The 288,358-nt window shown below is 35.7% G+C and overlaps 6 protein-coding genes across 6 annotated transcripts in view; 3 read left to right on the top strand and 3 right to left on the bottom strand.

Annotated features, from left to right (window-relative positions):
- LOC134843989 (DNA-directed RNA polymerase III subunit RPC3-like) overlaps positions 1–7,473 on the top strand; it is a 93,143-nt gene extending 85,670 nt beyond the window's left edge. Inside the window, exon 7 of the mRNA XM_063860416.1 lies at positions 6,877–7,473. Within this exon, the coding sequence (XP_063716486.1) occupies positions 6,877–7,062 (186 nt within the window). The 3' untranslated portion in view covers positions 7,063–7,473. The remainder of the gene's footprint in view (positions 1–6,876) is intronic.
- An 11,225-nt stretch (positions 7,474–18,698) lies between these two features.
- Positions 18,699–19,794, top strand: LOC134844468 (large ribosomal subunit protein uL4m-like). The gene has a single exon (XM_063861165.1). It carries the CDS (start codon positions 18,731–18,733, stop codon positions 19,721–19,723), a length of 993 nt encoding a protein of 330 aa, XP_063717235.1. The 5' UTR covers positions 18,699–18,730; the 3' UTR covers positions 19,724–19,794.
- Positions 19,795–22,072: 2,278 nt separating this feature from the next.
- On the top strand, positions 22,073–155,727 carry LOC134844964 (piezo-type mechanosensitive ion channel component 1-like). Its single transcript, XM_063861791.1, has 61 exons — positions 22,073–23,667; positions 32,201–32,296; positions 42,523–42,642; positions 54,808–54,850; positions 55,018–55,201; positions 55,502–55,758; positions 56,111–56,267; positions 57,287–57,376; positions 57,605–57,949; positions 58,290–58,556; positions 68,192–68,488; positions 68,826–69,057; positions 71,545–71,610; positions 78,846–79,045; positions 82,297–82,595; positions 83,009–83,112; positions 83,509–83,738; positions 103,089–103,265; positions 103,525–103,719; positions 103,963–104,163; positions 104,918–105,095; positions 105,434–105,553; positions 105,944–106,094; positions 106,564–106,752; positions 107,081–107,241; positions 111,251–111,404; positions 111,743–111,933; positions 112,273–112,397; positions 113,058–113,142; positions 113,365–113,523; positions 113,732–113,998; positions 115,292–115,458; positions 119,282–119,433; positions 119,772–119,962; positions 120,302–120,426; positions 121,094–121,178; positions 121,401–121,559; positions 121,768–122,034; positions 123,328–123,494; positions 127,166–127,410; positions 127,743–127,998; positions 128,389–128,577; positions 128,907–129,225; positions 130,107–130,313; positions 130,576–130,776; positions 131,241–131,261; positions 136,026–136,308; positions 136,797–136,829; positions 140,219–140,366; positions 140,933–141,147; positions 141,400–141,558; positions 142,714–142,890; positions 144,331–144,487; positions 144,890–144,979; positions 145,574–145,746; positions 146,309–146,440; positions 149,021–149,094; positions 149,791–149,823; positions 154,131–154,151; positions 154,778–155,063; positions 155,313–155,727. Exons 1-61 carry the CDS (start codon positions 23,598–23,600, stop codon positions 155,563–155,565), a joined length of 10,395 nt encoding a protein of 3,464 aa, XP_063717861.1. The 5' UTR covers positions 22,073–23,597; the 3' UTR covers positions 155,566–155,727.
- Positions 155,728–155,763: 36 nt separating this feature from the next.
- Positions 155,764–167,486, bottom strand: LOC134844965 (transient receptor potential cation channel subfamily M member 8-like). The gene is made up of 7 exons (XM_063861792.1): positions 167,284–167,486; positions 162,154–163,188; positions 161,576–161,858; positions 161,302–161,328; positions 159,805–160,714; positions 158,996–159,450; positions 155,764–156,658 (listed from the first exon to the last, which is right to left on the bottom strand). Exons 1-7 carry the CDS (start codon positions 167,484–167,486, stop codon positions 155,771–155,773), a joined length of 3,801 nt encoding a protein of 1,266 aa, XP_063717862.1. The 3' UTR covers positions 155,764–155,770.
- Positions 167,487–198,710: 31,224 nt separating this feature from the next.
- LOC134844151 (palmitoyltransferase ZDHHC4-like) lies at positions 198,711–204,893 on the bottom strand. The gene is made up of 6 exons (XM_063860691.1): positions 204,563–204,893; positions 203,830–203,915; positions 203,166–203,371; positions 202,797–202,993; positions 200,728–200,964; positions 198,711–199,297 (listed from the first exon to the last, which is right to left on the bottom strand). The coding sequence occupies exons 1-6, from the start codon at positions 204,701–204,703 to the stop codon at positions 198,764–198,766; spliced, it is 1,401 nt and encodes a 466-aa protein (XP_063716761.1). The 5' UTR covers positions 204,704–204,893; the 3' UTR covers positions 198,711–198,763.
- Positions 204,894–208,243: 3,350 nt separating this feature from the next.
- The window catches only part of LOC134844966 (baculoviral IAP repeat-containing protein 6-like), a 116,384-nt gene continuing 36,269 nt past the window's right edge, over positions 208,244–288,358 (bottom strand). The window contains exons 11-62 of the mRNA XM_063861794.1: positions 288,245–288,358; positions 287,028–287,269; positions 286,963–286,985; positions 286,388–286,489; positions 286,019–286,270; positions 280,393–280,592; positions 279,176–279,417; positions 276,853–277,147; positions 276,500–276,635; positions 275,335–275,501; positions 272,376–272,778; positions 269,384–269,632; positions 268,499–268,703; positions 267,660–267,825; positions 267,135–267,208; positions 266,712–266,950; positions 266,318–266,506; positions 265,677–265,885; positions 264,697–264,988; positions 260,244–260,408; positions 259,988–260,163; positions 259,416–259,827; positions 259,050–259,226; positions 252,552–254,522; positions 251,999–252,178; positions 251,419–251,649; positions 250,808–251,093; positions 250,342–250,610; positions 249,899–250,136; positions 244,876–245,890; positions 244,438–244,732; positions 241,835–242,092; positions 240,562–240,670; positions 239,645–239,828; positions 234,403–234,547; positions 234,008–234,106; positions 233,667–233,783; positions 232,623–232,799; positions 232,223–232,403; positions 229,713–229,900; positions 229,052–229,191; positions 228,727–228,915; positions 228,066–228,319; positions 227,141–227,263; positions 226,715–226,897; positions 221,113–221,258; positions 220,636–220,831; positions 215,936–216,128; positions 213,579–213,656; positions 213,115–213,351; positions 212,031–212,229; positions 208,244–209,066 (exon numbers count right to left, since the gene is read on the bottom strand). The exon at positions 288,245–288,358 is cut by the window's right edge and continues 86 nt beyond it. Coding sequence (XP_063717864.1) covers positions 208,675–209,066; positions 212,031–212,229; positions 213,115–213,351; positions 213,579–213,656; positions 215,936–216,128; positions 220,636–220,831; positions 221,113–221,258; positions 226,715–226,897; positions 227,141–227,263; positions 228,066–228,319; positions 228,727–228,915; positions 229,052–229,191; positions 229,713–229,900; positions 232,223–232,403; positions 232,623–232,799; positions 233,667–233,783; positions 234,008–234,106; positions 234,403–234,547; positions 239,645–239,828; positions 240,562–240,670; positions 241,835–242,092; positions 244,438–244,732; positions 244,876–245,890; positions 249,899–250,136; positions 250,342–250,610; positions 250,808–251,093; positions 251,419–251,649; positions 251,999–252,178; positions 252,552–254,522; positions 259,050–259,226; positions 259,416–259,827; positions 259,988–260,163; positions 260,244–260,408; positions 264,697–264,988; positions 265,677–265,885; positions 266,318–266,506; positions 266,712–266,950; positions 267,135–267,208; positions 267,660–267,825; positions 268,499–268,703; positions 269,384–269,632; positions 272,376–272,778; positions 275,335–275,501; positions 276,500–276,635; positions 276,853–277,147; positions 279,176–279,417; positions 280,393–280,592; positions 286,019–286,270; positions 286,388–286,489; positions 286,963–286,985; positions 287,028–287,269; positions 288,245–288,358 — 13,002 coding nt within the window. The 3' untranslated portion in view covers positions 208,244–208,674. The remainder of the gene's footprint in view (positions 209,067–212,030; positions 212,230–213,114; positions 213,352–213,578; positions 213,657–215,935; positions 216,129–220,635; positions 220,832–221,112; positions 221,259–226,714; positions 226,898–227,140; positions 227,264–228,065; positions 228,320–228,726; positions 228,916–229,051; positions 229,192–229,712; positions 229,901–232,222; positions 232,404–232,622; positions 232,800–233,666; positions 233,784–234,007; positions 234,107–234,402; positions 234,548–239,644; positions 239,829–240,561; positions 240,671–241,834; positions 242,093–244,437; positions 244,733–244,875; positions 245,891–249,898; positions 250,137–250,341; positions 250,611–250,807; positions 251,094–251,418; positions 251,650–251,998; positions 252,179–252,551; positions 254,523–259,049; positions 259,227–259,415; positions 259,828–259,987; positions 260,164–260,243; positions 260,409–264,696; positions 264,989–265,676; positions 265,886–266,317; positions 266,507–266,711; positions 266,951–267,134; positions 267,209–267,659; positions 267,826–268,498; positions 268,704–269,383; positions 269,633–272,375; positions 272,779–275,334; positions 275,502–276,499; positions 276,636–276,852; positions 277,148–279,175; positions 279,418–280,392; positions 280,593–286,018; positions 286,271–286,387; positions 286,490–286,962; positions 286,986–287,027; positions 287,270–288,244) is intronic.

The raw sequence follows: 288,358 nt of genomic DNA on the forward strand, positions 1-288,358 counted from the left end.
CTATTAGAAGCGTGGCATCGTTGTGTTATCCATGTGTGAATTTCTCTGTTGTGAGTTATGTAGTCGATTGGAAATTGTTGGTTTTGCTTGATTGTGATGAATTATGCACCACTTTGACAAAAAAGATCACAACTACCGAAATGAATCTGATGATTTTCATTTTTTAATTTCAATTTAATTTTGCTGCTCATTTCGTATGATTTCAGAGTTATTGAATTTTATCACTGTCCAGTTTGTGTTCCAAACTATTAAGTTCGCTGTTATGGCTAAAGTACGAGGTGTTTTTTTTTCTGATTGTTGGTAACTGTGATGAGCATATGCACCACGTTGATTTGAGTGATAAAAACTACCTCTCTAACTGTTTTTAAGTTTTTGGTAAAATATCAATCAGATTAATTCGCTTTTCTTTGCCTCCGTGACTATAAGAAGCGTGGAATCGTTGGATTATCCTTGTGTGAATTTTCTTGTTGTGAGTTTTGTAGTCCATTGGAAATTGTTGCTTTTGCTGGATTGTGATGAATTATGCACCACTTTGACAAAAATGGTAACAACTACCGAAAAGAATCTGATGATTTTCATTTTTTAAATTTCAATTTAATTTTGCTGCTCATTTCGTATGATTTCAGAGTTATTGATTTTTATCACTGTCCAGTTTGTGTTCGAAAGATTCAAGTGGGGTGGTATGGCTAAAGTAAGATATCTGTTCTGATTGTTAGTTTCTGCGATGAGAAGATGCACCACAATGATTTGAGTGATAAAATAGCTATATGACTCTTTTAAGCTTTTTGTTAAAATACGAATGAGATTAATTTAATTTTTTGCCTCCGTTCTTTTGACTATTAGAAGCGTGGCATCGTTGTGTTATCCATGTGTGAATTTCTCTGTTGTGAGTTATGTAGTCGATTGGAAATTGTTGGTTTTGCTTGATTGTGATGAATTATGCACCACTTTGACAAAAAAGATCACAACTACCGAAATGAATCTGATGATTTTCATTTTTTAATTTCAATTTAATTTTGCTGCTCATTTCGTATGATTTCAGAGTTATTGAATTTTATCACTGTCCAGTTTGTGTTCCAAACTATTAAGTTCGCTGTTATGGCTAAAGTACGAGGTGTTTTTTTTTCTGATTGTTGGTAACTGTGATGAGCATATGCACCACGTTGATTTGAGTGATAAAAACTACCTCTCTGACTGTTTTTAATTTTTTGGTAAAATATCAATCAGATAAATGCGCTTTTTTTTGCCTCCGTTTTCGTGACTATAAGAAGCGTGGAATCGTTGGATTATCCTTGTGTGAATTTTCTTGTTGTGAGTTTTGTAGTCCATTGGAAATTGTTGCTTTTGCTGGATTGTGATGAATTATGCACCACTTTGACAAAAATGGTAACAACTACCGAAAAGAATCTGATGATTTTCATTTTTTAAATTTCAATTTAATTTTGCTGCTCATTTCGTATGATTTCAGAGTTATTGATTTTTATCACTGTCCAGTTTGTGTTCGAAAGATTCAAGTGGGGTGGTATGGCTAAAGTAAGATATCTGTTCTGATTGTTAGTTTCTGCGATGAGAAGATGCACCACAATGATTTGAGTGATAAAATAGCTATATGACTCTTTTAAGCTTTTTGTTAAAATACGAATGAGATTAATTTAATTTTTTGCCTCCGTTCTTTTGACTATTAGAAGCGTGGCATCGTTGTGTTATCCATGTGTGAATTTCTCTGTTGTGAGTTATGTAGTCGATTGGAAATTGTTGGTTTTGCTTGATTGTGATGAATTATGCACCACTTTGACAAAAAAGATCACAACTACCGAAATGAATCTGATGATTTTCATTTTTTAATTTCAATTTAATTTTGCTGCTCATTTCGTATGATTTCAGAGTTATTGAATTTTATCACTGTCCAGTTTGTGTTCCAAACTATTAAGTTCGCTGTTATGGCTAAAGTACGAGGTGTTTTTTTTTCTGATTGTTGGTAACTGTGATGAGCATATGCACCACGTTGATTTGAGTGATAAAAACTACCTCTCTAACAGTTTTTAAGTTTTTGGTAAAATATCAATCAGATTAATTCGCTTTTCTTTGCCTCCGTGACCATTAGAAGCGTGGAATCGTTGGATTATCCTTGTGTGAATTTTCTTGTTGTGAGTTTTGTAGTCGATTGGAAATTGTTGCTTTTGCTGGATTGTGATGAATTATGCACCACTTTGACAAGAATGGTAACAACTACCGAAAAGAATCTGATGATTTTCATTTTTTAAATTTCAATTTAATTTTGCTGCTCATTTCGTATGATTTCAGAGTTATTGATTTTTATCACTGTCCAGTTTGTGTTCGAAAGATTCAAGTGGGGTGGTATGGCTAAAGTAAGATATCTGTTCTGATTGTTAGTTTCTGCGATGAGAAGATGCACCACAATGATTTGAGTGATAAAATAGCTATATGACTCTTTTAAGCTTTTTGTTAAAATACGAATGAGATTAATTTGCTTTTTTGCCTCCGTTCTTTTGACTATTAGAAGCGTGGCATCGTTGTATTATCCATGTGTGAATTTCTCTGTTGTGAGTTATGTAGTCGATTGGAAATTGTTGGTTTTGCTTGATTGTGATGAATTATGCACCACTTTGACAAAAAAGATCACAACTACCGAAATGAATCTGATGATTTTCATTTTTTAATTTCAATTTAATTTTGCTGCTCATTTCGAATGATTTCAGAGTTATTGAATTTTATCACTGTCCAGTTTGTGTTCCAAACTATTAAGTTCGCTGTTATGGCTAAAGTACGAGGTATTTTTTTTCTGATTGTTAGTAACTGTGATGAGCACCACGTTGATTTGAGTGATAAAAACTACCTTTCTGACTGTTTTCAGTTTTTCGGTAAAATATCAATCAGAATAATTCGCTTTTCCTTGCCTCGGTTTTCGTGGACCATTAGAAGCGTGGAATCGTTGGATTGTCCATGTGTGTACTTGAAAACTTGGAGTTTGATTTTTTCTGTTGTGAGTTTTGTTGTCCATCAAAAATTGTTGCTTTTGCTTGATTGTGATGAATAAGCACCGCTTTGACGAAAATGATAACAACTACCGAATTGAATCTGATGAGTTATTGATTTATATCACTGTCCTATTTGTGGTCCAAACTTTCAAGTTAGCTGGTGTGGCTGACTTTTTTAAAGCTTTTTGTAAGAATATCAATCACGAAAACGGAGGCGGAGAAAAGCGAATTATTCTGATTGACTTTTTATCAAAAAAACTAAAAACAGTCAGAGAGGTAGTTTTTATCACTCAAATCAACGTGGTGCATATGCTCATCACAGTTACCAACAATCAGAAAAAAATACCTCGTACTTTAGCCACAACAGCCAACTTAAAAGTTCGGAACACAACCTGGACATTGATAAAAATCAATAGCTCAAAAATTATACGCAGCAAAACTAAATTGAAATTAAAAAAATGAAAATATCAGACTTATTTCAGTAGTTGTTATCATTTTTGTCAAAGTGGTGCATAATTCATCACAATCCAGCAAAAACAACAATTTCCAATCGACTACAAAACTCACAACGGGAAAATTCACACAAGGATAATCCAACGATTCCACACTTCTAATAGTCACGAAAACGGAGGCAAAGAAAAGCGAATTAATCTGATTGATATTTTACCAAAAAATTAAAAACTGTCAGAGAGGTAGTTTTTATCACTCAAATCAACGTGGTGCATATGCTCAGCACAGTAACTAACAATCAGATCAAATACCTCGTACTTAAGCCATTCCAGAGGACAGTGATAAAAATCAATAACTCTAAAATGCTAAGAAAAAACTAAAAATCATCAGATTCATTTCGGAACCTGTTATCATTACAGTCAAAGCGGTGCATGATTCATCACTATTAAGCTAAAGTAACACTATTAAGCTAAAGCATCACTATTAAGCTAAAGCAACAATTTCCAACAAATAAATCGCAAGTGTAAAAAAAGCATTGGAAACCTACTCAAGTCATTTTAAAAATTGGTGAAACCTTTGAAAACAATCTTGAAACATCAACAAAAAAATCTACAACATCATTTGTGATGTGTTAAGAATGTTTTCAAATGTTTCACCATTTTTTAACTTGACTTGAGTAGATTTCCAATGCTTTTTATTGACAATTGCAATTAATGATTTTGTTTCTTATTAACTGTGATTAACTTATGCACGGCGTTGATAACTACCAAACTGTTTCTTTTTTTAGTTTTTGAAGCTTCCATTTAGTTTGCTTTGCACCTACGGTGTTAATGATAGCACCTACGGAACTGGTTCTGATAATTGTGGTTGTGGAGTTTTCTTCTTTTGTCGAACAAGACTTTGCCTTAAGTATCTTATTTTTCATTTACCAGTTCAATTGTACCACCGTTTAATTTGCAATCCTTTTTTTAAACTGAACTGTTTAGTATTCCCCCTGCATTTGCGACTTTAAGATGGGGAACAACGTTGTCTTCAGGTGTACGGTTTATATACCATTTTTTCACAGAAATTCAGGTATCCTCGCAAATTCAGAACAAGAGGAGAGTTAGATTTGTTTAGCGGCGAAAAATTTGTTTTAGGATTATTTGTTTTTGAAACTTCAATTCCTCGGCATTTTTCAAACTTTCTTTTCAGTTTTCGTGGAAAATTATAGCAGATTGCCAGTTTTTTTGAGGCGGGAACCTTCCCTGCTTCTGACAACACAGCAACTGGCGTTACTTCTTCTTTATTTTTGTACACGAAAACTGTTTGTACACGAAAACTTCACGGATGATAAAAATCCTGAAAATCCCAGCAACAAACCGAACAATAAAAACGAATAATTTCTTAAAAACGGAACCAGATTGGATGTTTTCATCATCCGTGATGATTTTTTAAAGAAATTTGTTCGTTTTTTATGCATTTTGCGGTTTGTTGCTGGAATTTTCAAGTTTTTTGAAATGCACCCAGTTTAATTGGTTATTTGGCGATCCTTTTTTGGTAAGTTGTTCCTTTTTTGCATGTTAATTGGATATGCACAAACATTAAACTATTAATCCATTTCGCGTTTCATGAACACGGTTATCTTTTGCAGAAATTGCCACAATTATGTTGTTTGTAATTAGTTGCGATGAGTCGTTCCTAGGTTGATAATTATAATTAAGAACTCCCGAAATGACTTAGCGATGAATTTGTTCTTTTTGTACTTACATGTGATCATTTGTGTCTATGGGAAGAAGCAGAAACCCTAAAAGCAAGGGAAGCAGGGTCGTAGAAAAAGGATGAGAAGCTTGACAGGAGCGCCGATGAAGAGGGGTCGAATCGCGTTCGTGTTTTTTAACTAAGAGTCATGAACGAAGGTTTATTCCCGCAAATTTGATTTTTCGTGGTTTGACTTTTGGTTTGACTTTTGAGTTCGTTTCGTTTGTTACAATGAAAGCAAACTCCTTTATAGAACAGCAAAAGTGTAAAGGTCACGAAAACGTGATTGACTTCTAGTCTCGAAAGTGGAATTTAACTATGAATTTCCCAGCGGAACAAAAAGTTCATCTATTGATCCAGTTTTTTCAAATTGGGTTAATTTATCAAAAAAAGTGAACATCCTACATTGTCCTTGAAATTTGAAGAAGGATCCCCACGCATATTCTCACTCAAAGAACTCGCGATCCTTGACACCCAATCTTTTTTTACTCAATTCTTAGACAGAAGCCCAATTTAGCTTCTGCTAGACCAATACTCAAATCTGGCTGATATTTCGTTCACAGAACAGGGCAAAAGAAATGCAATCACGTCAAAGTAAATTGATAACAATACAAATTCGAAAAAAGGTAGGGACTTGAAATAGGAAGATGACGAAATCAGTTGATCTGCTTGAGGTCTACCATTGAACTTAGACTTTGGGATCTACTTAAAAATTGTCCCCCTTAAAGGCAGGCAATTGTTAAGTAGATTAAAATAACGCATTTTTGACTAATCAGGTGGTAGCAAAATTATAATTCTCAATGCAAAGCTCTAGTGCTAATTTAGTAGATACCAAAGGGGGGGGGGCGATTGTTAAGTAGATCCAATCTTTGTCTTAAAACAAGTGATTCAATTTAAAACAAGTAATTATTTTTTGTTTCCTGGTATCATGACTCTTTTTCAGCTGTTATTGTTATTATTGACTCTTTTTCAGCTGTTATTGTTATTATGATTATGATTAATATTATTTTTTTATTTTTATGATTATTATGATTATTATTATGATTGCGATTATGATTATTATCATTACTATTATTACACAAGCAAAGCTTGTGTGATATTACGAACTCTCTTTTTTTCCAACCTAAGTCGCAAATATTAGTGCTCGTTTTGAAAGTGCTCTTTTATTGCAGTATATGCATAAGGTCAATAACCAGCGATTAAGTACAGCCAATGTTAAGGATATTAACGCAGACTATTATATTACAAATAGCACTGCTATTGTGTCAGAATACTTGACTGGTACTGCTAATGGGTCATAATCGGCTTGCGTCTCCTAGCAATTATGTAGACTCATAATTGGCGTATGAAATTTTGTAGACTCAAAGTTTTTCCCATTCAGTTTTTCCCAGTAGCGTTGATTATTATTATTATTATTAGTATTATTATTCTTATGATTGTTCTTAACAACTAATTTTCAATGGCAGACCTCGAGCAGATCAACTGATTTCGTTATCTTTCTTTTTCAAGTCGCTACCTCTTTTTGGAATTTGTTTTGTTAGCAATTTACTTTGACGAAATATAAGCTAGATTTAAGTATTGGCCTTAAAGAACTTAAATTGCGCCTCTGTGTATCAATTGAGTGTGAAGAATCGCGAATGAAAAAGATGAAAAACTGTATGATGAACACCTAAAACTGTGTTTTAAGGGCTCTTCAGAGGAGGAGATTGAAGAAGTAGCAGATAGTTGGATGGGTTTGAAGGACAGAGAACAGTTAGAACAGTTTGCGGCGAGACTCTACAAACTGGACAATGCAGAGGCAGCTGTCGACCACTCCCTTTTCCTCCTTCGTCTATTTGTCAGAACACACCAGAAACTACCTCTATTCTCGTGACGTCATCGCGGTTTTACTTGCATATCCTTTGATGTTACGCGATTCTGATTTACGGGAACTGATATTAGCGCTAAAATACAACCAACTACCTCCTTCTCTCATTAGCTTCCATGGTTCGCATATGACACTGTCTCCAGAATAGTGTAATCAAAAAATCAGATAGGCAATTCTGTCTTGTTGGCGATTCTGTCTGATGTCATGACACGTTAATTGTTGACTTAGTTTGAAGATTCATTGTTGTGATGCGATGAAAATGATGGAGGGACAATACTTTGTCTTGAAATTTTGATTTTGAAAATTGAATAAGACTCATTATAGTTCAGTTATTTATTAATGCTAAATGCAATTTTTTTCTCTTTCCTGCGAAATTATATGGCTGAAATATACTGACAAGAATGATGCCTTGATAAAATATAATTGTTTTTGCCTGATTGCTCAAAGAAAAAGAAAGTAACGAATCGAAAGGTGAGATGAAGTTGGTTGCCCTACAAATTTTCGTGTGATCTTGATTTTGGCATGTACTTCATTTGATGTTCTGTCTTAGGGCAAATTTCCCTTTGTAGTTTTGCCTTATAACCTACCTAACGTTAGTAACGACATTGCCAGCTTTTTTGAACAACAATTTTTGATTGAAAACTGTATGGCATGATTTTCTCGATATCATGGAATAATTCAATGATAAAAGTAATTTGAACATTAGCAAGAAGGGCTTTAATATGATTTCATATCTTTTCCATTCTGCGCAGAATTTCTTTAAGAGTTTCTAAAATTGAGGAAAAGCGCCCACATTAAACTTATGACCGTCAGATATTCAATAGGAACATTAAGGAATGCTCTTTTCTTTTTTTGCAGATTCCTTATTGGTTGATAGGTTTGCACGCGTTGTGGTTAGTTTTGCTAGAGCTATTGTTCCGCATCTGGTACTTGAAAACTCGCCAGCCTGTTGAATTTGATGCAGAGAGAAATCCCTATCGTTGTCTTGTATTATTGTTGGATCAAGTATGCAATCTTCCCCCGTTTTAAGTTATGATTTGTTTTTTGGTCAGACAAGAACCACAAACATCACCACGCCCATTATATTATAAAAATGAAAAGAATACGCGAATTATGGGCAACGGTTACTTGAGAATTTTACCAACGCATGCGTTTAGTTAGAGACAATAGTCCCGAAAAAAAAGGTTTATTCAATTCCTTCTGGTATGTTTTAATGTCCGTTTTTGGAGCGGAGACGCCTTACTTTTTGAAGTGTGACGACCCTTGCATAGGTCGTGTTTATGCAATTTGCCTGAAAATGTCAAACTAATTTTAGCCTAAGTGAATGACAATCAGACGGGTCTGCTCTAGACACTGAACTCAATCTATCTATTATATATTTAAATCGAATATCGAATTAGGGGTTGCGAGAAGTTTCAAATACAAAATAATTTACAAAACTTGAAGTTCCCAACCCTGTAGTTGGTTGCTGTCAGAGTACTATCAAGGATTGCGAGTCTTGTCTCCAAATATGACTGCTCAAATCCATGTAGTTTTCGAGATATGACGTTTTTTGATTTTTTTTCAAAATTTTTCAGAAAACTTAAATTATTATTATTTTCAAAAATCTAATATTCGCAGCCCTGTAGTTGGGTACTGTCAGAGTACTATCAAGGATTGCGAGTCTTGCCTCCAAATATGACTGCTCAAATCCATGTAGTTTTCGAGATATGACGTTTTTTGTGATTTTTTCAAAACGTTTTCAGAAAAATTAAATTAATTTTTCTTCGCTAAATCTGAAATTCCCAACCCTGTAGTTGGGTCCTGTCAGAGTACTCTCAAAGATTGCGAATTTTGCCTCCAAGTATGACTGCTCATTTTTTTGTATTTTTCAAATACAAAATAATTTACAAAACTTGAAGTTCCCAACCCTGTAGTTAGTTGCTGTCAGAGTACTATCAAGGAGTGCGAGTTTTGTCTCCAAATATGACTACTCAAATCCTTGTAGTTTTCGAGATATGACGTTTTTTGTGATTTTTTCAAAACATTTTCAGAAAAATTAAAATAATTTTTTTTCGCTAAATCTGTAATTCCTAACCCTGTAGTTGGATCCTGTCAGAGTACTCTCAAAGATTGCGAATTTTGCCTCCAAGTATGACTGCTCATTTTTTTTTGTATTTTTCGAGATACGACGTTTTTTTTGTGATTTTTTTGAAATTCCCAATCCTGTACTTGGGTAGTGTCAGAGTATTCTAAGGAGTAACAAATCTTGCCTCCAAATATGATTGTTCAAATCCTTGTAGTTTTCGAGATATGACGTCTTTTGTGATTTTTTCAAAAATTTTCACAAAACTTAAATTTTTATGATTTTTTAAAAATCTGAAATTCCAACCCTGTAGTTAGGTGCTGTCAGAGTACTCTAAGGAGTTACAAATCTTGCCTCCAAATATGACTGTTCAAATTCTTGTAGTTTCCGAGAAAACACGTTTTTTTTTAATTTTTTTTTTTCGGTAAACTTAGTCTTAAAAAAATTCAAAAAATTTTGACTTCCTACAGTAGGGTGCTCTCAGGGACTCTCACTGGTTGCAAATCTGGCCTCCAAATTTCTCCAGAGGCCCATTAAGTTTTCGAGATGACGCTTTTAAAATGGGATTTTAAAAAAAATAAAAAGTTCGAAATTATCAACCATGTAATTTGGTGCAGTCAGAGTTCACTAAAAGTTTGCAGATGTTGTTTCCAATATATGCGGTTTTCATGAGTTGTCGAAAAAATTCGAAGCACCGGAGGTGCGTTAAACGCTAGTTTTCAATGAAATGAAATTTGTTTCAAGCAATAAGGTTTGTTAGCTCATTGCTTTTCGTCCAAAATTCTAGTTTACACAATTGACGTCTATATTCCAATTTATTGAAGCTGTTTTATTTGCGTGTCGTCTAATTTCCTAACCCCAGCCTAAATATACAATTTTCTGCCAAATTGCGTTCACTTTCTTCATTAACCGTCAAATGGCGTTCTCTTTTGTTTCACTCGTACTTCTCATTTAATTGAAAATTTAGTTCAGATTGAAACAAAAGAGAGCGCCATTTGAAGGTTAATGAAGAAAGTGAACGCAATTTGGCAGAATTTTATATATTTAGGCAGGGGTTAGAAAATTAGACGACAAGCAAATTAAACAGCTTCAATAAATTGGAATATAGACGTCAATTGTGTAAACTAGCATTTTGGACGAAAAGCAAAGGGCTAACAAACCTTATTGCTTGAAACAAGTTTCACAATTACAAAAATAGCATATAGTCTCTTTGCTTACTAAGAGCAATGAACTTAGTTAAGACTCTTATATAGGTTTCTTTTTAGTTTTTTCATGAAAAATTCTTAAAATATTGATGCCTTTATGTATATACGAACTTTGTGAGTTCAATTGAAATTCATCTGCTGAAAGTGAATTTAATAGTAGTTTCCAAATACGAACGTGGAAATGGCGCGGAAAAACGTGAACAATTTCTAGTTTTGCAAGTGGAATTTAATTATCAGTAAGTTTAACCTTGATGCATTTATGTATATATGAACTTTTTGAGTTCAATTGAAATTCATCTGATGAAAGTGACTTAAATAGCACTTTCCAAATACGAACGTGAAAATTGCGCAGAAAAACGTGAACAGTTTCTAGTTTCGAAAGTGGAATTTAATTAACGTTAAGCTTAACCTTTTGATCCAGTTTTTTCAAATTGGGTTAATGTTATCAAAAAAGCGAAAATCATAAATCGCAGAAATTCAAAGAGCTTAAAGGGCATCTATTTTTAAGTGTAATAAACGTAATGAGTACTCTTAGATAGGTCTTGCTGCTTTTTTTCAGGAAACATTCTTAAAGTTTGCTTACGCTCAATTTTAATTTTTCGCGGTTTGACTTGTGATTTTTTTTCAAGTTCAGTGCATTTCGATTGTTAAAAGGAGGGAAGGCAAACTCCACTATCGAACACAAAAGTGTAAAGGTCACGAAAAACGTGATCAACTTCTCATTTCGAAAATAGAAATTAATTATCAGATTGGGTTAATTTTAACAAAAAAATTGTTCTACAATTTAAAAGAGCTTTAAAACTATCTATTTTTTTCTTCGGAAATCGAAGTTGAAAGTTTTTGAGAAAACAAGTCAGTTTTTTCTCAGTTTTCTTTCGTTCATTACTCTTTTCCAACTGTCTGCTGGCTATGTTTTTCTTTGAAATTTGAAAGTGAAATTTGAAATTTTTTTAAAAACTGTTTTTTTAATTCAAAATTTATAAAACGTTAATCCGACAGTGAAAGTACATTGTAGTCAGCGAAATTTTATTATAGTTAGTTAACAAATTTCATATACGTTAACAATACAATTAAGTCTAACTTCCCATATTTTTAGTTTTGCATCGACGTCTTAGTTCAGTTTTTTTGGTCCTGTCTAGTTTGTTTTTCGTCTAATTTCCTAGGACCCATTTAGGCAGTCAACAAATCACATAAACAAGCTTGAATTAACTTCACCTAATTTACAATAAATTTCACTGTCTAGATAATACCCTCATAACTTATTTGGATTTTTTTCAGTAATTTGCGCCGTTATTCAAGCTATCAAAATCAATGTGAAATTTTAAGACTCGGATTTTTTGGATAGCCTGCAAACCAATATCTTTTGAATAGCTTTTGAAAGACTTCGTTTTGTAATCTATGAATCAATATACTATACTGTTTAGGTTAATTTTGTTTTCAAAAATATTGCGAGGCACAACGGTAGAACCTTCTTTTACTTGCCCGGGAACATCGATTTTCACTGTTTTATTATCCAAATAGCTAGCTCGAAAACACCGAAAATTTTTGCGTATACTCAACCTTTTCGAGTATTATCTGGAGTTAGCTTCGAACGCATGACCCTCGTGTTGAAAGATAACATCTCAAACTTTTTGTATTTGAAAACCGTGTTTGCAGAAGTTAATATCTGCTAGCCTCAGAACAACTTGAAAACTTTTAAATGGATCAATTTCATGAATGAATTATTTCAAAGTTTCATCCTTTAAATGGTGTGATTGAAAAGTTGCGAACAAATTGTTTTTGTTAAGAGTTTTTAAGCGTTGAGAATTTTTTGCTAACAAGGACAAAGCTGGGAAATCAAACTGTTGTTGCCTTTTCTGAACACTTTCATTTTTCGAACCGCTTGAAGCTATCAAAAGAACTTGTAATCTTTTTTCCTTCGAATAGTTTTGTGACAATTTTTTTTTTCGGTATCCGGATCAAGCTGTTTCAATCAACTTCAGATCTTTTTTGGAAATGCTTTTGGTTATGTAAAATATATCATTTGAATGGTTTTTTCACTGGTTCGCTCAGCGATTCAAGCTTTTTAATTCAAGATGTCGCTTGAAAAATGGCTTTTGAAAGTCTTTTATTAGCATACGATGTCGGTTGAAAATGGTTTTTGAAATCTTTGTTTTTTTTGAGATCATATCCTATCCTTCAACATCAACTTGAAACGCTTCATTGTTGCATATTTCGAGCAGCCTGCTTGAAAAGTTAACCAAGTTTAAAATAAGATAACTAATAGTCAAATGTTGTCAAAGTTTCCCCAGGGGTTGCCAATTAGACCTCCAATTATGAATACCTAAATCCTTTAAGCTTACGAGATACCACGATTTCTGTGGTTTCTTCAAAATTTTTCAGAAAACTCAAATTACAAAATAATTCACAATATTTGAAATTCCCAACCCTGCAATTGAGTGCTGTCAGAGTACTATCAAGGATTGCGATTTTTGCCTCAAAATATGACTGCTCAAAACTTTGTAGTTTTCGAGATATGACGTTTTTTGTGATTTTTTCAAAACGTTTTCAGAAAATTTAAATTAATTTTTCTTCGCTAAATCTGAAATTCCCAACCCTGTAGTTGGGACCTGTCAGAGTACTCTCAAAGATTGCGAATTTTGCCTCCAAGTATGACTGCTCATTTTTTTTGTATTTTTCGAGATACGACGTTTTTTTTGTGATTTTTTTTGAAAATTTTTTAGAAAAGTTAAATTAATGATTTTTTAAAATCTGAAATTCCCAATCCTGTACTTGGGTAGTGTCAGAGTATTCTAAGGAGTAACAAATCTTGCCTCCAAATATGATTGTTCAAATCCTTGTAGTTTTCGAGATATGACGTCTTTTGTGATTTTTTCAAAAATTTTCACAAAACTTAAATTTTTATGATTTTTTAAAAATCTGAAATTCCCAACCCTGTAGTTAGGTGCTGTCAGAGTACTCCAAGGAGTTACAAATCTTGCCTCCAAATATGACTGCTCAAATCCTTTTGGTTTCCGAGATGTAGTGTTTTATGTGATTTTTTCCAATTGTTTTCAGAAAACTTGGGAGTATAAAGTCTTAAGAGCTCGAAAGATTTGAAACTCCCAACCTTGTAGTTGGGTACTGTGATGGACCCTCAGGAGTCCCAAGCTGCAAATCTTGCGTCGGATTGCGACTGCTCAAACGCTCTTAGTTTCTGAGATTCGGAGAATTTGAGTTTCCCATCTATAAAGTGAGGCTCTGTCAGGATAGTCCCAGGAGTTGCGAAAACTGAAATTTATTTTTTCTTTCAAAGTTTGAACTTCCTAACTCTGTAGTTGGGCGCAGTCAGAGTATTTGCTGAGGTTGCGAAGCTTTTACGGTTTTAGAGAACTTAAATTTGAAGTTACACGCTGTAGAAATTCCCAACGCTGTAGTAAAGTACTATTAGAAGACATAAAGAATGCAGATCGTATTTCCAGTATATGCCGTATTTTTGTGTTTTTAAAAATTCGAAGCACCGGCGGTGCGACACGCTAGCTAGTAATAATAATAATCAGAATAAGCATAATTATCTTTTTTAATAGTAATCATAATAGTAATGATAGTAATCATATTAATGATCAAATCTGAAGTAGGAAAGCATTGTGGTAAAATTACACCTCAATGGTAAACCAATAATACATAGTTATAGATCTTCTGAAGTTTTTATTTACGATCAGTCAATAAACTGCATTCAATTAACATCCTCAATGAAAGTCAATTTTAAACCAATAATCCGTAAATTATGATCTTCTGAAATTTTGAAAGCATTTTATTGACTGATCGCATTAAAAATTTCTGAAAATCGTAATTTATGGGTTCTGGTTCACCATTGACTTTCATTGAGGATGTTAATCGAATTCAATTTATTGACTGATCGCATACGAGTGACATCTTCAATGAACTTCAATTTATTGCCTAAGAACCTCGGTCAGATGAGTCATCGTCAACTACCGGTGTTCGTCCACAAAGTAAAAAAAACACCTACACTTTGGGAAATTCCGAGCTCGTTGATTGTAGTTTTAATAATTGTTAAATTAACTCAGTTTTGGTTGCGGCTGATGATGCCAAATATGATTACGATGTCGGTTTAAAATTTTGAGGGCTTCAAATCCTCTTAGTTTTTGAAAAATTGCCAGTTTTTTTATGATCAAAGAAAATCTTGGCGAAAAATATCCAAACGTCATTTTTAAATATTATTTAAATAACAACAAAGTCAAGAAATAGTTTGTGTATTTGTTGGGGAAATATATTCTTTCTTTCTTTTTTTATCAAAATTTTCTTTCTTTCGTTATGAAAAATGAAGCATTTTAATTTTTCCTGTTTTGTAACACAATTTAGGAAAAATAAAGAGAAAAATCTGATTTGCAGATTTTTCACTACAAATGAAATATTTCCAAACTGTTTTTGGTTTCTTTAAGTTTTTTTCAATTTAGCTGCCTGATCTAGAGCCGTGTATAGTGTTGCAAGGATTAAACTTAAAATGCGAGACCTCCAAACTTTTCAGTATAGCTGCATTTTGTTGCAGGGTTGCACTTTCACATTTAAATTGACTTTCACAATTTTTAGTCTTTGAGATGGTGAAGAAAGGTGGCCAAGATTTCTAGAATTCAAATTTCTTAATCTGCTAAACTGGGAATTAGGAGATGACTTCCTCTCTCATCGTGTTTTGTCGTTTTCTTTTTAAGAGTCGATAAACGTAGTCGATTCCTGAAAAAAAAATCAGCGCGACCAATAGAAGTCTAAGAATTAGTCTCAAATTTAATTTTCCGCGGTTTGACTTTGATTTTTTTTAAGTTAAGTTTCTTTTCTTTGTTGAAAGGAAGGCAAACTCCTCTATCGAACAGCAAAAACGTACAGGTCACGAAAAACTTTGATCGAATTTTAGTTTCGAAAATGGAAATTAATTATCAGATTTCCCAGCGAAATAAAAATTCAACTTTTCGATCCAGTTTTCTCGAATTGGGCTACATTTATCAATATTTATCAATCATAAATTGTTCTAGAAAATCAAGGAGCTTGAAGGGCATCCAGTTTTTCCTTCGAAAATCTAAAGTTGGAGATTTTTTTCATAAAACAAGTCAGCATTTTTTCTGTTTACTTCCCTTCACTGGCTCTTTTCCAACCGTCTGATGACTGTTTTTTCTAATTGTTATTATAGCTCTTGTTTGCTGTTGTTTCGTTGTTGCTTGTGAAGTGAAGTTTAACGGTAGGGTTCATTTACTGTAATGTAGTTTGTTAGAAATCAAACTTATTGATACATTTCAACTTGTATATAGTTCTTATCGTTTTGTTGGATTTTCTTCTGATAGGAGGGGGGTTATTTTTGTTTTGATTACCAGACTTTTTTCCGTAAACAACTTTTCTTTCATAGTTTTTAACCTGCTATACTATTGGGTCTTAACAACTACCTTCCTTCACAGTTGGCATAGAGTAAATAGCGTCGCATTTTCATCCTAAGATGCGGGGTTTGAATCACGATCGGACCTTGTTTTTTCAGTATTTATGCAATTTAAAAAAATTATTCCGGTTTAAATTAATTTTTTGGGCTTTCATTTATCTGCTAAGTTCTGCCGGCTAAGTTGCACATCACGGATATTTCTTGTGTTGTAAAATAGTACTGGTATTAGTTTTTTGTAGTTTTAGGCGGGACTTGAAACTTATTAATGTTTTCGTATTTTTTTGAAGTTTGTTTTTTATTATGGTGTCGGCTCAAAGTGAAATTTTTTGAAATATTGGATCTTTGCCAAAGACATACCATTTGTCTTACAAAAAATCAAAGAATCGCCCCATCTTCAGGAAAAACTCTTGCATCTGGTTTTTCCAATTTCTAAAAAACGGTGGAGGTTCATAAATTTTTGAAATCCTTTTTTTTTCGGCAAACAGGTCGTGACCGCTTAACAAAAGAAATTTCCCGGAAAAGGTAATATCAAAAAGGATTTTTAGGCAGACATGCCAAGCAAAACATTTGAATAAGCAACGGAATAAAATCACGAAGCGGAAACGAAATTTTTTAATGTTTTTTTTTTCTAACGTTTTTTAATGTTTATTTTAATTCTGGCGTATGCGCAAAGTGGTCGGCTTTGTTTTCGCTTAGTGAGTTTTGTTCCGTTGCTAATTCAAATGTCTTGCTTGGCATGTCTGCCTAGAATTCTTTTTGATAATTATTTTCGGGATTTTTCTCTAGTTAAGTGGCCACGACCTTTTACCGTTATTTAGAAGTTTTGAATTTTCTTAAAAAGTAACGTTTTAAATATGAGACTAAAAATTCAATTGGAAAAACCAGATGCGACAGTTTTTCCTGCAGAAGGGCGATTCCTGGAGTTTTTGTACGAGAAATTGTATGTCTTTAGGAAAGTTTCAATATTTCAAAACTTTTCACTCTACCTATTTTAGTAGAAAAACAAATCAGGCTATTCTACCGATTTTCAAACAAAGTCTAACAATAGAACAAAAGAATACTCTCCTGTGTGTCTGCATACTGCCTTAGTCTTTTTTGACTTTACCCTTCTCTCTAGAGCTTTGAAAAAAGTAAGTCTGTAGGGAATATTTTACCCATTTTTTCCGTTTTCGCGAAAACAACCCTCTCAAATCTGAGATTTTGGTTTTAATGAATTGAATGGTTATAGGAAAGTTCACCTGCATAAGCAGCTACGCCAAAAAAAAATTTCACATTTTTACACAAAGTTTTCGCCCTCTGAAAAGTCACATGTTTTGTTTTTGATCGTTTTTCAAGTTCTTTAAATTTTTTCGAAAACTAACCTTGTATATTTGACACTTTGGGTTCAATCCAGAGAACGTGTTGTGGGTGTCTCATTTGCATACGCGACTACGCCCAAAAAATTTTATACAAAGTTTTGGCCCACGGAAAAGTTAAAAGTTTGATTTTTATACTGTTTTTTTTTTCAAGCTTCGAAATTTCTGAGAACTACTCTCTCAAAATTTGGCCCACGGAAAAGTTAAAAGTTTGATTTTTATACTGTTTTTTTTCAAGCTTCGAAATTTCTGAGAACTACTCTCTCAAAATTTGAGTTTTGGGCCTAATCGAAGATACAGGTTGCATGAAACTCTTTGCATGAGCGGCCAAATCCAATTTTTCATAGTTAAAAGCTGTAATTCTCAAAAACCTAAATTTTGAATTGTCAATTGTTTTGTTTTTGGCCGGTTTTTTTTTGAATTTTCTCGATAACTATCCTGCCGAAAGCTAATAACTATCTCTATAATTGGATACGCCCATTCTTTTCAAAAAAAAAATTTTGGCCTTCACAAACTTTGACCGTGTTTTGATAACTTTTTGAATTTACTCGATAATGCCGCCAATTCTTAGGTTAAGTGTTCAATCGTAAAAATCGGTTCCGGGATTATTCTCTGCTTTAGCGGCCACGACCTGTTTTTTGAAGTTAAACGTTATTTAATAGAATTTTTTTGAGTTCTCTTAAAAACTAACCTATCGAATCTGAGTTTCAATTGAAAGAGCCGGTTGCTACAATTTTTCTGCAGAAGGAAGACTCTTGTAGATGTTTTGTAGAAGAAATATTCCAATATTTCAAAAATTTTCACCTTAACCTATTTTAGTAGAGAAACAATTTTTTTTCCAAAGTTTTCACCCTTCCCCATTTTAGTAGGGAAGCAATTAAGGTTGTGGCAAAGTCCAATTTTTGAAATACCGCATTTCGTCCTGCATCAGTGTAACGATTTTAAAAGTTTCAAACCCGTAACTCTACCTTTACTTGGGTCTCTAGTTGTCTTTTATCGAAACTACGAAAATTTTGGTTCACATAATTTTTTTCAATATATTTTTTAAACTTTTTTCGCAAGTGGTGCGAAGCTCCTCTTCGATTCTGTGTTTTTAAATTTTCTTCTGGTTCTGATTTTTTTTTTCAAGTTCAATTCAAGTTCATATGCTAAAATGGAGGAAGTTACGCGCTTCAATAACGAAAGTGCAAATCGCCTTTTGGTTTGTTGTTTAATTTCTACTCCGATCAAGTCTCAGCAATATCTACAAAAATACTACTACCTTCAAAATAACATCACTCTCACAGCGTGTCCATTCTGCCATATGTCATTTCAATAGTCGACCATCTGGGCCCTAATTTGCACGAAAATTTTTATCCGACAGCTTGCTAACGAGCTGATGTATTTCAGTTAACGCTCACCGTCGTTACAGTGCTGAAGATTATCTTTGCGTATTGTTTTCATAAGAAGCGAAAGCATTCTATGTGCGTTAGAATGAATAATTTTTCATGTGCATTCTTGTATGAATATTTTTTCATGTGCATTCTTGTAGTGTCTAGAATGAAGAATTTGAGCGGCTTGGTCCTCAAAGGGGTATAATTTTTTCTTTCAGTTGTGTTATGTCGAAAATTTTTCTTTCAGTTGTGTAATGTCAAAAAGTTGGATAGCGCTGCGGCGTTCTAATTTTGTACTATCAAATAATTGCCTTCAATGTCACAGTTTAATGCGAACTTCGCCTGTTTCAAGCAGTCATCAGAATAAAAATGTTACCCCGCAGTTTCAACAATCGTCTTCGCAATCTCAAGTTGCTACTCATTCCTTGCTACAGTCTATAATCGGAACAGGTGACCCATTAGTTGTAAAGAGATGGGAGAACTTCAGACCTAGCTTACCCCAGCCCAAAACTGCCTGGATTGACCAACTGACGAATGTTGAATGGGGTTATCCAGTCGGTTTGGTGACACTACATCCAGATGTCTGGTACACACACCCAAGACTAGATCTTCTTAGAGAAGTGGTTGATTGGCAGGATAAGTACAAAAAAGTGGAGTGGGATTTTGTTCCAAATCGGGGAGAGTTGGTTGGTGGCGGACCTAAACCATGGCCTCAAAAGGGTACGGGCAAAGCACGACAAAGTAGTGTCAATGCACCGCATTGGAGAGGAGGAGCTGGTCCCTTTGGACCGCGAGGTCCCCACTCTTTTTACGTACCAATGGCACCTGAGAAGCGAGCACATGCGTTACGCATTGCGTTAACATGCAAATATTTACAAGATGACGTCAAATTTGTTACTGATTATTCCGATGTGTTTCCTACTGGTGACGAGTTTTTGTCCGAAGTACGAGAATCTAGAGGTTGGGGCTTCATGGCACTTTTTATTGGTTTGAAAGAAGTTGAAGATTTGCCAGAACACTTTCGAAGTTGTGTTGTCGGACAAAAAGATATTCACTACTTGCCTCTGGGAATGATAAGCGTTAAAACTTTGATGAAGTTTCCTACAATTGTAATGGATATGGCTACTTTAGATGAACTGGAAGCGAAACTTCTGTTCCAGATTCATAAATTTTCAGAAGCTTCAAAATACCCGGGAACTGAAGAAGTCATGAACTTCATGAAAAAATTGTCTTGTATTGAATCTTAAATTACTGCAAGCTTTGTCTGCTTTTATGAATCATGTTTTTGTTTAAATATGAAATTAATTTTTTTCTTTCATTGTTGTTATCATGGACCTCAGTGCATGTGCGTAGTATGAAAGTGTTCATTCTGCTGGATCTGTGAAAAATCGTGATTCAACATGATAATTTAATATAAACCTGAAAGGTAGGACATTATACATCTCGTTTTTCGACTTAATTGATGTCTCAGATAGATCTTCAAGGTTTTGTTCTGAGCCACATAGTGTAGCTGATTCAAATCATGGGCTGTTCCCTTTAGGGTTAGATATGTATTGAGCCTGAAACTGCTCGATTTTATTGGGACATTTGAGGCAGGGGCAAATTTGTGGGGCGGACGCTTCTCCCTCAGGGATTCGGCCCCTGCCGGCCCAAAGAGTCCCCCCTTTGAACTGTTTTAAGTTATCCATTTTTGGCCGACGAACCTTAAAATTTTCAAAAAGCGACTTCGGCGCCAGTATTCACTAATTTTAAGGGGTGATCGCCGGGTGATTTTTAGGCCTTTTTTGCCCGTTTTTTTTCAAAATTTTGCCTGCGGCGCAGAAATTTTGGCTAAAACAGGCAATTTTTAGTGCTTGAGGAGAGCTCGGAAAATCAATTTGGTGGAACTAAAAAAATACGACAAAATTTCGGAAAATTTATGAAAATCCGCCCACCCTCGAGAAAATCCTAGATCCGCCCCTGATATGAGGTCGTGGAGAAACTTGATAATAATAGTCATAATAATCATAATAATAATAATAATCATAATTTCCATAACAATCATGATAATAATGATAATAATCATCATAATAATAATTGTAATAAATAATAATAAACATAATAATCATATTAATAATCATAATAATCATAAAAATACTAATAATAATCATAGTAATGATAATCATAATAATAGTAATAATAATCATAATAGTAATAATCATAATACTAATCATAATAATCATATTACTATAATGACAACAACAACAATGATAATAAATTGTTTCCAATCTAGGAGAACCATAAATATGTCAGGGTTATTTATTACTCGGTTATAAAAATATGAATTGGGAGGACGCCATTAGGTTGCAAAAGTTTAATGTCAGGAAAAAGATAGGCTATTTTTTAAAAGTTGTCTCCTTACTTCAGCAAAAAAACAAATTTGAGTAAACGTTCTTAATCTTTTGTTTGGGTTCATGCATCCGTGTCACTAGAAGACAAATCAGTTGGATTTTTTTTTTGCAAAACAATGTCAACTGACCGTTTGTGAGTTAAAACACGTAGATGTGGGTGGAGTATATCTTGTGCTCAATTAACTCCTCTGGCAATTAGAGCAAACTACCACCCTCCATTGTGTGGCTAGCTGCAAAAACAAATCAAATTTAGAACGCTACGACAGATTTGCTTTCACAAATTAACAAATATTTCGCTCGTTTTTATCCACCTGGGAATTCAACTTGACATTGCGCGTTTGCTAGCGGTTAGTGCTCAACTAAGATAGGAAAAACTCGATCGATTTTGATTTATTTGGTTTCCAAGCCTCCCTGAAATCCTCGCAATGACTTTTTGCCGATGGAAACAAATGGTTTATAAATATTTATTGTTAAATGTAAAATTTTGCCTCTCTGACATCGTCTTGGTTGGATAAATCAGCCTCAGGCTCAGGCTCAATAATGGACTCATTTCTTTTGTGCTAGCTAGATGCATTAGCGAAGTGATATAGGTTCTCCTTCTTCACTTTTCCACTTCGGTTTGTTTTGATGGAGGGTTTCCACTTTAAGGCCGACTTATTAACAACCCCCACCCTTCAACTAGGTTATATTTCATTGCTCTTCATTGACTTCTCAATATAGAGTTTGAATGAGATTGAGATTAAGTTGAGCCACTTAATCGCCTTTTTTGCTCGTCCGTGAGATTGAGATTAAGTTGAGCCACTTAATCGCCTTTTTTGCTCGTCCGCCGAATTTGAAAACCTTCTAATTTCTGAGGTGATATCCACTTAGACTCGGGAGAGAAAAGGAAGTTTTTTCCTCTTTCCGTATTACAGGGATTTGTTTGATAAATACCTAACTGATCAGAATTAGGTGTAAATTCTTCAGATAAGCTCAGTGAATTGCTGAGTACTTCATTGGCTTGGTTGAAGGCGTGAAATATGCTTGGATACACTTGCGTTAAGTAATGAATAAAGCATTAGACACAATGGCCCGGAAACGCCGCGCTATGAAGTGGCGTTTCCTTTCCCTCGATTGGCTAATTTTATCAGGAAAGCAGTTAAGTTTTGAGCTGCAAAACTTAGCTATATTTAAATTGTGTTTTAGCCGGAGCATTCGGATTGATTGGTGAAAAATATGTGGAATAAAATATTGTTTATTATTTTGCTAACTTCTATTAAAAGTTTGAATAGTTTTTTTTTCGCATGCAAAATCTTATCTTTGGCCAAGCGGAATGGTTAATGGTGTCGAATCATTTTTTGGTATAGTTCTCTATCATCTTTGCCGCCGTGCAACTTTTGGTTGAATTATTTAACAAAGAGACGGATAACAATGCGAGGCAGCTTTTTCTTTTGATTCATTTCTGAAAAAAATCTGATTGGATCGTTTTTTGTTGCGGTAGTACTGTGCTGGTACATTGGAGAACATAAACGCTTTTGTCCCTTGGCAATTTCAATTTAGTCCCTTCAAAGTATGAAGCGGGTTATGAATGCTCTGCCTTATTCGCCTGTGCAGACCCTACAACTTCTGAAGTGAGACTACCTTAACCAACTATCCGCCCGCGGAGAGCACTGGTTATTATTACTAACTTTGTTTTGAAACATTTATCTCATTCCGTTTATTATCTTCTTTACTTTTACTCCCTCTATGTTATAACACCACTGATAAAGTTATCGCAATTGTCGCTTTTTTATAGGTCCTTCAAATGAATTCGAAAATCTTAACGGACCCTAAATGAAATTTTAGATGCTGCCATATTTTTTCTAGGCGAGCCAAGCTAATTTAAGCGTGTTGAATTTTCCTTGCTTTGGCGTTCATTACTTTTGCTTTCCCTGCAAATTAGTGTCAATCGATAGACGTAGTCTTGATACTTTTTCATTCATACTCAACCATACATACTATTCATCAAAATTGAATATTGTATATGTGGCATATTCGGTTACAACTTCCTCATAAATAACTTATCAATATTTTCATTCCGTGGGTAAAAACTATGTGGTGCCTCGGATAATACTAGATTACTACAAAATTAGTAATTTGCTACCAACTTCCTTGTGTTTAGACATTTATACATGTGAATGTACTTATTTTCGAACCTGATTTAGTTGAAAATTAGACTTGTTAGAGACCATCTTTGCAGTTTACCTCGAAACACGGTTGTGTCGTGTATTCGGTGTTTTAACATTGTTGAGGATAGAAATCCAACAGTTATTCGGGACGAAATTGGGATCCTTGTTTGTAGACATGTTTTGACTTACCAGAAAACAATGTTGGTAACAAATCTAGTGGTCCATAAAAAAGAATCCTCGCGGTCTAGGACGTGGTCAATAGACCTTTAAATATACATTGTCAACGATCTAAAGCGACGGTCTGACATGAAAAGGTATATCGGAAGCGAATTCTAGTTAAAGCTCTCTAGGATCAGTCAAGTCCTCAGCAGTTGTATTAAATTTGCCAGGCCGTTAACACCAACTGAACTTATGTACCTGTGCGCCTTTGAATTTGACTCAATTTGTTCAGATTTGAGAGCGGATTGGACATTATTTATGATTGGGTTTTTGCGTTTATGACAGCGCTTATTATTCCAATCTGCGGAAATTAGCTGTAGATTTAATACCCGAAGTTTTGGTGTTCTTATTTGCTACTCACTACGATGAAAATTGCCAAGCGATTAGTTACCAACGCAGTCTTCAGGATATCGTTTGGAGTGGCTTTGATAGCTAGTAAGTGAAGTAATCAAATATTTTTAATTCTTGTTTAAGAGAATTCTTAAAAGTAACTAGGTAATATAAATATCTTCATCAAAGAGGTTGAACAATCATTTTGAAAAATTGAACTGAAAAGGGACTTTGCGACTGGTTTCTCAAGTTGAACGGGTATTTTTACGATTTTTTGGAATTTAAGTAACTGTGGTATAGTGGCGGGAACAAATTTTGGGTTTGGTTTTTTCCCTTGAAGTTAGATACACGAAATGAAAATGTTACCGTATTTAGAATGAGTTATCATCTTAATGCACTTTCAGTCCTGATAATGATGCCAAAAAAAGTAAAAATTCCATTTTCATACCTTTGATATGTAGCAAAATGAAAAATCACTCCCATTTAAAGCAAAAAAATGATATATCATTCCGGCTGATTACTCTTGCTATTAGCAAGCGTTACCAAATGAAAATGACTTTTTTTGGGTTCTCTTTTAGTTTAACAGAATTACTTGGCTTAGTTTACACCTTGGTTCATGAAATCGAAAGGCGTTAGTTTGCTCTTGTGGCGTTGAGGTAACGCTCCTGCCTACAAAAAGAAAGTTCACGATTTCGAATAAATCAAAAGCAATAAAAACACTAAAAAAAAACTAAAATTTTAATGAGAAAGTGTTTTTATTGCTTTTGATTTATTCGCGAGGTAACTAATTCAAAAAATTGTTGACTTGGGTCGAATAATAAACAATAAGGAAGACTTTTCAAGCGCGAATCGAGCAATAAAAACACCTTCAAAAATATCTCGAAAAAAATAGTCTAATAATCACATTTCGAAATCCTTTTGCTCGCGAATACGATCAAAAAACTGTTATCAGGACTGTTTCTGAAAACTTATTTTTGTTGAAACAGTCCTCATTATGAATCAAACTAGTGAACACAACTTAGCTGAGGTTTGTTTAGTTTTTGATCAGAGTAGTCAAAAACCAGTTTTAATTTTTAAGGCAATCCAAAACATGAGTGTCAATAACCTCTTTAATGCAGAAAGTTTTATGAGAAAATTTATCCACAATAGAGCTGAAAGTTTTTGCGTTTGATTTGAACGTTGTCTAGTACCGCCACCGGCTGAACTCCAAAAACAAAAGACAAAAATTTGCGGGCCACTTTGATTACACCGAAGACTTTAGTCAAGGTGTTATGGTATCGTGTAACGGGTTTTTTTTTTAATGTTGTCTGTTGTCAAGTGTCGACAAATAACGTCCACAGTTATCAATTATCATGTGGGCTGGACTATATCGCGCTATGTCACGTGATTGTGTATGTTTGTTTCTTTATTTGTTCATCTTTATTTATTTAATTATCTGTTCTTCTATTTATTTAATTATGTTTAGTTTGCTTATATTAAACAGTGTATACATGTGTTATTACGATTTTTAGTTCTCGAACTGTTATTTCATGATCTTTGTCAATATATCAAAATTTTATTGTATACATGTGTTAGTGCCATTTTTAGTTCTCGAACTGTTATTCCATGATCTTTGTCAATATAGCAAAATTTTGGTGTATACATCTGTTAGTACGATTTTTAGCTCTAGAACTGTTATTCCATGATATTTGTCAATATAGCAAAAATTTGACGTATACATGTGTTAGTACGATTTTTAGCTCTCGAACTGTTATTTCATGATCTTTGCCAATATAGCAAAATTTTGGTGTATACATGTGTTCGTACGATTTTTAGCTCACGAACTGTTATTTCAGGCTCTTTGTCAATATATCAAAATTTTATTGTATACATGTGTTAGTACCATTTTTAGTTCTCGAACTGTTATTTCAGGCTCTTTGTCAATATAGTAAAATTTTGGTGTATACATGTGTTAGTACGATTTTTAGTTCTAGAAGTGTTATTTTATGATCTTCGTTGATATATCAAAAATTTAACCTATACATGTGTTAGTACGATTTTCAGTTCTAGAACTGTTATTTCAGGCTCTTTCTCGATATAGCAAAATTTTGGTGTATACATGTATTAGTACGATTTTTTGTTCTAGAACTGTTATTCTTCAATTATTAGTTGTTCAAGTTGCTTGGTTTTTGCTTCAGTTTCTATGCCTTCGGTGTATTGCGCGTAGGGCCTATGTTTCTAAACATCAAATGAAACCGGCTCGAAGGTTTTTTGATTATATTTGTTTTCGAGACATACAAACATTTTAGTCCACCTAAAATATTTCAACATAATTCTTGATTTTTTCGACTTTTCAGGTTTTTTAAGGTTTGTATGTATTGCAAGTGGGGTGAAGCTCCACTTTGCCTCTGTGAAAACAATTTAGTTGAATTTCTTATTTTGAATTCTCAAAAACTTTTAAATTTTTTTCTCAATTTATACCGTGCTTTAGCGTGCGTAGTGTTTTAATACGAGTAATAATGTTTTCCTACCTAATTTAAATTGGTGCTCAAGTTGGAGCTTTGACATTCAATTAGTAATCAGTAGAAAATTAGAAACTGCGCTTCATAAAATTTCCAACTCTATAATTGTCTTAGTTTTTTTTAAATGCTTGTTTTGGACATTATAAAAACGAAAGACATCAAATTAGGGGCCACATTGATTCTAGATGTCAAAAGAAACTGGTTCGAAGCTTTTGGGTTTAGTCAAATTCTGAGCGAATAAGACGAGCGAGCAATCTTTAAATATGCGGATAATTTTTAACTCAAGACTTGAAAACTTGGTTTTGCTACAATAATTTCTTGGATGGTTATTTGTTTTGTTGTTTAGTATGCCAAATTTACCATAAATACCGAAAATATTAAAGTTCCATGTTTCCGTTCAGATCCTCAAAACTCACCCTCAAAAAACACATTTTAATGAACAAATTGGAATTGTTTTTCGTTCTTGTTGTTTATTTAAAATTTGACTGACTACTTGCTCAGAAACCGGCTATACTTCGTTTCTATCTTGCGATTTTTAGTAATTTATTAAAGCAAGCGCATTCATTTTTGAAGACCGAGTCGAGCGTATTTACCCTTGCGATAAGAAAATAAGAAAGGGTTTTGCAATCGGTTGCTAGAGTTTTTTTCCCGTAAAATACAAATGGTAAATGATGGTTCAGTTTATAATAAATTCATTTTTTTCGCGTCTCCTGGGACGGCAAAGGTATTGGGTTCGTATCTAAGGGGCATACTTCTGTTCAAACGGGAAATATTCCGTTTCAATAAAAAGTGTGGGTTTTTTTTTGTGTGCTTATGTTTTGTCGGCTTAGTTGCCGCATCGTAAAATTGTTTTTTTGTTTACGCAAATAAATTGTAGTTAATTTTAGTGTTTTGATTTTTTCTGCAGTTCGTAACTTTACTAATCTTGGCTTCATATTTTTTTTTAAAAAAATTTTTATCGCTTCAAAAGTTTATTCTGCCCAAGTGATTTCGGCTTATTTTTTTTGGAGTAGTTTCAAGAAAAACATAATTTTTATGCTCCTCTCTGGATTGCACAAAATGCTGAAAATCTTAATAGAATCAGCTTAATGGTCGCCTCATATTGAGTCTTTCGACAAGCGAAAAACCTTTTTATGTGCGTGTTTCTGTGTTTTGAAGGTGGGGGGACTTAATATGTTTTTATTAGTCATAATGTATTTCGATTTATTTTCAGTTTCTTAAATTTTTTTGGCCTATTAGGTTTCGGCATATGTTATGTCGGTTTAGTGACCGCATAATGTTTCATTTGACGAGCAGATAAAATTTTATGTGCGTGTGTTTTGGGAGTGTGTGGGACTTGATAACTTTTTATAAGTCTTGTTTCTGCTAAAGTATTTTCGATTTTGTTATTGCTCGGTAAAATGTCTTCCCATAATGATTTCACATTCTGTTGTCGTGTCATGTTTTAGTTTCAAAACTAGACTGATTCATTTTGATAGATATAATTGACATTTTCCTTTTCTGTCGAATTAGCGGCTTTCCTTGTTTTGTATCGCAAGTGGTGCGAAGCTGGTGCTCAAGGAAACAAATGTTAAAGAAATTTTTGAGTTTGATCACGCATAAATGTAGTTTTTCGCGATTTGAAGTTTGATTGTTTTTAAACTCAATTCGATTCCATTTGCTACAAGAAAGGTAAATTCCTCTCTCGAATAACAAATGTTCAAATGTCGCAAAGAAGGTGAATTTTTTGTGATTGGATCTTCAGTAGTTTTTTTTTCGACTAACTAGAGTCATTCAGGTTTTTTGCGGCATTGGAACTTCTGTCATTCGAAAGCGAAATTGGCTGTCCTTTGACAAGTTACTTTGAATTGAACTTGAAAAGCAATCAAAAGTCAAACAGTGCAAAGTTTCAGTGTTTTTCTCTGATTTTCGAAACTGGACTTCCTCTTTGGCTTTTTTCCTACTGTATGTGCGTACAGTTTTTCAAGTAGATCTCGCACTAATCTTTGCCAAGATTCATTGCAAGCTTTCCGCGTGATTCAAGGGTCATGAGCTGCGACATCTGCCTAATTGAAATGTGTGTTCGTTGCTGCCTTTTTTGTTAGTTTTTATTCTTGGCCAACATCCGTGGCGGATTGGTTGATTTCCAAGGTTTGAGAGTCCCATTTACTCCATTGGATCCCTAACGATCATAGTGTTGTTTACGCTTGTTACATTTTTTTCTTTATGTTAGCGAACGCATCGTGTAAGTACAAATAAGCAAGTTGGAACCTATGAAGATTATTAAATTGCCTTGAAATTGATCAATGATATAGTGTGGTGAAGGTATTACTGTTTTTGTAACGACAGCTAGCGTGTGGTTTACTACGAGATTTTTCTCCAGTTAAGTACTTTTTGCATTCTTTTTCCCTGATAAGCTTTACTGTATTTTATGCATGTAAATAATGATAACGCACTGTCTCTGCTGCAGTAGTCTTTTCAAAAGCTTTTAATATGCGGTGTCTTCGCAATCTTGTGGAACTAGTTCATGACACCTGCTCCCAAAGGGACCAGTATGCTGACTCAGCAATTATTTGAAGGGATCAAGCCACCGCTTGCGTTCGAGAGTCATACGCCCATAGAATAGTTCAGTACAGAGTTCTATAGGGTTGGATACTATCACCCACTGTTTTTTACACCTGCAAGGTTGCGAAGTGTAGTGTATTAGTACGAGCGTTCTGTTTTTCTAACCTAATTTGCAAATAAATGTGTTCACTAAAAGTGATCACTTATTTATTGACACTTTTGATATAATCACGTACCATTGGAAAAATTAATGGCATTTGTTTTCTGCGTCATTTTGGCTAGTGTTTGTGATGGAATAAGCATCCGTGGCTGAGTGGTTGCTGCGTGAGACTCATAATCTATAAGTCGTAGATGAAATACGAAGCTTAGCCGATTTTGTTAATTCGAAGCTTATTCCTACTCTATTTTCTGCATTTTATAGAGCTGCTTTTTGTCGTAATCTCGCCACTGTTTGCGAAGCAAAACTTCCTTTGTTTAAGTTTCTACGTCCATGGCGCCTGTTCCCCACGAAAGGGGGTTCGCCTCGTCTCATATGCGGCCGACTTCCATCCCTTCCCTCGAGGCTCTGATATCGAGAAAGCATCTAATTCTGGCTACCTGAAGCATCTATACGACTTTTTCATTACTCGGAAACTAAGTTTTTGCATCTTGTGAAGGATCAGTGACATTTTTTTCATCTTAAAATACAAGACTTTTATACAAGGCATCAAGTGTAATTTTAATCAATGGGCCTCTCCCGCTTAGCAAAACAATCCTCTGACAAGGCCAGGAACAAGAAAGAGTCCTGAAAGTCTTAGCCAGTTCCACCTGGGGTCAAACCAAAGAAACTGTGATTCCAGCTTGCAAAGCCCTCATCAGACACATTCTAGGTTACGCCTCGCCTACCTGGTCATACGTTACTGGTCTTCTATTTAACTACTCGCACAACGAAAACCCTCCCGTAGATTATAATAACCGAGACAAAGTCTCCTCCATTGTTTATAAAATATTTTAAACCCATTTTAATTCTCAACCATGCAAAACAAGCAATCAATTTTCTTACCGACGTCCCACCCGCCAAGGTTTTTTGTATCCTACCACCCAAAGTTGACCTCTCAGAACAATCCTACGCCAGACATACCCGCTGTAAGCGCTCCCAACTCCGGTCCCGGTATAGCCGGCTTTCCAACATTTACCTTACCCGATTAGAGAGCTTTCTTTCTCCTCTATGCCGAACCTTCTACCTTGCATCGCACTATTTGCCTTTTTTCTACTGTCTCCAAGCATTTTCTACTTACCCTTGCAGGCCTGAGGCTTCGGCCGGTGGATGCTGCGAAGTTTCTTGACCTTGGGTCAGAACAACAACATACATGTAAATTAGCGCTAAGAGGGGCAAACACTGCTAGTTATGATTTTACACAACTAATAGTACAAGATAATAATTGAGATTTTGATAACATTTGAAGATATCAATGCTCTGACCTGAAAACTAAAAAATACTTTCCTAGCGATTTGTAAAACCCCGATATCTGCACGAAAAAAGCAGCTGAGTTGCATTTGTTTTATTTCACCTCAGAGCATGGATATCTTTCAGATGCTATCAAAATTCTGTGTAAAATTGCTAATTGTAAAACTGTAATTACTTTGAAGAAGAACCAACCCGATAACAATTTTTTCGTTCGTTTCCTGAAAATTGTACTAATTACAATAGCTTGATTTATCATTATATTCAGTATCGTTTTTTCTTTTCTAGCGCTATCTTACATATATTAGCACTTAACACAGAAATTAAATACAAAAATGTGGGGGTTTGACAATAGTTAATTTTGGCTAATTAAAACGTGTATAATTTTGTTTTTTAACGCGTAAACGGTGAATAAATTCGGCTCAGAAAACATTTTTAATTGTTAAAATATTTGAGCACACAAACAATCAGTTTCCTCTTGCGTTCTCTGGTGTTTTTGCTTGTGTATGTTAAGTGCAACTTCGTCTGTATTCCTATATCATAGTTGTTTTTTTTTTAATTGACTCATTGTTTTTGTGCCCAAGTGTGACCTAGTGTCTGTTTTTTTATGTAAAATGAATGTCATATGGGTCACGTGATATATCATTTTGAAGTCTCGCAAATTGATGCGAAATTGAAAATCAGTGTCAACAACAGCCTGAACTGAAAAAAAAATGTTCAAGTTTCGATCATGTCGCGCTGAACAAAAAACGGCCGAAAATTTATCAAAAGATGAATGATTAGATGTTCTCCATTTTAAATGCCAGAACAATTTTGCTTACCGACTTCAAGCTCTGGAAGTCAAATAGTATACTAATTCCTTTTTAAAAGTGGACAAATTTTTTTCGAGCGCTCCACCTCTTGAATACTCGGTAAGCGTGTTCCTTTTTTTATGTCTTTCTTCCTTCATTTCACTTGTACTTCAATAACCACAGAATAATGGTGTTTATTGCCAGTTTATGTTGTAAAGCGTGCAAATTTGTTCTCTCGGAAGCACTTTCAGGAAGTCTTAGATTGTAAACTTTAGTTATTAATGAGAACGTGCCAGAAATCTGAAGTACCATTATTCGTACCAAGGAAAAGATGCTAATGAAAACCATTAAATTTCACCCCTAAGAGGACATTGCACTCCTATCTTAACTTAGAACATTTTGCAATTGCAGTTAATGAACTGCGATTGGAGGTGGAGATTTCAGGGAGGTGTTGTTTTAGTTTTTTTTTAATTTATGAAAGCTGTAATTTTTGATATCTTCAAAAGTTCAATTTTAGCTCATCATATGGAGTCAAGTTTAGCCTACCAGCCGTTAATTTTTTTGCTGTGCGGCGATAGATTCTAGAATATATTCTAGAATATTCGAGATAGATCAAGAATAGATTTTTTAAAATGTTATTCGCAGTTTTTTAGAAATTAAATTAGTCGAATTATAAAATTTCGAAATAAATAAAGCACACTTTTAAAGTACCGCAATTATGAGGATCTTACAATTTCGCCATTAACGGGGATGATGAGCATCTTAATTGAAACCATACTCAACGGTACGAAAGTCAAAATTGTTGTCGGTACATAATTATATAACAAACAAGAGTAGTCCTTTGCTGTGCAAGTAGCGCACAATGTTCCGACGACAGTTATCATTGCAAAAAGAAAATGTTTAAGAAAGGGCGAAACCGAAACTGGTAGAATTGTGTGGGAGGAATAATTTCAAATTTCTTCCTTTCAGTTTTTAGTTTCGGTTTCTTCATGAAGTTTTATACGACGACAGATCTTGCCATGATATCATGCATCATATATCAGCGTTAAAGTTTCTCAAACAATTGTTGCGTGAACTAAGATTTACGATGAATGTCTTCATTTGTTAAATTATGAAAGTATTACTGGCGGGATGATATTTTATCTAATGAAATAGCAATTGGAGTTCAACTTCGAAGAATAAAGCAGCATTATACTTATGTAACAGTTCTATAGCAGTTACGAAAATCGTGCAAATTGCAATGCAGATGATGATGAAACTTTCGGGTGATCAATACTCTGCTAATTTGTTGTCGTAATTTGCGGTCGTAGTTTTGTTGACACTCGCTCTGTTTTTATGTGCTGTATTGTTGTGTTTAGGTGTGATGTTCCGGTTCAACCTGTTCTCCTTTATCTACCTCCTCTTCCTCCTCTGGCTGCCCCTCCTCTCCTCCCCCTCCGACAGGACCATGCGAGGTGAGTCACACTCCTCCAAATATATGAAGATTCAAACTTAATTACCAGTTTTATTGTATGTTGACATGCTCAGTTTTATAAAATTTCACATTAACTGCCAGTTGTTATTACGCTTGTGACTATCTATTTATTTTTCTTACATCACTGTTCCCTAAAAAAGCTAGAGAAGTCGTTCTCTTAATCGGGCTGAAATTGTTTCAAAAATGTTTCAGAATGGGAAAAACAGGCAATCGAATTTTAAAAAAGTTGAAAAGAATTAAGTTAAAAATAAAAATAAGAAAAATTGGCTTTCCTGCAACAGTCAAAAATTTGTACGTATTAAGAGTTTTTAAACCCGCCTCACATTTTGTTATGACAAGTCTGTTTTTGGATCAAAAGAGGCCCACCAAAGTGTTGTCGGCCTAGTTGACGACCAGTAAATTTTTTTTACTGCTCATTTGTCGACCAGTAAATTTTTCTTCATGCTTATTTTAGGCTGTCGATTGTTTTTTCTTCAATTTGAATAAATATCATTCGAGACAAACATATGAGTTTTTTGTTGATATAGTTTTTTCGAAATTAAAAATATCAACTTGGCTTTCGTCTTTTTGTCTTTTGTCTAGCTGTCATGCTAGATTTGTGTTGCATCGCAAATGTTGCCAATGGTGGCCAAATATCTAGGCACAAACTATCTATCATCTCGAAATAAAGAAAAATGAAATCCAAAATCGTTTGGAAGACGTTTTTTCTGGTTTTTTGATATGAAGTCTCTTTTGTAACGACATTTCGTGCAAAACACATTTTGATCAGATCAAATTCTGTTATTACGCTTGCCATTAGTAAGCGATATCAAACTGGAATATAGACTTTTTAACAGAATCACTTAAAACTTGTTTAACAGAATCACTTGATTCACTTGTATCTTGGTTCATAATGAATTCTAACTTCTATGCGAGTCCGGCACTTCGCCTGGAGGTAGAGAATAGACCTGGGACAAAAAAAGTATTTACACTTGCGAAGCTAGTGTATCAGTACGAACCTTCTTTTTTCGGCAGTTTGGTGCGGCACTTACGTGTGGCACCCAATAATGGTGGGGCAGCCGTACAGCTTTTTGATCGCATTTGCTTTGACATTCGAATACTAATATATTAACACAGTCGATGCATTTTTAATTCATCAAATGATCCGAAAAAAGCTATTTGTTTCAAACAATATCAGAATCATAAAAACTCGATTTTAGAAATTTTCCCACTCAATATAAATTGCATTTTTTTTACGAAATGCATATTGAATTGCATAATTTGTACATAATGTAGCTTTATGCTTTGCGATTTTTTACATGCAAAGTTAGTGTGGATGCCTTCAGTTTGTTATATTCCAAAAAAATAATTGTGAAATTAAGTCTATTTGTATTTTGTGCTGAATAGCATTGGTAATTTGTTAGCATATGAAGCTGCTTTTTTTCGTTACTAGTGTTTGTCGGTTGTTAAGCTTGAGTGGCTGAGGGGATAGTGCATGATACTCAAATTCTCTTGATTGCAGTAGGTCGCAGACTTTTTCGAGACTTATTTCTAATTTTTCTTATTTAACTTGATGGAGCTGTTTTTAGTCGTGTTCTCGCAAGTGCGTGCGAAGCACAGCCTCGCCTCTGTGTAAAATTTTTTAAAAAAGGATGTTAGTTTTCAAAAACGGATTTTCGAATAAAAGGATAATAATGTAAAGATCCTCTGCTCCCTTTTGTGCCTACGTACTCCCCTAGTCTCTTGTCTCTTACAGGCATTGTGAATCTCTTCTGTGTAAGCAGCTACGCTGAAGTTCTTTAACAAAAGAAGCTTTGATTCTAGAAAAAATCCATTTTTGTTTTTGTGGAATCAGATTTGTGGAATCAAGGGATGAATTGAGTGAACAGGGTATTAAAAGCACATTTATAAATAAATACACTTAACTTCTTTTAGAATAAAGTGATTGCTTTCTAATAAGTTTTGAAATCTTTACTGTTTTATGGACAATGTTCACAATGTTGGATTTTTTGCCAATTCTCAGGTTAAATGGCGATTCGAGAAATCCGGTTTTGGAAGTCTTCACTGCTGAAGTGGCATCGGCGTACTTTAAGCAGAAAAATAGTTGCTGATATCGAAATTGAAATTTTTGAACTTCTGACCATTTTTTCGAATCTTTTCGACAAAACTTTTTCACTTTTGTCTTAAAAACTACCCTGTCAAATCTGAGATGCAGGGTTCAACCGAATGAACTGGTTGCCATTATTTTCCTACCGAACCGGTAATTTTTTTTTTTGTAATATGAATGTGACTTCCTTGGGAAAATTCCAATATCTCAAAAAAATTTCACTCCTCTCACTTATTTTAGTAGAGAAACAACCAAGGTCTTGGGAACAGTCTTATTTTTGAAAATACCCATTTCATACCGCATCAGTAAAACAAATTCAAACAGTGTCAAACACGTGCCTACAGCTTTGCTGGCCCCTGTTATATTTTTTGATACTCGAAAATTTTGGTTCACCTAGTTTGTTTCGACTTGTGTGTTTTTATGTTTGTGTTGTATCGCAAATGGTACGAAGCTCCGCTTTGCCTTTTTGCATAATAACATAACTCATTTTTTGAACCGAAGGCAGTTTTTTCATTATGAATGTCATTGCTTTTTTGAATATTTAGTTTAAACTGTCTTTGTAAATGTCCAGTGATTTGACTTTTCTGCCAAGCGGCTAAATCATTTGTTGCTTAGTTGCTTAATATACAGTTTATATGACTGTCTCTCCTAATCAAGATAGTTCTGCAAAATGCGTGTGTTCTGCAATGTGTAAGGTCGTTTTTGATTTTCCTCAGTTAATTTCAGTTCAAAAGGGTTGGTGTCAGTTGCTAAAACTTGCTAATCTCGATAAGTGCTTAGAACCTAGAGAACCTAATCTGACAACAAGCAATAAATTTTAATGATTTCACTGGAGAACTTGTGGATAAAATTTCGTTTTTAATGGTCAAGGAAAAATCGGCTATGAATGGTAATTTTTATTCTTTTTTTCCCTTGTTTGATAATAATTATCATTGCGAATTGCGTCTTCACCTCTTTTTGATGTTTTAATTGTCGAAATTCAATTACTTGAATAGTTTTTTGCTTAAAAATAGTTAAACTTCTGCAACATTCAAAAAGTTTGTTGGTTTGTTTTGCACCATTTAATAATGGTTTTTCACATCATCATTTCCGTTTTTGTATCGGTATGTTTGTTTTTGTATTCATTTCTGGTTTGTTTGTTTTTTGTATTGATTTCTGTTTTTTTGTATTCATTATTGGTTTGTTTATTTTTGTTAGGAAGTTTGCGTTGTAGTTGAGTTATTGAATGGCGTGACTGATTTTTTCCATTTCAATTTTTCAATTGTTATCCTTGCTTGCTATTTTTGCATAGACTTTTTGATCTTGTTTTCATTTTTTCCGATGACGGCATAGGACACATGGTCACATATATTTTTGTCTAGACTGCCATTGCATCAAAAAGCTTAATAGCAATTTTATCATGTTGAATGGCAATCATGTGTAAACATGTCATTGATCAAATTGATGGAACCCAATTATCTGTCATTTTTAGAAATTGGGTTTTACAGATTCCAATTGCTATTCTCGTTTTGGTTTAAAAAATTAATGCACTTTTTACCCAACGGATAATTTTCCGTTGAATAATAGACTAATTTACGATGTTTTGTAGAAATTAATTCTTCTTTCTTTCTAATTTTCTTCGTAGACAGTTTTTTTCATTAAGGTGGTATTTCAAAATTCAAATAATTAATTGCGTCTGGTTTCCATATCCAGACTTTCATTTCCCGTCAAAAATCATACTGTCATTGGCTGAAAGACACTAAAATGTTAGGTATAACGTATGCGTAGGCTGCATCTATTATCTTTGACCGGCATTTGCGTTCTCTAAATTAAGAAAGAAATTTTATGTTTGTAATAATTAAACCGATACTACTCTGCTAAACAAGAAAGCGCTTTGCATATTGATTGATGAAAGTAGCCATACAGGTAGCCCCTAAATCAATAAAGGAAACGCGCCAATAAGGGTCTTTGAACTTGACCTAGTGCGAGCTGAAGTTGTGAAATTTGGTGCGGTGATCAAAGTGTTAATCACAGGAGACATTTATAGATATAGATCATATGCCTTAGCGGTATCTTTGTCACTTTTTCTCATTCAGAATCGCTTTTTATGCATAAATTTTTTGAATTTCCTTCATAACGCTGTGTTCGTTTGCTCATTTTTGAATGAAAATGTGACTGACATGCCCTAAGAATTTATATCCGTAAATAAAATCAGTTTAAATTTAAATTGAGTTTAGGTTCGATCCCCACTCATCAAATTTTTTGGAGAAGTTGGTCTGATGTAAAAAAAAAAGAACACTCCAATAATACAGACTTCTCACTTTCTTCGAATTGGGTTCCATTGATACATTCGTACAACCCAATGTAGGGAACGTCTGCAGACTTAGTTGTTAATATATTACAGCGCAAAAATGCAAAGTACACCCAACAGACATTGAAACATCATAAACGTATGGTGTTTTATATTTGACGACTACAGATATCCAGAATCACCCTTATTATATACTGGATACTGAATACGTGATACTAGATGTTGTATAAACTGATGATGTTAAACTGTTGCCTATTTTTTCAGCTTTGCATGTTGATTGATAAATCAATATGCAATTGGTTCACAAACATGCTGAAGTACTATTCTTTAGTTAAGATCCTCTCATCACACCACAGACAAAAATTGACACAATTTGAAAAAAAAATTTTTTTTTTATTGAGTTCGGTACTTTTTGTTGGTACTTTGCGCAGACAGCAACTGGCTATCCCTGTTATTATTTTGTTCTGCAAAACATGTCTATTAGTCCTTCGGATTAGTGTGATGTTTACTCTTAGATTTGACAGCCTGCTGTTTCTTGCTCAAAAAAGTTGATTTAAAAACATCAAGATAAAAGGTTCAATTCAGACCCATTTTGTTGCAATAGTTATGAATCAAATGTATAGCTTTTAACAAATTCATCGGACAACGTCTTAAATTTCTGAGAAAGTTCTGACTTTGGACAGTATTGAAATAGAATTGAAATTTGAGCTGTCAAAAGATTTTGAAACTGCTGTCATTTGAAACTGCATTTGAGCTGTCAAAAGATTGAACCAAATGATTGCGTTTTTTGAGAGGCCAGTTTTTTTAATACAAAATTAAGCCATTTACTTCAAAACAAATTTTATTCAGCAACGATCTGACATGCAATTTGTTAATAGAAGCGAACTCATAAAACGCAGACAAATAGTTCTAATAAGTTTCATTTTGAAGTTCAGAATTATTGTTCCGACTTTCGATACGAATGTAACGGAATATTTGTGCTCAGATATTTTACCTCTGATCATTTTTCGTAAAGTTACGGGGGTTTAAAGATTGGCATTTTGGCCAATTTGGGACAATTAACGCGCGATATATTTCGCGCTATTAACGAGTAAGCGGAGAGTTAATCCGTGATAAAAATCGTTCCAAATTAGTTGAAAATAGCTTATTTGCCATAATTGATTCTACAAGGAGCCAGATCTATCCTTTTGTACTTTATATAGCATGTGAGGGATGATTTGCATAAAAAATTGCAAATTTTAGGAATTTTTTTTTTCATTTGTTTTATTTCATTTAATTTTTCCATGTTATTACTGCTCCATAGACCTTAAGAGGCAGTCGGAACATTCAGGGCCTCGCCCTGATAAGAGCAGTCTTGTTATTTTTTTTAAAATTTAGGATGTTGTCCGATAAATTTGTTAAAAGCTATATAATTCAGAAGCGTCCACCTCAAAAAATTCCAAAAATAAAACGATTATCAAAAAAAGATACGAGAAATAAATTAAAAGAAAAATTGATGATCCAACTTCAGACAGGTCTTGGTCTTGAGCAATCGGTTATTGTGAAGCTCTTAGATTAACCGACACATAAAATTCGATCTCTACAAAATGAAGTTCTTGCTCCGCGGCGCTTTTACTTGGCATGAGAGTAGTAGTGCGCGTGAATATGTGTTTGCCGCGTTATCTACTATGACGATTTGTCGTTTGTTACCAATATTCGCCTCACGGATTTTTCGAGCTCTGCCAAGTTTCCAATGAAGCACCATTTTATCTAAAAAAATCTGCGCAGTTAGAAAACTTGTGAAAAAACTTGACAAAAATTCCGTACTAGGCTCTTTTTTGTAGCTTGAAAGCTTTCCTAACGTAAATTTGATCAAAAAGGTGAAACTTTAACTCAAGTTGAAGTGAAAAACTGGAAGCATTGAAAATTAATTTCTACTTGAGAATATCAGGATTTATTGCGCAGCAGGCATTGTTCATGCAAAAACAATTGATTCAGTTTGTTTGTTACACTTGCGAGTTTTAGTGAGCGTAGTGTATTATCTCGATTGTTATTTTCAAATCTAATTCGCAAATATTGGTGACACTTTTGGTGGCATCCTTACGGCTTTTTGATAGAATGTGTTTTGTCATTCGATTAGTAATAAATTAGCACAGTTGATGCTTTTTGAATTTATCAATTGAACCGAAAAAAAGCTATTTGTTTCGAACAACATTGCGAGATATATTGAGTTGGAAAATTTTTTCAACAAGTTTATTTTATTGTAATGTTGTTCGAAACAAATAGCTTTTTTTCGGTTCATTTGATAAATTCAAAAAGCAATCCAACTCAATATATATCGCAATTTTTGTGAAATGTATAATTTATACATTATTTGGCCTTATTTGCTCTAAATTTTTCCGTGTAAAATTAGTGTGGAGGCCTCCAGTTTTTAATATTTGAAAGTATTACATGCAAAGTTGTGTCCATTTGTATTTGGTGCCACTTTTGCTGCATCGCGGTGGTAATTTTGAAGCCTTTCTTAGCAATTTTGTTTGAGACTAGTCTTTCGCGAAAGTTAAGGACGAGAGGGCAGCTCGTGAGACTCCAAATCTCGAGGTCGTAGGTTTGCATCCGATACGTAGCGAAGTTTTACTAGTTCAAGGCTCATTTATCTTTTTTTTTTAGTTTTCGTTGTAAGGCTGTTTTTTGTCGTGTTATCGCTAGTGTTTTTGAAGCGCAGCTTTACCTCTGTGTCAAAAATGTATAAACGAGGAAGTGTGCGAATGCAACTTTGATAGGTTCAATTTCAATAGAACTTCTAAAAATGTTTGTTGTAGAAATACTCGTTTCAATTCAGACTAATATGTTTGTCGTATAGAAACACTGGATTGAATTCCTATTCCAAAAAAAAACAGTCATTAAGAGGTAATACGAGAGATTAATACAAAAAATGATGATCCAACTGAGATAAAAGGTTTTTGTGCTGTTTTTAGATTATTCGAAGTTCAAATAAAATTCTGTCTCTATGGACAAATTGATTGTTTCGAATTATCTGACTTGTAAAGTATTCTGATATGTTAGTGTTTACTGTTCTGATTACGTATTTGGGGCTCAGGTATGATTTTTTAACATTAAGTCGGTGATAGCATCTATCACATAAAAAGATTAGATGCGGTCGATTGATTTGACATAAAAACCTGCTTCAGACGCGATTTCAACTGCCAATGAAAAACTTTTTGCAGAGTCAAGAAAAAGTTTATTTGAAAACTTCGCCCACCAAAAATGATTAGAACAGATATTAAATTCGTGAAGTGCAGCAATCGCCGTTCTCTAAAGATCATACTCCCACCGCTGCCGACTATTCTTTTTTTTTCGTTTTTAGGTTCGCAATTTCCACTCAGTCCTTTGCGGCTCTATTTGAATTTCATTTGTTGATACTATGATCTGGAATTTTTTGCTACAGTTATTAAATGACTTTAATGAAAAGAACATAAATTTTCTGTAATATCAAACAGGCGCTTCCGATTTACGTGAGTTCAAAATGTTCGATTTAATTTGAGCAAAGTAATTAGTCATATGAAGTCAGTGCTTGTGCAGAGTTAGGAACATTATAAAATTTCAATTCAATATGAGTGATATAATAAATGCAAGCCCTGCACATTAGGGTTATATCTTGGATTTCAACGAGGAGTGGGCAAGGAGCGTGAAATTAATAAAACTTTTGAAAAACCATTTGATTTTTTGGGTAGGGTGACAATTTGGAACAAGCGAAAGATCGCAACAATCCATTGAAAAGTAGCGATCAGCTTTCACTCGGTATGAGAGTAGTAGTGCGTGTGAATGTGTGTTCGCCTGCTGATCTACTGTTGCGAATTGTCGCTTGTTATGAAAAGTCGCCTCACGGATTTTCCGAGCTCTGTCAACACTTCAACAAAACACCATTTGTCCAAAAAATTCTGCGCTGCCTGGTAAAAACATGAAACAAACTCCGTACTAGTCTCTTTTTAGTAAATTGAAAGCTTTCCTATTGTAAATTGATCAAAAAAGTGAAGCTTCAAGTCAAGATCAGGGGAAAAATGCAAAGCAATGAAAATTAGTTTCTACTTGAGAACATAAAAAATTATTCGCGCAGCAGTCATTGCTGAAAAAAAAACATTTGCTTCAATTTTGTTTGATTTATTTGCGAGCTTGAGTGATTACAATTGATTTATTTTTTTTGTCTAAAATTTACGAATGAGGAAGTTTGGTAATGCAATTTTGATAAGCACAATTTCAATAGAACTTGAAAAAATATATTTGACGTGAGCGAGATACTTGTTTCAAAAAATAATACGTAATTTTTAATTCAAATTTATTGTCGTATCAGCTTTTGATTGCCTTCAAGTGGATAAAATATTGTTCGATAGGTTTTAGTTTTATTTTGATTTTAAATGTCATGAAAGAATTGTTTGTTTTCGTCATAAGCCTTAAAGCTGCCTTCGCTCATTGACCTCTAGCTTTATCTACCACAGTCTGACCAAAATTGACTTCAATAAAAGTTATAACGCCTGACATATTCAGACCCAAATAACAGCCTTGAAGTGTCTCAAAAATTTACAGGCTTTGCTCAATCTTTAGGCAGGCTTTTCCTTGAATTCTCTGCAAATTGCAGAATTAAAATCAAATTCTTATTTAATAACTCACTAGAATCCTGGCTCTGGGAACAAAAATAGTAAAATTGTTTTTCGATCAATTTTGGTCTAGGTTCTTATTTTACTTTTACTGGACATGACTACTTAAGTAAATTTTACCAAACTTTTTTTTCAGGTTAAGTTGTTAGCCAAATTTTTATATGTTGGTTTTGAATTTTCAATGAGTCAATTTTGAGCCAGAAAGTGTGGGCGTCGGAAGCTTCTTTACAACGCTTAATGTGCGTATTAGTCTATTCACAATTAGATAATCCCTTTTCTCTGAAGGTGAATTTGGGAGGCTGGATTTTGATTTCCGATCCTCCAAATCCGCGCCTCCGGCACAACACATTGAATTATTGATCTACTTGTCCATTACTAACACCATAAACAGGGTAGCGGACCGCGCTCAGTTCGATTGCAACCCTCTTTCATGTGATCTTAGATTGCTTTTCTTTTCAGCTCTGACGTCCTAAATTGTCGATAAAAATCAAGTTCATAGACTTTGAACTGCCGTGTTCACGCACGGTGACCAGTGATAAATGAATGACAAATCACCTGAATGAAAGAATGACGTCAATTAAATTTTATTTAAATTAGTTTCACGCTAATAATTCACTGAAACTTTGATAGGGATTTCTATTGTTTACGTATGGTGTACAGCTCATAAAGAGTTCTAGATTTCTTTCACTAATTCACTTGTAATACGTTTTTTTTAATTCAGAAACAATCATTGAGCAGGAGTTGCAATGGGTAGGAGCGGATATGATGCGGTAGTTTGGGCGATATGTATCCTTGTTCCTTGAAATAGTAATAATTTAGATGCAATGAGCACCGAGTCCGAGAGAGGCAGGCGCGTATGTTGTTTAGGGAGTTTTTTGAAAAGTCAAATCTCACAATTTTGAAAACTTCGAATGTTGTTTGCTGGAACTTTATCTTTTTTGGAAAAAGATTTTAAAAAATGCTTGTTCCTTTTTGATTTGTGTCTTTCTTTCTCTCTTTCTCATTTCGAAGGTCTAAGGAGTTATTAAAAATGCCCTGTTTGGGAAAAAATCAAGCCAATACATGTTTGCTAAGTAACTCCTTGTACAAATGGAATTGCTTCATGCTAGTCCAGTTTATACCAGCCATTAGTCCAGTTTATCTGCTCTTACAATGGTCTATATGTGTATGTAATTTAACTCATTGAATTTCTATTTTAGGACTGACTGGCACCTATATGAAGATAGTAGTGTGTACTTCCTCGACTATCTGTGTTGCCCAGCTGGTGTTTCTCCTAATGATGATGGCAGATGCAGATTCAGTGGCTGACCTCACCTTCTGTGAGTGAACAAATCTGCCCTGCCCAAATCGACACTCCCACTGGTTGAATTCTTCTAAATGTTGTTTGTTAGATATAAAACAGGCTCTGCAGAAACGCTCATATCTGCCGTTCCAATGCCTTCTCCCATTATTTTTAGCAAAAAAAAAATCAATAAATGAGCAAATATGCAAGTATGGTTGAGAGGCTTGGTGGTCTCGAGTCATCGTATTTTTTGTTTCGGAGAAGCCAGTTTTCATGATGATAAAAGTTAAGTGCAGACCATACACAACCTCAAGTCTGAGGCTAGTCAACCTAATACTTTATCTACAAAAGTGTCAATGGTAAGGCCAGCATTTGTAATGTTGTATAAGTTCAGCTTAACCTTCACATTTCCTTGATTGTGTGCAATTTAGAAAAGCTTGTTCTGTTAATCAGAATGGCTTGCTTGATTTCCGCCAGAATCCTTGTTTGAAGTTTTTGGAACTCAACATAAATCTAATGTTTTGGATCAAGTGAGTGAGTGATTGATAAAATAATCAAAGGTTGTTTATTGAAGCCATGTCAGCGTATCTTTTTTCAGATTTCCTCTCAGTTTTCCAAGGTTTCAATTCGTACCAATCTTTGTGACGATTGTTGCGATGAAGTGATTAGGCTTAGTTAGGTTACAAAATGAATGAAGTCTTATCAAATTCAACTAAAAGTCTAACTTTTTAACCCCAAAAAAGACTCCACCATGTTCATACCTTGCGTAGACTGCAGTCTTAATGGGTCCTTTGAGACCTCATTATTTAGTGTAATATGAATTCTGATCTGAGTCTTGTGCACTTAATACCAATATGCTTGATGATATCTCTTCACTTTCTTCGCTAATACTTGATTTTAATATTTTTTGGTACTCGATGTAATATTGCAAATTAACTCGTTGAGATTTTGCAAATTGGAATTCGATAAAATTTTAGTTTAAGCTCAGAGACCAAATTAAGTTATTGGAAAGGAAGCAATGACAGCATGATATTGTTTAGCATTCATTAGCAGGAGTATTTTGTTTTGTTCTAAAATCCTAAAAATATCCTCAAAAAGGTTTAGTTAGATTCGGGAGCTGTTAGTTTAGAATTTTGATAATTTTTCTTTGTCACTACCCCCTCATTTTTCAGTATTTAATTATTTTCAAATTGTTTTACGCTTTATATTGGCTGAATCCATGATGTGATGTTACAATGCAAAAATATATATGTTCGGCACACTAGCACTGAGCCCAACAAAATGAGAACTCATGAATTTAGAAAAACCAATTTTTTTTTCATGAAGTTTATAAGAACCCAAAAACAAACAAAGTCCAAAAGCAAACAAGTTCAGCGGCAAGCAAGACTGCTCGTATATCAGGGCAAAACCCTGAAGGTTCCGACTGCCTTTAATCCATATCGAATAGTTTTTGGGAAAAAGTATCGAATAACTTTAAATTTTGGACAATATCAAAAATCAAGTGTGAAAATTCAAATCGTGCGAAGTTAATGTGACCAATTTGCTAGCCTCAATTAAATTTTGTGTGATTTTGTTGTACAGGATAATTTGCCACGCAGAAATAGTTCACTTTACGCTGTCAACATTATGAATAAAATCTTCTAAGCGCATAAATTAGCTCACAGCTTGGCCAAATTGGCAACTTTCAAACTCCTAGAAATGATTGAAAGTAAAATTATTTTTAAAAATAAACAAGACTGCTCGTATCAGGGCGAAGCCCTGAATGTTCCGACTGCCTTTTAAGGTCTATGGAGCATTAATAACTTGAAAAATTTCAATGTAATAGAAAAAAATTTTGAAAAAATTTGAGATTTTATGTAAAAACATCCCCCCACACGTCATATTAAGTACAAAGTGATAGATTTTGCGCCTATTAACAAATCGATTATGGCATAAAAGCATCCTTGAACCAATTTAGAACGATTTCCAAGACGGATTAAATCTCGTTTACGCGTTAATAGAGCGAAATTTATCGCGCGTTAATTGTCCCAATTGGCCAAAATGGCAGTCTTTAAACCCCCATAACTTTATGAAAAATGATCACAGGTAAAATATCTTTTCAAATTTAAGCTCAGGACAACAATAGTTTTCGAATGATATAAAAAAATTCCGTCAAAAATGGCTAGTTAAAAAGTCGAAATTTGTCTGAAGAAAAAAAAACCCACCCCGAGCACAAATATTCCGTTAAATTCGTATCGAAAGTCGGAACAAAAACTGAAAAATAACTTGATAAAAAAAACAGCACTAAGTTTTTATAATCCGTTTTCTTCGAAAGTCAGAAAAACAAATTTCTCGTATATCAAGGCAAAACCCTGAATAATTCGACTGCCCGTTAATTGTTCTAGGTAATAGCACATCAGAAAAATTATAACCTAAAATCGTAAATGTCAATGAACAACTTTGAGTGCGGTATAGTTTCATTCGTGTTACTTTTTCAGCATTATAGATTGAGCCTTCAGAAATTAAACGAGCAGCTAAGACAGGTTTAGATGAGTGTGTAGCACACCAGAGTGGAAACATACAGAGTTTTTGTTCAACCTTTCAAAATTGGTCTGAATAAAAAAACCACCACAAGCGTGAACATTATTCTTCGAAAGTCTAACATTAATCAGCCGCAATACAAAGAACGTTTCCTATCAATTCTGTTCCGCAATACAAAGAACGTTTCCTATCAATTCTGTTCAGTTCTGGAAGCAATCAAGAGCCAGCATTTAGTTTTAGTTAATTGTTGTAAAAATTATTAAGGAGTCATTCGTGCCATCAACTAAACATATATAGTTCAGGAAGCAAAAATTTGGTTTAAAACTCAGTTTTACAAGACCTTAGGAAAATTTAAGCAATATACGCTAAACTGAAGTCAAGGAAAACTGTTTGTTTTGATTGATACAGATGGCGTTTAGATTGGCTTCTTTCTTTGACTTCACTTTAGCGTTAAACGAGTTTTTTTTCTTGAACAAAAAATGGTAACTCCTGAACAAACGATTTTTTTAAGTTTAATAAATTTATAGGAAAAGAAAGCTCAAAGCAAATATCAAATGCTCCAGGGCATCGGAAAATTTTAAAGTAATAAATTACGCCAAAAAAGATGTTTCGAGGTTTTCCGTAATACTGAAAAAAAAACGCCCAAAGAACTTATTAATTTGGAAATATGCAAAATGTTTCCCAAAATTGTCTTTCTTGTTCTTTGGCGCGCTCTAGAACGCCCCTATTTTGCGTTGGAGCCCCTATTGATTTCTTTTAACCATTGTTTTGATATTACTCAAGGAGAGGAAAAATCGACGAAGATGGTTTATTTATGAACTTCAAAAGTCTTTTTAATGGAAAAAAGTCTAGACAGTTGAAAAGCCATCGGTATATTCAGGGCGTGGCTTTGATAGAAAAAATAATGTTGAAAGAGATACTTTCTGTTTCGTAAACTGTGGGCAGCTTTGCTCCTCCTTTGTATTTACTGTAAGCAAATAACAACACAAAACTAATAGTTGTTTTTTTTTTACTAAACTTAAGACTCAAATTACTGTTTGCGTAAAATGAACATCCCTCGTTTCAAAAAATAAGTATCCTTTTTTAAATTTTTTCCTTTTAGTAACCAGCCAGAGCAAATACGATATTAAAAAAATGAGCAAATCGAAAACGTATTTTGTGATCGAAGTAGCATCAAGAGTGTTATGCGTGTTATGCTGTTGTTTCGCTTTATTCTGATCCAGAACTAATGAAAAAAAATTTTTCTTTTGGCTCGCAGAATTTGCATGAAATTGCGTGTACGGTGCATTATGTTGCTCTACAGTAAAAAAAAAAACAATTTAAATGAAAAACAATGAATTTGATGTATCTGAAAAAAAAATCGCTGATAGCGCCTCAATTTTTTTATTTTCTTCACCTAATTTCTGTGTGTGTGTTTCTTCCCCTTTTCGACCCGGATAAACAAAGAATATGTCACTCATGTTTTATTTCTAATTTAAAGTAATGTTCTGCAAATTATATGGCTTGTAATGTTTCGCCATTTTCAAACTACGGATAAAAAAGCGTCTTAATGAATGTTTTATGAGCCGACTGTTTTTTTTTATTGTCAATTGTTCCGAAATTCTGTCTGAACAAAAATAACTGCGTCATGAAAAATTAATAAATAGCCATCTTCTGAGAACTCATTTTGCTGGTTTATGCGTTTAGATTAGCTCTCTAAGCACCGTGGTATTTAAAAAAAGAGCAGTATAAGATAGAGTACTATGGTGTCTTATTGATTGATAATTTTTCCTGCTTGGTGTGAAATCGTACTATAAATATAGCTAAAGTGATTAGAAAGGGGCGGTTCTAAAATAATGTAACTCCAGACTACTCTGATACCAGAGCTGATTAATTGTTCAATCATTGATTAAATATGAAAAAAGTATGAAAAGAATATGAAAACTGCAAAACGGTTGGAAGTGACTTGTTCATGTTTCAGTTTGATGTTGTTTTCTTGTTTTCTCTGAATTGAAAAAATAAAATACCAAACAATTTTTTTGAGAGGGTTTGCACTGAATTTTTAAAGAACCCTCTATAGTGTTTTTGTTATTTTTTAAATGGAAGAGTTGAAACTTGGCCGGGTCTTTTTTTACCTGGCTTGGTCTGTGGTTTTTATTTCCTAATTGAGCGAAAAAATTTGTTGCTGTGCAATTTACGCATAATTTTCCAACCACATTAATCTAAGTAAAGCAATTATAAAATAAGCAAAATTAGACATTTTCCTCCGTTTTGTAGTCGAGAGATAAAAATCCGCTAAATTAATACATTTTATCTTAAATGTCACGTTAAAATGCAGTATATTTAAATAGCAAGCCCTTTTTCCCAATCATTTGGGTAACCCACAGTCTAACTTTTAGTAAATTAGAAAAACGCAGAACAGTTTTTCTTTCTCTCGACACTTGAAATTTTTTGGAATCTGAATCACGTACAGCTGAAAGGTCTTTAATATGATACCTTGCTTGACCCGGTTACGACCTTTGCTTGAGGTAATCAAAATCTGTCGGAAAAATAACTTTCACCAAAGAGGAGTGGTGGTGAAGTGGTTACGTCTCCGCCTCTCAATCGAAATGTCGGATGTTCGAGGCCCACTTTGATCCATGCTCGTTGCTTGAGGGTGAAGCAACATTGCCCAGCCCAAAAAAATAGCAAAAAAATTTCAGGTAGTTCTTAAATAGGGGCATAACAGCGGTTCGCCGTGATGAGCTGTACAGCTCGTATGTTGGTCCTGTCCCTCGTGGATAAATGGTCTTAATTCGGAAGTGGTTGTAACAGTAGATGTTTCGAGCAATCCAGTGAAGTATGCAGGGGCCTCAGGGTTTCGACCCCTCTTCAACCAAAGGGCTGCCCCTTTGGTATTATTCAATGACATCCATTTAGGGCCGACCAACCATTAATTTTTTTAAAAGCTAACATATACTAATTTTGAAGCGAATTGCGCGCCAAACAAACGCGTTTTTTTTATGGTCAAAATTTCCCAAAAGGACCCAAACACTGCATTTTTAACCTTCTTTTTGAATTTTTCAAATGATCAAATTAAGGTCTTTAAAATGAAGTGCTCTTGGAAAACTTGGCAAGTCAATTTGGGCGACCTAAAGTTTTTTTATCAATGCGCCCCCGGTATAGATAATTGTAGATCCGACGCTGGATGTATGGCATTTAAACTTTTGAGCTTTTGAATTGTGAACTAGACTTTGCCAAAGACCCCAAGTTTTGTTAAAAGCCATCTTGGCTCGAGCGATCATAATGATATAATGGTTACTAATTGCATTTCAGCACTAAATGAAACATTTTTTTTAAATGTCCCTGTTTTTTGCCTAGTGAGGCAGATAATCAATCAAAACGGTATCAGACATTTTCTTTACTGATTTGGCGACAGGAACAGAAGCTTCACTGTTTTATTGCCCCAAGCTTTTAGAAAATTTGCGCCAAGCGCGGTACTTTGCAGACACAATTAAGAGAAAACTATGGAAATACACCTCTCATTACCCAACGTTAAATCAAAAGGCATTTCAAAACTAGTAAAACTTCCTGATAATTGGCACAAAACTTTTAGTTTTGTTTTGTAAATTGATAAACGTTGATAAAAATTCAATGTTTTTTAATGTCTGAATTATTATTTATTGACATGTCTTATAATTTTATTTGTTCATATTTTTCTTAAGTTTAGCAATCAGCTTAGTGTATTACTATGAACCTTCTATTTTTTCTTCTGTTCTCTGCTTTATTTTTGGCTAGTGTTTAGTACGTACTAAGCTTCCGTGACTGAGTGGTCAGTGTGTGAGATTTTTGAATCTCTAGATCGCAGGTTCGAATCTCGGGTATGGCCAAAATTTTGCTAATCTGAGGCTTATTTCTGCTTTTTCTTATTGATCTTATAGTTTATAGAGCTGCTTTTTATCGTGTTCTGGCTAGTGTTTGCGAAGCGAAGCTTCGCCTCTGTGTAATAAATTTTGTTTTAGTTAAGATATTTTATCCACGAGGGATAGGACCAACATACGAGCTGTACAGCTCATCTCGGCGAACCGCTGTTGTGCCCCTGCTTAAGTGTTAAGTGTTTATCGGACGTTTCGTAAATATCCTAAGTTGTAGTTGAGTGTCGAGGGGGAGGGGGTTTGACAAGCTATAATTGGGAATCAGGCGAGTTCGCTTCTTGAAATTTTTTGACCAAAGACAAACTTGCATTTCAAGCCCAACATCTGGTTCTACTAAAAACAGTAAGAAAAATGTACGCAACCTACGGTGTGTGACATAACGAAAAGTTATTTTGAAGCTCACTGAAAACCATTTTCTGAATTCATCTTTTGAATTTGAATTCTGAAAAGTTTTTTCTTTAAATAGAAACCACTGAAAAACCAGTTCTGAACTAAATTAGAAACCTAACGCACACGTAAGATAGTTTGTGCGACCTCTGCCGCTTTCATTGGGCGTTCATATGTGTATGATAAGCTCCTCATTTGGTCTAGTGTTTGGCTTATGACATTTCATGACACGGGCACATTGCTACTCTGTTCATTTCTGTGCTCCCAATTTAATTGATCGGTGGTAGATTTGAGGCGAGGTGAGGTTCACTTAGTCTTCGCTATTTGATCTATCAATGCTTAGCTTCCACTTCAGCGTACTATAGTACTAAGTGGTGTTCTGAATGTGTCTGATAATCGTGCATTGTGGGTAGGGGACCTAGACGACCCTGATGCGTGACAGCACAATTCATTGCTCCTCCATCCCTCTTTTTAATGACTGATTCCATTTCAATGCTATCTTTACAACCGGTCTGACATTTTATCTCATAGCATTCTTCATGCTTCTAAATTTTGCGAATGTAATAAAGGTAAAAACTAGATGGTCGCGAACATTTTTTCTAAACGAGGAGAGTGGATAGTCATTATAGTCTGTGTTGGATTGGAATTGACTCTATATTGAAAACATGCTGGAACCATTATTCATGGTCATTTTAATCGTTTTATCTTGACCAGGTACTGATTTTTCTGTAGGTTATCAGTAATAGGTCAATTCAATGCATTTCAATTTCTAAACGTATATTTTTGGTTTCACAATGACTATTTTTGATTGAGGCCTTCAATTTGTTTTTAGCTCCTACGTCTTTCTAGCCATAAGTCTATTTTGATATGCTTGATCGAATCCAAGACTAGGTTGAGTTATTTTGATTAGTTGCATGCCCAAGAGCCATTGTTGATGTTTTCAAAATGACCGCTTTGAAAGCCAGATAAATCGAAATTAGACCGATTTATTTTAGATATGAACAGTCCTAGGGGACGTCATTTTGTGGTTACAGACCATGCAATTTGTTCAGCCAACCTCAACTTATTACGATTTGAAACGGAACTGTGATTTTGATGAATACCGTTTATAGTCCCAAAACTCGCTGTCTTGTTGAAACTTAATACCTAACTGTTAATGCAAGGCTGTTGGCTTTCAATATTTGAAGAACAAAATTCATATTGCAGGTGTTGCAATCTTAGGTAGATTTACAATACCTTGAAATATGCCGGTATTGAGCTGTTTTTGCGTTAGCTGAATGTTTTTGTTTTTGGTTTGCGAGCTGCAGAGTTTGAAGGTTGTTCAAATTATTCATACGTCACAATTTAACTGTTGACATAGAGAGTGGTCACTGGAAACTAGGGTCGTTAAAAGTTTCAGTGTTTAAAGTTTCAGATTGGATTACTGTCGTAGTTAATCCGGTGACGGATAGTTGAAACTCTGCAAAATCATGATTGGAGAATTTTTTGTTATTTTTGCCAGCTGTTTTTGTAGCCTATAAAGCTTGAGCATCGTCCAGTTTGAGGAATCGATATTAATCTGATTGTTTGAACCTGTTATAAAAAAAATTGTTTGGGTAGTACGTCGAAATTTTGGTTAGGTTTTGCTCTGACTACTAATATTATGAGAGAATCTGTTCTTAAATATTTCGATTTTTTTTTGTTTAAAAAACTATCTAATTTCTTTAATGGGCAGCAGCAGACATTTAATAACTTTTAAAAAACAATTAAATTTTGAAATTAGTTTTTCGCCCATTATATCATTATATACTTAGGAAAATGCTCAAAAATAAGGAAAAATATTGTTTATAAAATTAACCGATTTAGCCTGATTCACCTAAAATGCCTGAAAAAGCTTGCCTTATGACCTTATGAAAGCCAAATTATGCAAGAACTTTTAAAAATTTTTAAGAATCAAAACTGGCGTTTTCGTGCCAACCTCAGACGTTTCTTTAATTCAAAATCACAACGAGTTTCAATAGTAGGAAGGTTACAAATGTACAGATAACTGAGTGAAGTATGATCAAATGGACTTCAAAAGCCTTTATCTCATAAAAGTTTGTCTGGATACTTTTACTCAAAGCGGAATAAAGTTGACTCAAGACTTCGTGGATCAAGTTAATATCCTCTCCCCTTAATAGACCAAGTTAAGATCCTCCACCCCAGCTCTGAATTAAATTAAATTTGTTAAGCGCTGCATGTAAAATGTTTTTAGGGGGGAGGATGTTAACTTGGTCCGACTTCATTTATTTAAATGACGCGCATGAGATATGAATCGGCCGAGGAAAAAAATCAGTTACTGAATAGTCATGCAACATAAAAGTAATATTATGCACAAACATGGCGTGATTTTTGACCGACTTAAATACGCCCATTTTCGTCTCGTCTACACCAGCTGGTTTCTACACATCTTTTGCCTTTATGGAAATCGAGAAAAATCTTCCTAATTATTATCTCAGTTTTTATATACATTTCAACTTGTGAAACGTCGACTGTGCTTAACTGTGACGCCTTACTTGTATCAAAAGTATGTAGGCGGATAAATTGCCGCGGATAAATAATTCGCGTATTGAAACTATCAAAGTGAATTGGTCTAAATTAAAAAAAAAACGCCACAGACATTTATATTGGTCTGAATTAAAAAACAACAACCAACACAGGCATTTATATTCCTCGCTTTCTTCGACAATAAAAGTTATGCTCATCTAAAAAAAAGTTATATCATCTAAGTCAAATCAGCAAACTTTAAAATTGTAAACCGCGTAGTTCTACAAAATTGAAAGCAAATGAAACCAAAAAAAGCACAGCATTTTGACTCCACACTCGATTCATTTGGCAGCGATCTGGAGTCCAAATGATTTTTTGTGGAATTCTGCTGCAATTACGAGCCTGCAATTAAATGTATTTTAAAAAAAGAAACCATGTATTTGTACATTTAGGAGCCGAGCGAGCCCACTTTTGTGCTCTGCTATAAAACCGAGCTTGGCATCATAATGAGCTGGGTCTGCTTTGATTTATTCTTTTTATGAATCCGTAACCAAAATGATATTCTGGTCTGAAAATGTAGTAAATCTGATTAAGCCGTAAATCCGTAAGCGAGGCACATGCAAATCGGAGACAATATGGAACCAAACATAGTGAGTCGCGTGTTGAATAATGCAGTGGTTTAAAATGCGAACAAGACTGCTCGTATCAGGGCGAAACCCTGAATGTTCCGACTGCCTTTTAAGGTCTATGAAGCAGAAATAAGATGAAAAAATTAAATATAAAAAAAGAAAAAAAATTGAAAAAAAAAGTTTGGGCACACGCCATATAAAGTACAAAGTGATAAATTTAGCTTCTAGTAACAGATCAATAAGCTTCTTTCAACCAATTTGGAACGATTTCTAAGACGGATTAAATCTATGCTTACGCGTTAATAGCGCGAAATATATCGCGCGTTAATTGTCCCAAATTGGCCAAAATGCTAATCTTTAAACCCCCATAACTTTACAAAAATGGATCACAGGTGAAATATCTTTTCAAATTTAAGCTCAGGGCAACAATACCTTTTGAATGATATAAAAAAATTCTGTCAAAAGTGGCTAGTTAAAAAGTCGATATTTGTCTGAAGAAAAAAAAGCCCACCCCGAGCACGAATATTCCGTTACTTTCGTATCAAAAGTCGGAACAATAACACTTGGTTTAATTGATGAGTCGTCATGGTAGTTCAAGAGGATATGATTTGAAACTGCTCCAAATGTTTTTTTTGCTAACTTTTAGATCTACTTTTTTAAAATTGAGCCAAAAACTAATTCAGAAGTTGATCTACCATCTAGTGTGCAAATGTCACGGAAGTTTCCTCCGATTGTGAACAAACCCGTCAAAAAGTTACATCATATGATTGAAGTTGGCATGAATATCTTAACTGTTACATAATTATTACGTGACTAATATAAAACAATTACATTTTATCGGCTGGTTAAAATGATAGCTCGTTTATACTTCGGCTGGTGTATATGACACCGTTGCATCCACTGTTACATAAGTTGGAGCATGTTTCCTGTTAAAAGGAATGTATGGGCTGAAAATATATATAGACTTGGTTTTTAGCAGTTTCGGCGAATTCAAAAACACAGTTTTTTGAAGTCAACGCTGACAGTTGCTCATTTTATAAGTCCATCGAAATGCATTTGGAGGGGCTTTGATCTCATATGTAACTGGATTCTCTGTAACATATTCTTAGTGCGTTTTATAGCCGCTAGTAGGGTTTTCAACCTGAGTATTGTCCCTGAATTGTAAACAAAATATTTGGCTCAATTTTATAGCTTTCTTCCTCCGAACTTTCCAGTGTTGCTCCGGAATATTGACAACCTACTAACAGTATAAGTGTATTTCAGGTTTCCTGTCAGGTTGAACATGTGAGCTAAAAAGTATTGATTGTAGCCATTTTTTGTTCTGACCACTTTTTGTATTAGGGAGTATTTTAAATTTTTTTTCTTCTTTAAAGAGTGGAATGATATAGCATATTAAAGCCCTCACAGTCGTGATTCGAACGAGATCTAAAAATTTCAAATGCATTTTCCCAGTTTTGAGAAAAACCGTTTTGAAATTTTTGGTTTTTTGTCTTAATTCGAGCGAATAAAGCGAGGGAACAGGCTTACAACAGCTTATTTTATTGGCTTAGAAGCTCACAATAGCCTAATTTAAAATGTAAATACTTAGTTTTCTGAATAAAGTTAGTTTTTTGAGTATTTTCGTGCCTCCTTGGTATGAAAAATTTGAAAAATACAAGAAATATATTCTAAAAAAATTTAAAAATTTGTTTTCTGATTTTTTTGTTCTAGTTATTATTCACCAGTTATTGTCTTACTTTTTTTTACTATGACAGTCGAATATGCCTAATCGATAACTCTTCGTTCAGTTTTTTTTTATCACACCACGCCGAAAGAAAATACGACACTATTTTGAAAAAAACGGAAAATTCTGCTACTTTTACATTACCCAGCTATCCTTGTTATAATATTTGTAATATTACAGCCATTTCAAGCCTTGGTTCGGTTGATATTTGAAACCTTCGAAAACATTCTCAGTATCAAGAAAAATTGCTCCGGCAAGTTATATATATGTGTTTTCGAAGGTTTCAAATATCAAACGAACCAAGGCTTGAAATGGCTGTAATATTATAAATCTCTTAACACCCACTGACCTATTTGTGGTACCTGATTTTACGCAGAAAAAAAAACATGAAGCCTTAGTTGCTTTCCATTTCGTGATCGGAATGAAAAACTTCGATGTTGTTGGATGAATAATAATCACATAAGTGTTCGCAATTAATTCTGAGAAGACCTTCAATCTCCTCATTTTGTCAATTGTGTCTGGGTTAATACCTGATCTTGTTTCAGGTTCTGGAAAGGAGACATTGCTTCGACACTTTGGTCTAACACTGTAAGTTTTCAAGGTGATCAGTTCAACTTCGAATTCGAGTTGAACAGTATCTAAACAATATAGTTTGAAGTTTTAGCTTTAATTAGCTTGAAAGAATTCATTTTTTAAATGTAAAAGTAAAAGTTCTTAATGAAAACCTACTATCATTCAAAATGTTTTAATTTCAGATTGCACGAGAGCAGATCCACTTTAGCCGATGCCATCAGACTGATTGTGCCAGATGTGCTGACCTTAGTGGCGTCCATATCCAGTCTGAGTTTCTGCAAGAGGTACCAGATGCCGAAGAGGAGAAACAACAGCCACCTCCCAAACCCACACCCCATTCCACACACAGTCAGTCAGTCTTTCCAGGTAGGGCTTCTACTGTTATCATTCTCAATGATAGTTTCGTTTTTAAAGCTATACCCGATGTTTGAAGCTAGTGGGGGTGGTGATGTTCAAGTATCTTTAAATTTTAATTGCGTTGTTAAGAATCCTGAGTTCTCTCGTCGAGTCTCGCACACGTTTGCCACAACTATGGGCCAGTTGAACCTCTAACGATTGGCAAATACTTTTTGTTCCAGCCTTTTCACGAAGCTCAACGAACTATAGCATAGGACAGAAAGTTTATTAATCAAAAAAAAAATTTCAAATGTTATTGTGTTGCTGCAGGACACGTTCCACTACTTTTCCATCAACCTGTCTCTATGTGTGGCTGGAATTTGCTACCCCTCCCTCCCCTCGGGACTCTACTTCCTCCTTTTCGTCTTCTTCACCACTTGGTGGTCTGCAAAACAGGAAGTGGGGTCCTGGTTCGCCTACGTCACTCTTCTCTTGCTGGCTGTGTGTGGCTGTCACATAGTCTTGCTCTACACGTTTCAGATGCAATTCCTAGAACACTTCGCTAATCCAGCTGAACTCTTTTCAAGGTTTGAACAGTTATTGATCAATTAACTGCATAAAATTTTGACAAGGGCAAACGCTGGTGTTTTTTGCGGTCGCCTCCACTTTAGAATTCAAACAGAATGTTAATTGGTTCTTTACTTGAACTTCGGATGCATAATTGACAGAAGTCTAGCATTTATGCAGCAATTACTAAAAGAAAAACAATTCGATAAACACGAGCCGGATAAAAGTATTCTCTTGGAGCAAAAAAATGCACAAAAAGGTCACGGGTGATAGTAGTTTGTGATACATGCAGAACGAGAAAGATATGAGAATTTGCAAACATTTTTGTAAATTTTAACCAAACACTTTAACAAAAACTTTGTCTGCTTTTAGACTGTTCGGCTTGGCGGCCGTGGTGCGGACTGACTGCAGAAGACCCTACTCTCTGGCTCTGTACGACAGAGTAGACTGGACCCATATAGCAAACCCACTGTGTCTCTACTTCTGCTATTCTGTCCTCGCAGTCAGGTCTCGATACTGGTTCTTCAGGGTCAGTAGTGCACTCATTTGAAATATTAAATTAATACTAGTAATTTAGCATGTATTATATCGAACTTCGAAATTAATTTAATCACATACTAAATCTAAGACATAGATCACGAAAATTTTAGAAACAAACGAAATCTGGATTATTTTTTTGCTAAAAGAGTGATTGTAACTTTTGCGAAGGTAAACGGCTGCAAAACATTCGATTTTTACACCGACATATGTCTGGTTGTTCCGACCACTGAAAGCGGGGAGGAAATTTGTCTTCGGGCTGGTTTTAAAATTTTTTCTCGACAAAACAACAGACTTTTGTCGTTTGAATTTTTTGCATTTTTGTCCAATTTCGAGCGAGTAGGTCTTATAATAGGCATATAGTAGTCTGAATCTTAAATTAGGCTGTAAAAATTTAGTTTACTCCAGTAAAATTAGTTTTCGAAATTTGTTTTTGCGCTTTCTTCAGAAATTTTATTTTTTCAAAAAAAAAATCAAATCTACAAAAAATCATAAAAAACTTGTTTGAACTTTTAAAATGTTTTTATTTTTCAACTCTTTTTTCTTCAGATTCTCACCACAGCAAACAAATTTGAAAACAAAGAAAGAAATGGTTTTTTTTAAAGTTCATGCAATTGAAAATCAGGTACCACAAATAATCATCGGAATCGGTTGTGTGATATATCATAACAAAGCCCTTTCAGCAGTCGTGATTCGATCGACATCAAAACTTTTTCCCAGTGTTTAGAAAACTGGTTTTAAATTTTTGAGCTTTGGTTCAATTTCGAGCAAGTGAAATTAGTTATTGAAAAGTTTTAGTGTCATTTTCGGAATAAAAACACTTCAAACAACCTAAAAACTGCAAAAAAAAAAGAAAATATTTAAGAATCTTTAAATTTTTATTGATTTTTTTAATATATATTTTTTTGTTTTTCCAGTAATTTTCGATAAAAACTTTCCAATGTGCTTTTTTTTCAAGAATATGGTCGGAAATTGCACAGCACCGGCTATACTTGTTGTTTTTTGTTTTAGTCTAAACTACAGGAGAGAATGATGGCTCAAATTGAAAAATTGGCTGCTGAAGAATTAGAGAAAACTGCCAGACTTCGGTCGAACGTTGTGGTAAGTTAAAACCGTTGAGGAACACTTGCTGGCTGTGTTTCTGTCTGTTTTCAATTACATAGTGCACTAATATACGCTATATTCGTTTAAAAAGATATCAAATTGATTTTCGCTTGATTTGAAACGAAACTAAACTGAACCAGCTTTCATTTAGACAGTTGACAAGTGCTCTTTTTTTTATTTGTCCGGTATTATTTGATAACTTTAATCCGTTTTGGACAAATTTAGAGAGCGCGACCCGGTAGATCCGGAGCAAATAATTTCACAGCCGTTTCTGCCGTCGATTCCGATGATGACGCTTTAAAGATGTCTTTGACCTTGAATCATTCTGTCGGCGTGAGCGCCAACAACGTGGCGACTATATCTGACTCGGTTCCCCATATCCACGATTCGAGTACATTTCCAAACAATATCTTACCGCACTCAATTGACATTCCGCTGACGTCGGTGAAAACGGACCCCACGGAGGTACCGGGGTCTCCAGTTAGAGGAGATAGGGCAACAGAAATGGGATCATCAACTGCCAATCTTTCCAAATCAGGAACGATTCTGTACCCCAACTTAAGTCGCAAGGTATAATCGCATCTGATGTTCTATACCAATGTTTTTTCCCGTTTTTTTGAAAATCTAGACCTCTTTTGTTCAACTTGACCGAATTGACTTTCCGAGCTCTCCATAAACACTAGAAAGACCTTCTTTTGCTGAAATTTTTATTATTTGCTAAGCATATTTCTGTATTGTGACGCCATTAAGAATTGCAGTAAATGGAAACATATGGAAGCGCTTTTTTAATAAAGCCGGTTTTTTGAAAACAGGTTGTGGTTGCAATGTTTAGTTGGTAGATTAACTTTTATCAAATTATTTATTATTTTATTAGTTTATTTAAATACTAGTTGAGACCCTCTTGTTTCAGCCTTCATCTCACGCGTTGGGTGCTCTATCGTTACACTTAATCAAAAAGTCTTCGGGTCTGTCTCCCTTCAATGCACCAGGCACCCCCTCGGCCGAACAAGGGGGGCGTGTGCGGAGACAAAATGAACACGACGGAGAAGTGATGGGGAGGGGGAGGGGAAGGGGCAAGAATGTGTGGCTGCAGAGGGCGGGCCTGTACAATCTGGTGTTGAAAATGTTTCAGTTTCTGGTAAAAAGGAGCTGCACGTGCGCACCCATGATTATGATGGTCAGTAATCAACTTTATGACCATAACTTTATACATAACGTATTCATTTTTATTGCATCTTTTTTAATAATTTTTCATAACACTTTTAGAAAAACTGATAATTCAACTAAAAAGGAAGAACGCTTTTTAATTTGGATGATTTCTCGCGCAAAATTGAGTCCCGGTTGTAAACATTCGAGTAGCATCATGCTAAAGCCCACTTAGTAACCTGATCGAAAAATCAGATTTTTTCTTTAAAAATCTATGTTAAGTATCCCTAGTAGTCCTCCTCTTCGAAATAATCTATTATTTGTGGTGTTTCGACATTCTTGTGGCGGCTTGTACAGGGTTAGCGGGCGCGATAGCCAAGGCTTAGCAATTCAATCAGCGGAAGTGTATTTCAATCAACGTTTGAGGATCAGACCATGACACGGCTCTATCCCCCCCCCCCACCTGGAATGATCATCAGTTTTATGGTTTAATTAATGTTTTTACAAGGCTAGGTATGAAAAACAAAAAATAGGTTTATCATGGCTTAGTGAGTCCGCATGTCATAACAATAGGGTGACGCAAAAAAAACTTTACTTGTAAGAATTCGCAAGTGGGTATACAGGAAAAGAGCCCATTGCACTTTCGATGGAAATCTTGGTAACACTCAAGTACTTGATAAGTATGACTCCACACAATGGCGGATCTAGGATTTTCTCGAGGGGGGGAAACATGCCAATGGAGGCAACTTTAGGCTTTTTTCGAAAATTTTGACCAACAAATTGCGTTTTTTCGGCGCGTGCTCCACGCTCAAAATTAGTATATTTTGGCGTCCACCCCCCACCCCCCTATATATCCGCCCCTGACTTCCCAAAATTAATTTTTTTCTGTTTTTTTTTGTTAAATTAGATTTCAAAAATTGTCAATATCGTCTACTATTCCCTCAGAAGCTACTCCTCTCGCACATTTGAAATAATATGAATTTCAAAAATTTGTCAATTACCCGAGAAGTCGTTAAGTGATTTATATTAAAGCGATTAGCGGCTTAGCAGTTTGTATTAGCACAGTAAAAACCCAGGCTCAGGATAATTAATTTCTTCTGATTCTGGTCGGTGATCAACACAAAGCGTTTTCGTGGAATTTGGATTCAATTGCTCGAGCTCAAAACATGTTTTTTGAAGTTGAGTTTGTTATTCCGGCTTTCGAAGAAAGTAAAGAGTAAATATGCTCGTGGTGTTTTTTTATTCAGACCAATTTAACGATTGCGATTAGCATGCGTTATCAAATTGGAACATAGATTTTTTTGTCGGGTTAAAAACTTGCTTAACAGTATCGCTTGAATCGCTTGGTATCTTGGCTCATAATGTTATATTATTATTGTGTTATTTTTAGTCTTATTTTGTTTTGTCGGCTTAGATGCAACATTAAGATTTTTTTTGCTGTATGTACCTTTCATTGTAGTTGTTTTTTTTTTGTTTTCATTTATTTCTGCAGTTGTTAATTCTACTAACCTTGGCTTCGTATATCGTTTTTCTGTTTTTTTTTGTTTAAAAAAATATATGGCCTTTATGATATCGGCTAATAATTTATCGGCTTACTAACCTAATTTTGAGTCGTTTTGAAAAAAAAACATAATTTTTTATGCTTTCTTCCGGATTGCACAAAACTTTAAAAATCGCTTAATAGAATTTATAATTCAAAGTTTTTTTTGACAACAACTTTATTTTCGCTTCATTGCTCGACAATTATTTTTGAAATTTCATTAAACGCCGTCGAATGTGTTTCCAGAGAACCATAAATTGTGTGTTTTCCTCCGGATCGCACAAAATCAGAATAGATTTTTTACTTGAAAGATTTTTGTGACAACAATTTTATTTTCGCTCGATAATCGTTTTTGATTTTTCCTTGAACGCCGTCAAATGTGTTTCTGGACGTGTTTTTCGGAAATAGAACATCCTTCCAGACAACATTTTGAAGTTTTTCAGTTGTGGTTTTTTCGAAATGTTTCCGATTTCGTTGGACTTAATGGGTCTCTTTTGCTTTCCTGTCTGCTAGCTTGCATTGCTTTTTTGTGGTAGCGCAAGTGAATCGAAGCCCCGCTTCGCCTCTGTGTCCAAAAAATTATTCGCTAGCACGGAGGATTGCTCCAAGGCTCTGCGAGAATACCGCCGGTTGCGCACAGTGCTCTAATAACTTGACACGAACTCAATCAAAGTGCTCGTTCTACACATTGATGCTTGAAGTGTAACGCGGGTTATTTGACTCACCATTAGATCGTTTCGAAATTGAATTGAGGGAAATTTATTGGTCTTAGTCATTCAATGCACGAATCAAATGTTTGTTAACGCTTGAAAACTGATTGGCAAAAACAACTGATGTTATTGCTTTTTTCTTTTGAATTTATTTCGCGCAGTCTGTCCTTCGCGCCCGAGAAAATCTTTTAACACTTAAACAAGACCAGTTGAAGAACAGTCGGAACACTCAGGGCTTTGCCTTGATACAGGCAGTCTTGTTCCCATTTGCGCCTAAAGGTTTCACTCATGTTGTAATAACCTTAAATTACCTATAATTACCGGTAAAAATTAATTCATCGTAAATAACTTCGAGCAGTGAAGAGTACTCCCAAATTCATGCCAAGTAACTTCAAAATAAATAGAGTACTCCATAGACCTTCAAAAGGCAGTCGGAACATTCGATGCTTCGCCCTAAAACGAGCAGTTCTGTTGTTTTCTATCTTTTTTTTCTTTTCAGATAGCATGAGCTGCATAATCGCTGAGTTGAAGGACTAGTATTAAAAAAGCCCGGAAAGAAAATCAAAAATCTTTTTAAACTATCATGATTCTAAGGACTCACATCTTAAAACAATCCATCTTTTTTATCCATTGAACCACTGTTGCTGGAGCTTTCACCCGTTGCTCTAGAAATCAAGCAGCATTGACTGCTCCATTTTTAGGAGCTCTTTTTTGTTGTGATTTACTACTTATTTTCGCTACTTCTAAATGAACACTGGTTAATATAATTCATTTTTATAACTAAATGAGTATTTATTACCTAAATAAGGTTTTGTTCCGACTTTCGAGGAAAGTGATGTGATGTGTTTTATTACTAAGTATTTAACTGATCTTCGGTATTGATTAGACACCAGTCCCAGTCTGTTTCAAGTTGAGCATCGACCTTTGGTCGACTAGCGTCATTGTTCAGAATTGTCTGAGACGAGACATTTTAATTCAACACAATTTCTTATTTGATTTCCTGTTTTAGCTTAAAGGTCATATGGTAGAACGGGAAAACTTTTGTTGGTGCAAAGCCGTTATGGCTAAAAGCATTCAAGATACACTATTTATGCTGCTATTTTAATATGCAAATCATATCAAAGTTGTTAAATTAAATGTTTATATCTTACCTAAACTCAAATTGAGTCATTAAAAATCGAAAACCATTCGAGAATTTAAAAATTTCATGGGAGATTTTTGAAGTTTCAATTTCAAAAACCTTATATATTAAAAAAATGACACGTTTTCAGCCTAAGGCCTAATGTTTACGGTGCTATCGAGCGCAACATTTAAAAAGGCTTAGATCAGTGCTTAAAGAATCACTCAGAGCATCACTCAGAGCGAGATGAACTCGATTCAACTTTCAGGCTAGCCAGTACCTGCCCTATTTTTGTCCAATTGCGAACAGGGAATTTTGTCCAATTCCCTGTTCGCATTTACAGATTCATTTCAGTCTGAAACGAATCACTTAAAAACAGCAACTTCTATGCTAAGAGAGAAACTTTTTGCAAACCTCTTCGGTCTATGAAATAAATGGAAATGTTTCAACGTTTCATAGCTTCAAAAACATGCTTAGAAAAACTGAAACTTTTTGCGAACCGATTTAGTCTATGAAATAACTTGAAATAATTACAACGTTTCATAGCTTTTGCAGCTTGCTCACAAAAATTAAAAACTTTCGCAAACCAATTCAGTCTATGAAATAACTTGAAATTATTTAAAGTTTTATAGCTTGATGAAAAGCATAACTGAATTAGAAAAAAATAACCGCTTCGCGAACGATTCAGTCTATGAAAAACATAGCCTAAAAAGCTTGCTTAGAAAAACTTAAATTTTTGCGAACCGATTCGATTTACAAAACAACTTCAAATAGTTTGAAGTTTCTTTACTTTGAACCTTGCTTAGAAAACTTGAAATTTTGGCGAACCGATTCGATCTATCAAACAGCTTGAAAAATTTCAATGTTTCATAGCTTTAAAAACTTGCTTAGAAAAACAACTTTTTCGCAAACGTTTCAGTCTATCAAATACCATGAACTATTTCGAAGTTTCATGGCTTGAAAAGCGTGCTTAGAAAAACTTAAGTTTTATGCAAAACGATTCAGTCTATAAAATAAATTGTAACAATACAAAATGTCATAGCTTTGAAAGCGTGCTTAGAAGAACTTAAACTTTTTAAAAACCGATTCGGTCTACGAAATAACTTGAAAGAATTCAAGTGTTATTAGCTTTATTAGCTTGCCTAGAAAAATTTACACTTTTCGCAAACCGAGTCAGTCCATTAATTTACTCGGAATCTGATTTTTTGTTTCGCATTTTTCAAAGTTTCGAACAGCTTCAAAATTTCGAATAGCTTGCTTAAATAAGTTTTTCAAGAACTGATTTGTTTCAATAAATATCTGGAGTTATGTCAAAATTTTATAGCTTTAAAAGCTTGCTCAGAAAAACCACTTTTTTGCAAACGATTCAGTCCATGAAAAAAACATGAAATTATTCAAAGTTTCTTGGCTTTAAAAACTTGCTCCGAAAACTTCCACTTTTTGCAAAACGATTCAGTCTATAAAATAGCTTGCATTAATACGAAATGTCATAGCTTTAAAATCGTGCTTAAAAAAATTGATTTTTTTGCGAACCGAAAACTCTTAAGCTTTTTGCGTACTGATTCGGTTACTAAGAAAAATTTCAATAAAAAATTTCATTTTTTTGCCAAGTTTGCCTAGAAAAACCTAACTTTTGCTGATTGATTTGCTCTATGAAACAACGTGAAATATTTAAATATTTCATTGCTTGAATAGCTTTATATGAAAAGCTTAAGTTGAGTCATCCCATTTGCTTTATGAAACATTTTGAAATATATCAAAGTTTCATAGCTTGAACAGCTTGTTTAGAAAAACTTCAGCTTTTCGGGAACAAATTCGTTCTATGAAACTTGAAATTTTTCAAAGCGATTTACGATATGGCCTAACCTGAAATTGTTCAAAATTTTTTTTGCTTGGATAGCTTGATCAGAACACTAACTAATTTTTTGCGAGCCAATCGATTGTTGCAGGCGGGCTTGCTAGTAATGATTGAAACGATTAAAGCATTGAAACATTTTGAAAGTGCAGTTAGAGCATCAAAGATTTCGCCCTGATACGCGCAGTGTTGATGTGTTTATTTTAAGTTCTCAGTTGATATTCTTTAACGTATCACCTGAAAACTTCTGTAACTGCTAGAGAATATAAAAAGTGTTACCCCGTAGGCAAACAGTTTGAACTTGAAAAATTAAAACAACTTTGTTCACTCAAACTTTAAAACAGTCTTGACTATGAAAACAAAGAAACTCGGAGAACCTTTGTCTCATATCGAAGAGGTCATGCTGGTTTACTATTCATGTCGATGTAGAAAATCATGCTAACGGGGCGAACTTGAGAAAAATTTTTAATCTCCATGGATAGCATAACATGGATCAGTTTCAAAGCTCCTCCTTTTACGGTTTCCGATCAAACGGGTTGTATTAAAATTGGTTGTTCGATTGAATACGCTGTATTCACTACTTCAAATTGAATTTCATTGATCTGATTAGATTCAAAGTCAACATAGTCAAAATAATTTTTGTTTATTTTGACTACGTATCGGTTGAGTTTTTAGAGAAATTACTGCTAAGAATTGCAGTTAAAAAACTGGAAAGCTACAAAACTTTCAATATACAAGCTCTGGACTGGGCATCTGGAAAGCTCTTTCCTTCCCCTCAGGGATTCGAGCCCCTGACAACCCAAAAGGTCGGAAACCCTTTGGTTTTAATTTAAGGCATCCATTTTAAAGACATCCATGAAAATAGAGCGTAGAAAAAACGCAATTTTTTGGTCAAAACTTTTCAAAAAGCGAATAAAAAAGCTTTTTTGTTCTTTTTTTTTTTAATTTTGGCTCCAGTGGAGAAAATTTGGTCAAAATAGGGTCTTTATAGTGATCTGGGGAGCTCGGATAATCAATTTGATTGACCAAGCAAAAATCAACAAAATTTTCGATTTTTTTTAACATCCTCTTCAACCCCCTCGAAAAAATCCTGGTTCATTTGGCTGTAAAATAGTGGAAAATACTAATTTAACCTTAATTTATGGGGGGGGGGGGGGGGGCTGAAATCCTTATATTTATGATGAAGCGTTGATGCATGGGAGGTTGATCTAACAACTCTCTTAGAAATAAGTTTATATGTCTAGCTTTGTCTACGTCCCTTGCTGTTCTCCTACGATCGTCACGCTTGATATTCCTAAAATAAAAATTACTTTATTGATTAAAATTTGTCTGAATTGTTGGTAATCAGACTTCAATTGAACTAAGCGCCCTAATTTAAAATTGAGTCTTTGCACAATTGAGCTTGCGAGCGTAGTGTTAAGCGGTCAGTCCGTTTTTGCCGAAATAAAAGTTTTAATGGACTTTTCTTAACCTGGGAACTTTTTCATGAAGTTTAAGGGGTTGCCAATATTTTGCTAAATACTGAACAAAACTATGCGCAATTTTATGTTTTTGTTTATGATGCTCAGCGCGTAAGCCCGAATGATGAGCGCTGAGACTTAGTTCAAAATGCAACTCAGATAAGCAATCCAAGTGCTCATTGTATCAGATGGAATCCCTCATAGGCGAAGAACCGAATGGGCAAAAATAAAAAAAATCAATCAATCAAATATCAGTATTTCCAAATTTGGAAAGAAAATGTGAAAATCTCTAAGAGAGTAAATCTTTCTAGAGACTTAATATTAAAATTGGCCGAAAAAAAACGCAGAAAAATGCCAAGTTTTCACTTTGTCACTGACAAATTGGGACAAATTTTATATGAAGGGCTTCCTTATAAAAATAGTAAAATTTTGCTTCGATTAATATCTTTTAGTTGAACGGCAATTGACTCGTTTCAATCATTGACTTTCAACAGTTTTTTTCCGGTCCTTCGCCGATGATTTGTTCGCCCATTCGGTCCTTCGCCCTTTGTTGCACACTTTTGTTCCGACTTTCGAAAAAGCGGCAGATTATTTGTAGTACGGGTGGTTTCTTTTCTGTACATAATTTCTTCTAAGCTTACATTTTTTGACAGTTTTCATTATATCTTTTGAAAGGTATTGTTGTCTTGAGCTCAAATTTAATCAGATATTTTACCTGAGATAATTTTTTGTAATGTTATGGGGGTTTAAAGGCGGCCAATTCAGCCAATTTGGGACAATTAAATCGCGATAAATTTCGTGCTAGTAACTTGCGAGCTGAAATTTAATCTGTCTTAGATATAATGTCAAAATGGATTGAGGTATTCTATTTGGTCTATTCAATACTTTGCTATATGCAAATTATTGTTCCGACTTCGATACGAAAGTAACGGAATATTTGTGCTCGGGTGGGTTTTTTTTTCTTCAGACAAATTTCGACTTTTTAACTAGCCTTTTTTGACAAAAATTTTTACATCATTCGAAAGGTATTGTTGTCTTAAGCTCAAATTTAATCAGATATTTTACCTGAGATAATTTTTTGTAATGTTATGGGGGTTTAAAGGCGGCCAATTCAGCCAATTTGGGACAATTAAATCGCGATAAATTTCGTGCTAGTAACTTGCAAGCTGAAATTTAATCTGTCTTAGATATAATGTCAAAATGATTGAGGTATTTTATTTGGTCTATTCAATACTTTGCTATATGCGAATTATTGTTCCGACTTCGATACGAAAGTAACGGAATATTTGTGCTCGGGTGGGTTTTTTTTTCTTCAGACAAATTTCGACTTTTTAACTAGCCATTTTTGACAAAAATTTTTACATCATTCGAAAGGTATTGTTGTCTTAAGCTCAAATTTAATCAGATATTTTACCTGAGATAATTTTTTGTCATGTTATGGGGCGCTATTAACGCGTAAGCGGAGAGTTAATCCCTCTTAGAAATCGTTCCAAATTGGTTTACAGAAGCTTATTTGCCATAATTGATTTGTTACAAGGAGCGAATTCTATCCTTTTGTAATTTATATGGCGTGTGGGGTGATGAATTTGAATAAAAAATTTCAAATTTAAGAATTTTTTTTTTTTCATTTTGTTTTATTTCATTTAATTTTTTTAATTTTATTACTGCTTCATATACCTTAAAAGGCAGTCGGAACATTCAGGGCTTTGCCCTGATACGAGCAGTCTTGTATCATTTTGTACTTACAAAATAGAGTAATTGAAACTACTCCATAGAAATTAAAATACAGTCGGAACATTCAGGGCTTCACTTGTCTTTATCTACAATGCGGCACATAAGCTTCGAAAGTGTTTGCAACCGCCCAAATAATCATTTTAAAATAAATTGCGGTAAAATTAATGGGTCTCAAAAATTCACTACTACACTCAAAATTATATTTTGCCATAATTATTACGGTTTCGTTTTTTTATCACCTTTTTTTGCTTTTTAAAAGCTGATTTTTGCTGTCTTTTCTCTTTTGTTTGCGAAGCACACTTTTGCGTTTATCATTTCTCGATCATTTCTCCGTAGCAAGACAAAATTGCCGGTATTGCTTTATAACCGCATTGGCTAATGTCTTAGCACCACATAAAACACCACAACGACGGCGTTCTTAGCCAACAATTTCGAAAAAGCGGCAAAAAGTAGTCTTGGCAGATGAGAACTATTTGTTGCTCTCATTCAGTTAGGATACATACACTCTGCCAGCCAACATGATTATATGGCATTTTCATAGCGTTGAGGACGACCATATCAGTTCTTTCGATCAAAACATTAACTTAATAAAGTAAAGTGCGTTTCCAGCCAAAAGCTATTAAACTTGAGTGTGTCCAAAACCCCGGTCTAACAAGTGTAATAAAAAGCTCATTAAAGAACGTTAAACTAGAAAAAAGTTAAAATTTACTCTACAGTTTACAAACTTGGAGAAAACTTTTGCTTGTTCTAGACATGTTTTTGCAAAATCAATCAATTTTTTTCTGTAACAAACGTACTTTGGGTCCACTGATGGACCCAACCAATGGTATTTTGACGACATACAGTTCTCTTCTGATCCTCTATCACGCAAGATTTAATCCGGAGAGGTTGAGTTGATAGGTCTTTGTCGAGAAACTACGACTTATTTTTCGAGCAGAAATTCGCATGATTTCAACCAAAGAAACTAGGGTCCCGATTCTCAAACTAAATTGTGATGACAAGGCGTTCTATTTGGAGGTCAAAAATCTCTGGTTTTGCGGTAGCTGCTTTCGGTCTTAGACAGTTAACCTTATTGATGATAACCTTATTATGTTATGTCTGTTGAATGCTTTCGTTTTCCTAACTCATCTTCTGTCCTTTTCATGCTCTTGTTTCAAGTTCAGTCCATGAACTACCGGCCTCTTCGACAAATGTGGTGTCATCTCACTTTACCCTGCCTGTCAAATGACAATTTGAACTGATTTCAGGTATGGGGCATCACCTATCACAATTGGATGACCTTTGTGCTTCTAATCTGGGCATCTTGTATCTGGATGTGGCCCAATTCCAGAGAAGCCACTCTTACAACCTCTTCAGTCCTGGTAGTCTACGGCAACTGCCTCTTGATCCTCCAGTACATCTACTCTCTCGATCTCACTGCAGACGAAATGCCTCGTGCTTCTTCTCAGAGGAGTGGGGGGAGTGGTTCAGATGACGAGGGGTTTGATCTTGGACAGGTGGGCCTGGTGGAGTATCAGTATCCGGTCAGACACCTTGCATTGCAGGTTTGCTGATTAATTTCTGAATAATTAATCAGAATAAACTCTCGCTAATGAAGATTTTTTTTTTCAGGGGCAGATCTAGGATTTTCTCAAAGGGGGCGGACCAAATTGATTCTTTGAGCTACCCCAAATCACTCCTAAATATTTTAGTTTGGCAATTATTTTCTGCGCCGCTGGCGAATGTTCGAAAAACAGTGCCAAAAAACGCGTTTGACACTTTTTAGATATTTTGGGTTGGCAGGGGGTCGAATCACTGAATGACAAAAAGGCTTCCACGCCCCCCCCCCCCCCCCCCCCCTAATTCTTCCCCTGCTTTTATTATTAATTAAATGTGCACTAGGTGATCTACTGCTTCTTCTTTTGGGGAACATTCCGACACTTCAAGCGCAAAAGAGAGAAAAAAGTGACCATCTCAAGACTGACTTCGGTGCCGGCTGCCAACCTCTTCTTCAGCGGTCCCCCCACTCTGCCTGGAGGGATAGAGACAGGGGGAGTGACTAATGCAATCCCGTACCACCACCACCATCAGCCATTGTCCTCCATCTTCACAAAGAACCCATTTCCATCTTCGTGTAAGAGATCAAATTTACATTATGTAACCGGGTATTTTTTTCGTAAGTTGTAATATTAATTAATTGATTTAGTTTTTAAAATAACTTTCAGTTCTGATTTCAAGTTTGAGTATCAAAATCAGCTTCAATCATTATTTTGACATTTCAACTCTGAAATCTTTTATTGTCTCAAGTAACCAAAAAAATTGCCCCATTCTACAATCCAGTTCATTTTAGAAGATGCAAACTAACGCTGCGTAATTATTCTTTTGAAAATTTATGTTTTCATTACCCTTGCGATAGCAAGGGTATTGCAATCAAGTAATACACTTTTTTCGCCGCAAACAACTTTGTCCACAGGACTCATTGGAACTCCTGATGGTAAGGATGGGTCATAATGAATTCAATCTTTGTAGGATGTCTTGTAAACTTAGCCTGGTGGTAACGAATTCGCCTGAGAGGGTAAACTTCCAAGGGTCGAATCTGACCGGGAACAATTTTTTTCAAACGTTCCGGTTCAAAAAAATTTCGGCCTATTATTTGTCTGCTTGTTTTGTCGGCTTAGGTGCCACATCTCAGAATCGTTTATTTTAGCTGTAAACAATTTTCTCCGCAGTTGTTTTTGGCATTTTAAAAATCCGACTGAATCGAAAATGGCTTTTCACATTGGTTTTAATTTATCAGTTCAATTTGTTAAAATTTTACTCTTTTTTTCATTACTTTCGTCTTTTTTATCAGCGTAATAAGTTTGTGCCTTGTAAATATTGACTTAGTGGCCTTTTTATGCGTAGTTTTGTCCGGAAAAAATTTTTTTTGCGCGTGTGTGTGCTCTGAGGGGAAAAGAGACTTAACATTTTTCGGCAACAAGGTTTTCTGCTCAGGTTTTTTTTTACTTTGGTACCGCTTGGTAATTATAAATTCTAATCCAATCAACGATCCGGATCATTTGGCGCAGAGGTAAAGCAACTGCTTGAAATGACAAAATTTTGCGGTTAGAATCCGGCCAGGCCGTTTTTTTTTGCAAACTAGAGTTTTTGTGCTTTTTCGGATTATCGTCCGCCTGTTTATTTTTGCCGGCATAGTATCCGTAGCTCAATAGTTCAGCTTCATTCCAAATTGTTGTAACCCCTGTGATTGAGGCGACAAAGCCCTGGAGTTTGATTACAGGTGAGACCTGTTTTTCTTGCAAATAGAAAATTTTGGCTTATTTAGATTATTGTCTGTCTGCTTTGATCCACTGAAAGCACTTTTTGAAAACTTGGCTTCTGTATAGCGTTCTCAAAGCTCTTTCTAGAGTTTCTAATGGTACAGGCAATTTTGTTCCGGATATTTTGGGTTTTGTTACAATTTGTATTGATAAAAACGATTTTTTGAATTTTTCCGTTCGATTTTCATAGTCATTCATATTTGTATTGCAAGTGTTGCGAAGCAGCTCAGCTTCGGCTGTGTTTAAGTTTCGTGTTTTATTTCTTTTAATTAACTCGGAGCATCAATGAAATCATCATTATCCAGGTTCTCAAATTTGAAGGGCTTTCTCAAATCAAAGACTGAGGCTCGATGTTCGATTCTACAGTTGGGACTTGAAACATGTGAACTGAAAACATCAGATTTCTAAGCTTCAGAAATATTGTCTTTAAATAATTTTCGGATGGAATTTTTGTCTTGGAAACTCCTAAATAGTCTTATTCTTTTCTTATGTGTTCTGCTATTACTAATTCATACTAAAAACGGATGTTTTCCTTAAAATTGAATGCTCCTTATTTTCTCGAAGAAAAGCTAGACATACCATTAGCAGATGCGTTTTTGCTCGAATTAAATGATAAAATTCGCCTTTAAGTGAAAACCCCTTTCAGAAAGTGAGCCATCACTTTGAAATTGGTATGATTAAAATGATCGAAATGCATCAAAAACATAGAAAAATCAAAAAAATTAGTTATAGTAGGGGGGGAGAGAAATTAAAAATGTACGTGCCTTCAGGGGCGGAGGGCGGATTTAGGGGAGGGGGGGGGGCGGGACGGACACCCTTTCTCAGGTGTTCGACCCCCTGCCGACCCAAGGGGTCCCCCTTTGTACTTTGTTGAGATATCCATATTTGGTGACGGACCCTAAAAACTTTCCCAAATTGCCTCTGGCGCAAATATATACTAATTTTGAGGGTGGAGTGCGCGCTGAAAAAGAGTGATTTTTTGGTTAATATTTTCCAAAAAGTGCCTAAAAATGCTTTTTTTGGCCTGTTTTTTCCCTGCGGCGCAGAAAATCTGACAAAAACAGGGTCTTTTTAATTCTTTGGGAGAGCTCGGAAAATCATTTTGGCCGACCTAAAAAAAAGGTCGAAAAAATCTTTCAAACTTTTTTTAAAATCCGGCCCCATCCCCCTCGAGAAAATTCTAGATCCGCCCCTGCATGTTTTAAATTTTTAAATTCGAGAAAATTCTGAAAGAATGTAGAAGGAGGCTATTTGAGTTCTACTTTTCAGTTGAGTTGTCTCTTGTGATGTTGTTTCTATAGCCTCTCCTGCTCCTCACAGCCCGACATCAGGTGGTGCATTAGCCATACAAAGTGCCATAGTTCTGAGTGAGTCATACTAATCCGCATCCCTCCGCCATGATCTACTGCTATTCATAACACCTGTTGCTGCACTCTCTATGGCGTGCAAACTACAACATGCAATTTTTTAGAGTATACGCGTCCAGGAGTTAACAATTTTCGAATAAGAGTTCTATTTTAACAGCAAACCATTGAAAAGCGAAAAAAAATAAGTTTTAATTTGCGAAAATATGATTCATACTATCATCAAACTATATAAAAATGGTTAATTGTCTGAAAATGTTGATGGCGTTTTTTTTCTTTCCAGAAACTTGATTTAAAATGAGATTAGAACTATCAACTCAATCCTGGACGTACATGCTCTAAGAATTTATCACTGCTGGCTATATTGTAACTTAGTTGAATTGGCGGTCTAGTTGTAGAGTGGTGCTTGCATTTTTCTCTAAATTGAGATTGATCAAAAACTATTGCAAACTAATCTTTCTGGCCCATAACTACACGAACTGTTTTTTTTCTGTTCCGGTATGCCGCGGGCAAGAACTTAAGATTTGCGTGTTTTTTATGCACATAAATTCATGTATCTCAAAGAAATTTTGCGCGGCCTCAAGTGATCTATCACATTGAATAACTTGCACTAGTAATTCAAGCTGTATTAAAATGGGTTTGCTAACGTCGAGAAAAAACCTTAGGTTATATTGTTCCTAGTTTCGAAAAAAGTAACGAGATATATGTATATGTATAGGATATATCGGTGTGGTGTGTTTTTTATACAGACCGATATGGGCGATCGCAATCTTAAATTTCAACAAAAAATTTTTGTACCCAAATGAGAATCTCAACTCCTTAAGTTCAATCTTACTGGTTAATTGCTTAGTAATCTAGCCTAATCTAGTATATAAAATGAAATGAGCAGCTTAGAGAAATTTAACTTGTTTCTAATTGGGTTAGTTTTGTTTAAAAAGAGTAAATAGTATAAAACATTTCTTGCAATTTGGAATTTTCTCTTCAAATTTCAGTTGAAAACAAAATTAAAAAATCAAGCAAAACTTTTTTTTGTTTTAGTGAGTTCTTTGGCTTACTTACAACTGCCTATTGGAATTATCTAGACATCATCATAGCGAAAAAAAGTATTTGTTTTTGCTATTTAGAAACGCTCGAATAAGGAGACTTACAGAGTTATCGACTTTAATAGTTGCACTGCAGTACTCGCATAAAAGCCAAATGAGACCTGATACATCATAACTTTTTCACAAATAGATTTTTCGGATCATGTTGCTTCTTTTCTTGCTCAAGGTAGCAATTCTTTTTTTTTTTTGAATATAATTAGAGTTAGTTTTTTCTCCGCTGTTCTGGATTGTTAACCAAACAACCAATGTTTTTGTGCATCCAGGTTGTTTGTGAAATGCTTGTGAAACCAGTTTTTTTCTTTAGAATCTCGTACCAAATCGGAAAATGTTCTTTTTAGAGAAAGGCAAGATAACCATGATAAAATTGCTGATATCAAGGTTTTCCGCACATTCATTTGCATGGGCAATTTTGAGCCGTGGGTTAGAAGTTGAAATTGAAATAACTAATTGTAGTTTGAACAGGGAAAGTGTTTTGTAACTTCTGGGTTTACCTTCCATAACTCATTTTTCCCAGATAAGTTTTTCCCCTAATCGGTTTGACTTTTTGGACAATTTCGTTCTTCATAGAGTGTATCTACTTGTTCCAATTTTTTCATAGATCTGATTTCTAAAATCCATGAACGGAAGTTACTGAATTTATCGACATTATTAGTTAAGCTGTGCTACTTGCATGATTGCCAAGTGCCTTCGTCAAATATTATTTTTGAAATTTTGACTTTTTCTTGTCTTTTAAATCGGTTTTTTCGTTGGAATTTTGTTTGCCTCATGACATAGTTCTTCCACCTCCGACTTATAATTCTACTGTATCAAATTTGTTGTGAAAAAAATAAAACATCTAATTTTGTAAAATAAAAAACATCGGCGTGCGGGGCATTTGCTTAATTTTTGCCGTCTTACCAATTTTTTCGCTGGTTAGAAAATTGCTTTTTTAATGTTTTTGAAACGCTTTTGTTTCAGAATATCTCAACAAAATTTAAGGAGATTTTATAATTTTATATATTCCTTGGGTTAAATGATAACGTCTTGAATTTTTTGATAGTATTTTTTTGTTATTTTTTGTTGGGTTATTTTTCTACATCAAAAAACTCCAAAAAAATAAAATTTTGATATTTGATTGCAAGAAAAACAAGACTGCTCGTATCAGGGCGAAGCCCTGAATGTTCCGGCTGCCTTTTAATGTTTAATAAAATGTAATAAAAGTGAAAAAAAAAGTTTTCTAAAATTTGAAAATTTTTATGAAAATCATCCCCCCACACGCCAAATAAAGTACAAAAGGATAGATTTCGCTCCTTGTAACAAATCAATTATGGCAAATAAGCTTCTTCCAACTAATTTGGAAGGATTTCTAAGACGGACTAAATCTCCGCTTACGCGTTAATAGCGCGAATTATATCGCGCGTTAATTGTCCCAAATTGGTCAAAATGGCCAAAATGGCAATCTTTAAACCCTCATAACTTCACGAAAAATGATCACAGGTGAAATATCTTTTTAAATATAAGCTCAGGACAACAATAGCTTTCGAATGATAAAAAAAATTCCGTCAAAAATGGCTAGTTAAAAAGTCAAAATTTGTCTGAAGAAAAAAAAAACCCACCCCGAGCACAAATATTCCGTTACTTTCGTATCGAAAGTCGGAACAATAATTTTGCTTTGTAAATATGGTTTTTTGTTATTTTTTTTCAACTGCTGTTTTTGCAGTACTTCTTGGCAACATAGTTTAGATTAAGGATAATGCTGTGACTCTTGTATTTGGATGATACTTGTTTGGAATCTCTCTGGTCTAAGTAGTTTTTGGGCTTGTTAATGACTTCATCATATTTTTGCAAATGTTGCATAATTTTTTCATCAAAAAATGTTTTGTTTCTGCTGTGATTGAGTTTCTCAGAGTTCTGACGCTCTGAGTAGGAGCGTATTTCAAAGAAAGTTACCTTTTACCTAGCCTCATTAAATTTTTATACTGTTTTCTTTTTGAATCTGTACAGTATTATAATGATTTTTAAATTCATACAGCATTTCTTTTCAGTATCGCATTCAAAAACATACCCTGAGTTGCCTGAATACAGCGTTTCTTCATTTTGAGAATCCGAGTAGTTCACGCTTTTGAAAAAATATAAATAATTAGTTGCGTGCTAATTAATTTAGATGCTACTTTTTCTCATCAATTTGCTTTTACTTTCGCAGCTTCGCTCATATTTCTCGAATCGGAATTTTTTTTTTAAAAGCAAACTATTTGTAGTAAAAATGCTCCAGTCATGGTTTTCTGCACCTTCATTGGCATGTTCAGTTTTGAGCCGTATAATTAGAAATTTTTGGCGTGAAAATCATTCTCTGGAAAGATCGGAACTTAAAAATAATCAATTATAAATTGCAGAGAAAAAGTGTTCCGTAACTTCTGCGGTTTCCTTCCATTGCTCTTTCATCACAGATTAGTTTTTCTCAAATCTGTTTGACCTGTCCCTTACTTCCGTTTTCTATCCATTCCAATATTTTTCATAGATATCATTTCTGAAATATTTCACAAGACTTCACGATCATTCTCGATTATTATGTTTAACTCTTCATCGTTTTGTTGCATTTTTGCTCTGACAGGTTTTTATCTCAAACCATTCCTGTTAACTCACAGATTTTTTACGACAACTCTTTCCGAATGTTAAATCAGCAGCTCGGTCGGTCCAAACCATAAATCCCCTTCCCACATCTTGCGCTTAATCATTGACCGTTTTTTCATTTCTTCGTTCTAGCTACAGGTCTGGTTCTAGGATTCCTGGAGGTTTTTTACAACAAACTTACACACATTTTGTCGACCTTTTTTTCAGTCGATCAAGTTCATTTTACGAGCTCTACAAAGCACCATAACGACCTTATTTTGACAACATTTTCTGTACTTCAACAGGTAAGTTTTTGAAAAAAAAAATCAGTCAAAACTGATGTGAGCTATTCTTTTCTACTCATCCTTCACTAAACCTCATCCTACTCTAAGCTCTATAAATAACTTAGGTGCATTTTGTTTGTTCAGAGTTGATTTTGAGATATTAAGCATTACTTGTGAATACTTTTCGGATCATTCTACCTTTTTTTACTACCACCAGTCAATTTAAACTTCTCAATCTCTCCGGATCTTGTTCTATTGATTTTTTTATAGAACATATATCAGTTTTTGGTAGTTTTTTTTCTATTTGTTTTTATTTTGATTTCTGGTTTGTACATAAATCTTTTTCTTTTTTTTTCGAGCTACTCATTCAAACTTATCGAGAACTGAAACAAGCACATCAATCTTTTTACGGCCATTTTGTTTTTTCTTTGTTTTTTGAGGAGAATTTTTTCATTTTTCAGAAAATTGTTTACCAGATTGTGCATTACTCTGACTTCGCTTATCCAACATTTTATTGGAATGAATTTTTAAAGGTAAAAGTTGCGCTTGAAATGGTTGTGCATAAATGCGAAGCTGTGCTTCGCAAACACTTGCGATAACACGACCAAAAAGCAGCTCTATCAAGTTAAATAAGAAAAAGTAGAAATCAGCCTCGAATTAGCAAAAACTCGGCTGCGTGAAGAACTCGAATCTACGACCTATTGCAAATCGAAGTTTTTGAGTCTCACTCACTATCCCCTCAGCCACTCAAGCTTAACAACCGACAAACACTAGACACTAATAAATCAACTACATATGCTAACAATTTACCAATGCGATTCAGCATCAAATACAAATCGACTCAATTTTGCTATTAAAAACTTGGAAAATAACAAATTTTTATATTCAATTATTGTTTGCAATTAAAGGCATCTACACTAACTTTGCATGTAACAAATTGCAAGGCATAAAGCCACATTATGTATAAATTGTGCATTTCAAAAAATTACGAATTATATTGAAATAGAAAATGTCTGAAATCATGTGTTTTTGTTGTGATGATGTTTGAAATAAATAGCTTTTTTTTTGGTTTATTTGAAGAACTAAAAATGCAATAACTGTATTAATTTAAAATTAATCGAATGTCAAAGCACATGCTATTAAAGCTGTAAAGGTGCCCCACCATTATTGGGGAGCTGAACCATAAAAGTGCCGCACCACTATGTGCGACTTAGGTTGGAAAAAAAGAAGGTTCGTAATAATACACTAGCTTCGCAAGTGTAAAAACAGAAGAAAATGCTGGTTCTTCTGCTCTTCTATATTTCGGTTTTGCAATCATGGTCATTGAAACAAGCAGAAAATTCTGAATTTTAGGATATTTTTGTTCGCCGAAAATATTTCCGCTCAATCATTGGTTGCTTTTAAATGGAATACTATAGGGCAGAAAGTTGTGCATGGAGTTTGTAGAAATAGTGGAAAAGATTGAAGTTTTCTCTTAAACTCTGATTTGTATTGAGCGTTTTTTTTTGGCAGATGTTTTTTCATGGGTTCAGTAGAAAAGGCAAAAATCTTAAATTTTTTCACAACTCCGGGTCATTTTTGAGCTGAGAATTTTTGAACCGAATTTGGCAAAAAAAAACAGATAAGTTGGAAATATTGCATGAATTTTTGATTAGTTGTAGCGGAATTGTTATAAGCCAGTAAACTATCTATGAGTTGGGCAAAATAAATTTATGGAAATTTCCGCCCATTAAATGGTTAATTTTTAGCTGAACTTTTATGGGCCCAAAACAATGGAACCAAGATAAGCAGAAAAAATGGGTTTCTTGGAATTTTCTTCTCACTCCATGGTTAGTTTTGAAAGCTACTGTTGATGGCCGGGAAGTTATTTATAAGATGGGCCAGAAAAGCGGATGAGCCAGATGCATTTCAATAGGGGGAAATAGTTAATAAGGTACAAAGTTCTTATATGCTTAACTGTTCAATTCTTTCTTTATACGGGGGGGGGGGGGGGGGGGGGGGGTTGGGGATTCGTTACACGGTAGCACCATAGGGGGGTCTAATAGTTAACAAGATCCAATCAAAATGCTGATCTCGCGTGATATCCCTCAAAATCAGGCGCGGATCTAGGAATTTCTCGAGGTGGGGCTGATTTTCAAAAACTTTTTGAAAACTTTGTCGACCTTTTTTTATGTCGACCAAATTGATTTTCTGAGCCCTCCCAAATCACTAAAAAAGACCCTAATTTGACAAAATTTTCTGCGCCGCAGGCGAATTTGTAAAAAAAAACAGGCCAAAAAAGGCGTTTCTATGCACTTTTTGGAAAATTTAGACCAAAAAAATGCGTTTTTTCGGCGCGCGCTCCCTTCTCAAAATTAGTATAGATTGGCGCCAAAGGAACCTTAAGAAAAATTTTAAGGTCAGTCAGCCAAAAACGGATATGTCAAAATAGTACCCCCCCCCCCCCCCCCCTCCAAATCCGCTACTGCTCAAAATTAGTGTATATTGGCGCCGTTAGAAAAAATGTAGCTCCTTGAATTTAGCGTTGCAAGCGGATGAGATGGTCAAATTTGGACACAGCTCCCTGATTTTGGATCTATATTATTTCTAGCTTCAAACTGACAACATCATTAGACCACATTTTGACTGGAGTGCCGCACCTCACATTTAACTGTTCTGCTAACTGAAAAAAGTAGTACTTATTAAAATTGGTGCAACAGCTGCACGTATTTAGTTCTCTGTTTTAAAACTCGAAAAACCTTGCTTATTTTAGCGATAAAAACTATTCAAATATAGACTCATAAGTTCCGCCTCCTTTTAAAACACGCACCAGGATTCATTTTACAAAAAGTTGGAGAGGGTGTCATTACTATCATCAATGTATTATATGCTTTAGTAATTTTAAGGGCACGGTTCGTCACAAGCGGCCATATAAGGGAAAGTTATGACATTTTATTCTTGATTTTTTTTATGTGCCTAATTGAAAAAATACACTTTTTATATCAAACACTGTTTTTGAAGTTGAGGCCGGGAATCTATTGTTAACTAAGGAGCTTTGATTGACAACCTCTGGTTCTTCTTCGTTATTTTTGTAATTACCATCCCCCAAGTCGGAAATGGGGGAAAGTCGTTACAAAATACAAAATTCGTTTATGCTTAACCGTTGAATTAGGTTTTTATAGGGGTTGATATTCATAATAAGTACTACAGGGGTGGAAATAGTAAAAGTTTTTCGAATTTCGCTTTTAAAGTGAATGTTTTTTGGTCATTGCGATCGTTTCAGACGCGTACCATCCGCAGATGGCGGACAACCACAACGAAGTGATAGCGAGACTGTACACCAAAGTTCACAGAGTGTTCACGAAGTACTGGGTGGTGATGTGTGTGGCCATGTTCCTCATCGTTTCTCTGGAGGACGACAACGTAGTCGCCTACAAGATTATATACATGATACTCTTCCTCGCATTCGTCGCACTATACGGGGTAGGATACTAAACAGATAGATAGATCCCAAAATTAAATTCAAAGCCTTAGATCCGAAGTAAAAGTTGCCAGATAAAATTCAAAGTTAGTTTAGGTCTGAAGTTATATTCAAAGTTAGTTTAGACGATATCTTCACAAGGGAAAGGACCAGCATACAAGCTGTTCAGTTTATCGCGGAGAACCGCTGTTGTTTCCCTGCTTAAAAGAACTACATGCATTATTTTGGTGATTTTTCTGGGCTGTGTAATTTGCCTCACCCTCAAGCAACAAGCACGGATCATGGTGGGTCTCAACCACTTCGTAACCACTCCCTACCACTTCACTGCCACTCCCGATGTCTGCGCTCATTTAGTTTTAACAGGATTTCAAACATCCGATTGATATGAATCGGCTTAAATTTTGTTCCATCTTTTCGATGAATAAACAAAGTCCCGGCAGGGCTCTATGTAGATAGCACACGGCAATCCGAGCACAGATTTTATTGCAATAAATAATCGAAAACAGAATTTTTTTAAAATGACATTTTTCAAAAAATGCTAATTTGAAGACTCGTTTTCTTTAATTTGGAAACAACATGTTCAATTTTTTTTGGATCTGAGTAACGATTAAAACGGGTTTATAAAGATCACACACTTGACCAGCGAGCTTTTTTGGGGTAGTCAAAATTGTGTGGGAAAAACATCTCTACGGGAGTGGTCCGAACAAAAATTTTGAAATAACAAAATACATCCATAATTATGTAAATTACTAGTCCTTTTGCAAACTAAATTAGATGTAACTGATAAGAATTGCATTGAAGGCGGACCTCATTCTACTACAAAATATAGAAAATTATCACTACTCTTTTGTGTTTTTTTTTCAATCTCCCTATCTAAAAAAAAATAAGGAAATTTTTGGACCGAAAGAAAAAATTGTTTGAAGTTTTTGTTCGATTTTCAAAATTTTTAAAGTTGTTTTATTTTTTTTTCTGTAGACGTTAGGGTCATTAAATTATGTTTTACTTGCTAACGAACTGCTTATAATTGTTTTTGTTTGAATTTAATTTATCAAAAAAACTCTCACCAATGTTTTGATACAAGGGTTTAAAGTTTTAGTCAACCATCTGTCACATACTGATGCAATAAATAGTTCATTTTTGCTGACTTTGGCTTGAAACTTTTCAAACATGCTTTTTTTCAATTTTTTAAATTAAATTGATTGGTTTTTAGGGGAGTTTTGGCTGAAAAGGTTTACATGTAGCGGAGATTTGTTATCTGAGTTGTGTTTGCATTTAGCTGAATTCTGATTTTCAGTAATTAAGTAAAAGACACCTCCTAAGCCATGTTTTTTATCTCGCTCGCTATTTGCTAGTAATTTGATAGGTATACGGAGCGTTGAAAAATACCGAACTACAAGTGTCCAAAAAATCGAGAGATTTTCGGAATAAAAAATCCATACTCTTTTGAACTAGTTTTTTCAGCAGCAGTTTCTTCTGGAAAAAAGCGTAGATTTTGAGGCATTGGCCACGTATCTAGACTTTTTTTTAAAACTTAGGCAATTAGGATACATTTATTGCCAATGACACTTTCAACATTGCGCCAGAGCTGTTTACTCAAGTTTGAAAATTGATTTTCGATTTTTTGAAAACCAAAATTTTGTTGGTTTTTGCTTTCTTCTCCAGCAAAAATTAAATTTCCTACATAAAAATTGGCATTAAATCTGGAACACAACAAGTGGTCATTTTCATAACAATTTTTGGGTTTTCGTAAAAAACAGAAGCAAGAACAAAAATTTTGAAACTTTCCTCGAAATTTTTTAATATGGGATATAATCCACTAAAAGCTAAGGAAAAAGACAAAAAAGGAGACAATAGCTGTATTTAATAGAGGCATATGAAGCTTTCCAAGTTCAGTTTAAATGTGACTTCTGCTCTTCGCAGAGAGTCTATGAAAAGCTATCCAGCCCGTCAGTTTCGCTTATTTCCTCATATTCTAGACTGACTTGATTTGATGAGCGAAGCTCTTTTTTGCTACTCAAGGCCGTTTTTTTCGTCTAGAATTTTCACGTGCTAGTACTTTGCAGCCACACTGGGTCAGGCTGTGATAGACTTGATGCTAGAGGTCAAGTGAGACCTCGTCCTCGCACAATATCATTACCATGGCAGAGATCGATTACACGATCTGGCGATATTAAGTGTCTTCAGTATTTTTTTTCTTTGTTGGGCATGTTGAAAGAAAAAATTCGGTAATGTGAACTATTTTTTTGTGCACTGTTGTACTTCGGCAGTGTTGTACAGTCAGGTGAATATGCCCTGTTCAATCAATGCGTGTCACCACCGGGGCAAATAAAATAATGTTCCGTTTAACCAGTTGTGTATTTTAATCAAGTAATTGATTCATATGTAAACATTTTGCGAGAAAACACATGTCTAGCAGATCATACTATAAATCAAAAGTTGCTGAAATCAGACCGAAAATTGCAAAAATTGTAGCAATGCAGAGCCCATGCATCGAGGGAATTTTCATACTACGGAATTGCTTATGACAATTACATTTTGATTTCCGGGATTGCCCATCAAAAAAATATGTTAGTGATCAGAAATGACGTTTGCTGCTTTCATTTTGTTGTATTCCCGGCTTGCCTGCCATAGAACATTATTGGCAACCATACAAAATCGTTGATGGACATATGTAAACTCTACCAAAAAACCTAATGTTTACATGTAAAACAATTGCCTCTTCTCGCAGTTTTCTGAGCCCACTTGGGGAGTTTTTGTATTCAATGCATCAGCATATCAAACAATCTGAAAACTAGAAAACTTTTTCAGTGTAGATATTCCAGTGAAGCAAACTGCTGCGTCAACGCCGGAAAGTTCTTAAGTTTCAGTTTAAACTTTCTAAATCAAATTATTTAATTTTGGGATTCTGAATAGATAATTAATTTAAAAACTGAAGCTGATTTTTTAGGCTTTAAAGTAACATCTTCGCCCCAAATGCTTTGAAGGGGAAGATCTTAATTGGGTTCTGATTTGCAATTTTGAGCCAATCAGAATTAAGTGTTTTAGCTCAGAGCTAAACAATCTTAAAACAAAATATATAGTGTGGGGTCGGGTCGAGAATAATCACTTGATTATGAATGAAATTATTTAGTCAAACGGTCTATAAAAATTTTAAGAGCCGTCTCACTAAATTATATACAGTTCGATCAGCGTCTTAATTCACTTTTCTTAATAGTTGGGCCGAATAAGTGAAAAGAACCCCTTGAGTTTTTAGATTTCGTTCTCCGTGTGGCGTCGTGCAATGGCCGGATTCTGGTGGGTGACTGTGATCTACTCCATCCTGGTGCTCTTAACAGTCTACACATACCAGTTCAAATCCTTCCCTCGCTACTGGAAGAAAATCACCCACCTGGACGACGCCGAATTAAAGGCACTCGGTTTGGAACAGCACAACACTTCGGGTCTGTTCACGAAGCTACTGACCCCGACTCTGTTCGTGTTAGTGTGCAATATACAACTGCACTACTTTCATGAACCTCTACTGAGGATGACGAGAATTTCATACGACGACGAGTAAGTATATTCAGCTCTAATTTAAGATATTGGCTCTACTACATGCAATTTTTGTGGTAAATTTTTTTAAATTTCTTTTTTTTTAAATGTAATATAGTCTTTTAAATGTTTCAGAATAGCTGTTTTTTTATTTGACTCACTCGAGCAAAGTGTATAACCGGCTCTGACAAGAGATAAACGATAGATCACAAGTTAAAGCTCAAAATGTTAATTTCAATGCACCATCAATTATGTGACAGTGATCTAGACAGTTTTTAAATTAGAAACCTTAAGATTCTGCAATAGAAGATAAATAAATAAGTAGCAATCGGCTAAAAGTTTCATTTGTTAGATTTCTACAAAAGGAACTAATGTAAATATAATTTAGATTATAACAGAGTTTCATGAAAAAATTAGAAAAACATTTATTTCAGTCATGGATTCAAAAATCGGATTCGAAAAGGTCAATCCATATCGGCCAATCATCAAAATCATATTACACAATCAAACCACATTAATGACCAAGTTCGTCCTAAACGTGAGTAAATTTTTTCAACAACTTTGGTAAGATGTTGTTGTACCGATTGCTGTAGATTAAATGTAATTTGATTTCTAGGCGTTTTTAACCGACTCTTATTGTCATTCACTTAAGTCGCCAAGCAAGCACCAACAACAAGAAAAAAAAGTCCCGTGTTTTGAAAAATACAACTGATAATAAAATCTAATCTTACCTCTTTAATTTCTTGAAAATCTGCTTTTTCTTATTCATTTCAATCAATGAATGATTGCGAGCCTTTTGTGCTATTTTTCTGGTTATTATAAGGACCATTGATTAACAGTGGAAGTGATACACATGCTCGACAGTTCTTAGGCTGTTTTTCTTCTACTCCATTTACTTTTTGCTCTTCTTACTATTATATTTATTGTAATCTAGACAAAGATAGTTCTACCACCACCAGTCAAGTAGGTGGGGGAACAGGGGAAAGTAGAGGGGGAGGAGGGGGGAGGAAGCAGAGTCGAAGTGCCGAGTGGCTGCTTGAGAGTGTGTGGCTGGGCAGGGTGCAGACTACCTGGACCCAGATTGGAAACTTCTGGTGGAGACTGCTGGAGCTGCACATGATTAAACTGTTGTGTTGTATGGGCATGCTCGTGTCTGTCAGAGATGTGAGTTGATTGTTGTCGTGTACACTTCATTTAAAAGATGGAAAAAACAATTCCAATACATTTCATGATTTTTTCGAGCATGAACGAGAGCAGTGATATAATAAATGCTGCTAGCTTCCATATTTTTATATAAACCCTGATGCGTGGGAGATCTTTATGATCTGTTAGTTCAAATCGGTTTGCTTAATCTTCTGTACAACTACGCAGAATTTACTAAATTTGATCTCACTTGTTGAATTTGTTAGTGAAACTGTCAGGTGACCTCTTGACCTTTTTCAGCTACTTTGGATCCTACTTAGTAACCCCTAAGTTAGGCAATTTTCAGTGACCCCCCAAGTTATTTGGAACCCCTAAGTTAGGCAATTTTCAATTACTGGTGAGTTAGAACCGAGGTGGTTAACTCATAGAGTAATTTCGGATAGGGTACACCGTCTGCTCGTCACGCTATCTTATTTTCGGCCGGATAGATTCGTGCAACTTCTTAGTCTAATACCGATCCTAATCTTACTCTTATACTATCTAGTCTCAGGTTGTTTAACTAGTCTCTGCTAGGCTCAATAGATCTAGGGTATACTGGTTTATTGCGGTTGCTGAAGTGCTCGGGAGAGTCCAACTAATTTCTAAGTTAAATTCAAATCTCTCTGGTGCTGAAATTACAAGTAACTTCAGCACTTACAAATAAGTGGGTTGTTAGTTAGATGGATCATGATTGGTTAATATTAAATACTTTACATTGGTAAAACATTTAATTTATCCAATCATAAAATATAGTTTAGATCAGGTTCCACCCATCCGGGTTTTACAGAGTTTTTTAGAACAGTTCTTCTGTAATTCAAGGATGGATGATGGACGTTGGTATTTGGTGAACATCATAATTTTCTTCCGCTTCTTCTTTGTTAAAGAAGTTTCAGGAAGCTGGAGTTAGGGACATAAGACGTTGTGTTCTTCTTGTGACAACGACTGAGTCTCTGCAACAAAATCAATTCTGATTTCAGAATGGTTGGCTATGTCAGGTTTTTCTGTTCTTCGGGGAGAACTTCTTTTGTGTCTGATCTAGCTTGGGAATGGCGTGGAGATTGTGCGTGGAGGGGATGCCTGGTTACTCGGATCTGTACGTACACTTGGGTCATCGAGGTGGTCATTGGTCTAGTTCAATGAAGTCCTTTTCTGCGAAGTCAAGTCGTACTCTAAATCCTTTGAGTTGTGATTGTGAGTGGCATATCGATTGTGGTTGGTCATTCTCTCTCGAGTGTAGCGGGGTCGTTTTGTCTTTGGATGTTCGTCCTTGGTGTTGTATTCTGATCTATGTATTGCATAATGTAATTTACATTTTATAAAACATTTATTAGTTTAATATTTTTTAGTTATGATTTTAGTTAGTTGTTTTCACAAAAGCTTTTTGTTTTAGTTCGGTTATTTTGAAGAGTTACTCACACTTGAGTAGCTCTTATTAAAAATAGTGGTGTGGTCACAAAGCGTGGATATAGCGCGGTGGGTTAGGCCGGCTATAGAGCATGCTCAGGACGTCCTTCCTGGTGGGTTAGGCCAGGAGTGGGAGTATGATTTCATGCGGTTTTTGTGAGGGGTCCTGTTATGTGACAACGTTTTATGTTGGGTTTGTTGTGGTTTTTCTTATGTCTTGTTGGTTATGTCCTTTTTCCAAAAATCAAATTGTTCGTGGTATGGGTTTGTCTTTCGACTTTTTTGTGTTTTATTATTTCTTTCTTAGACTTTATAATAGTCTTCAAAAGAATAAATTATCCAGTTTTAAACTGGGTTAATCCGGTTTGGGTACCGTTGGTTTCCTTTTCTTAGTCATGCTGTTATTCTATGATTTGTGGTATTTAGTAAGCTGCGTTGGTTAGTTTTGTTTAGTATATGATTCCTTTCCAACCGGGTTAAAGGAAAGTTTGAAACATGTTATTATATGTTAGAGTTGTTGAGTGTGAAAACTTGAAACTGAAATTCATTATTTTAAACAATTCTTCGTGGGCGAGCTTGTGCGAGTGTGGATAGAATTTCTGTGCGAATGAATGAAAATATCAAAAGGTTAGTACTGCAATTGCATTTTATTAATTTACTGCATAGAATTTGGAAATTTACTGCTAGTTATGGGGGAATTTTAAGTTACAAATTTTCATCATAATTAAATTTACTGCTTGTGGGGAAAATTTTAGAAATGAATTTACTGCATTGGTATTAAATTTATAAATTTATAAGTGTAAGAGATTAATAGAATTTTTGAAATCTGTTTGATGAAATTTGCGATTTTTATTTGTCTTTTGTGGTTTTTGTAGGTGATTGTCGGATGAAGGCTAAAAATCTAAAGAAAACATGGATAAAGAATGGTGAGTTTTTAATATTTTAATTAGTTAGTAATATTCATTTAATTCATACTTACCTGTTAGTCGTCGGGGAAAAAACCGTGGGGGAAGATGTCGTGAATTAGTTCTGAAGTTGTTAGTAGTTTAGCTAAGATGCGGATGACATTTTTAGTTTGAAGCAGTGGCCAAAGCAATTGAAGTGCCTTAATAGTGGTTAGTTCTTCAGTGCCAACTGCAAACTCATAAGGTGTGTTTTGGATTAGATTATATAATTTGTGATTGAATTTAGTGTTGTGGATGAATTCTAAAATTGGGATTTCTATGGGTTGTACAAACTCGTGCGGGAGAAGGAAGGGTCGGGATTCTTCGGCGTTGAAGGTCTTGGTGATTGGACAGAAGATGTACATTTGGGTTATGGGGTCATAATTACGAAGAATACCATGGAGGTTAGTGTCTTTAATACAATATGTGAAATTTAGGAAAAATGGTGAAGTGTATTTGGAATTAATGAATTGAAAACGATGGTGTGGTTGTCTAGAGGGTGTGTGTAGGTCAAAGTGATTTTGGATGAAGCGATAATAACTATATGTGTGGGTTTGTTTAGTGCGCAACATAATATCGTGTGAGCAGTGTAAATCTCTTTCGTGTGGTGCAAGGAAATGAAAGGTTAGTGAAAATATTTGGAAGCGTTCTTTAAAACTTTCGTATGCTTGTGTGTCTGTTAGTGCTTCTGAAATAATGTGATCAAACTTTCGGTCGAAAATGTTTAGTGTAAATATATATGGTGTCTTGATGAAAAATTTCTCAGTAATTTGTGGATTAGCGAAGCGATCGTCGTCTAAGAATTGATCTTGGTTAGCTCTGATGATGTTGTGATCATAGTATTCGAGTGTATATTCGTTAGCTCTAGGTGCAGTGTGTGTTTTTAGTGATTTTTTATATCCAACGTAAGTAAATTGTCTAGCGGTTAGTGGTGTAGTGAGTCGATATAGCATGTCCGTATTTCGCTCTATATCGATGTGAGTGTTAGATAAAGGTAAGCAAAGAGGGTTAGTAAAATGATAATATGAGGTCCAAGAGAGAGTGGGCATTAAAACGTATTCATCTACAAAGTTGCGTGTTTCGTTAGTGTCGTGGGGGGTGTTTAAGGTGTATTGTGGGAATGAGGGTAAGGTGATGGCTAAAAATTCCTTTGTGTTAGTATGCTTGGGATGGTTGATGTATTCACGGGCTGTTCCTGGTTTTGCTGGGAAAGGATGGTTGGGGAACTTTCTTTTAAAAGTGCGGTAAGCTCTATTAGTGTTGAGTGAAGATTCAGTTGATGTGGATGATGGTGCTAATGATTCAGTATAATTTGAAGAGAGTGTAGGGGTAGGGGGGTTGGATGAATTTATTGTGGAGGAGATTTGGTTTATGGTTGGGGTATTAAGGTGGTAGGGTTGTTGTTGAAGGGTAATAAAATTATCTAGCTCTGGGGAGATTCGGGGGGTGTCTGGAGAATGAGATGATTGGTCAGAATGGTATGAGGAGTAGGTTGGGGTAACTTGGGAAGCATAAGAGGGTGTGGGGGTGATTGGGTCAGGGTTATTGGATAATATGGGTTGAAAAGGGGGTTGAGAAAAATTAGAAGAGTTATGAAAATTATTGGATGGAGATGGTTCTGAGTCGGCAAATTCATCGGGGGTTTCAATATTCGGGTTATTGAGTTGTGAGATGGAATATAAAACTGAGATGTGTGAATTAGTGTCGGAATTCATGCCTGATGTTACATTACTAGATGGAAAATCGGGTGGCGGAAAAGCAAAAAGTGGTATTATTGGGATTGGAGAGGTAAGATTGGTTGGGTGGGAATTTGATCGGTGTAGTGATCCAAGTTGGCGGCTCATCGTGGGCTAAAAAAATGATTATTTTGAGACTGAAAAGCGGTGGTATGGGGTTGTTCAATAATTTGTTCATAAGTATTATCATCTTGTGACTGGTGTGTCATTATATGTTGAATGGGACTTTGTGATGTGGTGAGTCGAAAATTTGGATTATGTGTGATGGCTAAGTTTCGAAAATTTCGTGGGACTAGGGATAGTGGATGGTTATTTGGTAGGGGTGGTAATTGTGGTGCCGTTGGCGTTATGTCTACATTGTTATGTTCTTCGTCGTATGTATTTTGTCGTGTTGTTATTTTTGTGTTATATTCCTTTATTTGTGCGTCTAAAAGAATTTTGTTTATAGATGTAGAAAAGATTCCAAAAAATCCTGCAAAGAGTATGCGTGCTACACTTGCTTGTCGATTGACCTGTGTGTGTATAGCACATGTGTTGTAGATTCCTTTTAAAAGTGAGAAAAGAAATCCAATAAAGTTAAACATTGCGTATAAAATAGTCAATTTTTCTAAGATGTAGTAGGGCCATCCTAGAAAATCGAGGATCTCATTTTTGAGTGTAACAAAGCTAAAAATGTTAATTGGTGATATATCTTGGGGACGGTATTTTTCACCGTTTAGATATATATATAATCTTTAATGTCTTTAAAATATCCGCTATAGTCTTGCGTGTAGATATCGGCAAATCCTGCGGTTTCTGCAAGTTTGCGTAAATTTTGGTCTATTGATTGTCTTTGTATAGTGTCCATTTGTGTTAATAATTCTTGGAATTGTTGTGTTCTAATGTGATGTTGAATATCTGATTTTGAATAGATTCCTATTGATTGTAAGTCTATATTTGGGTTTCGAGCAATAGCGCGAATGCTTTCTGGTGAAAATTTTTTGAGTGATTGCATTAATGTGGGATATGGAGTGAGAAGATAATATTTATTTTCATCAGGGTTTAGTTGTACTACATTGTGGCTGTTTTCTGATCCACATGGGACTGCGGTATCCCAGAAATAGGTTCTTCGTGAAAGTGTATCCACGAAATGTACTTTATTCTTATAAAAGATAGGGATTCTTTTATAACATCGTTTATCTTCAAAAACGTATAGTGGTGATACTTTTTTAGTACAAGTATAAAACCATAAGATGTTTCCTTCATAGTCTAAAAAATTTGATCTATTTCCAGATAATAAGTATCCTGCATAGGGTATTTTTAATACTGCTAGTGCAAGTGATTGTAATATTTGTGTTCGTTCTAATTCGCATAGGTGGTGTAGTGTTTCTAATTCGGAGAGTGACATTTCTTGAAAAATTCGGCTAATTGTATAATCTAGTTTCATATCTAAATGAATATCATAGTGGATATTACCGAAATATGTAGTATTCATTAGTGATAATTCTTGTAAGCGTGTGCTTCTGGTGTCATGGGGTTTTAGATGTCCACCAGGTTGTCCGTTGCTTTTTTCAAAATTAACTGGTATATAGGATGTTCCTTCGTTTAGAGGATGACCTGTGGCATATGGGTCGATTTTTACTTTTCCAGTGGTCATGTCGAATCCTTTTTCGTATTCAACTAATATTTCAGAGTATTGTGTTCTGTGAAGTGGATTCCTGTATTTACATGCAAGTTCTGTTTCTTGATATATTTGGAAACGTGTCAATTTGTTTTCTATATTGTCTATGTTTCTAAAATTTGAACTTAGTTTTCGTGATGGATGGACTTGTTCATATGGAATTGATTGTATAAAGTATTTTTCGTGAAATTTTATCATACGAGCGTGTATTTTTGCTACTTGAAATGTTGTACATGTATCTTCGGGGAACCAAACAATTGTTGCTTGTGTTCTCGTTGTAGGGTCGCAATAACCTTGATCATTTTTACAAGGTAATCGGATTCCTTGATAGATCATTGTATTATCTGATAAATCTCGTGTTAGTTGTATTTTTTCGAGTTGTATTTTCCAATCGAAAAACATTATTTCTTGGTATCCTTTATTTTTTGTGTCTGCTTTGCAGTTTGATGGGTCATTTATACCAATGTGTGGTATCCAATGTTTATCGTGTAGGTCATAGGTTAATCGTCCGTGTGCGCCGTTATACGGGTATTTTTCGTCTAGTTTTATATGTCCTTGGTGTCTTTCAAGTTGTGATTGATGTACGGAGTCTGGAAAAACTTGAAAATTAACTAACTTTCTAGCGGAGTTTTTATTTTGTGTGATGTTTAGTCTAAGTAATTCATTTTTACAATCGTCGGGATTGAGATGTAAAAGACGTTCTATATTGCTTTGATAGAATGATTCATGGTCAAGTCGGTTTTTGTTTCCATTCGAGACTTGTGAACAATGTACTTTCTTTTCGGAAAATGTTGCTGTGAATTTATAACCTGTAACTGTTGTTGCTCGGACTTTTGAATAGAGTGTTGCTATTACATCTGTGGTTTCTATAGCTTGTGGTTCTGTTTCACATTGTGATACTTGATTTATTGCATATTTATGTAGTGTTTTTTGTTCATTTTCTTCGCAATCGTAATGTGTTACTAATAAATCTTGTGGTCCTGTACGAGGAGAAGGGTTTATATTTTGATTTGAGATTACTAGAAAAAGGAGTTGGAGAAAAATTAATAATTTTAGAATATACATGTGTATGATAATCCTGAGTATGGATTATAAAATGTAATGTAGCCAATTGTGTTTTTGGTATATCTGTCGTATTTGTATATTACTTCAGTAGTTATAAACGGTGGTGGTAGTGATTGAGCTGTTATGTTAGGTGGATTTAATGGGTAGGGATGTTGGGTAATATTGTTTAACTTAACTGTGATTTCAAACTTTAATTGTAAACTGTTTTGTTGGAGTATTTGAATATTGTGATCACGGATATCGTTGTGAATATCTTGGCGATATTGTAATCTATTAAGTGCCCAGTTATGAAGGCGGTTACTTTCTTGATGTTGTCCAAATAGTGGTGGAGGTGCTGTGAATGTATTCCAATCTAGTCTTAAAGGGATATTTATTGATGATTGTTCTCGATATCTGGCGTCGAGATTATTTGGAAAATTTAAGTTAAAGGGTGGTGGTGAAAACTGGCTTATTGATGGTGTTGATGGTAGTGATAATGTTTCTGGAAGTGATGAGGATGTTGTTGTATCCGTAGAAATATTTATGGGGTCATTGACTAAATTTGGTTCACCTTGTGTAAATGAATGTGTAGTCCAATATGGGAATCGTGATGTTTGGTTTGGGGGGTTAAAGGGATTTTCACGTATTTGTTCAGATGTTGGTGTTGAACCTAAGTAATCTGATGGTAGGCTTGAGGTGCTACGTTGTGAAAGAAGCGTAGGGGTTTCTGGTAATATACCAATGGGGTTTTCTGGAGTGTTTTGTGATGGGGATTGAGGTATATCAAAATGAACTCGGGGAGTTTGAAAATTTCTGTTTCGTCGAGGATGTATAATTTGTCTATTTATTTCGACTGTATTTTGGTTTTGACTAGAATTTTTTATTCTACTTAGTTCTTGTGGTAGTGTTGGATATAGGTTATATGTTGGTTCGCTTAAAGGTGCTTGTCTTTGAACTGGTTCTAGTGGTTCTGATAAACGAGCATGTCGTTCTTCAAAAGTGTATGGATTGTCTTGAAAAGAAATTCGTGTAGATGTTTGAGGATTTTGAGTAGTTGAAGGTGGTGTTTGGTTATCTTGGGATGATGTCGGTGAAGACTGATTCTGTGACTGTTGGGTAGCAATTTTTGATGGTTTTTTGAATTATTACTTTAGTGAGAAATTTTGTGTTTATTATAATATTCTTCCAAAAAAAGAATTAGAAGGATTGTTGCTAGGGCAAATGTGAAGATTGCTTTCTTTATACATTTACATATTGTCAAAATGAGGGATGATAAAAATGTTATGAAAATTATAAACAATAAAAAAATATCGGTTCTACTGAAAATTGTTCGTATCATTTAGACAAGTTATATGACTCGTACCTGTGGATGTAATCAAGGGTTTTGGAAAGTTGGAGGAATAGTTCGAGTATAGTGTAGAAAATTAAAAAAATGTTACAAAAAATGATTAGGATTATTAGAAAAGATTCAAGTATATCAAAAAGAAATATTATAAAGGTTTCAAGTATTGTAAAAAAATGTTTAAGATTTATGAGTATTTGAGTAACTGATTGAGAGAAGAGCATTTAAGAAATGATCTCTTGGTCGAATATTTTTTGCTGTTTGAGGCGATTTTCTAGTGTGGTCGGATTATTTATTAGTTTTTTGACAAGTGGGTTGAGTTTTGTAAAAAATTGTTGGGGGCAATTTTCATGGTGACTGGGAGGTCGTCTTTTTCTTTATTTTTGTTTGTCAAATGATCCGGGGTATGGTGAGATTTTTATACTTTAGGCTAATTAAAATGTTCATTTTGTTACTTTAGGCTAAGTTAACAAATTTGCTTTGGGGGTATTCGTGGTCTGAGTTTGGGAAATATTGTTGATCTTTGGGTTATTAGATAAGGGAGGGGTACGGTATTATGGTGATATTTATTTTAGTTGTCAAGTTGGAGTGGTTTGCTTATTTTTGACCTGGAGGTCGTAAAGTTATAGTTATAGATGTGCCTGGAGTTCTATATGATTCGTCTAATTGGTCTTAGTTTGAGTTAGAGAAAGTGACGGATTGGATGAATCCTATTGGTCTATTTTGAACTAGAATTATTACGTACTTGTCAGCATGTTATTTTGAAAAATGTAAATGAAAAATGTTTCGGAGGTTTCAAGATTGTGAAGCAAATGTTTAAATTACTTTTGAAATTCTACTTTCTTTAAAATTTTAGATTGGGGGATGAATATTTTATAGTTTTTACGTGGTTGATTTCGGAGTCTTGTTGTTTTTCTATTTTCTGATTTGTCGATTTGTTCTTGGGGTATTATTTGTTCGGTCATTTTTCTATTTTTTCTTTGTTTTGGAGATTCTTTATGGTTTTGTGTATTGTTTTTGGTGGCGATTGGTTTTGTGTTTTGATTTTCGGTGGGGTTATCATTTTGTTCTGTGTTTTTCAGATGTGGTTCATTTTGAATGATTTTTAATCCTGTGAAAGAATATAATTGAGTTAATTCGCGGAGTGCGTATTCTTTTGGGTAATAAGGTAATAGGTTGTTTCGATGTTGAACGATTTCTTTTTTGTTTGAGTCGGTAATTTTATATGTGACATCAGTGGGTTTTGCAATTATTTGGTATGGTCCTTTTCGAAGGGGTTGTAATTTTTTAGAAATTCCTTTTTGAGTATTAAAATTAGGTATTAAAACAAATGTTCCAATTTTTAAATCGGAGGCTGGTGTAAAACGTGAATTGATTTGTTCATTAATGTTTTGTCTTTGTAATAACTTTTTTGTTATTTTTTGATAAATTTCATTGTGTTTTTTATCTCTGTTTAAAATCCATTCGGTGTGTGTACCGGAGGCTAGTTTAAGAGTTTGTGGGTGATGAAAATGATCTTCATCGTGTGTATGTAAAGGTAGGTTATAACAAATTGAGTCTTTATTTGGTTGACAATAACCTTGTGCGTTTTTATGAGAATTTGCTGTAAACATTATTGGTTTGCGTGGCTTTTGGTTAAAAACCATTTCGTATGGTGACATTCCTAAAGTTGTCGTAATTTGTGAATTATACGCTAAGGGAAATAATTTTACATCTGCTGACCATTCGGTATATTTTGTATCATTTCCGTTGATGATACATCTAAGATATTCTTGTAATGAACGGTTCATACCTTCGACTAAGCCGTTTGTCCAAGGTGCATGAGATGTACGTGGTTTGTGTTTAATGTTATATAAATGACATAGTGTGATAATTTCATTATTTATGAATTCTGTACCGTTGTCTGTAACTAAAATTTCTGGTAGTCCGAATTTTGCTATCCAGTGTTCATAGAGTGTTGTGTAAGCGTAATAAGCGTTACAATGTGGTACTGGGTTAAGTGCTACATAATGTGTAAATGCGTCAACAATTACCATAATGTAGGAGTTTCCTTCTGATGAGGGTGAAATTGGTCCTTTAGTATCAAATGAGATACGATGATTAAAGTACAAACTTTGTCCTTTAAAATCTTGTTTTTGTGCTATTTGTTTTTGATTTGGGTAAGGTTTATTTAGTTGACATACTATACAGTCATTGCATAGTACTTTTATCCAAATTGGTGCATTTGGGAAATAAAAGTTTTGTATAAAATTTGAATATGTTTTTTCTGATCCAGAGTGTCCTTTAATATTTTGTGTATGTGAAATATTAAAAGCTATAAGAATCATACTTAAAGGGAGACATGGAACTGTAGATTCATTCAGGTTATACTCTAAAAGGTCTGTATTTTCGTTAATTGTTGTGTTGTTAAATTTGCGAAAGTATCGGAGGAGTGTTTTGTTTCCTAGAATGGTTGAATCTGCTTTGATAGGTTTAGTTTTATATTTGTGCCATGATTTCAGTTGTCGAATTACTGGGTCAAGGTTTTGATATTGTTTCAGTGTTGAAATTGTAATTATTTCTGTTGGGGGGAGAAAAATGTTTTCGATTTCTAATTTAGATAAGGGTATTGTATCAAGTGGGTCGTGAAGGTCAAAAACTTGATTTATTGTGTATTTTGAATCATTTGTTTGTGGTCCTGATAAATTTATTTTATCAGTTAAATCTTCTTTTTCAATTAGTGGAAAATGGTCTTTCTTAGGCAGGTGTTGTTTTGTTCGTTTTTGTTGGGTGTTATTTTTTATCCATTGAGAATATGTGATTGGTTTGAAAGTTGATGTTCCAAGTAAATCAACTTCATAATGATTATTTTGACAATCTAAATAAAGTGGGAAATGTTGTAAATTATTTATTTGTGATTGTTCAATATCAGTTTTTACTGCATATTTGCATTCCAATCGGGGTGATGTTTCGTTTTCTGCAAGGTAGAATTTTATGTTTTTGGGTATTTCAACTGTTGTTTTTCGTGTAAGTAATTCAGGTGGTGTATTTCGACTTAAGGTGTCTGGTAATGCAAGATTTTTTCCTGCAGTCCAAACTATATGTAAGTTTGGAAATTTCATTAGAATTAGTTGAAATCTGTAAACTCGGTGGTTTGGGTTAGATTTTTGTGTAAAGAGAAAGATGATTGGTTTATGGTCTGTGAATAGAACTGTTGGATGTTTTGATACAAGTATCAGAAATTCATATTCTGTCAGTGTATATATTATGGCTGTACATTCTCTCATTAGAGTTGAGAGTCGTAGCTCTGCTTGAGTGAATAATCGAGAATTTGCTGATATGAGGTTCATTTTATTTGTACCATTATGTGATTGTAATAGTGCTGCACCGATGCCAAAGTTCGAAGCATCGCACATTGCATAAAATGGTTGATTTGAATCTGGAATTGTGTTTGAAATTTGTTCAGTTAAAAGTTTCTTTATTTCTTCAAATCGTGTTTGATGTTCTGTGTTCCATTCAAAATTATTTTGTTGTCTAAGGATGTTATAAAATGGTCGTAGATATAATTGCATTTTATAAACATATTTACTTAAAAAGTTTAACATTCCAAGAAATTCTTGGATTTTCTTTTTATTTGTTGGTGGTTGAAGTTTTTGAATAGCGTCAATGCGTGATTTCAATGGAGTGATTGTTTTTCTTTCTATATTATGTCCTAAGAATTTAACTCTTGTCAAAAAGAAGTGTGATTTATCGGGGGCGGCCTTCAGATTTTCGTTCTGAAGTATTTGGTGATATTTTTCTAAAACATTGAACATTTCGTCTTTTGTTTGTGATTGCATAAAAACATCGTCTAAATAGGTGATTGCGTTTTTCTTGAGTATCAGTGGTCTAAAAATTTTGCTCATAAAAGCTGAAAATGCTGCTGGTCCTATGGATATTCCATAGAATAAGCGGTTGAATTCATATTGTTGGTTTCCGATAACAAATTGTGTTAAACGTCGTGATTGTTCATCTAGTGGCATTTGATTGTATGCACTATTCATATCGGCGGTTGTAAAGTATTTGCCGTTTATTTTTGTTAAAATAACTTGTATTGGTTCAATGGGCCAATTACATTTTGATTCATCTATGAGTGAATTGAGGTATCTAGCGTCGAGAACGATTTTTAATGATTCTCCTTTAGCTAGAATGATAACGGGGTTGATAAATGTGTTGCCTTTTGGTTGTTCTTCTTTATTAACTGGTGATATAATGTTGTATTGTTCTAAAATGTCGAGTAATCTGTTTACTTTATCATGTAAGTGAATTGGTACTTTACTTGCTCTCTGTTTTTTGAAAACTGCGTCTGGTTTTAACGGGAGATGTAGTGATGAACTGATTTTTCCAACATCGAATTTTGATGTTGCATAGACTGATGAATATTTAATTAGCTGTTTGGCTAATTTTTCGAATTCGTCTTGTGTTATTTGTGAATGTTGGAAATTAAACATTGTTAAAAATTTTTGTTGGTCCTCTGTGTAGTTACTTATGTTGAATGTAGGTTTGAAATATGGAGTTTTTGTGAAATAATCCGTATTTCTGTTTTCGTTACTTATTATATTATTTATAGATAATTCTTCATTAAGAATTGTAGATTGGCAAATATCTAGTAATTGGAGTATATTATTTACGCGATAGGCTTTTTCGTGTATTGGTGATATTGTAGCGTTGGTTTCACAATATCCTAAAAGTCCTAAGGGTAATGTTACTTGGTAAGGTGTGTTGTTATAGACATGTAAGGAAATGATATCGGAATTCGAATTTTTCAAATATTTTATGGATGAGATTGTGATTTTGAAAAATTTGTGAATAGGTTTGAATTCAAATTCTGACATATAAAATTTTTGTTTGTTTTGTTCTTTATCATATTGGTGAACTTGTTTGATTGAAAAATTATAGATATTTCCTGATAGTGGTTTCAAGTGTTTTCTTTGTTGGTTAAATATCGGGTAGAATTTTGAAAAGAATGGTGGTTGTTTATTTAATCTTTGAAAAAATGTTAAGGATGTTTCTTTTGCTTTTGTATATTTATCTTTGATTAATATTTTACTATTTAGTATGTTAATTGTTGGTATATACTTCGAAATAAATGGTATTCCAATGATATTATATTTAATGTCAGTGATATGGAATATTTGTTTAAATGGCTTATTTAAAATTTTGCTTTGTTCCATTGTTCTGGTGGGGAGGAGAAATAATTGGATTTTTCCGTAGTTTATCAATGTTGATCCTTGTGCTGTTGATAGTTTGCTGGAGGTTTCAAGAGGTGTTAGCTTTGGGTGTAAGGTTTTTATTTCATTCCATGTGGGGATGTTTATTATGTTTGATTCTGCTCCTGAATCAATTAAAAAATCTATTTCAAGGTCTGGTGGTTGAAATTCTTTATTTCTTGGGCTTTCTAAGAGAAATGGTATTGTCCAAATTTTTTCTTTGGGTTGTTCTTTTTGTATATTTTGATAAATGTGGTTTGTATTCAAGCATTTTGTTTTGGTATTTTTATTGGTTTGATTTGTAGTGTTAATCTCATTTGTTTCTTGCGTCGTTGGTGTGGAATTTATGGGTGTAGTGTAATAATTTTGAAGAAATTCTGATTGATTTTCATATATGTGTGATGAAAAGGGTTGTTCATATATGACAGATTCATAGTCATTTTCGACTTTTATCATATTGATAGAAAGAGTGTTTTCAGTATCACTTTCTGAATCTGATGATGTACAGTTTATTTGATTGAGTTGTAACGTATCAGTTACTGTGTCATCAATACCTGGAGGGTCTGATGTTGTTTCTGGATTAGATTGTACTTGATTGATTTGTCTTTGATGTTTAGGTGTACTACTTCTGTGGCGATTATTAGAATTATTATAGTTATTATTATTCCGGTGTGGTGATTGGGAATAATTTCTATAACGATTATTATAACTTGAGTGTCGATTTTGTGAATTATTTCGCGATCTGTTTTGGTAATTATTGTTTGGTCTGTTATAGTTCGATCTATTATATGAGTTATTCCTTGATTGATTGTTCGGGTAATTCTGGTTTCGGTTGTTTGAATAACTTCTATTTCGATTATAGGAGTAGTTTCTATTCCTATTGTATGATGAATTTCGTGATTGGTTGTTTGGATAGTAGTTATTTCTTGATTGGGAATTAGATCTAGAAACAAATCGTTGTGTATTTGAATGTGATCTGGAGTAGTTATTTCGACTATTTGGTCTATTGTAGTGATTTTGTGATGAATTATGCGTGTTTCTTCGTTCTGGTGATCTTCCTCTATAACTTGAGTTATATGGTGATTGATTTCTTGTATAATTTGTATTGTTCGGGAGTGGTTTTCCTGAACTGTTGTTGCTGTAGACTGTTTTGTTCGGTAGGTTTTGATCTTTTTTCATGTATTGATGGAATGATTTATTTGGTTCTTTATATTTTTGAGGTTTATTTTGATTGTCTTGCTGTTTTTGTCTACATTCGGAAATACTATGTCCGTATCGTCGGCAATAATTACACCATTTTTTGAAAGATGGTTTGCCTTTAAAGTTTGGGTTCTTTTCATAAATATTGAGTATTTCAGTGATTTTTTCAACGAGGTCTGTCTCTGATTCCTGTATATTATTAATATTAGTGGGAGTCGTTTCAATTCTGTTAACGTATTGTAATTTCAGATTTTCCGTTTCTTCTAGTTTCATCGTGATTTCTGCTTGTTCTAATTTGTCTACTAGTTTTCGAAAATCTAAATCGGGTTCTCGAATTGAAGAAGGATGGGATGCTCTCTTTTTTATTGCTATTTTCCTTAATTGTGGTGTTAAGGTCATCATTAAGATTTCTGTCATCTTTGTGTTTTTATAGTCATGTGTATTTAATGAATATGCTTTTCGAACTAGTGTTTCGATTCGTACTGCTATTTGCTTGATGGTTTCGTTTGGTAATCTGCGAATTTCATTACATAAAACTCTTTGTTGTTGTTTGTTTCTTTCGGAGTCAAACATTTTTGAGAATTCCTGTGTAAACCTTTTCCAGTTTGATTTTATTTCTAGAGGTAGTACTGAAAACCATTTTTGGGCTGCGCCATCTAAGGTTGTTTGTATTAACGCTGTGCGTCGATGTATCCAGTTTTGATGTAGTGGCGTATTAATTGGTTCAGGTCCAATATTTAAAATCAGGTTTGCTGTTACTGCATTTAAATAATCTTCTACAGAGTATTCAGGATCTGTTCCTGTGAAAACCATTAAAGGTTTGTTTGATGTTATTGATGATCCACCCATAAGGTATGGATTCATTGTCATTTGTAATGATTCTGCTGCATTTGGCATTTGAGAAAAATTCGAAAGTTGGTTTCTTGTTATTTCATGTTGTTGGAGATAATATGGGAGTGGTATTTCATTTTGCATTTGTGATGCTTGATACGAGTGTGCAGTCATTGGATTTTGTTGTTGAATTGGTTGAAAAGATTGTGTATTAATTAAATTTTGTTGTTGAATTGGTTGTTGATGTTGTGCATCTATTGGTTGTGGAGAAAAATTTCTATGATTTGTACGTGTTCTCTGTATTCCTTGTCTACGATATTCTTGAGTATTTTGTGCAAATATATCTGGTTGTAAGAAATCATCATCTGAGGATAAATAATCCATTTGATAAGATGTCTGTTTTTTATTTTTATTTTGTTGAAAAAATGGGTAATTTTCACTGTGATCCTGTGGAGGATTTGTTTGGAAATTTATTGAATTAGGTTGGGTCATTGGGTTATCCCAATTTCGAGATCTTGTATATTGGTTAAAATTCCTTTGTGGTTGATTATATGTTTTTGATGGATGTGTATAATTATAATTATGGTCTGTAAAGTTGTTTCTAGTGAATGTTTTGCGTGTTTTTGATGGTATTGTCATGGGTCTGTATGTTTGGTAATCCATATGTGAATATTTAGGGGCAACCGAAGATTTAACGGTTGATTGTAAGGTTACCTGTGTTTGTGAAGGATTTGTATTTCTTGGTGTTGTTAAATTTGGGCGTATTGGTGAAATACTTTGTTGTGTAGTTGTTGTGTGTACAATTTCTTCATTTATGAAGTGTGATGGTGTCTGGATATCTTGTTGAGTAAGATTCCTAGTTCCATTGAGGTTTTCATTGTGTATAACTGTAGAGTTTAAACTATTATTTTGTGTATCGGGCAAAAATGTATTATAGTTTAATGGTGTTGCATCAATGGTTAATGGTATTACTTTTACATAATCTCTTATGTAAGATATCGTACTTATTGCTTGACTTGAGATTGATTGTGGGAAGCTTATAAATGCTGGATGAGACCATTCGGGGTCCCAAACATAATCTGATTGTTCTGTGATAGCGGTATCATCGTTCGAGTTTTGGGGTCTAAAATTTTTTCTTGCTTGTGCAATTAAATCAATATTGTGTGTGAAATAATCTATTATGAACCATGCCAAAATTTTTTGTAGATCGTGTTTTGTATGTTGTGAAACGTCGTCTTTCGTGAAATTTTCTTTAATGATGTTTAAATAACTTGAGAGTAGTGTGATTTCATGTCGTACTCTTAAATGTTTAGATGTTTCTGTCGGTGAGACATTTGTTATTGGGATTTCGTTTTCTAATATTGAAATATAACTATATATTATTGCGAAAACTTCATTGGTGAATATGGAGTTTGCTCTTTGTGAGTTATGATATTGGATGCTTTTTATATATTCTGAAAAAACTTTTGAAAATTCTAAATCAAGATCGTCTGTTTGAATTGTATATTTTCTATTATTATGGTTTGGTGAGGTGAATTCTATGGAGTAGATTCCATACTGTTGTGTTATGTTGCATATATCTTTTAAGTAGTGGTCTATGATTTGTCTTTTGATTTTTATATCGGGGAACTCTGTTTTACATGGACTAATTCCGGGTTCAAATAAATTTACGAGTAAATTTTGACAAAATATGTGTTGTCCTCTATCAGTATCTGCATCTACTATAAAAGGAAAGATTTCATCATCATCTGGAGTTTCTTCACCTGGAGTGTGCGTTGAGCTCATTTTTTCGTTCGATGACTGTTAATATGTAATTATTAATGTGTCGAATTGGTTGATTCCAATTGTATAAATGTACTGGTTTGTGTTTGTACTGTTTTTTTATTCTTCTTTTTCCTCTTTGTGATGAATTTGAAGTTGTTTCTGAGTCAGAGAAATATAATTGATCGTGTATTGGGCAATTTTTATCTATTGATTCTTTTAGTTTGTAAAGTTCGTCTAAACTGTTGGTTTCTGATTCTGAAAATGCGTTTCGATTTTTTGAAAATCTTTTTCGTGTTATTTGTCTTTGTTTCGTTATTATTTTTCTTTTTAATGTTTGTCGTTTTGTTCTAATGTATCCAACTGTTTGTGTATGAGGTGTGATTACAAGGTCGTATTTTTTGTTATCTATTTCACAATTGTGTAAAACGATTGTTTGTTTATTTCCTAGGTTTTTAAATGACATAAGGTTTAGAATGACGGATGCAAAGGGTTGTTAAATGATTTCTATTTTCCTAAACTGTTAGTTCTTACGATTTTTTGGTTAGCTTAACCTGGGTCTATTTGTTCAGGGTTGGAGAGAAAAGTATATCGATTCCGAAGAATGATTTTTTACTTTCTCGTGGCTAGTATAAGTTAAGGTGTTAACTTACTTAATCTTACTTAGGGGTAGTGATTGTGTTCAGGGTTGGAGAATAGTAAATCGATCCACAAGGTTCAGGTATAATTAGAACGCGAGTAGTTCGTTAGATACTATTTTAAACTTACTAAGTTTAAGATTTATCCTGGGTCTGGTAAGAGGGGGGATCAAGTGAAGGATGAATAACCGAAGTTCTTCACTGTTTATCCTAATTTGAATGATTAGTTTTGTTCAAAAATTTCTATTAGTCCTGGGTTTTTAGAAAGGGTTGGATAGTGAATCGACGTTTGAGGTCGTTAGACACTAGTTAAGTGGGTGGGGGAGAACAAAGTTGTTCTTTTTGATCCAAGGATAGGCCTTGATGATCAAGTTTTAAATTTAATTAAATAGAAAATGATTTAAGATCCAAGGATAAGCCTTGATGATCTGGTTTTAAAATTAAGTGAATTTAGGTTTTAATAAAATTTTAAATGTGTGTAAAGGAAAGATTTAGTGTTTTGATGATATTAGTGGGTTTATGATTGCTGTTATGTTTTAGATGATGGAGCTGGAACAACAGGATGATTTATGATTACTAACCATTTATTGTCATGCTACTAATTTTTATTTTGATTTTTCAATAAATATTTTTCAAACATGTTTTGTATATTACTGCAGAGTTTTAGGAAAACGATCTGAGATCTTTTTATCAATCGTTATTGTATATTAATAATTTTGTTTAGCGCCTGAAATGATTTTGAAGATTAACTTCAAGATTTTATGTTTGCAAATGAAAATCTAAATTCATTGCTAGTAGTATTCTAAATATAAAAGTTTGTTCTGGTTTTTGCCTAACTATCATATAGCTATATGGCAAGTTTCTACTTTGTCGTATGTTGTCTCTGGTTCGAGGTCTTCTTCCAATTCCGGGTAGTTCTGTTATGGTTCGGAATATTGGCTCTGATCTATTGAGTCGTAGAGACATTTCGATTAAATTATTGTCGTATAACATTTTGTAAATGTTTTTGTCTAATTTCTAATCTATTTTGGTTAATTCTAAGCTATTAAGGTCTTGTTCGAGACTTATGGTCGCACCAGATGAGTTAGAACCGAGGTGGTTAACTCATAGAGTAATTTCGGATAGGGTACACCGTCTGCTCGTCACGCTATCTTATTTTCGGCCGGATAGATTCGTGCAACTTCTTAGTCTAATACCGATCCTAATCTTACTCTTATACTATCTAGTCTCAGGTTGTTTAACTAGTCTCTGCTAGGCTCAATAGATCTAGGGTATACTGGTTTATTGCGGTTGCTGAAGTGCTCGGGAGAGTCCAACTAATTTCTAAGTTAAATTCAAATCTCTCTGGTGCTGAAATTACAAGTAACTTCAGCACTTACAAATAAGTGGGTTGTTAGTTAGATGGATCATGATTGGTTAATATTAAATACTTTACATTGGTAAAACATTTAATTTATCCAATCATAAAATATAGTTTAGATCAGGTTCCACTGGGGTTGAAGGGCAAGTGGTAATAAAAATCGACCTCTTTTGTTTTTTTCCAGCTATGTGCAGCTAACTTTCTCCTGGTTCTCTACATCTCGCTGTGTCTGCCCTATCCCAGACTGAAGAGGGTGCTGACCTCTCTGATGGCAGTGTCATGTTCACTCATGGTTCTAGCCAGAATGATATTCCAGCTCAGCTACATCGACGAGAAGATGTTCCAGACCAAGTGCAACAATGCTAGTTATTATTATGCTCAATTTAGACCTAAATAGATCTGAAAATTGGATGTACAGTCTAAAATTGGGCCGAGTAGAGCAGGAAAGTGCCAAAGCTTTTAACATCCGAGAATTTAACTATCTATGTTCAATTTTCTTGAAAATTGTTAGTCGTTCTGTACGTTTTTTTGTCATCAGTTTGTCAACCAAATATTCACTAGATTTTAGATTTAGATTGCTCAAATCTCGTAATTTAAATTCATCTCTGCGTGATTTTCAGACAGCAGTTCTAGTGACGTTGGCCGGTGATTTGGGCGTGGATGAAGATCTAGAATCAGACAGTTCTAACCAGACGTTGAACCAGGCTCTGTGGGGCAGCTGGGGTCAGCCATTCCAGAACATCTCAGACAGTGCCCAGTGGGCGGGTCTGAACAAAATAACCCACGTTGAGACATCACTCTCCAATTATGTCAGGGTAGGTGGTGCTCATTAATTTACATCAAGCCAACACCTAAATTTCTGCTTTCTCACAAACGTTTTCTTTTTAAAATCAGAATAAAAGTCTGTTATTGATATTGATGCAATACCTTAACGCGTAAATGATTTAATTAAATGTATATTGTTTTGCGCGCGAAATGAACTTCTCATTTTTTCTTCAAGTTTAAATTAAATCACTCTTGAAATAGTTTTAATAGATTTCAACTTTGATGCTGTCTAGGACCACGTGCTTCTGCTGCTGATGATTCTGGTGGATGCGACTGTGAATTACCACCAGAAGTTTGTGGAGAAGATCAAGGGTGGGAAGACACTGCCTGTGGGGGTGCTGATCGGAGGGGTGAGCAGGAGGGAGGCGGACAGGGATCTCAGACACATGGCCTTGTACTTCATCAATTATGGATTCTACAAGTTCGGACTAGAGGTTAGACACTACTAATTAGAGTCTTACAATTCCTCCGTCCTCCTTATTTCACCCAGTAAGGAACTTCCGCCCTTTTCATACATTTCCGCACTGTATAAGATCCGACCTAGTAGTATTTTTAGAATAAACAAGTTGCGAAATGTTTTAACCTTTTTTCTCTCGTTTTAAATTGCTTTGTGTACAGTGGCGTGCGCAGAATTTTTTTCTAAGGCGGGGCGGTTTTTCGAAAAGTTTTGAAAATTTTGCGGATTTTTTTTTAGGTCGATCAATTTAATTTTCCGAGCTATCCAAAATTACTATAAAAACCTCATTTAACCAAAAATTTTCTGCACCGCAGGCAAATTTTAAAAAATTTACGCCGTTTTTAGGCGTTTTTTTGAAATTGAATAAAGAATTGCGTTTTTTCGGCGTGCGCTTCCTTTGAAATTAGTATACATTGACGCCAAAGGCGCCTCTAGAAAAATTTTTGAGGTTGGTCGTAAAATTATACCAAAGGGAGACCCTTTGGAAAAATATGGCAACCAGAATTGAAGGGAAAGAGCGGTCACCCCGCCCCCTCCCCTCAGCCTGCTACTGTTTGTGTATGTTTATCGAAAACTCAACGCAACTATTTTGGATCTTCGGTCTAAATGATACCGATCAGCATCTATGTGAATCAATAAATTTCAAGATCTCGTATAGAAAAACGTTTTCTCTGAGTTTGTCTCATTTTGTCTTTTCATCGTCTAACTAACACTTATTTTGCCAATTGTAGGTGTGCTTCTTGGTCACAGTGGTGAACATCTGCATGCGTCTGGATATTGTGTCCATAGTGCACTGGCTGTGGCTGCTGTTCCTCATCTTCCTGCCCAGAAGGATCATCCACCATATATGGCCCTGTTACGTCATCACCCTCACCATACTCTTACCCACACAGTACCTCATGTGTCTAGGCAAGTAGACATTGGCAGTGTCTGATTAGCCTAACTTGCACTTAGCCGAAAAACTCTTTTTGGCCAAAACAAATCTGATTTGCTAGCAGTGAAGATTGAAGTTAGTCTTGGTATGATAGCACGAAACAACCCTACGGATAAACTTGGCACCCAAATTTGAGGGTCACACTCGCCACCCTTCGATGATACTGATCTTTAATTAGGGTTCCAATTATAATAACAGAAAATCGTTCGAGAATCGAACAATATAAATGACTCATTTATGTTAAATGAACAATTTGGTATTTGCGATTGTACGCTCGTATCCATGACTCATTCTGTTTGTGTTTTTTTTTCAGGTCTTCCGCCCTCGTTGTGCCACAAGTACCCCTGGTTCGACACCAACATGAAGTACAACATGTCTGTTTGGCTCTTTCTACCCAACTATGTCGACCCTCCCAACAAGTGGTTCCTCATGGGTCAGTATCTCTTTCTTCCTACTGATACTCAATATTAACTTTTTTCTTGTTTGCCCAAATGACTTTAGATTCGAACTTCCGTCAAAAATGGACCAGAAAAGGAACCACTCAGCTAGTTCCTTACAAAAAACCGTTGTTCTGACTCTGCTTCATACCTTTATGTAATTCGTTGTCCTCTCTTTATGCAACGAGTTCAATTTATTGTTGGCATCGAACAACTATCTTTTTGTTTTTGACTATGAACTACAATGGTCTAGACTGCGAAACTCTTTTGAACCTCATATCAAAAAGTCAAAAAGTACATAGAACTCTTGGTATATTTTTTTCTGAATATCAAAAAATGGTTGGTCCTTCTTTTTCTGGTTAAATGAATGGTGTGAACAACTTCAGGTGACTTCATCCAATTCCTGGTAGTGTCGATGCAGTGGCTGGTGTTTGAGCAGGAGAGGGGAGTAGAAGATCCGATGGAAAAGGGAGGGGAGAACAGAGACACCTACTCGGACGAGAACGCCTCTCAGGTGCCGGACTTCATGATGAACAGGTGCGAACTTTTTATCTTGCTCAGCAATTTGACTTTTCTGCAATATATACTAATTTTTGAGGGGGAGCACGCGCCGAAAAAAAACGCAATTTTTTGGTCTGAATTTTCCAAAAAGTGCCTAAAAACGCCTTTTTCGGACTGTTTTTTTTCAAAATTTTGCTTGCGGCGCAGAAAATTTGGCCAAAACAGGGACTCAACCGTGCTTAGGGAGAGCTCGAAAAATCAATTCGGTCGACCTAAAAAAAAAGGTCGACAAAATTTTCGAAAATTTTTTGAAAATCCGCCCCCCTCCCTCGAGAAAATCCTAGATCCGCCCCTGTGCGAGACTATTGTAGTCCAGCACAAAATAAGAATTTACTCTGTAATAAAGAAATCCTTTTGATTTTTGGGAACAATTAGTATTCTCTTTGTTCTTTGCGACACATACAATGGAAATAGACGTTTCTCATATTTTTTCTTTGGTATGTAGAAGTAGTCTTCTGGACAACATCAAAGTGGTGGTGTTCAACTACCTCTACTGGTTCACCTATGCCATCGTGTTCTTGGCGGGCACAAGCAGAGTGTCCATTCTCTGTCTGGGCTATGTCTGCTTCTCCTTCATGTTCTTCTGGCAGGGACAGGATCTCCTCATCAAGCCCAGAGCCACTCTTCTGAGATCGTAAGTGGATAACAATTCGATGTTAAAAGTAATCTTCAGCCGCTGTTGTCTTCAACCGCTGCAATTACAATAAAGATATTCTTGGGCAGCATAAAAAGACTGAAAAGATTTTTTTTAGAATCATACGCTTTTAGAAAATCACCTTAAGCCGCTGCTATTTACAATCAAGATCTTCTTACGTAACATAAATAGACGTTTATATGGGTAACAAAAAAGAGGCATCATAAAAAATGTTTATACTTTTTGTCGCAATTGAAATCTAGGTATGTGCCATTTTTGGTTATGTTTTGTTACGTAATGTTACTACCTGCTTTTTCTCTTCGTGCAGTTGGAACAAGTTAGTGATGTACAATCTGGTAGTGATTCTGCTGAAGAACTGCTTCCACATTGTGGGTTGTGTCTACTTCCATGAACTCCTTGGACACTGCTGGATCCTGCAGGCATTCTCCATCGTCTGTATCAGAGACTTCTCCATATCCGCCGACGCACGTCAGTTTGCTCAGATGTACTCATGTTATTTTTACGTTGCGTTTCACAACAGTTTTGTCGATTTTTGTTAGTAGGTGTTTGAGAGTAATGAACGTAGTGAAGACTCTTATATGGGTATTGCTGATTTTTTTTGTTTTTTTTTCAGGAAAAGTTTTAAAAGTCTCTAATAACTACAGATGTGCATTCAAACATATTGATGCACTAATGAATGCACTTAGGTATATATCCCTTTTTTGATTTCAGTTGAAGTTCATCTGCTGAAAGTGACGTAAATAGTACTCTCGAAAAACTAACGAGGAAATATCGCAAAAAAAACTTAAACGATTTCTAGTTTCAAAAGTGGAATTTAATTTTTGGATTTTCAGCGAAATAAAAACCTTACCTGTTGTTCCAATTTTTTCAAGTTGGATTAATATTCTCAAAAAAGCGCCAATCATAAATCGTTCTAGAAATTCAAAGAGCTTAAAGGGCATTTATTTTTTTCTTTGAAACTCTTCGTTTGGCTATGTTTTTTTATCAGTTGCTGATTTAGGGGGTGGGAGCAGACGCTTTTTGACTGCTCTTCAGTTTTTCAAAAGCGTCTTTGTCAATTTATACTAATTTGAGAGAGGTAGTTAATGGACTGTTCTTTCAAAGCATGGCTTACTGAGCGAAAACTTGGTCAAAGTAGGATCTTGGGAGTGATTTGGAAGAGCCAGGAAAATCAAAATAATCGACTTAAAACAAAATTTAACAAAATACGCTATCCCCTCAAGCAATCCTAGATCCACCCCAGGCGTTAATTAATGTAATGAACTTTGAAAAAGAGTCATTGCTTTTATCATTAAGTGGTGGTCTAACTAAAAATACCAGTTTTTTTTTTCATAAATATCGAGGTGGTGTACTAAAATATAAATAATATCTAATATGGTATACATTCATAGTTTTTGTTCCTACCATTGCAAAGGGGGAAGGTTATTTTTGTCTTCGGGTATCTGTTTCTTTTTTATTCTTTTTCCAATCAAAATCACGTTCCACAAACAATCATTGGAATGGTTTGAGTGATAGATCATGTATAAAAGTTTTTAGTCGTGATTCTAACCACATTAAAAAAGTCTCAAAAAAAGTGTTGAAAAAACGGTTCAAAATTTGTGAAACTTTAGTCTATTTTCGAGTGAGAAAAGCAAGCAAGCACGTTAAATTTTTCATTTAAAAAGCACAAAATTCACCTTATACTGCAGAAAAAAAAATAGTTTTGAAGCTTCAGGTAGCGCAATTACAAAATCTTAATGTTTTTTTGCCAAAAACGAATGTTTTTTTTTGTTTCTTGCTTTTGACTCTTTTTGTGAAGACAATTTTTGTCAATAATGCCTAACTCACTAACAAGATACGCGTTTGAATAGTTTGCAAGACAGAAACACGACATTAAAAAGAAAAATAAGCAAAAACAATAAAAAAAATTTTTATATTAATATGGTCTGAATATTCTATGCTGCACAGTAACCAGCTATCTTCACTGGGTTACAAAAACCCTATTTTTGATTTAAAAAAACTTTGTTATTACAGTTACGAATTTTAGTGAGGTAGTGTTATAGTACGACTTTTTTTTCTAACCTACGTAGCAAATAGTGGTGCCACTGTTAGGGCACCTTTGCAGCTTTTTGATAGCATGCACTTTGTCATTCGATTAGTTATAAGTTAACACAGTTGATGCATTTTTCATTGTTCAAATAAATCAAAAAAAGTAATTTGCTTCAAACATCAGCACAATTATCGTTTTCAGAAATTTTCCATCTCAATATATCAAACAACACTTTTCAAATACTTAATTTATACATAATTTGGTTTTGTGCTTTCAACTTTATTACATGCAAAGTTAACATGGATGCCTTCAGTTTGTTATATTCCAAATTATTTTATGCCAAATTGTGTGTATTTGTATTTGTTGCCAATTTTGCTGCATCGCATCGGCAATTTATTGGCTTATGTAGCTGCTTCATTCGTGACTAGTGTTTGTCGGTTGTTAAGAGTTCGTGGCCAAGCGGGGCAGTGCTTGAGACTTTACACCTCGAGGTTGCTTTTTCGAATCTTATACGTAGCAAAGCTTACTAATTCGATGGTTATCCCTTTTCATTTAATAGAGCTTCGCCACTTTGTAACCAATAAGTTCCGTTAACTCAAAGACGCCGAATAAATCTGACTCAGAAATTGTATTGAGCAGGCTAATTGATCCATGCGTTGTGTAACTACATGCAAAATGTGCCCCTTTTGTAAGGGTTTAAAAGGGTTCATTCAGAGAACAAAAAAAAGTAAGCCTGATTTTTCAAATATCTGTTTAAACAATTTTACGATTCGGAAATTTATCAGTTAGTTTAACATTCGTTCGGTTGTTCAAATTTGCAAACTAAGCCACATAAACATTGATATGGCTCGCGAGTCATTGCCTTTTTTACATGGGCATGCTTATCATTAGACATGATAATAGGTTAATTTTCAAACTGAATTCAGACAAGCTAAAGGCATTGCGAACATTCTGGGCTTCGCATTGACATAAGCAGCTTTGTGTAAGCTTCGATAAGCTTCCGTTTTTGGCTTAGTGTAGTTTATCAACTTTTCCAACCGGGTCTTGGTACCGACTTGCGAAATCGTGCCGATACTGTTTTTAGACCCAAAATCGCACTCAATGATACGTAAAATTTTTGGTTTGTCGCGCCAAGGACTTAAATTAGTCGCGTCGAAGTCTTAGAGTAGTCGAGCTAAAGTCTTTTGAACTCTGCAATTATACAAACCCTAAAAAGTTTCTGAAACCGAGTTGAAAAGAAAGGCTTCACTTGATCTTGAACAACGAATTAAGAAGCAATAGTGGGCAACAGTTTTGAGTAGTTCGACTTGGTAGAAAGAAAAATCAGGCAGCACAAGACTTGCACAAAATTTCGCAGTGACTGACTAATAAACCCTTCTTGTTTATGCTTGCGGTTAGCTATTATCAAGTCAGACGAAGATTTTCAAATCGCTCAAAAAACGCCACATTTTTTGTCTAATATTTTTGAAACTCTTTTTGAAAATAATGATGTACAATGATTAAATTTATTAAGAGTAATTACGTATAATGACTACTATTTTATAGATCATTTGTTTTTGTGTTTTTTTTCTGAAAAAAACTTAAATTTCTTCACGCTCCGTTTTGATTTTTGCGGTTTGACTTTTGATTTCTTTTTAAAATTACTTCATTTCTTTTTGAAATATAAAAATTACCAGGACTAAATTAATATATGTGATTATATTTTCAAATCAGCTAGTATTTTTATGGGTCGCGATAATCCTGAATTTGCTGATCTCGGTCGCGCCAGTTGGTACTATCTTTTCTAGCTGCAAAACTTGCTGGAATGCGGTCGCGTATGTTTTTTCTCACCTGCAAAACCTTGACCTGCTGAGTTTCATTTGTGCCGATTAGGAATTTTTTTCAGACGATAAAGTTTTAGTTTTTGGTAAAGTTCGGTTGCGCCTATTTTTTTCCGGCCACGAAAGTCTTAACTTGCTCCACTTCAGAGGACCTGGTTTCATCTCAGCCGCGAAAGCCAAAACTTGCAGAGTTTGGGTCGTGTCGGTTTTTTCTCAGCCACGAAAAACATGACACAAGCTAAATTTTGGTCTCGCTGCTCCATAATGATGTTTAGTTGCACCGGTTTGAACGTAGCATTTTCTTTGCGTTGTTCACTTTTCGTTAATTTTTTGGATCGCGCCAGTCGCGACAATTTTTTAATGTCACGCCGATCGAAACAATTTTTCTTGTGTCGCGCCGGTTGTGCAAATTTTTGTTGCGCTTGTAGCAACACTTAAGTAGCGGATTTTGAGCCTGGTACTTGCCCGTAGGCTATGTTTTGGCTTTAGCTTGCTTTTTGTGCACAAACGCATAAACATACCAAAAAAAAAGAGAAACAAGTTGAGTAATTTAAAAAATTTAAGAACGACAGATGAAATAAAAACTAGAAAGATAAAAATTTTTTGAGACACATGTTTTCTGTTATAGAGACGGGAACGTGTGAATTGCCGACAGATGCGGCTGGCCTATTTATGGACTGTTTCTGTTTTGCCACTATTCTGACCCAGAGGAAAATATTCCAGAGCAGCTACTTCCACTACGTATATCTGGAGCTCAGAGAACAGACTCTACAAGCATCCAGGTTGGTCGCTCTAATGAAGAAGAAACAGTAATCAGAATAATGTAATGTGTCGACTTTGAAAGTGTTTCGAACGATATTTCGTAACGATGTTCAAATCTCTATTAGATCGTAATTTTCATTTTTTTCGAATTTTTTCTGTGGAGCAAAATAATTGTCGATTGAGTCATATCTTCAAAGACATCGAGGTGTCAAAGTTTTGTGTACTATATGGTGTACTATATTTTCTAACATGGTCAGAATTTTCTTTAATTACATGTCTCACAATTTAAGGATAAGAGGATGTGTAGTGTTTATTTAACCATCGCTCGTAGGAAACTTCTAGACATTTTTTGTCCTAGGGGCGCATATCTAATCAACTCTAACCTGAGGAAAGAGATCAAGAGACGCCATGAGGAGGAGCAGCAGACTGTGGACAAGATCCGAAGGTCCATGACCAAAATTAGACACAGACAAAGGACCACAGCCGGCCACAGTGGGGTACAGTCACAGCTAGCCAGTCAGCAATGGGTCCCAGAGACACACAACCAAGGTCAGCTCATGATATTGAGCTCTTTTAAGTTCACCAATCAATGATCTAATGTGAAGCTTAATTAAAAGCATTAACTGAAATATTGCTCTCTTTCAAGAGCTCACCTCGCAAATTGCAACAACGTCGAGGAAATGTGGTTTTAACTGAAGGCGTTTTAAAAAATAACCGGGTTTGGATGATGAACAGTACATGTTGAAGTTAACAGTTTGCACGTCTCTTAAAGCATCTATATCGTTGCTGATAGCAAGGTTTCGCGTTTGATCTCCGCAAGGAAGGCACGTTTTATTGTTATGGTGGAAATTATCAAAAGTTATTTAGTAAAATAGTTCTCTTTTGCAGCCATCTTCACTGGCTACTTGCAGTTTGACGGACGCACTGGCAACGAGAGCGACTCAGACAGCGACTTGGACGAGTACTTCGATGCCGCACAGGCAGACGCCAAGCAAGCACCAAGTGCACTAGACGTAAGATAGTAAAAGCTCCCGGGTGCACCGGTAAATAAGTCGACATGACATTAAGACGACAAATGAGAGCTATGACATGTAAACTGAACTGTTCGAATTGAAGCAATTTGTATATCTCAGAAGTACACTTGAAGAGTTTGCGTGTGCTGTCGCCTTAAAATCCCACGAACGGTTGTTGTCATCTTAACATTTGTCGGACAGCAAGCTCCCGTTTTCTAGAGTAAGCCAGAAGTTATTAACCCGTGAATAACCAAATAGAACCTGGTCCATTTTGCAGCATGGTGATTTTAATCTCACACTTATGGCGCTTTTTTCATCTTGACTCAAGTTTAATTATTTTTTCGAGTATTTTGCTCTGGATTCAGCGAAACTTAAAAGCTCTTGGACGAAGTTATCATCCTCCCCCCCCCCCCCCCAAAGTTGTTTGGGGGGGGGGGGTATTATCTTGGTTCTAAGTTAGGAATTTTCAGCCAATCAGAATCGAGCATTTTACTACATGTAGCGCTTAGCAAATTTAATGCGAATTAAATGCTGGGGTGGAAGATATTAACTTGGTCTATCTGGGGGAGGATGTTAACTTGGTCCAAGCTCTTTTTCAGAAACACTATTCAGATAGTGCTGGTAGCAATACCGTGTTTTGAAGAGCTTCTTTTGTTTCAGTATGCCTATGGAGCCTTGGTTGCTGGAGCAGAAACAGCATTAAAGCGACATTCTCGCCAGTCATCCACCGATAGCCAGTTCTTCGGTTAGACCTGTATATTTACTCTGCTATCTTGTTTAAAATTATGGGGAGTTTTAGAAAAAGCCATATTCAATTTGGTTATAATGCTTATTCTCAATTGACAATTCTTCCAGTAAGTGTGAACGATACACGAAAACTAAAATGAATGCAGAAATCACCGAAATCAAAGTCCATGTGATAGTCGAAATGTCTTTTGAAGTTTCAAGAGAGCTCAACATTTCTTAGGTTCTGTGATCAACTCTATGAACGGGCTCTCGAATAGCGGAGGCGTGGGGAGTTCCAGGAAGCACCGGAAGAGTAGAAGCAGCATGGTCGGCAGCAGACCTAGTTCATTCCACAGCATGTCTAGGGATCCAACAGTCGAAGACTTTTCTCAGCTCCAAGGTCCTCGATCTCAAAATTAACATCGAAGTTGTTGGGTTATCTAAAGAGTTTCGATTTCCAGCATTAACTATAAAACTAAACGAGAAAAAGGCAACCGAAGTAGCTTTCTGAGTGTTAAATTACTTCAGATCAAAAAATATTATATTAAAATAAGGTTTTAAACATTGTCGATGATGAGATATTCACAAAATTGATCATTTGTTTTCAGATGAACTGAAAAACAAAGCAGAAGGTTTAATGAGCCGACAAGCTGCACACTCTCATTCATTCGCACGAAGGTCAACCAGGCCGATGAGTCTCAACATTAGAAATTCCGCCACGGCAGAAGACATGATTTTGGAGGACCGAGAGAGTCCCACCTCGGATTACAACACGTGTTTCGACGAGGGGGAGGCATTGCATCGGGGAATTTCAGCGTCGACTACTTTTCCCACTACTATCTTGGAGAGTGACGAATTGGCAGCGGCAGATGAAGGTTAGTGTATTTCAAAGTTTCGTCTATTTCTTTTTTCGAAATCCAGTTCCATAGTTCTGCTTAACAGTATTGTTTGGTTGTTTTGATAAAATAAGCACAAAAAAAATTGATTTTTATCGTTTTTATTTCCGTAGGTATTTTAATTGAATTATTTGTCAAATATGATGATTTTTACCCCTCGCTGCTCATTTTCATTATCAGCCACTTTAAACATGTTAAATTTCAAGTCAATATTTTTAGGCGATTTAAACTAAATATTTTACCAGCATTTACTTTATTGCTTGCAATGACTTTAAAAAAATGGCTGGCGTTAATTTGACATGTAAAACTGGAGTTGCGATGACTTTTGCATCATTTGCAGCAATCATACTAGATGACTATGATGTGATTGAGTCTCCCAGCGCTAACAAATTCACTAATAATCAGTATCAGTTCAGGAGAACCGGTGAGTCATCGTATGTTGTATCATCGGAGTAATCAGTGGATCCCAAAATATAACCTATAGGTTATGTGTCATAACCTGTGTCAAAATATAACTAGTCATAACCAGCTTACCCACTTCATAATCATAATCGAGTCACCTGCAAATCATAATCGTGTCACCCGCTTGATCAATTCCGCCTCCAGTGCTTACAGAATGCGCTTCTACTAAACATCAGCCGTTGGCTGCATCATCTCAGACTAAAACAGAGCTTCATATAAGTTCCACTTTAACTAACCAACAGTCTAATTATTTTTCAAGTTAAGTTGAACTAACGAGGCAGTCAAGTTCGTTAAAGCATATGCTTGGATTATTTTAAAAAGTGAGTCCCTTGCTTCCAGCTCTACTTTTTCAGAACGCATGATTTCAACAGTACTTTCCGAGCTTTCTTTTAATCAGTTATTAGAGTTGTCAACATCCTAGCTGGAATAATCTTCATCCAAACAGATAATTAGCAAAATCAAAAGTAGTATAAATTGGTACCAAATGGGCGCCGTCAAAATTAGTATGTATTGGTACTAAAAGCTCCTATAGAAAAAGGGTTGTTCGGCCAAAATTGAATGGCTTCAAATGTTTCTCGTTCAGTGTTTCTCGTTCTATTACGAATCATTAGACAAAATCCTATCAGCCCGAAGGACGGAATAGCAGCCTACCAGAAATCCTCATTCAAAAAATCGAAAAAAAAATTAGCGTGAAAATCAGTCATTAATGGGCAGTTTAAAAGACGTTTATTAGTAGAGAATTTTGACGCTTTTGATGCTTCTTTTATGATAATAGCCCCAGAAATAGTTTGAGATGTGGTGTCGTTTCAGAGTCCGTCTCCAAGGCCATGTTCAACTGGGGGCGGCTGATGTCGATAATTTTCCTGAAGAGTGTCGATAACTTTCTCGAGTGGCTCTTCTCTCTGTCCAAAGACTACCGCTACGTGGCTTACATACTGAAAAGTGAACGAAAGAGAACAAGAGAGAAATCTGTGCTGGTAAGAAATAGCTAGTCGTAAAATTATAAGTAATAGTCAAAAATGTATTTAGCCAAAAAGATCTAGGGGTGAATAATAAAAAAAGAAACCCTTGAATAGCACAACGACCTCGAAATTTAAAAAAAAACATTCGTGCTGTATAAATAATTCGGAGGTTTATTTAGGAATAGATTCTTACATTCACATCTCATTCCAAAAAAGCCTTTCCAAATAATCTTTTAACGTAATCAACCCGTAATAAAACAAGGATAGCCGGTTACTGTGCAAATAGCACAGAATGTTCCGACCATAAGTTTAAAAAATACAGTTTTTGTTTCAAGTTTATGTCGTTTTTTCATGTGGTGTGATAGTAACATCTGAACTAAGTTTTCTATTTTGCGGATTTTCGAAGTTTTTGATTCCCAAAAGGCAGCGAAAAATTTCAAAACCCACATTTACTCGAGTAAAACTAAGTTTTTACGGGTTAGATTAAGCTTAAATATGTTATTTTAAGCCGGCAAGCCTTATTTTGACAAACCATATTAAATCAAAATTAGACCAAAAACTAAAAATTTCAAACCGGTTTTTCTCAACACTGGGAAAATGTTTCAAAATTTTATAAATTCATTTGAAACACGACCAAAAGGGCTTCAATATGATGTATTACTCGATCCATTCCGATGATTATTTGTGGTACCTGATTTTGCGTGGAAAACAACAAAACTAAAACACTCCCGAATACAAAGTTCCTCAACATTTTTCAAATGGTCTGATCAACAAAACTGCTTGGGTTTCAGGCCAAAGCCTTGAATTTTGCGGCTTCCCTTCATCTTTGATCATCCCAAGATGGATGATCAACGGCTTGCCTCTATCGTAATCGTTGATAATTCTAAATTTTATCCCCTCCTCCCCACACGAACTATGAAAAATACCAAGTGGTATGTTTTGCTTGGGATAAGTGTGGTAAAGTAAAATTAAGAGAATTAAGTACAATTTGTCAAAAACGTTTTAAAAAAATTGAAATTTGACTGAATAAAAAAACACCCCAAGCATGAATATTCCGCAATTTTTTTTTGAATTTCAGATAAATAAGCCTGCTCGTATAACTATGGGCAAAATCATCAGTATAAAACTATGAATAATCCGTCTGCTCCTGAAAATTGAAAAAAAAAGTTTTTGATTTGAAACATTGATAAAATTGAGATAAATTGGTAAAAATAATAATTACCTCATTCCAAACTGAATTGACGCCAGCAATTGGGTTTCAATTTTTTTTCAAAACTTTTTTTCGTTTGTCCTCAATTTTCTATTAAAAAAAACAAGGGGATATCTTTAGTGCCTTTTATCAATTTGCTGAAACCAAATTGCTGGCCTCAATTCAGTTTGGAATGCTTCAGGTTGCAGCTTACGCGTGTTTTACGGTCAGAACGCAGTTTATTTTGCGTTATTCATACTGAATTAGCCTAATTAGAAACTTTCAAAGACCCATAACTTTACAGCAAGACTGCTGGTATATCAGGTAAAAGGCCTGAATGATCCAACTATGCACCCTAATCTCTATCGAATAGTTTTTGGGAAAAAAAATTGAAATTCTTTAAGTTTCGGACAATATCAAAGATCAAGTGTTGAAGTTTGAGTCGTCCGAAATTGATACGATCAATTAGCTATAGCCTCAATTCAATTTGGAACGATTTTGTTGAGTTGAAACCCAATTGCTGGCCTCAATTCAGTTTGGAATGCTTCAGGCTGCAGCTTACGCGTGTTTTACTGTAAGAACGCAATTTATTTTGCGTTATCTATACTGAATTGGCCTAATTAGAAATTTTCAAACACCCATAATTTTACAACAAGACTGCTTGTATATCAGGGAAAAGGCCACATATGTGAAAAAGCCACAATTAATCTCTATCGAATACTTTTTGTGAAAAAAATACTGAAAATCTATAAGTTTTGGACAATATCAAAGATCAGGTGTTTAAATTTGAGTCGTACGAAATTAACACGATCGATTAGCTATAGCCTCAATTCAATTTGGAATAATTTTAGTGAGCGGGATAATTTGCAACGCATAAATTATTTGAACCGCACATAAATTTGTCTAGAGCATGGCCAAATTGGCAATTTTCAAACTCCCAGAGCTTTACAAAAAATGATCGCAGATAAATTATCTTTTTACATTTGTTTTCAAGGAGTCGAAATCTCCAGCGGGATACAAAAAATTTTTTAATGGAAACTTTTATTTCGATCGCCGAAAAATGAATGAATAAAAAAACCACACCGATCATAAATATTCCGTTTTTGTTTTCGAATATCGAAACAACCAGTCCTGAATGTTGCGACTACTCGTTAATTGGTCTCGAACTATGAATTTTAGGCTGATAATATCATGTTTTAAGTAAAAACAGTTAAGTCGTATAAGAAGTTGACGAGACTGCTCGTATCAGGGCGAAGCCATGCATGTTCCGAGTGCCTTTTTAGGCATATGGAGCAGTGTTCGCATAAAATAAATATGGAGCAGTGTTCGCATTCTTTTGGAAGCCCTCGCCGTCAAGAATATACAGTGGCTGGTCTTTTTGATCAGTGATTCAAATAAAACAAGTCTGCTCATATCAGGGCGAAACCCTGAATGTTCCTACTGCCTTTTAAGATCTATGGAGCAGTAGTAACCTGAAAAAAATTAAAAGTAAATAAGAACAAAAATGATTTTTTTTTAATTTGATTTTTTTTTAAATCATTCCCCCCACACGCCATATTAAGTACAACATGATAGATTTCGCTCCTAGTAACAAAACAATTACGGCGAATAAGCTTCCTTCAACCAATTTGAAAGATTTATTAGACTGATTTAATTTCTGCTTACGCGTTAACCGCGCGAAATATATCGCGCGTTAATTGTCCCGAAATGCGATCCTTAAAGCCCCATAATTTTACGAAAAATGATCACATGTAAAATATCTTTTCAAATTCAGGCTCAGGACAACAATACCTTTCGAATGATATTTAAAAAATCCGTCAAAAGTTGCTACTTAAAAAGTTGAAATTTGCATGAAGAAAAAAACCACCCCGAGCACAAATATTCCGTTACTTTCGTTACGAAAATCAGAACAACAATTCATTTGAGACTTCCATTCATGCTACTTTTGTACAATGAGAAATTGGGTTTTGCCACTTTAATGATGCTTTGCTTTCACTTAACCAAACAGAAATTGTATGTTTTTTCTCACCTGCAAAACCTTGACCTGCTGAGTTTCATTTGTGCCGATTAGGAATTTTTTTCAGACGATAAAGTTTTAGTTTTTGGTAAAGTTCGGTTGCGCCTATTTTTTTCCGGCCACGAAAGTCTTAACTTGCTCCACTTCAGAGGACCTGGTTTCATCTCAGCCGCGAAAGCCAAAACTTGCAGAGTTTGGGTCGTGTCGGTTTTTTCTCAGCCACGAAAAACATGACACAAGCTAAATTTTGGTCTCGCTGCTCCATAATGATGTTTAGTTGCACCGGTTTGAACGTAGCATTTTCTTTGCGTTGTTCACTTTTCGTTAATTTTTTGGATCGCGCCAGTCGCGACAATTTTTTAATGTCACGCCGATCGAAACAATTTTTCTTGTGTCGCGCCGGTTGTGCAAATTTTTGTTGCGCTTGTAGCAACACTTAAGTAGCGGATTTTGAGCCTGGTACTTGCCCGTAGGCTATGTTTTGGCTTTAGCTTGCTTTTTGTGCACAAACGCATAAACATACCAAAAAAAAAGAGAAACAAGTTGAGTAATTTAAAAAATTTAAGAACGACAGATGAAATAAAAACTAGAAAGATAAAAATTTTTTGAGACACATGTTTTCTGTTATAGAGACGGGAACGTGTGAATTGCCGACAGATGCGGCTGGCCTATTTATGGACTGTTTCTGTTTTGCCACTATTCTGACCCAGAGGAAAATATTCCAGAGCAGCTACTTCCACTACGTATATCTGGAGCTCAGAGAACAGACTCTACAAGCATCCAGGTTGGTCGCTCTAATGAAGAAGAAACAGTAATCAGAATAATGTAATGTGTCGACTTTGAAAGTGTTTCGAACGATATTTCGTAACGATGTTCAAATCTCTATTAGATCGTAATTTTCATTTTTTTCGAATTTTTTCTGTGGAGCAAAATAATTGTCGATTGAGTCATATCTTCAAAGACATCGAGGTGTCAAAGTTTTGTGTACTATATGGTGTACTATATTTTCTAACATGGTCAGAATTTTCTTTAATTACATGTCTCACAATTTAAGGATAAGAGGATGTGTAGTGTTTATTTAACCATCGCTCGTAGGAAACTTCTAGACATTTTTTGTCCTAGGGGCGCATATCTAATCAACTCTAACCTGAGGAAAGAGATCAAGAGACGCCATGAGGAGGAGCAGCAGACTGTGGACAAGATCCGAAGGTCCATGACCAAAATTAGACACAGACAAAGGACCACAGCCGGCCACAGTGGGGTACAGTCACAGCTAGCCAGTCAGCAATGGGTCCCAGAGACACACAACCAAGGTCAGCTCATGATATTGAGCTCTTTTAAGTTCACCAATCAATGATCTAATGTGAAGCTTAATTAAAAGCATTAACTGAAATATTGCTCTCTTTCAAGAGCTCACCTCGCAAATTGCAACAACGTCGAGGAAATGTGGTTTTAACTGAAGGCGTTTTAAAAAATAACCGGGTTTGGATGATGAACAGTACATGTTGAAGTTAACAGTTTGCACGTCTCTTAAAGCATCTATATCGTTGCTGATAGCAAGGTTTCGCGTTTGATCTCCGCAAGGAAGGCACGTTTTATTGTTATGGTGGAAATTATCAAAAGTTATTTAGTAAAATAGTTCTCTTTTGCAGCCATCTTCACTGGCTACTTGCAGTTTGACGGACGCACTGGCAACGAGAGCGACTCAGACAGCGACTTGGACGAGTACTTCGATGCCGCACAGGCAGACGCCAAGCAAGCACCAAGTGCACTAGACGTAAGATAGTAAAAGCTCCCGGGTGCACCGGTAAATAAGTCGACATGACATTAAGACGACAAATGAGAGCTATGACATGTAAACTGAACTGTTCGAATTGAAGCAATTTGTATATCTCAGAAGTACACTTGAAGAGTTTGCGTGTGCTGTCGCCTTAAAACCCCACGAACGGTTGTTGTCATCTTAACATTTGTCGGACAGCAAGCTCCCGTTTTCTAGAGTAAGCCAGAAGTTATTAACCCGTGAATAACCAAATAGAACCTGGTCCATTTTGCAGCATGGTGATTTTAATCTCACACTTATGGCGCTTTTTTCATCTTGACTCAAGTTTAATTATTTTTTCGAGTATTTTGCTCTGGATTCAGCGAAACTTAAAAGCTCTTGGACGAAGTTATCATCCTCCCCCCCCCCCCCCCCCCCAAAGTTGTTTGGGGGGGGGGGGGGGTATTATCTTGGTTCTAAGTTAGGAATTTTCAGCCAATCAGAATCGAGCATTTTACTACATGTAGCGCTTAGCAAATTTAATGCGAATTAAATGCTGGGGTGGAAGATATTAACTTGGTCTATCTGGGGGAGGATGTTAACTTGGTCCAAGCTCTTTTTCAGAAACACTATTCAGATAGTGCTGGTAGCAATACCGTGTTTTGAAGAGCTTCTTTTGTTTCAGTATGCCTATGGAGCCTTGGTTGCTGGAGCAGAAACAGCATTAAAGCGACATTCTCGCCAGTCATCCACCGATAGCCAGTTCTTCGGTTAGACCTGTATATTTACTCTGCTATCTTGTTTAAAATTATGGGGAGTTTTAGAAAAAGCCATATTCAATTTGGTTATAATGCTTATTCTCAATTGACAATTCTTCCAGTAAGTGTGAACGATACACGAAAACTAAAATGAATGCAGAAATCACCGAAATCAAAGTCCATGTGATAGTCGAAATGTCTTTTGAAGTTTCAAGAGAGCTCAACATTTCTTAGGTTCTGTGATCAACTCTATGAACGGGCTCTCGAATAGCGGAGGCGTGGGGAGTTCCAGGAAGCACCGGAAGAGTAGAAGCAGCATGGTCGGCAGCAGACCTAGTTCATTCCACAGCATGTCTAGGGATCCAACAGTCGAAGACTTTTCTCAGCTCCAAGGTCCTCGATCTCAAAATTAACATCGAAGTTGTTGGGTTATCTAAAGAGTTTCGATTTCCAGCATTAACTATAAAACTAAACGAGAAAAAGGCAACCGAAGTAGCTTTCTGAGTGTTAAATTACTTCAGATCAAAAAATATTATATTAAAATAAGGTTTTAAACATTGTCGATGATGAGATATTCACAAAATTGATCATTTGTTTTCAGATGAACTGAAAAACAAAGCAGAAGGTTTAATGAGCCGACAAGCTGCACACTCTCATTCATTCGCACGAAGGTCAACCAGGCCGATGAGTCTCAACATTAGAAATTCCGCCACGGCAGAAGACATGATTTTGGAGGACCGAGAGAGTCCCACCTCGGATTACAACACGTGTTTCGACGAGGGGGAGGCATTGCATCGGGGAATTTCAGCGTCGACTACTTTTCCCACTACTATCTTGGAGAGTGACGAATTGGCAGCGGCAGATGAAGGTTAGTGTATTTCAAAGTTTCGTCTATTTCTTTTTTCGAAATCCAGTTCCATAGTTCTGCTTAACAGTATTGTTTGGTTGTTTTGATAAAATAAGCACAAAAAAAATTGATTTTTATCGTTTTTATTTCCGTAGGTATTTTAATTGAATTATTTGTCAAATATGATGATTTTTACCCCTCGCTGCTCATTTTCATTATCAGCCACTTTAAACATGTTAAATTTCAAGTCAATATTTTTAGGCGATTTAAACTAAATATTTTACCAGCATTTACTTTATTGCTTGCAATGACTTTAAAAAAATGGCTGGCGTTAATTTGACATGTAAAACTGGAGTTGCGATGACTTTTGCATCATTTGCAGCAATCATACTAGATGACTATGATGTGATTGAGTCTCCCAGCGCTAACAAATTCACTAATAATCAGTATCAGTTCAGGAGAACCGGTGAGTCATCGTATGTTGTATCATCGGAGTAATCAGTGGATCCCAAAATATAACCTATAGGTTATGTGTCATAACCTGTGTCAAAATATAACTAGTCATAACCAGCTTACCCACTTCATAATCATAATCGAGTCACCTGCAAATCATAATCGTGTCACCCGCTTGATCAATTCCGCCTCCAGTGCTTACAGAATGCGCTTCTACTAAACATCAGCCGTTGGCTGCATCATCTCAGACTAAAACAGAGCTTCATATAAGTTCCACTTTAACTAACCAACAGTCTAATTATTTTTCAAGTTAAGTTGAACTAACGAGGCAGTCAAGTTCGTTAAAGCATATGCTTGGATTATTTTAAAAAGTGAGTCCCTTGCTTCCAGCTCTACTTTTTCAGAACGCATGATTTCAACAGTACTTTCCGAGCTTTCTTTTAATCAGTTATTAGAGTTGTCAACATCCTAGCTGGAATAATCTTCATCCAAACAGATAATTAGCAAAATCAAAAGTAGTATAAATTGGTACCAAATGGGCGCCGTCAAAATTAGTATGTATTGGTACTAAAAGCTCCTATAGAAAAAGGGTTGTTCGGCCAAAATTGAATGGCTTCAAATGTTTCTCGTTCAGTGTTTCTCGTTCTATTACGAATCATTAGACAAAATCCTATCAGCCCGAAGGACGGAATAGCAGCCTACCAGAAATCCTCATTCAAAAAATCGAAAAAAAAATTAGCGTGAAAATCAGTCATTAATGGGCAGTTTAAAAGACGTTTATTAGTAGAGAATTTTGACGCTTTTGATGCTTCTTTTATGATAATAGCCCCAGAAATAGTTTGAGATGTGGTGTCGTTTCAGAGTCCGTCTCCAAGGCCATGTTCAACTGGGGGCGGCTGATGTCGATAATTTTCCTGAAGAGTGTCGATAACTTTCTCGAGTGGCTCTTCTCTCTGTCCAAAGACTACCGCTACGTGGCTTACATACTGAAAAGTGAACGAAAGAGAACAAGAGAGAAATCTGTGCTGGTAAGAAATAGCTAGTCGTAAAATTATAAGTAATAGTCAAAAATGTATTTAGCCAAAAAGATCTAGGGGTGAATAATAAAAAAAGAAACCCTTGAATAGCACAACGACCTCGAAATTTAAAAAAAAACATTCGTGCTGTATAAATAATTCGGAGGTTTATTTAGGAATAGATTCTTACATTCACATCTCATTCCAAAAAAGCCTTTCCAAATAATCTTTTAACGTAATCAACCCGTAATAAAACAAGGATAGCCGGTTACTGTGCAAATAGCACAGAATGTTCCGACCATAAGTTTAAAAAATACAGTTTTTGTTTCAAGTTTATGTCGTTTTTTCATGTGGTGTGATAGTAACATCTGAACTAAGTTTTCTATTTTGCGGATTTTCGAAGTTTTTGATTCCCAAAAGGCAGCGAAAAATTTCAAAACCCACATTTACTCGAGTAAAACTAAGTTTTTACGGGTTAGATTAAGCTTAAATATGTTATTTTAAGCCGGCAAGCCTTATTTTGACAAACCATATTAAATCAAAATTAGACCAAAAACTAAAAATTTCAAACCGGTTTTTCTCAACACTGGGAAAATGTTTCAAAATTTTATAAATTCATTTGAAACACGACCAAAAGGGCTTCAATATGATGTATTACTCGATCCATTCCGATGATTATTTGTGGTACCTGATTTTGCGTGGAAAACAACAAAACTAAAACACTCCCGAATACAAAGTTCCTCAACATTTTTCAAATGGTCTGATCAACAAAACTGCTTGGGTTTCAGGCCAAAGCCTTGAATTTTGCGGCTTCCCTTCATCTTTGATCATCCCAAGATGGATGATCAACGGCTTGCCTCTATCGTAATCGTTGATAATTCTAAATTTTATCCCCTCCTCCCCACACGAACTATGAAAAATACCAAGTGGTATGTTTTGCTTGGGATAAGTGTGGTAAAGTAAAATTAAGAGAATTAAGTACAATTTGTCAAAAACGTTTTAAAAAAATTGAAATTTGACTGAATAAAAAAACACCCCAAGCATGAATATTCCGCAATTTTTTTTTGAATTTCAGATAAATAAGCCTGCTCGTATAACTATGGGCAAAATCATCAGTATAAAACTATGAATAATCCGTCTGCTCCTGAAAATTGAAAAAAAAAGTTTTTGATTTGAAACATTGATAAAATTGAGATAAATTGGTAAAAATAATAATTACCTCATTCCAAACTGAATTGACGCCAGCAATTGGGTTTCAATTTTTTTTCAAAACTTTTTTTCGTTTGTCCTCAATTTTCTATTAAAAAAAACAAGGGGATATCTTTAGTGCCTTTTATCAATTTGCTGAAACCAAATTGCTGGCCTCAATTCAGTTTGGAATGCTTCAGGTTGCAGCTTACGCGTGTTTTACGGTCAGAACGCAGTTTATTTTGCGTTATTCATACTGAATTAGCCTAATTAGAAACTTTCAAAGACCCATAACTTTACAGCAAGACTGCTGGTATATCAGGTAAAAGGCCTGAATGATCCAACTATGCACCCTAATCTCTATCGAATAGTTTTTGGGAAAAAAAATTGAAATTCTTTAAGTTTCGGACAATATCAAAGATCAAGTGTTGAAGTTTGAGTCGTCCGAAATTGATACGATCAATTAGCTATAGCCTCAATTCAATTTGGAACGATTTTGTTGAGTTGAAACCCAATTGCTGGCCTCAATTCAGTTTGGAATGCTTCAGGCTGCAGCTTACGCGTGTTTTACTGTAAGAACGCAATTTATTTTGCGTTATCTATACTGAATTGGCCTAATTAGAAATTTTCAAACACCCATAATTTTACAACAAGACTGCTTGTATATCAGGGAAAAGGCCACATATGTGAAAAAGCCACAATTAATCTCTATCGAATACTTTTTGTGAAAAAAATACTGAAAATCTATAAGTTTTGGACAATATCAAAGATCAGGTGTTTAAATTTGAGTCGTACGAAATTAACACGATCGATTAGCTATAGCCTCAATTCAATTTGGAATAATTTTAGTGAGCGGGATAATTTGCAACGCATAAATTATTTGAACCGCACATAAATTTGTCTAGAGCATGGCCAAATTGGCAATTTTCAAACTCCCAGAGCTTTACAAAAAATGATCGCAGATAAATTATCTTTTTACATTTGTTTTCAAGGAGTCGAAATCTCCAGCGGGATACAAAAAATTTTTTAATGGAAACTTTTATTTCGATCGCCGAAAAATGAATGAATAAAAAAACCACACCGATCATAAATATTCCGTTTTTGTTTTCGAATATCGAAACAACCAGTCCTGAATGTTGCGACTACTCGTTAATTGGTCTCGAACTATGAATTTTAGGCTGATAATATCATGTTTTAAGTAAAAACAGTTAAGTCGTATAAGAAGTTGACGAGACTGCTCGTATCAGGGCGAAGCCATGCATGTTCCGAGTGCCTTTTTAGGCATATGGAGCAGTGTTCGCATAAAATAAATATGGAGCAGTGTTCGCATTCTTTTGGAAGCCCTCGCCGTCAAGAATATACAGTGGCTGGTCTTTTTGATCAGTGATTCAAATAAAACAAGTCTGCTCATATCAGGGCGAAACCCTGAATGTTCCTACTGCCTTTTAAGATCTATGGAGCAGTAGTAACCTGAAAAAAATTAAAAGTAAATAAGAACAAAAATGATTTTTTTTTAATTTGATTTTTTTTTAAATCATTCCCCCCACACGCCATATTAAGTACAACATGATAGATTTCGCTCCTAGTAACAAAACAATTACGGCGAATAAGCTTCCTTCAACCAATTTGAAAGATTTATTAGACTGATTTAATTTCTGCTTACGCGTTAACCGCGCGAAATATATCGCGCGTTAATTGTCCCGAAATGCGATCCTTAAAGCCCCATAATTTTACGAAAAATGATCACATGTAAAATATCTTTTCAAATTCAGGCTCAGGACAACAATACCTTTCGAATGATATTTAAAAAATCCGTCAAAAGTTGCTACTTAAAAAGTTGAAATTTGCATGAAGAAAAAAACCACCCCGAGCACAAATATTCCGTTACTTTCGTTACGAAAATCAGAACAACAATTCATTTGAGACTTCCATTCATGCTACTTTTGTACAATGAGAAATTGGGTTTTGCCACTTTAATGATGCTTTGCTTTCACTTAACCAAACAGAAATTGTGTGATACTCCCAATATAATCCCGTTGATCGAATCTTAAGTTCATCAGCGCGAATTTAGTTGTTGTTTACCTTCAAATTTGTAAATTGGATTTTGAGAGCCCTTTTTGGTGATTGATTGTGTTATTAAATTGTGGGGCCTGTTGAATTGATTTGGGATTTTAAAGGATGGGCGGTACTGTAATAAAGTAATTTTTGGCTTCAATTTTTTTTATCTTGGGTTCATATGGCTAGAAGGGTACTGTCCTGGCATCGAATCGAACACCAGTTGTCGCTTGGAGCTGTTAAAAGCTATTTCCTGATGTTCAAGATCGTGAAACTTAGGTAATTAGTTATCACCGGAAAATGTTCGTTTTAAATTAAGGTAAGCTGATTATTCAATGACGAAAAGGTGATAATTTAAATTAAAGTTTGAGCAATGTTAACAGAAATATGATTTTGAACAAATATTACTTAATTTCATTCAATTTTTATCCGTTTTTCAGCATTCTTTGAGTGTTGGGCAGTCACCCCAGTCGCCGATGGACACGCGAGAGAGCACAGCGTCCTCGGGACGACAGAAATTGATGGGCAACCACTTGATAGTTCCCCAGTTGAGTAGTGCAGCCCAATATTCCGACTCCATTCCTGTCTCAGTGTTTGACTCTCTCAACCTGTCAAAGGGTGCTACCAGTAGGAGGGGACTGTACATGACTTTCAGAGCGAGCAACGAGCCTATGCAATCAGACACGTGAGTGTAACAGCCCGTTATCTTCTGTAACTAGCCAAAAACGAAGAAAAAAAACTGAGATAAAAAATGGGTGTCTATGCCTCGACAAAGTGTCTCAAAAAGCCGATGGTGCCAAAAAGGAGATATTTATTATAACTAATGCAACTCACAAACAATTTCAAATTGATTATAAAAATGTTTCCGCGGTGTAAATTTTTGACTTTTCGATTAGCTGGGTTTTTATCGCTGCAGTTTATACTGAATTTTTGTAATGCTTGATTACTGAACAAATTTATTTGACAGTTTTTTTCATCGGAACTCAGATTGCATCTCATTTATTTTGTCCACTTCAGCGCGGAGGAGTTCTCCGAGTTTGACCTTGGGCGCAATCTTCAGGGCGGAAGTAGGGTGAAGAAATTGCTGTTTGCCTGCTACTATGCCACTATAGCACACAGTGAACTCATCTGCTACTTCATCATGGTCCTCAACCAACTCATGTCCGCATCCATCCTCGCAATGCCTCTGCCTATCATGGTGTTCCTCTGGGCCATGCTATCTGTACCCAGACCAACCAAGAGGTTCTGGGTGTCAGCTATCACTTACACAGAGGTTGGTCGACAAAACCAATTCTTGTTATTTCTACTTTTAAAGGTTTTTCATAGTTGTCTAAACAGGCTTTTGATATAAATAAGCGCTGAAAAATGATGTTTTACAATCACCAATGAGTTTTATGACCGGATGCTATTCTTGAGCTTTATTTATTCATCCACACGGCAAAAAAAATTACATGTTTTTTTACAGATAAGTATGTTGAATTTCTGATGTGCCCTTCGATAGTACGTGATTCGGTTTTTGGGGCGTTTCATTTTGCTGAGAAGCATTGCCTCACCCTGGTCCCATAATGTCAGAACATGGTGGACCTCGAACCTTCATCCTGTGGTCTTAAGGCGCTTAGAAAAAAAAAGCCAGCTGAACGCATATTACTTTGTTTCTTTTCAGCTGGTGGTGGTGATCAAGTACCTGTTCCAGTTCCAGTTCTACTCTTGGAATAGAGAGGAAGTGGCCCTGGCTAACCTGGAAGATCCCTTCTGGTGGCCACGCATTCTTGGCATAGAGAAGAAACACAACTACGCCCATTGTGACCTCGCCCTCCTTCTTGCACTCTTCTTCCACAGATCAATTCTCAAGGTCAAACAAGTTTGCTTTCAATCACTGAGGCACTTTCAATATGCACTTTTCACATAAATTCATTTGGTTTCAATGAGTTTGCAAGTTTTCAATAAGGTTTTAATGATTTTGCATTCTGCAAGTAAAAAGCGTCCAGAATATTAATGCTTCATAGAACCTTACTTTATTGGTTTTACTTTTATTTCAAATTTAAAGGCGTTTTTTTAAAAAAATGTGTATTTCAAGCATAATTCAATTTATACTTCAATTTGTGAAAAAGGTATTTTGATTTGAAAATTGTCTCTAAGTTTCCATCAGTTTTTCCATTATTTTGATTTTTTCGTTTTCAGATGCACGGGCTATGGCGGGACGAGAACAGTCCTCTAAATTCCAAAACTGAAGCATCAGATCCAGCACAAAAACCACCAGCCGTGCTTCCTTCCAAAGTATCCGGGCCAGCGGACCCGTCGCCCAGACAAAACTCTTCCATAGATGCTCGCAACTTCCCAAACCTACCCAAATTCTCGCTTGCCAATTTCCACTACGGTGGATCAGCCCAAGGCGTGAACAGGTCAACAACGGGCACTGTCTTGGGTGAACTGGCACCGGGGTCTAGTTTGATGCGGAAAAAAAGTCCACTGGACTTCAATTTGAGGCGCATCAGACAATGTGAGCTTCAACTCCAGCTTAATACTTTATATTTTTGATATTTCTCCTAACATCTGTTACATGAAAATGCCTTATGCAGGAACAAATTTTGGTTCAAATTTTCAAATTTTTTAAAACCTACACAATGAGTCGCTTCGATTTTTATAGATCGAGTTTGATTAACAATGTTTTATTCTGAAAATACCAACATTGCTTATTTAGTTTTTGGTAAGTAATAGTTGAATTTAGATTCAAGCTTTTTTCAATGTTGTTAAGAAATTAACCAGTAAAATGGCTGAATAGATGTAGTTAGTCTTGTAAAAGAAGATGGTATATAATTAAAATATGTTAACTTGGGTTGCATTAGAGAAGTGATGATGACTGAAATGTCCAGTTTCATCAATGGCAGTAAATTGACCACGATTGGCATTTGTTAAGATGATTCTTGACATATTTCATCTTCAAGTTTTCGGAGCATGTAAATTCTCTTTTTTGCTTCGCTTATAGCCGAAAGTTCGGTAAACATAGTTCTAAATCATTTGAAGTAGTTCAGTAAGTCCTTATCACGAATATTTTTAGATAAATTAAATTAAATATTATGTTCTCTTTGATTGAATGGGCATCGCGTTTTGAGGGCATCAAATTAAATGGGTTATCAACCAAAAATAATGAAGTTAAAAAACCCCTACCTATGTTTGAAATGATACATTCGATACAATTTGGTGCAAAAAATAATAGATTAGGATTACTACGAACTGTTCAGCTCTTTAGGGGGTCCCGCTGTTGTGTCCCTACATGCTGCAGACCTACGTGAATAATTTTTTTGGTCTGAGAATTGTGTCCGTTGGTCTCAGTTATTTCATCTATTGAGTTCTTCGATTTTGATTGGTTGGTGTTTGCAGCACATTCGCAGCCGGACTCATTCCAGAGTGCGATAGACCACTCGGATGTGTCTCTGAATGGCTCCTCCTCGTTCCAAACGGGAACTTGCTTCGACCACCCCAGTCTAGACGAGCTCTCCACCCCTCCTCCCCTACCACACCCTCTATCTCTAGCTGTGCCTGTTTCAGCACAACTCAATTCTACTACTACTACTCAACTTGCAACAGGTGTGCAATTTGGCTGCATGTCATCTCATCCTATTTATTATAACAACCAATGCCAAAAAAAAAACGTTAAGCCAAAGTATATGAAATGTAATGTCCAAAATAATCTAAAATAACTAAGTACCAGACAAATTAAGGCAAAGGTAGCTGGAAAAGATCCCCAGTCTATTAAAAAAACATTAGTCCCCACACTTTGATTTTATTATTATGGGACGGGCTATAAAAACTGGAGTGCTATAATGGAAAGCATTGCTTCTCGTGGTAGGTCCTACAGACACTGCGGGAAGTTGCGACGTGTTCCCTGCTGCAGATGAAGATGCAGAGGAGAGGGATGAGCTGGCCAGTATTAACAATGTGGCCAAGAGTAGCAACCTCTTTCCAGTCCATGACAGACCCATAGTCCACGACAGACATTCGCGGAGAGAGAGCTCCTCCTCAAACATACGCGACGACCGACATTCCCACGGTAAGCAAATACGCATTTTCAAAAAAAGGTTCGACGTTTTCATCCGCCTATTGAAAACAATAAATTGATTTTCCTGGCTCTTCCAAATAACATTGAAGAACTAATTTGGTGCATTTTATCCCGCAGGCCAATGCTTGATAAAGTGTCGAAAATATTTTAACCATAATATTTTATGGTCAAAAGATTTTAAGCATGAAAAGCTTTTTTTTTCAAAGCGCGCTCTTTTGCAATCTTGGCAACAAAGTCGCCTTCAGAAAAATTTTAGGATTGGTTTGCCAAAACTGTAAGTTGTAAAATAGTACAAAAGAGGGTGGTGAAAAAAGTATCGCCTCTTTCACTGCGCGATAAATCAGTACCCGGCAGGGAGATTTTTTTTGAAGGCTCCTTCTTTTAATTCAATCTAAAAACGTTTAGCTCAGCATATTTTGACACAATTAAACTTTCATTGGTGGAATTATTTATAGAAAACATGGCATTCTTCGATTGTGAGTATACCAACTTGGTGATAGGTCAGTATATCCATGTACCAGTAAATTGAAAATGGGTTCTCCTGATCACTAAACCACAAATCCGACAATCCCGTGTCAGTCATTTTGATAATTACCAGGTAAACAAGAAATTTTTTTGAAAATTTCTTTAATAGATTCAAAAACTGAAACAAAAATTGAAATAATATTATAGTTATTCAAAAGATTCAAAAAATTAACACAGGTAGCCGGTTACTGTAATACTGTGCAAGTAGCACAGAATGTTCCGATCATAGTCTTGAAAAACGCAAATTTTTTTCTTTCAAATAAAAGGACCTGGACAAAAACTACAACTTTGGCATATTCGACAGTCATATTAACAAGTTTTCGAAGAAAAAATACTAGAAAAACGCAAAAAAAAAACAAAAAGGTTTTTTTTCTTTTGCTAAAATTTTCAAATTTTTGATTTTCATACTCTTATAGCACCCTCGTAGAGGGCGTGGTACTCCAAAAACTAATTATACTCGAGTAAAACTAAATTATACATAAATAATTTTTGGTAAACTGACTAATTTAAGCTTAAATAAGCATGCTCGCTCGCTTTATTTGCTTGAAATTAGACAAAAAATCGAAAATTTTAAACCTGTTTTTCTCCACACTGGAAAAAGATTTTTGAATTTTTAAAATTCAATCGAATTTTGGTTGAAAGAGCTTTCTTATGAAATATCTCTCAATTCATTTCGATGATTATTTGGGGTAGCTGTTTTTGCGTGGAAAACAACAATAAATTTGAAAAACGATAACTAAAACACACTCGAATACGAAGTTCCTCCACATTTTTCAATTGGTTATAAAAATATTGCCGTGAAAGGACTATTACAGAAATTTTTCAATAAAAATTCTGTTAATTATTTTTTTAATTTACTGGTGTGGATCCGAGGGGATTAATATGAATTTGAACACGTTTACTCTAGCCAGCAGCGTAGTGTATTGGTACCAGCCTTTTTTTCTAAACTAACTCGCAAAAAAATAATTATCAAAAGTGGTCTTTTATTTGGTGGCAGTGCTATAATCACGATCTGTAGTATTGGAAATTTCATAGCATCTCTTCTCTGCGTTATTTTTGGCTAGTGTTTGTGATGTATTAAGCGTCCATGGCCAAGTTGTTAGTGCGTGACACTGAAAATATATAGGTTGCACTAGGTCGCAGATCGAACATAAGATCTAGCCGAATTTTTACTAACTCGAGGCTTATTTCCTTTTTTTGTTGCAATTTATAGAGCTGCCTTTTGCCGCTGTTTTCTGCTTCGTTTGTGGTTAGTGTTAGTGTTTTATTAACAATCCGTGGCTCAATAGTTAGTGCGTGGGACTCATAATTTCTAGATCGTAGATCAAATCCGAGACGTAGTAGAGTTTGTTTTAATTCAAGGCTTATTTTTACTTTTTACTGCACTTTATAGAGCTGCTTTTTGTCGTGTTTTTGCTAGTGTTTGTAGAACGAAACTTCGCCTGTGTTAAATTTACTTGAATCAATTTTACCAACAAAAATTTCAATGCACAAGAGCCAAAATTTCTGAAGAAAACGAGCAAATAATTTTGATTGGCGTGGTTATTTTTTAGACAAATAAACTAGCGATTCATGGGAGTTTTTCGTATGATGTGAAAGTTATTGATGCGCAATAATTAAATCTATAAACAAAAACCTTTTTTTGACAATTTTCTTCTAAAGCTATGCAATTTTTGAATTGCCACTTTGCTGAAGTTTGGACAATTAATTGCTACATGCTGATGATTGAAATACCAATAATCAGAAATTGCCGGAATTTTTTTTAAAAAAAATGCTTTTTCAAACTTCCAAGATCAAGTGTCTTTTAATTGGGAATTAGATTTTTTACCCCTAAATGAGTTTTTATTTCCTATAATCCAACTTGCATCTTTTTTGCTTTATAAATAAATTTTAACAAGTGTCATGCTCGTTTCCACTTGGCAAAGAGTAACCTAGTCTCCTGTGCACCTTTAGGTCTGGGATTTGAGTCACGGCCGTACCTTGTTTTTTTCAGCATGTATGAAAATGAAACTTTTTAAAAATGAAAATTAAATTGTCGAATTTTTTTTGTCTGCTCAAGTTTGTGCAGCTTAGCTGCAACAGAACAGGTTTTTTCGCTGCCAGCAATTGTCATTATATTCGCTAAGGTTGTTCATTGAAGTTTCCGGGGGACTTAAACTTTTTCATAAAATCTGATCTTCAGCTCAACTGATGTCTGCTCAGCGGTTGTCGGCTTTCTTTCCGCTTCTTAAGATTTATTCCATTGCAATTTTTTCGAAGGTTTCGCTTGGCATATTTGCATAGAATGAAGTTATCGTGTATACCAGAATTTTGGCAGACATAAGTTTTTTTGCAACATTTTTCATTTTTTTTCGAATTTTTGTGTTTGTGTTGTTTTACTGGTAATGCGAAGCTCCGCTTTGCTTCTGTGTTATACGTGAAATTTATCATTTTTTATTTTTTAAGAATTAATGTTAATGTTTTTAGTATTTTTGAGCTAAAAGTTATCCAATAGTCGATAAATGGAATTCAAAAATTGGCAGCCGAAACGTACAGGATTATGTATAAAAAGTTTTTCTAGATCAAAATAGGACGGGAGGCAAACAGATCCGACCGCAATAAGCTTTGCGTGATAATGTTTGAAAAAAAAAGAAATTTGCAAACATGTGCGTTCAAGGGTAACAGAAGTGCATTGAAGGTAATCAACAAATATTGGTTTCTACGCGGAAGCAAAACTCATCGCTTCATACTTTTGTTCTATTTTTCGAGAGGGTAGGAGCAATCAATAACAAAATATGGTATATCTATTTCGCTGGCTGACAAATTTTTTTTGTTTAGTTCACACAAATAGAGGCATTGCCACAAGTATGAAAAGAAAGTGGTTTTTGATGAAAACTGAAGAACTGTTTTTGGTTTCTTGTTGTTATTTAAGTTTTTAAGCTATACTAGTTGCCTAGACAGTGTCTCGCAAGCTTAAAAAAGCGCCCTTCAAAAACTGCACAACCTTGCTGAATGGAAAGCAAACTGCGCTCTCCAATAAGGAAATTGCAAGTGTTGTAATAAAACCGTGATTGAATTCAGCCTCAAAATTGGATTTTAGTTTTCAGAGTTCTCATTGGAATTGAAAAATAAGCTTTTGATTGAGGTTTCTCAGATCGAAGAAAATTATTAAAGCTTTAAGGCAATCTCTTTTTTTAACTCGAAAAATGAAAAACGTTTTCAAAAAAATTTACAATCATTCTTTTGGTTTCTTCGAGTTGATTAAGGTTTTTCCAGCTGTTTGTTGACTATGTAATAATTTTTTTTGTGGAAAAGGTAATTCCGCACAAGTTAGTTTAATTTAAGCGAACATAAGTAAAGTTGAAGATTTAAAGTTTAAACCATTTGAATCAATTTGTTTTGAACTGCAGTGTTTATAAGGCAAAAAAAATTGTTGGCGCCAAAAGTACAAATAAAATTCTTTAGAAAATTTGTTTCCCGCATTGGTTATCTGATTTGATCAAGTGCTTAATTTACTTTTTACTTTGGCGACCTTGCGAGCCTTAGTATAATAAACAGTACGAACCTTTTTTTTTCTAACCTAACTCGTAATCAAAAGCGTTCATTAGAAAATTTCACTTATTTGGTGGCATTTTTGCTATAATCAAGATCTGTAGCATTGGAAATTTTTAGCATCTGTTCTCTGCTTTATTCGTTCCTAGTGTTTGTGATTGATTACTTGTCCGTTGCTGAGTGGTTAGTGCGTGAGACTCATATTGTCTAGGCAGGAGGTCGAACCGAGACGTAGCCGATTTTCTACTAATAGGCTTATTTCTAATAGGTTTAGTTTTACTTTTCTTATTGCCCTTCATAGAGCAGCTTTTTATCATGTTCTTGCAGCTTTTCTTCTGTGTAACAATACTGAAACCTGAAATATTTGATATAGAATCAAAACATGGTTGATTCAATTGAGGGCAATAGTGCAAGTCATATTCTTTAAAAAATTTATTTTGGTGCATAAATAAATTTGCTTCAAGTCTTGTTAAGCTACTTAGAAATATTGTTCATGTAACCCGGTTCCAGGTGCTCAACTTGTGTTTCGACTTCGAAAACAAAGAACATGCAGTTTTTCGACTGAAATTTTGCGGTCGAAAAGCAGATTTAAATCGAGCGCAAAGTCGTAACATAGCCGAATTTGGTCGAGAAAGCCGAGACATAGGTCGAGCACAGTCTAAGTTATGCAATTTAAGTACTTTTGTATGGGCCAGAGGCAAATTTTTGGGAACTCACTTCTTGTAGATATAGATAGTTAATGGCACTACGCTTCTAAACAAGTGTCAATATACGCTTTGTCGTAAGACAATTTGTGGATATCTTCATTTATCCCCCCTTTTGCAAAGGGGGGAGCCAAGTATTCGTTACTAGGTACAAAATTCACATATGCTAAACCATTGAATTATTTTTACAAGGTGGAATTTATCGTTACTAGGTACCATAGAGGAGAAATAGTGAAAGAGATCCCATTTTGTCTATGTATACCAATTGCAATAAGTTGATTTATTTAACGTTTTTCATTTGTATATGTTCCATATGGGGTATCTGGCGACTCCCGCGAATCTACTAATGCTTTTTAGTGGGACCAACAATTATTTAGATTTATTTCATTATCTTCAGTTGGAAGTTATCTCTGTCGTTTTCATGCTAGATAAGTAATTAAATTCGCAAACTCAAAGTGAATTATATCTATTTATATTAAGCTCCTGAGCATTCACTCTCGGCTTCCGAAGCTAGAGCGAGCAGCAGTCGTGACCAATCACCGCCACTTCCGGAAACGTCCATCAACGAAAGCGACAGATTGCGTAACAATGATGTAACCAACCCGCGTATGTACTGTATAGTGGGTGAAAATGAGTTCTTCAGCGACGCTGACTCAGATGTCAATCTGAAGGAGCCTGGAATGGACATCACTCCCCCCGGGGAATTGAGGGCACCGAAAAGGAGGAAAATCAGTATCGTCAGAAACAGAATTGACAATATGGGGTATGGTTCTTACCGTCTAATTAGACGTGACCTACTAAATGTCGTGGCATTAATATATGCATTTAGTTCTATTTTTGTTCAGAAAAGGGGAATAAAAATGGCCACAAGGAAAAGAAAAAAATTAACGAGTTATATTAGATCTTTATGGGCTCTAATTGTCCTCTATCGAATTTGATCAACCTAATTTGATCTTTGTAGATTTAACGGTCAATTTTTTACCACTAAAATTAATTTAAAAGGTTTATTCCGCTTTCATGCATGCATCAAAGTGTTTCTACAATCAATGTTGTATCAAGTTTAATAGTATTTTTTTCCCATGATTAGAGAAAATTAAATTTTTAGAGCATGGCACTAAGCATTTTTCAAATAGTCCACTGCTGTTTTTGGAAAAAAGTATACAAAAAGTAGTTTTCTTGATCACTTCTTGACAAAAAGTACCCATTGAGTTAGAAGATCTGCTTTATGTGTTGTTTTTGCTATTTCACTAGAATCCAACGTAAACTTGAGGCCACTCGACGGAGGTGAGTAGGTAGCTCCTAGAATAGATCATAGAAATCACGGATCAAGTTAACCCAATGCCCCTCTCCCCTCCCCCAAATAACTGAATGGCTTTAGGCGATTCTGATTGACATGAAAATTGACCCAGAGATTAGTAGTTAGACTAATCAATACCACCCCTCCCCCTGTTTTCAGTGCATTTAAGTAGGAAAAGGGGGAGGTGTTCGCTTGATCTGAACTCACAACGACTTGCAGCTTCACTTGGCTGTTTGCTCACCTGGTTTGTTCAAAAGAATGCTTACAATAATTTTCATCATACGTTTATTATAACCGTATTTAGCTGTTTGAATGTAAGGAATTCTCAAAGCCAGTTTCTCACGAGGAGTTTATTACAGAAACTTACAGATAGTTGATTTGTTCCCCTTACCATGGCCATGATAGTATCTGAGGACGAGCTATCACTCTAGCTTCAGGTCCACCATAAACAAAGTCATTAGCACCATGACGTCACGTGAAAAAAAAACTGGACGCAAAAAGACGCGGAACTAATCTCCAGTAATCGCGGAAGTAATCTCCGCGTTTGGAACAACAAGAGTCTTCGGTTCAAGCCGGTTCCCTGTTCTATTTTGCAAAGATAACAAGTTCCACTTTGAAAAAATATAGCTGTTAAACGCGTGTGGTTGCTTATATTATATCGCCTTAGTTACTTCAGTACTAAATTTTCCAAATATTGCAATAAATCATAGTAGTTGAGTTTCTTGAACTGAAACTTTGCGGATATCAAAAATAAATTGAGGCTTTTTTGAAATACTGAAATACATCTTCGCATTTTTTGATTAGTCCTAAAGAGATAATTTTTGAAATTGTGATTTTATCTGTTCACACAGTTTTGAAAAAAAAAATAATTTTCCATTTTTTTAGTTGATTCCTTCTTTTGGGCTGAAGTTGTCAAATGACCTCTAATGACTTTTAAGTTAGCTAGAGAACGGGTCGTAGTTTGTTTTAAAAAATTTCGAAAAGTTTACTTCGAGTATTTCAACGAGTACTTCGCAAATATTGGCGCCAGACTTGTACAAAAAAAAACAACTTGCATGGAGAAGGTTGCTGTTCGTCAGTAGCAATCGTTATTTTTGAAAAAAAAAATGATTTATTTGAAGTCATTGAAATAATCGAAAGTCTAAAAAAAACACATTACAGATTGCTACTATATCAATATTGTTCACGTCAAACACTTAAAAAATATACTAGCAGATCCTCTGACTGAAATTTTTACCCTGAAGTTTACCCAAACTGTTTAAAAATTGTAAAAATTGTTCCAGACGAAGTAAAAATCGATTACCCTACTCACTAAAGACCAATTTCGCTTTTTCCAGATCTGGAAAAACGTTTTGAGCGTTTATTTTTAAGACGAGCCCAATCATATGTACACAAATTTAATATCAACCGAAACGCTCAGTTTGGTTTCAGATCAAAAAGGAACACTGTTGACGCCCTTCCTCATTGATGGAAGAAGTTTTAACATTGCTTAGAAACATAAAATTTAACTGTTCAGAACGCTTTTTTTTAGGCCTCAAAGGCTTTTGAAACAGTTGATCACTCTAATTCGCTTTAAAAAAATTGGAACTTAAATTCTTGGAATCTTAATTTGACACTCGCTATCAGTACATTGAAACAAACTCTTTTAAGACCGAACTTTAATTGGTATCTTTTGGAGTACCTCAGAGATCTATCGTTGGCCCACTTTTATTCATACTTTATATAAACGATTATCAAATGGTCACGAAAAAAATCAGATCTGGAAAAGAAAATTAAATCAGAATAAAATTTTTTTAAAGCGCAGGATAGATTCAATCACTGAATCAATACGTAAAAATAAAACATATACCGTGAGAGATTTTTTTTTTGCATATGATTTCTGAAATTATCCGGGAAAATTATTCAGAAAGAGTGCCAAGTTGATCCATTGAGATATGCCATTAAGGAACAAAAATTAGACGTGACTTTTTCAAAAAGAAAATCAAATCGAAAGTTGGCTATAAATAGAAATTAACGATTTCAGAAAGAGGGTCGGTTTCAGAGTGTCAATTACATCTAAAATTTGAAAAATGTTTATTAATGTTGTAACTTTTTCTCGCCTGGGTTAGTTTTGGGAAAAGGGCTTCTCGGTTTCATTTGAATAGTTTTCATCATACATTTTTGGAAAATTACATTTTAGGAGGAGAGATTTTTTTGGGCATGCTTTGAGACATTTTTTGCTGATTATGTAGAATTTGTTTCTGTTGGTTATAAAATTAATTTTTTTGAAAAGAAGCGTAGAAAATTGCGAATAAAGAGGCTTATGTTTAATAAATGTTTACCGGTAGAAAGGTCCATTGCATTGGATCTAAGAAATTAACTATTTTTTTTGTTTTCAGCTTAATGAGACAGCTGGAAAGGGGCTGTGTTGGCTTAATGGTGTTCTCCCAAGTTATTCCAATTTGTATTTGTAAATTTTTATCAATAAGTCTGTAACTAGATATCGTTTGGAAACAATTTATTATTATTGTAAGTATGGAATTTCTCGCAGTTTCATTACATTTGCATTTTTTCATGCATGCCCACAGGTATATATTTGCCTCGGGGTATATAATATTTTTCTTAATTTTTTTTTCATATTTTGATGTTGATTTTGTGATTAAAAAAGTTTTATTTGATAAGATTGTACCAATTGCGAGTTGACGAAAAGAACTATTCAGCATGAATTGAATTAGAATCTAAACTTTTCTGTAAAGAAGTGGCGAATTTTCAAATCCAGAAAATTGGGGTTCAAATATTTTGATTTTTTTTTTGTTGTACCGTAAATGCTTTTTGGCGAGAGTTACAACCTTTGAATTAGACGTCAAAAGGAGTCTCAGGAGTCTAAAAAAAAGGCATTAGGATCGCGTAAAAAAATGAATATCGTCAAATAGTAACGAAAGGAAAGCCTCTGCGTTTTAAAGGGACTGAAATTCTGAGAAGGGCTGTATGATTCACACTTACACACCCCTGATTCAATTTAAAATAAATCTCAACCTAAAAGAATCAATTTGAGTTACATTTAAAACCTTTGCCGTTGCATCCTATCATCAACTTGAAGTTTTAGCTTGTTTTCAGTTTTTTAGGAACTGCAGATTATTGCTTTTTCCTAATACACATGATACGCAATCGTTGCTAGAGAATGAAGCAAAGAAAAAATAGCAAAAAAAAAGCATGCAGATTTTAATCAAGGGCACAAATCACAAATGAGACTGGCCGTTGAGAGCAGAACAGCTCCGCCGTTGGTTTGTTTCCTCTTCCGCCGATGATGATTGATCCTAGTTAATCGGCTTCTTGTTTTCATGATAACTTATAGCAATAGAGATAACTAGTAATAGAGAGTGTGGTTATAATCTAGGTTGGAAGATGTGTTCCGTCCTGTGTACAAGTTCTACACCCACTTGATAGACCCCTCCATGTCTGCCTCCATAGACGTCTATGCCCTCATGTTCTTCTTCGACTTCATCACTTACCTCATCCTCATCTTCAACTGGTGGGCATTCAGTGTGAGTACTTTACTGTAAACTAGTGTATACACATACACACACATACGCAAACAACATAAGGAGTTCTTACAACATCAAGAAAAAACTTGCCGAGCGAATTAATAATTCTGATCACGCAGAGTATCACGTGTCACAATTAATAGAGTATCACAATTAATAGAGTATCACGCATCAATCTATAGCAGCCTGCTAAATTACTATATAAGTAGAAATTTGGAATGGTAGGAGAAAAAAGAAAAGAAACAAAACGTCTGTCATGGTACAAAGAAGTCGCATTTTTTCATCAGCATTTTTGGTCCATCTGAAATCTTTTAAATAAAAGCGACAAGAAAAGCGAAGCAAATTGTTTCAATCGCTCTTTGTTCCAAATCCGATCTACTGACCTTTCGTTTTCAAATGGTAAACTGTAAGAAAAATAAAAGAATGAACTAAAACTACTTAATTTGAATTGAAATGTCCTCATCTTTCGAAATACAGAGAAAAAATGTTCTTTTCAAAAAAAAATTGGGAAACTGGTCAATTTATATTATATACAACATTCTTGAGAAGTTCTGCTGCCGTTTCAGGATATTGGAACGAACCAAAACGTAACCAAGTACCTGGAAGAAGACCGGATCCCGAGTATGTTTCTAGCGATGCTGCTAGTCCAGTTCCTCCTCACCCTCATAGACAGAGCCATCTACTTAAGGAAGTTTGTGCTGGGCAAGTTTGTGTTCCAGATAGTCCAGGTCATCGCCATCAATACCTGGATGTTCTTCATCATTCCTAAAACAACCAAAAAGTAAGCCGTCTTTCGTTTTTCGCATCTGGTCTAGGTTTTCACTTTAAGTTCACATTTCCAATGATAGTTCATTTAAGATTGAACTTAAGTGTTAACTATAGATGTTTCTTGAAACTGAAGCATGAATATGATATGATTTGTTTTTCAAAAATACAAATATAAGAAAATCAAAAGTTTTTCTTATTTGCTTGAGCTCGTTATATATTTTACAAATGTCTGTTGTCTATATTTCTTACTTTTATTTCTGTTTAGGAAATTCACTTCTAACTTGCCGGTGCAGATGTGGTACTTTTTCCGGAGTATTTACTTCGGGCTGGCGGCTGTCCAGATCAGGTGTGGATACCCCACCCGAATCCTGGGAAACTTTCTCGCCAAGAGATACTCCATCATCAACCTTGTCTTCTTCAAGATGTACGCTTTTTTTTACTACATTGCATAGTTAGATTATCAGGTTAAATAAAAAAGGAACAACTAACAAACATATTGAAAGACTCCGGTATGATTCATGAGTTTATGATAATTTTTTAGCCAAAATCTGTAAAACAAATTATCTTCCAATCACTTTACGCTATTCACTAAGCAATCATTTGTGTTTTTTAGAATCAGAAGTTTCTGCGCTCTTGGACGTATCATTGAAAAACTAGCGATGCTTCAGAAAACTGCAAATTCCGCGCACATTAAAAAAAAAATATTGTATACAAGCCTTTTGTATGGTTTCATCAAGGGCCGGATCTAGGATTTTCTCGAGGGGTGGAGAGGCGAGTTTCAAAAAATTTTCAAAAATTTTATCGATCTTTTTTAGGTCGACCAATATGATTTTCTGAGCTCTACCAAATCATTATAAAGACCCTATTTTGACCAAATTTTCTGCGCCGCGACGATTTTTTGAAAAAAGGCGTTATTAGGCACTTTTTGGAAAATTTTGACCAAAAAGTCGCTTTTTTTCGGCGCGCCCAAGCCGCCTTTAGAAAAGTTTTAGGGTCAGTCAGCCAAAAATAAATTTTTCAAAATAGTAAAAAGGGAGAACCCGTTGGGTCGGCAGGGGGTCGAATCCCTGAGGGAGAAGAGGCGTCCAAGCCCCCCTCCCCCCTTAATCCGCTGGTGGTTTCATCACAACAAATTTAAGTTCTTAATGATGGCTAGAAATCAATGGCTAGAAATCAACTCTTTTAAACGTGTACATCAGTTTGTTGCCACCACTTTGAGTCATCTGTTATAAAAAAAAAAATCATACAAAAAACTTCTAGACACGTTTTTTTTTACAGAAAACAAGTACAAAGCGAACGCAGGCGAAAACCCCTAACTTTTAGACTGGAAATATTTACATCTTCAATATTGTCAATCTTGACAACATCTGCAGATATAGCGGCATTTAATTGTTCCAAACATTGACGCAAAAACAGCAGCCAAGTGTTCTCTCAAAAACTCAAGTCCAATTATAGTGAAATCCAATTCCACTTTTCTTCAGTTTATGTAGTTTAAGACAGTAAAAACCTAAAACACATAATCAGTAGCCCATGGATTAGCTAAACTACTCAAATATGAGGTTTTGGTTTTGTGTTATAGCTTCCGATCTCTGCCTTTTATTCTGGAGCTGCGTGCTCTTATGGACTGGATGTGGACTGACTCCTCCCTCATGCTGTTCCACTGGGTGCGTCTCGAGGACATCTACGCCTCTGTCTTCTCCATCAAGTGCAATCGCAAGTTCTCCCAGGACTTCCCCTACAAACGAGGAGCCAAGAGGTACTCTTCATTCCTTCAGAAACCATACTTTTTCAAACACTTTAGCACACTTTAGCCTCTATTCTAGCATTATCCGGTGTAAAAGTATTTTCGATTGCTTTTTTTAATCGAATTATGGAATTGTAGAATATTTATCTAGAATTATACAATTCTACTGGCTCCTTCCATTGATATGAAAAAAATAATTATAATGCTCGCTCTGGATAGAAAATAAATAATTGTTTCAATCATTGGGGAGGAACTTTGTATTCGGGTGTGTTTTAGTTTTTTCTTTTTTCTTTTTGCTTTTGTTTTCCACGCAAAATCAGGTACCACAAACAATCATCGGACTGGGTTGAGTGATATATCATATTAAAACCCATTCAATCGTGATTCGATTGAAATTAAAATTTCCAGAAAATGTTCCCAGTATCGAGAAAAATTGGTTTGAAACTTTTGATTTTCGTCCTAATTCGAGCGAATAAAGCAAGTGAGCAGGCTTACAACAGCTTAATTATTCCTAATTTATCTATTTTATTTATATAAATTATACGTAAGCCTTAAATTAGGCATAAGCTCCAAAAACTTAGTTTTAGGCAAGTAAAGTTAGTGTTTGGAGTTCTTAGATTTTTTTTGAGAACCAAAAACTTCAAAAAAATCAAAATTTTTCTGCAGAAAAATTTGAAAAAAAAAATTAAATTTTTTTCAATTTTGAGTTTTTTTCGAGTCATTTTCTACAAAAATTGATGTCAATATGCCTATATTACTCTGACTGTCAGATATGCCAAAATTATAGTTTTTGTCCGATCCTTTTATCACACCACGCAGAAAATACTACACTAAATTGAAGAAAAAAAAACTGTAACCGGCTATCCTTGTATTTTTTCTTTTTGTTTTCCACGCAAAATCAGGTACCACAAACAATCATCGGACTGGGTTGAGTGATATATCATATTAAAACCCATTCAATCGTGATTCGATTGAAATTAAAATTTCTTGACAATGTTCCCTGTGTCGAGAAAAATTGACACTATGTCCTAATTCGAGCTGATAAAGCAAGCAAGCAGGCTAGCTTAATGATGCCTAATTTATCTGTTTTATTTATATAAATTAGGCATAAGCCCTAAATTAGGCGTAAGCCCTAAAACTCACGACGCAGAAAAAACGACGCTAATTCGAAAAAAAAACGTTTTTCGTTTTTTTTAAGGCTAAGGTCGAAACAATCTGTGTACTTGCCTAGTAACCGGCTATCCTTGTATTATATTTAATAATTTCGTCATTATATTTAATGGTTCCATAGAACTTATCTTAAATTGTTGTCTTTAAGTGTTGGCTCGCATTAAAAACTTTTAAACAGAACGGAAGTATCATTTCAATGAGACACAAGTCTCATCCTCCTATTAAGAGTATTATGTCAAAATGATTAGTAACAGCAGTAGCAATTGATATACTAAAATGCAGATCCATCATCATCAAGTATGGAGTGGGTGGGTTCCTGTTGACCACTCTCGTGCTCACCATCTGGTTCCCCCTACTCTTCATGTCCCTGGTGTACACTGCCTCCGAGAAAAACCCCCCTGTAGAAGCCACTGTCGAAATCACAATCGGCGCATTCCAGGTATACTATCATCATTCAACTTAAAAGCACCAATTGGCATGGCTTGCCAGGCGCAGATATTGTATTTTCTTAAAAGTAGCTTAAAGGGGTTTTCTTAAATGTTAAAAAAATCCGGGCTCTTAAAACTTATAAAGAACCTATTTTGACCTTTGTTTGACCCACCACTCAAAATCCGATACCAGATTAAATTTTGAATAACTATCCCTAATAACTGACCAGCCGTTCATATGATCTAGAACAGTGAATAATTAATTCAATGGCCCGGAGCAAAACAAGCATTTAAAAAATGCAGACAAATTTAAATACATACAATTTTCGCTTCGATGTGCATAATCCAGATTCTGAGTTCTGAATAGTTGAAAGTCATGATTTTTTCGATCATAGAAACTCTTTTTTCTTCAGCCCATCTTCATCGCTTCTACTCAGCAGAACTTAGTCCAGTACAGTACCAAGGAATACGAGGACCTACAACGGGAGTACCAGTCGGAACCGGTTAGTAGCGAAACAAGCTATGAAATCAAGGAACCAATATCTCAAACTGGAGTATTACTTTTTTGGAACGTGAAACTGATATGATTCTGATAAATGGAAAATAGCAGCAAGCTGTGTGGAGAAACAAAATTGTGTTTAAGTGTCAATCAACACAGAGAAGACAGTTTTATAGGTCATGTTCAGGGGCGGATCTAGGATTTCCTCGAGGGGGAGGGGGCGGTTTTTAGAAGAAAAATCGAGCATTTTGTCGACCTTTGTTGACCAACATTTTGAAAAGTACAGTCCAAAAAAGGCGTTTTTAGGCACTTAACGGAAAATGTTTACCAAAAAAAATGGGTTTCTCTCGGCGTGCGCTCCCCTTCAAAATTATAATACATCGGCGCCAAAGGCGCCTAAGAAAATTTTAAGGCTGGTCTGCCGAAAATGGATGTCATGCAACAATGCGAAAAGGGTTAGGTTGGCGAGTTGGTCGAATCGCTGAGGGGGAGGAGAAATTTACACTATTAATCCAGTTTCCTCAAAATGGATTCATTTGATCATTCCTAAAATTGCCTGCGTTTATTGACACTGCATGCTTGCTGTGTTTTCATGCAGAAAGCGCGCTCTTTCATCAAAAAGTACGAACCAGAGGATCTGGTGGAGGTGAACCTGAACGGAAATTCAATCCAGTTGTGGGGAGCATCTCCTCCTAGTAGAGAGGAACTGGTCAAGACTCTGAGGAACGCCGACAAGGATGTCCAGATGCGATTCGACTGGAACTTCGTCAGGTATGTGAAACTAGGGGTCATGTCAATTAAGAAACATAATGTCAAGGCAGACCTATCTGATTTGGCTTCAGTTAAGTTAATGCCTGGTAATTATCACCGAACTAGAAGGGAGCCGTAGTAAGAAGACCCGGCATAATAATAGATTGGTTAATAGGCAGTGGAAAGCCACAGGCACTTGGGAAACCGATAATGATCAATGTTGTTGGGTTCCAGTGCAATCTTAGATCGTTTCTCGCTGGAATCCATATAGTAACAAAAAGTCTGTAGAACAGAGCCAAGCAGCTGGCGTATTCGAAATCTTTCAGTGTGATACATGGCGAAACATTTATCGGAGCATGGAGTTCATTGAGACAACTAGAAAATAGATCTAATCCGTCAAATTCGCGCAGTCATCATGCAACTTATGTAGAATATTACAAAAGAACCATACACAAGTTGTTTCTTCTTTGCAGTAGATCTACACGCACGACTATGTCCGAATCGAATAGTCCCTAATGCTCATATTTGTTCCAGAAGCATTCTTCCAAAAACATGCAAAATAGTTTTCCTTGGAATGTTCTAGAAGGACGCAAGTGGGTGCGACGAAAGCAAGTGAGGCTTCGAGTGGATTCAACTACATCAAACTGAACACTTCAATCAGAGTGGAGTTGGCCAATCTACTGACAGGAGAAACCAAAGGACCAAAGCGACCAGTGTTAGTTTCATCTCTTTAATACCGCTAAAGTATCTTTTAACCGGACACGTTTTAGCGGGCACTTAAACAACTGAATTCTCATTCGCCACAAAGGCAATTTTGGTGTTTACAGAATGGGTACAGAACGCATGAGAAATTCAAGCATCGATTTTGAACAAAAATTTAGAGTTTGATTCTTTCGAAGGTTGCAGATGAACTTTGGATTCGGGAGTGTTTTATTTCAACTCAAGTGCAAGTCGCAAAGACATGCCCATTTAGGATAAATGATAAAACAAACTTGTATCCCTCTCATTTGTGATTCGGATCACTATGAAAAATTTCGATCGAGCAGAAACGTTTGAGTATTTTGCTTTCCAATTCAAACTTGATTATTACACTCGCAATTAGCGTTGTTTATTAGTACGAACATTTTTTTTCTAGCCTAACTCGCTAATAAAAGTGTTCATTGAAAGTGGAAAGTGTTCACTTATTTGGTGGCACTATTGCTATAATCACGATCTAGCATTGGAAGTTTCATAGCATCTGTTCTCTGCTTTATTTGTGACTAGTGTTTGTGATGTATTAAGCGTGCGTAGTTAGTACGAGACACTGATAATTTTAGGTCGCAGTTGGTCGCTGATTGAATTCAAAATCTAGCCGAATTCTTAATAATTTTGAACGGATGCGTATTTGCATTTTTACTTGTTGCACTTTATAGAGCTACTTTTTGTCGTTATAGAGCTGCTTTTTGTCGTGCTCTCGCTAGTGCTTGCGATGCGAAGCTTCGTCTTTGGATTAAAATGTCTACTCCGCCTCTTGCTTGTCAAAAACGCAAAAAGTATACACAGCGGCGAAGCTGAAAAATACCCACGCCAGCAACAAAACGGCAAAAAGTCAATTTTCTATAAATTACTGAAATCACCCGAAATCAAAGAGTAATCATTTTTTTGTTTCAACTAAAATTTTTATTTTTTTTCTGCCCTTCAACTTGTCTGAAGCATTTTTCGCTAAAAAAACATAAAAATTACATTTTTTTTGAAAGATTTACCATCGCACGCAATGCTAAGGAAAAAAGGTCGAAGAACTTTATCTGTGAGAAGCGCTGAATGTTCCGACTGCCGTTTAAAGTCAAAGGGAAAGTTTTTTTTGTCAAAAATTGATAAAATGATTGAAAAACATGCAAAGTTTTGATTTTTGGTGTTCTTTTTCTTCTTCATTTTATCCCCCGCTCGCTATGTTAAACAGAATTCTGGTAACCTTGGAAAATTTTGAACCTGATAATGTGAATATCCTCTTTTCCTCAGGTATTCTACCTTCTTTGGTATAATTTTTTGACATCCATTTTTGGCTTTTTTGACTGTGGTGCCAATATATTTACTTTGAAAGCGAGAGCGCAAAAAAAACTCCAAAAAAAGCCCAGAAAAGGCAAAATTTTTTGTCAATTAGTGTTTTTATAGTATTCAGTGTATGCTCTAAGAATCAATTTGGTCGACCTAATTAAAAACAAAGGTCGACAAAAATTTAGACAGTTTTTGAAAAGCCCGTCTTCGGAAAAAACTTAGATCCTCCCCTGATCACAAGTAAAATATCTGATTTTCCCTTAAGTTCAGGACATCAGTACTTTCCATGAAAAAACCGTTAAAAAAAGCTAGTTAAAAAGTAAAATAGAAATTGGTCTGGAAGAAAAAACCACCCCGAGCACAAATATTTTGTCATTTTTTTCTAAATTCGGAACGAAAATTGTTCATTAAAACAGTAATAGGTTATTTAGCTCGCATGTGTTAATTTGAAATAGTTTGATATTTCGTTTGATAGTTTGATATTCCGCAATATTTCGTCCTTTAAACTACTCATCTGTTAATAGAAAACTCTTTAAAATAAACATAAATTTAACGAAGTCTTACTTGAAAAAAAAATTATTTTGAACTCATGGCTTTAATCAAAAATGTTTCGGAGAATAAATCACCTTGAGCACAAGTCATTCGTCACTTTCTTCGAAAGTCAGGACAATTACCTGGAGCAGTGAAAAGGCTTTAATAAAGCGGATAAATTTAATGCAATTCAAATGATCAAATAAAGGCTAAACAGAAAATTGCATCTAAATTTGGTAAAGATATGATTTTGTTTTATAACATGGGCAATATAAACAGGGGCGGATCAAGGATTTTCTCGAAGGAGGGGGGGTTTCAAAAATTTTTCTAAATTTGTGTTGACTTTTTTTTAAGTTTGACCAAATTTTTTCCGAGCGCTCCCAGAAGAGAACAAAAACTGTATTGAGAAAAGTTTTGCGCCGCAGGCAAATTTTGAAAAAAGGTCAAAAAAGGCGTTTTTAAGAAATTTTTGGAAAATGTTGACCAAAAATTGCGTTTTTTCGACGCGCGCTCCCCTTCGAAATAAGTATATATTGGCGCCAAAAGCGTTTTTAGAAAAATTTAGGGTTGCTCAGCCGATAATGTGATTCATAAAATAATACTTATGGGTGGAGCCTTTGGTTGGAGAGGGGGTCGAAACCCTGAGGGGGGATGGAGTGTCCGCCTGTCGCGCCCCCTAAATCCGTCCCTGATTATAAGTGTGCATCCGAATGTTTTTGTTTTGTTTCAGAATAATTCACAACCTGTTTCCGAAGTACATCCAAGTACCTTCAGCCGGTCCATCAGTTGCGATCTCACACCTAGGTGAGTCAGTTGTGCATAAAACAGTCACTTCCATATGAGTAGACCATCTACTCCTTTGCTCAATTATGGTTGCCTTCGCGTCTCTCTGCGATACTATTTGGCGCCTTTTGCATCAAAGTTCTTAAATTTTGAAAGTATTATGCGCTAAATTTTTTGGCTACCTACCACCATCCTAAAAGTGTACAAATAACCATTTTGCCAAAAAGTCAGAAAATGGTTGCAAAATGGGGTGACTGAAAATTTTGGCAGAGCTGAAAAAGAAAAACTATGAAGAAAGGTCAACACAACATAAATTGTAAAAAAAAAATGCACCGTTACATTTCTCGCACCCTGTCAAAACTTCCTGCACACGCCATTGACCATCACTGAAATGTGTCAGTTTATTTTGCATTTTGTTGATCTCATTGTAACAAATGTTCAGTTTTCTAATAACTAGTTGTTTTTGTTCGATGGACTTTTTTATCAAAATTTTTTAGATGTCAATTAATGATCACGATGGTGAAAATTCAACAGAGTTTAGCTTCCAAAAATGTTACAAATAAAAGTGATAATGGTAAATGGCAAATTTAAAAATGGCTCTCCGCTCATCAACATTCATTAACCTACATTTTAATTCTACGCATTTTCATCACCGAATCATTTCAGTGATTTTTCACTAATAAGTTAGAGTAAAATATCACAATCACCTTTTTGCAGCCGACACAAATTCCTCGGGATTAGTTGCACCAGGTAAGAAGTAACCACGCCCACGTTCATAAATATCATATCCCGCAGCTGTCCCCTTGTACTACCCCCCTTTGTTTCATAGCCCTGCTACTTCGATGAATACCATCATTGCGCGATCACTAAAAAAATAACTTGTTTGAAAATCAATTCCATGAAAAAAGTAGAATTTAATAGTCGTTGCCTGTGACGTGGCACGAGTTAGTATAATTGTTTATTTAATGGTAATCAAAGCTTAGTTATTAGAACTGGGATAATGTCTTAAATGCTTAGTAATGAAAAGGTTATCCCATTATTACCACTACTAAATTAGCGAAATATCAATTGTAGCGCATCTTCATCTTCGCATGGTTAAACTAAAAAATGGAGTATACGTAAATATTCAAGAACTACGAGTATTATAATAGTCTAAATTCCTCGAAGCTGTCTGCAAAAAGTTTGAAACTTGATGTTTCGATACTTCTGCTGACCTTTTGGACCAGGATTTTCAGTGTTACGGACCCTAGTGGGTATGTATTAATAACAAGGATCGCCGGTTACTGTGCAAGTAGCACAGAATGTTCCGACCACAGTCTGAAAGGAAATACAAAAAAAAGTTTTTTTTTTTACAAATTGGTGCCGTTTTTTTCTGCATGTTGTTATAAAAAAAATCCGGACGAAAAAAAAAATTTAGGCATCATTGAGAGTAATAGTAAAATAGGTCAATTAGAAAACAATTTTTGAAGAAAATTGACCGAAAAAAAAACAATTTTTTTTTCGTTTTTTGAAGTTTTTGAATTTCCATGTTTTGTTATTCCCAAAATTACGCTAAGAAACTCCAGAAACTACTTTTAGTTGAATAAAACTAAGTTTTCAGGGCTAATATAAAGCTTGAAGGCTATTGTAAGAATATACCTTCACCTTATTAGCTCGAAATTAGACCAAAAATCAAAAATTTTAAAAGACTGGTTTTTCTCCACATTGTGAAAAAAGTGTGGAAATTTTTAATGTCGTTCGCATCACGACTGAAAGGGTTTTGATATGACATATCACTCATTCCAGTCTGATGATTATTTGTGGTACCTGCTTTTCGTTATTTGTAAAACGAAAAGCAAAAAAAAAATAAAACACCCGAATACAAGTTTTCTCCCCGTTTTCAATGGTCGGAACAACAAAGATAGCCGTTTACTGCACAAGCATCACAGAATGTTCCGGCTACTATAGTCTTAAAAATACTACAAAACAGTTTATTTCAACAAATTAGGGTCGTTTTTCCGCGTGGTGTGACAAAAAGAGCCGAAAGAAAAACAAGACTTTAATCATATTTGACAGTCATAGTAAAATTGACTAGAAAAATTACAAAAATAAGAAGCTCTCAAATAATCAAAAACGTCGCTACGCGAATAAAACTAAGTTTTCGCATTTTGAGTTAAGCAATTGTAAGCTTTTAAGCCATAAAAATAAGCTATTGTAAGCCTGCTCGCTCGCTTTATTCCCTTATTCGCTATTAGTTTGAAGTTTTTAAATGTCGTTCGAATCACGATTGTAAGGGTTTTAATATGATATATCACTCAATTCTCTCTGATGATTATTTATGGTAGCTGATTTTGCGTGGAAAACAAAAAAAAAGAAAAAGTTAAAGAACACGCGAAAACGAAGTTCCTCCCCATTTTGCAAATGATCGGAAGAATAACTTTTACTTTCAAAACTGTTTTTTATATGCTTAGGATAGAACAGAACTAAAATTGATTAGGTTAGTTGAGACGCCAAACTTAGTTCATTAGAGGAATCATTATAGCATTAATATAATAAAAAAATTAATTTTAATTTCCCAAAGAGTCGCTCTTGGCAGTTTGATTTTTCAATAGCATGTAAAGCTTTGCCCTTCTTTGTTTTTTGTTCACTTTTGAGAAAGAAATTATAATAGTTTAATCAATTTGATTAAACGGCATAATAAATTTTTTAGGGTACTAAGTTCGAAAATCCTTATAACAGATGAATTTCAACCTGACCAGCTCGAAAAAAATCACCAGATTCAAAAATTGTTTTTAAGAGTAAAGAACCTAGTGAAGACTCTTATACAGGTCCTGCTGATTTTTTTTGTTTTTTTTTGTTATTTTTAACAAGTCTTAAAATGTGCATAAAAGTCTCTAATAACTACAGATGTGCATTCATACATATTGATGCATTTATGAATGCTTTTGGCTATATATGCACTTTTTTGAATTCAATTGAAGTTCACCTGTCTGGAAAAGATGTAAAAAACACTCTCCAAATAGGAACGTAAAAATGACGCGAAAAAACGAACCATTTGTAGTTTCAAAAATGGATTTTAATTTTTAGATTTCCAGCGGAATAAAAACTTTACCTATTGATCCAGTTTTCTCTAGTTGGATTTATGTTATCAGAAAAGCGCCATTCATAAATTGGTTTAGAAATTTAAAGAGTTTAAATGACATCTATTATTTTCTTTGAAATTTGAAAGTTGCGATTTTTTCAACAAAATGAGTGTTTTTTTTTTATGTTTACTTGCGTTGATTACTTTTAGTCCTTTGAATCAAATTAGTCCTCTGTTTGCCCTAAATTATAAAATCAAACCTCAAACATTTTTTTTGCTCTGATCCTAATGTTATCAGCTGTCTGCAGGCCTCATTTTTAAGCCAAAAAAACGTCAATCTACAAAAAACTGTTTGAAAATCTCAAAAGTACCTTTACCTGCGATTGTTTTGATAGGTTTGTCTCCAATGGAGACTACTTGTGAAACAAACAAGTTCTGAATTCCAAAAGCGGCTACTACAAAAGTTTCAGGCAAAAAACGCACGTTTTCGCTAAGACCGACGTTTAAAATTTAGGTTTAAAATTTCTAAATGCAGCTTAAAATTTCATTAAAAACTGATGAAAATTAAAATGGCTGTTCGATCATCAACATTCATTGTTCTAATCAAATCTTTTCAGTGAGCCAAGTTAAAATGTCTGCGCGCCGTTTGTCAGCACCTGGTTGAAAATATCCAAGCGGTTCAAATGGGAGAAAAATGTGAAATCAGATTATGAAACACTTTCGTATGATCTGAAGTTTCAATCTTTACCACTGTTTGCTCTAAAAAGCAAAAGAAAAACTGGAGTCAATTTTTTAATTCTAATCCAAGTTTTGAAAGACTCAATTACAGCGCCAATCCTTAGTGATGTCTTATTTTTGAGTAAAAAACACCCTAACACCAATTTCCTTTACTTTTTGTAATTAAAACAAAAAAAAAAACTTTTTTTTCTAAGTTTTTCAACAAACAAAAACTTGAAACAAGTTAAAACAATAGATATCTACAAAATATATTGAACGGTGGTATCGCTGAAGTTCACTTTGAGGGGGGAAAATTAGTAGAGAAAACCAAAAAGCGAAACTTTTGTTGAAATCAATGTAGCATCAAAACTAAAACATGTCGTAGTATAGGTGGCGCTCAGACAATTCGGCCCAAGACAATTCAGTCAATTTGAAATTCAAACAATTTAGCCAAAATTATACAGACAATTCAGCCGGAGACAATTCAGCCAGTTTTTCAGAACGCTAGTTTCGAAAGAAAAATAGGAATTGGAGTTATTTTTCGGTTTGAGATAACCGGCTCTAAATCTCATGAAGAGTCCAACCCTCGGTTGGCAAGCTAGTAACACGTTGGAGCGACTGCGGCGGTCACTATTATTGGCTGAATTGTCTCCGGCCGAAGTCTCTGGACGCGAGTACAGGTAAAACAAAAAAAAACGCAAGAAAAAAGCCATAAAACGGAATAAAAAAACATTTATTTAAACAATTTTCCCTGTTTATAGCTTTAACTAATCAAGTTAAGCTAAAATTTGATATTACAAATTTAGCCTCCATCACACCATAAAATGCATCTAGAAAAGTTAAACAATTTCTTGAGATGTTACCGTTTATTTACATTACCAAACAGCCATTGTGATTAGCCAAGATCGATCTCTAACACCATCTCAGAAAGATCAAATTATTTTTAAGTTAATCAATTAAGTGTTTTTTAGCATTTTTGGAGCTTTTCTTCTCTGTCAGAGTTAATGTTGAGCGCCAAATATGGAATGATGGATTTAAAATCAAATGAAAAACTTAAAAAGCTTCATCAACATTCAGCCCCCTCCCTTCATAATTCTAATGAATCGAACTCTTATATCTAGCAGGATTTCCTCACAAATCAACTGAAACAATCGCATGATCTTGAAAAGAAAGCTAGAGAACAAAACCGCAACTCGACCTTTATTAATTGTTTCAAGTTCAAACTTGGTGAATGTTTGCAGATTTGCCAACCAGTGACTTATATTTGCCATGTTTGTAGGTCTACCTAAAAACTCATCCGGTGAGACATTGGACTGTATGCAATGAGTCACTCTTGTCACCTTAAATGATAAAATAGTTCTTTTTCGTTTTCGTTATGGCTTGCATTGCTTCTCGCATCAGCTGGAATCATTTTTATAGCACATTTAAGTATTGTTTTTTATAAAAGTTGTTTTCAAAAATAACAAAGTATTCTGAGCTCCATACGGTACCTAGTATCGAGTATCCAATCCTTTAGCAAAGTATTCGAACGATTAAACGACCAGTTTTTAAGCCTTCTCCACGTATTTTTTTTTCCAGAAGGTATTGAGTCAAATAACGACTTTAATCTCTTTTAAAAAATTAAGAATCCTTTTAAGAACATCCAAAAAAAATCTAGAAAAAACTTAAATTGCAAAATTGCACTGGAGGTCTAAATTGATCTCTGCGAGTATTCTGTTTGATGCAATTCTCAAATCAGCACAATTTGAATTGCGAATGATTGATTTGTTTTGCACTTTCGTTTGTAGAATGCAACTTCGCGTTGTTGGAATTGTCCTACTATTGAAACCATTATGATTTAATATGGAAACGACACATTTTGTTCACATTGCAAATGTAGGAGCTTTTTTACACAGGAGTTTGTTCATGATAAAGTGATGTTTTCAGGCGAAGATGTGACGGGTACACAGCCCAGAGGAAAGTATGTGACTGTCTCCGTTGACCTCATGTCAATTCAGACTGACTCCCCCCAATTGGGGGGCAGTAATTTGGGCAGGGAGATGGGGATGGAGTGGTGGGTTCTCAAGGAGGTCACTGGACTGAAAGAGACGGGGGATGAGGGTGAGGGGGATAGTAGTAGTAGAAGTGGGTTCCGAGAAAAAGGCGATCTGACTGTGATCACGTTCAACGAGAGGGTCTTCCCCCAGTCGGTGTCTTTCCTCGCCGGCTACGGGTTCGTACTTTTTCTAAAGTTCGATAAAGGCTGAAAACAATTGATATTTTTAGCGAGAATTCATCTCAAATTTGTGATTTAACGCTTTGTAGTCTTAAAAAGCGTTCAAATATTTTATGGGCTTTTGTGCTTTTTTACATTCCGTTTTTAGATTTTTTGTATTTTTTTCTGAATTTTGAGAGTATCATTTGCAAGTTATGCGAAGTTTGCAAGCGACGCTCTTTTCACGGCCTACTTTGTTCATTTCAGCATCATCGGTCTCTATCTCTCACTGGTTCTGGTCATTGGCAAATTTGTTCGCATGTTTGTCTCCGGAATATCCTACAAAATACCCTTCGACGAACTGCCAAATGTAGACAAGGTGTTGAAGTTATGTCTGGACATCTATTTATGCAGAGAGGTCAAAGAGTTTTCCCTGGAAGAGGATCTGTTTGCCAAACTCATGTTCATTTATAGATCACCAGAAATGCTGATCAATTTCACAAAACTAAAGCTTGATTGAGGAGAGATCAAAAAATGTTTTCTTTTTGTTAACCTTTCGTTTTATCTAACACTACTGCTTTAAAATTATGGTAACAGGGTTTATGAACCGCAGTTACTGCTCAATTGCAGAAAATTTAAATTTCTAAATTTTAATTTCCTAGATAATAAATCTCGTATTCAATTTTTTTGCAATAAAGTAAAAGCTATCAGAAATGTTTCGAAGTTCAATCAGGTGAGTTCAACTTGTCGCCGCCTTTCGTTTTGCGGAACTTTTCCAAATTTCCACCAAGGAAGTTAATGCGGTCCAATAATTTATCTTTTGAACGTAGCGATTCTTCGATTAGATACTCTTTAGTGACTATGTTAGCTTTGTTACGTAACATCGTCTGAACAACCACGTATTCATACTTGTCCAAATCTGACTTTTCTACTGAAGGTTCAATCACTACGACACTCTTTTTACGACTGATGGCAACTTCAGAAACTGTTGTTTTCTTCGATCCGAGGAGGTATTTGAGAGCTGCTAATATCGACGCAACAATGCAAATTGGATGTGGAAAAAATGAACGGCTTTGAAACTCGAGGACCATTGTAAACCGTTCGGTTTTCCATTCCTCGTCTGATTTTTCCATGATAGTCGCGTAAATCCTGCCAAATATGGCAATAAGCGTGTTCAACAACATAGCATTTCCTACAAACAACATGATTATCACAATCATTATGTAATAGCTCTTGAGTCTGACCATTTCTTGCTGTTTTTCCGGCGGGTACTCTGAAATTGTTTCGCCCATAGTTTCCAGGAAATATTCGCCGTTGATGATGAAAAAAGCTCTCAAAATGACACCAGTATAGCTGCCAGAATGTGCATCTTCATATTCAAACAATTGGAACAGTGATGTAAAAAACACACCAAAAGAGCCCAAGAAAATAAAAAGAATTGACATGAAAATGAGCGTTTCCGACAACATCTTGCGAATCATGATCCAGACGGTTCCAAGTTTCTTGTCGTACTGGTAGTAGCGAAGTATCCGTATCCAGCTCAGAAGTACAGCCAGAGCATAGAAACCCTTACGCATGTTGGGAAGTGTGTCTTCTTTGTCATATTTGATATCCTAAAACATGATCGGCAATTTCTTAAGTGTGAACTAACTTTGGATTCGGATGTGCAGAACTTTGGATTCGGATGTGCAGAACTTGGGATTCGGATGTGTTGTTTTCATGTGAAAATAGCAACAAAAAATCAAATGGGAGTTGAGGAATGATATATAAAGTTGAAACTTGTTAAGTAGTAAATCGGATACTAATCAGAGAAAAACTTTCTTTTTTTTCGAGAAAAGGTGATTCGAACTTGTTGATTTTTTTTAACTAAAAGTCTCAGTTCAAATTACTTAGAATACCTTAGACAGCTATTTAGTTTTTCTGTTAAGTAAGCAATTGGTAATGCATTATTGGAGCTTTTTTTAGCTCAAAAAAGTTTTTAAGTTTGCGAATGGGACTAGAACTAAGGCATAGGGGGGTTGGTTTTTTTCTAGCCGATTTTGGCTACCTCATAACGCTCACGGAAATCAAGTGAAGTATCATATTAAAACCCATTCATCTGTGTTTTGCGATCTATTTTGTCTAAGATTTTTAAAGTAACATTGAACGCAGCGAAAACACCTATGTGGGTCGTGATGGTTTAATTTTTTGTTTTAAAAGTATATTCAAATTTGTAACTTTTAACTTATTTTTAATTTAACTTCAACTGCTAAGAGAAAAACTAATTAAGCTCTTAGAAAGCGAAAATTCGAAGTGCGCAAAAAACCTGAAGGCCTTTCTAGTTTAAAAAAAATGAATTTTGTTTATCAGCAGAATGTATAACTTACCTATTTATCTAAATTTCTCATCTGCGTAGTTTTAAGACAAATTGTCAATACTAAAAAATTTTGTGGGAAGCTTTAAGAGGATAACTCTTTCCCTTTGAAACACAACATATGATTTGTTTTTGGGAAAAATACTTTTTGAAATCTCCTTGAGTTCATCAAAACATTTTCAACGGTCTGCCGGCTATTTAAGAGAAGAGCATAGTTCAGAAACCTAAATAATTCGTGATGGTTTTTAGCTCATCAGGCTCAAATTTATTTTAATATCAGGCTCAAAAAATATGACGCTCAAAAATTGAAAAAATGGAAAACTAGTCTGAGTATTGCTCTTTTGAGTTCACTGACGCTTTTCCAATTTTTTTTTGCTGACTGGGGCCCAGGGTTCACCTAGCGGAAGCGAGTTCGTTTTTAAAAAAACGGGCGTTAGTTATGAGCAAACTTCACTTTTTTTTTACAATTTTCTGCATGCAAAAGCTTAATTTTGCTGGTTAAGAGGTTAAGTCTTGAATGGTTTTTGCTTTTCTATAATGGTGCTTGTCTTGAATGATGCTCAAGGCTTGCAATGCTTAAGCAACATGCAATGTGCAGGAGCACAGGAGCTGATATAAGCTTAACTCGAGAAGAGGGGGTTTTAAAAAAGTAACAAAAAAGTTAAAGAAATGCTGGCCGGCCAAAAAATGATGTCGTTTAATATTTTCCACGATTGAGGAAAAGCACTTCAGGGGATTTGCTGAAAGCTTGTTTCAACAAAAACCGGGCAATGAGGGTTTAAAATAGTTATTTTAAACTAAAATATCAATTTTCAGACCTGATTCATGGTGTCTCTACAAAATCAGACCTCAAAAATGTAGAGCAACAACAGATGTAAATATGAAAAAAATGCTTCAATTAGCAAACTTTGACATTGTCAGACATTTGAAAGAGACAGAGAAGCATAAGAAGAGCTCAAGCTTGCATTTGTATACATGAAGTACTCATGCATATGAAGTACTGAAGCTGATGGCTAATAAATGTAGAAAAACAAATTCAAACGCTGATGAACAAAGAACAACTTGTGAAAATTTCTTTGAAAACAAAAGAAAGTTTCTTAAACTAAGATCCACAAAAAAATTATACCAATTTGAAGATACAAAAAAGAGTTATACTATTTTTCAACAAATTTTGTCCAGTCGACAAAATAATGCTTATAAAAAAATGTGGAAATTGACAAATCGAAATAAACTGGTTGTCATTATTTATTTAAATATTTTTATCCATGAAAAAATGAAGGATTAAAAGAGTGTTTTCTGACAACAATGAAGGGAAGGCGATGGATTTTCTCTATTAAAAATATTGAGTTTTTACTCAACTGAATTTGATTGCTTATAAGATGGCACTGAAAGACAGCTTGGCTACTTGCTAGTCTCTCGCGTTTGTAAGCATACTTTTTGCATCAAAAGTTTGTATATGTGGGTTTAAAACAAAATTTTTGTGTATATGTGGGTTTAAAACAAAATTTTCGCGATCATTTTTATAGGACCTGCCACCTAGAACGGTTAAGTATGTCCAATCACAGACTTTAGAAAATAAGAGCGAAGCTGAGCTTACCTGTACTATATAAGTTTGGATTGGGACGGCGACAAATGCGATCAGCCCGATAACAGATACGGCAACGTCCAGGAAATTCCACTCAGTTCTTCGCCAAACTCTCCACTTCAGCGAAAAAAGATGCATGTTGATTTTTAGCCAGAAGTTCGAGATTATTTCCAACATTGTGGAGAGGAAATAAAGCGCAATGTAATACTCCAACCAAACATGTGACATGTAATTGAAATCAAACAAGTAAAATTTGGAAATTAGGATGACAAAGATGAGATGAAAAATTAGGCGGATTAAAAATTTGCAGGCTGGAGAAAAGTAGAAGAGGTTAGCTTTGCGTTTCCAGATGGTCCAGGCATCCCGGATTTTTTCTTTATCTACTGGATCCCCAAAGGTGTATTCGAACTCCATCGATGTCCGTCTGTTTGCTCGCGACTGCCTGTCCGCGTGTAAGACGGTTTCAACTAAAATACAATATAGAATATGCTGGAAAATTGATTAGAAACAATTTTACAATATTAAATATTGAAATACTTCACTAGCGATTTGATTGGTAATGTTATAAATGTTTAAATTGAAAATTACTTCGTTCAATTTTAAGCATATTTAGCAAATTTTTAAGGTGGAAGCCTTAAAACAGCCAGCCTTATGCTTTCCTCCTAGCTCAGCCCTCCTCATCAAAATGTTTAGGCGTTTAAGCATTGACTGGCGAAACTTGGTTGATAAAAATGCCAAACTTCAAGACTTCCAAGTAATTTCCAAGTAATACGTTACTTTTTTCTTCTGAAATTTCAATGAAAATTTGCTCGAAATCTTACTTTGGTCCAGCACTCCATTCGACTCTCGTCTTTCCAATTCATTGGATGGATCCGACTGACTTCGTATTTCATTCCAAGGAACTGCCATGTTCTGTCCACTGGATTGATTGTTAGTAATACTGCTTTGGTCTGAAGTCTTCAGAAAGATAACAGAGAACGGGTTCAATAAAGTTGTCACGATTTTTCCATGGTAGCAACTCAAGCCCTTGGTCCACATTTTTTGAACTACTTGTTGGAAACAGGGGTGTGAAATGACAATTTTGATTTCAATGAACCATGCTACATCCATTACACAAGTGTTCCCGTACTGTGGCAAGTTAGTGTTGAGAAGCAACATCGCTTTTTGAGGGTTCAAACTCCAAGCGGATTCCAAGATATCGTAAGCTTTTTGAATGTACTCCTCATGAGCTTCTAAGTAAGGAGTTCGCATTTTGAAGAGGTCGCCAGTTAAAGACTTTGCCACCACTTTGCAGAGTTCGGATCCGATCAGAGCCAGAATCAACTGGTTTGAAGCCTGCATCCAGAAAAACTCGGTCGCTTTCAGACGTCCGTTGAGAAGCGCCCAGAAGAAGAGTTCACGATAAGGATCATTGAAGGAAGTGCCGTTTTTCAAAGAATGAAGTGGCTTTGATGTTGTACAGGAGTAACATAGATCATAGACGCAGTTCAGACTGATTTCATCTCGTTCGCCTAAGCATCGTTCTAATACGTCGTGTAGAAGCCGGGATTTCTTATAGGAGCGACTGTACAATTGAGCTAATCTTCTAGGCGTGAGAAATTTCTCCATTGTGAATCCACACTGAAGAAATAGTCTGGCGAACTGGATTTTCTCCTCGTGTTCGATCGCCTCCATCATGAGGTCTTGAATCCCCGATCTGGCATTGATGTCGGCGTCCTGAACCAGTATCGACTAAAACACCGGGTAACTATTTGCAGCTGTTAGATGGTTTAAAACTTCACGTGTGGACGTGCTGGGGCATATATCTATGTCCTCCCCTTAACAATAAATGCTCAAATGGGCTGCGGCATTTAAACAACAATAGCGACAAAAACGACGCAACAAAACCAAATTATATGAACGAAAACAGTAATCACATTGGGTTTGATGGAGGCGTAGCGATGAGCATGAGTAACTATCAGCATGCGCTAAGTGCTTCAACGAGGTGTTCATTTTGTCGAAAAAAGAGCCTACTTTTTCTATAAACTTTAAAAATCGCCTTTAAATTTTGGGCTGCATTTAAATTTCATTTCTAAGGTAAACATTCGGCAAAATGCACGCTATTTGAGTAAGCAAATTTGAGTAACCAAAACGTCTTATTGTGAGAGAGTCAATTGCGTTCTTCTGCATGCTAATCGACACACATGCTATCAGGCCGGTCCCCCTTTTGCTGCTGTTTTCGTGCATAAATTAACGGGATCTAAGTCTATATTGTGCAATGAAGCCACATGGACCGTGGAAGCTTGTGCGTTACATAGAACAATTAATGAAGATCATACCTGATGTCCTGTATTGCTTTTAATTTTCTGAAAAAACTCACAGAGGCTAGCCAAAAATTTTCATAGCTATCTATTTTTCAAGGATACTACTAAAAAATGAGAGTTAGAGAACAGTTCGAACTAAATTAAAATTTTATCAGGCTTGTGATCTGCAATTAGAAGAACTTTAAAACCGTTACTCGCTAAGATAAAAATCATTGGTCACTTCAATGACATTTTTTTTATTTTGAATCAGTTCTCAGTTATTGATAAAAAAGTTTAAAATTAAGGCTACCTCAACGATTTCCCCACAGTAGTTCCAGCGCAGTGACAATTTAACTGGATCATAACTTTCTGCAGTCTTGCCATCCAGCAAAGCGGAGAAAATACAAGTGTGCAAGTTGACAACAGGATTACTCAACTTGTAGATTTTGATAAGTTTCCTTTTCTGGAGACACTTGAAGATGAGGGGTTCGAGGGTGGCTGTGTGCATCTGGTTGAAGGAGAATAGCTCGTCAGCTGACTTTGCTTTGGACAGAAAGGAGAGCAACTGGCGAACTAGCGTAATGTAATAGGGCCTAAAACGGATGTCATTTAAATGCATGTATTTTCATATATATGCAACTCATAAATGGTTCATTTATCTACTTTGGCAGCATGATATAATCTGCGGGTCTGACATTTTACCCCAAAAAAAACAGAAATATTGATCTTCTTAGTTTTTTTTTCACGTTTTTGTAATGAAAACAGTGGTCAAAAAATTCTGTGCAACTTGCAAAGCAACTTGCAAATTAGCTTCCGCGCCCTTCAAAAAAAATTGTTTGTTATTGGGGGGCTATAATGAAAAAATCCAAAATGCGGATGATAACGAACCATTTCGAGGCGTCATTGGAAGGTGGAACTTTGTGGAGAAGCAAAATCAGGTAATCTACAATTCCCCCAGACCCCTGGCATAGAACCACAGGAATCCCGTTTTCCACAGATCTTGCCATGTGTTCCAGAGTTTTAGCATCACCTCCGAAAACCAACAATACTGTTGGCGTATTCAACAGTTTCAAATCTTCAACTTCTGCATTAGACGCAAAAGATGCCTTGTCTTTTGAGCAGAAGTTTTCGATTTGTATTCTCGCAGGTAGTTCGCAATGTTTTTCACGGACTGCACTTTCAATTGCAACAAAATGGGTGAAAATTGGGTTCAAATGTGTCTCGTACCTATCGTAAGTACTGGCCGCAATAGCGTTATCAGTTAGATTTGAACTTGACACATTAACTGAACGAGCGGGAGTAGCTTTTGAGCGAGTTTTCTTTACAAAATACTTAAAAGTTTTGTCTTTAGGAGCAATGCTCTCAGTAGAAGTGGCTTTTTTAACACTTCGTCGGCTTCTCAAAGGATCACTTAAGGTCTTAATGAGTGTGCGTTTCTGCGGTGGCGCCACCGGAACCGGAATTCTCAAATGACCTTCAGTTGGAGTCATTAGCGAATCTCCACTCCAAAAAGACGACATTGTTCTATTTTCAGCCAGACAGTTCCAATTGGTAACACCAATAAGGTCAAAATTCATTTCATTTTTTCCAAGCCATTTCAAGTACTGCACTTCTTTAAGAGCACGTGACACTAACTCATCGGCTCCGTCGTTTGTGCCTCCAGTTATTACCCAGCATTTAGTAGTACTAACTACTTTGACTAAACCAGATTGAAACGCGCTGAATTCTTCGTGTCTGAGGTTGACATGGTTAAGGGTTCCAGTGACAGAAACGATGATATCAGGTACTTTCAGACCCCAGTTGTCGATTAGAGTTTCCACGAACAGGTTCGGATGACTGTCCACTGCCAAGATGGACAACTGTGCTCGTTTCTGTATGCCTTCATTTTCATCCACAAACTCAATGTCATGAGTCGGAGTCGGCCTGAATAAAGCAAAGCATTGTTTGTTGAACACATTGATACTACTTTTGAAAAATTCATTGGAACTGGAAATCAAGTTTTGAAATTTTTAGTATTCGTAAAAGTAATCAAAAATATTTGTTTGTGAATTGATGAGACATGGAGCAAGCTTCGAAAAGTTAAATTTAGCCTGTTTTTTAGCTATCATTTGTTTACATTTCCAGGGTATATTTTTGATTTCTATTGGAAGTCTTAAGTTTATAATTGTATGATATGCTCTATAAAGTTTTGACAAAATTTGAAAAAAAATTGTCCTTTTTTCCACAAAAAATCTGACATCACAAACCAGGCATCACTCAGTTGATAAAGCCAAAAAAAAAAATTCGAGTCAGGGGTAGATCCAGGATTTTCTCAAGGGTGAAGGGAGTTTCTAAAAAATATGCGGACATTTTCGAAACTTTTGTAAAGCTACATTAAAATTGATTTCTCGAGTCCTCCAAAACGCTATGGAGAACTATTTTGCAAACATTTTCTGCCAGACGGAGAAACATCAAAATGTTACTTTGGGAACCTTTTGGGAGATTTAGATTTAAAAACTGATTTTTTTTCAGCGTGCGCTCCCCCCCCCCCCCAATTTTGGGAAGCGCTCTTACAGAAAACTTCAGGCTCATCCTTCACTGACAATATTAAGATTGATATCGATATAAATCAAATTTTATGCGGATAAAATAGTGTGAAAATATTGATTTACGGCATCCCATTTAGTTACATACATCGTTTTAGAATAGGTTTAAACAAAATTTTAGGGTAGATTTTTATGGTAGTGAAATCCATCAAAACCTTAACCAATTGGTTTAAATTAATTTTTGCTTTAGCGAAATTAACTTAAGGTAAATTTTGTAAAAAGAAAAATTTACAGAACTACAGAGGCAAAGGGTCACTAGACGAGAATTTTTTACCGCAAAATTTTGAGTCTAAGAGATTCCTTTTTGAATTTTGCAACTCTAAGTGTGGTGATGAAAATAAGCTAATGCGAATATTCTTCAAATTTCATTTTCAGTTTCATTAAAAATTTTCTAGCCGCATTTTTGGTAGAAAAATGAGCTTATGAGAAGATCAATTTAGATCGATTCATTTTCGGGGCGAACAAATTACAGAACGTTTTTCTAGCCAAATATCAACACAACAAATCATTTGAAAAATATGCGTTACACTTTTATCCAAAATGTTCTATTGTCTGATAGTGGAGAAAATCTGATGAAATCTTCTATATAACCCGTAAAAATTGAATATCCAAAAAGTTGGATAAAAATTGAAATAGATTTTAACTGACTACATTCAATTTTGTGGTTCTAAAAATCCGTAAAAAACTCAAAAAATCAATTACGTTGCAAAACAATGGATTTATATTGATTTAGAATCAATAATTGAAAATTAGTTTTTGAGCTTAATTTTTGTAACAAACTAAATCAATTTTATGTCAACTGAAATCAAATTCTTAAGTTTCTTCTAGTTAATTTGTATCAAATTGGTAGCAGTCTTTTTTTGTCAGTACGGGTTGTGTCGTCAATAAAGGTAGAAAAAATATATTCAGAATATTTGATTTCTCCTGCATGACATGCTAAATTTCATAGAGAAAAAAATTGTTCCACAAATGATAAATTTCTGCGGTTTCTCTTCATTAAATCCGTAATTAATTTAGGTTTTATTTTAAACTAACGTTTTTTTCTCCTCTTTGGAGAACATAACGGAATCTATGTCATTGGGGTAGTTATGTTTGTTGAGACCAATTTTTCCGTAATAAATTTTTCAGCAAAATTTTGGATGTTTGAAAAGGACTTTTGGTATAGTTTAAGTGCGTTTTGAAATGTTTATCTTTAATGATAGGTGAGCCAGAACTAGTTAAGCACTAAAAACTGTTCGAGAACGTTCAAATGTCAGTCAAAGTGGGCATTGCTCAGATTTAAGTGGTCACATTTTTTATTGAACGAACTAGAGTTACTCGGCTCGCTTCTTTTAAATGCAGAGGAAAGCGAGTGCCATCAGATCAAATAATCCTGCTTAGTGCACTAGATTTTTTTTTGGAATGCAGCGTATTGTAATTTACAAACCGACTAGAGTTCTTTGTAATTTGCGCATACATCAAAACTGGCATATATCAAAACTGGCGATTTGCGCATAGCATATATCAAAGTAATCAATATTCCAGCAACAAAATGGAACAAGACTGCTCGTATCAGGGCAAAACCTTGAATCTTCCGACTGCCCTTTAGGGTTTATGGAGCAGCAGTAATAACATAAAAAAATTAAATGAAATAAAATAAAATGAAATTTTTTTTTTCTAAAATTTGAAATTTTTAATAAAAATCATCCACCCACACGCCATATAAAATACAAAAAGAGAGATTTCGTTCCTTGTAACAAATCAATTATGGCAAAAAAGCTTCGTTCAACCAATTTGGAACGATTTCTAAGTCGGATTAACTCTCCGCTTACACGTTAATAGCGCGAAATATATCGCGCGTTAATTGTCCCAAATTGGTCAAAATGGCAATCTTTGAACCCTCATAACATTACGAAAAATGATCACAGGTGAAATATCTTTTCAAATTTAAGCTCCAGAGAACAAAACCTTTTGAATGATTTTAAAAAAATCCGTCAAAAATGGCTAGTTAAAAAGTCGAAATTTGTCTGAAGAAAAAAAAAACCCACCCCGACCGCAAATATTCCGTTACTTTCGTATCGAAAGTCGGAACAACAAGACTGCTCGTATCAGGGCGAAGCCCTGAATGTTCCAACTGCCTTTTAAGATTTATAGAGCAGTAATAACACTAAAAAATTAAATGTAATAAAACAAAATGAAACTTTTTTTCTCTAAAAATTTGAAATTTTTTAATGAAAATCATACCCCCACACGCCATATAAAGTACAAAAACTAAATTATTGCAAATAAGCTTCTTTTAACTAATTTGGAATGATTTCTATGTCGGATTAACTCTCCGCTTACACGTTAATAGCGCGAAATATATCGCGCGTTAATTGTCCCAAATTGGCCAAAATGGCAATCTTTAAACCCCCAGAACTTAACGAAAAATGATCACAGGTGAAATATTTTTTCAAATTTGAGCTCATGACAACAATACTTTTCGAATGATAAAAAAAAATCCGTCAAAAATGGCTAGTTAAAAAGTCGAAATTTGTTTGAAGAAAAAAAACCCACCCCGACCACAAATATTCCGCTACGTTCGTATCGAAAGTCGGAACAAAAACAACCTTGTGTTCGCATGTTTCTTTCTCAGCGCCAAAAAAGCCTAAGTCTGTGAATTTTTATTTTTTTCCAAAGATCTTTTATCTATAGCTGTTTCAATTTTTTTATCAAAACCTGATGGAATGGACTTGGGCATATTTGGCGCTGAGAAAAAGCATCTGAAGACAAGGTTCGTTTTTATTTTTTGCGAACACAGCACAAAGATTTCAAAATACCTTAAAACAAAACAATACCAGATGAGGTCGTATGATATACAGAGGGCGATTCTACACTCAAATTTTAAAGAGAAAAGTACCTCAGATAACGCTAGTGAAAACAATTTTCATTTGTTTTCAAAATTCAACCTAAATTTCGCAGAATTGTTAGTTTTTGGGGGATGTATAAAGCTTCGCGCGTTTTGTAACGCATCGATGATGCCAAATAGCAAACTCTTATATGTTTGAATGATTTTAGGAGCGGGCAAATTTTGCCGCTGTAAGCATTAAAAATTTATAGCGCGGTTATCATCTGAAGTTGCTGAAATTACTCATTTTTAAAATCTCAAAGATTTACTAAAACTGATTGTAAAAAAGCTAGCTTCCTGCTAAAACAAAAATTACATTAAAAATGGCTAGCTGGTAAGTAAAACATTTGCTGTGAATAAAAAACCAGGTCGAGCATAAAAACCATTCCCTTCGAAGAAAAGAGTTCCGAAAAGGGGCAGAGTCGACTGTGTTTGGAACTGCATGTCTAATTGTGCAGCAACCGGCTGCACTATTGATAATTTTAAGTTGGTTTATTTGCTTCTCATATCAAATTTTGACCTACATACCCACAGGATCTGGGCAAATGCACGCGATGCAGATCAGACCTCCAAGCTTGTGCATTCTGCCAGGGACCCAGCAGATTCTTTGGGATCTCTACATGTTCCTCCTCCGTGCTCCCACACCCCTCGCACAGACCAGGTTTGAGGGGATCGTCAAAGAATTTACTGCAGAAGAGTCTGGTCGATCGAGCTTCGTTGAAAAACGAAAACTCCGAAATTTTCCTTTCTCTTTGTCCCCTGCTGTCCATTTTTAAACAATTTCAGAAATTTTCAGAAAACTTCAGAATAATTTCAGAAGCAAGAGCACTTCAACACATCGGCTTAGCTCGCCCCTTGTGAGAACTCTTTTTTAAATACTTATACTTTCGCATGAATCAGTCGATAAATTGGTGTCAGCTTTATTAATGAATTGTCGGTCAAGTAAGTTAACATAAAGCTTTATAACAAACCATTCAATGCATAATTATTGGACCGATGCAAAACTGACCAACAAAGGTGCTCAATTTCGAACGAAGTAACTTAAATTTAAGATCCTCCATCAATTGGCCAACAAGTAGAATGCATGTCAATACTAGTCACTCTGTACTGCCGTTTTAGCCGCCCTGCAAGTTCATTCTCGTTGTTTGTACCACTCGTTGTGATGGTTTGAATTACAGGTGCTGTCAAATTCGTCACTGGAATGACCAAATTGTACATCTTGCTATTACAGATCATTTTCATGTGATACCATGCATTTTGTCAGATATTTACTTCTCTAATCTTGTTCAAAGAGTTTAATGAGTTTTCGTTGGTCCATTAGAGCGAACGTGTCAATAAGTAATCGTGCGGTTTAACAACTTGAAACAAATTTAGAGCTTTTGAAGAAACGTCCCCGGGGTTGAAACAGTTATGGTAAACATAAACTTCAAGTCCATTTGGAAAAAAAATCGGAACTTTTATTATCTTTTTTGAATTTGACGCAAAAACAGAAACTTCTCGGCAGATTTCGCTTTGTTTACCTACCGCATAATTCAGCCGAGGGCTTTCTCTTCAATTTATTTTAGGGCCAATTCTTTAATTTCATGTTAAATTGACATAAAAATATCCCGCATGCCATAAAAAAGCATTTTTGCCTAAGAAGTTTACTGAGATAAAGCTGAAAGCAAATGAATCAAGAAAATCAATGCTTTAAGAATTAAATGTTGATGAAAACTGATGATACAGGGTTTAACATACAAATGAATACTACTGCGGTTTTTGCTAATGCTCATTCGTTTTCTATAATAAATTGAGCTGGAAATAATTGAATCTTCTCAGCTTTGGTAATTTGGTGCTATTTTATCACTTCATCAAATGCCAATATGTATTTTCAAACCCATCTTTAGGAAGTTCGAACCGAATTGACTTAACTGAACAGAGAAATTGAACTACATACAGCAGGGGTAATTTGGTACCAGTTTTCAAATCCTCTTCATTAGCTTGACAGTGTGACAATTTAATTATTAAAATAAAACAGCTCCGTCCTCTGCGGTCACTTACTACCCCATTAATCAGATTAGGCAGGCGATTTTTTTCCAAAACATTGACATTGATGACGTGTGGGGGCTGTCTAATTCAAAACTATCGCAACTATACAAAGAAAAAAATGATATAATTCAAAACAAGTCTGTTCTAATAAATTAACGTGAGAGCATAATTGGGTTAAGGAAGACAGCAGTTTTAGAAACGACGGTTCGAATTTGAAGAAAACTAGATTATAGGACTAAATAAACGATTTGAATCTTGTAGAGTAAATCAATCGTATTTGAAAAATTAACTTTTTGCCTAAACCAATCTTTTTGCCAAAAATATTCAATTGTGGAAAGTCCAGAGGCAAACTTGAAGAAAACTGGAGCTCCGTTCTGAAAAACCGACTCAATCTACTTAAAGTCAGTCTCCTTCTTTTAGTTTTTTTTTCAAAAATACGACAAAATTGTTCGCATCAGGACAAAGCTATAAACGTCTGAATTGCCTTTCACCAAACTTGATATGTTTTTTGGCAAAAAAGTGATACATAGTTCAAAAAAGTATATAGTTTTTTAGAAAGGCTGTTGCAGCGCAAATGTAAGCGAGAGTATAAATGCATATAAAATTGAACCAAAATGTAAATGCATATAGGGACAGTAGCCGAGCGTATACAGCGTTCGAATCCCGCCTAGGTTATTTCCTTTCTAGAACTCAAATATGCCCCGAAATTGATGGGACGCTCCGTAACCAGGTCCGAACTCCCCCCCCCCCCCCCCAAAAAAACCTAGTTTAACCATCTTTTCGCTCTAGTTTGGTTCAGCCTTGAAAAAGACAGGTATTCTCGTTCTTAACATAGCTGAGGATTTTATCTCAAAGCGAAAGGCCAAAGACCAAATACTTATCGAAAAGTATAAAGAGCTGCACCAGCCCGCTTCCCTTGAGTTGAAGACTCTGTTGTTACTTGGACGATACAGTGCTGACCTAAGTACACTGAAAGCTAAGAAGAAGCGGAACCGTTTGTCGCCTAAAAATCGTAGGGCGATTCACAATAGACTTAAAGCGTTAAAACTTCAAGTTCCTCCCCCATGTAAGTTATTGATGTATTAGATTATTTTGTGAATTTACTTGAGTGAAAATAAAGTTTTTTCTGAGAGTTGTTTGTTTCTGAAATTATGAGCATGGAAGTTAAGTTTCAGAAGAAAATTAAGAAGTTGTTTGAGAAACGTAGCAATCTCGAAAACGAACTTTATAAATGCCACGAAATAACTTTGGAATTTATAGAGAGTCAGAGTCGTTGCTCAAAAATTGATACCTAGATTGAAAAATGTAGGAACTTTATAGAACAAGCGGTCGAGGTAAATAATGAGTTGATTGATATGGCTGCAAAAAGTGCCAGCCCCGATGAATTGATACCGGCACAAAATATGTGGCTTCATAAGTTGACACAAAGCAACGATAAATTTCTGCAGGAAGCAATCACTTATAAAACAAGTTTTGAGGCAGTAACAGAGCCGAACAACATAGATAGCAGCTCAAAAATTTCTCATCATTCCGAAAAAATTGAACAACCACAGTCGCATAAAACAGATACCCGTTCTAATTTGTTACACCGAAGCATCCGACATCAGCAATCGGGTTCTCAAAAATCTAGTCGTCATACCGCCGCTCCGTCGAAAACACTTTCTGAGAAAAAGCGCAATTTAATGATTTTAAAGAAACAACAAGAGGAACTTGAGAGGCAGGCAAAGGTGTTTGTCATTAAGACTGAAAGAGCAGCAAAACAAGATGAAACAATATTTTTTAGTACAACAAAGCAGTTTAGAGTTGGAAGAATTGGCCGAAGAACACAGGAAAAAACTGGCAGAAATTGAGTTGAAAGGGCTTGAGTTAGAAGTCGGAAATCAGCGAGAATGCTGAGGAAAGTGGTTTAACTCGAATCTCTCCACGAATAACAATAAACGAAAAGGATCGTACGCGTCACTGGGTCAAATCGGTTGATCATAATCAGCCTGAATCTGTTGTAGTTTCCAATCAAGAGCAGCACGTTCGTTCGACAGCTCCCGAGGAAACTTATCCTGCATCAACAAATTACATGGTCTCATCAAGTTTACAGGAGTGAATAATGTCCAGGCAGCTTCTAGTGATCCAAGGTTGTACTTCAGTAACCACATTCACGGACAACGACTTAATTTGTCGAATTTGGTCCAATCGCAGATTTCCGTTACTAATCCAGAAGGGTTACAGCAGGTCATTCAACCTGTTTCTAATAATTTGCCTCAGCAAACTTTTTTGTCCACTCATCAGTGCTAGGTAATCCAAACACAGGGTCAGTAGTCCAAGTAATTTCTGAAAACTATTTTGCTCCGACAACATCTGCAGACGTTCCTTCTGGTGTAGCACCGTTCGTTTCTGCATCCACAACAATTAATCAAGTTTCTTTAAGTCATCAAACTACAGTAGTGGGTAAAGCAAAATCCGCAATCGCTGAGTATAGCCATAGCGGAGTACTATATAAAGACGCATTAGCAACTCTTCAAAGAAATTTCGGGCAGCCGCATGCTCTAGTAGGGGCTCATCTAGATAAATTGAGTAATTTTCCGCCGCTGAAAATGCATAACTCAGAAAATGTAATTAACTTTTCCTCTGCAATTTCTAGACTTGTTACCGTACTTGGAGTGAATAATGCCCAGGCAGCTTCTAGTGATCCGAGATTGTATTTCAGTAACCACATTCACGGACAACGACTTAATTTGTCGAAATTGGTCCAATCGCAGTTTTCCGTTACTAATCCAGTAGGGTTACAGCAGGTCATTGAACCTGTTTCTAATAGTTTGCCTCAGCAAACTTTTTTGTCCACTCATCCAGTGCTAGGTAATCCAAACACAGGTTCAGTAGTCCCGGTAACTTCTGAAAACTATTTTGCTCCGACAACATCTGCAGACGTTTCTTCTGGTGTAGCACCGTTCGTTCCTGCATCAACAACAATTAATCAAGTTTTCTAAGTCATCAAACTACAGTAGTGGGTAAAGCAAAATCCGCAATCGTTGAGTATAGCCATAGCGGAGTACTAAATAAAAACGCATTAGCAACTCTTCAAAGAAAGTTCGGGCAGCCGCATGCTGTAGTAGGGGCTCATCTAGATAAATTGAGTAATTTTCCGCCGCTGAAAATGCATAACTCGGAAAATGTAATTGGCTTTTCCTCTGCAATTTCTGGACTTGTTACCGTATTCAAGTCTCTATCTTTTAACGACGACCTGAAAAATGTTAACTTAGTGAATCAGGCTGTGAGTAACCTTCCCCCAAACCTTAAGGAAGCATGGTCAATGCAAACCGTAAGACGCCAGTGGCATCGACCAACTCTGCTAGATTTTAACGAATGGCCTAAAGAAAAAGCGGAGGGTCATGAGAGGCTAAAAACAATTAATTCTAAGGGTAAGTCTGAAGAACCAGTAAGGCAAAAAGTAAGTGTTTGCTAGTAACGCGAAAGTAAGTGATAAGACTAAGGAAAAAACAAAGTTCCCTCCAAGTTCTGTATGTAAAGGTCAACACGCTCTTTGGAATTGCGCCGTATTCAAAGAAAAAAACGCTACGCAACCAGCGAAACATGTAGCCGAACAAAAACTTTGCTTTGCGTGTTTACAGAGCAATCATAGTTTTCGTTATTGTAGCAAGGCCAGAAAGTGCCCCAAACCACAACGTGCTCTTACATGGAGCTGAAAAAATTTTTTTCCTCCTAAGGATACTAAAAGTTCCCCGGCGTCAGGTAACGCAAACACTAAACATGTATCGACTAACGCTGCCGTCGGCGATATTCATAGCCAGGAGTCAACTAAAGGCCCCCTGCCAGTTGTATCACTCGCCGTCTCTTCGGATGCGACAATTACTAATGCCCTAGCTCTTTTCGATAGTGCATCCACGCACTCGAGGTTATCCGCCGATCTCGTAAAACGTCTCCATTTGGTTGGCACTCCCGTTAGCCTCACCATAAATGGATTCAATTCTACGAGCTTGATGAAAGCTCATCAGGTAAGTTTTCAAGTTTCCGCCGAAACGAATAATAGCGCATTTTCGTTTTTTTTGAGCTCATGTTAAGAATCATATTCGCATTGGATCGGATAGCATTAGTATTCCTGATTTACAGGAAAAATACCCGCAGTTGGCTCCGATAAACCTATACATTATAAGTATGGTGAAGTCGAAATAATTATAGGACAAGATTTCTACCACGCCATAAGACCCGTTGAGTACCTTCTGGGGGAGGACTCTATTTCACCGTGCGCCGTACGCCTTCCGATAGGTTGGGTTTTAAGTGGTCCGTTACCGCCGTCCTTTAACTCGAACTCGTCTTGCTTTAAGTGTGTTGTCGAAGACATGTCTCTTGCGGGTCAAATTAAAACTTGGTATGAGTTGGAGTCATATGGAGCCTTCAAGCAAGTAGATGCCCGTTCCGCCGCCGGCAAACGTGCTTTGTCGGTTTTGAAAAATGACACCTTTCACAATGGTGAGAGGTACATTGTACCAATGCTTTGGAACAATAAAGAAAGACTTTCATCGAATAACTTTTTTTCCTCCTTAGCTCAATTAAAGTCTTGGGAAAGAAGGCTAGATAAGGATCCGTTGCTCCGTGAGAAGTACGCCGAAACAATTAGAGAAGATATACAAAAAGGATTGTCATAACCGTTAAGGCACACGATCCCAAATCACGAGCCGATTGTGAGTGGTATCTCCTGCATCACCCGGTGTTGAACCTGAACAAACCCGGTAAGGTGCGCCGAGTCCTCATTGGGGCATCGAAGTGTCATGGCGCTTCCTTGAACAAATCTTTGTTGGTTGGCCCAGATCATTTTTGTACTTTTAAGATTCCGTCAGCATAAATACGCCGTTCCAGCTGACATTGAAGGGATGTTTTTACAGGTTGGAGTCCGTGAAGAAGATCAACCTCACCTTCGTTTTTTTGTGGCGGGAGGACCCCACATCAAGTGTGGTTGTTCACCAATATACACGTCACATTTTTGGTGCCCGTGACTCGCCGACTTGTGCGAATTTTGCTTTGCAGAATACCGCATCGGATCATCAAGCTGAGTACCCCGAAGCTGCTTCGGCTGTTGTCCAGACGTTTTATATGGATGATTATCTGGATTCTTTTCAAAACAGGGATGACGCCTTGAAATTAGGTAGGGATTTAGTCTCGTTGCTTAAACTAGGTGGGTTTCATCTGTCAAAATTTGTCAGCAACGTGCTTGACGTAACAACTGCTCTTGATCCCGATAACCGTGAGTCCAATTCCTCTGTCAAAGATATTTGTACGAGTCCAGACCAGTCGTTGCATGTTCTCGGTCTTAAGTGGGATCATGTAAAAGATACCTTAGTCGTAAGTAAAGGGGTTGATCGTCCACTAGACAAAGCTATCAACCAGCGTACCGAGTTGAGTTTTGTTTCCTCTGTTTTTAATCCAATTGGATTAGTGGCTCCGGATACCGTGAAGGCTCGCCTTCTATTAAAAGATATCTTGCGAATCAGCGGTCAAAAATGGGACGATGATCTGCCAGAGGAAGTCAAAAAGCAGTTCCTTGAGTGGCACTCAGGTTTTCATTTGTTTGGTTCTCTGACAAAACGTCGTAGCTTTTTTACAGGCCCTTTTGACCGAATAGAACTTCACATGTTCGGTGATAGTTCGCAGGATGTTTTTTGTGCCGTCACTTTCTTTCGTGCGCGACTTGCTAGCTCGCATCAGACCGAATTAGCCTTTTTGTTTGGCAAAGCCCGCGTTGCGCCTATGAAAGCGCTATCTATTCCAAAGTTAGAGTTTCAAGTGGCTCTTCTTGCAACCCGCTTAAAAGAAGAAATTTTGAAAGGTCTTACTTTCAAAGTTACGGATACTTTCATGTGGACAGATAGTACCACTGTTCTTCAGTGGCTTAACTCCTATATTAAACTACCCGTTTTTGTTGGTAATTGCACTGGTGAGATTCTGGAGTCTACTACCACTGATCAGTGGCATCACATACTTAGCGGCGATAACCCAGCTGATATCGGTACACGTGGGATTTCTTCGGAAGCCCTCAAGGAAAGCATTGGGTTACTGGCCCTAGTATACAGAGAACGACTGATTGGCCGCTCAAGCCCGATACAAGGGTTATTGATAAAATAAGACTCAAAAGACCATCAAGTGATATCGACATTTGTCTGGAAAATTCGTCAAATTTTGTCGTCGAGGATTTGATAGAAAAAACTCTTCCCATCGGAAAATGGGAGAGATTCAATTCAATTGTAAAATTCAAACGCACAGTAGCATTTTTGTTAGGATGGCTGGCAACCCATAAACATTTCCCGTCGAGTATATTAGAAATTACAGACCCGTGTGAAATGGATATTGCTGAACAGAAGCTCATTTACCTGTCCCAGGGTAAGACATTCCTCAGTGAGCTAAAATTACTAAGATCCGGTAAAGTTATTACGAGGAATAGTCGGATCGCCAAGTATTCGCCGTTCATTGGACCAGCTGGCATCCTTCGCCATGATATCTTAGGCAACAGAAGAGTAAATGAGGAGGTTCTAAGAATCTCGCTGTGCCTTGTTGAGCAATCACTTAACGCTAGACCGATAACAGCCGTTAGTACCAATCCGCATCCGCTAGATCTAGAGGCGTTGACCCCGAATCATTTTATCCTTGGTCAACACGCAGCGAGTTTTCCGTCGTTAAGTTTCTAAGAAAACTTCGACCATAAGAAGCGGTTCGCCAGAGCGCAATCATACGCCTATTATACTTGATGCACGTCACGCGGTTGTTCGGTTATTGGTTAAACACTTGCACGTTAGGAATTTCCGTCAAGGCTTGGATTACATGCGTGCGGTGGTTAATTTGAAATACGTTGTGTTAAATTTGCGATGGTTGCTGCGAAACATTGAAAATATTTGCGTTGCGTGCCGAAAACTCGTACGGAGAACATGCAGATCTAGAGGCATTGACCCCGAATCATTTTATCCTTGGTCAACACGCAGCGAGTTTTCCGTCGTTAAGTTTCGAAGAAAACTTCGACCATAACAAGCGATTCGCCAGAGCGCAATCATACGCTAAAGCAATATGGACACGGTGGATGCGGGAATACGTTCCTTCCCTAAATAGGAGGGTAAATTGGCACAACCAATCAGACGTTAAGTTGAAAGCCGGCGACTTGGTTTGGGTTTATAGAGCCTGACACTCCACGTAGACATTATCCACTCGCACGTATCATCAGACTGCACTACGGCAAGGACGGATGCGCGAGATCCGCCGACATAAAGACCGTTACGAGCGAACTGACCCGCCCGACCGTAAAGCTCGCTCCCGTTCTTCCTTGTTTAAGGGTTGAGGATATTGCAGCGCAAATGTAAGCGAGAGTATACACGCATATAAAGTTGAACCAAAATGTAAATGCATATAGGGACAGTAGCCGAGCGTATACAGGGTGCGTCCCGGCGGGTTTGATGCCGGTTCAAATCCCGCCTAGAGCATTTCCTTTCTAGAACTCAAATATGCCCCGAAACTGGTGGGACGCTCCGTAACCAGGTTCGAACCCCCCCCCAAAAAAAAAACTAGTTTAACCGTCTTTTCGCTCTAGTTTGGTTCAACCTTGATTAAGGCTGACCTTTAAAAAGAGCAATTTGTCTCAACGACAAATACTGGCCATTTTAGCAGCTTGCTTTGAGTTATGCAGATGTTTGAGGCCGATGTTACCGATGATGAAATATAATTTGAAAATTGTTCAAATTATGGATTTCCAGAGTTATGTTTGCCGAGAAAATGACATGTAATTCAACTGTTTGAAAGTCGATATTTTTACGATTCGATTTGTGGAGATTTACGCGCACAAAGGCTACAACCGGATTTCTTACAAACTTTGTACGAGTTAGTTTTATCCAATTTTGGACAAATTAACAATCTTAAAACTAACATAATGAAAAACAAAATGGCTGCAGGTGAAATGTTCTAATAAATTTGAACTCAGAACATAAGCGTATTTCAAGCTGTATCAAAAATTTTTGCCATAATTTCTTGTTAAAAATCAAAGTTTGTTTGGGGGAAAAGCCGCCCCGCGCAAAATTATTCCGCTACTTTCTTCAACGTTGGGAACAAAAATGGTAATTCCAGTTGATGGTTAAATAAATTTAATTTATTGTTCCGACTTTCGATACGAAAGCAACGGAATATTTGTGCTCGGGATGGGTTTTTTCTTTCTTCAGACAAATTTTGACTTTTTAAATAGCCATTTTTGACGGAAATTTTTTATTTCGTTCAAAAGGTAACGTTATCCTGAGCTTAAGTTTGAAAAAATATTTCACCTGTGATTATTTTTTGTAAAGTTATGAGGGTTTAAAGATTGCCATTTTGGCCATTTTGACCAATTTGGGACAATTAACGCGCGATATAATTTGTGCAATTAACGCGTGAGCGGAGATTTAATCCGTCTTATAAATCGTTCCAATTTGGTTTAAGGAAGCTTATTTTTCATAATTGATTTGTTACAAGGAACGAAATTTATCCTTTTGTTTTTTATATGTCGTGTGGGGGGATGATTTTCATAAAAATCTTCAAACAAAAAAAATTTCTTTTTTTTACTTTCAATTCTTTAATATTATTACTGCTCCATAAACCTTAAAAGGCAGTCGGAACATTCATACGAGAAGTTTTGTTTCTTTTGCAAGTGAGACGAATTGTAGATTGATGAATACTTAAAAAATATAAGACTCAAAACCAAATTGGTCGTATATCAAGGCAAAACCCGGAATATTTTGATTGCACTTAAAGATCAATCAAAAACTATTGAATGAGAAATTGATAAAACAGTTGAACAGAAATTTTTTCATTAATTTTTTTCATTTCATTCTCCACCCTTCATGCAAAGTACACAGAAACGTGCGTAATGTATTATATCTTAATAATAAATCTATGTGATTTTCATCAAATGAACTCAACTCTGAATGATTCAATACGCCGTTTCCGAGTGTTACAAAAACGCAAAAAATCTATCACAAATCGGCCAATATAGCGTTTTTCAAACGTTTAGGATCAGAAGAAAATTAAAAAGTTGTTTGAGAAACGTAGCAATCTCGAAAACGAACTTTATAAATGCTACGAAATAACTTTGGAATTTATAGAGAGTCAGAGTCGTTGCTCAAAAATTGATACCTAGATTGAAAAATGAAGGAACTTTATAGAAAAAGCGGTCGAGGTGAATGATGAATTGATTGATAAGGCTGCAAAAAGTGCCAACCCCGGTGAATTGATACCGGCACAAGATATGTGGCTTCATAAGTTGACACAAAGCAACGATAGATTTCTGCAGGAAACAATCACTTATAAAACAAGTTTTGAGGCAATAACAGAGCCGGACAACATAGATAGCAGCTCAAAAATTTCTCATCATTCCGAAAAAAGTGAACAACCACAGTCGCATAAAACAGATACCCGTTCTAATTTGTTACACCGAAGCATCCGACATCAGCAATCGGGTTCTCAAAAATCTAGTCGTCATACCGCCGCTCCGTCGAAAACACTTTCTGAGAAAAAGCGCAATTTAATGATTTTAAAGAAACAACAAGAGGAACTTGAGAGGCAGGCAAAGGTGTCATTAAGACTGAAAGAGCAGCAAAACAAGATGAAACAATATTTTTTAGTACAACAAAGCAGTTTAGAGTTAGAACAACTGGCCGAAGAACACAGGAAAAAACTGGCAGAAATTGAGTTGAAAGGGCTTGAGTTAGAAGATGAGTTGTCGGAAATCAGCGAGAATGCTGAGGAAAGTGGTTTAACTCAAATCTCTCCACGAATAACAATAAACGAAAAGGATCGTACGCGTCACTGAGTCGAATCGGTTGACCACAATCAGCCTGAATCTGTTGTAGTTTCCAATCAAGAGCAGCACGTTCGTTCGACAGCTCCTGAGGAAACTTATCCTGCATCAACAAATTACATAGTCTCATCAAGTTTAACAGGAGTGAATAATGTCCAGGCCGCTTCTAGTGATCCGAGATTGTATTTCAGTAACCACATTTACGGACAACGCAGATTTCCGTTACTAATCCACTAGGGTTACAGCAGGTCATTCAACCTGTTTCTAATAATTTGCCTCAGCAAACTTTTTTGTCCACTCATCCAAAGCTAGGTAATCCAAACACAGGGTCAGTAGTCCCGGTAACTTCTGAAAACTATTTTGCTCCGACAACAGACGTTCCTTCTGGTGTAGCACCGTTCGTTCCTGCATCAACAACAATTAATCAAGTTTCTTTAAGTCATCAAACTACAGTAGTGGGTAAAGCAAAATCCGCAATCGCTGAATATAGTCATAGCGGAGTACTAAATAAAGACGCATTAGCAACTCTTCAAAGAAAGTTCGGGCAGCCGCATGCTGTAGTAGGGGCTCATCTAGATAAATTGAGTAATTTTCCGCCGCTGAAAACGCATAACTCAGAAAATGTAATTAACTTTTCCTCTGCAATTTCTAGACTTGTTACCGTACTTGGAGTGAATAATGCCCAGGCAGCTTCTAGTGATCCGAGATTGTATTTCAGTAACCACATTCACGGACAACGACTTAATTTGTCGAATTTGGTCCAATCGCAGTTTTCCGTTACTAATCCAGTAGGGTTACAGCAGGTCATTCAACCTGTTTCTAATAGTTTGCCTCAGCAAACTTTTTTGTCCACTCATCCAGTGCTAGGTAATCCAAACACAGGTTCAGTAGTCCCGGTAACTTCTGAAAACTATTTTGCTCCGACAACATCTGCAGACGTTTCTTCTGGTGTAGCACCGTTCGTTCCTGCATCAACAACAATTAATCAAGTTTTTTAAGTCATCAAACTACAGTAGTGGGTAAAGCAAAATCCGCAATCGCTGAGTATAGCCATAGCGGAGTACTAAATAAAGACGCATTAGCAACTCTTCGAAGAAAGTTCGGGCAGCCGCATGCTGTAGTAGGGGCTCATCTAGATAAATTGAGTAATTTTCCGCCGCTGAAAATGCATAACTCGGAAAATGTAATTGGCTTTTCCTCTGCAATTTCTGGACTTGTTACCGTACTTGGAGTGAATAATGTCCAGGCCGCTTCTAGTGATCCGATATTGTATTTCAGTAACCACATTTACGGACAACGACTTAATTTGTCGAGTTTGGTCCAATCGCAAATTTCCGTTACTAATCCAGTAGGGTTACAGCAGGTCATTCAACCTGTTTGTAATAGTTTGCCTCAGCAAACTTTTTGTCCACTCATCCAGTGCTAGGTAATCCAAACACAGGGTCAGTAGTCCCGGTAACTTCTGAAAACTATTTTGCTCCGACAACAGACGTTCCTTCTGGTGTAGCACCGTTCGTTCCTGCATCAACAACAATTAATCAAGTTTCTTTAAGTCATCAAACTACAGTAGTGGGTAAAGCAAAATCCGCAATCGCTGAGTATAGTCATAGCGGAGTAATAAATAAAGACGCATTAGCAACTCTTCAAAGAAAGTTCGGGCAGCCGCATGCTGTAGTAGGGGCTCATCTAGATAAATTGAGTAATTTTCCGCCGCTGAAAATGCATAACTCGGAAAATGTAATTGGCTTTTCCTCTGCAAACACTAAACATGTATCGACTAACGCTGCCGTCGGCGATATTCATAGCCAGGAGTCAACTAAAGGCCCCCTGCCAGTTGTATCACTCGCCGTCTCTTCGCATGCGACAATGACTAATGCCCTAGCTCTTTTCGATAGTGCATCCACGCACTCATGGGTATCCGCCGATCTCCATTTGGTTGGCACGTCTCCATTTGGTCTCCAATAAAACGTCTACATTTGGTTGGCACTCCCGTTAGCCTCACCATAAAAGGATTCAGTTCTACGAGCTTGATGAAAGCTCATCAGGTAAGTTTTCAAGTTTCCGCCGAAACGAATAATAGCGAATTTTCGTTTTTTTTGAGCTCATGTTAAGAATCATATTCGCATTGGATCGGATAGCATTAGTATTCCTGATTTACAGGAAAAATACCCGCAGTTGGCTCCGATAAACCTATACATTATAAGTATGATGAAGTCGAAATAATTATAGGACAAGATTTCTACCATGCCATAAGACCCGTTGAGTACCTTCTGGGGGAGGACTCTATTTCACCGTGCGCCGTACGCCTTCCGATAGGTTGGGTTTTAAGTGGTCCGTTACCGCCGTCCTTTAACTCGAACTCGTCTTGCTTTAAGTGTGTTGTCGAAGACATGTCTCTTGCGGGTCAAATTAAAACTTGGTATGAGTTGGAGTCATATGGAGCCTTCAAGCAAGTAGATGCCCGTTCCGCCGCCGGCAAACGTGCTTTGTCGGTTTTGAAAAATGACACCTTTCACAATGGTGAGAGGTACATTGTACCAATGCTTTGGAAAGATAAAGAAAATCTTTCATCGAATAACTATTTTTCCTCCTTAGCTCAATTAAAGTCTTGGGAAAGAAGGCTAGATAAGGATCCGTCGCTCCGTGAGAAGTACGCCGAAACAATTAGAGAAGATATACAAAAAGGATATGTCATAACCGTTAAGGCACACGATCCCAAATCACGAGCCGATTGTGAGTGGTATCTCCTGCATCACCCGGTGTTGAACACGAACAAACCCGGTAAGGTGCGCCGAGTCCTCATTGAGGCATCGAAGTGTCATGGCGCTTCCTTGAACAAATCTCTGTTGGTTGGCCCAGATCTCCTTCAAAAACTCATTTTTGTACTTTTAAGATTCCGTCAGCATAAATACGCCGTTCCAGCTGACATTGAAGGGATGTTTTTACAGGTTGGAGTCCGTGAAGAAGATCAACCTCACCTTCGTTTTTTGTGGCGGGAGGACCCCACATCAAGTGTGTTTGTTCACCAATATACGCGTCATATTTTTGGTGCCCGTGACTCGCCGACTTGTGCGAATTTTGCTTTGCAGAATACTGCATCGGATCATCAAGCTGAGTACCCCGAAGCTGCTTCGGCTGTTGTCCAGAAGTTTTATACGTATATTTATCTGGAATCTTTTCAATTAGGGATGACGCCTTGAAATTAGGTAGGGGTTTAGTCTCGTTGCTTAAACTAGGTTGGTTTCATCTGACAAAATTTGTCAGCAACGTGCCCGACGTAACAATTGCTCTTGATCGGGACAACCGTGAGTCCAATTCCAATGTCAAAAATATTTGTAGGAGTCCAGACCAGTCGTCGCTTGTTCTCGGTCTTAAGTGGGATCACGTAAAAGATACCTTAGTCGTAAGTAAAGGGGTCGATCGTCCACAAAGCAATCACCCAGCGTACCGTGTTGAGTTTTGTTTCCTCTGTTTTTGATCCAATTGGATTAGTGGCTCCGGATACCGTGAAGGCTCGCCTTCTATTAAAAGATATCTGGCGAATCAGCGGTCAAAAATGGGACGATGATCTGCCAGAGGAAATCAAGAAGCAGTTCCTTGAGTGGCACTCAGGTTTTCATTTGTTCGGTTCTCTGACAAAACGTCGTAGCTATTTTACAGGCACTTTTGACCGAATAGAACTTCACATGTTCGGTGATAGTTCGCAGGATGTTTTTTGTGCCGTCAATTTCCTATGTGCGCGACTTGCTAGCTCGCATCAGACCAAATTAGCCTTTGTGTTTGGCAAAGCCCGCGTTGCGCCTATGGAAACGCTATCTATTCCAAAGTTAGAGCTTCAAGTGGCTCTTCTTGCGACCCACTTAAAAGAAGAAATTTTGAAAGGTCTTACTTTCAAAGTTACGGATACTTTCATGTGGACAGATAGTACCACTGTTCTTCAGTGGCTTAACTCCTATAATAAACTACCCGTTTTTGTTGGTAATCGCACTGGTGAGATTCTGGAGTCTGCTACCACTGATCAGTGGCATCACATACTTAGCGGCGATAACCCAGCTGATATCGGTACACGAGGGATTTCTTCGGAAGCCCTCAAGGAAAGCAGCTGGGTTACTGGCCCTAGTATACTGAGAACAACTGATTGGCCGCTCAAGCCCGATACAAGGGTTATTGATAAAATAAGACTCAAAAGACCATCATGTGATATCGACATTTGTCTGAAAAATTTGTCAAATTTCGTCGTCGAGGTTTTGACAGAAAAAAATCTTCCCATCGGAAAATGGGAGAGATTCAATTCAATTGTAAACTTCAAACGCAACAGTAGCATTTTTGTTAGGATGGCTGGCAACCCATAAACATTTCCGGTCGAGTATACTAGAAATTACAGACCCGTGTGAAATGGATATTGCTGAACAGAAGCTCATTTACTTGTCCCAGGGCGAGACATTCCTCAGTGAGCTAAAATTACTAAGATCCGGTAAAGTTATTACGAGGAATAGTCGGATCGCCAAGTATTCGCCGTTCATATGACCAGCTGGCATCCTTCGACTGGGCGCATCAGCCGCTTGGTTAATTCCGGTTTCGATAGCAAGCATCCGATTATACTTGATGCACGTCACGCGGTTGTTCGGTTATTGGTTAAACACTTGCACGTTAGGAGTTTCCGTCAAGGCTTGGATTACATGCGTGCGGTGGTTAATTTGAAATACGTTGTGTTAAATTTGCGATGGTTGCTGCGAAACATTGAAAATATTTGCGTTGCGTGCCGAAAACGCAAAGCGCAAACCGTAGCTCATTTTATGGCTGATCTGCCCAATGAAAGTCTGGGTTACAAGAAACCTCCTTTCTCTAACACAGGTGTCGACTACTTTGGGCCGTTCCTAGTTCCAATCCGGGAAGTACGGAAAAGAGGTGGGCTTTTTGTTCACCTGTCTCACCACTAGAGCGGTGCACATTGAAGTGGTCCCCTTGCTCGACACAAGCTCTTGTGTGATGGGCGTGGAGATGTTTATTGCACGTCGCGGTACTCCTACTACCATCATGTCCGACAACGGCACGAACTTTGTTGGCACTCAGAAAGAACTCTTAGCTTGCGTTGAGAGTTGGAACAAGCTCGCACCCGCTGTTTTTGTTCAGAAAGGGATCAAGTGGAAATTCAATCTACCCAGCGCACCGCACCTGGGAGCGATTAATTCGGAGTGTCAAGCGCGTTTTGTATGATATCTTAGGCAACAGAAGAGTAACTGAGGAGGTTCTAAGAATCTCGCTGTGCCTTTTTGAGCGATCACTTAATGCTAGACCGATAACAGCCGTTAGTACCAATCCGCATCCGCTAGATCTAGAGGCGTTGACCCCGAATCATTTTATCCTTGGTCAACACGCAGCGAGTTTTCCGTCGTTAAGTTTCTAAGAAAACTTCGACCATAAGAAGCGGTTCGCCAGAGCGCAATCATACGCCTATTATACTTGATGCACGTCACGCGGTTGTTCGGTTATTGGTTAAACACTTGCACATTAGGAATTTCCGTCAAGGCTTGGATTACATGCGTGCGGTGGTTAATTTGAAATACGTTGTGTTAAGTTTGCGATGGTTGCTGCGAAACATTGAAAATATTTGCGTTGCGTGCCGAAAACGCGTACGGAGAACATGCAGATCTAGAGGCGTTGACCCCGAATCATTTTATCATTGGTCAACACGCAGCGAGCTTTCCGTCGTTAAGTTTCGAAGAAAACTTCGACCATAAGAAGCGATTCGCCAGAGCGCAATCATACGCTAACGCAATATGGACACGGTGGATGCGGGAATACGTTCCTTCCCTAAATAGGAGGGTAAATTGGCACAACCAATCAGACGTTCAGTTGAAAGCCGGCGACTTGGCTTGGGTTTATAGAGCCTGACACTCCACGTAGACATTATCCACTCGCACGTATCATCAGACTCCGCCGACATAAAAACCGTTACGAGCGAACTGACCCGCCCGACCGTAAAGCTCGCTCCCCTTCTTCCTTGTTTAAGGGTTGAGAATATTGCAGCGCAAATGTAAGCGAGAGTATACACGCATATAAAGTTTAACCAAAATGTAAATGCATATAGGGACAGTAGCCGAGCGTATACAGGGTGCGTCCCGGCGGGTTTGGCGCCGGTTCGAATCCCGCCTAGGTCATTTCCTTTCTAGAACTCAAATATGCCCCGATGGGACGCTCCGTAACCAGGTTCGACCCCCCCCCCCCCCCAAAAAAAAACTAGTTTAACCGTCTTTTTGCTCTAGTTTGGTTCAACATTGATTGCGGCTGACCTTTAAAAAGAGCAATTTGTCTCAAGGACAAATACTGGCCATTTTAGCAGCTTGCTTTGAGTTATGCAGATGTTTGGGGCCGATGTTACCGATGATGAAATATAATTTGAAAATTGTTCAAATTATGGATTTCCAGAGTTATGTTTGCCGAGAAAATGACATGTAATTCAACTGTTTGAAAGTCGATATTTTTACGATTCGATTTCTGGAGATTTACGCGCACAAAGGCTACAACCGGATTTCTTACAAACTTTGTACGAGTTAGTTTTATCCAATTTTGGACAAATTAACAATCTTAAAACTAACATAATGAAAAACAAAATGGCTGCAGGTGAAATATTCTAATAAATTTGAACTCAGAACATAAGCGTATTTCAAGCTGTATCAAAAATTTTTGCCATAATTTCTTGTTAAAAATCAAAGTTTGTTTGGGGGAAAAGCCGCCCCGCGCAAAATTATTCCGCTACTTTCTTCAACGTTGAGAACAAAAATGGTAATTCCAGTTGATGGTAAAATAAATTAAATTTTATGTTCCGACTTTCGATACGAAAGCAACGGAATATTTGTGCTCGGGATGGGTTTTTTCTTTCTTCAGACAAATTTTGACTTTTTAAATAGCCATTTTTGACGGAATTAATCAGAATCTTAGAAATCATTCGAATTTGGTTTAAGGACGCTTATTTTCCATAATTGATTTGTTACAAGGAACGAAATTTATCCTTTCGTACTTTATATGTCGTGTGGGGGGATGATTTTCATAAAAAACTTCAAACTTTAGAAAAAAAAATTTCATTTTTTTTACATTCAATTTTTTAATATTATTACTGCTCCATAAACATTAAAAGGCAGTCGAAACATTCAGGGCTTCGCCCTGATACGAGCAGTCTTGTTTCTTTTGCAAGTGAGACGAATTGTAGGTTGATGAATACTTAAAAAACATAAGGCTCAAAACCAAATTGGTCGTATATCAAGGCAAAACCCGGAATATTTTGATTGCACTTTAAGATCAATCAAAAACTTTTGAATGAGAAATTGTTAAAACAATTGAACAAAATTTTTTTCATTAATTTTTTTCATTTCATTCTCCACCCTTCATGCAAAGTACACAGAGACGTGCGTAACGTATTATATCTTAATAATAGATCTATGTGATTTTCATCAAATGAACTTGGAAATTTGCATTAACTCAACTTGGAATAATTCAATACGCCGTTTCCGAGTGTTATAAAAACGCAAAAAATTGCGCCATATCTATCACAAATCGGCCAATATAGCATTTTTCAAACGCTTATGATTTAATAAAGAAATCGTAAGTTAACTAAAAGTATCCGCACAGAAATGTTGTATGCTTATGGAAACTGTCATCGGATGCGTTGTAGAAAAAAGCGAACGTTACAAATCGCAGAATTACTCTATTCTGAAAAAAACCTGGGAAAAACAAAAAAGGGTAGCAAACCTTTGAAGGACTAAGCTATCTGACCGGGGTTGCAAATTAGGACCAAAAACGAAAATTTATCAACTCAGAGGCAAACCTGCGCCCTGAATGACACAAAAAATTCTCAAAAAAGCTCTCCTCCCCCTCAAAACACACACGCACATACAAAGTTTTTTCTATCGACAAAAAACGCAATCTGAGGCCATTATGCTGATATATTTTGGGCCCAAAATCTATCAATTCCGGGTGAATGGAGGTGATGGCAGTGATGTTTGAGAATGGAGGGACCAATTTTTTGAATCTTTTTGTCGATCCCAATCATTTAACTTTCTTATTGGCCAAAAGATTTTCGCACAAAGCCGAAGTCCTTGTTGAAAAAAATGAAGTATAGCACCTCAGCATATATTCTGTACAATTTGTTTCATTTTTCAGAAATCCGTTTTAGGTTTTTCCGATACTCGACTTCGATTTAGGAATGTTTGAAAATTGATGTTTCTGCTTAATCTCTAATCGGTCAATTTTAATTTTAATGGCCTATCTATATTAGCTTGTGAAATTTCGGAAGACTCAATTCTGATTGGCTGAAAATGACCGAAAACAAGTTTTCTTCATTCAGTCACTTCATCAAATGGGATGCCTCCCAGTTACAAAGCAATTATTGCTGTGTACGTAACCAACCGATAAATTAAATTTCAATACAAAATGACTTCAAAAACTGTATTTTTGTTAACATTGTACAAAACAAAAATAGGGTAAGTTTGATCTTAATTAGGAATCATAAGTGCTGAAAGTACAACAGTTTGCAACAAAAACAGAGATTTTTCAAAATTTGTAAAAACAAGCACAAAGTTTTTTTTGTTACCTTTGCGCTAATCAATTCTATTTCAATCGGGTACTAGACTTTTTTATTCCGGAATAAATTTGTTCACAGAATTGTCTTTATAAGAAATCGTAATCTAAGGCTCAGTTCATATTTAAGCTTTCTTGCGATTAGCAATTTTTCTTCGAATTTTCATTAAAACCGTCAAATGTTTTTCTGAAAGCGTTTTCCGCAAATAGAAAATGATTCCGACAACATTTTGAAGGCTTTCAATTGTGGTTTCTTTCCGTTTTCTTAGTGGACTTAGTGATTCTTTTTTCCTTTCCTGTCTGCCAGCTTGCGATGCTACTTTTGTGGCCCTGCTTCGCCTCTGTGTGAATTCAACTTTTTTGACCTGGACGTAAGGAATACGCCTGGAAAGTTAATAGTCCTGGGTACAAAATTGACAGGACCAAATTTTTTTTAACGCTAATTATTCCGTTTCAAAAAAAAACAGTCGGCTTATTTTTTGTCTTCTTATATGCTGTCAGCTTAGTTTTGACGTCGTATACTTGTTTTTTGAGCGAATTTTTGAGTGGAGTTGTTTTCAGTGATTTGATTAAATTCTCCTGTTTGTAATTTCTTGACTTCGCATAATATTCTTTTTTGTTTTTTTTTCGCTCAAAAACTTTATTCTGCCCAAAAGATTTCGGTTTACTTTTTACGAGCTTGGCGATATAATGTCCGAACTTTGAGTCGTTTCAGTTTAAACACAGTTTTTATGCTCACTGGATTGCTCAAGTTGCTTAAATCTTTATGAAAATAATAGCTCAACGGGAGACTTTTGAACGAGTTTTTTAAAGCAACATTTTTCGTGTTTTTCACCCGGGCTTGATAGATTCTGGGCCCAAAATATATCAGCATAATGGCCTCAGATTGCGTTTTTTGTCGTAGAAAAAACTTTGTATGTACGTGTGTGTTTTGAGGGGGAGGAGAGCTTTTTGAGAATTTTTTGTGTCATGCAGGGCGCAGGTTTGCCTCGGAGTTGAAAAATTCAGTTAAGTACTGATTCAATTCATTTAGCATTTACACAAAAACGGTTTTTCGAATATCAGGAAGAGAAAATTTTGATATAGAAATATTTGATGAACAATAAATTGTTTACTATCAATATCAAATTTTAGGTGGTAAAATTTGACTGTTTTGGACCAATCCCATATTTTAGAAGGACAAAAAATGATAAATGCATGCTTGTAGAAAAACTGCTTCGATTTATAACGAGCAGAAAACTGACAAATGCCGAAAAATACACTTTTATTGCCGAAAACGTAGTTTAACCGCCGCAAGGCTAAGTTTTGCTAAACATTATGGTTCCTTATCATAAAAGTTTTTCTTAGGATAAAAGAAGGCAGTGATAACAACAATTAAGTGATGTTTTTGTTCGTAATTTGTTTTCAAAAAAAAATGGAAGCGAACTTATCCGCTGCAAGAAATATAGTGGCAAGGGTGCAGAAAAAAACTGACTTAATTTTTAGGTTCGAGAACAGTTTTCATTTCTTAGAATCACTGAGAGATCAAACAAAATTAAACATTGTTCTGAAATTAGACAAGTGCCATCAAAATTGATATCTTAATGAAAATTTTTTTTCACATTTACAGAACTTTTAGCCGATGCAGAAATTTTAGATTTTTCTTTGGATCCACCATACGGTAAAAAAACCGTTACTTATGAACAAATGCTTTCTTTGATTTCTCAACTTTTTATTTTAAATGAAATTGAACTAGTGTTTTTTTTAAAAAGAAATTTTTATTCCAAGTATTTAAGCATAAAAAGGTCACAGATTAATCCAGGAATTTCAGCATCAAATCGATTTGTAAACATTTTTGATTGGGGTACGATAACATGCTTTCTTCCTTGGCAATTTTCAAAGTATCTGAAAAAGCAGCTCACTTCTGATGGTTTTGCGGGCTAGCAGTTTGTGAACCGGGTGTTTTTTACTTAAATTAAAAAAATTTTGGATGTAGTATTGTGCGCCTTGGTCTTAGTCTATAATTATTTCTTCTTGGCTTGAGGGTGCGGGCAAATTAAAACAATTTTTGCTGCTCAAAAGCTGGGATAAATTTGTTTCGCACGTGAGTGCCAAGTTGTGAGAGATAAAAGCCTAAAAGGAGTGTCCGACAAAGCCGAAATTGAAAATAAGTTCAAACGCTTCAAAATTTTATTTAAAATTTTTGAGATCCGTTTGTGACTTCTTGGCATTGCGTGAATACTTTTTAGTTTTGGAGCGGAACCGAGAAGAAAGTTTGATTTTTTTCTGGGTTACTTGTTTATTCTGAAATTTTTTTTCTTCATTGTCGTACTTCGACACTGTTGTACTGCTCCGCTTGAATGCCTAACATTCACAACATTCTTTCTGAACATATTCACATATTCACTATTACAGGAGATTCTCATGAAGAGACCGAAATTTTGAAACTTTTTAAATAACCCGAATTGTTAGACGTTCCTATGATTTTTACATAAAACCGAAGTCACTTACAGCAAAAAGTAGGTGATAGCAGTTTTCTGTACAACTCGGGCAACCAAATTTTCTGTACAACTCGTGCAGATGTACAACAATTCGTTTTTCAATAGTCGGTTTTAGATTTTTTCCGATACCCGTCTTAGATTTCGCAATATTTGAAAATTCATGTCTCTGCTTAGTTTCTAATCTGTCAATATTATTTTCAATAGCCATATCTATCACAAATCGGCCAATATAGCATTTTTCAAACGTTTATGATTTAAGAAAGAAATCGCAAGTTAACTAAAAGTATCCGCACAGAAATGTTGTATGCTTATGGAAACTGTCATCGGATGCGTTGTAGAAAGAAGCGAACGTTACAAATCGCAGAATTACTCTATTCTGAAAAAAAACCTGGGAAAAACAAAAAAGGGTAGCAAACCTTTGAAGGATTAAACTATCTGACCGGGGTTGCAAATTAGGACCAAAAACGAAAATTTATCAACTCCGAGGCAAACCTGCGCCCTGCATGACACAAAAAATTCTCAAAAAAGCTCTCCTCCCCCTCAAAACACACACGCACATACAAAGTTTTTTCTATCGACAAAAAACGCAATCTGAGGCCATTATGCTGATATATTTTGGGCCCAAAATCTATCAAGCCCGGGTGAATGGAGGTGATGGCAGTGATATTTGAGAATGGAGTGACCAATTTTTGAATCTTTTTGTCGATCCCAATCATTTAACTTTCTTATTGGCCAAAAGATTTTCGCACAAAGCCGAAGTCCTTGTTGAAAAAAATGAAGTATAGCACCTCAGCATATATTCTGTACAATTTGTTTCATTTTTCAGAAATCCGTTTTAGGTTTTTCCGATACTCGACTTCGATTTAGGAATGTTTGAAAATTGATGTTTCTGCTTAATCTCTAATCGGTCAATTTTAATTTTAATGGCCTATCTATATTAGCTTGTTCTGAGGTTTTTGTGATATCTGTGAAATTTCGGAAGACTCAATTCTGATTGGCTGAAAATGACCGAAAACAAGTTTTCTTCATTCAGTCACTTCATCAAATGGGATGCCTCCCAGTTACAAAGCAATTATTGCTGTGTACGTAACCAACCGATAAATTAAATTTCAATACAAAATGACTTCAAAAACTGTATTTTTGTTAACATTGTACAAAACAAAAATAGGGTAAGTTTGATCTTAATTAGGAATCATAAGTGCTGAAAGTACAACAGTTTGCAACAAAAACAGAGATTTTTCAAAATTTGTAAAAACAAGCACAAAGTTTTTTTTGTTACCTTTGCGCTAATCAATTCTATTTCAATCGGGTACTAGACTTTTTTATTCCGGAATAAATTTGTTCACAGAATTGTCTTTATAAGAAATCGTAATCTAAGGCTCAGTTCATATTTAAGCTTTCTTGCGATTAGCAATTTTTCTTCGAATTTTCATTAAAACCGTCAAATGTTTTTCTGAAAGCGTTTTCCGCAAATAGAAAATGATTCCGACAACATTTTGAAGGCTTTCAATTGTGGTTTCTTTCCGTTTTCTTAGTGGACTTAGTGATTCTTTTTTCCTTTCCTGTCTGCCAGCTTGCGATGCTACTTTTGTGGCCCTGCTTCGCCTCTGTGTGAATTCAACTTTTTTGACCTGGACGTAAGGAATACGCCTGGAAAGTTAATAGTCCTGGGTACAAAATTGACAGGACCAAATTTTTTTTAACGCTAATTATTCCGTTTCAAAAAAAAAACAGTCGGCTTATTTTTTGTCTTCTTATATGCTGTCAGCTTAGTTTTGACGTCGTATACTTGTTTTTTGAGCGAATTTTTGAGTGGAGTTGTTTTCAGTGATTTGATTAAATTCTCCTGTTTGTAATTTCTTGACTTCGCATAATATTCTTTTTTGTTTTTTTTTCGCTCAAAAACTTTATTCTGCCCAAAAGATTTCGGTTTACTTTTTACGAGCTTGGCGATATAATGTCCGAACTTTGAGTCGTTTCAGTTTAAACACAGTTTTTATGCTCACTGGATTGCTCAAGTTGCTTAAATCTTTATGAAAATAATAGCTCAACGGGAGACTTTTGAACGAGTTTTTTAAAGCAACATTTTTCGTGTTTTTCACCCGGGCTTGATAGATTCTGGGCCCAAAATATATCAGCATAATGGCCTCAGATTGCGTTTTTTGTCGTAGAAAAAACTTTGTATGTACGTGTGTGTTTTGAGGGGGAGGAGAGCTTTTTGAGAATTTTTTGTGTCATGCAGGGCGCAGGTTTGCCTCGGAGTTGAAAAATTCAGTTAAGTACTGATTCAATTCATTTAGCATTTACACAAAAACGGTTTTTCGAATATCAGGAAGAGAAAATTTTGATATAGAAATATTTGATGAACAATAAATTGTTTACTATCAATATCAAATTTTAGGTGGTAAAATTTGACTGTTTTGGACCAATCCCATATTTTAGAAGGACAAAAAATGATAAATGCATGCTTGTAGAAAAACTGCTTCGATTTATAACGAGCAGAAAACTGACAAATGCCGAAAAATACACTTTTATTGCCGAAAACGTAGTTTAACCGCCGCAAGGCTAAGTTTTGCTAAACATTATGGTTCCTTATCATAAAAGTTTTTCTTAGGATAAAAGAAGGCAGTGATAACAACAATTAAGTGATGTTTTTGTTCGTAATTTGTTTTCAAAAAAAATGGAAGCGAACTTATCCGCTGCAAGAAATATAGTGGCAAGGGTGCAGAAAAAAACTGACTTAATTTTTAGGTTCGAGAACAGTTTTCATTTCTTAGAATCACTGAGAGACCAAACAAAATTATACATTGTTCTGAAATTAGACAAGTGCCATCAAAATTGATATCTTAAGGAAAATTTTTTTTTCACATTTACAGAACTTTTAGCCGATGCAGAAATTTTAGATTTTTCTTTGGATCCACCATACGGTAAAAAAGCCGTTACTTATGAACAAATGCTTTCTTTGATTTCTCAACTTTTTATTTTAAATGAAATTGAACTAGTGTTTTTTTTAAAAAGAAATTTTTATTCCAAGTATTTAAGCATAAAAAGGTCACAGATTACTTCAGCAATTTCAGCATCAAATCGATTTGTAAACATTTTTGAATGGGGTACGATAACATGCTTTCTTCCTTGGAAACTTTCGAAGTATCTGAAAAATCCGAGAATCCTTCTTCTATTCATTTTTCGCGAGAAACGTTAAATCTTCATGAGTTGTATAAAACAGCTCACTTCTGATGGTTTTGCGGTCTAGCAGTTTGTGAACCGGGTGTTTTTTACTTCAATTAAAAAAATTTACTGCAGACAACCGAGTCTACATCGGTTTTCACAACTCATTATAGGAAAAAACAAAATGTGTAACTTGAAACATTCATAACATTTCTCGATAATGCCTCAAACGCCTACAAAAACAAACAAACGATTCTTTCCTCATCTGTTACAAACTGAAAAACAAAATTAGTTAACCGATTACAAGTCAAACTTTTTTTTACTGCGTTTTAAGGCTCCATCATTAATAAATGTCAAATCTATATGAGCAGAAAGCGATTTGAGATCACATATCATTTTACTCATCAGCGCATGAAAATTGAGCATTGAAACGTTTAATTTGGTATCAGAAACGTAGTTAAAAAATTTGTCAAAACTTAAAAGGATGTCTGAAAAAATCTAAATTGACCACAAAAATTTTTAAAAATCAGCATGTGAAAAGATAGCTAGTAGACAATTGGAAACGTGTTCATGAAAATGCCGAAAATTACAATTGATTGTTTTCGAAAATGACTAAATTTTCGAGTTTAATGCAAAATCTTTGCATCAATTAGAAGTTTTTTAAATGCGACAAATTTTGATTCATTACGGTAAACATTTTGATGAAACTTTTCTTATTTTGAGACCAATGTACAAAAAAACTTTGGTACTTTAGTAAAAAATGAGACTGTTCTCGAGCCTGAAAATTAAGTCAGTTTTTTTGCACCCTTGCCACTATATTTCTTACAGCGGCTAAAATCGCTTCCATTTTATTTTTGAAAACAAATTACGAACAAAAACATCACTTAATTGTTGTTATCACTGCCTTCTTTTATCCTAAGAAAAACTTTTATGATAAGGAACCATAATGTTTAGCAAAACTTAGCCTTGCAGCGGTTAAACTAACGTTTTCGGCAACAAAAGTGTGTTTTTCGGCATTTGTCAGTTTTCTGCTTGTTATAAATCGAAGCAGTGTTTCTAAAATCATGCATTTTTACTTTTTTTTTCTTCTTAAATATGGGATTGGTCCAAAGCAAATAAATTTTACCACTAACAATTAGTTATTATTTCTAAAATTTTTTAGCAGTTTGAGCAATCCAGTGAGCATAAAAATTGTTTTTACCTGGAAACGACTCAAAAATAGGAAAATATGTCACCAAGTTCATAAAATGTAAACCGAAATCATTTGGGCAGAATACAATTTTAAAGCGAAAAAAAAAACAAACAAAAATTTATACAAAGTCAACACTTTACAAACAGCCGAAGTAAATCAAAACATTACTAGCAACTACATTGTGAAAAGTACCAAGAGAAAAAAAACAAATATATGATCTGTCAAGTAAGTTGACAAAATATAAGCAGACAAAAAGCCGACAATTTTTTGGAACGGAAATTTTCGCATTTGAAAAAATACAGGCCTTGACAGTTTCCAACCCAGGACCATTGCCGTCTCAGGCGAATTCGTTACCTCCAGGTGTTCGTTAATAAAAAATGTTGATTGCACACAGAAGCAAAGCTGAGTTTTGCATCACTTGCGATACCAAAAAAATAGCACAGCAAGGTAGCAGACAGGAAATTAAAGAAGAGCCATTAAATTAAAGAAAACCTAAAGGAACAACAACTAAAGGACTTCAAAGTGTTGTAGGGAACAATTTTCTATTTGCGGAAAAAATGCGCTGAAACACATTCCACTGCTTTTAGAGAAAACTCGCGAAAAATTGAAAAAATTATTCCGGGAAAGAAGTCTAGTATCCGATTGAACTACCTTTGCTTAGCGCAAGGGTAAAAATCAAAACTGAAAGAGTCCCCCCTTGTGTTTAAGCCTACAAGTTTTGGCGAACCTCTGTTTTTGGCACAAACTGTTGTACTTCCAGCACTTATGATTCCTGATTAAGATCAAAATTGCCGTATTTTTGTTTTGTACAATGTTAACAAAAATACAGTTTTTAAAGTCATTATGTAATGAAATTTAATTTATCGGTTGGTTACGTACACAGCAATAATTGCTTGGTAACTGGGAGGCATCCCATTTGATGAAGTGACTGAATGAAGAAAACTTGTTTTTGGTCATTTTCAGCCAATCAGAATTGAGTCTTCCGAAATTTCACAGATATCACAAAAACCTCAGAACAAGCGAATATAGATAGGCCATTAAAATTAAAATTTGTAGTTCATCAAGCTTTTATATACCAAAATTTTCACTACTTGATATTCGAACAACCGTTTTTATGTAAATGATAAAAGAAATGAAAAAAGTATTTATCTGAATTTTTCAACGCAGAGTCGAAGCTGCGCTCCGCACCATTTGCGATACAAAACGAGAAAGCCGCTAAGTCGAAATGAAATGAATTTAAAAAATTCGACAATGTTGAAAAAATAGATCTATCATAACGAATCAGGACTGTATAAAGTGAGGCTCCAATTGGAAAAAAATTTACTAAGAAGTGACAGAGCCGAGAACACCTCAGCCGAAACCCTTTAAGCAGGAAAAAAATTTAAAAGACTTAAGACTCAAAAGACGTTCTCCTCCCCCTCAAAATACACACACACACACGCATCTGAAAGTCTTTTCCTGCTTCAAAAGAGGCAATATGAGGCCATTAGGCTGATATAATTTGGACCCGAAATCTATCAAGCCTCGAAAAAAGCGAGACAGCCGAAAAAAAGTTGCCTTTGAAAACTTTGAGTCCTCCCGTCGAGTTATTATTTCCAAAATTTTTTAGCAGTTTGAGCAATCCAGTGAGCATAAAAATTGTTTTTACCTGGAAACGACTCAAAAATAGGAAAATATGTCACCAAGTTCATAACATGTAAACCGAAATCATTTGGGCAGAATACAATTTTAAAGCGAAAAAAAAACAAACAAAAATTTATACAAAGTCAACACTTTACAAACAGCCGAAGTAAATCAAAACATTACTAGCAACTACATTGTGAAAAGTACCAAGAGAAAAAAAACAAATATATGATCTGTCAAGTAAGTTGACAAAATATAAGCAGACAAAAAGCCGACAATTTTTTGGAACGGAAATTTTCGCATTTGAAAAAATACAGGCCTTGACAGTTTCCAACCCAGGACCATTGCCGTCTCAGGCGAATTCGTTACCTCCAGGTGTTCGTTAATAAAAAATGTTGATTTCACACAGAAGCAAAGCTGAGTTTTGCATCACTTGCGATACCAAAAAAACAGCACAGCAAGGTAGCAGACAGGAAATTAAAGAAGAGCCACTAAATTAAAGAAAACCTAAAGGAACAACAACTAAAGGACTTCAAAGTGTTGTAGGGAACAATTTTCTATTTGCGGAAAAAATGCGCTGAAACACATTCCACTGCTTTTAGAGAAAACTCGCGAAAAATTGAAAAAATTATCCCGGGAAAGAACTCTAGTAACCTATTGAACTACCTTTGCTTAGCGCAAGGGTAAAAATCAAAACTGAAAGAGTCCCCACTTGTGTTTAAGCCTACAAGTTTTGGCGAACCTCTGTTTTTGGCACAAACTGTTGTACTTCCAGCACTTATGATTCCTGATTAAGATCAAACTTAACGTATTTTTGTTTTGTACAATGTTAACAAAAATACATTTTTTTAAAGTCATTATGTAATGAAATTTAATTTATCGGTTGGTTACGTACACAACAATAATTGCTTGGTAACTGGAAGGCATCCCATTTGATGAAGTGACTGAATGAAGAAAACTTGTTTTTGGTCATTTTCAGCCAATCAGAATTGAGTCCTCCGAAATTTCACAGATATCACAAAAATCTCAGAACAAGCGAATATAGATAGGCCATTAAAATTAAAATTGACCGAGTAAAGATTAAGCAGAAACATCAATTTTCAAACATTGCTAAATCGAAGTCGAGTATCGGAAAAACCTTAAACGGATTCCTGAAAATTGAATTAAAACATTTTTTGTATATCTGCACAAATTGTACAGAATATATGCTGAGGTGCTATAATTCATTTTTTTCAACAAGGACTTCGGCTTTGTGCGAAAATCTTTTGGCCAATAAGAAAGTCTAATGATTGGGATTGACAAAAAGATTCTAAAAATGGGTCCCTCCATTCTCAAACTTTTTTTCTCGGTTTCTCTCCAAAACAAAACAGTATTCATGAAAAAAATTGCCAAGAATTCAAAAAGAGAACTCAAAAATCGTTTTGGCCCGGTTGAAATTCGGCATTGTTGAACACTCCTTTAGGCTTTTTTCTCTAAGCACTTGGCATTCTTGTGCAGAAATTTTTTTTATAGACTTAAAGTAGACTTTCGAAAAAAAGTTTCGAGTTGGAGTGCAAAAATAGTCAGGGGCGCCCAATTTTCCAGTTTTGACCGCTAGCCTCAAAACAGTAAAAATTCGGCGAAATCTCGGACTCGAACCTACTACCTGCTGCGACTTAGAAATTATGACTTCCACGCACTAACCACTCATTCACGGACTCTTAGTTCATCACAAACACTAGCCAAAAACAAAGCCGAGAACAGATGCTATGAAATTTCCAATGCAACAGATCGTGATTATAGTTAAAAGGCGTACAAGCGAACACTTTTAATTGCGAGGAGGTTCTAACTAAAAACACTAGCTGCTTGCTAGCGTAAATATATATCTCCGACCAATGAAATGAAAAATTTTCAACCGATGAAATGGAAAATTTCTTCAACTGCAATTACTTAACATTCAAAGCTTTAAATTTCCAATATTTAAAAATTATTTTAAGTGTTATACTTTAAAAATCATAAGTGAAATTAATTTGAAAACTCAGATCAAACAAAGAAAAATTACCATTGCAAACTTCGCCAAAACAAACGGGGAAAACGACAAAAAGTAGCTCTAAAAAGCAAAAACAGTGAAATAAAAACATGTCTGATTCGAAGCAGCAAATTTGAGACTAGGAATCTCACTTTCTCGAGTCTGCGCCACGGGCCAATATTTCGCTAACATTAGCCACCGATTAAGCAGCTATAGCTGCTAATATACTGCCAATGCTATTTAGCAAAAATGCCACCAATTATATATAACACTAGTGAGCTAAGTGCGCCATTGAACCTCTGATAAGTAGCTTAGGAATCTCTCGTCCTTCACTCGTTGACAAACGACAAATACCAGCCACCAATAAAGCAGAGAACAAATGCTATGAAATTGCTACAAATTGTGATTATAACAAACAGCACTTTTCTTGGCGACTTAGGTTTTTTGGTTTCAAAAAAAGATTAATGATTATACGCTACAATCGCTAGTTAGCTTGTGTAAATAGTATTTACCATTAGTATCAAACTTGTAGCTTAGAGTCTCAAGTCTTTCCAGAGAAAAAGAGAGAAATTTGCAAAGAAAGAAATATAGCTAGCTCGATCTGTTTAATTACGCATATCATTGCATAAAAATTGGCATCAGAAAGATAGCCAACTGACAGTTGGGAAAAGAGAAACCACGAGCTCAGATTACTATCTGCAATTCAAACGTTAATAGTAGCTTTTATTTAAAAGCCTATTTACACCAAGTTTTAATGAGCCAGTAATTTAGCTGCTAGTAGTTGCGGCTTGTTTAACTAGTTGTTCAGGAAAAACTTAGTTTCGGATTACAAAAACTCTTGCCAATTGCAAGTGGTGTAAGATACACTCGAAACTTTGGTTGACTTCAATACTAAATAATATCAATTAATATTTGCTATAAAGCATCTAAAAATCAAAATTGATTATTTTTTGTTGCTTCGCTGAAGTTTGAAAAATCCAGTCCTGTTGTGATTTATACGAATGAAAATAAATAAGCAAAAAATATCCTGTTTGAGGCGTAAGGATTAAACGACTATAACCTGAAAGATTTTGACCGCAAGTTTGGAAGAAAAGAGGTGTGTAGTTTAATTATACAATGAATAGAAGCATTGGCTGCGTTAAAGACAAAATTAAAGACTATAGTTTCAGCCTTAATCTAATTTGATAACACAACTTGGGCATAAACGCATCCAGCATGTTTAGAAAAAATCCATAATTGTATGGTGAGTTAGAAAAGGTAAGCATTCTAATGATAGAGTTTGCGTTCATACTCCGCTCGGCAGATAGCAGTTTTTCTTCTGTCTCGTCTTGGAGCAAACTATGTATCGAGGATCCATGTTTAACAACTGAAGGTTTCTTTCGTTTTTTAACTGTTCTTCCGTCGCCTCGATTTTCGTGATTTTCATTCTCTTTACTGAGAGTGTTTATATCAGGTTCAATATTCTCGCGGCAATTCGTGGATCGCGAGGAAGCTTTTGTACAAGTATTTTCGATCGGTTTAGAATCCTTTCGGCCAGGAGCACTAGCCATCTGTCGCTTGAACATTTCACGCGTTGTGTAATTCGTGAGCATCAGTGCCTGATGAAAAATTAGGAAGAAAGCGAGTCCTGAACCTAGCAGACAGTAGAATAAGCTTAATGCCACTATCCGAGGAAACTGTCGAAACATGTACTGAAAAACAAATTATTGAAGGTTACAACGAGCGTAATTAAGATAATTGACACAGAAGCGACACGGGGCTTCGCATCATTTGCGATACAACGCAAGCACAGCATTGCATACAAGCGAGCAAATAGTAATGAAACGGAAATAACTAAATCAAAAAACAAAAAAATTAGGGAAACATTGAAAAAAATGGGTCTTATGCTCTAAACGGCCAAAAATCAATTTTTCAACTTCGTAAGCTGGAAATTATGCGATCGAATTTGATTGGGTAATTTTAGCCAATCAAATTCAACTTACACGGTCAGGCATTCCGATCAACCTTTCTAGCAGATAAAAAATATTAGCCGAAATTGCCGAAAAGTTGGAACTTTGAGTCAAATATCAAATTAATTTTGAGTCACTTGTGAAACCTTGCCCAGCCAAGAAAGATTAATAATTTTATCTGCTTTAAATTTCAATTGAAATAGCAGAAAATGTCGATGGAACTTGATTGGCTAATTAGCCAATCAAATTCATCCACAATAATTTCAGTTGAAGAGACGTAGAAATAATGAATTTGGACCGCTTCGTGCATAATACCCAAAAAAGTTTCAACCAATCTATATAAGTTTTTAGAAATTACTATGCCTACAACAATTGGTGAGACAATCATTGATTCGAAAACAAAAAAGTGCTATAAAAATTGTTGTCATAAAAAATTTCGAACAATTAAGTTTTTAAACTTTGAATACTTGCAAAACAAACTACCTTTATTTCTCAAAAACAATCAATCATTTTTGCTTGAAGCCGACAAAACATAAGCTGAAACTTACGCCGAATAAAACTTTTCAGCGAAAAAAAACAACGGAAAACATAGAACGTCAAGGCCATTAATTTTACACATTACAGCAGTAAATCAAAAACACGCACTTACGCTAAATAATGATTTTCAATTTGATCTACCGTGACTCGAACCAAAGACCTTAGGGTTACAAGCTAAGCTACAAGTTTTACGATATACGACAAATTATGCGACAGAACTCTTATACGGTAACAGATTATACGAGAGATCAGATTCATACAATAAATTATACTATTGTACGAACCGATAATTGGCGACTTTTTTAAAGGCAAGGAGTTTTTCATTGAGTACTGCAAGACGGATTGATATGATGAGGGAAGCTCAATTCCAACACTGCAAGACGGATTCATTGAGTACTGCAAGACGGATTGATATTAGGGGCGGCTCAATTTCAAAGTTTGCAGATTGCAGATCTTTTTGAGGCCAAGCAAAATAAGTTGATGGAAGACAAGCATTATTTTGCCAACAATTTAAGAAAAAGCGACTTGTGCAACCTGGACAATTTTTAAAAGGTTAAGAAAAATCTGGGGTGGGTGTATGTTAGAGAAAAAACCTCTGGTCGATGCAGGTTCAAACGCCTGTTTAATTGATTTACCTGTGCGACTACGAATGAATTGACAGGGTGTACTTGTTGCGTGTAGTTGTCCCTGTAGCTGAGCTGCCACAGTCTAGCGAAAGAGGCGGCGTCCATGACCACGCCCCACATGCAGTATGCGCCGAAGAGACTCTCGAGGACGAAGGATGCGAGGAAACAGTGGAAGGCGAGGGTGTTGTTGCCCCCTATGCAGTTGTTCACCCAGATGCAGTGGTGGTCAGAGCGGAACACACATACCTGTATCATCATCATGGTCATCATCATCGCAAAAAATATTTGAACAGAAACTTTTTACACCGAAGCGAAGCTGCGCTTCGCAAGCAATAGCCAGTACAGGAAAAAAAAGCAGCTTTATAAAGTGAAATATAAAATATAGAAATAAGCCTCGAATTAGTAAGACTTTGCTACATATGGGCTTCGAACCTGCGACCTCGAGAATTGGAGTCTCCCGCACTGCCTTCTCGGACACGAGCGCTTGAAAACCGGCAAACATTAGTCATAAATAAAGCAGCTACATATGCTAACAAATTGCATATGCCATGCAGCAAAAGTGGCACCAAATACAAATGAACACAATTTTGCGAGCAAATAGTTTAGAATATAACAAACTGAGGGCATCTACGCTAATTTTGCATGTAATAAATCGCAAAGCATAGAGCTATGAATAAATTAGGCAATTCAAAAAATAGCTAGATAAATTGAGTTAGAACATTTCTGAAACCGAGTTTTTATGATTTTTATGTTGTTTGAAACAAATAGCTTTTTTCGGTTCAAAATGTATCAAATGAGTTAACTCATTAATATTCGAATGTAGAAGCATATTCTATCAATGAGGTGGCACCAATATTTGCGAATTAGCTTAGAAAAAAAGTCGTAGCATAACACTTGGCTAGTGTAATAAACTTTCAGGCCAATTTCATAAACTTGAAGGATCGTTTTTTAAAATACATTTTCGTAAGTTTTAGAACCCACGTTAGCTTATAAAATTTGTGCTCCGCTTCATAATTAAATGCACAGTTTGTTTTATAATATGGTCACGGGACATAGAAGAGGGACATTTGAGCACAAAGATCAAATGAATCATTTATTTTTTCACGTTTCTGTCGTTTTCTCTGCAACTATTTAAGTTATAGGAACATTCCAGCAAATATTGTTGGCACATTCTGCTCAAATCCATGCAGAGGATTCACATTAGCAGTTTTGTAGTGAGTAATTACATCCAATTTTCCAGTATAAGCTCCCAAACGATTTTTATGTATGTGTCGTCAAACAGAATTTGACTGTTTTTCGACGCCGGGCCGAATAACTCTTTCAATTCTGTTATCTGTCATTTTTGGCGGCATAAAGTGTAATCAAGTTCAACAGCTTCCCAAATAACTAATTCCTTAAATTAAGAGCCCATTAATTTCAAATTCCTTACATTGTTTGCGAGAAACTTTCCACAGCAAGAACACCTATAAAACTAATTATCAGATACTAGCTCTTTTACACCTTCAAAACTAAATTCTCAAAACTTGACCCGTCTAAGACCTGGCAATATTGCATGTGTCAAAACTTGAACTCTATATCTTGAATAGTTGCTGAGAATGTGAAGAAAAAACTCATTCATTTGCTCGATGAAACTAAAAAGTTGGAACTTCTATGTCCCGTGACTGTAATAATCAGTCGTTCCCGTTGAAACAAGATGGGAATAAAAATTTGCTCCATCACTTTAGCATCAATCTTGCTAATATTAAAAAAAGAGCGCAACAGAAAGATTTGAAAAAAAAGAGTTAGACAAAAGTTAATGGAGCCACGGAAACAGAAAATCAATAAAATCAACTTTAAAAAAATAGCGTACTAAATTTGCTATTAACAACTTTGCTATTCAAAATGTGAGCTCCAATTTAAGTCCAAATTTGAACTCTGCTGAAAAATTCAAGTCCAATTTTGAGCTCATAAATTCAAACCGAGATAAGCGTGAGTAATTTTCAATATTTTGTGAAAATGTAAGATGATAGCTTGAGGTGTTGCTAGAATTTCAGGTCCTTTTTCAAGACATCACTCCAAATCCGACATGGAAAACTTACCCCGCACATTTTGCAGTGCTTGGATCTCTTGATTCTGTCCAGATGGCAACTTGTGCACTGCTTGTAGTCATTTGAACTAATCTCTGGCTTTTTGGAATTGCCCAATTTTAGACTTAGGTGCAGTCGGTGTCTCTGCTCTCTGTTTTCGTACATTGGCTTCAGACGATCCAAGTTTTTCTTATTTATCACTCCGGGATCTGAAGATACAATAACCCCACATTGATTGAAATTGACAGAATTTAATTCTACATGACCATACTTTAAAAAATAGAAGGTTTTGTTTCCGATGATATTGCACATCTAACGCTTAAAGCTACACTTTTTTTGCAAACATTTTTATTAATATCTTAGTCAAATAAGAACGCTCACTTGAAAACAGACACACCGTCCACGTGATTATATTGAACATCCAGCACATAATTGCCAGTCTGATGTTGGGAGCGGGCATGCTGCTGCCACTGATGTTCTCCGAGCTAGGTGAACGAACTTTATTGGACAGAGGTATGACGTCAATTACGAATTGGAGAAGAGCTAGCAGTTGAAGCACCAGAAACGTCGAAGAGAACAGTCGGTTCCTAAACGAACCCGACGACACATCAACATGTTTTATGTTCACTATCCTATCACAGTTTTAAAACTACACTGGCATCTGACCAAACGTAATCTAGGATGACTAAACGCCTGCCAAAAATCATCGTTTTGCATACGCCCACAAGCTTCACTGATTGAAAAAAGGAATTCCGATTTTTTAGCAGCTCACTGCCGTATTATGTTGCCCAGAGTTCTCACACAGTACCACAACCGATTCGTTACTTATTCAGGCTGCGGTAAATCTGTAGCTAAAGTTCATGCGGGACTTCAGCAATAAACACTATCATTACCACCAAACTTCACCAATCATTAACAAAAAACTAATGCTTATCGCGGCAATGCGCATTTAGTAGCGAATCTTAAACGTTAACAAAGAAAGCCAAACATTCTAAGTTCCAACATTTTTTCGTATTTCGTTACCTTCTAGTTTTATCTCCATTACCTTTGGTGGAAAGTGTATAGAGTGCAGCAACTGTATGCATTCAGCAACCAACGAGGACAGAATCCCTGTATCCATTTAGGCAGCTTCTACAAAATATGAATATGCAATTCAATTAGAACCTATTCTTTGCAATAGTCACAATAACCTTAACAATACTGCTGGAGTCAGAGCGAAATCATGAATGATCCAATTGCTTTTTAAAGTTCGAAATGAATTTTAATTTTGACCTCAAGGCATACAAAACTATTTAAAAAATAATAGCTAAAAATTCAAAACTTGATAGGAAAAAACTACGCCGAGCTCCGAGCTGTAAAATTCTTCGAAAGTAGCAAAAGCAAGCCGAATTAAGTGCCTTTAAACTGCCTCGATTTGATTGTTGACACCCAAAAATTTGATAGTTACAAATTTCAGTGTTAAGATTTAAGACGTTGCTGTAATTATGAAGTAGTAAGCAAAAGCGTATCTTCAGTTTCGGCAGAACACACTAAAATAAAGAAACAAAGCTTCACCAAAGAAACAAAGAAACAGAGTTTTTTCCGAAATGATTTTAAAAAAATTAACTTGTCCGTACACAGATTTGATCCAAGTTTTTATAATTGCTTTTCAAAATTGAGCGTGTACAACAATTGCAGTCGTTCGTAACATTGAAGGTATGTATAACGTATATTCATTTAAAAAATTAAACGAGAGAGAGCCTAATTCACAAAATGCTGACCTCGAATTCAATACTGACCTCGAAAAGGTAGAAATGAGTGAATCTCACTGGTGCGTTGGACTTCTCTGTTGAGCAGAATCCCACATATATCAGGAACAGAATCACTCCGACGTACAATCCCAATGTAGTAAGCAAAATAACAGCACCAAATGGAACCATGATTTCAATTTTACCAATCGCTACCTGCTGAGAGGAATGATATGTTTTAGTATTTTGATTCTATTGAAGACCGAGACCAATCGAGACTACTGTGTTCACTTCAAAAGTCAGCAGAATTCATTTATAAGAGAGCGTCAATCAAGCTTAAGCATGCAACATGGCCCGAGGATATATTTTGTTTGACCATATCGATCTAAAAAAAATCATGGAACAGTAGTAAAGTAAACTAATAGGTTGAACATTTAAGATTCAATGCAATACGCAAGAGACAAATGGTTGCAAAAAATTCAACGCAAAGATGGCTCGACTTATTAACGCTTCATCATTCTTAGCATTTTACACAATTTCTATAAATGTACGCACATTCCCAATAGCCCGGTGAAGATCTTAAAGCTCTCCGAAATTCAGGAAAAAAACTTACAATTGACACTTTTTCGATAAATCTCGCTCACCCAATTTGCGAACATAGCCAACAGACAAAGGGGGAAAGGTTCAATAAACTAAGCAAACCAGAAAAAAAAACCTATTAAATTTTCAACTTTTGATTTTCTAAAAACAACATTATGATTGACAATTTTTTGATAAATTGATCAAAAAGCCACATGAAATAAATAAACGTAACTCGATCATTTACGCTTGCTCATTCAATAGAACTAATTATGAAAAAAAAACATAGCCAGCAGATGGTTGGAAAAGTTTTAAAGAACAAGGAAAACAACAAATTTTCAACTTTTGAATTGCGAAGAAACTATATCACACTAAAACTCCGAACTTCAAGAAACTTGGCATTTTTTCTTTAATCATCACTTTTCGAAAAAAAAAGTTGATCAATAACTACATTTTTTGTTCCACTGGGAATTCAAGTCCACTTGAACTAGAAGTCATTCACGTTTTAGCTGTTCGATAAGGGAGTTTGCTTTCCTGTAAGAAAAATAATTGTAAGCCTCGAAAAATCCGATTTGAGCACGAACAAATATAAAAACTTTTCAAATCATCACGGCCTACATCAATGACAATAATTTCGTTCTTTTACACTGAAAACTTCGAATGCGAAATTTTTTTTTTAAAAACTTCATTTTGAACTAGCAATGAAGGATTCGAACCAACTCCAATATTCGAACCGACAAAAAAGACAAAAATAACACATGCAATTGAATTGCCAATAGTGAACACTGAATTGAGATAGTTGGGTTGGAAAAAAACTCAAAAAAGGTTCAAGATCACCTGACTCAACAGTTTAAGATAGTTTGTGGCACCGACGCAGAATCAAAACTGTCCATCAAACATTAGCACAATACTTGCAAAATGGAGCTTGAAAATATCAGAAACAAAACAAAAACCGAATGAGCATCAAAACACTAGATGAGTAGGAGAAGAAAAGGGCTTAAAAACAAAACGAGGCGAATGCTAAGCGAGTGCTATTTAACACACCCCTTACACTAATTTTTTAAACCTTTTACTTAACGTAGGAGTTCAATTCTCAATTGTTTTTACTAGTATAATTTTTGGACCTACACAGAGGCAAGCTGCTTTTTGCACACTCAAGCGATAAAATGGAAAAAAAGTAGCTCTGAAACCCAAAAACGAAGTGAAATAAGGAAAGAAATCCTTAAAAAAGTTATGCCAGAAACAAACCGCTAAACTGGAGACAATTGGAAGCTTTTTTATTCAACAATAGCTACCCATGAAGCAGATACAGTGGCTATTGCATTACCAATGCCTTTCGGCACAAGCGCCACCAAATAAAAAATAAAATTAATTCAAAGTGCCGGAATTGAGCCTCCAACATGCCGAGTTTCAAGTCCTCGCATCTGAGCCACGGTCATCAAAAAAATAAAGGACCAGCTTAAATTCAAGGTATCGGCCTGATAAAATTTTAAAAAACTTCTGCGTACGTTCACTAATTTGATCAGGAAACCGAATTACGTGATATTTAACCAATTGTGAAATTAAAGAATCAATTAATCAACTTTACTTGGGCTGGAATAAAGAATTGCAAACAGTGGGTTTCACGGTTAGTTTTTTCATTTTTTGTTTAGTCATGTTGTACAATTTGTGTTCTCATGTCATATAATTACATAAATTAAAACATCATTTTCGGTTTACAGATCTTGTCTGCTCGCTTTCAGTTTTCTGATACAGCAATTCACCGACTTACCAGCAAATGTTTAGATGCGATCGATGATGTGTTATTTTAAGAAAATATATACACAGAGACGAAGCTGCAGCTTTGCAAACACAAGCGAGAGAGCACTAAGATTCGAGTGCTACCAAACGCAATGTTGGGTGTAACAGCTTGAAATTGAAATGTGTATGAACTATGCATTTCAAAAACTATGGAAAGATGTATTTTGATCTCCCCTAGTTTGTATTAACTATGCAATTTATTCGGGAAATTATAATACATCTGAATTTGGTTGCTTTCCTTATTTAAGAATGCGCAGTCGTTTTTGGGAAATCGAATGAAGTCAAAAATGGACTAATTGGTCAAATAATTCTTACGCCATAACAGATTCTGTGCCCAATTGGGAAAATTCGCTGATGCAGGCGATATCCCAAGAGTTTGTTCTTCCGATTGAACCCCTTATCTCAGACTTGGCAAAGCTGTGTTCAAAAAACAAAATCAAAAACGAACAAAATTTCAAAAAAAACGGACTTTTGTTAAGTCCAACATTGCTTTTCTTCAATTATTAGGGCGTAACCATTATCCAGAAAAATCTTGGCGCTTTATTACACTCATTATTTTAGATTTGACTGAGTAGTTCTCAAGAAAAGTCCAGCAACGGTCAACATTTCAAAAAATGGACTCTTGCTAAATTCCACATTGCATTTTCTACAAAAATTAGGATGTAGCCTCTATCTAGAAGAAACTTTTAGCACATGTTCTTTCAATTGAGCCCTTACTCTCAGATTTGGCATGGTTGTTTTCAATAAAACTTTTCGAAAAATCCGAGCACCTGTTCTTACAGGAACAATTTCAAAAAGTAAGTCAGAACCCAAAATCAAAACTAAATTTCTATATAAAATTTATATGTACCTTCTGCTGCAGAAAAAGATGCGGCTAGCTTATTATTCGATTGCACCTTGAAGCTCAGCTTTGGCAGTGTAGTTTTAGACACCTTTGGACATCTTCTTGAAGTTTGGACATCTTCTAAAGCCATAACTCTTTTTCTACAAAATCAGGGGCAAAGCAGCGTATGCAAGGGAGATACCCAGAACAGGTTCTCATAATTGAAGTTTTATTTTTAAATTAGTAGAGTAATTTTTGAGAGAAAGAAAAAATACAAAAAGCTAACAAAAAATCCGTCGGGTGCGGTAAAAAGAGACTGGCGAAATAAGGGTGCACAGGGGAGTAGTCTGTCTTTCCACCACTATTGTGAAAATAATGGTGCGATCAAAAGTACCATTACAATTTGCAACTTAAGTCGGAAAGTAAGTGGCATTGTAGCATCACACTACGCTTGCTTGTGTACCAAAAAGGTTTCAATTTTATTAGACGAGAAAATAGGATAAATTGAAATTCTCACTAACGGTTTAAAAAAAGCTGGATAATTTAAATTAAATCGAAGTTAGTCAATGTAGTAATTTGGTAGTCATCAACATTTACATAGTAAGTTAAGCTTTTCCCAAGAAATTGGAATATCAATTAGGTCTCAGACTTTTCATTGGAGTACATTTCAAGGGAAATAGCCACAATTAACAATTATGGGTTTGAGAGAGTTACAAAATAAAACACTTGTGGATCTCATTAATTTTAACAAATTCATTGCCATAACATAAAACCAACGAGTAAAGTGCATATAAATTGTTTTGATAATAGAACAAAAAAGTTCGATTGTGATTGCGGCAGATAAATTGGATTTAGGTTTACTTTCATTCATCTGCTTCTTTTTCTATTCAATTAAAAGCCAAGACCACCTTTTCATTTGTCACAAGATTTCGTTATAACTAATTCGAATCATGTTCAATCACTACTCGTTCAATTCATGTTCATCCATAGATGAGTGATCCATTGGCACATTTTCGTGGGTAGAATTGCTGGTGGTCAAAGGTGGTTCGGTTTCTTCCAGCAGAACACTCAAATCTCCGCTCTCCTGATTACCAAACAGATCGTTTTCAGACAAGAACAAATCATCGGTCGAATAAGTTTCCGAAGTGCCCAATGACATTATATTTTGCGATGGATGATGCAAATTTGAGCTGACTCCGCCGGCGGAGCCACCCGGTTGCATCGCGGGACTCATGAAAACTGAATTCAGAACTGAGTTGAGGAGTTCGTGGGCCGCTTTGCTCGAGGGACTCTGTGATCGGCTGCTGGAAGTCTCCTGATTATTTTTGTTATCCATGATTGAAATGCTCTCGCCTAAAACAGAGGCTGAGCTAATACTTGCGCCAACACAATCAATTCACTGTGACTACATAAATACAGAAATGATTTTTGACACAGGCGAAGCAGAGCTCGCATCCCTTGCGATACAATGAAAGCGTAGCATTGCGAGCTTTCAAATAGAAAACGAGATGAAACACAAGCTAAAATATTATCGATAACGCTACGGGGAAAAAGTGAATCAGTATAACTTTGAGTTCACAAAATTTCTCAAAAGACGCGAACCAATTATAAGTCTACATAATTGCTAAACGACACAAGCCAATTATGACGCATTAGCAGTCAATCTGAAAAAAAAAATCCAAATAATATGCCTCAATTTATAGAGCGGACGCATTTTAGCTAATATACGAAAAAGTTCATTATAACATCCGACCCTGCCCAGGTTCGAACCCTCTTATTTTGTTGCTTCCCTACCTCTACGCTACAGATCCATGATACCTTGAAGCTTAAGTGCCTTTTGTAATATAATAGTCTGTGTTAATATCCTTAGCATTGGCTTTACTTAGTAGCTGGTTATTGATCAAAATGAACACATTTTGTCGCAACAATATTGGCGTCCCAACAACATTTGCGACTTAGGTTGGTAAAAAAGTGAGTTCATACTATAACACAAGCTTTGCTTGTGTAAATAACTCAGTAGGAAAAAAAAGATATCAACAAGTATTATTTGAATTAACGAAAAAATCCGTTTCAGAAACACAGACGAGAAACAGAACCACTAGCATTAAACAAGCTTTTAAAAGTTTCCGAGGGTTCACCAAGCCAACAACACGTGGTTTGGCGCCCATTGATCCGGAAAGCTAGAGCTACTTGTTTGCTATTTTTTATTTTGTTGTTTTGCTGCGGATTAAATAGATAATTTCAAAATGATGGTCTCTACCTAAAACTATACTTTCTGTAAAAAAAATTAGAGTGAAATTTTTAGAAATTAGAAAATTCCGAAATTATAACATTTTTCGTGAAAATTTTAAGGCGTATCCGCTTATGCAAAGATAATTCCTACGATCTGCTGCCTCGATTACAACTTTGAGATCAGATTTGGCTGAGTAGTTTTCGAGAAGAGCCGAATGGATTCAAAAAACGCACAAGAAATTAAAACATTGACTTTTCTGAGGGCCATTTTTCTTTTAATTTAAAAAAAATCAGGAAGTCGCCAATTATTCATGGCATCTTCTCAACCTTTTCTTTCGATTGACTCTTAAATCTTAGACTTGGGACAGTAGATTTCAAAAAAATTCCAAAAGTTTCAGAAAAAGGTTTAAAAAATCTAATATTTGATTTTTCCGAGGGCCAAAACGTTTTGTGTAGAAAAAAATTTGGGAGTAACCGCTAATTTGCTTCCCACAAACTGCTTTATCCATTGAACACAAAATCTCAGATTTTTGTGGGTAGCTTTTGAGAAGGGTAAAAGTTTTTTTTGAAAAAAAACGGGCAAAAAATTGAAACAAATTTTTTTAGTTAAAAAATTTGGATACCGCCGTTTATTCTGGGGAACTTCTCTTAACCCCTTCTTTTTCCCCTTTTGAAAAAACCCTTGATTTTTTTGAGGACCGCTAATTTTGGGGAGCTTCTCACGACTTGCTTTCCCTTTTGAACCCAATATATCTAAGACTTGAGAAGGTAGTGCTTGAAAAAATCAAAAAAGTTTGAAAAAAGGTAAAAAAACGCAACTTTGTCTTTTACGAGGGTCATAACTTTTTGTGAAAAAAAAAAATGGGCATAGCCGCTTATGCAGAGCAGCTTCCCACAACCTGTATTTTCGATTGAAATCGAAAACTCAATATTCCCCCCACAGCTGTGAAAGGTAAAAAAAGAAAGACTAATGGGTAATGCAACCACACAAGGGAGTGGGCCTACTTTTTATTTGAAAATTGGTAAAATTATTAAAAATCGTCACAAAAACAATCATAAACCCGACCCCAATAATTTTTTCATAACACCTGTTTATATCAAACAGAAAAATCCCAAAGGAAAAGTTGTGATAAAAAATGAGGGATTAGATAGTTTGAGTTTGTAATTTTATACTACAACCGACCAAAATTATCTAACATTTAAAACAATAATAATCAATTTTTACCCTTAAACTGATGCAAAAAAAAACACTACACCGACAAAACACGAGCAAAAATCATAAAGACAAACAAAGAAAAATACACCGAAAAACAAAGAAAAATATCCCAGTAAGGGTTAATAAACTTACAAACTACAGGAGTTAATCAACGACACTTGAGACTACAATCAAACTGCAAATATATCACGTCAAATTTTTTCAAATTCAAGCATCTTTTATGATTACCTTTTTTTCATTAAACACTGAGATAATAGGGTCAACAAGACCTTTTTTCGGCTGGGAATTCTATAGCTAATGTCAATTTTTGAAACAAAGTTATTTACGTTATTTTGCACCATTTGCACTTTCATTATCGGAGGGAATTACTTAACTTCCTTTTGGACGATTAATTTGAACTCATTTCCAACAAGAAACATAGCCAACAGGGAGTTGCAAAATAATCAATGAACGCAAGGAAACAAAGAATACTTCGAAAATCTTCATCTTGCAAAATTAAAGAAAAATATATGACTGTACAGCTCTTTTGAATTTCAAGAATTTTGATGAAACTAACGCAATTTGAAAACTCGACCAACAGCCGGGAAATCTTAAAATTAATATCCACGCTTTCGCAGTTCGATAGTTGAGTTTGCCTTCCTTTCAACAAAATAGTGAACTTAACTTAAACAGAAATCGACGGTCAAACCACAAAAAATCTCTTGTGAGCGTAAGCCAAATACAAAACTTCTGAAAAAATAACAGGACTGAAATAAGAAACCTCACTTCTTTCATGTCACTTAAATGCAAAACATTTTAAGAGATTGTGATATTTAAATTCTCGTGAAAGGTCAATTTACGAACGCAAGTTTGATCTGAGGTATTCTAACCTGTGTGGACAGCAGAGGTCGATGGAGTAGATGAAGTATCCTCGCTTACATCAGCAAGCCCCTCGGGAGCCTTGAGTTTGTTCAGCTCTAGACGCAGTTCGTTCAAACTCTTGCGCAGAGACTGCACGTGACTGGAAACTTTCTTCGCATATCTCTTGTGGATGTCAAGTGCTTCCATGTTTGCGAGCCAATCTTGCACCTAAGCAATCGCCAACTCCTATTTTTCACTTTAATTAAAATATCGCAACGTGCATCTCAAAATATCTCAACACAGAGGAGAAGTTTCGCTTTGCAAACAAAAGCCAGAACACTGCAAAAAGCAGCTCTATAAAGTGCAATAATGAAAAGTCGACATAAGCCTCGAATTAGTAAAAATTCGGCTACGTCTCAGATTCGATCTACGACCTACTGCGGCCTAGAGATAATGAGTCTCACGCACTAACAGCCACGGACGCTTAACAAATCACAAAAACTAGCCACAAATAAGGCAGAAAACATGCAACGAAATTTCCAATGCTACAGATTGTGATTATAGCAAAAGTGCCACCAAATAAGTGAACAATGTTAATGAAGACTTTTATTTGCGAGTTAGGTAAGAAAAAAGAAGGCAGCCTGATAAAAACTTAAGGCTCTTTTGCCCCCCCCCCCCTTACATTTCAAATTTTCCATTTTCATAGTCGTTTTACGTGTAATAACTGCTAAATGCGTGATATTACGATGTAAAGTATGAAGACCAAATCTGTTCAAAATTGTTGTTTTGTTCACTATGCAAACTTGCATTATGACAACGTTAAAATAGTTTTTAATACTTGATATTCGAATGTGCGGGGGTAGGGGGGTGGGGGTGGAAAAGAACCTAAATTAGTTCTTCCAAGCAACCAATTGCAATCAAGTGCTGATATTCAGGTATCAGCAAGGTTAGTTTCGACTAATTTTACTGCCCTGAAAAGTATGAGACAAAATTAGTACTGAATAGACATGGATAAACTTCAAAATAAAATTTATTCATACTCGAATATTCATATACGATTCATTTATTCATACGTAATAATATACGCATATTCATGATTATTGTTGCGCGAACCTGTTTTAGAATTTCTTTTCGTTTCAGGTAGAAGTGAGTGTGTATGACTTCTTTGAAGCATGCCGGTGGGTTCCTCAGCTGGTTCAGCATGGCCCACTTAACTGTGGCCTGTTTGATATTGGCACTGTACTCGTCGCTGTTCTCCTGCCCAGCAGGCGTGTTCCTCGACCTCTCGTAGCCTGGCTCATTGAAGTATGGCTCACTCACCAAAATCAGACTCTGGATCGAGACCAGAACCTAAAAGAACATAAAAGATTATTTAAACAGTGGCAACATTCGAACAGCGCTACAAAAATTGTACATTCATAATAAATTACTTCGATTTATGATTACTGTGCTCTATTTGTAAACTATTATTATCATAATTTTGAAATATAACTGGCAACCTTCCTTGGAAATAGTTTCACAGAGAACGAACACTTTCTAGTTAAAAAAAAAACTTAAAAAACTGACAATAAATTCACCTGTAACAAGTTAGATGTCTGCGCATTCCACTTCTCCTCTGGTCGGCCGTGCCACGTATTCAGGATACTCAGACACACCTGCAACATCAATTTTCACCTCTAACTGAGGCATATATCTTAGCCTGATAGGATATTCAATTGTCAAACAACCAACAACCAGATGAAGCGTCAGTGATCAAGAAAACAAAAAACGATTGATTTTTCAAAACTTTTTTCTAAGTAAAACATAGTGAACTGACAACTGGAGAAGATTGATGAACTCAAAGAAACAGTAAAAAAATAGTGACTTGTTTATTATGAAAAAATCTCAATTTTCGAATTTCAGAGAAAAAACAGATGTCTTCGCAGCTCTTTGAATTTTTGGAAAAATTTATGAACAACATTTTTTGATGAAATTAACTGATTTTTTCATTTCACTAGGAAATGTGAAAACTAAACACCATTTTCGAAATTAGATGTCCTTCACGGTTTTTGTGATCTAGTTAGATGTCGTTCACGCTTTTCGTGATTTAGCTTGCCTTCCTTTTACACAGAGGCGAAGCTGCGCTTCGCATACACTTGCGAGAACACGACTAAAAGCCAGCTCTATCAAGTGAGATAAGAAAAGGCAGAAATATGCCTCGCCTCGAATTAGCAAAAACTCGGCTACGTGTCGGATTCGAATCGACGACCTAGCAAATTTAGTTCTCACGCACTAAACACTCAGCCGCGGATGCTTTAAATGCCCAAAAACTAGCCACCAATAACGCAGCTGCTAATATATTGCTAATAAATTGCCAATTCTATGCAGCAAAAGTAGCACCAAATACAAAAAGACACAATTTTGCATGTAATAAACTGGAAAGCATAAAGACAAGTTATGTATAAACTATGTATTTCAAAAAAATTGCGAGATACTTTGTGTTAGAAAACTTCTAATATCGATATTTTTTATCATTGTACTGCTTTTTGAAACAAATAACTTTTTTCGGTTCATTTGATGAATTAAAAATGCGCTATCTGTGTTATTTGTTTACTAATCAAATGACGAAGCACATGCTATCAAAAAGCTGTAAAGGTGTCCCTAAAGCGGCCCTAACATTTGCGACTTAGATAGGAAAAAAAAGAAAGTTCGTTCTAATACATTTTGCTCCGCAAGTGTAAACAAAAGAAACTAACTAACTTAAAAAAATCAGAGTTTTAAGATTTACAAAACAAATTTCAATTATATAAAACACGTTTTAAATTTGAAACATAGCCATCAGACAATCGAAGAAAGGAAAATGAACACGAATAGACAAAAAAATAGTGAGTTCATTTTTTGAAATCTCAACTTTCAAATTTCGAAGAAAAAAATAGATGGCCTTAGAGCTCTTTGAATTTCTAGAACTATTTATAAAAATAACCCAATTGGTAAAATTAGATCAATAGTTAAAATTTTTATTGCACTAGAAAATCAGGAAATTATTTCGAAACTAGTCGATTACGTTTTTCGTGACCTTTACGTTTTTGCTGTTCGATAATGGAATTTGCATTCCTTTTAACAATGGAAATGAACTAAGCAAAGGGAAAAAATCAAAGTCCAACCACGCAAAAAGCACCCGGACCTATATAAGAGCCTGAACTACGTTCATAGACTCTCAAACACACGCTATTAACTAGCCAATATGTCAGCGCGAAGAAATTATTACAAATGCAAATTTCCGTTAAAACTTTTGCTATGGCGGAACCGATCCTACGACCAGGAGATTTATAGTCCCGTCCTCGCCCCTCCGCTACGAGCCCTGATAATTTGCGAATACTTGCCAAAAAAGCAGGTGCTAATAAACTGCCAATTTGATGCTAATAAACTAAATATGCTAATCAACTGCCAATGCGATGCAGCAAAAGTGGTAACCCAAAACAAATAGACACAATTTTGCATGTAATAATTCAGAATATAACAAACTGGGCGTTCACACTAACTAAGCATGTATTAAATTCGAAAGCAGAAAACCAAATTATGTATAAATAATGCATTTGAAAAAATTTCGAAATATGTCGAGTTGGAAATAGTTTTAATTATTGAAGTGTTTTGAAAAAAAAACCTTTCTTCGGTTCATTTGATGAATGAAAAATGCATCAACTGAGTTAACTTATTACAAATCGAATGTCAAAGCACATGCTATCAAAAAGCCGTAAAGGTGACTCAAAAGGGTCACCAATAATTGCGACTTAGGTTGGAAAAAAGACCAGTAGTACTATTACACTACGCTCCCTAAGCTCTTTAGTGTAAACAACGAATACAGTTCCCGGTGGGCCTCGAACCACTGACTTTTCGAATTTGAGGCGGAAACCTTAGCTAACTGCCCGCCGCTCCTCAATATAGAGACACAGACCTTTCCGTCATTGTACAGATTTGGGTTGAAACGGACTGTTCCATTTCCTGTGGTGGTGAAGTTACACAGCAGGGGAGTGTGGGGGTACTCCGGGGGGAAGAAAATGTCGAAGAGGAAGCAGCCGTTGGAGTAGGGAGTGTCTGCTGGCCCAGTCATCAGCACTTTCATTATGTCCAGTCTGTCCTCGTCATACCTACAGAGGAAGAAGAGAACTTACCAACCAATTAATTACCATAAAATTATTTCCAAACTATATGATCGGTTATCAAAATCTAATTGTGTTTGTTAAATTCGATAAGATCGAACAAAAGTTAGAAAGGTCTACATCAAGTGTGAATATACTCCAATTAGCCATCGAACTGCATCGACTGTGAATAGTTGCCGCCAATCAATTTCTCAGATTTCTTTAGTTATGCTTATACTAAAAGCTAAATTTCTCGTCTCGAAACGCATTAATAAGTCCAAATAGCTTTCCTCAATCAAAATTGCAATGATTTACGAGCCTACGCTATTTTTTAAACGAAGACTGATAAAAATCTCACCTCAATCAAATTGGCAATTTTAAACCCACCATGAATTTTAAGCCACACAAAAATCGATCACAGGTGAAATATCTTTTTTAGTTTTAGGCTCATTATATCAATATCTCCAAGAAACAAATATCGGCAAAAAATGAACATACGTCAAACATAGTCAAAAGACAGTTGGAAAAGTGTCAATGAATCCACGATAACCAGCAAAAACTTCGCGCGTCCAGTTTTTTTTCTGGTTTTCATGGTTTCAAAGAAACACTATCAACTCGAACCTCTTCAGCATTTATTAGTGGGTTCAGAATAATTAGCTAGAATAACCCAGTTTGAGAAAAGTGGACCAATAGGTAAAGTATTTATTCCCCTGGGCGCCACACTATTTGCATTAATGATTTGAAGAGCATAATGTGCCTTCCGGGCGGCCAATGAATTTGAAGCCAACCAATAAACCAAAAGTCAAACAGCAAAAAATAATACTTTGAGCTTTTACAATTTTCAAAACTTTTACAAAAAAAAACAGAGCAAAAACCGCACGACCTAAAAAGTTTCACTGACACTTGATGACAAGACTAAGCATTAAGTCAGAGAAAATCATGTAATAAATTGGAAAGTGTTAAGTCATATTTTGAATTAACTATGCATTTCAAAAATTACGCAAAATAAACGCGAGTTGGAATACTTCTGATTTTTTTTCATTACACTGCTTTATGAAACAAATAGCTTTTTTCGGTTTAAATGATGGATTAAGAAAAGCATCAACTGAGGTCATTGTGATTAAAAATCATCAACTGTGATTAAAAATTCGGATAAGAACGTGAACAAATGTTAAGACTTGTCTGCACCATTAAAATGCTACAAAATGCTTTTAAAAGGCTAAAGAGAAACAAAACCTTGCTTCAAAACCTAAAGCGACAAGAAAGTATGAAAACTCAAAATAAAAGTTTCCAAAAAAAACGTTCCCGACTGGAATCGGACTTCTGGGATTTGTCGCCTCAAGCATGGGTATCGACAATGTACCAAATGCACAGGTCATTACTTGAATTTGTGAAGAAAAACCTAGCCAACTGATGACAGTTGATAAAAAGTAATGAACGCAACGCAACACAAAAAAATACTTAAAAAATAAAGGCAAAGCTTTTTGAAATTCACGAACAAAATATGAATTGTTTTTGTTTCATGAAATTGCCCCATTTTGAGAAAAACAGACAAATGGGTTAAATTTTGATTCGCTGAGAATTTTGAGAAAAGTGGATCAATAAAGAATAATCTTTATTTCGCTGGAACATCTGCAAATTAAATTCCCTTTTCGAAATTAGAAATTGATTACGTTTTCGTGACTTTTACACTTTTGCTATTCAGTAGTGTACCTTGCCTTCCAGTATACAAACGAAATGAACTGATCTGAAAAATTAATCAAAAGTCAAACCGCGAAAAATCAAAATTAAGCTTGAACAATTATTAAGAATTTGTCATGAAAAAAAAAACATAAAAAAAAACCAAGACCTATATAGAAGTACTCACTACGTTCATTACTCTTAAAAACTTCCAAAAAATACTTGAGTAAAAATGCCTTAAATTTAGGCAACAAATTTGGTGCAGCGGCAACTAAGCCTACAAAAAAAAATAAAAATTATACAGTTTTTTGGTTTTTTAAACAGTCGGACAAGTGTCTTTCAAGCCTATGAACATAAGCTGTCAAATTTGAGTCTATTTTGAGCTAATTTTTTTTTAAACTAAAACCAAGAAAAAACATTACGTTATTAAGTCGACATAATTAAGGCCGACATCCAAAAAACTGAAAATGATCCGAAATTGTCGAAAAATCACATTACTTGCACGGACCAATCAAAAATCCATAACGAGCCCTTATTTAGAACTACATGTAAGATTTATGTGGTAAATTATAGGGAACTTAGAAATGCTCAATTACTAAAATGACCATTCCCGGAACGGAGATATTTGTGGAAAAAAGTCAAGTACCCGGTTGCAATACTTTTGGTATAAGCAAAGGTTTCAAGTGTGTTCCTTATGTTCATTGATAATTTAAGCGCAGAGGCGAAGCTGCGCTTTGCTTAAACATTAGCGATAACACGACAAAAATCAGCTCTATAAAGTGCAAACATAGCCAACTGAAAGAGTAACGAACGGAAAACAAAACACTGATTTTGTTGAAAAACCTCAACTTTGCAAAGAAAAAATAGAAGCCCTTCTTTAATTTCTTTATATTTCTAGATCAATTTATGATCGGCATCGGCGCTTTTTTTATAACATTAAAAAAGAGCCAATCACAAATTGAGAAACCTGGATCAATAGATGAAGTTTTTATTCCGCTGGAAACCTAAAAATTAAACTCCACTTTCGAAACTAGAAACTGTTCACGTTCTTTCATGTTATTTCCACGTTCGTATTTGGAGAGTGCTATTTACTTAACTTTCTGCAGATGAATTTCAATTGCACTCAAAAAGCTCATATATTATCAAAAAGTTAATAATTATCAGAGCATTTTAGGACCTTTTTCTTCAGCAAAATCACCAAGACCTATATAAGCTACGTTCATTACTCTTAATAAGAAAAAGTATAATTAAGCCTCGAATAAGTACAAATTCGGCTGTCTCGAATTCGGTCTGCGACTTAAAGATTACGAGTCTCACGCACTAAACACGATCAAAACATCACAAACTCTAGCCACAAATAAAGCAGAGAATCGATGCTAGAAAATTTCTAATGCTTCGATTGTAATTAAAGCAAAAGCGCCACCATATAAGTGAACAGGTTTAAAGAACACTTTTATTTGCGCGTTCGATTAGAAAAAGAAGGTTCGTACTAATACATTAACGCTCGCAAACTGGCTAGTGTAAGCATAGCCAACAGACAGATGGAAAAGAGTCATGAACGCAAGGAAACAGAAAAACTCATCTTTTTTGAAAAACTTTATGAAATACTGGATCAACAAGTAAAATTTCTATTCGCCTGGGAAATCCACCTTCGAAACTAGCAGTTATCATGTTTTTCGTCGTGACCTTTACACTGTCCAGCAGTGGAGTTTGTCTTCATTTTACACAGAGACGAAGTTGCACTTCTCATATACAAGGAAAAACATGACCGATGACGCTACTGGGAAAAACTGATTGAGTAAAACTTTGAATCTACAAAATTTCTTAATAGACGCTCGCCAATTATGGCGCATTAGCTTTACCAGTCAATTTGAAAACAAAGATATTTACCAACTAACATGCCTCAATTTATAGAGCAGTCTATGGAGTAGTAATAACATGAAAAAATTGAATGCAACAAAAATAAAATGACAATTTTTTTATTTGAGAATTTTTGAGAAAATCATCCCCCCACAAACCATATTCAGTACAAAGTGATACATTTCGCTCCTAGTAACAAATCAATTATGGCAAATAAGCTTCCTTCAACCAATTTGGAAAAATTTCTATGACGGATTAAATCTCCGCTTACGCGTAATACCGCGAAATATATCGCGCGTTAATTGTCTCAAATTGGCAATTTTTAAACCCTCATATTTTATCGAAAAATGATCACAGGTGAAACATCTTTCCAAATTCAAGCTCAGGTTAACAATACTTTTTGAATTATATAAAAAAATTCTGTCAAAAATGGCCAGTTAAAAAGTCGAAATTTGTCTGAAAAATATTCCGTTACTTTCGTTACGAAAGTCGGAAAAATAAAAGTCTGTGTTAAATAACACAAATATTCCGTTACTTTTGTTACGAAAGTCGGAAAAATAAAAGTCTGTGTTAAAATCCTTAGCATTGGTTGTACTTAATAGCTGGTTATTGATCAAAATGAACACTTTAAAAATGAACAAATTTTATCGCAACAATATTTGCTACTTATGTTGAAAAAAAAGATAGTTCATACTATAACACAAGCGTTGCTTGTGTAAATAAATGAAATGAGCTGATCTTAAAAGGAAATCAAAAATTCAAACCGCGTTCAATTAAATTTTAGCGTGCACAAGTTAAGAAATTTTATAAAACAGTATTCAAGACCTATCCTATATAAGAGTATTCACTCCATTCGTGAATCTTAAAAGATTGATTTGAAAGATTAAAATATTAGTTCCAACACGGCCCTCCGAGTAACAGTCCGACTCTTTTGGAGCACCGTGCCTTTCTTTTTATATTACCTAATTTGACTCACCTGATGAAAACTGAGGAGCTGTAATCGAGTGGAAGAGCAGAAGATAGAGATACTGACTCCTGTGCCAGTCTCTTGGCTCTCTTCGTGTTGAGTGAGTCACTGGCCATTTTGGCCTCTGTGACGAAGTGGAAAGGAACTGCGAATGAGATGTTTTTGCCCCCCGCACCTCCGCCCTCCTTCACTAACATGAAGCTCACTAAACGCAAATGGCAAATATGCTCAATTAATCGAGAGATGGAAACACGCATGGTTCAGTTCTATCCAAGTTTTGTGATTTATAGTAAAATGCAATCCATGTACTAACTCTTTTGATGAAGGAGTTATTTAAGCGCTATTTGAACGATTTCGTCCTACTACAGATTTCGTCCCATATTCAAATCTGTGGGACAAAATCTGTGTACGCTTTGAAATGGGACGAAATCTGTTGAAATTAAAATGGGACGGGACTGTCAAGGGACTAAATGTGTCACAACTTACGGAACTGCAAGGGCTTCATGGCATCACAGTATATCTCCCGAGGTGTCTTGACAATAGTCCCGTCTTGCTGGACTGCTGCATTTGAATTTGGATCCACACCTCCACTGCCGCTGGGTCCTGGTTCCAAATCGCTCACCTGGTTCTGCCTAGAACAATAGACTGGATTTTGAAAATTTCAGCTGCGTAAAGGATATTCTGAACTACCTTTTATGCACTTGGTCATTTACTTAAAAACATTCAATATACAAACCTTGAAAATCATGCCAGTCATGACTATAAATAGAACAAATTTTTCCATTCAAACTCTCAGGAAGACAACACTTCTTAATTCAAGGCTCTTTGCCAGCCCCTCGTAAATTTTGTGGAATTGATTTTACAAAAGGCTATTTAAAATGACTTTTGACGTTCATAAAAGCAATATAACGTGTCAGCGTGGAAAAATTAATTGTTACTAAAAATATTCCATGCAAATTTCTGTCAACAATTTTTAACAGAGGCGACATTGTACAATTGTGCAACTGGCGTGAGGGAGCTTAAAAATGGACAAAAACACAAATTCAACATAAATTTGAATGATTAAAACAAAGCAATCGAACTTTTTGCAGGTAATGAATCGGAAGGTATAAAAACAAATTGTGCAATTTCAAAAACTATACCAAGTTGGAAAATTTCGGAGTTTTCCTCATTTGAAGACACAAATAGCTTACTTTGTTTCATTTGAAGAATTTAAAATGAACCAATAGTGTTAACTTATTAGTAATCCAATTTTATTAGTATTCCATGAAAAGATTGGAGTGACATTTTCCAACTGACTTTGATAGCCACAGAGAATATTACTATCGAAAGTTTGATAAACCCTTCGAACCAGAAAACTGCGACACCGACAAAAAAAAGCTCCGGAGAACGAAATTAACCAGGAGAGAACAGCAAGACCGGCGAGAAATCTGGATGAAATGGTGTGACGATAAAGAGAACATACTAGTCAAGATAGAAGTGAAAGCATTCGGAGGGATGAGAATTGAAGAAGCCGATAAGGAAATCAGATCAATGCCTCGATAAGAAAATCAGATCAATGCCTCGATAAGAAAATCCGATCAATGCCAATTTAAGGGTTTTACCTCGTCCTTCAAATGATTCAAGGAAACAAAGGAACACGGCCATTCGCTGAAAATTCTCTGAACCTGGACCTGGCCTTCGTATTAAAATCTAACATCACGTTTGACAGACATGAACAACTAAACAGAAGCCAACGCGACAAGGAAAAATTAGAACAGTTTTGAGAAGCACTCGCAGAGATGGCAAAAAAGCGATATCTCCAGTTGAGAAGACAATTGGATTCGGAACATTTCTAACAAGATCATGAGGAATTATTACATTAACCAACATCCTAGCCCCTCTAGATGCCTTTAACGTAGCTTTGCTATACAAAAAAATTATTTCTAACCACTTGAAGATGACTCATACGTCCAACTCTCAAAGCCATATTTCTAACATCGATTGAAACTTTAACGTGAAATGGATATCAAAGTCTTAAGAATCAAAAGATAAAATTCTTGCTTGCAAAATCGACGCAAAGCAAATTCTGAAAAGGCCACCAGGCGGTTTACCATGCAAGAGACGCATATTGAGTATCCTCTAATTGAAAAGGCCATTTCACGAAAAAATGTAAATCAAACCGTTAAACTGACAATTGCCGATAGCGTTAACCCTGTGAATAATTCTGTACAATCTCCTTATCAACACTCTGGATAATTTTTTGTAGATAATCTAAAGAAATTTTGTGGCGTAATCAACGCTTTAACAAGGTGATTGAAGCGTCAACGATTTTTGACTACGAAAGAAAAGAACTGAAGAAATTATTGAAAATCAGCTTAGGACAGGAGAATACTGTATACAGGTGAATTCGGCAAGCTTGTCAATTTTTGAAAAGGAACGTTATTCCAGAGTTGAAGTTAGGAGAGCTATATCTCAAGATAGTAGCATTAGATCAAAAGAAGAAGGACCTACATTGCGGTTTTACAGATGCGACGATAGCAATCATCGCAAAAGTGAAATTACCAATATGATCAAACGGCTGATTCCACAAATCAACGGCATTTTTCATTACCGAACACTGGCGAAATATTTTTTTTTATGAACGACAACTTGCCAAAAACGGGCATCGAAGTGACACAGAAGCCAAAATCTCATTTCAAATCAGTTTTCTCCCAAAAGAGTAATTCAATACTATCTGTAAGTAGTACCGAGAAGGTAGATAACAGGACAAAAAACCTGGATTTCAACTTTAAAAACTTTTTTCCAAGTATTGGACAAAATAAAAACCATGACAAAGACTAAACTATAACTCAATTAAATCACGCGTTAAAGAGACAAATAAATGAAGCTAACACTAGAAACAACGTTAAAATATGAACAAATTTTCAAGAACCAATGTCGGATGCCAACATCCACGAATTGGCAGACAAGGTTGTAACAAAACACGAAGTCTCCGAGAAAAATTGGTTCACAAAATTGGATCTAACAAATCCGTACAGTCAATTAGCTTTAGACAATCCGAAAAGCCAATAATGTAATTTAATACAGCCGGCGGCATCACGGGAACGTCTAAGTTTTCAAACAGATTTTATGAACTACGCGACATGCCGAAAGATTTTCAACAAGTCATGGATACGATCATCGGATCAGCCCCTTTTATAAAATGTTACATAGAAGACATTTTAATCGGATCCAAAGGATCTCTCAAAGAATGCAAAGACATAGTAAATCATGTTATTCAGCTCAGACAAACAGAAATTCGCAGTAAAACGGTCACAACTCCAGTGTTTCAAAACAATGGATTGGCTAGGTTTCAAAATTACCAACTCAGGAACTTCTCCATGGAAGATAAGACCTCCTTTAAAAAAACCTACCAACTCCTCGAAAAATCGAAGAACTCAGACCATTCTTTAGGTCGCTCAACCTGTTTATGAAGCTTGTACCCAACTTAGCTACTTTGGGAAAAGCTCTGAACAAAAAACTTTTTCATATGGTATGAATATCACTCCCTGACATTCAACAGATTTTTAAGTACTCACGAGAGAAATAAATTTGGGAGTAGCTTGGGCTGTCGAACACTACAAGAATTATCTTCATGGGTACGAGCTCGAAACTACCACGGATCACAAGGCCCTTTTAGCAGCCCTTTAGAGCAATTGAGGAAATGAATCATACCAGAGCCGTCTAACGCCTTGAGTGAATAGAATACTAAAATTCAACTTTAGAGTGAAGCACCTAGCGGTGAAGGATATGATTCAAAGACTTGATTTTTGGAACTCCAATAGGATAAACCAACCAAAATTCACATTTCGCCGAGGAGTTCAAATTCGCAATAGTGGGAAACACTAGAATATTAATCTGAAATACACCCTTTCTACAGAGGCGAAGCTGCGCTTCGCAAACACTAGCGAGAACAAGACGAAAAACCAAGCCACGAATAAGCAAAAATTCGACTACGTCTGATATTCGATCTGCGGCCTAGTGAGTATGAAACTCATGCACAAAGCTCTCAGACACGGACGCTTAAAAAATCTCAAAAACAAGCCACAAAAAATCAGAGAACCGATGCTATGAAATTTCCAATGCTACAGATCGTGAATATAGCAAAAATTCCACCAATCAAAGACCACTTTAAATTAAAACTATTAATTGCGAGTTAGGTTGGGAAAAAAGAAGGTTCATTTTACTAAATTAACGCTCGCAAGTGTAAACAGAAAAAAAATACTGACTGGTTTTTTGAAAACTTTTGAATTTCTAAGAAAAAAATAGATGGCCTCAAAGCTCTTTGAATTTCTGAAACACATTATGATTGACGTTTTATTTGCTAAAATTAAGTCAATTTGAGAACATAGCCAATCGAAGATTGGAAAAAAATAATTAACGCTAGTAAATATTAAAAAACACTTTCTTGAAAAAATCTCAACTTTCCAATTTCAAAAAAAAAATTGATATCGTTTCAGCACTTTGAAATTCTAGAACAATTTATGATTTGTGCGTTTTTGCTAACATGAAACAAACTAGAGAAAACTGGGTCAATCGATAAAGTTTTCATTCCGCTGGGAAATCTAAACGATAAATTCCACTTTCGAAACTAGAAATCGTTTACGCGTTTTCACGGCATTTCCACGTCCGTATTTGGAGAGTTCTTTTTTCGTCACTTTCAGCAGAAGAAACTCAATTGAACTCAAAAGTGCAAAACTACAAAAGTGCATTCATAAATGCATCAATATGTATGAATGCACATCTGTAGTTTTTAGAGACTTTTATGCACATTTTATGACTTTTTCCTGAAAAAAAGTTCAACAAGACCTATATAAGAGTCTTCACTAACTTCAATACTCTTGGAACAGGACAAAAGGAAACAATTTGGTGAAACTGAAAATTGAATTTCGAAACTAAAGTCGTTTTTCGTGATCTCGTCAATTTTTATGTTCTCCTATTAACTTAAAAAGAAACCAAAAGTCAAATAGCAAACGTCGAGAAATCAAAAGTCAACACAGAGGCGAAGCTGCGCTTCACAAACACTTGCGAGAACACGACAAAAGAGCAGCTCTATCAAGTGACATAAGAAAAAGTAGAAATAAGCCTCGAATTTGCACTAACCATTCAGCACTCTCACGCACTAACCATTCAGCCACGGATGCTTAGAATCCCCCAAAACTAGCCACCAATAACGCAGCTACATATGCTAATAAATTGCCAATTTGATGCAGCAAAAGTAACACCAAATACAAAAAGATTCAATTTTGCATGTAATCATAAAGAAGTATTATGTATATTATGTATAAAGCAGTATTAAATCAAAAAGCCATATTATGTACACATTATGCATTTCAAAAAAATTGCGAGATATATTGAGTTAGAAAATTTCTGAAATCGAGCTTTTATTGTTGTTATGGTGTTTGAAACAAACAGCTTTCTTCGGTTTGCACTTGATGAATTAAAAATGCAGCAACTGTGTAAACTTATAACTATTCGAATGTCAAAACACATATTATCAATAAGCTGTAAAGGTACAACATATTGTCAATTCGATGAAGCAAATATTGATGCTTTAAGTCGCAACAATATTCGATTGAGGTTGGAAAAAAGAAAGCTCGTACTATAACACTTAGCTAAGTGTAAAATGTAAATTTGAGCCCGAACGAATTTTGACTTTTTCTGAAAACAATTCATCACGTTCTGTACAAGAATCTGTTCTACGCTCATCGACTTTTAGTCACACGCTTTTGAGCAGCCAAGATACTGTGTCAGCGCGAACAAATTATTACAAAAATGCAAATTTCCGTATTAAAAACTTACGGAAGCGAAGCTGCACTTAGGAAACACAAGCAAAAACTGCCAAGAAATATCTAAAAGAGTCAACAAAGCTCACACTACGCTAGTATCACACTACGCAAATTTATCTTGTAATTTTACGAGGGGGTGCAAAACTAGAAAACAGCCTATTTCTTTAATTTAAAAAGTAAAAAGCAATTATTGCGAAAATGGCAAAAAAGCTCTAATTCGATGCGGCGTTATCATGGCAGTAATAACTCTTTCATTGTATACTCTGACTTCATCTCACCTTCTTGATCCGCGGTGTTGTTGGTACTTGGTCCATGCCCTCTGCACCAATCGGTAAACATAGTCCAATTCTTCCCCCAGTTTGTTCACACCTTCCGGGTCCCCATCGACTGCCCCAGCCGGATCCGCTCCCGTTGCACCCTTAGATGACGAAGAACCAGTGTTGGTCAGCTTGCGCAGGTTTCTTATAACAACCATAAGATACATATTGAAACTGAATACAATTCAGAAACTGTTAAATTTGAACAATGCAACTAACTACACTACAAGACGAAGAATTCAACACCTCAGAAAAATAACTAGGCCAAAGTTTTGTTAAATGTCGCACCGTAACAACCTGGACTATTTTTATGAATTCTAGACGTCATCTTGTTCCTCAACTAAAGCATTGACTTCAATCACTAAAAAAAATAGTGGTTGTACTGACTTGCTGAGTTGCGCGTGGTATGCTGAGTGTCTATTTCGGATGGACTCAAGGTTGTCCACTATCTTGTGTTCCTCCATCAGCCCCATCAACTCACTCGCAGTCTCCTCGTGACTCACCATCGCCCTAAACAAAAGAACACAAATTAATGGCACAATGAAAACTTATCATTACACTGAGCTACTGGGTCAACCAAGAGCCCAAAAAAACACTCCCCTCCAAAAAAATTTAGGGAGGAGAGATTTATTTGGCTGGGAATTTTTTTTTCAACCAATAAACTTGAAAATTAATTTAGGTGGCGGGGGTAGAGGCTGATCTCGTTCAATTGGTCAGTTTAAGGGGAAAGTCTTCAACAAAAGAGCAAAAAAAACATAGCCAACAGACAGTTGAAAAAGTGTCCATGAACGCAAGAAAACAGAAAAAACACTTATTGAAAAAATCTTTCGAATTTCCGAATTTCAAAGCAAAAAATATACGAATTCAAAGCTCTTTGAATTTCTAGAGCAATTTCTGATTGGCACTTTTTTTTGATAAAACTAACCCAATTTAACTGGATCAATAAGTATAAATATTTCGCTGGGAAATCCGAAAACTAAATTCCACTTTCGAATCTTGAATTCGATCACGCTTTTCGTGACCTCTACAGTTTTGCTGTGCGATAGTGGAGTTGGCCTTCATTTTAACAAAGGAAATGAACTGAACTTACAGAAAATTAAAATCCAACCGCTAAAAAGTAAATTCCTGAAAAAAATCATCGCGACGTATATAAGAGTCGGAACAACATTGATCGACTCTTTAAAATAGTTTACAATAGGAAATTTAATCACAGAGGCAAAGCGGAGCTACGCACCACTTGAGATACAACAGCATGTCAGTTAGCCGAAGAAAAATGTGAAGAAGGCGAATGAGCCAAAATCATAGTCACTACCTGATGATGTCGAGCACAGCCTGATGCACTGCCACGTGCCTGTCCATGTCCAGCACACTGTCGTTGGTCAGGTATGTGTTGAGGACCTCCATGAGACAACTGCGACAGATCAGGTCATGAAGTCTGCAGCTGAAGTTACTCATGTCCACCAATACGCTGTCCACAGGCCCACTAGCAGTCACAGAGACAGTAGGGGCACCAGAACCACTGCCAGCCGTTCCAGAATTAACTACAGCACTCATTCCAGAGCTACCCTGAAAAGTCACAAAAATTAACATGACTACACAAGACCTAAAACATAGCCAACATACAGTTGGAAAAGCGTCAATTAACTCCAGAAAACCGAGAAATAGTCGAAAATTTTTCACTTTTGAAATTTAGGAGAAACCAATATATTCCGTGGAATCTTTTGAACTTTACTATTTTTATGATTTGCCTTCTGATTTTGTGTATAGTGTGCCTTCCTTTCAGCAATTTAATTAGAAATGAACTTAGAAACAAATCAAAAACCAAAAATCAATTTGCTAAAACCCAAAAAGCTCGTCAATTTGGTTTGCATTTTTGAAGTAAGCAGTAAGTCGAAAAAAATCTTAGCTTCGAACAACTCTTCATGCTGGTCAAAACATTTAACTACCCTCAAAAAGAATGAAACAATACGTACCACAGTGTGCTGCTGGGCGTACATGTCCATGTTCATGTTCTGATAGTCCATAGCTCCACTGACACTTGACCCTACTCGGGAGAGTGAGGATACAGAGAAAGACGAGACTATTGACGAGTTAGACGAGCTATCCGCACTTGTATTTTCCATGGAGGATTTCGATGCTCCACTGATGAACGAAGACAGAACCTAGACATTTTGAAAATTCAATCAACCTGAATCCAAAACACAGTTGACAATTTATACAAAAAGACATTTTAATCTTTGCCGGGGCATACACCAACAAATATGATAAAAAAAGCAAATATATGAGCTAAAAAATGACCTGCAGAATTGCTTGACAATTATGCTCCTCGAAGTGTTTCTTGAGCAGACTCTGTTCCATGTTCCAGCCGCTCTGCATGGATCCAGTACCAAACCCAGTCCCCTTGGCCCAGTACTGGTTCGACTGATGCTTATTGCCGCCTACATATCACAATTATATCTCAACCTTTCCACTTTCAAGGAGTCAATGAACGCAAGGAAAGAAAAAAATTTTGACTTAATTTTGTAAAATCTCAACTTCGAATTTCACAGAAAAAAATGCCCTTGAAGCTCTTTGAATTTCTAGAACAGTTTATGGTTGGCACTTTGTTGATAAAACTGCCCCAATTTGAGAAAACTGGACCAATAAGAAAATTTTAATTTCTCTAAGAAATCTGAAAATTAAATTTCGTTTGGAAATTAGAAGTCAATCACGTTTTTCGTGATCTTTACACTTTTTCTGTTCGATAGTGGAGTTTGCCTTCCTTTAAACAAAGGAAATGAAATGAACTTAGAAAGAAATCAAAAGTCAAATCGCGAAAATAAATTCAAGCCTAAACAAATTTTATGACTTCTGAAGAAACACAAAAATGCATCTCGACCTATATAAGATTCTGAACTACGTTCATCGACTCTTAATAAAGCGTGAGATAAGTCCAGAAAATGGTCACTCAAGAACTCACCGATCACATTAGATCCACTGGGTCCTATGCCTACTCCGACCCCCACACCCATAGGGTCCAATTGCTGGGCCATGTGGGCCGCATACTTGTCTCTCTGATTGGTCTGCTTAGCCGACGCGGATCCAACTCCAAACAAGGAAGGCGGAAACAAGAACTGGTAGCTCTTCACATCCGCACTCTCAGGATTCCTAGAATAGACCATGTATATTGCTAGCTACAAATAAACTTAACAATAAAAATCACGAGCTAATTTTTTACAATCCGAAAATTTAGGAAACTCTCTTTTAAACATTCGTTAGTTATCAAATTAATAATGGTTAAGTACTTTTGCCTATTTATTACTATCATGAAACTAGTGCAGAGACCAGTCACGATGCGTTTTATCATGCAAGCTATTAGTTTTAAAGTTTTTATTTAAAACTCATATATTATTGCTTCGCGCTACTTGCGATACAAAAATGAATGACTATGATAACAAACAAATGAAAAGAAAAAATTGAAAAACATTTTCAGAAAATCGTTTTTATCATTTAAGTATTATAAAAATTGCACAAATATCCGGAACAAAATTACCAGCACTATTAAAAACTTCACAACGAGCTTACGGAAATCTAGAAAGAAAACGAACTTTGAAAAATTCTTCTCTGCGAGAACTAAGCCGGCAAAAATAAGAGACAGACCAAAAATAGCCGAAAATTTTCAATTAGCAAAAAAAAACAGGTCCCGACCCGACTGGAATCGCAAGCCCGGGCTTTATCGTCTCCGGCATGGGTGTAACAGTAAACCAGAAGAAAGCTAAACCTTCAGGGAAAAAATGGGCTACGGGAATTAAGCCGGCAAAAAACAACACAGGCGAAGTTGCGCTTCGCATACACAAGCAAAAATATGACAGATTACGGCTACTGAGAAAAACTGAATGAGTAGAACTTTGAATCTACAAAATTTCTTAAGTGACGCACGCCAAATATGAGTCTACTTAATTTCAAAGTGACACCAGCCAATGATGATGCATTAGCAGTTCAAGTCAATTTGAATAAAAATTACCAACTAAAATATCTCCATTTAGACAACAAAAGGGTTGGAAAAAGGTTGCTTGTGTAAACAGACGGAAGATAGTCCGAAAAAGCATAGAAATAAATTGCAAAAAAATGAGTCCCGTCTGGACTCGAACCACAAGCCTTCGGCGTCTCAAGCAGGTGTGTTACCTTACCTCTACGCAAACAGAAGCGAAGCTGCACTTCGTAAACACTAGCCAGAAAACGACAAAAAGTAGCTCTGCAAAATGAAATATTTAGGAAACTTGAAAAAAAAATTGCTCTGGCGGAATCGATCTTACGACCAAGATATTCAAACTTCCCTGTCCTCGAATCTGCGCTAAGAGCCCAACCTACTGCGACCTAGAGATTATGATTCTCACGCACTTACGCCTCAGCCACGCACGCTTAAAATATCACAAACACCGGCCACAACTTAAGCAGAGAACTTTCATTTGCGAGTTAGTAAAAAAGAAGGTTCGTACTATTTCACTACGCTGATCGTTAGTGTAAATTTAACAAACTTTTCATCAAATAAATTGGAAAGCTAAAAGCCAAATACACATAAATTATGTATTTCAAAAATATTGCGAGATATATTGAGTCGGAAAATTTATGTTTTTCTTACTGTACTGTTTTTTGCGTATCAATAGCTTTTTTGGTTATTTTGATGAATGAAAAATGCATCAACGGTGTCAACGTATAACTAATCGAAAGTCCACGACACTGGATGAGACGAAGCAACTCAAACGAACCTTCATCGCCTCCGGAGATGACGGATTAACAAAAACGAAACGTAACCCGCTGTCTATGAAGGAGACGAGGCCACTACAACAAATCGAAATTTCGAAGCAAGTGATATCAAACAGCCGCCAAGGTGCCCCAAAAGTGGCACCAATATTTGCGACAGGTTGGAAACAAAGAATATAACAGTCATACTATAACAGTACGCTCGCTAAAGCTTGCAAGTGTAAATAAAGCAAGAAGATGAATGAGTCCAGTAGATGAGTCCTGTGAACAAAGTTAATTACGGGAAAAAAGTCAAGTTCCCGATTGCAATAACCTTAATTATCGCAAGGGTAGTTCAGAGGCGAAGCTTAACTTCGAAAACATTAGCGAGAACAAGACAAAAATCAGCTCTATAAAGTGCAATAAAAAAGTAGAAATAAGCCTCGAATAAATGAAAAGTCCTATAGATCTCCGATACGATCTACAACCTACGGCGACCTAGGGAATATGAGTCTCAGGCACTAACCACTCAGCCATGGACGATTCATTAATCACAAACTATCGCCTCAAATAAAGCAGAGAACAGATGCTATGAAATTTCCAATGCTACACTTCGTTTTTATAGAAAAGCGCCACCAAATAATGAACACTTTTATTTGCGAGTTAGCTTAGAAAAAAGGAAAAGGTTCGTACTAATACACTAACGCTCGCAATCCCGCTAGTCTAATAAACTCAACTAGAGCGTACCTGTGAGTTAGAACAGCCAGACATCCGAAAAGCAGGTCCAGTATCTCAGCATCTACACACTGTTGTCTGATGACTAATCCCAGCTCAGTGTTCACCGGATACTGGTCGAAAAGACTCCTCAGAGCTTCGAGAGGCAGGGTGGAGAGGTTCTTGGCCTCCGGAGTCGATAAGATACTTGTAGCTATATCGAACAAAGTTAAGCACATAAACACGCCTGGCACAACAAATAATTTAACAAATTATCGCTTTAACCCTTTTTTAAATAATGTTAGCAATCATTTTCGACTTCTGTGAAAATACAACATGCGTCAGGTTGACGCCTAATTTTAAAAGTTTCAAGTTTGAGAAATTAGTCAAACTCCATGATTCCTACTGGTCCACATACTAATTGTACACATACTTGAGTCTCCTACGTCGCTGACGCCCAATAGGATCCGCAACAGGAATCGCGCCTTCCTCTCTTCCCTCAGCAACACTTCCACGTATAATGGTAACTGCAGAGTCAGTCCCAACAGAGCTAGACAGTGGGGCGCCACGACGGCCACGCCTCCTGCACAGTTACCAACTGCTCCAGGACCTGCAATAATTGACCGTTTGAACTATTCAATGCATTAATGTATGTGAAAGGACTGTTTTAATCGCAGGAAGCTTCTGTTTTACTGACCGGAGCTTCCAATCCAAAGACTGACATGTTCAAAAGACTGAATTGATTTTTTCAAGGCCAATTTATTTTTTGTTCCGAATTTCGCAAAAATGGAATACTTATGCTTGGTCTGATTTTTGTTATTCAGTCAATTTACGACGATCGAAATAATAGTTTCTAACAAACATTTTTTACTCCATTGAAGATATCGTCTCCCTGAAATCAAATGTAAAAAATATATTTTCCCTCCGATCGTTTTTTGCCAAGTTCTCGGAGTTTGAAAAGTCCCAATTTGGCCACGCTCTGGACTAATTTATGAGCGCTTTGAAGATTTTATTCATGATGCTGAAAGCGTAACACGAATTATTTATTCGTGGCGAATTATCCTGCGCAACAAAATTGTTCCAAATTGAATTGAGGCTAGCTGTCGGATCGGTCGTATTAAATTCGTACGACTCAATTTTTCGCACTTGATCCTAGATATTATCCAAATTTTATAGTTTTCAATATTTTTTTTCCAAAAACCATTCGATATGGATTAAGCGGCAGTCGGAACATTCAGGTCTTTGCTCTGATATGCGATCAGTCTCGTTTATAATTATTTTTGTTCTAGCTGCATACAATAATGTTATTTAAATTTCTAAATATTGCATCCACAAATCTGATCACAAGAACCAACTAAGCATATTGTCATCCCAAGCTTAATTAATGAGACCTCATATTTACTTGGTATTTCTATAGTTTTAGTTCTTGCGAATGTGCGGTCTCTAATTACAAGTAATTTGTAGCTGTTCAACTAACCGGCTCCAGGTGGATGAGGGGTCATATATCCTGTCTCATCAGCCCAGTCCAGAGAAGAGTAGTTCTCCTCGTCACTGCTCTCCACGTCAATCAAGTTGTAAGAGTTGCCTTTGATGCCTAATCATATTAAAATCTTCGTTTTATTTTACCTTAATTTACTTTAAAAATATTCTTTTAAAATTAAACAGCTAAATGAGATGTGGAACCGTATTCAACCAGGAAAACCGATTCACTCTTCTGACTTCAATAAAACGAAATGTTTCATACTAAAAATCAAGTATTATTTCTTTGAAATTTAAAATTCGATAGCTATCATTCAATTCACAATCTAGAATACTGACCAGCTCCGTCAGCACCTGGAGCTGAGCCACCGAATGTGTGCTGATCTATGAGTATCCATTCACTCAAATCAAGCTTGTCGCTTCCAGGAAACCCCAGGCCTGAAAACATATTGCGATCCACTCAAACAATCACGATTAACATATCCGTCAGTCAAAATCCAAAAAAAAACAAGGTTTTCAATCGATTTGAATATCGATTCAACATATTAAAAACAAAGAATCACCACAAATATCTCTTTGAATCTTTGTAGAATCACCACAAATATCTGTAGAATCACCACAAATTTGTGATTCTGTAGAATCACCACAAATTTGTAGATATTTGTAGAATCACCACAAATATCTCCACACACACACACACACACAAGCACGCACGCACACACACACACACAGACCTGATACTGCTGTTTTTCCAGACGAGGACACGTTAGCTCCTGAGTTGGCATCCTTGCTGTTGGTGCACATGAGTTTGACAAAGTCCGCATTCAGAACTGGGATGCGAAGAGCCAGTTTGGTGAATCCGCCCACACTCGCAAATACCTGAAACGAGTTCGGAATCAGCATAACGCTCTTTGAATTCCAGGAATCTTTAATGAATGGACTTTGAGTAAACGCAAAAAAATACTGACTGTTTAAAAAAATCAACTTTCAATTTTCAAAGAAAAAAGATGGTCTTTGAATTTCAAGAACAATTTATATTTGACATATTTTTCTCAAACTAACTCAATTTGACAAAACTGGATCAGTAAGTAACGTTTTTATTTCGCTGGGAAATTCGATAATTTAATTTCACCTTGTAAACTAGAAGCCAATCACTTTTTTCGTGACCTTTCCACTTTCGATGTTCAATAATGCAGTTTTCCTTCTTTTCAACAAAGGAAAGGCAAAGAACAAAATTTAAAAGGCAAAGAACAACTTTTAAAATAGATCAAAAGTCAAACCGCGAGAAATCTAATTTTAACGTAAACAAATTTTCCTCAAAAAAAACAAAAAACACTAAGACCTAAAGAACAGTATTCATCACTACATTCAAGTATTCACTAAGCTTTAACTGTACCCAATGTTTTAATTTTGGCGAGCGCAAAGCTCAGAAGCTTTCATAGCAGACGATGTTTAAACAATTGAACAATCGCTACTTTTCCATTTCTCTATTGTAATATTCCTAAAGGTAGGTTTCAATAAACTCGTCAATTGAACGAAATCAACATAGCCAAGTAACAGTTGGAAAAGAGTATTGAACGCTATGAAACTGAAGAAAAAACTGATTATTATTTTTCAAGAGCTTTCAACTTTTGAATTTCGAAGAAAAAAAGATACTTGGCCTTAAATATCTTTGTATTTGTAAAACACTTTATGATGGACTTTTTTGCCAAAATCAACCCAAATCGAGAAAACTGGATCAGTACGTGAGCTTTTATTTCGTTGAGAAATGTGATAATTAAGTTCCATTTTCGAAATCAGAAGTCGATCACGTTTTTCGTGAATTTTACACTTTTGCTGTTCGATACTGGACAATAGAAATGCACTGAACTTGAAAAAAAAATCACAAGTCAAACAGCGAAAAATCAAAACTGAGCGTAAACAAACTTTATGACTTTTTCCTGAAAAAAAAACGGCAACACATATATAAGAGTACTTACTACGTTCATTAATCTTAAAAAGCATGGTTCATATTTCCGTCCAATCGTATGGCATGAGCTGATTCAAACAAGTTTCGAATATATGCGTTTTATTCACATCGATACAGGCATGACAAAAATCTGCGGGGAAAAATAATTGTATTAAGTAATTGCAATTCAGACTGCGGTCAATTTCATCTAAAGATACGGGGCTTTCTGCAAAAGATTTTCTTGAAATATGCTAAAAAGGGTCAAAACTTTGCCAATGAGGAGCATTTTTTTTGAAAAAAATGACGTTTGTAGGACCCTCCCATCACAATGAAACTTGAAAATTTTTTGTTTAATTCATTTTTGAGCATTACTTTAATCTTTGAGCTTTCAAAGCGTCGGATCTTTCATTTGAAATCAAAAATTGCAAGAAGAAAAATTTCGTTTAACTTTTGAGCTGACAGAGGATACCTCTAAAAATACAATCAAAAGCTTCAAAGAAACGGTACGCGCAATCGACAAAAAGCATGAAAAAGAAGAGAAGGCACAGGATTACAACAGGTTGAAGCCCTTATCAGAAGACGAATCCTCAAGTGCGAAGAGACGCGCAGCAAGATTGGTTTATTTCCACTTCATATTCTGAGTATACTTCCTCTACCACTAATGATTTTTAGTATTTTTGAACAAACTTCTAATTTACTCTGGACATTTTTAGTTAGATTTGTGTTAAAATGACTTTTTGCTACGTATAAATTTTAAAGAAAATTCAATTTGGATTTTTCGAATGGGCAAGGCAAGCCCAATGAAAAACCTGAAAAGAATTAACGCTCTGCTACCTCCGCTCCCATTGATGGTGCAAGAAATTGAATTTTTGAGTTCAAAATTTTGAGGATTGGAGAAAGCAAGTCCCACGAAAGCAAAAAATGTTCGATGAAAAGTTTTCAATGCTGTAAACTGATATAGTTTTGGGGGACAGGTATTCATTTGCAAGTTTGCAAGACGGTTGCGAGGTCAAAGTTTTAGCAAGTTTTTTGCTTTGAAAGCTCGAAACTTGCAGACCGACAACGGGTACTTTGACGCGAAAGGTTGAAACTCGCGAACATTGGTTGACGCTGTTTCACGCAATTTTGATAATAAAAAATAACAAAAAAACTTCCTATTATTGAAGGCACTATTGAAATAACAGAAGCCCATTCTATTGAATTATTCAAGTAATTACACAGTTGAAACGGCAATTATTTCAAAAAACCCAGAAAGACTCTCCGATGCCATGAATGACTATCAGAATGGAGGAACTGCTTACCTTAAGCAAATATAGTGATTCCGGAAATTTTCGGGGAATTACCGAGAGCTTTTGTCTGATGGCATAACACCACGTTAGGCTTTGTGTCGCTTAACTTTCGAAATCAACCTCAAATCAATCACTGGCTGGGTCTGTCATTGAACGCAAAAACGGAGCGTCATATTCAAATGATAACTTCAGCTTGACAAAAAGCAATGTTGCAGAAGCCAGTTGATAAAACATAGCCAACAGACATTAAGAAAAGAAACAATGAACGCAAACAAACAAAAAATAACGAACTGACTTGATTTTAGAAAAACTCAAGTTTCGAAGAAAAAAATAGATGCTGCCCTTAAAGCTCTTTGAATTTCTAAAACAACTTATGACTCCAAAATGATTTCGAGGTCAAAGTTTTGGAAGATGGTTTCGAGGTCAAGATTTTTGAAAGTTAATTGCTTTGAGAAAGCTCGAAACTTGCAGGACTACAAAAGGAACTTCGCAGCGAAAATTTAAAAGTCACAAACATAAGTTCACGCTGTTTCACGCAGTTTTCATTTACAAAATTGCCAGGAAAAAAGCTTTCAATGTTATTGAAGACGCTTTTGAAAAAACAGAAGGCCATATTATCGAATTATTTAAGGATAACTCATTTAAAACGGCAATTATCTCGAATAATCTAGAAAGACTCTCCGATGCCATGAAATATTATCAGTTCCTTTCAAGCGATAAAGTGATTTCGGGAATTTTCGGGGACTTAGCGTGATATCTTGCCGGATGGCTTAACTACCAAAATCAATCACTGGCTGGGCCTTTCATTGAACGCAAAAACGGAGCGTCATATTTGACTAACAACTGCAGCTTGACAAAAAGCGATGTTGCAGAATCCAAATGATGAAATAGAGCCAACATACAGTTGGAAAAGAGTCAATGAACGCGAGTAAACAAAAAAACTGACTGATATGATTTTATAAAAAAAAAAAACACTTTGAATTTCAAAGAAAAAAATAGACGCTGCCCTTGAAGCTCTTTGAATTTCATAAACAACTTACGACTGGCACTTTTTCGATAAAATTAACCCAATTTGAGACACAGAGGCGAAGCTGCGCTTTGCAAACACTAGCCAGAAATCGACAAAAACAGCTGAACAAGATGAAAAAAAGGTCAAATAAACCTTGAAAAACAAAACTTTCGCTTTGGCGGATTCGATCCTACGACTAGAAGATTACGAGTTGCCTGTCCTCGCATCTGAGCCACAAGCATTACAAATTTTCTAACACTAGCCATAAAAAAACAGCTACATATGCTAACAAAATGCCAATGAGATGCAGCAAAAGTGGCACTAACTACAAATAGACACAATTTTGCACGTAATATTTTCGAAAATAAGAAACTGAAGGCAACCGCACTAACTTTCCTTGTATATATGATATAGAAAATCATTAAGCCAAATCATGTATCAAATATGCACTTAAAAAATTGCGAGGTTTTCCTATCTAATGTCAAGGCACATGCTATCGAAAAAGCCGCAAAGGTTCCACCGAAATGTGCAATTCAGGTTGGAAAAAAATAGTCGTGCTATTACACAGCGCTCGTTGAAGCGCGCAAGTGTAAACACTGGATCATTAATAAAATTTTTAATTCGCAGCGAAATCTGAAAACTATTTTCCACTATCGAAACTAGAAGTCGATCACGTTTTTCGTGGCCTTTACACTTTCGATTGTGGAGTTTGCTTTCCTTTTAACAAAGAAAAAAACTGAGCTTGAAAAGAAATCAAACGCAAAACCGCGAAAAATAATTTTGAGTCTGAACAAAATTGGAGAGCGCAATTCAAATTACTTTTAGCAAATGAACTTGAAATAAATTCTAACTAAGGGCATTCATAAATGCATTAATATGTATGCATGCACTTCATGTATAATATCATTATTAAAGCGTTTTAAGACTTTTTGCTGAAAAAAAACGAACAAAGAAAACCATCACGACCTATATAAGAGTATGAACTACTTTCATCAACTCTAAAACAATGGCTGAAAAAAAGCAAAAAGACGAAAAATCGAATGTGCCACAGAAACGGCAGGCTCAATCTTCAAAAAGCAGGAAGCTAAGACGGGGCACATGACCAAAATGGTTTGCAGTCATCAGAAGAGGAAAACTTAGCTGCGAACAGACGCGCAGCAAGGTTGGTGTCATCTTCCTTTTCATTTTCGAAGTCTACATCCTACACCACCAATGATGGCTAGCAATTTTCATTTGAGTTAGATTTGGAAATATATGACCTTTTGTTACGGACATATTTCAATGAAATTTCAATTCAGATTTGCCAATTGAAGCAGGCAGGCCTGATGAAAATGACAAACTCAGAATGAAATCACCGTCAGCTAACCGCATCCTTGATTGTAAGTACCTGTGAGCACAAAGCATATGACTTTGATACCGACATACTTTAATTGAAGTTCAGTTAAGATTTGTAGATTGAGTATGCAAGCCCAATGAAAGTGAAAAACCCAAAAATACATATTTGTCTGCTATCTCCGCGCCCATTGATGGCTATTATTCGTGAGTAACCTGCTTTTTTGCTGCGCAAATTCCATGATTTTTGGATTTGAAAAATATGCAGTCTTGTTGTGGACTAACTTTTTTGAATATTCGAGTTAGATTTGCCGAATATAAGCTGAAAGCGCAATGAAGAACCTATAAGCGCTCTCCGCCCTATTCCTCAAATAGTTTTTTATAAGTCTTTAAATAACCTGCGGAGGTCTCAAGTGTGTACTTTGCTGTGTGCTCTGCTGCTGTCCACTCGACTGCTGCTGGGGTCCATAGTTGGTTTCCATCATGGCCTCTAGAGTCTCAGCTATGGCCATCTCCATCTCTTCGAACTCGTCTGAACTAACTCCGATCAGATCCAACTTCACAAATCCCTCCTCTATGTCCCTATAACAAGAGAGCAAGGATCTTGTTTATTACCCCATTACCTACCCCCCCCCCCGTGGTAAAGTGCCAACCCTAAAAATAATAAATTGTAAAGAACTTCTATCCTTTTTGCAATAGGGAGGGTAGTAAGCAAGATCCGGATAGCCATTCAATTTCCCTACGTGCCGAGTTAGCACCTGGATTCCAAACGTAAAACAATACACTAAATTTTTTAAACAATGATAGAGGCTCGCAAGCAATTCAAAAGCAAGGAAAAGGTGGGATTTTTAAGTTTTTCTTCTTTTCTTTCTAGACGGTGGGAGTGGGCTAATGCGCAGCTTTTAATCTGCAAAATTATGGTACTTATAGATAAAAAGTTTAATATCTCTCTTTGCAAATTAGTCTGAAAAATGAAAAAAATTCAGAGCACACACAAGGACAACATTTCCGACCCAGTCCACTTTAAAAATCGCAAGCTTCAAAATGGAGTCTAAATCAAGTGCTTCAATATGATACTACAACAAATCCTCTAACAAGTTTTCCTTGATAGACCTAAAAACGGGCAAAAAAGCTACGACATAGTTGTTTCCGTCATTTTGTGATGTGGCAGGAAAAACAAGATTTTTATGAAAAATGCTTATAGATAGTCGATGCATCTACAACATTTCTGTTCTATGCTTCTGAAACACCCTCCTCTCAACTTATTGTTTGCAAGAAAAAGACGCAGGCCTTCACGAGAGTTAAAACATGGTACCTGGATTGCATCTGTTTGAGGCATTGTGTTAGTTGTCGGAAGGAGAGAGTGTTCGGTAGCCAGTCGCTACCCACTGTCTTGTGCACACACCGCCACACCTTACCACCTCCTAAACCAATAACGGCAAAATAGCCAATTTCTCAATTTCACTTTCTCTTATTCGTCAATCCATCGATAAGAATTAAGGTAGATCAATAGTTCTCAATACTTGATGCTGATTTTAAAACTTAGTTTACCATTTAACCTAAACCCACTAGAATTTCTCATTTTCAGGGTAAACTTGAATGAACTAGCAAAAATGCATCTTTCATGTTAAATAAACTTAAATTACAATTGAGTTTGACCAATCAAAACTTATCTGTTTAGCTCATTTCAGGTGATTACGTCTCAAATGGCATAATTCCCAAATGGCATAAAAATGAAATATTTGCCAAATGGCATAAATTTCATGCAACAGTTGCATTGAAAAAATCGAGATCAATTTTTTCGTGAACGATGTGAAAAAATAAGTCAATTGTCAATTCAAATGCTGATTGATATTTTATCTTGAAAAAGTTGTAGAACTTTTTATTTAAAGCAAGAAGCACAAGCTTGCGGTTATTAATAAGCTTCTTGTGGTCAATTTTTTCGACAAATTTGTTGCGTAAATTTGTTTGGAAGCAAATAATTCCAAATCTTGTTCACATGCTTTCGTTACTGACAAAATGTTAGAATTAGATATTGATAGAAAACGTTTAAATTACAATGAAAACTTGAAATTTATGCCATTTGGGAAAAGTTTTTATTTTTATGCCATTTGGGAATTATGCCATTTGGGAAGTTACCTTTCAGACTACAGAAGCAAAACATGTGATATCTACGGATTCGTCAACTTTCCTCTGGTGCATCATTCACTTAATTGTTCACCCCTATTTCACGTTACATCAATATCAAAGAAATTGATCTTTCTTAGTTTTATTAGATAAATTTCAAACCGTAGTCACAATACGTTTATTCACAGGTAGAAACATTCCTAGAAATGCACCTCTATTCTATATGGTAAAATGAGCAATATGGTAAAACATATAATTTGATAAAACAGCAGAGCTAAAACGGAACACCTTACGTCGATGAGCCCTTCTGCCTGAAATCAAAGATCAGGTTGATTTGCAGTTAAGCCTACAATTATCCCAGCGTGAATAGAAGAAACATACAGGTTAAATTGAAAAAAAAACGACCTAATTAAGTGAACAACTGTTTCTGTAGGTTAGAATAATAAAACCTATTTACTCACCTCTGCTATAGTCATCGGCACTTTTATTCGCAGCCTGTTGTACATGGCCCACACTCTGTTGCGAGTTGCTTGTTTGGCCTCCTTGTGTATGTGATTTAACTTTTGCAGTCCAGTAACTGCTGTTGGGAAACTTGGCCAGGTGCTTCAGCATTGCCAGAGGCATTTTGGACACTCCGCCTGATGGGCCGAATGCAATATTCATCTTCTCCAGTGTCTTTTTCTTCTGCTCTATTTTGCTCATTTTCTGTGAAAGGGGAGCTAAAATGTCAAAGATAGCCTAGAACTTGAATTCATCTAGGTGATATATTTAAAATTTGTAAAAGATATGTAACTTCATTTACATTTCAATAACAAAAAGCTGTTCAAGGACATTAAAAAAGCTGCTCAACTTGTCGAGGCATAGCCAAAACTTCAGCAAGAAAAATGACTTATTGTTCCGACTAATTCACAAATTTTTTGTTATTTCCATGATTTTGATTTCATAGAACATTCAATAAATTGGCACGGTTTCGAGAAAAAAAAATTGAATATTTTTCCGTTACTCAGACACAAAATAATAAACGATACGTTAATAAACTAACTATTAATTTAAATCAACTGCAAATTAAAATTATTATACCACTCATTTTTGCAGTTTATTAAACCAATTCGATATCCCTTCGTTTATTGAAAAAAAAAAGAAAATTAGAGAAAAAGAAAATGACAAATGTAAAATAATATGTGAAAAGATACATATTCAGTATTTTAACGGCAACCTATTCTCGATAGGAGTTTAAGCTCGGAAATGCCCATTCCATCAATTCAACCACGCGAAGAAGTCATTGGAATTCGTTTTTTTCCTCTTTCAAAATTTGTAATTTCTTATACAGAGGCGAAGCTGCGCTTTGCAAACACAAGCGAGGAAAATGCAAAAGAGCTCTTAACAGGCACAAATCGAAATAAGGCAACGATTAGAAAAAAACCTTGAGAAAAAATTAGTGAAGTTCTCACATCTGCTCTACGACTGCTTTTTACTAACACTAGCCACTAATAAAGCAGCTACTTTCTATCAAATTGTCCAATGCTCATATATTGTGCTAATACGGAAATAGGTAATTTTCAAAAAATGGATTTAATGCAAAACCCTAGGGATTTCTCTGCTTAAATAGGTGATTAGCCGTTTATTCAAAGGAGAAAAGTACTACTCGCTCTTTCAATTGAAGTCTTATCTCAGATTTGGTCAGGTACTTCTCGAAAAAGTTTAAAAAATTCCAAAAAACAATCAAAACTTCAAAAACGTGAATTTTCTCAAATCCGTAAAATTTTCTCTGCTATAAACTTTTCTCATCGGAATACCCTCTTATGCATGGAAAAAATTGAACCCTTGATATCACATTTAGCTAGCAGTTTTCGAGAATAGTGTAAATAAATTTCCAAAAAACCGGCAATAGTTCAAAAATTGCAATTCTAAGGCCATGTTTTTTTAAAACGCAGGGCATAGCCGCTACTGCAGGGAAAACTCGCATAACTGATTGTTTTTCTTTCGGTTAAACCTTTAATCTCCGCTTTAGCAGGTTAGTTTTAAAAATTAACAAAATGTCAAAAAATGGGCTTGTTTGAGGGCAAAACGTTTTTCTACCGAATTTATGAAATAGCCGCTTGAGGAGGGGATATCCCCAAAATTTCTCTTTTGATTGAAACCCAAATCTCAGATTTAAGCATTTAATATTCGAGAAATTAAAAAACTTGAAAACAAATGGGTCAAAAATCCTTATACTGAAACTTTCGAAGGCCGTACAATGTGGGGTAAAATGAAAAGAGCCTAGCGAAATATGCAGGCACACAGAAGAGCAGCCGGTTCTTCCATCGGTAATTTTTTTTTTGAAAATTGGTAGTAGTTTCTGAGAAAAAGCGAAATTTCAGCGAAAAGTGCAAAAATTTTCCGAAAAGCCGAAAAACAACACAAAACCCATACAGTTTCACAATACCTGTTTTTTTTTCAAACAGGACCTAACAATAATAAAAATAAAGCAGCCTATGCTTAAATATGATTAAATTGAAATATACCAAAAGTGCCACCAAATGAGCACTTTTATTAGGTTAGAAAAAATCTTCGTCACAATACACAACGCTTTGCTTGTGTAATGACTACGGGCAAAATGAATCGACGAATCAATTTTTTACGTGTTCAAAAAAATTGTTTTGAAGAGTTCAAAAAACAAAAATTCCGGGTAAACTGGGAACTCAATTACGTGCACCATTAGAAATGTTGGAAATGGTATCTAAAATGTTTAAAAATGTCAAGGTATCGGGTAATTAGATGAACAATAAGCTGACACAATAGTCTGAGAATTGGATCTTGAAGCAGAACACTTGTTGGGAAAATTACCGGTCTTTTCCGGACACGAACCCTGAATTTCAACGTTCCAAGAACGGGAGCTACCTGAGAAATTGACAAAATTAGTTGAAACAAGACCTTATTACGCGCGAAGTGTATGAACAAAATTTTTATTGGGTTCATCGCAAGGTTCAAAAGGGAATAAAAACAACTCTGAGATTCAAAAAGTTGAAAATGAACCCGATGAAAACTAAATTATTTGATTTGACTCATATTAGATACTTACAGTACATAGCCATTGATCCACCTCCCATCTTGCTTCCTTTCATTTTCATCTTTGGCCCTCCTGCCTCACCCATGCCTCCTTTCCCGTCCTTCCCAGTACCCAATCCTTTCCCTCCTATGCCCATTGTCACTGGCAGGTAGTCCATGGGTATCTGGGAGGGGTCCAAGATGTCTGTAAGAAGTGTCTCGATGCTACTGTCTGCATCTATCCTCCCGAACACCACCCGGTGGCCTATACCAAACTTCGGGTGTCCCAGAGATCTCGCCCCTGCGGATGGCCATTTCAAAAGTTTGTCCTAAAAACAAAAAATGAGTAATTTGAACTCAAGTCCTGTGAATTTAAGATCCTTAGTTACACTTGGAGCAATTCAAGTCTACTTGGATTTTTATAATGAGCCTCTCCGGCTTGTTGCGGTAATGAACATACAAAAGCTTTTACCTGATTCGAATTGACAACCACTGTGATTCTTTCTTCCTTCAAGAATACATTCAGAATCAGCTGCTTAACAAAACTATTCAGAGCATCAGTTTTCTGTGATATCAACTGGCTGACAATTTCGGCTAAATTGCGCTGGTTTGTTGTGTTGTCTTCCACGACAGTTTCGAAGAACTTCAAAGCGGCGTCTGTTAAATTAAGACATTGTTGCCGTGACCTGTCGTAGCAAAGTGAGGTCAGAAGCGGAGACCAGAATCTTGTTTTCTCAGAAAGTCCAAGCCATCGTTTTGCCTGGGGGTTATTTTCGCTCATGTTAGTTAGGAATTCGAGCAGCCTTATTAAGGTTTTAACATTCATGTCACTATTTCTACTGATTTCGCTAGACTCGTCATTCAGAGACAAGTCAATTAAGAGTGAAAACATTTCAGCAACAGGAGCAAAGTTTCTGAAAACGTCTAATGCTTTTGCGTCTAATAGACAATGATGAAGTGTTGCTAGCTGATTTCGAGATAATGTTGCCCACCACTGCTTAGACAGATAGCTCTTTTGCTGCTTAGAATCATCATTAGCTCCAAACATGGGAATCGGAGAAGGCGGACTCATAGGTCCAGATGTCGATGAATCCGGTGACATTCTCAGATCCGGACATCCTAGGAGTCTCAAAAGGGTCTTCAAGAACGAAGGATACATGTGGACGTATGAGCAAAGGAGCCAATCGAACGCAGTCTTCAGGACAGACGATGTTGAAGTTAGAATATTTTCCGATATGAGCCCACCGTCCAAAACATGTCGGCAAACATTAGAGAAATGTTGAATTGAGACTACAGGCGGCATTGTGCTACTGCTAGTTCCGGATTGATTAGTGTTCGCTTGAGTCGAGTACATGTACTGTGCATGCACTTGCCAAAGAATTGAAGCTATTGCATGCACTAAGTGAGCAATGCATGAGCTGGACTGTCTAGTGCACTGGGAGATAGTGAACAAATTCGCTTCAAGCCAGGATACCAGAGTAGAAATTCTAAAATACAAATATTTATTCACTTGAAAAAAACATGAATGTCATTAAACGGAAATCTAAAGATTCTTAACTTTGTTTAGCTTTTCAAAATGATTCAAAATTTAAATCTAAAATAATATTGGTTTTTGTAATTTTTTATTTGGCTGCTACAGCTCAGCAGACTCAGTATTGACACCCTTATCGGACTTAAAGGGGTGGCGGGAGGGGTTTGCAAGGAAATTACACAGAGACGAAGCTGAGCTTCGCACCACTTGTAATACAACACAAAATGAAAAAAAAAATCGAAAATGGCAAAAAAAAACTTGATCTATCATTATGCATAAGGCTAGTTTTGAAACAAAATCATGCCGAGACAATAGAATGTGAAACTAGCATCGGAATATAATTTAACAAGCGGTAACAAATACCTTGGCAGAAACGTTTTCAGCCAAAAAAAATCAACAAGACTTAAGACTTATGAAAAGTCCCCCTCGCCCTCAAAACACTCAAAAATCATTACTTACTCGTGGAATGAAAAAATAAGAGACACCTAAAATGATATAATATAGCCCGAAACCTATTAAGCCTAAAAAAGAGAAAAACATTAAAACTGTTGAAAAAAAGTTGAGACTAATAAGAAGTCATTAAGGTCCCCTCGCCATCAAAACACATAAACACACACACACACACGCACACACACACACACACACACACTGATTGAAACTGTTTCACTTAAGAACAAATTTGAGACAACTGGATCAATAGGTAAAATCTTTTTTCGCCAGGAAATTTGAGCCTAAGCCCAAAAAATCTATTAAGCCTAAAAACATTTTTAAAAAGTTCACGCACACGCGCGCGCTTACACACACACACTGATTGACACTGTTTCAATAAAATAACAAATTTGAGACAACTGGACAAATCGTAAATTTTTTTATTTCGCTAAGAAATTTGATAGAAATTTGATAAGGTAATTTCACTTAGTAAACTAGAAGTCGATCACAATTTTCGTGATCTTTACCCTTTGGCTGTTCAGTAGTGGAGTTTGCCTTCCTTTTAACAAAGGAAACTAACTAAAAATCTAAAGTCAAACAGCGAAAAAGTAATTAAGAGCCTGAACAAATTTTAAAACTTTTCCTGGAAAAATAAACAAAAACCATCGCGACCTATTTAAGAGTCTGAATTACGTTCATTGACTATTAATCAAATTAATCTTAAGAGCTCTATCAAAACACTGAAAAAACTATTTTGTCAAAAATATCTTCACCGCGGCCAAAAAAATCAGAACAAGGGTCCAATTGTTGAAGCACAGGTAAGAGTTTCACTCTCGAAATTTGCAACTGCAATCTTTTACTAATTTCATGAGCAAATGCTGTATTAAAAATAAATCCGACAAAAAAGGAAAAGAGTTAAGGAACACAACGAAACAGATATACTGACTTCTTTTTGAAAAAATTGAACTATCGAAAAAAAATACGGCCTTAAAGCTCTTTGAATTTCCAAGAACAATTCATGATTGACACATTTCAAAATTAATCCAATTGGAGAAAAATAAATCAACGGGTAAATTTTTTATTTCGCTGGGAAGTCTGAAATTTGAAAATCCGTTCTCGAAACTATCCTCTTCCGAATTATTCTTAAGAAAACGCTTCACGTAGAATGATTGAAACCTCGAGTATAAACCAAAGTCAAATCACAAAAAATGAAAGTCAACAAAACAAAAAAACATAGCAAGAGACAATTGCAAAAGAGTCAAGGAAAGCAAGGAAACAGAAAATATATGTCTTTAACAGTTTGTGAATGAAATTTTCTTGATAAAAAACTCAATTTGAAAAAGCTGGATCAATAGGCAAGGTTTCTATTCCGCTGAGAAATCTGAAACAAAATCCACATTCGAATAAGGAAAGTCACCCTCGCCCTCAAAACACTCAAAAATCATTACTTGCTCGTGGAATGAAAAAATAAGAGACACCTAAAATGATATAATATAGCCCGAAACCTATTAAGCCTAAAAAAGAGAAAAACATTAAAACAGTTGAAAAAAAGTTGAGACTAATAAGATTTCATTAAGGTCCCCTCGCCATCAAAACACATAAACACACACACACACACACACGCACACACACACACACACACACTGATTGAAACTGTTTCAATTAAGAACAAATTTGAGACAACTGGATCAATAGGTAAAATCTTTTTTCGCCAGGAAATTTGAGCCTAAGCCCAAAAAATCTATTAAGCCTAAAAACATTTTAAAAAAGTTCACGCACACGCGCGCGCGCACACACACACACTGATTGACACTGTTTCAATAAAATAACAAATTTGAGACAACTGGACAAATCGTAAATTTTTTTATTTCGCTAAGAAATTTGATAGAAATTTGATAAGGTAATTTCACTTAGTAAACTAGAAGTCGATCACAATTTTCGTGATCTTTACCCTTTGGCTGTTCAGTAGTGGAGTTTGCCTTCCTTTTAACAAAGGAAACTAACTAAAAATCTAAAGTCAAACAGCGAAAAAGTAATTAAGAGCCTGAACAAATTTTAAAACTTTTCCTGGAGAAATAAACAAAAACCATCGCGACCTATTTAAGAGTCTGAATTACGTTCATTGACTATTAATCAAATTAATCTTAAGAGCTCTATCAAAATACTGAAAAAAACTATTTTGTCAAAAATATCTTCACCGCGGCCAAAAAAATCAGAACAAGGGTCCAATTGTTGAAGCACAGGTAAGAGTTTCACTCTCGAAATTTGCAACTGCAATCTTTTACTAATTTCATGAGCAAATGCTGTATTAAAAATAAATCCGACAAAAAAGGAAAAGAGTTAAGGAACACAACGAAACAGATATACTGACTTCTTTTTGAAAAAATTGAACTATCGAAAAAAAATACGGCCTTAAAGCTCTTTGAATTTCCAAGAACAATTCATGATTGACCCATTTCAAAATTAATCCAATTGGAGAAAAATAAATCAACGGGTAAATTTTTTATTTCGCTGGGAAGTCTGAAATTTGAAAATCCGTTCTCGAAACTATCCTCTTCCGAATTATTCTTAAGAAAACGCTTCACGTAGAATGATTGAAACCTCGAGTATAAACCAAAGTCAAATCACAAAAAATGAAAGTCAACAAAACAAAAAAACATAGCAAGAGACAATTGCAAAAGAGTCAAGGAAAGTAAGGAAACAGAAAATATATGTCTTTAACAGTTTGTGAATGAAATTTTCTTGATAAAAAAACTCAATTTGAAAAAGCTGGATCAATAGGCAAGGTTTCTATTCCGCTGAGAAATCTGAAACAAAATCCACATTCGAATTAAGACTCCGGTCGCTTTTTTCTGTGCCATTACCACTCTAGAAAGTACAATAAAAAATAGAAAAAAGACTCGAATTAGCAAAAATTCGGCTAGGTCTAGTATTCGATTTTAGCCCAACTAAAATCTAGAATTTTTGAGTCTCACGAACTAACCACTCAACAACACAAGCTTAACCACCGACAAACAGTAGCCACGAATAAAGCAGGTACATATGCTAATAAATTCGATTGCGATTCAGCAAAAGACACAAACATACAAATAGACACAACTTTACAAGTAATAACTTCGAATATAGCAAACTGAAGGCATCTACGCTAATTTTGCATGTGATAAATTGCAAATCATAAAGCCACATTATGTATAAAGTAGGCATTTCAAAAAATTGCAAGATAAATTGATTTGGATAATTTCTGAAATCGAGTTTTTATTATTGTGATATTGTTTGAAACAAATAGCTTTTTTCGGATCATTTGATGAATTAAAAATGCATCGACTGTGTTAATTTATAAGTATTCGAATGTCAAAGCAAATGCTATCAAAAAGCTGTAAGGTTGGCCCCACCATTATTGGGGTGCCACACGTAAAAGTGCCGCATCACTATTTGCGACTTAGGTTGGAAAAAAAAGAAGGTTCGTAATAATACACTAAGCCGACGCTGGTGTAAATACCGAGTAAATTGGAAAGAGCAATGTATATCATATAACCTGTTGAGCAACACCTGCTGAGTAGCAGTTTTGGTACACAGAGAGAACAGCAAGTCTAGCACTTCATCCACGTAAACTGCTGTGAGGGGCTGAGCAGAGGACACGAAACTGTCCAGCACTATCACCACCACATGTTGAACTGTCTCTGCCTGTGTCTGACTCTGACTAACTTCCGATGATGTCACGTGGTCCCTTTCCACCGCCGACATATTTTGGGCCACTTCTGAAACAAAAGTGTCTAAAACGCGAAGTATGTTTGCATATTTCTTTTTTTTTCCCACCAAAAATGAAAAGCCAAGCACCAAATTTTGGACGCTAAAAACTAAAAGAAGCGATAAGTTTAATTCATTTAAAAAGTTATCACCGCTTTATTACATCTTGCCATTATATGCCATATGCGATGCAAAAAATGCTATTTACTCGCTTAATTTTTGTTTACTAACCAGGCAGCTGCAAATTGGCCAGACAAAGCACTGTTCTCTTAAGACAGGGAAAGAAGAGCTGAGCAGAACTCTGAGTCAGCAGGGACAGACACGCACTCAGCAATCTGTCTCTTAGGGGAGCAGTGAATGACTCCGAGAAAAGGGATCCCAGTAGTTCCGAGTCGGAAGGAGGCGACACGTTGGGAGCGAAAGATAGCGATGATTGTTTTTTGGAGAGAGTATCCAGTTGTGTCTCCATGCAGTACTCGATCAGTTTAAATGCGTGCAAGCTAGAACAGAATTGACCGTGAAATCTTTCTTGCTTTTTTATCATTTCGACTAAAACGTGACTGAATCCGGTGTAAAAATAAGTTACCAAACTTTGAATGAAATCTGGTCAACAGAAAAGATGATCACTAAATTCAAGACAACGATGCCAGCTGAGATAAAAATATAGATTCTGTTCCAGCATTCTTTTGAAACTGACCTGGTGAGGATATGGTCGGTGGAGTTAGACGGCTGAGTCATATCAGACAACACTGGTCTCGCGTAAACTGCAATGTGACTGAGTCCTATGCTACTACACTCGGGTGGTGGGTAGAAGTTCAACAGCAGTCTGCCACACAGCTGTGGCTCGTGTGGTCTCAGTTGTATGCATGAGCTGCTACCTCCACTGGCTCTGCTGACAATGAGAGGCGCAGTCACACAGCTGGGCGGATCCAAGACAGAGTCCCGGCTGGGAAACACTTCCAGACTCACAGATGACGGAAGGTCTAAAGTTAACCAGCAACTATACAGTGGCGAGAAAAGTGTGCAACGCCAGCTCTGACCAATTTGTCCATCATTACGTGTAAACTATGAATTGACTCCTTCACATTAAAACAGTCAGAAAAGACTTGATCAAATCTAATGAATGGCCAGGTGCATGTATTAGTTTCTAAGTCATCTTTAAATTCGAAATACTCAGCCTATCGGGGAAATAGTCTCGAAATCGCAGTTGAAACGTGATTTTAAGTTTTTTTCCGTAAACTATGAAACACAGACACCGAAGACAGCCGGCCATGATTTCAAACAAAAGATTTAGCCGTTTGGACTCACTGTGACTGATTCCCATGGCAGGAGTCTGTAACTTAATCTCCACATAGTGCACAATAGACAGAGTGGGAAGGGTGATGGTAAGCGAACAGGAGGCCTGCTCAGTGCCCCCACTCTGGTCTGCAGGGAAGTGGTAAGTCCACGCTGCTGATCTGGCCCTTTTGTGCGGGGGGTTTTCCTGAAGCAACACGTCTGGGAGCTGAGCCTGTGGGTCACTTGAGCAGGTGATTGCAGCTGAAACAAGAGCCAAGCATCCAATCAAATCGAACTGCCCTTTAAAGCGTGAGCCTTTCTTCTATAATTTTGATTTAATTTGTCCTTTTATTCTTCTGAGACACAAACTCTCCCACTGATGTAAATTTCAACTGACGTAAAAATCTGAAATTTAACAAATGACATCATAAAACTCTTCTGGGCAAAAAATTCCTGTTTATTAGTTTTTTACTGTTATGAATTTGACACGAATTGATCAGACATCAAAGAGAGAGTAGAACCAGCGTGTACTTTAATTGTTGGACCGTGGCATCATAAGAGCTTCAAGTAAGTTTACAAACGTCTGGATAGTGTTAGTAGTTTCACCTACCCTTGGGTCCTATGTTTTTGGGAGTGTCGTTGAGCTGAAGCTGTAGGTCTAGAGAGTCCACTTCGAAACACTTGGTCAGCTGTTGGAGAGTGAGGAGTGGCTGGGAGGCGAATGAGAATGAGAACCCAGGCCCAGTCTCACTGTCACACACTATCTTGTTCACCAACACCTGCACTCCGCCTTCAAAACACACCTGCTACTTCAGCGCACCCAAACTAATTTTGCCCAAAGACTAATTATCCTAACACTTACTCCATACAAACCCCATTGGAACCTCGCGGATGCGATCTCAAAGAAAGTCAAAGAACTGCAACTACAAAAACTTCATACGTTTGTCAATTTCAATTTAAGGAAAACATTTCGAGACACAATTTTAAGAGTCAAGTCCAGTAGGGGCTTAAAACTAACAAAAAAACTACCAAAAAAGATGAAGTAATCATTGTCACTTATGTTTAAATCTTTTTAATGGATGCGAGAAGCCTATGGACATTTCGACTTTAAATACTTCACGAACTATCATTCGTGAATATCAGAAACTGAACACATTACTCACCCACACTTGAGAACATTTTCACTTCGTCTATATTCCTCAGCAGATGCATGAAGAAGCAAAGTACAGGGTGTGACAAAGTGGGCAAGGGGAATGCCCCGGCTGACGAATTAAGCGATTGGACCAACCGCTGATGCAACACTTTCCTTTCTCTTGTCGACATCTCCAAACAAATAAGCAATTGTAGAATGAAATCTCCGAGTGTTTTATTTTCTAACAGCGAATCATCCTTCTCACTTGAAGAACTCGCACTCGAAAAGTCTTGCACAAAACTTTCTAGTTGTTTCAGAGTCCATGAGTCACTGGTCATGGCTTCAGAGGAACCAAACGTCGGTAGAATGCACGCGCTCAATGTAACCAAAAGAGTGCTGATTACAGAGTTTTGATCATCGCACACTATGCAATCGGCCACTGTTCTGTCCGCTCCCATCGTTCCAAATTGCGATACCGCTCCTTGAATTTTAACTAACTTTTGCGCCAATTTAAACAACTGTTTCAGTAAATTTTCTCTACTGTTGACAGTGCAAGTTGAATTTGTTTTGGCTCTGAGTTTCGTTCCGTCTTTTGAAATAGTCCCCACTCCAAATACTGTTAAGCAAATGTTTGGCAGATTCTGCAAATTTTTATTTTGTGCAGTATTGGCCGTCATTGTTACCGAACTTCTGTATCTCGATACGTATTCATATCCCAGCTTGCATATTACATTGACCAATGAGCACATAATTTTTGGATCATGTGTGAGCAATGAGAAATCTAACATTTTATTCACAAGTTCAACTTGACAATCCACTGGTCCATAACCTTGCTTGACTGCTCCACTAAACTCGCACATTGACTTGAGAAGCTTCATCAGAAGTTGCCCCATTAGATATTTGTCCTCGTTGTATTTGTTTAAAGTATCCAGAAATGATCCAAAAACTTGAGTCACACCAGGTCCTCGACATTGCTCACTCCTTGTTCCTCCTGGACTCCAGCTTCCGGATAAAAAGGTGTCCAAAACTGGGTAGTTTATCAGGTTTTTTATCACTACAGTCGGCGCAGACTCAAACTTTTGATTCCCATTATCTTTTCCACTTTGGGAGGTCGAGCCAGGATGTATCTTTATACCTTGTGGAAGAACAGACGATGTCTGACTCACATCCGATTTTGCGTTTGTTGATTTGTTCAGATTGTTCTCGGTGGCACACAGCGCAATCAAACATTGGAAAAGCAGAGACCATACCACCGAATCTGACGTATTTTCGACTGTGAGTTTATTGAAAATTTGGCCAATGTTATCTGAACTAAGAGCAATGATGTTCCTGCTCTCGCCGTCTGATTTCAGGTTGGAAATATGGTACCAGCAAAGCAACACTTCTTTAAGATCAAGATATGGTAAATTTCGTGGAGAAAGAAGCTCATCGAAGACTCCGTGCAGCATTTTTCGTGTATCTTCAAAAGTCGGTTGCCCTGAATGATCCATGTTTTGAGTCCCAGTAATATCAGGTCCTGCAGGCTGACTAGCATTTACATGGAGTTCACTTTCGGCACTTTTTAGTATCGTCTTTTTAGGCGGGTTAAAGTTCAAGCACGCTAGATTCTTGTACACACTTGCTGTATACGCGGACTGCAGTTGGTTCAACCATCTTTCAGAGTGATGTAAGATTCCACTTTCAAGTCGAGCGTCAAGACAGTCGCCGTTGCGTTGCGATTGCACGTTGTTTTCTCTTGAAGTCTTCTGTTGATTTTGAGCTTGACTGCTGTTTTTCTTGTAGCTATGAGCAGTCGGTCCAAAAATAGAACCCGTAGTACCGTAAGGTGGAGGGGGTGGGTTTCCCAGTACTTCGTGAATGAATTCCATTTGGTTATCAATCGAAGCGTTACTGAGTTCTCCAGATAAAAGTTTATTCAGGTTGAGATTTGAGGAGTGAAGAGAGGATTGGTCCAAGGGATCGCTGTATTGCAGGTTGACGTTGTTGATCGAAGATCCGAACGCTAAAAACGTAAAATTGACAATGAATAGAGCTTCAAAAACTGACAAAAAGGAGAATAGCCGACTCAGAAAACTCGAGAGGAGCTATACAATCACAGAGGCGAAGCAGAGCTTCGCACCACTCTCGATGGAAAAAAATGTATGTCTAGAAAAATTCATAAAAATCAGATAGGAAAAACATTGGAAAACATTTTTGAAAATTAAACAAGCAACAAAATCAGTCTGCCTCCAACTGACGTTTTAAACGTTTTTTGAGTTTAAAAAATTAATGACGCCGGAAACGTCGTATCAATATTATCTTGAAATGAAATACAATTTTAAAAAAACCGTTTTTTTAAATTGAGAACGAAAAAGCTTATAACTAAACATTTATTTTGATACAATTTTGACACATTGGAACTACGTTAAACTAGCGGCATACAAAAAGTTAATCAAGAAAAGTAACTGATTAGCGGCATACAAAAGTTAATTAGGAAAAGTAGCAGAGTAAAAGCAACATATGTGTCAAGCAATTTTGACACAGAGGCGAAGTTGCACTTCGCATACACAAGCAAAAACATGACTGATAACGCTTGGAAAAACTGAATGAGTAAAACTTTGAACCAACAAAACTTCTTAAGTGACGCACGCCAATTAAGAGTCCACACAATTGCCAAGTGACGCAATGCCATTATGACGCATTAGCAGTACCAGTCAATTTGAAAAAAAAAAATCCAACTAACTTGCCTCAGTTTATAGAGCGGACGCATTTAAACTAGCATAAGAAACAGTTATTAAAAAGATCCGACCCTGTCCAGGTTCGAACCCTCTTATTTTGTTGCTGGTCTCCTCCCCTAGCTCTACGCTACAGATCCATGATACTTTGAAGCTAAAGTGCTATTTGTAATACAATATTCTGTGTTAATATCCTTAGCATTGGCTGTAATTAATAGCTGGTTATTCATCAAAATGAACACATTTTGTCCTAACAACATTTGCGTCGCAACAATATTTGTGACTTAGATTAGACAAAAATATAGTTCATACTATAACAGAAGCTTTGCTGGTGGAAACAAAATTACCGAAAATTTTATAGAGTTGATTTCATTCTGATTCTATAGGACTTCAGCCTTGATTGGTCTTCATTTTTCAAATCAAATGTCTACCTTCAGAAAAGCGTTAGAACCAAAGAATCAAATGACAAAAAAAAATTAAATACTGAGGTTAAGCTGAGCTTTGCACCACTTGCGATACATCAATAGGCAAGGCAATAGAATGTGAATTTAGCATCGGAAGAAAAATTTACCAAGCGGTAGCAAAGCCGAAAATACCTTAGCACAAACCCTTCAAGCCAAAAAAAATCAACGAGAATTAAGACTTATAAAAAGTTAACAAGCCCATCTCGCCCTCAGCACACACAAACATAAATTCTCGTCAAATGCACCAATATAAGGCCACTAAGCCGATATAAAAAAAGCCGAAACCAACTAAGACGATAAAAAAGGAAAAGAAAAAAACCGAAAAAAAATCAATCATTTTAAAATTGAAGAAAAATGATTCTTTTTTTGCTGGTCGACAGACGCAATATGAGTCAATTAAACCGATACAATATAGGTTGAAAGCAATGAGGCGAAAAAAAGAAAACAAAATGCCGAAACAAACAAAGTCAACTTGAAAAACGTGAACTGTCAGATTCTAGCAAAAAATACGATCTAAAGGTGAGCATAAAAACAAAAGCTTCACTTGAAACGACTCAAAATTAGGTTAATAAGCCGATAAAATAAAAGCCGAAATCATTTGGACAGAAAAAATGAATAAGTCAAGAAATTACAAACAACAGAAGTAAATCAAAACACTAAGAGCAACTACAATGTAAATTGCGCATAGCAAAAAAAAATTCTACGAAGTGGCAACAAGGTCGACAAAACAAGCAGAAAAATAATGAACCGGCAATTTTTTTTCGAGACGGAATATTTCCCGTTTCAAAAAAAATGTCCCGGTCAGATTCGAACCCACGACCTTTGCCGTACCAGGCGAATTTATCACCTGCAGGATAAGTGGACCAGGAACGCTCAGAAGATACTACTAGAGATGAGTCCAGAAGTACACCGAGATGAGTCCTGAGGAGAAAGTTGTTAACGAAAAAAAAGACAAGTACCCGATTGCAATACCCTCGCTTATCGTAAGGGCAATTAAACAAGAATCAGAAGCTTTATTAACGTAAAGATAATGAAACACTTACGTTCTGAACCTACTTAAAATAAAGTAAAGAGAGATCAATCAATTGTCAAAACTTAGCAAACTAAATTAACCAAAACGAATTCTCTCGACACCGAAAGAACGGTTTCGGAGTTTTCCATAGAAGTCCAAACCATGACTGAATGCTCTTCAAAACTTTTTAACATCAACATCGAATAAGTGTCTTTAGGGTAACTAGTTTGATTAAAACACAGCAATCCCTCCCAATTCGTGCTCTATTTTTTCTATTGGTAGACGAACCATCGAATAAAACTACAAATTGAGTCACTATTTTAAACTTTTCGGCCAATTTTTTTCCACTACTTTTAATCAAATATCTAATTGTAATACCCTAATCGCAAAATAATTGGTTATTAGAAATAAAAAAAAAACACAGCCAAAGGACAAATATCGAACAATTCAAGGGAACCTTGAACCTTTTTGCATTCCACCAAAACTTTCTCGTTGAAATATTTTTTAAAAAGCAACCTGGTTTGAGTTAAGTCGACTTATGAAAACTTTTTTAGTCAACAGGTTTCTTCATTAAGTTACATTACTTTTCCTTTGAAATGACTAGGTATCTAGAAAAGAAAAACGCGAAACTATAAAGTTCTGAGCAAACAATCTTAAATTTTTTTCTGAAAACATCAACAAAAAATAGTCAGAAATAAACTCAAACCTAGCCATCTGACAGTTGGAAACGACAAATGAACGCAAAGAAGCAGAAAAAAAAATCACAACTCTCGAATTTCAAAGAAAAAAATAGATGGCCATAAACCTCTTTGAATTTCTAGCACAATTTATGATTGACAATTTTTTTCACACAGACGAAGCGGAGCTTCGCATCACTTCCGATACATAGAAAGCATACCACTGCAAGCAACAAAATGGTCAGTGAGATGGAAAAAACTAAAAGGAAAAAACTGGAAACACCAAAGATTCGATCACAGAAAAACAGACGAGAAACACAAACACAAGGAACAAGCTCGCTTTTAGTATTTTCCGAGCGTCACTAATCCAAAAAGTTATGGCAAACATGGCAAAGGAAATTGTTATAAAAATCAACTATATTTTTGGAAATACGAAAAATTCAATCTCACGAAAACAGAAGACAAACACAACCACTAGCAAAAAGCAAAATTTTAGTATTTTCCGCTTTAGTATAATTTTTCTGAAAATATGAAAAATTCAACCTCTAAAAACAGACGAGAAACAAAGCAACTAGCATAAAAACCAGATTTTAGCAATTTTCAAGCGTTCACTAGGCCGGCAACTGGTAGTTAGACGCCAATTAATCCGAAAACAAAAAATGTCAGAGAAAATTGTTCTCATAAACAATTTTGAGCGATTAAAAAGTTTGGACTTTCAACCTTTTACACTACCAGCCGAGCTGATTTATTAAAACACGAACAATCACTTTTTATCCAGATATAAATAAGTAGTCAAATTTTTATTCCATTAGAAACTCTTTTTTTTTAAACCAAAATACATGCAAATACATCATATAAACATACATGTTTCGCACTATTTGAATTTTTGTAACTAAGAGCGTAATGTGCCTTCGTTTCACCAAATGAACTTAAATTGCTAACTATAAGAAAAATCACAAATTACACCGTGAAAAAAAACAGTGCAAGGTTATTTGAGCGTGCGTGACACTTGAACACTACAAAAATAGTTAACAGGCAGTGGAAACGTGTACACAAACTCAAAGAAACCAAAAAAGATACACCATTCACTTTTTTTTGATTATTTTTCAAATTTCCGAGAAAAATGTACAAAGTTAAAACTATTTAAATATCAAGAATCTTTCATGACTGATACTTTTTTCACAAAAAAAAATTAATTAGAAAAAATGAGCCAATGAGAAATCTTTAATTTTGCTTAAATTACCACCACCTTTCGATTTTTTTTAGCGCCAGTTGCACTTTCGTTGGTGAGCGTACTTTGCCTTTCTTTTAGCGAATGAATTTGAATTAAACTTGAAAGGAAAACATAAATCAAAACGCGAAAAATCATAATTAAAACTAATCAAACTTAAATATTTTTCCTGGAACAGACCTATTTGAAAGATAAAACACTTTGTTCATTTAATACCACTTTGAAAGTAATAGTCGAGAGCCTTTTTTCCCTCCCTTTGCAATTCTGTCATTGGATATTTTAATTTCCTTACATTTTGCAAATGAATTTGATCACTTTGATATCGAAGTCAAACTAGCAAAAAATAAACTGACGGGTGAAAAAAAAAACACAACCCAAATCAATGAGAACTCATTTCATTCCTAACACAATCAACACTCAACTCTTCTTACCACTAGAAGATGATGGAAAGTTTGAGTCCACCAAGTTTACGAATGGATTTGAAGATGCTGATGAGGACGACGCAGCCCTAGATTTCGCCTTGAATGGCCCCTCTGAATTGCACCCGCTACCCGATTGAGCACTTCTCGTTTTTTGCTGGTTATCTGCATTTGGTTTTCCCAGTTCAGCTAAACCAACACATTTTATACATACTTATGGAGACCTAAAGTTACGTTTATTCGCGAACTGTGCGAATTGAAACAACTCTTCCTACTAAAACCGCCAATTGTCGGATTTACCAGTTCAATTATTTCAGCAGAATAAAATGTATCAGCTGGGCAAAGCAAAAAATTAGAACCCTTTTTTGTCATTCAAACCTTGCATGATGTCCAAAATAAGACTCTGCACAGCGTAAGTTATAAGTTGATTCGTCGTGAGCACAAACGCGTTCAACAGTATATGAGAAAGAAGGTTTTCAGGAAACAAATTCACGATCCTGATAGTGTTTGCCCTTTGACCGGAAACGCTTCCATTAGAGCCATCAACAGAGTGGACATCAGCCTTTAAATCATTCTGGTTTCTGCAGGCACTGCTCAGTAAAGAAACCACTCTGCATAAGAGCATCACCAAGTCGGTCGCTTGAGATCGAATCAGCTCCGGCAACAGGCACAGAAGTCTTCGCATGAGTTCTTGAGTTGTTTCGGGTGGGAGTGAAACATCATTGATTGGTGTCTGGAACATCTTTGGAGGTGCGTCCATGGACGATGAAGATTGTTTCGGTTTCTTCTCCTAAAAAAATAAGCCTACTAACAACGGAACGAGATGCATTCTGGTGATTTAATTTTATTTCACTCACTACTTTATATGGATGGAAAATATTTTCCATTGCATTGCTTTCTATTTAAAATTTACTTTCAAGGTCTCCGTTATTTTGATTTTTAAATTCTACCTTTTCACTCTTGTTCGAGTGTGCCTGACTGCTTCCCTGCAATCCAGAACCAGTGGCACTAGTGCCCTGATTATGAGTAGTCTTTGGAGCAAACAGTCCCATGATTTTCTTGGACTTTGTAAGGGCAGTGCCTCCGACGCCTATCGTCTTCCTGGAGATCTGCTTTTGGCCCTTGACTGAAACATATACAAAAGAAATCGTGCCAACTTTTCTTATATGCTTTTTATAGGAAACACTTTTGCACAAAAACTGGTACCTGCTCCACTCTTGTCAGCTGCATTGCCGGTAGCAAGCCCCTGGCGGAGGAAATCAGCATTGAGGATGCTAGGGAAGAAGTCCCACTTGAATGAACCCCCGTAACTTCCGATCGACCCACCACTACCGCTGTACACATCTGAGTTGGTGCTTCTTTCGCACATTCCTAACACACAAAAAAAACGAAATCATAAATTTTTGTATGCTTGTTATGGCTAAACACGCTGACGAAATCTAAGATAATTGGCAATACCAATTCGTACCAGCCTACACTTTCTCTGAGTAGTAAATTTTTGACTAGTGCTTTCTTGCGAAAGGCCAAAACATGATTAGTGCATTATGGCAAAGGCTGAAGAACTAGTTTGAGTATTGTGTACAATTAATGGCAGAAAAAATTATGCTCGATGGTCCTTGGAAAAAAATCAATCGTACTTTACTTAGTAGCATTTTCGACACAGAGACGATTAAAAAGAAATTGCGATTAAAAGAAATTATTCCGAAGTTCAAAAAAACTTTTTAATCTAAAGAGCCTTGTTTTTTTTAATTGAACTCAGTCGAACTATTCAAAGTATAGCAGATTTGATGAATTCCGTTGCAAACACTCGCTATCATATTAATTAAATCTTTAGTTCTTATGAACAAAATTTTTTAATTATGTGCTATATTTTACATTAAAAATTCGTCGTAAAAAGTAGAAAAAATATTACGGAAGTATTTTTCAAACATAACGGAAATGAATCAGCCTCAACTATTTGTGGTACTTGTTTTTGCGTGGAAAACAAAAAAAAAGACTAAAACTAAAACGCACCCGAATACAAAGTTCCTCCCCATTTTCAAAAGGTCGGAACAACAAGCAAAAATTTCATTTAAACTCCAACTGAAAATTTGCACTTTGCTGCACGGCATTGAATTTCTCAAGTAAAAGCAATGAAACCTTTGGTATATCACACAAGCAAACTTTTCAGTTTTTTTTCAAGCCAGAGGAAGATTTATAATTGTTGAGCCTATTCAGATCTTTTAATAGTACCAAAAAATAAGCTCAAAGACAATTGAACTGAAAAAAATTAAACCCAAACTTGAATTAAAATAATAAATGCCAAAAATAGAAACTAATTTTTGATTGTTTCAATGAAGTACTCAGAAAAAACTAGAAACAAGATGAGCACAAAAATGATATTGGTACCTTATTTTAAAAAACCTAAGTTAAGCAAAATCATAAAAATATAACAATTATTTAGGAAAAATAGCTCAAATAAACTCAAGATGTCATTTCAAAATACAAAAGTCCTTTTTTGGAACTTTGTGCGGGTTCAATAACACTTCTATCTGTCTTAATTCCAGGCACATTAAATAAAACGGTTACCTTCCCAAAACAATTAGGTTAGCAAGCAATGAAAACAAAAAAACAATCAGCTGTTGACGAAAAACTTGATACACAAAAAACATACAATAATCTAGGTAAAAAATCATAAAATCATTTACGTGCGCCAGAAAAATCTTGACAAAAACATCCAGTCGCAACGAAAATTTTAAAAAAAGGTTTCAAGCTGTTGTTCAAGAAACTAAAAAATCGTAGTAAATTTATTCAGATTCATTTTTTTTGATATTCAATCGAGGAGGGTCTGGGAGGTTGACTTAAATTTTTGAACCTGTTTCTTGCAAGAGTATAATTTTTGCCATATGAAATCAACAATTTAAAAGAAAAAAAAACAAGGAAAATAAGCCGAAAAAAATGAGGCACCGAAAATCTACAGAAAAATTTTCGCTCTGAAAAATTTTCTTTGCCAGAACACTTAATGACGCACCCAAACCACAAAAAAAACCAATACACTGACCATGCTAATGACTCAGCAGCTTATATTGAGCAGTTGATAACGATATCTATTTCATCCGTTCTGTGAACAAAATTTTTACGGGGAAGTCTAGTACCCGGTTGTAACAACCTTGCACTAAGGAGGGAGGAAATGCGTAAATGTCAAAAAATCGGACGGTCATGACTTCTCCAAACAAATTGGGGATTAGCCTCTTATTTAGAGGAGATTTTCACTACTCGTTCTTTCCATTGAGTTCTTTATCTTAGAATTGACCGAGTAGTTTACGAGAAAAGCGAAAAATTTCAAAGAACGTCAAAAGAATTGACTTTTCCTAAATCCATAATAATTTCTACACTTAAGTATGCGAATAACAACATAGCAGAGAAAAATGGCACAAACTGGTCTTGCGACTAAAGCCTTACAATCAGCTATAGCAGGGTAATTTAAGAGAAAGGAATTGCCAAAAAAGCTAGAAAAATCAAGAAACAGTTTTTTCTTAAATCCATGCCTGCTGTTTTATAAAACAAAGATAAAATCGTTTATGCAGGGAAGATCTGTGTAACATTTTCTTTCGATGGATCGAACAATCAAATCGAAATTGGCAGCGTAGTTTTAGAGAAAAGTGAAAAAGGCAAATTTCAAAAACTAAACATTTTCTGTCGCAATAACTTTTCAAAAGTAGGTCATAATCACTTGCGCTTGCGCAGCGAATTTACACACAATTTGATTTAACTTTGATTGAACTCGTAATCTCAAATTTGGCAGGGTAGTTTATGAGCAAAATCTGAAGTTTTCGAAAAACACTTTTTCTAAACTACCTAAATATCAAAAATAGGCTTTTTGAGGCCATCTTTTTGTCTATCAAAACTAGGGCGTAACAGCTTATGCTGCGCAGATACTCAAAAAATGTTCTCCCGATTGAAGCCTTGGTCTCAAAACTATACGGTTAATTTTTTTTAGGCAGTCGCAAAACAATTACGATAATTAAAATATAACCTAATGCCAAACATTTTAACAAACAGAAACTAACAATAGTCACCCCAAAAACGCAGCAAGAGATGGTTTTCAATTGCCTATAAAACAAATGAGTGTCGCTGAATGAGCACATTTGATTGCTCTATAGGTCCGAAACACAGTTCCATCGTATTATTACACTACGAGCTGCTTGCGTAAAAAACTCGGAAAGTTAACATGATTCTAGACATATGAAAAACTATACCAAAAACAAGAACCTTTTCAAGGAGATAATTGCACAATCCGTTTGAGAGCAAAACCAGTCATCCTAAATTATATGAAAAAAACTTTAATAAAGGATATTTTACTAAAGTAGCAAAATTTAATTAATTTGCTTCAACATAACCTTGAATCGACTTAAAATAAATTACCCCAATCTAAGACAAGACAGAGGTTAAACTACTGAAAACTAGGCGAAGCGCCTTTAAAAAAATCAAAAGCCATAAAGCTGCAACAACTGACATCTAGTTCAAATTTTTTCATCACTGTCAGATATTTCTAGCGTGTATAAAAAAAAGAACCTATTAAAATATATTCTCGAAGCTCAAAATTTAAATGAAAAGAAGAAAAGTTAGTTCATTTGAATACCCGGCTAGCAAGCTGACAAAACCTGTGAAAGGGATAAACGCGTAGTCAACGACCGCAAGTAAACAGAAAAACAATACTGACCTAATTTTTTTTAAAAAAAATCCGAACTTTCAAATTTCAAAGAAAAAATTAGATGGCCTTAAAGCGCTGTGAATTCCTAGAACAATTTATTATTGACGATTTGTTGATAAGACAAATCGCTTTGGATTTCTAGAACAATTAATTAGTGACGATTTTTTGATAAAGCGCTTTGAATTTCTAGAACAATTTATTATTGACGATTTGTTGATAAGACTGAACCGATTTGAGAACGATTGATCAATATGTAAATTTTCTATTTCGCTGGGAAATCTGATAATTAAATTCCGTTTTTGAAATTAGAAGTCAGTCACGTTTTTCGTGATCTTTAGACTTTCTCTGTTCAATTTTGCCTTCCTTTTAACAAAGGAAATGAGCTGAACATAAAAAGAAATCATAAGTCAACACGCAAAAAGTGAATTTGAGCATGAACGAACTTTAAGCTTCCCAAAAAAAAAATCATCGCGACCTATATTTTATATAAGAGCCTTAACTATATTCATAGACTCTTAAATGCAAAGACCTACTTAAAACAGTTTACATTTGAAAAAAAAACTTTTTTTGCAAATTTATCTCTGGAAAAAAGCATAATGCATGTATGAACAAAATAAGATGTCAAAATACTACCATGTCTAAAATTGGAGATGACCAATTTCAGTCATCTTGTGAACAAATATTTCAACGGGGGAAAAACTAGTACACGGCAGCAATCATACTCTTGTCAAATCGCAAGGGAAACAATATCGAGTCTTTTTGGAGTTTCGAAGAGCTTGGAAAATCTTTTTTGTTGATATAAGAAGAAATCGACGAAACTTTTCCTTTTTTCACAAAAACCACATTTTGAGAAAAAATCTGGATCTGAATCTGATAGAGACCATTTTTTTGACGTTTTTGTTAAACCCTTTTGTTCTCATCATCATCCGTCACGTGCTGCTAAGAGCAAAACTGACACCTTTCTACCTTGCGAAATTATCATCAAGATTGCCGACAGCTGAGACCAGTTGCAGTTTCCTGACATTGACACGCCGCCGACCCAAGAGCCAGATGCCATACTGTTGCCATTCGCATTCACAGGGGGTACAATTGGAACACTGCCTGTAGTAGTACTGTTGTCTGTTGGATGGCTATTTGGTGTTGCACTTAAAGACGAAGATGGTGTTCCACAGAGTAACAAGTTGACGAAGCTAAGGATGACATCATCGATTATTTCGTCCTGTTTTGCCAGGTGCAGAATAGTGATGTATACTTTAACCTGAAATTATGTTCATGGTTGATCAATTACTCCTTGGACCAATAGATGTCTTTTTCTTTGAAAAGGACAAGTTATGTCTTGTAAATACGATAATATCCCACATTCACGCTCTTTTGGGCAAATTACGCCATCGCCTAGCCCTTTCGAACAATCATGCGACCATTTTCTGACACAAAAAAAAATCAATTACAGCATGCGACATTCTAAGCTTGCATACTTTAAGCCGAATACCGGCAAAAACAAGAAGAACCGTTTTTAAATTGTAGCAAATTCCATAGCTCGACAAGGACATTCAAACAGTAACATCTTTTTTTCAAGAATTCAAAAAAAAAACAGAGCCAACAGACATTGAGCAAGAGCCAATGAACGCAACTAAACAACAAAATCACTGATTTGTTTTTGGCAAAAACTTTCGAATTTTAAAAAATATATATGGCCTTGAATATGTTTAAACTTCAAGAACAACTTAATTAAAGATAAAATCAATTCAATTGTATTCCAAAAATCTGATAATCAAAATCCATTTTTGAAATTAGAAGTTAATCACGCTTTTCGTGCCTTTACACTGTCGCTATTCCATAGTGGATTTTGCCTAATCTTTTTTTTTACTTTATCCCGAAAAAACCAAAAAAAATCACCGAGACATATATATGAGAATTCAATACGTTCATGACTCTTAAAAACTTACAACATGTAGTTGAATCTCTGAGTTGGTTGACTCCGAGAAGAACTTGACGAAGGAGGAGGCCACGAATCCCGCCCACCACTGCTGTCTGTGGCACACTCTATGCAATAGAGTCAGTGCTAGAATACCGTTGTTGGGCACTCCCCTGATGCACAGCTGCCTCATGAAGTGGAAACACTGCTCCTCACTTACGGCACAGTCTGAAGGTTGAGCTTAAAACAAAAAAACCACCCATTTAATTCGCAGTTATTTCAACGATTTTTTTTGTTCCGACCACTTCAAAGGTCGTAGGGCGTGTTTTTCAGTCATTTTTCAAATGCTCTTTAAGCTGTTATAACCAACAACTCTTGCATTTTTATCAAAATCACTAGCAAAATTAATTACAGGAAGTGCAGTCAGAAAAGATATTCTTTTTCTCACTTTTTTTTGAAAAACAATTTTCTTGTTTTTGATTTTTTTTCCTAAATCAGTGCGGTCGGAATATTCTGTGCTACTTGCACAAGCAAACGGCACTCCTTGTTTCATGCTATCCTTATATCAAATTAATCGTCAGCCTAAAAACGCTGTTGAAGTTTTCTCGATTCATCCCAAGACTTTTCAGATGTGTTTTTTGCCATTGTTAACAATAGTCATTTGTGACCGACCTTCGGTTTGCTGTGATTCGTTGTCTCCGCTAACTGGCGCTTGATCCGTTGCTAGCATTGGCACTTCTTCTGGTGAGTTGACTGCCAGTTGCAACATGGACAACAGAGTGAATCTGGTTGCATGAGATACGTGGGTTGTAGATGCAGATGATAACGCGGTCTGGTTGCAGTCCGCTGATAATCCGTCGCCTGCAAAATGATATTTTTGTCTTAGTTTATTGAGAAAAAAAACGTTTTAGAAGCAAATACACTTTTGGAAGGAGTTTTCGTTTTAGAAATCAATCGAGAGCATGAAAGCGGTCTTCGTAAAGAGCTGAATGAACAGTCTGAACATTGTTTCCCTTTATACTAGACATATTGTGAACATTTTCACAATTGCAAATGCACAAATTACCTTCACTAGTATTGGATATATTGGGTGTAGCACTACTGCTGCTACTGAAGTAGTTCTTCACTCTTTCAATCACTCTAGTCACCACATTCAACTGTCTCTGCAATACTCTGCAGTTGGAACACACCTCCGACACATATCTCTTCTGCTCAGAGATGCTACTGTTGCTGGCCAGTGGAGTGGAAAGGGCGGCTGCGTGGGGACTGATCAGAGATTTCAGATGGTTCGAGGCCAGGCTGTATCTGCAACAACGGTTCTTAGCTACATACCTGCGAGTAATGACTGAATAATTTAAGTTCTGAGCTGAAAATCGAGAAAAATCTGATTTGATGGATGCTACTAAAGATTCGCAATGATAACAATACGTTTCCAAATAGCTTCCCTGAACCTTGAAAAATGAAACGCATGGAAATTAGGTAAAAATACCTGCAGAGTAGATCGTCGTGTACTATTGCCAACGTCTTCAGATGTTTCTCCTGAAGTTCCTGAACATTCTTTATCTACAAAAAAAAAACATGCGAGATATTTGAGCACGCATATACGAATTCGCATTTTTTAATGCAAAAGGATACCAATTTATTACATGTTTTACACAAGGGCGAAGCTGCTCTTGGCAAACACTAACAAGAAAACGACAAAAAAGCAGCTCGATTTAAAAAAAAAAGAAAAAAACCTCAAATTAGTAAAACTTTACTATGTGTCAGATTCTAAACTGGGACCTTCCTGGAGTCTCACATCCTTCCCTCTCAGCCAGGGATGCTTAACTATCGGCAAACACAAGCCACAAATACAACAGATGCTATGAAATTTCCAATGCAACATATCGTGCTTATAGCAAATGAGCACTTTTATTCGAGTTACGTAGAAAAAAAGTAGATTCACACTAAAACACAACCCTCGTAGCTGGCTAGTGTAAAAATGATACCAATATGCGAAACTTTACTATAGTACCTTGGCCTCTCGGGGCATGGCCTCGTACTCGCAGTCCACAGTGTGTCCATAGAGAGTGTTGATGGGTAGTAGCACTTTGTTCTGACCATGACTGCTGTGATGTCCATGCGCACTGACCGCGGACGAGGCAGACCCGTATTTACCACTCACCGTCAACTTCAGGTACCTACAAGTTTTTGCTTGAAAACTTTCATTTGAAAACATGCCTGTAAAAAAATCGTTATTTTTGCTGCAACCCAAGCTCACTGCCTGGAAAAAAAACAAAGTTCACTGCTCCGACCGAGGCTATAACTTCTTGTTGGAAGGATGGTGGGCTATGAGAGTTAGCAAAAGATTTGAAAATCATTTTCATGTTGTTAGTTTCTAAATAATTTCAGGAGACTAGGGTCGATTTCAGTGTGTGTGCGTTGGGTTGCTGAACTCAATACCCTCTTCAGGAATTCAATACCCTGACCACCCCTAAGGTTGCCCTTTGATACTTTTTAAAAAATCCAATTTTGAACGATCAACCACTTAACTTTTAGCCCTAATATTGAGGGAAGATGTGAAGGCAAGCACACCGGCAAAACCACAAAAAAATTGGTAAAAACCTTTCAAAAGTAGCCGAAAATGTCAATGACTTAATTCAGCAAACGTTTGCTCAAATTAAGCATTTATTAGCAATTTTGGAGCACTCAGGAAATTCATTTGGTCGATCTAAAGAAATGCACCCCTTGCGAAAAGCGTAGATCCGCCCCCTGGCTTCAAGGGAACAACCACATGTGCGCTGTCATATATGCATAACAAATCCATATGTGCATAATCAGACGACATGTATAGGTTAAAAGCTGACTACTGACCGACAGTGCAAGGATGGCTGAATGTCTGTCAGAGCCAGTGCATCTGTGCTGATATCGAGTGAAGTCGCCACTCGCATTGAGTCCAGTGCCTCTCCCTTCACCCAGCAGTCCAGAGTGAGAGAAGCCAAATCTACACAGGGTCCAATGAACACATCCGAGAGTACGATAGTGCGACCAAAGTCAAGAACCACGAATTTACGCACACCTGGATTAAATAAATTTGAAATACTCAAAGAGCTTATATGAAAAAGTCAATCTTCATCTTTTGCCCTACTGTGGATACAAACACTGACTGGCGTGATAAACTTAATATCCTTCAATAAAACTTAGATAAACCCATTTCAATTACACAAGCAAAAACAGAGCCAACAGACTCCAGGAAACAAAAAAAAAACGGTTTTGATGACAGTTTTGATTGATTATTGAAGAAAATTAACCCAAATAAAGAAAACTGAGTAAATTAGCATTTTTTATGCCGCTGGAAAATCTAAAAACTAAATCCACATTTAAAACAAAAACTCAGTCACGTTTTTTCGCGAAATGATTTCGTAACTGTAGAGTACAATTTGCGTTCCTTTTATCAAATTAATTTGAAAAGAACTTAGAAAATCTGAAGTAAAAATGCAAAAAAAAAATCAAATTTGAGCGTAATAATTTTCCAGAAAAAACGAAGAAAGACCACGCGACCTAAATAAATGTCTTCACTTCGTTCATTTACGCGTAAAAATAGGATGCTGCGAGGAGAACAAGTTATTATACGTTATACTATTCGAACCCTCCAGCTTCTAGGCACGAGTTTCCACAGTGCTATTCCAAAAAATTACGCTTGTCTTCAGATAAAAAATATATCAAAATTAACTACTATCTTAATCTCGCATTATTGACCTGGATGAAGATTGTCAATGAGCATGTATTGTGGCTGTGGCGTATGCGTCAGTGATCCTCCGATAGATCCGACAATTGCGTCACTGATTGGAGCACCTCCTCTGTTTTGCCCCACAGATGAGCCCATACTACCATGAGTTTTCATTGCATCTGCGTAGCTCATTTGTTTCAAACTTCCAACAGGTCCGAATGCCCCAGGACTTGGAGCCATTTGCGCTTGAAGCTGATTTCCGAAAGATGACTTTCCACCTAATCCAATAACACGTAGATCCATTAGTCTGACAATTTTAAATGAAAATGGTCACTATCCTCAAAATATAGCCCACAAAAAAATTTAAAAAGAGTCAATGAACGCAATTAAAAAAATACTGACTTACTTTTATCAAAAAATTTCAACTTTCAAAATTCAGAAAAAAAATAGATGGCCTCAAAGCTCTTTGAAATTCTAGAACAATTCATGATTGACATTTTTTAAATAACATTAATCCAATTTGAGACACAGAGGCAAAGCTACGCTTCGCAAACACTTGCGCGAACACGACCAAAAAGCAGCTCTACCAAGTGACACAAGAAAAAGTAGAAATAAGCCTCGAATTTGCAAAAACTCGAAATGGTAAAAATCTGTGACCTAGCAAATTTGAGTCTCACGCACTAACCATTCATCCACGGATGCTTAAAATCCCCAAAAACTAGCCACCAATAACGCAGCTACATATGCTATCAAATTGCCAATTCGACGCAGCAAAGGTAACACCCAATACAAAAAGATTCAATTTTGCATGTAATAAATTTCTGAATCATAAAGCCACATTATGTATAAATTTAGCATTTCAAAAAATTGCGAGATATCTTGAGCTAGAAAATTACTGAAACAAGATTTTATAATTGTTATGCTGTTTGAAACAAATAGCTTTTTTCGGTTCACTTGATGAATCAAAAATGCATCAACTGTGTAAACTTATAACTATTCGAATGTCAAATCACATGTTATCAATAAGCCTTTTGCCTTGTTTGCCTTAATTTTAACAAAGGAAGTGAATTGAGCTTAAGAAACACAAAGTCAAACCGCAAAAAAAAGTAAAACTGAGCCTGAACAAAACTTAAGACTATTCCGGAAAAAAAAACATAGCCAATCGAAGATTGGGAAAAGAGTAATGAACGCAAGGAAACTGAAAAAAAACGGACTGTTTTTTTTCAATAACCTTCAACTTTTGATTTTCGATGTAAAAAAAATAGATGGCTTTAAAGCTCTTTGAATTTGTAGAACAATTTATCATGGACACTTCTTTGTTAAAATTAACCCAATTTGAGAAAATTTGATCAAAAGCCAAAACTTTTATTTCGCTGGGAACCTGATAATTAATTTCCATTTTCGAAATTAGAAGTCGATCACGTTTTTCGCGACCTTTACACTTTTGCTGTTCGATAGTTGAGTTTGCCTCCCTTTTAACAATAGAAATGCACTGAACTTGAAAAAAAATCACAAGTCAAATCGCGAAAAATCAAAATTGGGCGTGAACTATGTTAAAAACATTTGAGGACATCATTGAACAGACATTATATTAAAGGAGTAAAAGATAAACGCTTTGAGAACCAATCGAATCATTTTTAAGAAGCAGTTATTTTAGAACGACCTCAGGTACGACCATAAATTTTTGCGTGAAAAAATGGGTATAATCGACGACGCAGGAGAATTTTCTACAAACTGTTCTTTCAATTGGAATGCGACCCAAAATATCAGATTTAGCAGGGTAGTTTTTAAGAGAAAAATTCAAAAACATTTGGGTCAAATATTCCCCCAATGAATTTTTCGAAAGCTGCAGAACGTGCGTTATGGAAAAACAGAAACTGAGGAATGTGCAGGCACAAAAAAAAAACTTTTTCAAAAATAGATAAAATGGCTTTTGTCAGAATTTGAATTTTTTGAAAAAAAAATGCATAATTTTTCCAAAGAGTCTAAAAAAATACACATGAATTTCAACGCCAAATCCCATACATTTTCATTAAACCTACTTTTATTAAACATTAATTTACAAAAATTTATTAAAAAGTTATATTAAAACTCATGGCTGGCATTTTTTGTAACCCAAACCATTTTAATAAAACAGGATGGGCCACATTATTAAGTCGAGCCACGTTAAGCCGAAAACATAACTTTGTCATATAAAATTTTACGCTATGAAGTTTTGAAATTCGAAGTTTTCACAAACTACACCCCCCCCCCCCCCCCCTGAACCCCAAAACAAAACAAAATTTTTGCCTGTGAAACTGCAATATACAAAAAAGTCAGATTTACAAAAACAACTTTCAATTATATTAACACGGTTCAAATTTGAAACATAACCAACAGACAGTAGAAGAAGGGTCAATGAACGCAAACAAACAAAAAATACTGACTTGTTTATAGAAACATAGCCAATCGAAGATCGGAAAAGAGTAATGAACGCAAGTAAACATGAAAAAAAAACATCAAAAAATCCCAACTTCGAATTTCAAAGAAAAAAATAGATGCCCATTAAGCTCTTATAGAATTTATTTATAGAACAATTTATGATTGGGGCCGTTTTTTTAGAAAAATGGATCAAAAACTAAAATTTATATTTCGCTGGGAAATCTGGAAAATAAATTCCACTTTCGAAACTAGTGGTGGATCAGTTTTTTGTCGACCCTTCCATTTTCACTCTTCGATAGTCAAGTTTGCCTTCTTTTAATAAAGGAACTGAACTGAACTCAATAGAAATCAAAGATGAAACAGCGAAAAAGTAAATCTGAGCCTGAACAATTTTTGAAACTTTTCCTGAAAAAATCATCACGACCTATTTAAGAGTCTGAACATGGTTATATAGACTTATGAACATCATTATACAGACATTCTATTAAGTGAGTAAAAAATGAACGCTTTGAGAAAAAGTCGAAACATTTTCATGAATCACTTATTTTAGAAAGACCTAGGTTATAATGGTAATTTTGATAGACCAGAACTTCACTATACCTGTGGGAGGGTTGACAGACCATCCTCCTGCAAACATCGAGTTGTACGCAGCACCCGAAGAAGCCGCTTGGTTCACATTGGCTGCCACATTAATTAGTTGAACCAGAGTCGGCGTCATTCCCGGTTCATTCAAGGTATCCTCGTAATCAACCAGAGTCTGTGTGTGCCCTCCCACTATCTCATTCCCCGAGGAGACTTCCTGCATTTTGACCCCGTCACTTGCTTCCACACAAGAGAATCGGAGAGGCTCTGCTTCCAGAAACCCAATGAGTTGATTGTCTAGGGTAAACCCGACGAAGTTCAGAGGCACAAATAGGTCTATGAAAGACTGTGAGCTCAACTCATTTGCGGAGATGCTTGAATCGGTTGCATTACCACCGCTGCTTTTTCTCGATGACTGTACCTAAAAACAGCTTGATATAGATTCATACACAGAGGCAAGCGGAGCTTCGCAACACTTGAGATAAAACAAACATAGCATAGCCAACAGAGTTGGAAAAGAGCTAATGAACGCAAGTTAGAGAAAAGAATACTGATTTGTTTTTGGAATTCAATTTTCGAAATACAAAAAAAATAAATGGCCTTAACAAAATCAAATTTTTGATTTTTATGACAAGTTTTGAAATTTTTTGACAGGTTTTTGGTTTTTTTAAACTACTCTCCTAATTCTGAAATTTTGATTTCATTCGAAAGGACGGGCTTTAATTTTATTACACGAAAACCCGGAAAAATTAAATTTTTGATTTTTTGCATGGTTTTTTATTTGAAGACTTTTCTCGAAATCTTTCTACTGAGATACAGAAAGATTTGTATACAGCGACTAAACTTTGGGTGTGTATGACGATCTCAGAAAACTGGAGGAAATAATTCATTTTCTAAACTACCCAAAAAACTACTCAACAACGAGGATAATGATAAAGTTGGGTTGCAGTTTAAAAATGAACAGGGTGGAAAAGTGGCCGAAGCTGAACAGGATAGGAAAATGTCACAGTTTTCTAGTTGGTTTTTACTGATTTTATAACTAACAAAAAAACTAATAAACTGGATATCTTTCAAGTATTAAAAGAATTCTCAATAAAGATGACAAGGATAAACATATATTTTTTAAAGATTTATAATCATAGTTTGTTCTTTTCAGTTTGGAGTACAAACTTAGTGCAAGAGGAATCAGTAAACTTAGGAAGAGGAATCAGTAAATTTTTGAATTTCTGGAACAATTTAAGATTGAAATTTTTTTGATAAAAATAACCCAATTTGAGAAAACTGGATCACAACGTTAAATTTTTATTTCGCTGGGAAATCTGATATATAAGTTCCGTTTTCCCAATTAGAAGTCAATCATGTTTTTCGTGACCATTATATTTTTGCTGTTCGATGGTGATAAGAATAAATAAGAAATGAATTGAACGTGAAAAGAAATCATAAGTCAAACCGAAAAAGTTCAAAAATTGAATATAAAATCAAAAATTTGACATTTCCATGGTCATAACTTTTTGTAAACAAATTTGGGAACAGCCTTCCAAACAGGAGGGGGGCTTATCTTAAGCTGTCCTTTCGATTGAAGTCAGCATCTCAGAGTTGGGAGCGTAAATTTCGAGAAAAGTCTTCAAATAAAAAACCATGCAAAAAATCAAAAATTTGATTTTTCCGGGCACCATAACTTTTCGTGTAATAAAATTAAAGCCCGTCCTTTCGAATGAAATCAAAATTTCAGAAATAGGAGAGTAGTTTAAAAAATCAAAAACCTGTCAAAAAATTTAAAAACCTGTCATAAAAATCAAAAATTTGATTTTTCCTAGGGCCATAACTTGTCCCTATTTCTTTATAATAAGATCCAAAATCTCAGATAAAATCCCTAACTGTGGATTTCTATAATAAGATCCAAAATCTCAGATAAAATCCCTAAATCCCATACATTTTCATCATACTTATTTTTATTGAACACTTATTTCAAGAACTGCTCGTGGCAGGAACTTTTGTTAAAATCTAACTCATTTAAAGAAAAACTCATTTTAGGGAGAAAAAAAATCATTTTTAAGAAAACAGGGTATTGGATCGAACCACGATAAGCCAAAAAAAATATTGTCAGAAGAACATTTAAGCTTATGTTTTCAAACTCAATGTGTTTAGAAACCATCCCCACCCCCTGAATCCCAAAAAAAAACTTAAAACTTTTTGCTTTCGAAAAGGTACAATATAAGATGACTACGCCAATATAACATCAACCGAAACAAGCTGATAGAAAAAACAATAAATAAAACTGTTCAAAGCCAAAGTTTTAGAAATTACAAAACAGCTTTCAAAAGCAAGCAGGTTTAATTTTCAAATATAGCCAATAGACCGTAGGAGATGTTCCAATGAACGCAAGTAAACAACAAAAAATCGGTCTTGTTTTTTTTAAAATCTCAAATATCGAAGTTTGAAATTTCAAAGAAAAAATAGATGCCTTTAAATCCCTTTGAGTTTCTGCAACAATTTATGATTGCCACTTTTTCGATAAAATTCACTAAATTTGAGAAAACTGGATCATCAGTAAATTTTTCATTTTCATTTCACTAAGAAATCTGAAAATTAAATTATACGTTCACTTTCGAAACTAGAAGTCGTTCACGTTTCTCGTGATCTTTACAATGTTGCTGTTTGATCAAGGAGTTTGCCTTCCTTTTAAAAAAGGAAATGAAATGAACTTAAAAAGAAATCAAAGTCAAACCGCTAAAAAGTAAATTTGAGCCTGAATAAAATTTACGAACTTTCTTGAAAAATAAAACTTTAAAAAATCACCACGACCTATTTAAGAGTCTGAAATGCGTTCATCAACTGTTTAAAACAAAGATCATCGCATATATAGCATGCTAAATTAACTGAAAGAAACCATTTATTCTATTAAGGTAAATGTCGCTCGTATAAAAACACTTGTTTCATATCGGTCAATTGCAACCACTGAAATAATGATAATCACCTGTATCATGTTCTTCACCAATTCCAGTGATTGACTGCCCGATGGAGCTCCTGCCTCATGGATATAAGGTACCCCGCCTCCACCTCCTCCGGGCATGTACCACTTCCCACCCATGCCAGGCGGTGGCGGGGGGTGAGTTCCTCCCCCATAGCTATGATGGTATACTCCTTTAAAAATCGAACAAATTACCATAACATAAACAAAATTGATTTGCATAATTAAAAAACATTAAAATTCAGACCATTTATTTAGGAGGGAAGGGACCAACATCCGAGCTTTTCAGCTCTTTGGTTAAAAACGGAGTATTTTTTCCATTATTTTTTGTTGATGGTAAAAATTACTTCGCCTTCAAGCAATGAGGACGGATCATTGGAGTGAAATTGACCAGCTTCTCGGCCCAGAGGTGGAAATATAGGCTAATTTACAGCGGTCATTTCAATCAAGCAATTATCTAGCTTAGAGCAGGGAAATCGTTAAAATTGCGGTAGTTGACGAACCTGTAGAATTCTTGTTCAAAAGAAATTCTAAAACCCAAGATACTCGAACTTTTCACCAAAACTGGAATTTTTCATGGTGAACTGGAACTTCTCACCAAACATGCAAGTACACTTGCTTCAAAACACACACAAGTACCCTCAAAACACACACAAAAAAGTTGATTGAAAGAAATTTTAAAACATTTTTCAACTTTCGATTATAATAATATGAAACAATAATAATATGAAACAAGAACAACATAAAAATATCACATAAAACACTTTGATATATGAGAAGTGTTATTGATGGAAATTCTTTCCTAACGATATCCCATTTAAAGAAAACAGGATCACAAGGTTATCTCGCTATTCCGCTGGGAATTCAGAGAATTAAAGCCCATTTTTGTACCTAGATGTCATTCCGGTTTTCGTGGCCTTTACAATTTTGCTGTTCGATAGTGCACTTTGCCTTCCTTTTAACAAACGAAATGAACTGAAATTAAAAAGAAATCAGAAGTCAAGCCGCGAAAAAAAATCATTAAGATCTATGATAAGTGAAATTCACTTTTACTTTTACACTGAAAAAGACCAAAAACGATTATCCCTCCTCCTCCATATAAAGGACTAACCCAACAAGTACACACGTACTTTGCAAGGTTTCAGATAATTAAAAAGCTCCATAATCTTACCTGGCGGAGGATGTCTGTTGTTGCTATGTGAAGTGTCATGGGCTATGATGGTCTGCATGGGGAAGGTGAGCAGCTGTTGCTCGAACGGGTTGCAGAACAATCTGAATTTCGTTTGCAGTGTTTTCGTGTACAAGTCCTACAATAAATTTAGCATTTTTACATACCAAATCATCGAGATATAATGTAAAAAAAATTGATCTATATGAACTACAGCAGCATTGCAGTGTTAATTGCAGTTGCGACAAAACTATCTACGGGACATGGTCCAAGTGTTCCCATTAACACAGTGTAGATTGAGTGCCAAACTAATTTTTAACTAAAGCATCTTGCTTCTTACAATCGCTATACCTTACCTGTAAATTCTCGGAGCAGGAGACCAAATGATCCAACAAGTCAAGACATACTGAGAATGCGTTTTCCGAGCTATATCTACTGACATGACTCATCTGTTGTCCCGGCTTGTTCAATCCAGCATCCAGAGCCAGTTTACTATCTGGAGCCAACACGACGTTGTAGAAGAATAGCTGGAACCAGTGCATGCCTCCATGCGACTTGCAAGTGACACTACTCGGTAGCAGATCAAGCAAAGTTTGCTTCAGACTCGTCTCGAATATTTTTGCTTCTGACTGGTTGCAGCTGCCCGCAAACCTATAAAATAGTCAACAGACAGTTGGAAATCAATTTTTTGTATTCCACTGCTAAACACAAGAAAACAACCCAGTTTTGATACGTGTTAAGCACTTTTGAATAGTAAATTGAAAAAGAGTTTTTCACAGGTAGTGCACAAATTTGCAGCGGTATTCTGTCGAAATAATTTATTTTTTAAATTAAATTCATTGAACTTGAATTGATTCCAGCAATCTTTGCCATTCGTAAATTGGCTTGGCTCCCTCCTAAAATAGTAAAGAAAAAACTTTCTGTATATACAATTTGCTGCGGTGCGTTTCAAAAATCAGAAGATACTTGAACGGGTTGATCTTATAAAGAAGAATGCCTTTACTATTACGCATATTCGTAAGTCAAGAAGACACTTAAAAAGCTAAAACTTATTTTCACTTTAATCTTGCTGGAGACCTGCTATAATTTTTTGCAGAATTTGCGTTTATAAAAGCAGGCTGGCTTCAACGGCCTAGATTAATTGCTTTTCCAAAATCATGATAAGATTTTGATTTTGGTGAAATTTTGATTTTTTGTCCTAATTCGAGCGAAAAAAGCAAGCGAGCAGGCTTTTTTTGTTTTCCACGAAAAATTAGCTACCAAAATAATCATCAAAACTGCGTTGAGTGATATATCATATTAAAGCCCTTTGAGTCGTGTTTTCCCAGCGTCAAGAAAAACCGGTTTGAAATTTTAATTTTTCGTCTAATTTTGTGCGAGTGATCAGGCTTATATAGCGTATTTACGCTTAATTTAAGCCTTGAAAAATCAGTTTTACTCTAATAAGGTTAGTTTTTGGAGTTTTCAGCTTCATCTTAGGAATCAAAAACTTCAAAAAAACAGAAAAAAATTGTTTTTTTTTTGTTATTGGTTTTCTTGTTCAAAAATTGTTTTGCAATTTGCATATTTTACAATGACAGACAAAAATGCCTCGGCTCTACCTTTTCGCTCAGATTCCTTTATCACACCAAGGTGAAAAAACGTTACAAATTTGAAAAATTATTTTGTTGTATATTTTTAGACTGGTCGAACATTCTGTGCTACTTGCACAATAACCGGCTATCCTTGTTTTTCTATTCATTCGTTTATTAGAAAATTAAATAGTATGCTTAAGTCATAAGCGACATCCGTGAGTGCCCAAACCGGTATAAATACAATGGCGAAGCGCCTCTATAAAGTGCTATGAGAAACCGCAGAAATAAGCCTCGATTTAGTAAAAACTCGGCTACGTCTCGGATTCGAACGTACGACCTACTGCGACCTAAAGATTACGTGTCTCGCGCACTAGCCACTCAGCCACTGACGCTTAATTAATCACAAACACTGGCCATAAATGAAGCAGAAAACAGATGCTATGCAATTTCCAAAGCTACAGAGAAACTTCCATATAAGTGAACACTTTCAATGAAAACTATTATTTGCGAGTTAGGTTAGAAAAAAAGAAGGTTCGTACTAATACCCTAACGCTCGCAAGCTCGCTAGTGTGAAGAAAGACCCAGGGATTACAATTCATTCAAAGCAAAAAGAACCGTGTTACATTCACATGCTAAATTTAAAGATCTTCGGGCTTTGTATTTTAAGCCAATCAAATCGTACTTTCATCACAAAAACTGCGACTTATGGCGTGGGAATAGATAAGGCTATTGTTAGTCCAACATTTAACGGTGAAAAAAACTAGTGGTTGAACAATCATGTCTTTCATGTTTTTCGCGCCATTTGCTTGTGTTATCGGACAGCGACAAAATCAAACCGCGCATATATCAAATTTAAGCAGGAACAACTTTTATGACCTTTTTTTGAAGAGCAGTCAACAAAAAATGACAACCTATGATGTGTCTTCTTTTGGTTCTTTTAGGTTCACGAATGTCCATGCTTTGCTCATCAACTCATAATACAGTTTTAAACTTTTCAACATACATGTACAAGATCTATTCAGCTTAAACAGTACTGTTACTTCTTGACACAATAATAATTGGCCTAAACACTGGTCGTGAGTAAACTTAGCAACTTTTAACTTACTTGAGTAGGACAGCGAGGAAACGTGCAAACAGATGTGCCACACTTCTGTCCCCCTGAATTAGACATACAGTGATGCTTTGTCTCAACAGAGATGAGGATGCGCACTTGGAGTAGAACTGGGCCATGTATTGTTGACACTGGGTCTGCTCATCAGCAGACAAAGAAGAAGAAAGGGAGGAGCCACAATCTGTTGCGTGGGTGTACAGCAGCCAGGTCAGAGTTGTCAGAGCGGTCTGTCGTATCTGAGACAAAAAAAAAACAGATTAAAGACATTTTTTCGAATCTAATACTTTTGCAAAGTTGATAGCAAAAAAAATTGGTATTGCCAAAAAATCTTCCAAGAAGTGCCTAAGTTTTCCGAAGCAAAGTCATCGTGCTATGAAACTTTGAAATGTTTTTAGCTATTTCATGAGACGAATAGGTTCGCAAAAAGTTTTTCCAAGAATCCCACCGGGCGATAAAATTATCAAACAATTTAATAATAGATTCATGTTTCAGGGGGCGAATCATTCTGAAAGAAATTGAAGTTTTCTTTAAGCGAGCTCATAGAACAATGAAGCATTTATATATTTCAAGTTTTTAGTTAGCACGAATCAGTTCGCAAGAAGGTGGAGTTTTCTAACGCAAGCTCATCAAGCGATAAACCTATGAAACCTTCCCAGTTTTTTTGGCGTGAATCGGTTCGCAAAAATTTGCTAAGAAAATCTAATCAAGCGGCGAAATTTTGAAAAATTCAAGTTTTTTTTATCGCGCAAACTGTCATAGCAAGTTTATCAAGAGATGAAACTTTGAAATTTTATAGTTAATTCACAGAGCAAACCGGTTTTTAAAAACTTGAGGTTTTCTCAAGCAAGCTCGTTAAGTAATGATATATAGAAAAATACAAGTAAAAAAGTTTCTTTCGAACAGCTCTTGTGAAACAATTACTAAGATCTTAAGCTAGGTTTGGCTATTCTCTAACAAAAAGGAGAAGCTCGTTCTTTTTAGTTCGCTCATCTCATAGTTGAAAATGTTCACGAAATTCTTGAGACAATATTGTCTAGTCTTGAAATTGGATCGAGTTGATATTGTCTGAAGCACTGACCTACGAAATTCTAGAAAACACTTACCAAGCTTGGCTTATACCAATTTCCTAAGCGTTGCGCTCGATAGCCGCATCTTAACCATCGTGCCTTATGAGTACGAAACATGTGATTTGTTTAATATATAGAAGATACCGTGGGTTGACTCATGAAGAACTCTTTCGCATCTCCCACAGACTGCACACTGTCTGGGTTGGTAACTGCTCGGAGTAGCTTTTCCACCAACTGAGTGTCCTCCACCACTGTCTGCAGCTGGGCCACAGTCCGCACTGAAGGCTGTCTCTTCATCTTACGCAGGGTGATGGACACCTCGTGTAGATGTGTGGATGAGTATCCTTAGTAAACATCAGTCAAAGAGTCAATAAACAAGCGATCAGCCGTTTGTCTGGCAATAAAAGGACCAAGTGTTGTAATAAAAAAATATTTGTTGACAAATTGAGATTACGCCAAGAATCTGCCCTTATACAGTAAGTATGTTAAGCAATCTCGACACCGCCAGATCTTTTAGATACACCCAATGCCGATTTTTTTTGTGAGGGCGAGTTCCCAAATCCTTCAAAGGCTATAGCTTGAAACTAGCCAAAAAAAATTAGAATAACCAGGAAACTAAAAAAAAGTTGATTGAAATTTTTAAAATCTTTAATTTCATGGGTAGACTCTCAGAGGGTATTTACTTTTGCTCTTTGTCTATCCTCCCCTTAGTCAATGCTTTTCTCATATAAATCTTTGATGATGATGTGCAATACATAATTTGGAGGAAATAAATTCTTTCTTTCTTAACATTAACTGCAAAGTTGATAGCAAACAATGGCGGCTAAGTCTCGAAAAAATTTCGCAGATTTGCTCCTTGAAAAAAAGTGGCAATTCATTTTGGTTACGTTATGAAACACCTTAAAGCTTTAAGCTGGAATGTAATATTCTACTAGTTTTGAATAACATAGTCAACCGAAAGTTAGAAAAGAGTCAAGGAACGCAAGAAAAACAGAACAAAAATACTGACTTTTTTCTTAGATATCTTTCGAATTTCAGAAACCAGATTCCCATAAAACTCTCTGAAGTTTTAAAACAATTTAAGACTGGCACTTTTTTGATAAATTTAACCCAATTTGAGAAAACTGGATCAAAAAAGTAAAAGTTTTATTTCGCTTGGAAATCTGAAAATCAAATTCTATTTTAGAAATTAGAAGTCGATCACATTTTCACGACCTTTACACTTTGATTGTTCAAACGTCGAATCTGCCTTCTTTTTAACAAAAGAGGTGATGTGAACTTGAAAAAATTCTAAAGTTATACAGCAAAAAAAAATAAATTTCAGTGTGAACAAATAAAGACTTTTCCTGAAACAAAAAAAACAATGAAAATCATCACGACTTATACAACAGACTGAACTACTCTTAAGAAAAAAAAGTGAGTAACATAGTCAACAGACATTTGGAAAAGTCAAAAACGGAAAAAAAAACTGAGTTGTATTTCTTGAAAAAATCTCATTTTTCGATTTTCCAAGACAAAAATAGATGCCCTTAAAGCGCTTTGAATTTCTAGAACAATTATATCTGATACTTTTTAGATAAAATTAACCCAATTGGAGAAAACTGTATCAATAACTAAAACTTTTATTTCGCTACGAAATCTGATCATTTAAATCCAATTTCCAAATTAGAAGTCAATCACGTTTTTCGTGACCTTTACACTTTCGCTGTTCAATATAGGAGTTCATCGTGACCTATATAAGAGCCTGAACTACATCCATTGACTCTTAAAAGGTTGCTTTGTAAAATCAAATAAGCGCAAGTTTTGTGAACTCAACTTAAGAAAACTGCATCAATATCTGTTGTAGTGTGCATTGAAAAATGGATTTCTGTTGTGGTGGGGATTTCAAAAACCTCATTCAAAATCAAAACAAATTAAAAAACGCACAGCACGTTACGTTCCGTAAAACTTCATTGAAAATGGATTTATGTTTTGGTGGGGATTTCGAAAACCTCATTCAAAATCAAAACAAATTTAAAAACGCACAGCACGTTACGTTCCGTAAAACTTCATTGAAAATGGATTTATGTTTTGGTGGGGATTTCAAAAACCTCATTCAAAATCAAAACAAATTAAAAAACGCACAGCACGTTACGTTCCGTAAAACTTCATTGAAAATAGATTTATGTTTTGGTGGGGATTTCAAAAACCTCATTCAAAATCAAAACAAATTAAAAAACGCACAGCACGTTACGTTCCGTAAAACTTCATTGAAAATGGATTTATGTTTTGGTGGGGATTTCGAAAACCTCATTCAAAATCAAAACAAATTAAAAAACGCACAGCACGTTACGTTCCGTAAAACTTCATTGAAAATGGATTTATGTTTTGGTGGGGATTTCGAAAACCTCATTCAAAATCAAAACAAATTAAAAAACGCACAGCACGTTACGTTCCGTAAAACTTCATTGAAAATGGATTTATGTTTTGGTGGGGATTTCGAAAACCTCATTCAAAATCAAAACAAATTAAAAAACGCACAGCACGTTACGTTCCGTAAAACTTCATTGAAAATGGATTTATGTTTTGGTGGGGATTTCAAAAACCTCATTCAAAATCAAAACAAATTAAAAAACGCACAGCACGTTACGTTCCGTAAAACTTCATTGAAAATGGATTTATGTTTTGGTGGGGATTTCGAAAACCTCATTCAAAATCAAAACAAATTAAAAAACGCACAGCACGTTACGTTCCGTAAAACTTCATTGAAAATGGATTTATGTTTTGGTGGGGATTTCGAAAACCTCATTCAAAATCAAAACAAATTAAAAAACGCACAGCACGTTACGTTCCGTAAAACTTCATTGAAAATGGATTTATGTTTTGGTGGGGATTTCAAAAACCTCATTCAAAATCAAAACAAATTAAAAAACGCACAGCACGTTAAGTTCCGTAAAACTTCATTGAAAATGGATTTATGTTTTGGTGGGGATTTCGAAAACCTCATTCAAAATCAAAACAAATTAAAAAACGCACAGCACGTTACGTTCCGTAAAACTTCATTGAAAATGGATTTATGTTTTGGTGGGGATTTCGAAAACCTCATTCAAAATCAAAACAAATTAAAAAACGCACAGCACGTTACGTTCCGTAAAACTTCATTGAAAATGGATTTATGTTTTGGTGGGGATTTCGAAAACCTCATTCAAAATCAAAACAAATTAAAAAACGCACAGCACGTTACGTTCCGTAAAACTTCATTGAAAATGGATTTATGTTTTGGTGGGGATTTCGAAAACCTCATTCAAAATCAAAACAAATTAAAAAACGCACAGCACGTTACGTTCCGTAAAACTTCATTGAAAATGGATTTATGTTTTGGTGGGGATTTCGAAAACCTCATTCAAAATCAAAACAAATTTAAAAACGCACAGCACGTTACGTTCCGTAAAACTTCATTGAAAATGGATTTATGTTTTGGTGGGGATTTCAAAAACCTCATTCAAAATCAAAACAAATTAAAAAACGCACAGCACGTTACGTTCCGTAAAACTTCATTGAAAATGGATTTATGTTTTGGTGGGGATTTCGAAAACCTCATTCAAAATCAAAACAAATTAAAAAACGCACAGCACGTTACGTTCCGTAAAACTTCATTGAAAATGGATTTATGTTTTGGTGGGGATTTCAAAAACCTCATTCAAAATCAAAACAAATTAAAAAACGCACAGCACGTTAAGTTCCGTAAAACTTCATTGAAAATGGATTTATGTTTTGGTGGGGATTTCGAAAACCTCATTCAAAATCAAAACAAATTAAAAAACGCACAGCACGTTACGTTCCGTAAAACTTCATTGAAAATGGATTTATGTTTTGGTGGGGATTTCGAAAACCTCATTCAAAATCAAAACAAATTAAAAAACGCACAGCACGTTACGTTCCGTAAAACTTCATTGAAAATGGATTTATGTTTTGGTGGGGATTTCGAAAACCTCATTCAAAATCAAAACAAATTAAAAAACGCACAGCACGTTACGTTCCGTAAAACTTCATTGAAAATGGATTTATGTTTTGGTGGGGATTTCGAAAACCTCATTCAAAATCAAAACAAATTAAAAAACGCACAGCACGTTACGTTCCGTAAAACTTCATTGAAAATGGATTTATGTTTTGGTGGGGATTTCGAAAACCTCATTCAAAATCAAAACAAATTAAAAAACGCACAGCACGTTACGTTCCGTAAAACTTCATTGAAAATGGATTTATGTTTTGGTGGGGATTTCGAAAACCTCATTCAAAATCAAAACAAATTAAAAAACGCACAGCACGTTACGTTCCGTAAAACTTCATTGAAAATGGATTTATGTTTTGGTGGGGATTTCGAAAACCTCATTCAAAATCAAAACAAATTAAAAAACGCACAGCACGTTACGTTCCGTAAAACTTCATTGAAAATGGATTTATGTTTTGGTGGGGATTTCGAAAACCTCATTCAAAATCAAAACAAATTAAAAACGCACAGCACGTTACGTTCCGTAAAACTTCATTGAAAATGGATTTATGTTTTGGTGGGGATTTCAAAAACCTCATTCAAAATCAAAACAAATTAAAAAACGCACAGCACGTTACGTTCCGTAAAACTTCATTGAAAATGGATTTATGTTTTGGTGGGGATTTCGAAAACCTCATTCAAAATCAAAACAAATTAAAAAACGCACAGCACGTTACGTTCCGTAAAACTTCATTGAAAATGGATTTATGTTTTGGTGGGGATTTCGAAAACCTCATTCAAAATCAAAACAAATTAAAAAACGCACAGCACGTTACGTTCCGTAAAACTTCATTGAAAATGGATTTATGTTTTGGTGGGGATTTCAAAAACCTCATTCAAAATCAAAACAAATTAAAAAACGCACAGCACGTTACGTTCCGTAAAACTTCATTGAAAATGGATTTATGTTTTGGTGGGGATTTCGAAAACCTCATTCAAAATCAAAACAAATTAAAAAACGCACAGCACGTTACGTTCCGTAAAACTTCATTGAAAATGGATTTATGTTTTGGTGGGGATTTCGAAAACCTCATTCAAAATCAAAACAAATTAAAAAACGCACAGCACGTTACGTTCCGTAAAACTTCATTGAAAATGGATTTATGTTTTGGTGGGGATTTCGAAAACCTCATTCAAAATCAAAACAAATTAAAAAACGCACAGCACGTTACGTTCCGTAAAACTTCATTGAAAATGGATTTATGTTTTGGTGGGGATTTCGAAAACCTCATTTAAAATCAAAACAAATTAAAAAACGCACAGCACGTTACGTTCCGTAAAACTTCATTGAAAATGGATTTATGTTTTGGTGGGGATTTCAAAAACCTCATTCAAAATCAAAACAAATTAAAAAACGCACAGCACGTTACGTTCCGTAAAACTTCATTGAAAATGGATTTATGTTTTGGTGGGGATTTCGAAAACCTCATTCAAAATCAAAACAAATTAAAAAACGCACAGCACGTTACGTTCCGTAAAACTTCATTGAAAATGGATTTATGTTTTGGTGGGGATTTCGAAAACCTCATTCAAAATCAAAACAAATTAAAAAACGCACAGCACGTTACGTTCCGTAAAACTTCATTGAAAATGGATTTATGTTTTGGTGGGGATTTCAAAAACCTCATTCAAAATCAAAACAAATTAAAAAACGCACAGCACGTTACGTTCCGTAAAGCTTCTGTCGCACAAATAAATCATAATTTAAAGAAAAACATGAAACTGATTTAATTCAAGTACCTTCTTTAGTTCCAATCTCCAAGAAAATGACGCGATGTTTCGTCAAGTACAAATTAGGTCCAGTCAGAGACACATTGATAGATGTTCCCTGTTGTCCGAATGTGAAAAGATCTAATGCAACTGGTCCTATGATTTTCTTGTTAGAAGAAGCAAACGTGTCCTGCGACAACTCGGGAGCTGGTGCCGAAAGTGTGGCCGTTAAATTACAGGCACTTGCCGCTTTTCTCAGTTGAATTTTCACATCCACTTGGCCTGCAAGCAACATACTAATGGCTGTTTCAAATAATTGATACGAGGCTTGTCATAACATACTGTCATACACGTTTTTTTTTACACTGGATGACAATCAAAAGTGATATTTTGACTAACCTAGCACGACAGCATGTGGAAGGGTGAGCTCTATGACTGTGTATCCGCTAGCGCTCTCCTTGTTGACGCGGAAAGTTCGGGTGTGGTTGACGGAACTGCCTCCTGTGAAGAAAGACCCAGGGATTACAATTCATTCAAAGCAAAAAGAACCGTGTTACATTCACATGCTAAATTTAAAGATCTTCGGGCTTTGTATTTTAAGCCAATCAAATCGTACTTTCATCACAAAAACTGCGACTTATGGCGTGGGAATAGATAAGGCTATTGTTAGTCCAACATTTAACGGTGAAAAAAACTAGTGGTTGAACAATCATGTCTTTCATGTTTTTCGCGCCATTTGCTTGTGTTATCGGACAGCGACAAAATCAAACCGCGCATATATCAAATTTAAGCAGGAACAACTTTTATGACCTTTTTTTGAAGAGCAGTCAACAAAAAATGACAACCTATGATGTGTCTTCTTTTGGTTCTTTTAGGTTCACGAATGTCCATGCTTTGCTCATCAACTCATAATACAGTTTTAAACTTTTCAACATACATGTACAAGATCTATTCAGCTTAAACAGTACTGTTACTTCTTGACACAATAATAATTGGCCTAAACACTGGTCGTGAGTAAACTTAGCAACTTTTAACTTACTTGAGTAGGACAGCGAGGAAACGTGCAAACAGATGTGCCACACTTCTGTCCCCCTGAATTAGACATACAGTGATGCTTTGTCTCAACAGAGATGAGGATGCGCACTTGGAGTAGAACTGGGCCATGTATTGTTGACACTGGGTCTGCTCATCAGCAGACAAAGAAGAAGAAAGGGAGGAGCCACAATCTGTTGCGTGGGTGTACAGCAGCCAGGTCAGAGTTGTCAGAGCGGTCTGTCGTATCTGAGACAAAAAAAAAACAGATTAAAGACATTTTTTCGAATCTAATACTTTTGCAAAGTTGATAGCAAAAAAAATTGGTATTGCCAAAAAATCTTCCAAGAAGTGCCTAAGTTTTCCGAAGCAAAGTCATCGTGCTATGAAACTTTGAAATGTTTTTAGCTATTTCATGAGACGAATAGGTTCGCAAAAAGTTTTTCCAAGAATCCCACCGGGCGATAAAATTATCAAACAATTTAATAATAGATTCATGTTTCAGGGGGCGAATCATTCTGAAAGAAATTGAAGTTTTCTTTAAGCGAGCTCATAGAACAATGAAGCATTTATATATTTCAAGTTTTTAGTTAGCACGAATCAGTTCGCAAGAAGGTGGAGTTTTCTAACGCAAGCTCATCAAGCGATAAACCTATGAAACCTTCCCAGTTTTTTCGGCGTGAATCGGTTCGCAAAAATTTGCTAAGAAAATCTAATCAAGCGGCGAAATTTTGAAAAATTCAAGTTTTTTTTATCGCGCAAACTGTCATAGCAAGTTTATCAAGAGATGAAACTTTGAAATTTTATAGTTAATTCACAGAGCAAACCGGTTTTTAAAAACTTGAGGTTTTCTCAAGCAAGCTCGTTAAGTAATGATATATAGAAAAATACAAGTCAAAAAGTTTCTTTCGAACAGCTCTTGTGAAACAATTACTAAGATCTTAAGCTAGGTTTGGCTATTCTCTAACAAAAAGGAGAAGCTCGTTCTTTTTAGTTCGCTCATCTCATAGTTGAAAATGTTCACGAAATTCTTGAGACAATATTGTCTAGTCTTGAAATTGGATCGAGTTGATATTGTCTGAAGCACTGACCTACGAAATTCTAGAAAACACTTACCAAGCTTGGCTTATACCAATTTCCTAAGCGTTGCGCTCGATAGCCGCATCTTAACCATCGTGCCTTATGAGTACGAAACATGTGATTTGTTTAATATATAGAAGATACCGTGGGTTGACTCATGAAGAACTCTTTCGCATCTCCCACAGACTGCACACTGTCTGGGTTGGTAACTGCTCGGAGTAGCTTTTCCACCAACTGAGTGTCCTCCACCACTGTCTG

This window comes from Symsagittifera roscoffensis, chromosome 4, assembly GCF_963678635.1.
Source record: "Symsagittifera roscoffensis chromosome 4, txSymRosc1.1, whole genome shotgun sequence".
In the NCBI taxonomy this organism is placed as follows: domain Eukaryota; kingdom Metazoa; phylum Xenacoelomorpha; order Acoela; family Convolutidae; genus Symsagittifera; species Symsagittifera roscoffensis.

Coding starts and splice junctions, on each gene's coding strand:
- LOC134844468 (XM_063861165.1), top strand. CDS start 18,731: ATGTCAAAAAGTTGGATAGCGCTGCGGCGTTCTAATTTTGTACTATCA.
- LOC134844964 (XM_063861791.1), top strand. CDS start 23,598: ATGAAAATTGCCAAGCGATTAGTTACCAACGCAGTCTTCAGGATATCG. Junction 57,950..58,289: donor ACCCCAACTTAAGTCGCAAG/GTATAATCGCAT, acceptor CTCTTGTTTCAG/CCTTCATCTCACGCGTTGGG. Junction 136,309..136,796: donor AACAGAATTGACAATATGGG/GTATGGTTCTTA, acceptor CTATTTCACTAG/AATCCAACGTAAACTTGAGG.
- LOC134844965 (XM_063861792.1), bottom strand. CDS start 167,486: ATGGACAGCAGGGGACAAAGAGAAAGGAAAATTTCGGAGTTTTCGTTT. Junction 161,329..161,575: donor ACTGTGGGGAAATCGTTGAG/GTAGCCTTAATT, acceptor GAGTTTTTTCAG/AAAATTAAAAGCAATACAGG. Junction 156,659..158,995: donor TCCAAACTTATATAGTACAG/GTAAGCTCAGCT, acceptor ATCATGTTTTAG/GATATCAAATATGACAAAGA.
- LOC134844151 (XM_063860691.1), bottom strand. CDS start 204,703: ATGGTTCCATTTGGTGCTGTTATTTTGCTTACTACATTGGGATTGTAC. Junction 203,916..204,562: donor CTCATTTCTACCTTTTCGAG/GTCAGTATTGAA, acceptor CATATTTTGTAG/AAGCTGCCTAAATGGATACA. Junction 203,372..203,829: donor CTATACACTTTCCACCAAAG/GTAATGGAGATA, acceptor GGGTTCGTTTAG/GAACCGACTGTTCTCTTCGA.